The sequence below is a fragment of the Pecten maximus genome, chromosome 12 (assembly GCF_902652985.1).
Source record: "Pecten maximus chromosome 12, xPecMax1.1, whole genome shotgun sequence".
In the NCBI taxonomy this organism is placed as follows: Eukaryota; Metazoa; Mollusca; class Bivalvia; order Pectinida; family Pectinidae; genus Pecten; species Pecten maximus.
In genome coordinates, this window is record NC_047026.1 from 21545734 (window position 1) to 21828727 (window position 282994).

The window sequence follows — 282994 nt, forward strand, 5'->3', positions numbered from 1 at the left end:
AGGAAGGCTTTGGGTTCCGTCCCCTTGTCGAAGCATACCAAGGTCTTTAAAACTTGTAGTTTATCGCATGGTATTTTCGCAGTGAGACAACTTGTCCGGCCGTTGTCAATATAATGTGAACTAGTGTGGTGTCCTGCTCGCGGCCTGCGTAGTGTATTTCAGTGAGATCGCACTATAGATTTGGCACCAACATACCGCCGCCTCCCAAAACACACTTCTACATGTACGCATTTCGTTTTCGTCCTTAAATTACCATAGTTATGGACGTTAAAAGAAAAAAAAATCGAAGATACTCCTCTGTAAAGGTTACTGGACACATCAACATGTCTGATTACCGGCACCAGTTTGGTATCCGTCAAAAAAATACAGGCCTCGGAACAAAAATATGGTGTACACAAAGGAATAGTGACTTACATGCGCGTGTCACATTTGTAAGCCCAGCGTATACCGTCATTGCAGTCGGAGACACATAATTACTTTGCGATCCAATTTCCCCTTACTTTGAAATTCGGAAAGTATTATGTTGGAAATACAACATTACGGAATAATATATCGTCTGCTATCATTAAGCCAAAAACGTTACCAACATGTCAGCGACTTCTTGGCAGATGGCGAATAAATACTGTTTCTCCAATATCCAAACGGACATCAGTGTCATGTATGCTAATTACTGATATGTAGATGTGTATGTAGGCTATAGATTCTCCCGTAGTTATGGTTGTAGTAATTCAACCCTGGCTATTACGTGGACGTTTACCCCCGAATAAAATGTACATATAGAGCGGTGATAACACATGCACTGTCATTACTCTAGAACGGTAATTTTACAAATTATATAGAGGGCCGTATACATGTTTTGGTGATTGCTATCATTGTTGTCCTTATCATTGCCTTTCGTTAACTTCTGTATGTAATTGTATACAATTATCACGACTGTCTATGTTATCTACTTGTAAGTATCATAAACATAGTGTTACGTATTTCTTTAAACAGAATGTTTTGAAATTATTCAAGAGTAATTTTCGAAATATATATTAGTTTGTGCAATATATGTATACATTTCGTTTATTCTTACCAAAATATTTTTATTTCTTTATTTTTACAGTTTTTACACTTTTTATCGTTGCTTTTGTTAAGAGAGCTTAGTTAAACCGGCTTTTAATGAACGAAGCAAGCTATGTTGCATGATTTTTAACATTTAACGTATGAAATCACATAAAATATAACATATGAATTATCCCAGGTCCTGAACGAAATATTTGAGTGGGTTTAAGATATATCGTCGTTCCGGAATGCCCAGCGAAAGAAGAGGTCCGATTTCCGACTCTGCCGTTAAATCATATCACAAAGCGCCTCGGACTTGAATTTACGTCTTTGCAGGAAATCTCGAGTTCGACAAAAACGTATACATGTAGCTTACGGATGCTACAAAGGATGTGTCTACACGGAGCTAGTTGGCAGGTATTACATGGCTAGAAGCATGTTCAGCGACACGTGTTTAAGGGATAAAAACGTCAACACTGCGGTTAGCATTTTTACATTTTTGTCATAAACCTAAACATTGTTGTGAGAAGAGAAATTGTATCTGTAGTTTTCTGTTCGTGAAGCTTTAACAGAATTTGATTGATGAATCGATTTTCTTAAAGTAGTGCATGTCACAGACCGTTCTTTAAGAGAAGCACGTGAAGATGGGTAATTCTGAGGTAATGATTTGGAATTTATCATGAAATTCATTTATCCTTCTTCACAATTTTCGTCAGAGATAATTTACTTCTTGCGGCAAATGCTGCAAAAATATGATTGAACAGTGTGCATGAGATATGCAGTACGCAATCACGGGCCAACTGTGGTACAATTACACAAGCGTTCGTCTAGATTTCTAATTCAAACTTCTATTCTTCCGGAATTTCTTTGAATGCAATTCCGGCTTCCTCTATTACCTGATCAGTTGCTGCATCCGGTATTTCTAGTGTGCCGGAAGTAATAATGTCTGCCCTAAATGACAGTTAAATACCCTCTTTAATCCCTTGTACTTCCATGCCCCTATAAAAATAGGAAATGAACCAGAATATGGTTCAGAAAAGTAGATTGTCTGCTTTTTATTTCCGCATGTATAATTATTTTTTCATGTGATTCTTTATCAAATTTTTACACTACGGTGGCTAACACAGCAAAAGTTTCATATAACCATGTACTTCAAAGCAATCAATACTGAACGATAAAAAGTCGCTTTCGTTATTGAAAATTAGATAAAAACCATTATTGATCATTAGCGGTGGGATGTCGATCTATCGCCTGAATTAAAGAGGCCATGCTAACCCGAAGCTGTACGGGATAGCGCTTTGTCATTACAGGACCAATTTACAGCAGAAAAGGTGAGATTCATTAGGCGAGACAGCAAATCTGATAAAACATATCGTTCGCTTTAAAGATCACAAATTAATACCAGTAAAAGTTCCAAGAGTGATGCATATTTCTGGAATTCTAATTTGTATTGGAAAACCGTTTAAACAAATATGTTGTAGAATAGCTCAACCGGAAGTAGTGTAAGTTTGAATTCTGCGGTTGATACACAATGACAAGCTTTACATACATTGTACGTCAACTGCAAATACATATTTTTTTCTCTCTGAATTTCCCTTCGTCCTTTCACGCTTCGGCTGCTTCTGATTTATTGGAAAACCATTTGCACGTGACATTATGTCACAAATGTTATCAGCGTATTTGTATCAAGAACAGTCACTCAACTTTGGATCTGTCGTCAAGGCAACACACCTGGTATTATTACAAACTATTCCGTGCTAGAAAAGTCATTCCTTTTCATCACACATGCATGTTCAAACACTGATAACACCTAACTTGGTCTGCATTGCTAAAGCAATTTACTTTAAATACTCATAGGGAAGACAACCTAATGAAGTTGAAAGCAGGAAAGAAATAAAATGGCCGTCAATAAGGAACACTTTTCGTTATTTCAAAAGGATGTCGATACTGTTGCTCGGTGTGAATGTAAATCAAAAAGTGGAATTTTGTCAAAAGGTATTGCTGTTATGCTTGTGGTCTACCATCATTGTTCTTAATTTTTGAGATAGGCTGTTTACTTGGCCAAATATCCTCTTAATTTCCCAGGAACGCAGCTGTTGTATCCTCATCTTTGTGCTTCGCTGGATTTGTTGGATCTCCACACAAACTAGAAAATGGTGAAGAGTTTTCTTACCATTTCGATACTGGTTCTATTGTTCAATTTTGTTGATAAAACATGAAATTTGTTTGAAGAATTCAATTACTTATTGACTGCAGAACCTGTGGTTGCACACAGCACCAGATAAAAAGATCGCAATCATATCAGTTATACAACCTAAGACGAGGATCGTGGTCACGTGTGGGGGTATGGTGTTACGCGGATGATAAAATTGTTCGGTTTTACTGAAATAGGGATATATTTTCCATAGGTTTTTCGTGAAAGAAATTTTAAGTCCAATCATTAAAGCGCCTGTGTTCGATTTAATTTGCTAGCGGGGATCACTAAGAAACGGCACGTCCATTACATGGACCTAAATGTACGGTCGAGATACATGTTATATCCTACAGTAGGACATGTTTTAAGGAATGGTGGCACTGGTGTAGCCATTCTGATGTAATGCGATACTACAGTCTATTGTATACCTGTTGTGATCGGGATTGAATTAAGTCAAGTACTTCAACAAACTGTCATACAAACAACACATACAGATAATATATTATTCTTGTAAATATTGTATCAAAATTGCTTAAAACGAAATGAGCTATCATTATTTCTGAGTTCTTCGGTTCGACTGAATTACATGTACCGCCCTGTGGGTTTTACGTCAGAAAGACAATTGAATATGACCTGATTTTTAATTTTGACGCCTTCCTGCCAAATGTTGCGTCAACCATATCGGACGAGACATACGATGGGGTATATAGCAGGTGAATGATCGGGCATGCCTCAATCATTGGAGAGAAAAGTGATGAGAAAGTGGAAGATATTTAGGTAATAAACTGCATGTTTTATCAATTCATGGATAAATGTCAGTCAGTGATGCCTTAAAAACTGCTATTTCTCTGAAGTATATACAGGACAAGACAGAAACCGTTAGACAAGGAGATATAAATTCTGTCCTCTATTCCGGACATAACATTGGAGTCAGCCTAACCAATTTGTAAATGATTTTCTTCGTCAGCAGACTTCACAGCAATCCATACTAGTGTTAATGTTGTTTTACTGTTATGGTGCCGTCGGATGATTTGTCCTTTTATTTGTATAACTGAATAGAGACTGTGTAGTGACACAAACTAACGTTGCCATTTTCACATCTCTCACCGGAAGTCAACAAATATACAGCACTCGTGGTCACGGGGGAGCTTCACTGTTGTACCGCAATAACTAGCACGCGCCAGAAGGTTAATCCGTTTACTGCTCCCAATGCGGCACTGCGGCATTGATTTGTCTAAATATAAACCCTAAAACTGAATTTTAAATGGCTTGTTGTTATTTTTAAGAAACTCGCCTGTGATGAGAGATTAGTTTATGAAAGCTTTTCAGCACAGCTTCGACGGAACGCTAGCTTTCTATCAAATGAACTGTATTTATATATTTGATATTTAGTGCTCGTATTGGATGAGTGTTAGAATATGGAATTATGGCGAATAGGAAGAGTTAGTTTTCCGTTAGATCATTACACATCTGAGGTAGATATTGACGACCTAGTTTTGTTTTAGAGAACTACAATAGGTAGTTTTTAGTAGAGAGTAGTAAACATTTATGTGATTGAGACATTTTTGGCGTCAATGATTTGAGATCCTTATAGAACAAAGAGATGTGTATTAAATTAATTCCTTATAAAGTTGCCCCCAAATTTTATCAAATTCTTGCTTACTGTCGGCATTAGTGAGAATGGTCTGATACCACTAACTCTGGTTGCTGAATTGCATGATCAGGCCATCTCGATATTTCATCACGCTATGAAACGACTACGAACTTGCATGTCAGGAGTTAAATAATTTAGGATACTTAGTGTTAAAAGTGGAAGCACAGTGGGCGCACAAATCAAAAATGCAAATTAATCATGATCAGTTCAAAAGTGGGAATAGATAAGGATTTAGGGCGGAAAACAAAACAGTAAATTGCCATATTCGCTGACAACAGATCTTCAGGCCCAACGCACGCACATAGCAAATGTTGTTATATGTGATGTCTTTAAAACATCAGGGAATCTTTTTATAGTAACATTTGTTCGCGAGGGTACTCGAACTCTATATTCATGTCCGTTCGAGATGTGTTTGCTTGGTTGTTATCGTGTTTTTTTTTCATGCATATTACAGTCGTCTGAAGACTGTCGTTATCACGTGATAACATTGGAACGAGGTTGACACGTGGTGATCCCTGTTATGGACCTCACGTACAAAATAGAAAGTTTCACGGCGATGATCAGCAACTCGTCAAAGCCGACTCGATAACCCGGAGTTAACATCATAAATTCGGAGTGAATCTTAATAATCCGGAGTTGGTCGATCTCGATACGGTATCCTATAGTTGATCACAATATTTCGGAGAGTGCATTGCTAGTGCAATTCGGAAGTGATTTTAAACAAACTTGGTTTGCACTTATACGCGTAATAAAATTTCATTCTCATAACTTATATATCTTCCAATCGATTGCCTAGTTATGTCATCAATGGAAGACAGATTAAACGAAGAAATGCAAGATTGATGTTGTTTAATAAGGCTTACGTTGAGATTGAGAGGAACAAGAAGATGTGAAGTATCAAGATATGCAGTGTGTACATGAATCATGTTGGATAGACACAGGGAATAGTGTTAGGTATTGACAGGAACAGGAAGTAGTATCTGGTTTAGACAGGAACAGGAAGTAGTATGTTGTGTGGACAGAACAGGGTGTAGTATAAAGTTTGGACAGGAACAGGATTGGACAGGAACAGGGTGTAGTATGTTGTTTGGACAGGAACAGGAAGTAGTATGTGGTGTGGACAGGAACAGGAAGTAGTATATGGTTTGGACAGGAACAGGATTGGACAGGAACAGTGCGTAGTATGTGGTGTGGACAGGAACAGGAAGTAGTATGTTGTTTGGACAGGCACAAGAAGTAGTATGTGGTTTGGACAGGAACAGGGTGTAGTATGTGGTTTGGACAGGAACAGGAAGTGGTATGTTGTGCGGACAGGCACAAGAAGTAGTATGTGGTTTGGACAGGAACAGGGTGTAGTATGTGTTTTGGACAGGAACAGGGTGTAGTATGTGTTTTGGACAGGACCAGGAAGTAGGGTTAGTATTGTGAACAGGAAGAAGTTTGATAGATAAACGTAAAAGTACCTACAATACATACTAGAAGACTTACCATATATGTACTGTTGTGTGACTGATCAAAGGACGCGTATTACCAGGTGTTTCATAATGTTGTAATTATTTGCTTTAAAAACATTTTGTCTTAATTACTCAGATTAACTTTTTAGGCACCAGCAATTGGTTTGCCCGCAAGAAGCTGTTAATTTGTCAAAAAGATAGACTTGATTCCTGGTTCGTCACAATCCATAATTAAAATTCATTTTCTTTCCGTAAACGAATTCGATTTGTACGCGTGAAAACAATCTGGTGGTAACTGTATTTTACCATTGAAGACGACGCTATGACACGACAATGACACGTCGACAATGACACGAGTTTATTATCGGACTTTCGGTGACAACTCGACCTAGTTACGATAAGAGTAGGCATTGTATCACCAGACAGCACGCGATATCGCTAACATATAACACAGCACATCGAGGTAAAACGTGATCTCGTTATGACATAACAATACGAGATTTCATAAGCGGATATCGAGATAAAACGCGATCTTGCTATGATATGGTTTGGTTTGTTTTTGTTTAACGTCCTATGTCCAGTCAGGGTCATTGAAGGACGTACCATGGGGCCGCGATGGTCGAGTGGTTAAGGTGTCCCGACACTTTAACGCTAGCCCTCCACCTCTGGGTTGCGAGTTCGAAACCTACGTGGGGCAGTTACCAGGTACTGACCGTAGGCCGGTGGTTTTTATTCGGGTACTCCGGCTTTCCTCCACCTACAAACCTGGCACGTCCTTAAATGACCCTGGCTGTTAATAGGACGTTAAGCAAAAACAAACCAAACCAAAATTAAGGACGTAACAGGTTTCTCCTTATGAAGTCAGACATGATGGATGGTTGTTTACATGTAAATGTCTGGTGGTTCTATTGTCACAACTTTAGTTCTTATTTTGAGGATGACCAGGTTTTCGACCGAGGTCTGTATGGCAGGTGTCGTCGACGAAGCAGAAGACGCTCACCCTTTCAGAACACCTGGTCTTCACATTACTGATGTTTTATATCATGTCCGTAGTTTGTCCCCGTGTAATCGATTTGAAGTTAGAATTATCATTGATGAGGGTACCAGAATCCGACCGGGAGATCTTATTATCGGAGACATATAGCGCAACATACAATGTAAACGCTCCGCCCGGCGTCACACGACACCGAGTGTTCGTATTTTAGGAGCGGTTATCAATATTTCATTATTCAAATCTGGAAAACATGTTTTCCACATTTTAAAAGTACACATGATAAGTACTGGCTTTTGATGGGATTGTCTATTCGTCATGTTCGTTAGGATTCGTCGTGGGACCCTTTAATATTCCGATCATAAAAAAACTTTTCTTTAAATTTTAATGCGCCGTGACTGGACTGACTACTGGTATCCACCAGAAGGTCACGTGACCTTATTGTGTAATTAGTTGTTTGTGACAGATTTACGACTTCACAGATCAATGGCAGTGTTTATTTTAACCTGCATACGTGATGTTTTGATTAATGTGCATTGTAGTTACGCAACTGATACCATCATTCGATTATATAACGGCACTGTATTCTACATGTACTTTCTGGGTCCTCGGAACAACACACCCCACGTGCACGCCCCACCACAGAAGTTCAGGGCTTCTTTCTCAGTAGTTTACATAGCCGAATATTGATTTTTAAATCCTCTTATTTTGAATAAAAAAATCTATTTAACTCAGGAAATAGTTATTGAATATATATTACACAGGAGTGCGGATAAGCGGACAGTCTTCAAGGTAACCTTCCAAATAGGCGGACTGCATGGAAGGGACCATCATTCTGTACTACAGATAATCCAACATATCAAAGTTCCTCTTAATGCTATATATATATAATATCCAGTAGCGTGTCATCAATACATACTAACAAAACTCTAATTAACCCCATACAAATGTAACCTGTGGCTTCGTTGGTGTACGGAAGGATGATTTAGGTTATCGATCCCGACATCCACACGTATAAAAAGACGGCGTAATAATTCAGTACATGTATGTGCCTAGCACATTCGGCACCCCTCGAATATGAAGTATCGCTAATTGCACCCAATGTGTTCCGAATGTCAGTAGATATGATTTACACTAATAATGCGTTAATGTAGAGTTTTTCAATTTTAATGTCACCTTTAGCCGCCATTGGTGTTTACAGGCACACTTTTTTTGACAGGAAGTGAGGTCGGACCGCTGTACACTTGCGTAAATCTTCTGTGAATCTGCGATTGCGCTTTGTTTTAATTTTCCGTTTTTGTAAATTAATTTTCATTTACTATAATACAGCTAAAACAATATGTAAATTTAAGATGTGATCGTTAATCGTAATATCTCACGAAAATAGAGTAAAAAGATTATGTTATTGTAGAACTATACTTTGTTTAGAACCTTTCCTGTCAAATTATATCATCTGTTTTTCTATTCCATCAGTTGTCGGTCGGTTCCGTCAGTACGTCCAATGAATGACGCCATAATAACAATATTAAAAAAATTGTCAAAATATAAATATAAGAAATAGATTTTATGTTGTTGATGTAGATTACTGGTGTGTAAACTATATTACAGATATTTCAACAACGCGCGTCATTTAAGATATTTGTGGAAAAAATCTTAAATAAATCTGTTAAATAAAAACACGTAATCGAATAATGTTTTAAATAATAATTCCTTTAACGCATTTATCTATATTTATACAGTATATGTAACTTTTGTATGTATTATGACCCTATTTCTCTGTTTGACATGTAATGTATCAGATGATAAACAATCCCGAGTTATAATGTATGCCCAAACTTGTACAGGTATCATATATCAGTATTGCATATGATACATTTAAAATGCATTTTCATGTATTTCTGTGCATTTAAATTGAACATTAACCTATTTTTATGAATTTAAATTAAGCATGATGTCACCTTTGAAATAAAATTTATGGCAGTCATAAATAAAATATAATTATAGTGACATCTGTGTGATAAACAATTGCTCATCATTTTGTGTGTGCAATATGTATATCGTATGCAAAACAAGCGTTCCGTTGACCTCGTTGGTATACAATGATACCATTCCTAATCATACATTTTGAATAACAGAAGGTGTACATATCTCGTACCTAACTTTTAATTACCAATTACGCTCACAAGGAATATTCATAAGTAAACTTAATTAGTCTTACAAAGACTTGGAATTATTTAAAATTCAAATCATGTGTCGACCACACTGGACCCACACAGTGGTCCGAACTCTGTGAAAGCCCGCTGTGTCACTGGGGATCCTACAGTGTATCTGTTACATACAATTGTAAAAGGCAACAGAATTCTATCCTCTGTTATTTCACTGACAATTGTATCTATTACAACACACCTGTGTGCAATGTTTTTACATTGTTTCAGTGTGTTGGCCCTATAATATAACCTTCAGTGACCCCATCATCCGTGTTAACCGTTTCCATGTAACTATGACTGTTACTAGGACGTAAACACAAACGAAACTCGTCAGCTTCCTTCACTACTAAAAAGTTAACAAGCAGACGTTATGACCCTCTTGATCAAAGATAGGGAAATAGATAACGAACGTCCATTGGGAAATTTTGAAAGCGACGATTTTAAGACGACGGGGAACTACTAATTTAGAAAGTAAATTAAGTGTTAAAAAGCGACAACGTGAACTTGTCGGGGTACTGGGATGAGAATTCAGGGATATAACGCTGACTGGAATACAGGTTTTACTAGCTTACGATACCTATATATTAAAAAAAATCTCCGCTATGTAACAAAACATGCATTTCATTGCGATCCCAATAATTTAGCACGTGCTTCAACACGGGGTCGTTTGTCCGGTGACCTACAATTGTACTTTTGAACGTGAATACTAATTGAGTAGTTTTTTCCCCGGATATTGTATAGAGTCTCCCATCCGGATTTCTCATCACTTTCCGTTCTCGTCATGCGCGATGTTACGTAATCTATGGTGGTGATAGCGCATTGCTAAGAATACACACGAGAGCGTCCTAAAGTCTAGATATGCGTTCCCAGCGACGTCTTGTAATTTGCCAACATAGCAATACCATGCATGCATATAAAACTTCCAAGGTTTTTTTACCGGAAGAAATACCACAATAGAAGTCAGTTCGAATTATGCACAGAATCATGTGAAGTTATAAAGAAGAAACAAAAGGAATACCAAAGTAGCCTAAAAAACGCGTTACGGAAACACGACAAATACTATCATACCTTCAGAATTTCGAGCCGTCATTTCCTCATCTTACTCAAGACACGCATGTTCAATTCAAAGTTGCTAAATTAGTTTACATGAATTCCGTCGAGCAAACTTTTACAAACACGCATACGATATTGAATTTAATTCGGGACAGATCGATTTTTCAGGGAAATTATTTTTTATCTGTTTTATCTGTTTTGAAGAACACCGTTGCTGTTTCAGGCATGGTCAACTTGGTATCCCACTAGATATTTCATGAGCATTTGTGTGATATACGAGTATAGTATCGAATATAAATTAAAGAACGTCATCTATTTTGAACTTCACTTTCACTTTGTGAATTAAATAATAACTATTTTTTATCTGATATTTTTAACCCAGAGTCGAGAAAGAAAGAACCTGCCTTTATCTCACTGAATGCCGTAAAAGGTGACTAAATTTGTCCCCTCCCCCCCCCCCCCCAAATCCAAACCTCCGGTGATTGGAGCTGGCTTGAACCGTGTCTTTTGTTCAAGTTACATTGACATACCTGGAATTTATCCCTACTGTATCCCAACGATATTATCTTAAGTGGTACGAGTGTTTTTATGTCGGGCCTATCGTAGAGGGCCCCATATGTGTGTCCTGCAAAATCGGGGGTTGTCTTCTTTGTCTTAGAATTGCTTGGCGAACATTGAGGAGACAAACAAAAATCCGATGCCCGATTGCAAAACCCGGGATGTTTATCCTAACATTTCGGGTCCGTATTTTCCTTCCTCTCCCGTGTTCATTGTTTTCTTCTCTTGGTATCTCCTTCTCTCATGTACGTGGACGTTAAACCCCGTAAAACAAATACCTGATGTTTGTAGTATATGTTTATCATTATGAACACGGAACTAACATAAATCATCGTATATTATCTGTCTCGAATTGTACTTTGACAATGTCGATTGTGGTAGCGACATTTACATTGGCAAGTAGAAAACCCTGAACTATATAGTGATGGTACCTGCATTGACGGGTAACGACCCCGGCGTTGACTAGTGGTGACACCTACACTGACGAGAAGCGACACCTTCACTGATTGATGGCGACACCTATACTGAAGTGAAGAGACCCCGACCATGACTGTCGCGACACCTACACTTGCTGGTGGCGACACCTACACTGACTGATAGTGACTGCCGAGATGAAAGCCGTAGCCTGTTGATAACAATCGTTGTACCAGAATAACCCCAGGCATGCACGCACTGGAATAAAAGGTATCATTGTATAAACCCCTCATTACTGCAAGATGTGACTTTAAATTGTAAAGAGAGGCAAGACTGTAAAATGCTTTACTAATTTAATGTTCTTACCAGCCTTCACCGTAAAACCATTCTCTTAATGTTATTGTTCCTTGATCGTTGCTGATTAGTAGTTTTAGACACTGTTAAGCTATGGGCTTAAAATACCGTGCTTCCGTATATATACACAATGTGCATAGATAATTGCGTTTTCCTCATTTTAGTGGTGCCCAGTTTAGTCGCGACGTCACACTTAATCATTCCTTGTAGGCATAGCCAACGTATATCATACATGTTGATAGATTAGGTAAGTACAACGAGTACATCTCTAACATCAACTGTCCAACATCACTAACATCAACTGTCCAACATCTCTAACATCAACTGTCCAACATCTCTAACATCGACTGTCCAACATCTGTAACATCGACTGTCCAACATCTCTAACATCGACTGTCCAACATCTCTAACATCAACTGTCCAACATCTCTAACATCAACTGTCCAACATCTCTAACATCAACTGTCCAACATCTGTAACATCGACTGTCAAACATATCTAACATCAACTGTCCAACATCTCTAACATCAACTGTCCAACATCACTTACATCAACTGTCCAACATCACTAACATCAACTGTCCAACATCTCTAACATCGACTGTCCAACATCTCTAACATCAACTGTCCAACATCTGTAACATCGACTGTCCAACATCTCTAACATCAACTGTTCAACATCTCTAACATCGACTGTCCAACATCTCTAACATCAACTGTCCAACATCTGTAACATCAACTGACCAACATCTCTAACATCAACTGACCAACATCTCTAACATCGACTCTCCAACATCTCTAACATCAACTGTCCAACATCTCTAACATCAACTGTCCAACATCTGTAACATCAACTGTCCAACATCTCTAACATCAACTGACCAACATCTCTAACATCAACTGTCCAACATCTCTAACATCAACTGTCCAACATCTCTAACATCGACTGTCCAACATCTGTAACATCAACTGTCCAACATCTGTAACATCAACTGTCCAACATCTGTAACATCGACTGTCCAACATCTCTAACATCGACTGTCCAACATCTGTAACATCGACTGTCCAACATCTCTAACATCTACTGTACAACATCTCTAACATCAACTGTCCAACATCTGTAACATCAACTGTCCAACACCTCTTACATCAACTGTCCAACATCTCTAACATCAACTGACCAACATCTCTAACATCAACTGTCCAACATCTGTAACATCAACCGTTCAACATCTCTAACATCAACTGTCCAACATCTCTAACATCAACTGTCCAACATCACTTACATCAACTGTCCAACATCACTAACATCAACTGTCCAACATCTCTAACATCAACTGTCCAACATCTCTAGCATCAACTGTCCAACATTTCTAACATCAACTGTCCAACATCTCTAACATCGACTGTCCAACATCTCTAACATCGGCTGTCCAACATCTCTAACATCGACTGTCCAACATCTCTAACATCGACTGTCCAACATCACTAACATCAACTGTACAACTTCACTAACATTAACTGTCCAACATCACTAACATCGACTGTCCAACATCTCTAACATCGACTGTCCAACATCACTAACATCGACTGTCCAACATCTCTAACATTAATTGTCCAACATCTCTAACATCAACTGTACAACGTCCCTAACATCAACTGTCCAACATCACTAACATCGACTGTCCAACATCTCTAACATCGACTGTCCAACATCACTAACATCGACTGTCCAACATCTCTAACATCAACTGTCCAACATCGCTAACATCGACTGTCCAACAGCTCTTACATCAACTGTCCAAAAGCTCTAACATCGACTGTCCAACATTTCTAACATCAACTGTCAAACATATCTAACATCAACTGTCCAACATCTCTAACATCAACTGTCAAACATATCTAACATCAACTGTCCAACATCTCTAACATCAACTGTCAAACATATCTAACATCAACTGTCCAACATCTCTAATATCAACTGTCAAACATATCTAACATCAACTGTCCAACATCTCTAAACATCAACTGTCCAACATCTCTAACATCAACTGTCCAACATCTCTAATATCAACTGTCAAACATATCTAACATCAACTGTCCAACATCTCTAAACATCAACTGTCCAACATCTGTAACATCAACTGTCCAACATCTCTAACATCGACTGTCCAACATCTGTAACATCAACTGTCAAACATCTCTAACATCAACTGTCCAACATCTCTAACATCGACTGTCCAACATCTCTAACATCGACTGTCCAACATCTCAAACATCAACTGTCCAACATCTCTAACATCAACTGTCCAACATCTCTAACATCAACTGTCCAACATCTCTAACATCAACTGTCCAACATCTCTAACATCAACTGTCCAACATCTCTAACATCGACTGTCCAACGTCACTAACATCGACTGTCCAACATCTGTAACATCAACTGTCCAACATCTGTAACATCGATTGTCCAACATCTGTAACATCAACTGTCCAACATCTGTAACATCAACTGTCCAACATCTGTAACATCGACTGTCCAACATCTCTAATATCGACTGTCCAACATCTCTAACATCGACTGTCCAACATCTCTAACATCAACTGTCCAACATCTCTAACATCGACTGTCCAACGTCACTAACATCGACTGTCCAACATCTGTAACATCAACTGTCCAACATCTGTAACATCGATTGTCCAACATCTCTAACATCAACTGTCAAACATATCTAACATCAACTGTCCAACATCTCTAACATCAACTGTCAAACATATCTAACATCAACTGTCCAACATCTCTAATATCAACTGTCAAACATATCTAACATCAACTGTCCAACATCTCTAAACATCAACTGTCCAACATCTCTAACATCAACTGTCCAACATCTCTAATATCAACTGTCAAACATATCTAACATCAACTGTCCAACATCTCTAAACATCAACTGTCCAACATCTGTAACATCAACTGTCCAACATCTCTAACATCGACTGTCCAACATCTGTAACATCAACTGTCAAACATCTCTAACATCAACTGTCCAACATCTCTAACATCGACTGTCCAACATCTCTAACATCGACTGTCCAACATCTCAAACATCAACTGTCCAACTTCTCTAACATCAACTGTCCAACATCTCTAACATCAACTGTCCAACATCTCTAACATCAACTGTCCAACATCTCTAACATCAACTGTCCAACATCTCTAACATCGACTGTCCAACGTCACTAACATCGACTGTCCAACATCTGTAACATCAACTGTCCAACATCTGTAACATCGATTGTCCAACATCTGTAACATCAACTGTCCAACATCTGTAACATCAACTGTCCAACATCTGTAACATCGACTGTCCAACATCTCTAATATCGACTGTCCAACATCTCTAACATCGACTGTCCAACATCTCTAATATCGACTGTCCAACATCTCTAACATCAACTGTCCAACATCTCTAACATCGACTGTCCAACGTCACTAACATCGACTGTCCAACATCTGTAACATCAACTGTCCAACATCTGTAACATCGATTGTCCAACATCTCTAACATCAACTGTTCAACATCTCTAACATCAACTGTCCAACATCTCTAACATCAACTGTCCAACATCTCTAACATCGACTGTCCAACATCTCTAACATCAACTGTCCAACATCTCTAACATCAACTGTCCAACATCTCTAACATCAACTGTCCAACATCTCTAACATCAACTGTCCAACATCTCTAACATCAACTGTCCAACATCTGTAACATCAACTGTCCAACATCTCTAACATCAACTGTCCAACATCTCTAACATCAACTGTCCAACATCTCTAACATCAACTGTCCAACATCTCTAACATCGACTGTCCAACATCTCTAACATCAACTCTTCAAACATCTCTAACATCAACTGTCCAACATCTCTAACATCAACTGTCCAACATCTCTAACATCAACTGTCCAACATCTCTAATATCGACTGTCCAACATCTCTAACATCGACTGTCCAACATCTCTAACATCAACTTTCCAACATCTCTAACATCAACTGTCCAACATCTGCAACATCGACTGTCCAACATCTCTAACATCAACTGTCCAACATCTGTAACATCAACTGTCCAACATCTCTAACATCAACTGTCCAACATCTCTAACATCAACTGTCCAACATCTCTAACATCAACTGTCCAACATCTCTAACATCGACTGTCCAGCATCTCTAACATCGACTGTCCAACATCTCTAACATCGACTGTCCAACATCTCTAACATCAACTGTCCAACATCTCTAATATCAACTGTCAAACATATCTAACATCAACTGTCCAACATCTCTAAACATCAACTGTCCAACATCTGTAACATCAACTGTCCAACATCTCTAACATCGACTGTCCAACATCTGTAACATCAACTGTCAAACATCTCTAACATCAACTGTCCAACATCTCTAACATCGACTGTCCAACATCTCTAACATCGACTGTCCAACATCTCAAACATCAACTGTCCAACTTCTCTAACATCAACTGTCCAACATCTCTAACATCAACTGTCCAACATCTCTAACATCAACTGTCCAACATCTCTAACATCAACTGTCCAACATCTCTAACATCGACTGTCCAACGTCACTAACATCGACTGTCCAACATCTGTAACATCAACTGTCCAACATCTGTAACATCGATTGTCCAACATCTGTAACATCAACTGTCCAACATCTGTAACATCAACTGTCCAACATCTGTAACATCGACTGTCCAACATCTCTAATATCGACTGTCCAACATCTCTAACATCGACTGTCCAACATCTCTAATATCGACTGTCCAACATCTCTAACATCAACTGTCCAACATCTCTAACATCGACTGTCCAACGTCACTAACATCGACTGTCCAACATCTGTAACATCAACTGTCCAACATCTGTAACATCGATTGTCCAACATCTCTAACATCAACTGTCAAACATATCTAACATCAACTGTCCAACATCTCTAACATCAACTGTCAAACATATCTAACATCAACTGTCCAACATCTCTAATATCAACTGTCAAACATATCTAACATCAACTGTCCAACATCTCTAAACATCAACTGTCCAACATCTCTAACATCAACTGTCCAACATCTCTAATATCAACTGTCAAACATATCTAACATCAACTGTCCAACATCTCTAAACATCAACTGTCCAACATCTGTAACATCAACTGTCCAACATCTCTAACATCGACTGTCCAACATCTGTAACATCAACTGTCAAACATCTCTAACATCAACTGTCCAACATCTCTAACATCGACTGTCCAACATCTCTAACATCGACTGTCCAACATCTCAAACATCAACTGTCCAACTTCTCTAACATCAACTGTCCAACATCTCTAACATCAACTGTCCAACATCTCTAACATCAACTGTCCAACATCTCTAACATCAACTGTCCAACATCTCTAACATCGACTGTCCAACGTCACTAACATCGACTGTCCAACATCTGTAACATCAACTGTCCAACATCTGTAACATCGATTGTCCAACATCTGTAACATCAACTGTCCAACATCTGTAACATCAACTGTCCAACATCTGTAACATCGACTGTCCAACATCTCTAATATCGACTGTCCAACATCTCTAACATCGACTGTCCAACATCTCTAATATCGACTGTCCAACATCTCTAACATCAACTGTCCAACATCTCTAACATCGACTGTCCAACGTCACTAACATCGACTGTCCAACATCTGTAACATCAACTGTCCAACATCTGTAACATCGATTGTCCAACATCTCTAACATCAACTGTTCAACATCTCTAACATCAACTGTCCAACATCTCTAACATCAACTGTCCAACATCTCTAACATCGACTGTCCAACATCTCTAACATCAACTGTCCAACATCTCTAACATCAACTGTCCAACATCTCTAACATCAACTGTCCAACATCTCTAACATCAACTGTCCAACATCTCTAACATCAACTGTCCAACATCTCTAACATCAACTGTCCAACATCTCTAACATCAACTGTCCAACATCTCTAACATCAACTGTCCAACATCTCTAACATCAACTGTCCAACATCTCTAACATCGACTGTCCAACATCTCTAACATCAACTCTTCAAACATCTCTAACATCAACTGTCCAACATCTCTAACATCAACTGTCCAACATCTCTAACATCAACTGTCCAACATCTCTAATATCGACTGTCCAACATCTCTAACATCGACTGTCCAACATCTCTAACATCAACTTTCCAACATCTCTAACATCAACTGTCCAACATCTGCAACATCGACTGTCCAACATCTCTAACATCAACTGTCCAACATCTGTAACATCAACTGTCCAACATCTCTAACATCAACTGTCCAACATCTCTAACATCAACTGTCCAACATCTCTAACATCAACTGTCCAACATCTCTAACATCGACTGTCCAGCATCTCTAACATCGACTGTCCAACATCTCTAACATCGACTGTCCAACATCTCTAACATCAACTTTCCAACATCTCTAACATCGACTGTCCAACATCTCTAACATCGACTGTCCAACATCTCTAACATCGACCTTCCAACATCTCTAACATCAACTTTCCAACATCTCTAACATCAACTGTCCAACATCTCTAACATCAACTGTCCAACATCTCTAACATCAACTGTCCAACATCTCTAACATCAACTCTTCAAACATCTCTAACATCAACTGTCCAACATCTCTAACATCAACTGTCCAACATCTCTAACATCAACTGTCCAACATCTGTAACATCAACTGTCCAACATCTCTAACATCGACTGTCCAACATCTCTAACATCGACTGTCCAACATCTCTAACATCGACTGTCCAACATCTCTAACATCAACTGTCCAACATCTCTAACATCAACTGTCCAACATCTCTAACATCAACTGTCCAACATCTCTAACATCAACTGTCCAACATCTCTAACATCAACTGTCCAACATCTGTAACATCAACTGTCCAACATCTCTAACATCAACTGTCCAACATCAACATCGACTGTCCAACATCTCTAACATCGACTGTCCAACATCTCTAACATCAACTGTCCAACATCTCTAACATCAACTGTCCAACATCTCTAACATCAACTGTCCAACATCTCTAATATCAACTGTCCAACATCTCTAACATCGACTGTCCAACATCTCTAACATCGACTGTCCAACATCTCTAACGTGGTCTCTTCAAACATCTCTAACATCACCTTTACAACATTTAAACACTAAATATCGTGTAAATCGACAAATTTGTAAGTAGGTCATTTTGTACTCTTAAACCTCAATGAAAATAATCTCGAATCACATTTTATCCTATGTATAAAGTACCGACATTTTGTGAAGATTTGATTCCGAGATGACGAGAAGTCAGGGTTTCCCAATGGTGAAAGTACGTGTACCAGTAATAAGAGGTTCTGGGTTAGGGTAATTATCTCGTTAATTACTACAGAAATGTCGGTAATAAACATTGGAAATCCTATTGGAAAAGTACATTATGTGACGCTGACTAGATGGACAATTACCGTTATGTATAAAGTCCGTCTTGGAACGTTAATCCTCACAGCGACCCTAACTACAACGTAAACTTTACCTATATTTATCCTGAAGAGACAAACATAAGATTTACACGTACATACATATATCAATATACTTTTATAAATGTGGCAATGCAACGTAATAAAATGTTATGATAATATTCCCAGTCGGGAAATCTAAATTGAAGATTTTCAACTCTCGTTTCTTAAATTCAAACACAGCATACTTCTTAATCTCCTATGGTGTACGTGGTTGATATCGACTATTTCGCGTTGTAGTCCTGTCGAATAGGCGCGTACATTCTGTCGCGTTGTCGCGCTTTCGCAACCAGCAAGGGCGCCACAGTGACCACGAATATGACCGATTCAGCTATTGTATTTATTTCAGCACGGCCTGATTCGGACCGATGTCTCATGTTTGCAGAGTACGTTGCCTGACACTTACTGACGATGTTTTTGCAGAAGAAAAACAAATTGCAATGATTAAAAAGGATGATGACACCTGTGGAAATGAATATCTTAACGTTAATTCTTGTACCAAACTCTCAAACAACTCCACTTAACCAGTTATGTAGTTCATTAATTGATAAAGCAGAAACGCATAAACCTAAATAACGAACATGAGTTGAAGTTTTCCTTTGGCAATGGCTTACACGTAATAGGCAGCAACAGCAGTCATAAACGTTAAAGATCAACCATATAGTGTGGTATTTATGTAAGTTCTATACTGTTGTTGTTGTTTGTGTTGTTTTGTTGTTGTTTTTTATGTTGGTTTTTGGAGTAGGGAACTATATGTTCTAGACAAATAAAAGCAATCGCTAAAGCGTTCAAAACATAGTGTTATCACATTGAAATATCAGTCTGCATATGGATGATACCCTCCCTCTAGGTTACATAATACTGACACAGATATAAAGCCGAATGCCAATTTAGTACGGATTTATGGACTTTAGCTTATCTTAGTCCGTCAGAAGTGTGGACGCTACCGAACCATGACGAATAGCGAGGTTTTGCCAAGGGAGGCAATCAAAAAGATCGAGAAAGTAAAGATCCCAAATGACGTAATCGGTGTAGCAGGAGTAATCACATTAATATCGCAACGTGAAAAAAAAAAATAATAAATTTTCGGTTTTTGCAAAGGGTTCACATTCGGCTCCTCTTGCAACGCACAGTAGCAAATAAAACAACATACATACACATGTATATCTGTGACCTTTCAAGTTGTTTCAAGGTTAAACACAATCTGTCTTGATATCAACGAAGCAAACATAATGGGCCACAATGACTTGTTGCAATCCCAACCCCCGGTCAATACTGTATGTATTATTTGATAAATACATGTAGGATGGCTATATAATATATAAACCTTGAGTTGGAACTTCATGGCAAGTCCCTGTAGAGGTTATTTGCGTTTGTTTGTTTTTGATAACATCTGATTTAAAAAAAAACCCATTCACATCATCTTCTAAATTGACCAAAGTCGCTCATTCGGTCTAAGGTTAACGTTTATAGGAACATACCCAATATGACAACTTAAACGCTATCATTTGATAATGTTTTTGATCCTCTGACCTTCACGTTGAGTCAATGTCAATTATTCCGAAAAAATAAATGTCATTTGACACACCTTCACGTGCAGTCTAAAGCCGTTGTCGACTTACGAGTCCACGTTTTAAACACGACTACGCCGTACATTTTGTTAGTGTTAAAAATGCGGTCTACAGTTTCCTCCATTAACGAACTTTGTGTGTGACCTCGATAGAAGACAATTCATTTACTTGTATACAAACTGTCCTTAATTCTTCACGGTAGACCAAAGTCGCCATCACTACCGTCTGTATATCAAATGTGTTCCCATAAACCACTAAATTCTGTACAATATAGCGTCTGACGCGATTCTCTACCAGATAAAACGGAACTTTTCCGTTTTAAATACGTCTGTGCTGAATTTTAATGCCGATTCTCAGAAAACTTAATTACTCTAAATAGACAGCTTTCTGTTTCCGTTGTAACTTTGATAGACATTAAGTCCAAATATAAACCTATCTTCCATAAAGTTAATTATTGTTAGATAATGACGAAAAACGAATTGACACCGAATCTATCGGATAAGGGACATTACGTGTACAGTCTATCGGATACAAGGCATTATTACCGGGAAATAGCAGATTCTGTTGATCAGTTAAAACATTCATGAAAAATAAACACCTCAGTCTCGCTTGACATTTTTATCCTATAGGCAATACGTCACCGATTATGATTGTAAATATAACGCACCACGGTAATATACCTACTCATTAACGCCGGCGTCTAACCAGTGGGTTAAAATATCTCCGAATGATATAGTGTTTACGCTACATTAACATATTATGCATATTTTTGAAATATGCTAAGCTCAATTATTCAACTTCAAAAAATCGATATTTGAAAATCCAAAATAGTACTGATTACTCAATAAAACTATATTTGGGCATGCAGAAATTGAATTATGTGAAATTCGATTTTTGTACGAAATTTGCATATGGAAATAAACATAAAATTGCTATTCATCGACCGTGCCATAATATAAAACGTCAGCATGTCATTATTTAAATTCTAATCGTCTATGGCTGTGTATTCTATGAAACAAATTTCTGCTTTCGTCATTTCTTTTGTCAGCCACATAAGACTTCCTTACCTGTTTTTGTTGTTCATGTTGGCGCTGCTATTTTAGCTGTCACACAATCTACACGTCTGATTTGTAATAATGCAGACATGATTTCCACTAGTAATCACAGCACAGAGAGGAGACGAACATCTATGAATTATCAATTGGATTTGAGCTATTAGATTTCATTCCGATATTAAGATCCTTGCTGATATGTATTGAAACGTAACCGTCTGCTAGACATGTACGCCATACTGGAACCATGCAAAAGTACAAATATGGAACAAATGTGAGATCGTGTTTTGAATTATAACAGCAGATATACATGATTTGTTTTGTTTCATGTTTTAAATTTCATACGGCATCGTTAAACAAAATACCCGTGTACAATGTATCAATATACATTATATACAGGTACAATATATCAATATACATCATACATATGAACAATGCATTAATATACATTATATGCATGTAAAATGTGTAAATATACATCATACCCATGTACCGATATACGTCATTCAATATACATCATATACAGGTACAATGTATCAATATACATCATATACAGGTACAATGTATCAATATACATCGTATACATGTACAATGTGTAAATATACATCATACTCATGTACCGATATACGTCATTCAATATACATCATATACTGACTATATCAATATACACCATTCAATATACATCATATAGATGTACAATGTATCAATATACATCATTCAATATACAGCAGATACATGTACAATGTATTTATATACATCATCTACATGAACAATTATCAATTTACATCATATACATGTACAGTATATCAATTTTCACTCGATACAGTGTATCATTATTCTTTTACAATGTTTCAATAAACATCATAAATATTTACATTGTTTTGCAAAATGTATCAATATACATGTACAATGTATCAATCAATACACACCAGATACATGTGGAATATATACAAATACATGATATATATTTACAACGTATCAGTATACATCATAATATGTATAACTTCATAACCATATACAATTTATCAATACACATGAACAATTTATCAATACACATGTACAATTTATCAATATACATGTACAATTTATCAATATACATGAACAATTTATCAATATACATGAACAATTTATCAATATACATGAACAATTTATCAATATACATGAAAATTTATCAATATACATGAACAATTTATCAATATACATGTACAATTTATCAATATACATGTACAATTTTTCAATATACATGTACGATTTATCAATATAGATTACGTGCCACATTCGTATTTTTAGACTGATTTGCTTAAGAATAGATTTACCATTGATTTGCGATGAACACGTGTAAACTTAGACCTATTTGATACAATATGAATGTACGTTATTTATTAATCTCAGTTTACTATTACTTTAGAATTTCCTTTCGTACCTTTTATCAACTCCATACATGGCGATACGCAAGAGTTAAACAAACAAATCTGGTTTTGTGTGAAACAAAGCCTCGGTGTGTTTGTCTTAGTTCCGTGAGGACTGTCTTTTGGAAATCAATAACAGCGAAAGGTGCTTAATATGACAATATCACTGGCAAGGTGGACAAAATAGCCGCCTCCGCAGTAAATAAATACATAAATAAATAGATTAATAGATAAATAATTAATTTTTCTTTGTTTTCATGGTAAATACTCAAATGTGATTGGTCCAAAAATTCTTTTCATTCTTCTATGAAAGAAATTCCGAGAATGGTGCGAAAAATGTGACGTCACAAACGACAATTGACGTTGCGTATTGATTTGAGAAAAAGAATCCCATTTAAAATCAGTAAAATTGTACATAAAACATGTTTTAAATTAGAAAATCATTTTCAAAAATTAATTATAAGCGTTGATGTCAATTATTTTTTAGTTTCATCGAGATATGAAACAAATTTTGTTTGCAAACTTCTGTAAGAATCCACTACGCGGATTCATACAGTTTGCAAACAAAATTTGTTTCATACCCCGATGAAACTAAAAAAAAATGACATCAATGCTTAAATAAATAAATAACTTAATTGATACGCCTGTTAATAGTATATAATCATTATTTTGATGCTTACACTGGGATATCGATATTCATCATAAACATTGATATTGTATTTCTGCGATATTTGAATACTTTGAGTTGAGTATAACAGTATATGAATACAACACTTATTGAATACAGCCCAAAAAAGATACAATATACATGTACTTGTACAGGACATTTTTATCCATATTGCAGCAATTTGAAATTGTGATTTTCGCCGTTACATATTGACAATGGGTGTCCCGAGACAGGCTCTATTATGGTGTCTCGAGACAAGCTCTATTGTGGTGTCCCGAGACAAGCTCTATGGTTTCCCGAGACAAGCTCTATTATGGTGTCCCGAGACAAGCTCTATTATGGTGTCCCGAGACAGGCTCTATTATGGTGTCCCGAGACAAGCTCTATTATGGTGTCCCGAGACAAGCTCTATTATGGTGTCCCGAGACAAGCTCTATTATGGTGTCCCGAGACAGGCTCTATTATGGTGTCCCGAGACAGGCTCTATTATGGTGTCCCGAGACAGGCTCTATTATGGTGTCCCGAGACAAGCTCTATTATGGTGTCCCGAGACAAGCTCTATGGTGTCCCGAGACAAGCTCTATTATGGTGTCCCTAGACAAGCTCTATTATGGTGTCCCGAGACAAGCTGTATGGTGTCCCGAGACAAGCTCTATTATGGTGTCCCGAGACAAGCTCTATTATGGTGTCCCGAGACAGGCTCTATTATGGTGTCCCGAGACAGGCTCTATTATGGTGTCCCGAGACAGGCTCTATTATGGTTTCCCGAGACAAGCTCTATTATGGTGTCCCGAGACAAGCTCTATTATGGTGTCCCTAGACAAGCTCTATTATGGTGTCCCGAGACAGGCTCTATTATGGTGTCCCGAGACAGGCTCTATTATGGTGTCCCGAGACAGGCTCTATTATGGTGTCCCGAGACAAGCTCTATTATGGTGTCCCGAGACAGGCTCTATTATGGTGTCCCGAGACAGGCTCTATTATGGTGTCCCGAGACAGGCTCTATTATGGTGTCCCGAGACAGGCTCTATTATGGTGTCCCGAGACAAGCTCTATTATGGTGTCCCGAGACAAGCTCTATTATGGTGTCCCGAGACAAGCTCTATGGTGTCCCGAGACAAGCTCTATTATGGTGTCCCTAGACAAGCTCTATTATGGTGTCCCGAGACAAGCTGTATGGTGTCCCGAGACAAGCTGTATTATGGTGTCCCGAGACAAGCTCTATTATGGTGTCCCGAGACAGGCTCTATTATGGTGTCCCGAGACAGGCTCTATTATGGTGTCCCGAGACAGGCTCTATTATGGTTTCCCGAGACAAGCTCTATTATGGTGTCCCGAGACAAGCTCTATTATGGTGTCCCTAGACAAGCTCTATTATGGTGTCCCGAGACAGGCTCTATTATGGTGTCCCGAGACAGGCTCTATTATGGTGTCCCGAGACAAGCTCTATTATGGTGTCCCGAGACAAGCTCTATTATGGTGTCCCGAGACAGGCTCTATTATGGTGTCCCGAGACAGGCTCTATTATGGTGTCCCGAGACAGGCTCTATTATGGTGTCCCGAGACAGGCTCTATTATGGTGTCCCGAGACAAGCTCTATTATGGTGTCCCGAGACAGGCTCTATTATGGTGTCCCGAGACAGGCTCTATTATGGTGTCCCGAGACAGGCTCTATTATGGTGTCCCGAGACAGGCTCTATTATGGTGTCCCGAGACAAGCTCTATTATGGTGTCCCGAGACAGGCTCTATTATGGTGTCCCGAGATAAGCTCTATTATGGTGTCCCGAGACAAGCTCTATTATGGTGTCCCGAGACAGGCTCTATTATGATGTCCCGAGACAAGCTCTATGGTGTCCCGGGACAAGCTCTATTATGGTGTCCCGAGACAAGCTCTATTATGGTGTCCCGAGACAGGCTCTATTATGGTGTCCCGAGACAGGCTCTATTATGGTGTCCCGAGACAGGCTCTATTATGGTGTCCCGAGACAAGCTCTATGGTGTCCCGGGACAAGCTCTATTATGGTGTCCCGAGACAAGCTCTATTATGGTGTCCCGAGACAAGCTCTATTATGGTGTCTCGAGACAAGCTCTATTATTGTGTCTCGAGACAAGCTCTATTATTGTGTCTCGAGACAGGCTCTATTATGGTGTCCCGAGACAGGCTCTATTATGGTGTCCCGAGACAAGCTCTATTATGGTGTCCCGAGACAGGCTCTATTATGGTGTCCCGAGACAAGCTCTATTATGGTGTCCCGAGACAAGCTCTATTATGGTGTCTCGAGACAAGCTCTATGGTGTCCCGAGACAAGCTCTATTATGGTGTCCCTAGACAAGCTCTATTATGGTGTCCCGAGACAAGCTCTATTATGGTGTCCCGAGACAAGCTCTATTATGGTGTCCCGAGACAGGCTCTATTATGGTGTCCCGAGACAGGCTCTATTATGGTGTCCCGAGACAGGCTCTATTATGGTTTCCCGAGACAAGCTCTATTATGGTGTCCCGAGACAAGCTCTATTATGGTGTCCCTAGACAAGCTCTATTATGGTGTCCCGAGACAGGCTCTATTATGGTGTCCCGAGACAGGCTCTATTATGGTGTCCCGAGACAAGCTCTATTATGGTGTCCCGAGACAAGCTCTATTATGGTGTCCCGAGACAGGCTCTATTATGGTGTCCCGAGACAGGCTCTATTATGGTGTCCCGAGACAGGCTCTATTATGGTGTCCCGAGACAAGCTCTATTATGGTGTCCCGAGACAAGCTCTATTATGGTGTCCCGAGACAGGCTCTATTATGGTGTCCCGAGACAGGCTCTATTATGGTGTCCCGAGACAGGCTCTATTATGGTGTCCCGAGACAGGCTCTATTATGGTGTCCCGAGACAAGCTCTATTATGGTGTCCCGAGACAGGCTCTATTATGGTGTCCCGAGATAAGCTCTATTATGGTGTCCCGAGACAAGCTCTATTATGGTGTCCCGAGACAGGCTCTATTATGATGTCCCGAGACAAGCTCTATGGTGTCCCGGGACAAGCTCTATTATGGTGTCCCGAGACAAGCTCTATTATGGTGTCCCGAGACAAGCTCTATTATGGTGTCCCGAGACAGGCTCTATTATGGTGTCCCGAGACAGGCTCTATTATGGTGTCCCGAGACAGGCTCTATTATGGTGTCCCGAGACAAGCTCTATGGTGTCCCGGGACAAGCTCTATTATGGTGTCCCGAGACAAGCTCTATTATGGTGTCCCGAGACAAGCTCTATTATGGTGTCCCGAGACAAGCTCTATTATGGTGTCTCGAGACAAGCTCTATTATTGTGTCTCGAGACAAGCTCTATTATTGTGTCTCGAGACAGGCTCTATTATGGTGTCCCGAGACAAGCTCTATTATGGTGTCCCGAGACAAGCTCTATTATGGTGTCCCGAGACAGGCTCTATTATGGTGTCCCGAGACAAGCTCTATTATGGTGTCCCGAGACAAGCTCTATTATGGTGTCTCGAGACAAGCTCTATTATTGTGTCTCGAGACAAGCTCTATTATGGTGTCCCGAGACAAGCTCTATTATGGTGTCCCGAGACAAGCTCTATTATGGTGTCCCGAGACAAGCTCTATTATGGTGTCCCGAGACAGGCTCTATTATGGTGTCCCGAGACAAGCTCTATTATGGTGTCCCGAGACAAGCTCTATTATGGTGTCCCAAGAGACAAGCTCTATTATGGTGTCCCGAGACAAGCTCTATTATGGTGTCCCGAGACAGGCTCTATTATGGTGTCCCGAGACAAGCTCTATTATGGTGTCCCGAGACAAGCTCTATTATGGTGTCCCGAGACAGGCTCTATTATGGTGTCCCGAGACAAGCTCTATTATGGTGTCCCGAGACAAGCTCTATTATGGTGTCCCGAGACAAGCTCTATTATGGTGTCCCGATACAAGCTCTATGGTGTCCCGGGACAAGCTCTATTATGGTGTCCCGAGACAAGCTCTATGGTGTCCCGAGACAAGCTCTATTATGGTGTCCCGAGACAAGCTCTATTATGGTGTCCCGAGACAAGCTCTATTATGGTGTCCCGAGACAAGCTCTATTATGGTGTCCCGAGACAAGCTCTATTATGGTGTCCCGAGACAAGCTCTATTATGGTGTCCCAAGAGACAAGCTCTATTATGGTGTCCCGAGACAAGCTCTATTATGGTGTCCCGAGACAAGCTCTATTATGGTGTCCCGAGACAAGCTCTATTATGGTGTCTCGAGACAAGCTCTATTATGGTGTCTCGAGACAAGCTCTATTATTGTGTCTCGAGACAGGCTCTATTATGGTGTCCCGAGACAAGCTCTATTATGGTGTCCCGAGACAAGCTCTATTATGGTGTCCCGAGGCAGGCTCTATTATGGTGTCCCGAGACAAGCTCTATTATGGTGTCCCGAGACAAGCTCTATTATGGTGTCTCGAGACAAGCTCTATTATTGTGTCTCGAGACAAGCTCTATTATGGTGTCCCGAGACAAGCTCTATTATGGTGTCCCGAGACAAGCTCTATTATGGTGTCCCGAGACAAGCTCTATTATGGTGTCCCGAGACAGGCTCTATTATGGTGTCCCGAGACAAGCTCTATTATGGTGTCCCGAGACAGGCTCTATTATGGTGTCCCGAGACAGGCTCTATTATGGTGTCCCGAGACAAGCTCTATTATGGTGTCCCGAGACAAGCTCTATTATGGTGTCCCGTCCCGAGACAGGCTCTATTATGGTGTCCCGAGACAGGCTCTATTATGGTGTCCCGAGACAGGCTCTATTATGGTGTCCCGAGACAGGCTCTATTATGGTGTCCCGAGACAAGCTCTATTATGGTGTCCCGAGACAGGCTCTATTATGGTGTCCCGAGATAAGCTCTATTATGGTGTCCCGAGACAAGCTCTATTATGGTGTCCCGAGACAGGCTCTATTATGATGTCCCGAGACAAGCTCTATGGTGTCCCGGGACAAGCTCTATTATGGTGTCCCGAGACAAGCTCTATTATGGTGTCCCGAGACAAGCTCTATTATGGTGTCCCGAGACAGGCTCTATTATGGTGTCCCGAGACAGGCTCTATTATGGTGTCCCGAGACAAGCTCTATTATGGTGTCCCGAGACAGGCTCTATTATGGTGTCCCGAGACAAGCTCTATTATGGTGTCCCGAGACAAGCTCTATTATGGTGTCCCGAGACAAGCTCTATTATGGTGTCCCGATACAAGCTCTATGGTGTCCCGGGACAAGCTCTATTATGGTGTCCCGAGACAAGCTCTATGGTGTCCCGAGACAAGCTCTATTATGGTGTCCCGAGACAAGCTCTATTATGGTGTCCCGAGACAAGCTCTATTATGGTGTCCCGAGACAGGCTCTATTATGGTGTCCCGAGACAAGCTCTATTATGGTGTCCCGAGACAAGCTCTATTATGGTGTCCCAAGAGACAAGCTCTATTATGGTGTCCCGAGACAAGCTCTATTATGGTGTCCCGAGACAAGCTCTATTATGGTGTCCCGAGACAAGCTCTATTATGGTGTCTCGAGACAAGCTCTATTATGGTGTCTCGAGACAAGCTCTATTATTGTGTCTCGAGACAGGCTCTATTATGGTGTCCCGAGACAAGCTCTATTATGGTGTCCCGAGACAAGCTCTATTATGGTGTCCCGAGGCAGGCTCTATTATGGTGTCCCGAGACAAGCTCTATTATGGTGTCCCGAGACAAGCTCTATTATGGTGTCTCGAGACAAGCTCTATTATGGTGTCTCGAGACAAGCTCTATTATGGTGTCCCGAGACAAGCTCTATTATGGTGTCCCGAGACAAGCTCTATTATGGTGTCCCGAGACAAGCTCTATTATGGTGTCCCGAGACAAGCTCTATTATGGTGTCCCGAGACAAGCTCTATTATGGTGTCCCGAGACAAGCTCTATTATGGTGTCCCAAGAGACAAGCTCTATTATGGTGTCCCGAGACAAGCTCTATTATGGTGTCCCGAGACAGGCTCTATTATGGTGTCCCGAGACAAGCTCTATTATGGTGTCCCGAGACAAGCTCTATTATGGTGTCCCGAGACAGGCTCTATAATGGTTTCCCGAGACAAGCTCTATTATGGTGTCCCGAGACAAGCTCTATTATGGTGTCCCGAGACAAGCTCTATTATGGTGTCCCGATACAAGCTCTATGGTGTCCCGGGACAAGCTCTATTATGGTGTCCCGAGACAAGCTCTATTATGGTATCCCGAGACAAGCTCTATGGTGTCCCGAGACAAGCTCTATTATGGTGTCCCGAGACAAGCTCTATTATGGTGTCCCGAGACAAGCTCTATTATGGTGTCCCGAGACAGGCTCTATTATGGTGTCCCGAGACAAGCTCTATTATGGTGTCCCGAGACAAGCTCTATGATGGTGTCCCAAGAGACAAGCTCTATTATGGTGTCCCGAGACAAGCTCTATTATGGTGTCCCGAGACAAGCTCTATTATGGTGTCCCGAGACAGGCTCTATTATGGTGTCCCGAGACAAGCTCTATTATGGTGTCCCGAGACAAGCTCTATTATGGTGTCCCGAGACAGGCTCTATTATGGTGTCCCGAGACAAGCTCTATTATGGTGTCCCGAGACAAGCTCTATTATGATGTCCCGAGACAAGCTCTATTATGGTGTCCCGAGACAAGCTCTATGGTGTCCCGGGACAAGCTCTATTATGGTGTCCCGAGACAAGCTCTATTATGGTGTCCCGAGACAGGCTCTATTATGGTGTCCCGAGACAGGCTCTATTATGGTGTCCCGAGACAAGCTCGATCTATTATGGTGTCCCGAGACAGGCTCTATTATGGTGTCCCGAGATAAGCTCTATTATGGTGTCCCGAGACAGGCTCTATTATGGTGTCCCGAGACAAGCTCTATTATGGTGTCCCGAGATAAGCTCTATTATGGTGTCCCGAGACAGGCTCTATTATGGTGTCCCGAGACAGGCTCTATTATGGTGTCCCGAGACAGGCTCTATTATGGTGTCCCGAGACAAGCTCTATTATGGTGTCCCGGGACAAGCTCTATTATGGTGTCCCGAGACAGGCTCTATTATGGTGTCCCGAGACAGGCTCTATTATGGTGTCCCGAGACAGGCTCTATTATGGTGTCCCGAGACAAGCTCTATTATGGTGTCCCGAGACACGCTCTATTATGGTGTCCCGAGACAAGCTCTATTATGGTGTCCCGAGACAGGCTCTATTATGGTGTCCCGAGACAGGCTCTATTATGGTGTCCCGAGACAAGCTCTATTATGGTGTCCCGAGACAAGCTCTATTATGGTGTCCCGAGACAAGCTCTATTATGGTGTCCCGAGACAGGCTCTATTATGGTGTCCCGAGACAAGCTCTATTATGGTGTCCCGAGACAGGCTCTATTATGGTGTCCCAAGAGACAAGCTCTATTATGGTGTCCCGAGACAAGCTCTATTATGGTGTCCCGAGACAAGCTCTATTATGGTGTCCCGAGACAAGCTCTATTATGGTGTCTCGAGACAAGCTCTATTATTGTGTCTCGAGACAAGCTCTATTATTGTGTCTCGAGACAGGCTCTATTATGGTGTCCCGAGACAAGCTCTATTATGGTGTCCCGAGACAAGCTCTATTATGGTGTCCCGAGACAGGCTCTATTATGGTGTCCCGAGACAAGCTCTATTATGGTGTCCCGAGACAAGCTCTATTATGGTGTCTCGAGACAAGCTCTATTATTGTATCTCGAGACAAGCTCTATTATGGTGTCCCGAGACAAGCTCTATTATGGTGTCCCGAGACAAGCTCTATTATGGTGTCCCGAGACAAGCTCTATTATGGTGTCCCGAGACAGGCTCTATTATGGTGTCCCGAGACAAGCTCTATTATGGTGTCCCGAGACAAGCTCTATTATGGTGTCCCAAGAGACAAGCTCTATTATGGTGTCCCGAGACAAGCTCTATTATGGTGTCCCGAGACAGGCTCTATTATGGTGTCCCGAGACAAGCTCTATTATGGTGTCCCGAGACAAGCTCTATTATGGTGTCCCGAGACAGGCTCTATAATGGTGTCCCGAGACAAGCTCTATTATGGTGTCCCGAGACAGGCTCTATAATGGTGTCCCGAGACAAGCTCTATTATGGTGTCCCGAGACAAGCTCTATTATGGTGTCCCGAGACAAGCTCTATTATGGTGTCCCGAGACAAGCTCTATTATGGTGTCCCGATACAAGCTCTATGGTGTCCCGGGACAAGCTCTATTATGGTGTCCCGAGACAAGCTCTATTATGGTGTCCCGAGACAAGCTCTATGGTGTCCCGAGACAAGCTCTATTATGGTGTCCCGAGACAAGCTCTATTATGGTGTCCCGAGACAAGCTCTATTATGGTGTCCCGAGACAGGCTCTATTATGGTGTCCCGAGACAAGCTCTATTATGGTGTCCCGAGACAAGCTCTATTATGGTGTCCCAAGAGACAAGCTCTATTATGGTGTCCCGAGACAAGCTCTATTATGGTGTCCCGAGACAAGCTCTATTATGGTGTCCCGAGACAGGCTCTATTATGGTGTCCCGAGACAAGCTCTATTATGGTGTCCCGAGACAAGCTCTATTATGATGTCCCGAGACAAGCTCTATTATGGTGTCCCGAGACAAGCTCTATGGTGTCCCGGGACAAGCTCTATTATGGTGTCCCGAGACAAGCTCTATTATGGTGTCCCGAGACAGGCTCTATTATGGTGTCCGAGACAGGCTCTATTATGGTGTCCCGAGACAGGCTCTATTATGGTGTCCCGAGACAGGCTCTATTATGGTGTCCCGAGACAGCTCTATTATGGTGTCCCGAGACAAGCTCTATTATGGTGTCCCGAGGACAAGCTCTATTATGGTGTCCCCGAGACAGGCTCTATTATGGTGTCCCGAGACAGGCTCTATTATGGTGTCCCGAGACAGGCTCTATTATGGTGTCCCGAGACAAGCTCTATATGGTGTCCCGAGACAAGCTCTATTATGGTTTCCCGAGACAGCTCCTATTATGGTGTCCCGAGACAGGCTCTAGTATGGTGGTCCCGAGACAGGCTCTATTATGGTGTCCCGAGACAAGCTCTATATGGTGTCCCGAGACAAGCTCTATTATGGTGTCCTCGAGACAAGCTCTATTATGGTGTCTCGAGACAGCTCTATTATGGTGTCCCGAGACAAGCTCTATTATGGTGTCCCGAGACAGGCTCTATTATGGTGTCTCGAGACAAGCTCTATTATGGTGTCCCGAGACAGGCTCTGTTATGGTGTCCCGAGACAAGCTCTATTATGGTGTCCCGAGACAAGCTCTATTATGGTGTCTCGAGACAAGCTCTATTATGGTGTCTCGAGACAAGCTCTATTGTGATGTATTTGCCAATTGTTCCATTTTCCTAAGATTGGCGCTGGTGATAAAATATGTGCACATTAAAATTTGAAAACTGGAAACGGAATTGCTTTCATATAAATCTTTCTATTGACTTTTAAATATGAAGTATAATGTTGATCTACCACTTCATCTATGTAGATAATTTATCATGAACAATCTGAGGAATTCATTATCTTAACAATGCATCACAACGCACGATGTCAGTTTTATAAAATCAAATAATTTAGGATTTTAAAGAAAATTCTAAAAAGGAAAATATATTTAAAGAATCCAATCTTTAATCAAATCTACAGGAAATGTTAATATTTGTAAGATACTGGTGGTAGTCACGAAAGCTTTTGAACAGCAAATGACTTCACTGTACAGGTATATTAGGGGTACGAGGCCATGAATATGGAACGATATAGTTGTCACATATATCATAGAAAATACTTCGTATAGGAATCGATATTTTCATTATATAATATGTCGTCATTATATGATATGTCGTCATTATATGATATGTCGTCATTATATTATATGTCATCATTATATGATATGTCGTCATTATATGATATGCCGTCATTATATCATATATCATCATTATATGATATGTCATCATTATATGATATGTCATCATTATATCATAGGTCATCATTATATGATATGTCATCATTATATTATATGTCATCATTATATGATATGTCGTCATTATATGATATGTCATCATTATATGATATGTCATCATATGATATGTCATCATTATATGATATGTCATCATTATCTGATATGTCGTCATTATATGATATGTCATCATTATATGATATGTCATCATTATATGATATGTCGTCATTATATGATATGTCATCATTATATGATATGTCGTCATTATATGATATGTCATCAATATATGATATGTCATCATTATATGATATGTCGTCATTATATATGTCATCATTATATGATATATCATCATTATATGATATGTCATCATGATATGATATGTCGTCATTATATGATATGTCGTCATTATATATGTCATCATTATATGATATATCATCATTATATGATATGTCATCATGATATGATATGTCGTCATTATATGATATGTCATCAATATATGATATGTCATCATTATATGATATGTCGTCATTATATGTCATCATTATATGATATGTCTTCATTATATATGTCATCATTATATGATATATCATCATTATATGATATGTCATCATGATATGATATGTCATCAATATATGATATGTCATCAATATATGATATGTCATCATTATATGATATGTCGTCATTATATGTCATCATTATATGATATGTCATCATTATATGATATGTCGTCATTATCTCAAACATGTATGTCGTCATTATATGATATGTCGTCATTATATATGTCATCATTATATGATATATCATCATTATATGATATGTCATCATGATATGATATGTCGTCATTATATGTCGTCATTATATGATATGTCATCATTATATGATATGTCGTCATTATATCAAACATGTATGTCGTCATTATATCATATGTCATCCTTATATCATATGTCATCATTATATCATATGTCGTCATTATATCATATGTCATCATTATATGATATGTCCTCATTATATATGTCGTCATTATATCATATGTCGTCATTATATCATACGTCATCATTATATCATATGTCATCATTATATGATATGTCATCATTATATCATATGTCATCATTATATCATATGTCGTCATTATATGATATGTCATCATTATATGATATGTCGTCATTATATCATACATGTATGTCGTCATTATATGATATGTCGTCATTATATGATATGTCATTATTATATGATATGTCGTCATTATATGATATGTCATCAATATATGATATGTCGTCATTATATGATATGTCGTCATTATATCATATGTCATCATTATATGATATGCCGTCATTATATGATATGCCGTCATTATATCATATGTCATCATTATATGATATGTCGTCATTATATGATATGTCATCATTATATGATATGTCGTCATTATATATGTCGTCATTATATCATATGTCGTCATTATATATGTCGTCATTATATCATATGTCGTCATTATATCATATGTCATCCTTATATCATATGTCATCATTATATCATATGTCATCATTATATCATATGTCGTCATTATATCATATGTCATCATTATATGATATGTCGTCATTATATATGTCGTCATTATATCATATGTCGTCATTATATCATACGTCATCATTTTATCATATGTCATCATTATATGATATGTCATCATTATATGATATGTCATCATTATATGATATGCCGTCATTATATGATATGCCGTCATTATATGATATGCCGTCATTATATCATATGTCATCATTATATCATATTTCGTCCTTTAATATGTTATATGGTTTGATCATTATTTTATATATCATCCTGAAATTATTTGATTTGATCCTTATATTATATAAGGAAGTTATACAACAATATCATCACTTTTTAAGATTTCAAGATTTTATTGATCCATGTTCACTCAGACACATGCAAATGTGTAACATGAGGACATTTGTGACAAACAAAAGAAATAAGCATGACAATATGGATACATACAGTACATAATACAAGTAACTACACATGTAGCTATATACATTCTGCTTTAAATACATGTATATTCAAATCAAAAGTATCACATTTCTTAGAAAAAGTGCAATAATATAATGAAGTAATACATAGAGGATATCTAACAGTGTCTTCAGTAATACCAAATATATTTCACGAGTGGGGCTAATATTTTGATATTTTTCACGAGTGCGCAGCACGAGTGAAAAATATCAAAATATTAGCCGCACGAGTGAAATATATTTGATATTACTGAAGACACTGTTAGATATTCTGTTCATTACATTTTTATCAACGATATTTTTCTAGTGAAATATCACTTTTATAGAATGAATAATTTTTGATATTTCACTGGTAAAAAAGTAATAAAATACAATATTGAAGTTATACCATAATATTAAGACGTTATACAATAGTATTATGAATTATACAGTAATATAATGAAGTTATACAATAATGTAATGAAGTTTTATAGTAATTTTCATGAGGTTGAACAATACTATATTGAAATAATACAATGAAATATAGAAATGATACAATGATATTATGACGAAAGCACAAAATATATTTTTAAAACAACTAAATGATACCAGTATAATGTTTAAACTAAATAACATAATTTGAAAACTTAATGATATAATGTTAAAGGTTCCGCGATAGCTCAGTCGGTTAGAGCGCCGGCACGTAAATTCCGGGGAAGATCCGAGGTGCGTGGTTCGACCCTCCCTACCCGTGTCGGTTTGTCTATCACGGGAATCCAACGTGCAGTCGTGGTTGTGTCCTTGGACAAGACACTTTACCCTAATAGCTCAGGATGGCATACGACGGCCATCCCTATGTTGTTCAGTGAGGTAGTCACCAACTACTACAAGGAGACCCCCGCCTCAAAATGAACCTGACTGTTCACAGTAGCGATAAACCCAACAAACAACATACAAACATTGCACTGCGTCACGTAGAATGTACAAGATATAGGAGTATATTTCCTTGTAGATGTTTTAGATTATGTTGGTTGTATCAGGCTCATTTACATGTAGATGCAAAGTTAAGATATGTTAACATACGTCTACAGTTAGCAGAGATAATTATTTTAAATAATTAGAAGTAACATTGTATGACATTGTTAATACCAAATTGTATGACATTCAGGTTTCTGCGTAGTTATTGATAATTACGCGTTGTCTGTAAACATGCACGGGGTATGCTAGTTTACACGTACATCGCCGTTTATACTGTATGTGCATGTATACACACACACATACATAAGTATAATGTATTGATCAGAGGGATAACAATGTCGGCCTATCGATACACTCCAGCACTTCCTCATTGTGTCCTAACACGGGTAGCCGTCAGTGTAACACGGCGACAGGTACATTAACCCTGACAATTGTGTCAGGTATACCGGATAGGGGGCCAAACTACAGTACTACGGTACGTCAATTGTCAAAACACGTGTCCCGACTATGCTTCCTTCTAATAACTGTTAAAAACATACCATTTGAAGTCTCTGGATTAACTTGAACTGTATCTCTCCCCCCCAGAGATCATCATTCACCGTGACCATTCGAGAGAGATTGGATTCTGAGGCTGTGTTTTCATTGTATGTACCACGGATTAAAGTGTGCTCCGAAGTCTTCAAGGCTGTATACATATCGTACAGGTAAGCTGCTTTTAATTATCACGTGTATCAATTATCACATTTTCGTACATTCTTTAGTTTTTTTCATCGTCGGAATCCCAGGCCGCTCTGCTCTTATACTGTATCGTTTAAAACAAGCGAAGTGTCTCGTGTGTTTGTTGTTGTCTGTTGTGTTTAAGATAACAATAACCAGTGATTTATATATTTCCTAAGAATACATACATAGCATATTGTAAATTAGGTACCTTCTTGCTTTATAAGAATGATAACATATGCATATTTGGGAAGACATCAGATATGGACCTCTGCAGAATCGGACGGTCTCCTCCGTCTTACAGATGTATCATAAAACTGATTTTATCTCCCAATTGTAACATTAAGAACCGTTATCTGTACACATTTTTCTCCTATGTGTACAATGTACCTCCAATTCCTATAGCTTTAATTTTATGAGCAATTGTTATCCACCATAACACTATGTCATGATTCTAGGTTTTGCGTTACTCTGAACCATTTATATATACACACAACGTTATTCAATGTAACTCGCTTGTTCTCTTTATGGTTCAGAATCTACTAATGTGCTTCACGTGCTTTCGAAATCCTCTATTGAAAATTATTAAAAAGTTATTGCACCGTCCCATACAGGTTGTGATATTACTTTCAGCTTACTTTTAGTTTGCTCGCCTCCTAGGTATCAGGAGTCCTCGAAGGACGACACAACTGAAAGGTGCTGTTAAACTCATGTTTGGATCTACCGCATCTAACTCTAAATTGTATATTGTATAAATGGGTTGATGTATTGTTATACTGTCCCAGTGTGTGTCAGACCCACGTTATATATCAAATTAACCGTATTGTTAATGTTGTCTGTAGTGTCAAACAACCATTCGATACTTTGATGTGACAGGTTTTTCGTTGTACTATATATATCTTTTTGCGTTGTCGCCAGCATAAACGCTCTATTACCGTTTATGTAACCGGAAGTCCCCGAGCCGTTCAAACGGCTATTTCCGGAAGTGAAAAAATCAGCAAACACAAATCCAGAAAAACGTTGAATTCCACTAAAACCACTATCCCAGGAAAGTCCAGAGTACGTCTTCCGTATATGGAAGTACTGCTGTGTTTCGACTCTTCTTGTTAATGACACAGTATTAGATGGCATGACTATCTTTTTTGCTGGAAATGCTATGACAGTAAATCCTTGCGTGTATTTAGCAGGTTTCATAACTGATTGGAAATCATAACTATCACGGTACACGTTTACTGCCATTAACACGTGATGTAATGTATGAATAAATTATATCTGCATTAGACGATGATTAAGTTGAAAAAAGTGACACCCATTAAAATGCATTTAGATTCTAGATAAATATTACATGTACAGTTTTGGCTAAGTAATTGAACTGCGGTTAAATGCAAGTATGTGTATCGTATAACTTGTCGGCAGAAGGCCCGTGGTTTACTATACTAATAACAACACTTATCTATGTCACTATCTAGTTAGATACTGTAAATCAGTTTATCGTTAACCGGAAAAAGTTAGAAGATTTCTAATTCATTCAGGATCAATTTTAACGATTGTCTATGTTATAGAGCCATACCAGTATACGTATCGGTTTACCTTTTCGTTATTGCCCCATTTCGGGAGAAACATCTACAATGTAACTGCTACTTATGAGTTAATCTAATTCAAACAGAACACGATATTCTCTTTTTAATTTCTTTAACGAATTCTTTCTATGAAAATGTTAGCCCCTCTACCAGCCAATCGAAATCGACGTTACAAACAGCGATGTTTAAAAGTCAGCCAATAGAAATGTTTGTATTAAGCAAGATTGAATCTTAAGACCTCATGTAAATTCCTTTTTACCGTCGACTCCTGAAATCTAAACGCACACACATCTACCCCTTCCCGTAATATCTAATAGGTTACGACGGTATCATAACTTGTACACTTTCGTTGATAATGTTTTCGAAAACAAATTACGTAAGCAAAGATAAACATAATCTGATGTACGTTTGGAAGGCATATCTTGATCTACATTAGAAAATCCTGTAACTACCAGAAAAACCCCACTAATCGGTATACAGGGAGCGTGCATAATTGACTGTATCTAACTACACTTCAGAAAGTGGTGGCGACAGTCGGTCCCATTGTCTGTGGTAGGGACGCGCTAGATAACAACGAGACTATTCTGTACTTCAGGAACTCTATCTGTCTTCAAGCATCTCGGTGATACTGATCAGGTCTGCCAATATAGCTCCACAAAGTCCATCAAATTTGGTACGTTTTACCTCTATATCTTCTGCTGGCATCGTGATTAAGTCATTAGAGCGCCTGGAAAACAACACGTCTCTCACGGAAACTCAAAAGCACCAACTTGGTTCATGGGAGTCGGACATTCCTGTAGACACGAGGTTACCTTTCCGTGTCCTAATGGACAAGTAGGATGTGTCAAGCAATGTTTCGTGTGCTTCCAATGACAATACTTCACGTAATTTCATTTGGGGAGGCATGCAATCTAGGTTTCCTTACAACACATTTTGGTCACGTGATGATTATTGCGACGTCATCGATCTCATTGAGACAACACTGACTTAATTTGCGAACGGACGTTAAGAGGATAGATTAACTAAATGCGACTACTTAATTAAATTCACATTTTCTCCGTTTTCTTAAATGTACCCTACAATTGATAGATAATGAATTACTCTTTGTGAGATTATATATCTATATATATATTACCATACAGTCATGCGACCATTTGTGATGTCACTAATTTGATTGCGATATAAAAAAGTTTGCACTCATAAAACCTTCAAGAACTAGTACTTAAATTGGTGACGCTATATATGACGTCATATTGCATGTAGTACCTGTTACATTAATCATGTTTAGTGTGTGAGAATGCCACTATCTAGAAAATGACGTTCACTATGACGATTCAAAGACATTTTGCGTTCTCCCAATACTGACGACTTCATACAAGAACAAGATAACAATTCAGGTGTGGGTTGTAGTAGAGATGTCCATTTGGTATCGCTGTTATTGATAAAATATGATGCGATCTTCTGTCTGGGTTAGAGTATGAACAATCACTCGCGTGCACGAAGGAGCGCTCTTTGTTACGTAACGTTATCTATGTATATACAAGCATCTGGTTTACACTACGGTAATGAGAATTTGGTGTGCTCCTTAAAGGTTTATTTATATACACCGCTTATCTATATTGGTTTGACCGTGCGCGTGCATGTTGCACGCGACATCAACTGGATACACTGTAGGTACAGATAGGTAAATATATAGCGTAATGTGTTGTAAACAGATACTCAAAATATTCTGAAGTTGTAAATGTTTTTCAACAGGCATGTAACCCCTTGGTAACTCGTCAACAGGCATGTAACTCCTTGGTAACTCGGCAATAGACTTGTAACTCCTCGGTAACTCGTCCACAGATTTGTAACTCCTTGCATTGGTAACTCGTCAACAGACATGTAACCCCTCGGTGACTCGTCAACAAACATGTAACCCCTTGGTAACTCGTCACTAGATTTGTTACTCCTTGGTAACTCGTCAACAAACATGTAACCCCTTGGTTACTCGTCAATAAACATGTAACCCCTTGGTTACTCGTCAACAAACATGTAACTCCTCGGTAAATCGTCAACAGACATGTAACCCCTTGGTAACTCGACAACAGACATGTAACCCCTTGGTTATTTATCAACAGACTTCTAACACCTTGGTAACCCGTCAACAGACATGTAACTTCTTGGTAAGTCATCACCAGACTTCTAACCCTTTGGTAAATCGTCAACAGACTTGTTACTTCTTGGTAACTCATCACCAGACATTTAACTCATTGGTAACTCGTCAACAAACCTGTAACCCCTAGGTAACTCGTCAACAGGCACGCAACTCCTTGGTAGCTCGTCAACAGATTTGTAACCCATTGGCAATTCATCAACAGACTTGTAACACCTTGTAAATCGTCAACAAACATGTAACCTCTGGTAACTCGTCAACAGACATGTAACCCCTCGGTAACTCGTCACCAGAATTGTTACCCCTTGGTGACTCGTCAACAGACTTGTAACCCCTCGGTAACTCGTCAACAGACTTGTAGCCCCTGGTAAATCGTCAATGATCATATATAGCTGTAGAAGTTGGTACTATGATATACAGGGTCGTACACAGATGAACACAACTGTATTAGTTAGTACCGTAATATACCGTGACGTAAATAGATGATGAACACAGCTGTATAATTTGGTACTGAACTATACCGGGGTGTAAACAGATGATGAACACAGCTGTATAAGTTAGTACTGTGATATACAGGGTCGTAAACATATGATGAACACAGTTGTATAAGTTGGTACTGTGATATACAGTGTCGTAAACATATGATGAACACAGCTGTATAAGTTGGTACTGTAATAACAAGGACATAAACATATGATGAACACAACTGTATTAGTTGGTACCGTAATATACCGTGACGTAAATAGATGATGAACACAGCTGTATAAGTTGGTACTGAACTATACCGGGGTGTAAACAGATGATGAACACAGCTGTATAAGTTGGTACTGTGATATACAGGGGTGTAATCATATGATGAACACAGCTGTATAAGTTGATACTGTAATATACCAGGACGTAAACATATGATGAACACAGCTGTATAAGTTGGTACTGTGATATACAGGGTCGTAAACATATGATGAACACTGCTGTATAAGTTGGTACTGTGATATACAGGGTCGTAAACATATGATGAACACAGCTGTATAAGTTGGTACTGTAATATACCAGGACGTAAACAAATGGCGAACACAGCTGTATAAGTTGGTACTGTGATATACCGGGGTGTAATCATATGATGAACACAGCTGTATAAGTTGGTACTGTAATATACCAGGACGTAAACATATGATGAACACAGCTGTACAGGTTGGTACTGTGATATACCGGGGTGTAATCAAATGATGAACACAGCTGTATAAGCTGGTACTGTAATATACCAGGACGTAAACAGATGATGAACACAGCTGTATAAGTTGGTACTGTGATATACCAGGACGTAAACATATGATGAACACAGCTGTATAAGTTGGTACTGTAATATACCAGGACGTAAACATATGATGAACACAGCTGTATAAGTTGGTACTGTGATATACCGGGGTGCAAACAGATGATGAACACCGCTGTATAAGTTGGTACTGTAATATACCGGGGTGTAATCATATGATGAACACAGCTGTATAAGTTGGTACTGTGATATACCGGGGTGTAATCATATGATGAACACCGCTGTATAAGTTGGTACTGTGATATACCGGGGTGTAATCATATGATGAACACAGCTGTATAAGTTGGTACTGTGATATACCGGGGTGTAATCATATGATGAACACAGCTGTATAAGTTGGTACTGTAATATACCGGGGTGTAATCATATGATGAACACAGCTGTATAAGTTGGTACTGTAATATACCGGGGTGTAATCATATGATGAACACAGCTGTATAAGTTGGTACTGTAATATACCGGGGTGTAATCATATGATGAACACAGCTGTATAAGTTGGTACTGTAATATACCGGGGTGTAATCATATGATGAACACAGCTGTATAAGTTGGTACTGTAATATACCGGGACGTAAACAGATGATGAACACAGCTGTATAAGTTGGTACTGTAATATACCAGGACGTAAGCTGGTAATGTGACGTCACATGACAATTTCGGACTAAAAACATGTGCATAAGGATTCCATAGATATACGGGTACATGCGAAACTACATTGTACATTCATTTAATTGTATTGGGCTGTTTTTTCAAAAGAAGAAGGAAGTTTTTGCAATAAAGAAATGACTCCTATTGACAGCCTTACACGACGTGTACTGTAAAGACAATTAAACCCATCCATATCAGATAATCGCATTGTACGGAAAATAGACTCAGTGGACCGTGGTTCAAATCTGTCTGTCATCGGAAAGACACATATTAGGATGGCACTAGATCAATCTTAGGTGAGCTGAGGTCATTCAAGGTAACCCCATGTCACGCCTATAACCTGATTTACGTCACAGATACAATGCGTTACGTAAAATGATACCGGTGGGGGGCGACACGACCGACGCCATTTTGTAGAAGTATGAAGTCATTGAGTGCGAATAGATCAGTAAACCAATGGGGTCCAGGAGAGGGTGGAACGTAACATAAATTATACAATTGTATCTTACTAGTTCGATAAAATTCGCGTGGAATTCTTATTATTTGATTAATCATAAGCAATAGACGATTGCATCATTACTCTTTTTGCACAAAATGGTGCTTAAGTCTGCTTTAAATGAATATTTTTGCATTTCTCAGATTGCAGCACATAAGATACACGATTTGATTAGTTCAACTCCCGTTCTTCAAGAGACCTGACGACATTTTGAAGGTTTCGAACATTACAATCTCGTACCTGAAGTGTAATAATATCAGTACAATGCAGCACTGACTTACCTCCCCTTGTTTGACACACTAGAATCAGAAATATTCTAGAGACCAACATTAAAAAAAAAATATTATTAATAATTTTGATATTCTAGAGACATAAGCCAGTCTTGTACATGCACGTACTTATGAAGTTCCGATGATTTTGATTTTAGAAACCCTATCTGTACCTCACTTAACATCCATTATTCCGCCATGGTTATTATTAACGGTTTAGCGTCCTCTATTACGGCCTTTCGGCGTTTCCGTGGACCGATATTGAGTTATATGTCATTACAATGTATATTGGTAGTAACAGTTCCACACATCAGTTCCGCTATACGCCTCATTAGGCTATCGCGCGCCGTGTGTAAGATAAGCACTCTATCTACCCTGATTGGACGACAACAATGAAATAAACGTTGTCGTCAGGCGAGCAAATCAATCATAGCTAATAACGAGATCATCGTTGCTTTATTTGATAGTAGTTTTTGTTTGTTAGAATTTTTTTGAATCCTTTTTTGATCATACAAGGGATAAAACGCGAATTTAAATACAAGAGATGAGAAGTTGTATATTTACATAAACTTTACAAACTGATTCGGCTTCTGTGAAAGGCGCTCTCTTTGCATTATTTTCAGGATGTGACAACTGTCAATGGTACATTTTGATGATAGATAATAATGAGTGATTTGCGATTAATGTTGGACTATTACAGTGTGCAATACTACATCTCTTCTATTGCCTATTGTATAAAATTCGTAGCGTCTCAATTTTACAAATATATTGGCGTCAGCACTCATTCAAACATACATATATGTATGAAGGTTTAAGAAAACTACTAGAATGAAATATTCTGTTAAATTCAGAATACTTCTTCTTCAAAAATGGTTATATAAGCGACTACAATGTGATTTACTACATTTACGACGGATTGCAAAAAAACCCCGATTTGATTATGAACATATACTGTATGTCTTTGAAACAATGCGGCTTATACTATTGAAGCACGACACTTTATCACTAGCCCTCCACCTCTGGGTTGCGAGTTCGAAACCTACGTGGGGCAGTTGCCAGGTACTGACCGTAGGCCGGTGGTTTTTCTCCGGTACTCCGGCTTTCCTCCACCTCCAAAACCTGGCACGTCCTTAAATGACCCTGGCTGTTAATAGGACGTTAAACAAAACAAACAAAACTATTGAAGCCTTTTGTTAAATTGTCACTTCATCTGAGAATGGTGTATAAATTCAATGAGTTGTTGGACATATGACTTCGGGCACCTTTACAACAGTGACGCCATTATCACTTTGTTAGAAGGTAACTACCATAGATGTCTAAATTGTGAGTTCAATGAAATGTTAAGTGTTTAACCAAATCTACACTTACTGTCACAAAATATTGGCTTGGCCTGGGCAAAATCAGAAGTTTGACCACTCAACCTGGAAAAATGGCCTTGGTTTGACCTCTAAAACACGACTTGAAATTTGACTCCACAAACATTGTTTTGGTTTCAAAGAACGCTTGACCATTCAAATGATGTAGCCTAGATAGAAGATGATAACTCTTCCGGAACACCTGGCCTCGTTTTCCTTGTCCATCAATGATATCCATGTAAATCGCAGTCAGTTCATACTTTGTCTTCAATGTATCAATTTTGATCGAGAACTACAAGTCGGTACATATGTGGATATATATATACAGTCAAACCTCGATGATTCGAACTTCGTTGATTCGAAGTTCTCGATGTATCGAACTTTTTGCTTGGTCCCGAATTTTTTCACTATATAACACTACTAAAGAACCTATGTATGATTCGAATTTTTATAAATCGAAGTTTTCGATGTATCGAACTTTTTTCATGGCCCGTTAGCTATGTAATTATAGGTACAAAATGTAATTGGCATCTCATGATTAGAACAAAAAATTTACCTGTACTGACCACTGGACAGGTGTTTGTCGTGACAAGGGGAAAATTTGTCCCCATTTTTATTTTCAATCTTTTTAAATGATCTAGAAAATTTCTTAATATCACATGACTGTAGAGGTTTATCTAATTTGGCGGGAAAACTAGAGACAGAGCTACAAGTTTATCTCAAGTTGTATATAATGTTATATGCCGATGATACCATTCTACTTGCAGAGTCAGTAGAAGATTTACAAACACAACTTAACGTATTTCACACCTACTCAAAATTGTGGCATCTTAAAGTTAACATTGACAAGACTAAGATAATGGTTTTTGGGAGAGGAACGGTGTCACGAAATATACAGTTCACCTATGATGGCAATAATTTAGAAATTGTGAAAAATTTTAAATATCTCGGGGTTTGTTTCACTAGAAATGGTTTTACACATTTGAATATCAAACAATTATATGAAAAAGGCCTTAGGGCCATGTATGGCGCTATTTCAAAATGCAGAAATCATAATCTGTCCATCGATTGTAAAATGGATATTTTTGATAAAGCAATCAAACCGATTATACTATATGGCTGTGAGGTTTGGGGGTTTTGTGACACCAAGCTCTTAGAACGTCTACATTTGAAATTCTGTAAACATATCCTTAGATTAAAAACATCTACACCAAACTTTATGATATATGGAGAATTGGGAAGGTTTCCATTAAGTATAAATATAAAAGTTCGTATGATTGGATTTTGGGCCAAAATGATGGTCTCAACTCATAATAAATTGAGCAACAAATTTTTCCAAATTTTAAGACATTATAATGCTCAATGGTCTAACTATATTAAAAATATTTTTGAAGAATGTAATTTATTAGATGTTTTTGAAAACCATGAATTTACTAGTATACGCTGCTTAAAAAATACTGTTTTTCATACCCTAAGAAATTTGTTCATATGTAATTGGAAAAATGACGTTTTCAATTCTCCGAAAGGGACCAATTACAGAATTTATAAACATGATTTAAGTTTAGAAAAATATCTACTTGACCTCCCTCCTAAGCTAGCTAATTCCTATTGTAAATTTCGAACTTGTAACATTAAATTACCAATCGAATACGGAAGATGGAATAACATCCCAAGAGAAAATAGAATCTGTAGTCTGTGTAACCTGAATGAAATAGGAGACGAATTCCATTATCTATTTAATTGCAGCGATCATCAAATAGCATTAAACAGAAAAAAATATATATCTAGATACTATTATGAAAGACCAAGTACATTCAAATTTAATACACTTTTTAATTTTGTAGTAGACGATGAATTGAAATCACTTGTGAAATTAATTAAAGAAATAAGTATACGACTCAACAATATTTAAGATAATCTCTTGCTTAACAAATGTATCGATGTATTATATCATATGTCCTGTACAAATTTTGTATGTATATAATTCTCTACACTTTATATGTTTATGAGAATAAAATATTGTCATTGTCATTGTCATTGTCATTGTCATTGTCATTGACCCCCGCGGCAAGATTTCACACATCTCCCACAAAAGCCCCGACTGACAATAGGGATAACGATAGCGTGTGTTGTCTACTCCTGACCATAGGATTAATTAATAATCAGACCAAATTTAAAAATGATTTATGGATGAAAAGTATCTTTTATTTTGTTGGTCATTATCATAAAAAAGTCGACCTATTGTCAACCATGAATAATTCGAAGTCCCGCTCTATCGAAGTTTTTCTGCAAGTCCCTTGAACTTCGAAACATCGAAGTTTGACTGTATATATATACACTTCATAATGTGCAACTCCTAAAACATACAACACGATTGAATGTGCTACGTAACGCCATTGAGTTCCTTAAATCGATATAAATATAGCTTAATGATTCTTATCCAATATTCTGGTTAAAAACTGCTGATGATACACAGTGTATTTGCTATGTAAAAAGATCCGCCGTCAGTTTGTCTAGGTTACCAGCCATTATGCGATACAGTTTCACACCTGTTCCGAGAGCGGTGTTGTGTAGGAAGCTGAGCTCTCTTTTATTACATAACCAGTCTACTTGGTTGTGTTCCTCTGTGTTGACTTATAACACAAACTATCAATTATACAAAAATGCATTTTTTTCTTTGTACTTTATGATAGGTTTCCATTTTCGTCTGGAAAGCCTATGCTTTCAGTAAGAAGTATCTTTTATTTTACATATTAAGACAGAAAATGAGAATTTTGGTAAGTTTTATCACCTATGCATAATGTTTTTGAATTATAATCAAATAAAGACTAAAATGAAATAAATAATTTACGACTTAATTTCGGTTTCCGCCTTGAAAACAATTATTTTTTCTTCCGATGTTTCTCTAAAATTAAAGCTACAGACATTGAGCAAAAGGATTCTGGGTAAATTTTGTTATGGATATGGAGGCCATGTGAATTGACGCGTCATAAATGTCCATGTATAGAATGTATGTATCGCACAACGTTACACGATAGAATAGATGTGCGATTGTATGGTGTAGGCGAATGTTCACACGATGGCCAATCGAAACGAAGTGTTCAACAGAATCGAGACACTTTGATGCTGCATAGATAAGAATATTCTTAAGATCTAAATATGTCAATGGGCCAGTTCCAATGTTGTTGTTTTGCAAAGCTCCCTTAGTATAATGGCCAACGCGTTAAAATTGTGCTTAGGAGGCCGGAGTCAGTACTTACAAGAACATTTGTGTATCGGTGTTGTATAACATGATAAACACAAAGGTGAAATCCGTTTTGTGATTGGACAATTTATAGGCTTCTGTTAAATCGAAATATTAATATAAATTTTCATTAACATTAGTTGACAACATTAGGAGTGTCTTTACGCATTCTAGTTGGAATATTAAACAATCAAAGTACTGAAAGTTCTTAATTGTCCGATTTTGGTATGCAGGTGTAACATGATCACAGGGATAGGTAGATACTTACCGACCATAGCAGGTAAACACTGAGAGGGACACAACCAGATTTTTTCTTTGGGCAGTAGTGCCTTTATTTCGAAACTCATAACTCTAAAAATAACTATCATTCACATCCATGTATCGACATGTGTAGAAAGTTTTACTCTTTAAATTGATACAATGTATATGGGATCTCCTTGGCAGCGATAATCCAACTTGAATCCGGTAAAACAGTTTCGACAATCTCGATGTTGTAAAGCGTGGTTTGACCCAGATACCATTTTCCAACCGAAATAACAGAATCCCTAGGCATGTATTACTGTGCAACAGTATTAATCCACATTGTTTTAGCTAAAACGCTTTCAAAATTACCGTTCCCTCAATAATGACCAAAATTAAACTGTCCAGCTCCCGATATCAACACAAACGCGGCCTTTCGTCCAACTATTGTGTTATACATGTGGCGCATCGCCTATCATCCTTTAACTTTAATTCTTGACAGTGGAATGTGTTTGTTTTAATATTTTTATTATATAACAAATAATTCCTCAAATTATACACATAGATTTTATGCATAAGTGAAGCTGTAATGGACAATTGGATATAGTAATATAATATAAGCATGATATACACGTATTCATGAAACAAAACTTTGTGATTTGTAATAGACGATATTGTAGGGATAATGATGGTATGAGACACTGCTGTGTATGTTATCGTACAGATAGTGACGATATTATTAGATACTGCTGTAAATGCTGTTTTCTGGTTTAGTTAATGTATTAATATTTATCAATAACATTAAAAAAATGCAAAAGTATCCATGTGCATGAAGTTGTAAGCCTGGATATTATTTTAGGATATACTGTTTCATCTAAATAGATTTATAACATGCATGTCTAAGAAGTATATCATTTTAAGTTTAAGATAGATTCTTGGATGTCTGATAATTTTTAATAGAAACGTACAAAAAAGGCATTGCAGTATATACATATATAATCTACACTTATCTATAATTAACATATAAATGTATATTCATTTATCAATAAGATTCATATGAAATAAAAGTTGATAACTCAGTTCACTTGAAGACTGAAAATTGGTGCTCAAGACACAAGTTCACATAAACAATTATCCAAAGTTATTATTCAACTTGAGTTAAAATTTCTTCAATCAATTCATAATATACCCATATCACAAACTTTGGAAATTGTCAGCTCTACAGTACTTTCAGTACTTTGATTAGGACATCTGGACCATTTGGTACGGGAGGATTGTGCTGTAACGACTTAAACAAGACTTTGTCCGTGTCCCTCCCTAACATTTCCCTGTATACCGTTACCAGTAATCAGATTGACCACATTACTAATATAAATGTATGGTGGATATTGAATGGCTTCACGTTGAAAAGGGGGCCGCGGTGGCCGAGTGGTTAACGTGTCCCGGCACTTTATCACTAGCCTTCCACCTCTGGGTTGCGAGTTCGAAATCTACGTGGGGCAGTTGCCAGGTACTGACCGTAGGCCGGTGGTTTTTCTCCGGGTACTCCGACTTTCCTCCACCTCGAAAACCTGGCACGTCCTTAAATGACCCTGGCTGTTAATAGGACGTTAAACAAAAACAAACAAACATCCCGTTGAAAACCATATACAGTTTATACATATTCTTGACACGCGTATGACATAAAATCGATATTTTCCGAGTACGAAGCACAATTAAAAGAAATGTATATGATCTTTAACCAGGCATTGGTTCAATTTTCTATTTCTTTCTTTTTATATTCAATACGTAATCTTAACCAACGCTTCAATGCGATGAATTGAAAGCACTTTTCTTATTAATCAACATCAATCACTAGCGATGGTAAAAGACTTGTCAATAGTGATGATCTGAACATTAAGGAATCTATTGATGTTTTCTGATAATTCTTTGTTAAAGATATGATAAGAATCAATCTTGACTTTGTTTCGTTTTTAATTGCATACTGCATTTTGCATTTACCGCTACATTGACCATTCACATACTTCATCTTGACCAGTAACGCCACCTGTTGCGTCATATCCGGGGCCAAAAGAATGTTATACGGCTTTGCCGAAAAATGCAGACCAGACCGGAAATCTAACCCGGGTCCTCTGAACTCTAGATTGACGGTCTGACCATTTGAGCTACCTGCCTACCAGCGCTTAGCCTAGTCTGATCAACTTATATCTATAGACTATTTTACGGTATATATGCTCGTGCATCGCTGTACCTTAAATCCATATCACTATTCATAAGAAGAAATCGGAGTCTGATGAGAAGAGAAATCTACAGGCATAGTCGCTTTAATCAGCATCAAGTATAGTATTGTCTGGTTGTGGTAATGTACTACAGTTTAGATGTCAGACATACTTATGTGACTAATGGGTTTCGCTGTCGGATTACACCTTACGTTTGGGTCGTACAACAGTTTGTCTATATATAGCATTTACTCCCCAGTTCGGCCTGCCCAGCTAGGTGATACATATATCTCACTTTCATCATTAAGTTTCTAAATATGGTAACACTGTCTATGGACATTATCTCACATCGTGTCCCAAGAACAATTATATCGTGGAATTTCTCCTCAAATGTGTTCGTGATGATACCCGAGTGAATTCTGGCCGCAGATCGTGTGCCGCCAGCTATCCCGGCATGCCCTCTGATTGTTACGTAATTGAACATGTTACTATTAAACTTCGCGACATTTGACTTACGTTTAATAGTCGTGACGTCATCGTCGTAGATAAGAGCATGGATGCAAATTGTCAGCTTAAGCGTAAGGTATAAAAACAAAAGAAATGTTTAACAATACCATTGTTTATTGCGGTTGTGTTTTTGTAAGATTAGCGGTTAGAAAGGAAGTCAATGTAGGCAATGCCAGACTACCAATGCAATAGTTATACTGTAAATAGGCACCGTATGTGTATTTGAAGCTAACCTATGTATCAATTTGGTGTTCAATACGACTCAGACGTTTCCTACATCCTGGAATGATATGGATTACCTCTATTAAAATTTACATGTACATCCACTCGGTGATTCCATGTATCTACCAAACTAACAGTGCGCGAGCCCATCCATCTAACGCCACATACTGACAGCCTCGTTCTGAAAAGATGTATGCAGTCTCAACTGCCGGCAAAGACATCCAACAAAACATACGGTGAAACTAATGTCTTCTTCACCAATTTGTTAAAGTTATCAAAGGTGTAAACATCACTGCGAGAATTGACCTTTACACGCTCTTACCTACTTTACAAGTATGGACTTTTTACGTAAATTGTTAAAGATGCTACAGTGCTGACAGCCTATACACAAAAGTGTCACAAAAGTGCATAGAATCGCACTAATGGTATAGACATATATCTAATGCACACAACATTTAAAAACAGATTCCTAATATGATCATGACCCATAATTACCTGCCCATGTAGTCTGTTTGTTTTTCGGGTCATTTTAAGGCCGGATATCTTTTTTGTAGTAGCTGGTGGCTACCTCACTGAACAACATGCAGGAGGCCCGTCGCATGTCATCAAGAGCAATTAGGGTAAAGTATCTTGCAGACTGGCTCGTTTCTCAGCTTCATGAGAAACAACAAACTGCTACGGGTAGGGAACGCCGCACCACGTACCTCGGCTTTTTACCTGAGCTATGGCGGCCACAGTGCCAATATAGAGGCAGAGTACAAACACATTTAATCCAGACACATTTAATTATCTTTTACATATGTGACTTTAAGGTTAAATGTTTAAGATGACGGTAAGAGCGATGAGTATGCAACTTTAGGTAATGTTTAAAATACACACAACGGCCTAGGATTGTTTTCAATCGATTGTAAATACTCCCTGTCGGACTGACTTGTAGCATCCTTAAATTACATACTCGACGTTGTAGCACACGTGTTTACTGTGCTACAAACGCCGATCATCGCTGACTAATTGAGATACAAACACCGATCTCTCCAATTAATTAGTTCTCAAGTAACGGTACAGTTACGGGTGGCTACCAGAATCCATCTCGTTGATGATATGATAAACGCGGAGAGGTTCCGGGTCATCGATCAAGGAACTCCGGGTGTGACACGTACAGATAAATGTCGCCACGGTTTAAACACTGATAGGCCTAATGGCGGACGTAAAACCCGTTAAATGTAAAAACTGATAGACAATGTATACAATATGAACATGTATCTAAACAACACAAGGAAGGGTACGCATTATCTTTTTTTTTTTTTTATCTTTCAACGAAGTCAAATAAAGCCAGAAAGATTGTTTTATTTTTATCTCAGGAACTCCATAGGGACTACTTCAAGTAAACTGTTTTGATATCAACGTTGATGTTATTGAGGAAGGTGCGCAGAAAAAAAAAAAAAAAAACACGCAGAAAACAAAGCAAAAACTAATTACGTTTGAGTTAAATACTTGTATAAATCTAATGCAACGACTGGAATTATTTTCCAAACTTACCATATATACGACTTTTTTTATATGATAAAACAAGTGGAGTGTTGATGTATATACATGTATGTCTCTGATTAGCGTTACAATTACGCGATCCAGACATCGATTTTTGTTTATCACTTCGCATTATTATCGAGATGTTTGTGGTGCTTAATTTACTGTATTCCAATAGAGTCTACCCTCAGCATTTAAAGCTTCAATTATGCAAAAAGAAATTTATTTCATATCAACAATCACTAGAATATATTTCATTTCCGTTGGCCATATCTTTTAAAGGTGCGTTCGATTCAGATGTCGTGACAACAGTGCATCAGCCGTTCGAAGGGAAACCGTGTGTGTCTACCTGCAAGCGATTTATTGAAAATCGAAAGAAAAAGGTATCAAAGTGTTTACGATGAAGGCACATCCATAACAGTTTAACTGCCTTTAGGCCGAGAAATCGATCGCGTATCGTGTAAGACATGGCTTTATATCGGCGAGGATTTTGTTGTAAATTCGTCTGTCTGTAGAAGATAAGGCATTTCCGGTCAGGCCTGCAGATGTATCTAATATTCAACCCGGAACGGACCATGATGCATTGAATCAACGTTAAGATGTAGGTAGACATAGCCAAGGTTTAACGGTGGAAGTGTATGTTACCAGAGTTGAGAATTGTTTGTGAGTTGTCAGTAATGAAGTTGAACTATAAATATAAGAAATTAAATTGATAACCTATATCAGTGATGATATCCAAACGTGTCACGTTTAATCCTTATTTATTTGACATCAATTGCGAAATAGATTCTATCAACTGATATTAATCACCCTTGTCGGTCTACAAGGAAGCGCGCAAGGGGTTTTACTGTGGTAGAATACCGGACTACCAGAGAAACCCCAAGGAGAGACCACATTGTCGGACAGGTGACCCTATAACCTCTCACGTCCGATAGGGGAATAGAACCATGGGTGGCGTTTGTGTTGCCTCTGTGCCACCCAGACACCCATTACACTTTTTTTTTATATAGTTTTAATGAAGAAAAAACTAAAAACATATCTGATTTAAGGTAAAAACTGATTTGGTTACAATTGTATTTCTTAGGTCTACAAATATTGATTATTGTAATTTTTATATGATAGTTTTGAATGTGAAAACCTTCAGTAAAGCAATGAATTTCTCATATCTTCTGGGAATGCCTTTTCTAATTAGCTATCTTTCAGCTAATGGCGAGATCATGGGCCTTTAATGACTGACAGTTCTGCTACGGTACCGTAAACTCTGTCCACAAGGTAATTACACACCGGTAAATATAGCCTGCTATCCTTGTTAGTTTGAATAATATATGACCATAATGTATGACTTATCTTAACGCTCCCGGGCGCGATGTTATTCGTGACGTTTTAGTTCATCTGTGACGCCATATTTTATTTTCTAAATACAAAATGGGTCGTGAAATTTGCAGCTAACTAAATGTTTCATCCTTCTAAAATAGTGATAGGTAATTTGTATTATAAAGCGACAATGTTTATAAAACAAAGTACCTCTTAACCACCACTTTTTGGCCTGAAATGACTCAAATTGTCGATGTGCCGTGCAATCATTTTTGCTGGTGAGTTGGGTCGAATTGAGTTCCTATGATCACACAAAACAATATCTACCGTTTAATATTTAATTCCGTTTCGATACTTTCAATGAATTTGAGATTTAAAGCGTGGATTATGGGCTATATATTTCATTTTAAGACAGTATTAAGTATTTGTGTATACTATTGATAAGCGTGTCGCAATATCTATGCGGATACTTAGCAGCCGTGTAAATAGTAACAGGATCAAGGACGAACGGAGACTGGGCCGCTTTCATTTATCCGGTTGAAATGATCCAGGTGGCCCCCACCAAAAAACCCGAACGTATTGGATCGGAAGTGGGCAGATATACATTTTGTAACTTGTGGAGCCCACACACACAAAAAAAACACATTTTCAGATAAATGAATTATGAAAAAACAGATAATTTTCAACCAAGTAAGACTAGACTTTCCATTCCATTTGTTCAAGATGTCACCTTTAAATTTGGTCCTTTACTTCAGGCCGAACCATTTCAAACAAACAGACACGGCTGCCATATTGTGCCTTAGAGGGAAGCATTGAAGACACACATTAATATGCTATTATTTTCAAACGCATAATAGATAACCTTTATATCGATCATTAAGAAAGAAGATGCCATTCATTTGAAATTGAATGACTCTGGTATGCTTTCTCATCATCTAACTTCGTCATCGAAAAAAATGTCAAAATTTGAACGTTAATTAGTCATTTGATATATTAAAACTATGCTTTGTAAAATTACAGTTTAATTTTATGTCAACAAAATATTATCATTTTGCGTAACATTGTATAAATCGCACTTGTTGGCCCTGATAGTAGAAAATCCGGGCGTGGTCAAGCAGGTGACCCGATACCTTCACGCGCGATCGGGGATGCGAACATCAGTTGCCTTGGTGACAGGCGAGTTCGCTACCGACTGAACTACCCGACGTTCATTTCTGACCTGCTTACTTGTACATACAGAATTTGATCAGGTAACGCGTAAAAATAGTAAAAGGAGTTGTCAAGTCTAGTTTGGGATTTGTTTTGGATATATTTCTGAGACTTTACAGTGGTGACCGGGTATGCTATCTTCATTTTGGATGACGTGATTCACAAGATTCTGACACCGCAAAAGTGTCCAGAAATACCCACACATTGTTTTATTATACCCACATCAATGAGTCCACCTCTCGAACCAGTGTTCATATAACCTCTAGTTTTCCCAGGTCCTATACCGCCCCCCCCCCCCCCCCCCCCCCTAAAAGAATAAGATAGTCTTTCAGTTTATTAACTGTCGTTTTTGTTACTTTTTGTGTGTAAGCACTGTCGTTTTCAGAAAAAAATCCTCTACAGCACTTCTCCATCCCAAATATCGAAACTTGTAGATGTGGCAATCTGTGTCTGGTTCGAACGCTTACATTCTCGAAAGCGCTTTCGGACTTTATTGTAATAAAAGGGATGGCGTTAGTGACGATCCGAACGGATGTGACAAATGTATTTTCCAATCAGAATGGACGAAGCAAACAAAAAACAAAAAACAAACAAACAAACAAACAAACAAACAAAAACAAACAAAAAACGCGAAAATATGAATGCGCTCATTCCTGGTCAATAGAACTTTTGACAATCAACTTGGTTAATAGCATTTTTGGTGGATGTGGTTCAAATAGCATTTCTATTGTCTAGTTTATATATAGTGTAAAATAAGGAGAGAGATACTAATCGGCTGTAGTATAAGTAAGGTACATTTATGTTTATGAAGTATGCCATTCCATGTTATTGGAGAATAACATGCGAAATATTGTGATGCTTGTTTCACTTAAAGCAAACATACATGTATATTCTTATTAATCAAAAACATATTGTGTACAGATATATTTGTCTCGCCAGCTACTTACAAACTTACACAGGATAGTAAAGTGCATCTTATAGAAAATTTCAATATTTCTAGTTCTATTTTCAATTCTTGAAAATATTTTCGCATATCAACATGCCCTCACTAGATTTTGCACCAGTTTAATTTATAAGATTACATACAGTCTGATAGGATAGTAAGTGGAAAAGGCCTAACCAAGCTTGACCGTCCAGCGTGAAGTGCTTACAACCATTACTGACCAATAATGGCGGCTGCTGCTGCTGCTGTCTAATGGGACCTTGCTGTGTCGGTATTGTAGTGTAAATAAATAAATATACACAGCACTATAGAACAACAGCAACTACACCTGGTGGGACCCCTGTTAGTAATGGAAGATTTATACCAGCATTGCCCTATCATATCGCGTATCAATTGTACTATTTCTATACCTGTTTTCACCCGTCATTGGGGCGGGATGGATTAATAGCTTATGACTTATATTTAATTGGATTTTTCGTATTTGGCTGTCGCTAATCACCAATGAATATCCGAAATATCGTGCAACGCTTTGTGTTTTTGCTTTGCTGTGTTATTAGCTAGGTCTCTCGAGAGTTTTTGAACCGTCAATTAATAATGATACGAAAACATGGCTACACGTTATAACTTGACTCTGTCACAGTGCAATATTGACAGCAGTTTATAAAATGTATCGTATTTTCCCGTTTATGCTGGAGGTATATCATGGTATGTGATGGACCATACGAAAAGCACTTTACTGGATCTTTTTTTTTTATCAGAATAACATATCTCTTCGATCACAAGGCATTAACATATTAATGTGAAATCGAACGCGTGAAGACGTCAGTTAAGTGGGTCCAACGAGTTAAATACACACAGCAGAGAACAGTGATATGTGGACCAATGAAAAGGTAAGAGGCAAAATGGAGGAACACGGACACACACAAAACGGTAAGAAGGATTTTGATCGTTTAGAACGAATCTTTAGCACCCTTAGTTTTAAAGTTATATGCTCTGCACGTGCTTTGTTCGTCACCCTTCCCAGCATAAGAACGTTTAACCGGGTAACTTTAAACATGGTTTGTTTGTTTGTTTGTTGGGGTTATCGCCCCGTGAAAAGCCAGGGTAATTTTTATTCATGTTCTCCTTGTAGTAGTTGTTTACTACCTCACTGAAAAAACATACGGGAGGCCCGTTGCATGTCACACAGACCAATAATGGTAAAGTGTCTCGCCCAAGGACACAAACACGATAGCCGAGACCGGCCCGTGTCTCAGCTTTTCGAGAAACACAAGGTACCACAGGGAGGGAGCGTCTTCACCCAAGGTCACGTGGCCTACGCTCTAACCGACTGAGCTATCGCGGTCTTCTTTAACGAATATGAAAAGGGTCCAGTTAAAAAAAGTTGGAAAAACACTTTCATTATCTTATACTTCATGTTTTTTCTTCTCCAATATAGTGCCTATTGGTATGATATGCTAAACGCAAGTTTGCTGCCATCTAAGGTCAATGGTGTTGGTCATGTGTTTCAATACGCACACTTTTACTTGTGGTGCGTCAAATTAGCCTGGTCAATATTACGTCACTTGTATAACTTTACGTCATACGTATCATTTATGACGTCATATGTACACGTGGTTGTAAGCCAGGAGGGCATTGTGTGTGAAAACATGAATCACTAAGACGGTAATCGATCAGCAAAAAAGTAAGTATTGTATTTTAGGTAAATACTAATTGTTGATTATCAATGTCGACACCATTGAAAGTGTTTCTAGAATTATCTTTGTCCTAATCTTGTGTGGGAATTTCTTTTGGCAAGGATTCGATGTCTGCTAAAATCGGACTGATTTATGGGCCCAGTTGTTAAAACGGTGAATAGCTTAATAATCTAATTAGCGAAAAAACATATTTCTACTTTACTGCTAAACCTTAATGCGTGTATTACTTAAAATTAGCAGGTAGGAAGAGACCGACAAGTCTTATAATTTCATGAAATTTTGTCAAATTAGTTTTACCAGAAATAATTTGATCAGTATTTTAAAATTGTTATTAAACTGTGATAAACCTAATCAGCTTTTTAAAAACTGGGCCCTGATTGCATTTTTAAAAGCCCTACATTTGACAGTAATTCAAGCCAATTTTATCGGCGCTATATGCAATAATATATTGCAATAATGGAATAAAGGCTATAAAGGGTGAAGTCTGTCTACCTTCCAATCCATAAAGTTTTTTTCTTGTGTTTTTTTTCCTAAAAAAGAAAACAGTATTTTATAGCACGGACTTAGATAAACATCAATGTCTGTGATCATAAGGGATATAAGGTTACTCTCTAAAAAGTCCAGAAATATTTGATAACCATTCCTTAGTAATTGTGAGTCATTAAAACAAGCATTTTGCTGATAATAGCTTATTTATTTGAAAGTGTATTTAATCCTTCACAATCAGCCTGTTGTCTAGCTGGAAGCATACAATTTGTTTTTATAATGATAAGCTACTTTTTTTCTGAAATTACTTAAAGTAAATATTGATGCTGTGTGTGGCACGCAGTAATATACCTATCTATAGATAACTTGACTATATATATATTTATAGACAACACAATAATTATTGTGCCTTTAACTTTATCAGATATGTGAAAAGGCATCTTAAGTTTCAATAAAACTCATGAAAGCAACATTTTCCAAATAGATTGAAAAAAGTAATAATCTTCACGACACTAAACAATTCTTTTGTATCATATGGAGAACAAAAGTAATCAAAATTTAAGCCCATGAATTATGAAACGATAGTTCTTTTGCAGTGTATGAAAAAAAAATCATATTGGATTTTAATCTTCGGAACATTATAAATTGGTTAAATCTTTTATAATGTTGTTTCGACAACCACATTTTACGTGACGATAGTCCCTGGGTGGTCGGGTGGCGCAGTGGTAAGATACTTGTCTTTCACCTAGGCGACCGGGGTTCGATTTCCCTGATCATACGTGATGATAGGTATGGGGGTCACCTTCCCGGCCGCCTGGGTTTTCCATGGATACTCCGATTGCGATCCCTTCCTCAGTAAGGACCCCTTAAGCACTCCAATTTGGGCCAATAGGAGCGATGAATATAAGTAGATTAAGCTGTTTTCGCATTTGTTGCGTAACTTTAATAAATACTAGCCGCGATGTACCGCTCGGCTAGTTCGGTCGGCTGAGCGTTAACGAGAAAGCCGGATGTCTTGGGCTCGGTTCTTAGCGGAGGCAGTGCATCAAATTTATTATTTATATACTCTGTTACAGTTGAAACATGAAATTAGACTTTAGTTTCATATCCCTAATTAAAACACAAATGTTTTTCTTGACGGTAATAATTAATGCTGATCTTATTAGGGTAGTTGAGTAGAAATTTTACACGAGTGCCCTTTGCTAAATTACTGGCGAGTTCCTCAATATTTCACATCAAATAAAAACGAAAGTACATGTTAATTGTTGTTTATTCTAGAAAGTACAGCACAAATTCGTGAAAACAAAATGTTCGCATGCTGAACATTTTTTCTAGCCGTGCATGTAGCGATGTGCAATGTATGTGGTGTCGTTGATGTTTGGCTTGCTGCGGCTTTCGTACTCAACGCTTGGCGTCGCTTCGAAATTAAACGAGGGAGAAATGGTAAAATGAACTAAGGCAGGTACGTTCAGAGAGTTCCGAATGAACCCAGCCGACGGCTCGCAACATAATTTATGTAACGGTTTTTGTGTTATTATGAATTATACAATGCAACAAAGGATAATTATGTAATTATTGGGAATACGATCAAATACGATTGTTTATGATTGGTTAGTTTGTTTACAGTTACCGGTTTATTGTTGTCTTTTATGCTCAAGAAATTAATGTTTTACTTACGTCAGTAGTGTTATGCTGTTATTTATGTACAGAGGAACTCAGGAACACGTAACACGGGTATATATATAGGTTGTTTTTTTATTTGAATTCACGTAAACATTTAGTATCTGTTTCTGTAAACACTTAAACAAGTTTACTATTTATAGCCGCGTCGAGGAAACAGTCCTAAACATAAAACAGTTAAACAAATATTTCCTAAAATATTTTATGTAAATACACTGTTATTAAGTATTTTATCAAGACCTACATAAACTTTGAATATTGCACTTGTTGCACTGCGAACAAGCTGGTTACTCACGGATGCTAACCCCTTGCAGCGTTTTGGCCAGTGTTCGATTCCTGGCAATGACATTCAGATTTCTAACATACTAGATATGGTGTCTAGGGGAAAAGATTTCAGCTCACAAATTGTAAACATACGTACATGTACAAGATAACTAATTAGTACGTCTGGTGTTCTCAAATGAGAGGAAGTCGACAGAATGACTCTCCGACCGCGCCAAATATTGACGTAACACTGTGAAGAAGTAGCGTTGACGTCTGCCAATGACAATGGTCGATTCGCTATATATATATATAATGTCTGCTTCTGGCGGTGAAATATCGTTTTTCTCACGTGGCTCGCTGTTTTCGATATCATGTGATTGAGTCTTGCACCTGTATCTCATACATCACTTCCGGGATTAAAGATCGAATGATTGACGTTCGAAATTATTTATATCAGAACATACATGTACATGTTATAATCAAATAAAGCAAATTCCATTAAATAATACAGCAATGAAGTGCCTCTCCTTGTGAATTCTGAATTCACACAAATATATTCGATAGAGAAAATAACATTTAATGGATCTTAGTAACGCAGACTGATGCTGAAAAAGAACAAAAGAATTTTGTTTATTTTTTTTTTAAATAACTGGAAATGTATTCTCAACGTTATACCAGGAATTGACTTTGATCAAATTCTTTCAGGTTCTTTAGCCTAAACGCATTTGAATGAATCTTATTTGTCAGATACAATGCCCTACTGGCCGATCTTTTGATAGTATTAAACTCTTTTGGGATTTATAACCAACCCTACCCCAAGCATAATGTGCGGCGTTCGTTGGGAATGGAAGCCAAAAATGTACTTAGCGATGCACAAGCGAGGAAGTAAAATTATTCCAGAACCCATCAAGGAGAGACGACCTTGGTTTTGGCGCTTACGGCGACTGGCATGCAAAATAATATTTGGCAACTTAGTTGTACAGTTGTACTTAGTGGGTACATACATGTATACTCAATAGATACGGCGGTGACTTAGTGGTGAGAAGGTGCCTAGTAGTGTGTGATATATGACGACCAGGAAAATCTCGGTACATTACACAATCCAAGGCCGTGATGATTTTTAAGGGCTTGGTTTATCGTGTATAGTATGTTATTGGTATCAGAGATAATGCTGATGCATGTATCAATGGCTCTAAGTTGTAATTCCATGGGTTCAAGGTCATTGCTTGTCAGGAATGTGTTACATTTGTGTCTAAACATCATTAAACTTATTTTACAATTGATTATATAAAATACATTGTCAAGTACCTGAATGTAGTTTTGTTTTCAATTCGTTTGTTTGTTTGCTGGGTTATGTTCAGTGTACACTCTTAGTGCATGTTTTATGTAAGGTCGGTGTGTGTTGTATGTAAGGTCGGTGTGTGTTTTATGTAAGGTCGGTGTGTGTTTTATGTAAGGTCGGTGTGTGTTTTATGTAAGGTCAGTGTGTGTTTTATGTAAGGTCGGTGTGTGTTGTATGTAAGGTCGGTGTGTGTTTTATGTAAGGTCGGTGTGTGTTGTATGTAAGGTCGGTGTGTGTTTTATGTAAGTTCGGTGTGTGTTTTATGTAAGTTCGGTGTGTGTTTTATGTAAGGTCAGTGTGTGTTTTATGTAAGGTCGGTGTGTGTTGTATGTAAGGTCGGTGTGTGTTTTATGTAAGTTCGGTGTGTGTTTTATGTCAGTTCGGTGTGTGTTTTATGTAAGGTCGGTGTGTGTTGTATGTAAGGTCGGTGTGTGTTTTATGTAAGGTCGGTGTGTGTTGTATGTAAGGTCGGTGTGTGTTGTATGTAAGGTCGGTGTGTGTTTTATGTAAGGTCGGTGTGTGTTTTATGTAAGTTCGGTGTGTGTTTTATGTTAGGTCGGTGTGTGTTTTATGTAAGGTCGGTGTGTTTTATGTAAGTTCGGTGTGTTTTATGTAAGGTCGGTGTGTGTTGTATGTAAGGTCGGTGTGTGTTGTATGTAAGGTCGGTGTGTGTTTTATGTAAGGTCGGTGTGTGTTGTAGGTAAGGTCAGTGTGTGTTTTATGTAAGGTCGGTTTGTGTTTTATGTAAGGTCGGTGTGTGTTTTATGTAAGGTCGGTGTGTGTTTTATGTTAGGTCGGTGTGTGTTTTATGTATCAGTCTGTATTTTGTGTAAGTTGGGTATGCGTTTTGGGGGAGGATTGGTTCTTTCGCATTAGTTGCCTCTAACGCACATGCTGTGGACATCGGCAGGCTATTCTCTTCTCTCTGTACACCATGTAACAATATCGTACGTGTCAATATATACGAATATTACTTTACTATCGTATAATTATACTTTATGTGTAACGAGAAAACATCTCTTCAATGTAGACATAAAATACAACTTAGTGTTACGTTTTAGGCACATCTGACTATCATCCATTCGGAACAACCTTGGCATATCTCGGTTACAATTAGTTTATGGTGGTGAAACATTCATCAGCATTATTGTTACGTAAGATTTTGTAATTAAATTTCACACAGTTTTGCTATCTTATAAATTATTAGCGCCAGGTTTTATGTGAGATGAAAAAAATAAATCTGATTTCCGTTGTGACTGAATAAGAAAAGTTGTGTTATGCACGTGTCTACGTGTCAACAACCGGAATAAAGATCATCACAACTTGATCAATATGCACGTGCACAGTCGAATAGAAGTCGAATATATCCGGCTGTTGTTCCACACTTGATCAATATGCACGTGCTCAGTAGAGTAAATCCGGGCTGTTGATCTATACTGTATTAATATGCACGTATACAGTAAAATATATCCGTGCTATTGTTCCACACTTGGTACATACGCACGTGCAAGGTACAATGTAGTACATACCCGGGCTGTTGTTCTAGACTTGATTGATATGCACGTGCTCAGTAGAATACATCCGGGCTGTTGTTCTAGACTTGATCAATATGTACGTTATCAGTAGAATATATCTGGGCGGTTTACAGTGACAAAAAAAAAAAAATTAATAATAATCAATAGGATCTTTATAAATGTAGTAGCACCTGGCAACATCCGGACTGTGATATAGAGTTCCTTAATCCGAACAATTTACAATGGAATTATGCATAATTAGACTGTGTGCTATGCAATGTCATTGCTTAAGTGTACTGAAGAATCTTGTGAGTCAAGACAAGTTACTATTAAGATTCGTTTTCCCGATCTAAAAACAGTGGAATTCCATTAATCCGGACATCACGCTACACAGAACACTCCTATGACCTATGTATAGTAGAATATCGTTATTCTAGGAAATGGAATTTCGTTAATTCGCATATTGTAAAGTAGAATTCCGTTGGTACGTACTTACTGAGTAAGAAGAATACCGTTTTACCTGGACAGCCTAATCATTTCGTTAATCAATAAAGTATAACATAAACTATCTATTATCTGACCTTTGTCAAGTAGAATGGAGTAGATCCGGAGAATGCAAATGCAATCACGTTAAACCGACCTTTGATATCCATTGACACTGTTGGAATACTCACTCCAGGAATACTCACTCCAGGAATACTCACTTCAGGAATACTTACTCCAGGAATACTCACTCCAGGAATACTCACTTCAGGAATACTCACTCCAGGAATACTCACTTCAGGAATACTCACTCCAGGAATACTCACTTCAGGAATACTAACTCCAGGAATACTCACTTCAGGAATACTCACTCCAGGAATACTCACTTCAGGGATACTCACTTCAGGGATACTCACTTCAGGGATACTCACTCCAGGAATACTTACTCCAGGAATACTCACTCCAGGAATACTCACTCCAGGAATACTCACTTCAGGGATACTCACTCCAGGAATACTCACTCCAGAGATACTCACTCCAGGAATACTCACTTCAGGAATACTCACTCCAGGAATACTCACTCCAGGGATACTCACTCCAGGAATACTCACTCCAGGGATACTCACTCCAGGAATACTCACTCCAGGAATACTCACTTCAGGAATACTCACTCCAGGAATACTCACTCCAGGAATACTCACTTCAGGAATACTCACTCCAGGAATACTCACTCCAGGAATACTCACTCCAGGGATACTCACTCCAGGAATACTCACTTCAGGAATACTCACTCCAGGAATACTCACTTCAGGACGTTTGAATTTATGAGCTAATCAGATAATAAAATACGTTTTAATGTAAATACCTCTTTTGTTTTATGATGAAATTTAGGAATTATATCTGAAACCTTCCGTATAGCGCGAACATATGTCACAAAAGCAAGTCTCGTGGCATTCGAAGGAGTATGATGATACGTGTTTGGCAGGTTTTGAACTAAAATAAATGAAATAAAAAAATAAGAAAAATAAATAAAAATGAAATACAATGTCAGTCTCTCATGATGTTGATAAATTGCATTGTACGTGTACACTGGTTGTAGGTCAATTGCATATAAGACTTCATATAATATATTTTCTGACGTCTGAGTTGAGTTGTGTTACAAGGCATCTCAAAGGAAAAGTGCAATTTAGACCAAGAAAGGTTTTTCTAGACTTAAAGCTTTTGAATTACAATGACGGACTGCATATATCGGGAATTCCAACATAGATAATAAAACAGACCAATGAGCCTTCCGGGAAACATGACCAGTGTTTCCAACCCACGGTCTACACACATTATGTAATATACATGTATATTAATATATTACTTGATGCATACAATTCATCTATGAACCACAGGTGATTGACTTGAATTTCCAATCCATGGTCCACACACATATGTAATATATATATTTTTATACCACTTGATGCATATAATTAATCTATGGACCACAGGGGATTGGTGCGAATTTCCAATCCACGGTCCAAATACATGTTTATGTAAAACATATATAAGCCACAGGGGCTTGGGACATAGTCCTAATTCATCGTCCATATACATGTATATGTAAAACTTACATATAAGCCACAGGGGCTTGGCACACATTCCAAACTCATGGTCTATGTTTGGTTTGGTTTGTTTTTGTTTAACGTCCTATTAACAGCCAGGGTCATTTAAGGACGTGCCAGGTTTTGGAGGTGGAGGAAAGCCGGAGTACCCGGAGAAAAACCACCGGCCTACGGTCAGTACCTGGCAACTGCCCCACGTAGGTTTCGAACTCGCAACCCAGAGGTGGTGGGCTAGTGATAAAGTGTCGGTACACCTTAACCACTCGGCCATCGCGGCCCCTCATGGTCCATGTACATGTATATGTAATAATATAAATATACATACAAGTACGTGTATATAAAGGCCACTGGCGCTTGGAACGGATTTTTCAACTCACGGTCTATATGTATGCATTATTGTCGGGTAACTTTAGAGGTGTTTGGATACGGAAACATAGTCATAGCCCTTTACACGTTTTAGATAGTGCACATGATAACAAACCAACCTCAAGTGGGTTGAGAGTGCAATTAGGTTACGCAATACGCGTGCAGCCCATTTTAAAACTACTTTTTTATTAGAAAACTAATTCATTTAAATGTCTTTAAAATTGTTATCGTACAGACTCTACTCCTCATCGTCGTGTGTCTGCAGTCAATGTCTATATAATTACAATGTAAATATCAATTTTGATTTGTTATTTTTTTCAAAGTTTTTTTCAATGCTTCTGTTGCGTTTTCTTTTCACTGTGTGGATTTTTCTTCCATCGTGGTACGTGTATACCAACCATGGAACGCTATGTAAGTTTATATCAGTGAATATTTGTTGCATATTAAGCCTCGATTTCACTTATCGGGGCGGTAGTAGCTTGTAAATTGCTGACGAGAGGTTTTACGTAATCCTACATTAAAAACTTGGCAGAAGTTGACTATGTTTTTAAGGGCACTTGATATACTTGCTCAGCTGAATATGCTGTGTTTTTTTTTTATTTAATTTTGTAGTAATCAAGGATTTCCTAACTCATAATATTTTTTTCTTCTAAAAACTTTAAAGTCAAACATTGATCCATTTGTATGATACCGTATATTGCAATTTCAAGGCCAAACACAATCACAAGCTAGTTTAGATTGTTTGGCCTTGAAGGCAATTTTCACAGAAAATATTCTCGCTGCCTTGAAAAGTGTTATTTAAAAGATACACGTTTTTTGTTCATTCACCATGAAAGCAATGCTTTCTTGAACGCCAGAAGCGATTTTTGTTTTGACACTTCGTGATTGTGATACAAATATAAACTACAAAACAAATTAAAACAGGGTATTTCTTTTATTTAATTTGTTGTATAAATATGCCGCCTGTGTCGTTTCTTTACACTCATTTTCATGTAAGCTCACGAAACTAATGTTTCAATAGTTACACCATACAACAGATGTCTGCACCTGTTGGGCGTTTTCATTTATTATCTGTGCATATGTGGCCTCAAACAACTTAATATTTAGGTAATTCTGGGATCGTGTAAAGCCATGATCTGTAAGTCGTATAGACATGATCTGTATATAGAATCTCGGAAAGATATAAAGTCTGCTCACAGGATCTTGTGTAGGTGTAGTCTGTTCACTGGATCTTGTGTAGGTGTAGTCTGTTCACTGGATCTTGTGTAGGTGTGGTCTGTTCACTGGATCTTGTGTAGATGTGGTCTGTTCACAGGATCTTGTGTAAGTGTTGTCTGATCACAGGATCTTGTGTAGATGTGGTCTGTTCACAGGATCTTGTGTAAGTGTAGTCTGATCACAGGATCTTGTGTAGGTGTGGTCTGTTCACAGGATCTTGTGTAGGCGTAGTCTGTTCACTGGATCTTGTGTAGATGTGGTCTGTTCACAGGATCTTGTGTAGATGTGGTCTGCTCACAGGATCTTGTGTAGAAGTGGTCTGCTCACAAGATCTTGTGTAGGTGTGGTCTGTTCACAGGATCTTGCGTAGGCGTAGTCTGCTCACAGGATCTTGTGTAGGCGTGGTCTGTTTACGGGATCTTGTGTAAGTGTAGTCTGTTAACTGGATCTTGTGTAGATGTGGTCTGTTCACAGGATCTTGTGTAAGTGTTGTCTGATCACAGGATCTTGTGTAGGTGTAGTCTGTTCACGGGATCTTGTGTAGGTGTAGTCTATTCACGGGATCTTGTGTAGGTGTAGTCTGTTCACGGGATCTTGTGTAGGTGTAGTCTGTTCACGGGATCTTGTGTAGGTGTAGTATATTCACGGGATCTAGTGTAGGTGTAGTCTGTTCACGGGATCTTGTGTAGGCGTAGTCTGTTCACGGGATCTTGTGTAGGTGTAGTCTGTTCACGGGATCTTGTGTAGGTGTAGTCTGTTCACGGGATCTTGTGTAGGTGTAGTCTGTCCACGGGATCTTGTGTAGGCGTAGTCTGTTCAATGGATCTAGTGTAGGTGTAGTCTGTTCATGGGATCTAGTGTAGGTGTAGTCTCTTCACGGGATCTTGTGTAGGCGCATATTTAATGTTGGTTCTTTTGTGTGCAAGGCCTGTGCACAGGTCGTTTTGTAGGCGTTGTCTATTTTCAAGGTCTCTTTCTCAGGCGTGGTGTGGGAGGTTTCCTTTCTTGTTCCTTTTGCGTACGGTACGAGAGATCTCGTCTGTACATGAAATCTCGTGAACGATTGATAACAGAATGAACTGTCTGTATATACACGTGGGTTGTACACGAATCAATCAACATATAATATTCTGGCTACAAAATTTGAAATAAATGGGAAAATACATATTTCACAAAAGCCATTATCTCATAGGAAATACATTGCATGACAGTCTGAACATATCCCTGGTAACAATAAAACATGTCAATTCTACTTTGTGTTGTATCAAAGAATGCGATTTATTTTACACATTCAAATGGCTTGTAGTTATTCATGTTTCATAAGCCTACAGTATGTGTCGTCATAAATCTTGTTTCTGCAAAATCCATTAAGAGAACACGGCAAAATGCCACAAATTTATCCATTCCGCCAGGACAATGTCGCTGGCAGCACAATACTTCGGTGTGACAGCACCCCTCCTTGTTGCTATCCTTGGCGTGTGGCACACCCGCGTGTAATACAGTCGAACCACGACACGTTATCTCGAAGTCAGTAAAGTCGTGAAACAATTTTATCATTACTGTCGGAACTGACAATTTACGTCAAGTTAAACAGGATATTTCGAGTTACCAGAGTTAGAAAAAGCGAAGTTTTATTGTTATTATTTTTTGGAATGTACCGCGCTTCATGCGTAATGATTTCGCGGGACTGATACACGGGATCACGGTAACTTATCAGATAGATTCAAGTCCAGATTCGTCCAAAAAATATATCCAAAGAGACAGTATCAACTTACCTTGCTATCGTTACGTCATGTTAAAATTGTGACGTCACTACATTTCATTACATTACCAGCCATTGTTTTATAATGTAAATCTTACCATTATTGTTGTTGTTGTAATCAAGAAAAATATTAAGCGAAAACTAAAACTTTGATTATATTTCCGTCCGAAAGTTTCCATGGACTATTTTTCCAATGTGCCAGGATCCCGAAACGTGTATACAAGTGATTACTCTTTGACTGTCGTTATAGGGAGAATAACTAAAAATGACATTTATGGACAGGTTTCCTGGGTATTACTTAAGAGCCTTACATTTTTGCTTCTAAAATATGAATTAATTAACCTCGTTCATTACTTTCGTTTGATTCTCGTTGAATGGAATTGATAAACTCGTTTAATAAAATCAAAATCACACAGTGCACACAATACTAGTGTAAGACCATTAATGCAATGCAATAATTAGATTATCAGAATCATAATCAACATAGACAGTAGCCGGTATAATTTGATCAATTGATATATATCTTGCTACTTAAATAAATGTCACTTGACATCACTTTGTGCACGTTTCATTGTACTTTGACAAGATTTGTACATGTAGATTTCCCTAACCGACATGTTTTTTTTATCTGTAAACAGCAGTTCTTTATGATAATAACAATGCCAGAATCCACTTCCTTCGTTTATCTGTTTGTTCTATTGCTGTATTCGACGTCCTATGAACAGCCAGGGTCATTTTGAGGCGGATTATCCTGGTAAAGTGATGTAGCCGGTGGCTACCTCTATTGAAGATCAATATCTATGGGATACATATGATCTAGATACACACATTTATGGCCTTATTATCTTCGTAAACTCGGTCAAGGATTTGTGTTTCGTAGTTGATGAAAGAGATACTGCCATACCAGAATTATGTCGTACTTATAAATCACAAATCCACATTTGTTTTTTAATCTGATAAACTCTTCACTCTCACCCCGTATCATTGCTATCGATCCATCAAAGAACACCGAAAGCTGTACACACACAAATCCTCTAACAGAGACGCACGGCTCTTAATAGGTCTTTCATCATACTTATCGCTATCAGAATTATTCTTAGTTTACCGTTTTAGACTAGGACAATGTTGGGGGGCTCCGTAATCACTCCTAGCTCTGAGTCGAAAGTGTTCTTTGTGATAGGAAACTTCAGTTTACACAACACAAGCGTGACTTTATTGGACATTACTCCCGTAAATAAACAAATGGCATTTATTTTTGGTAGAATTCAGCGAACATCTGTGTTTTAACATTGGAGTTAAAGTGGTTATCAGCCCACTAAGTGACGCTAGTTGGTACTGTCTCGTTAAAGATAAACCAATGTTTATATAAACAAAGCCATTTCCTAAAACCGCTCATAGATGGTGAAAGTTCGGGAAAAATAGGGCAGAATACTTGGTAATAACATAGTATGATGTTCATGTAAAAACGTTTTCTGACAAAAATAAATTCTTCATTTTGACGCTTGAAAATGTCCACTCATGATACTAATATCTGGCGGGACAGAGCGTAGCACAAAGTTACTTATTAAAGTAGCTCAGTTTTTGGGAAATAATAGTAAAAGTGAGCTGACGTACAAGTGTAAATACACAATGGTTTTATTTATGAATTCTATAACGATTTAATGATAACGTGTTTATTTTTTCGCACTTAATCCACACTTAAAGAGATTATCGCAATGGTGATTTAGCACAATCACAGCACTTGTCTTAGAAAACAATATACTGGTTTGATTCTGTATTGTTTAACGTCCTATTAACAGCTATGGTCCTTCGAGAACGACCTCCCCTTGCGTACGAGAAGTCTTCCTCACAGGAGTGAACTGTTCAACGAAAGCCCAAAGTGAGGCAGTGTCTAGGGCGACATTATGAAGAAGAAATCTGTTTAGAAAGAAGACAAATGACGAGATCCCAAATTTCGTCGCCTCTTACGACAGGTGCAATTCTTACGGACCTTAATCGTGTAATTGTCCGTTGTTTATATGTCAGGTAACCTTATCATTACGGAATGGGATTCATAGTTCTATGATTGGTGGATTGGGTGGAGTTATATACAAATAAAAATACAAAATGAAAGTTAGATAGGGTAGATTCATGATGGATCAGATCGCAGCATACAGCTGTTTCGTCCTTCTAGGTCATATCAGTGACGCCACGCTAATGCTAACGGCGTCCAGTGGTGATACCTACATGTATATGTTGGAGGAAGACACACTCCTACACATCGCTCAAAACATGGATATGGGCCATGAACTGTTTATTATTTCTAGGGCTTGAAACTGTACGAAAACCAAATTATCTGAAATTTCAGTGAAATTAAAAACATTTAATGTAACCTTTCAACACAGACAAGATAAATCAACTTTGTACCACGCCGAATTACGTAATTCTAGAAACTGATCGAGAGGCACGCATCCCTGAAAACACGTGTCACGTGACGGTATGATAACCCGGTTAGGTTTAAAATGTGTTGAATGTGTCAGCTGCGAACATTTTGTTAATAGCACGTGCAATACCAGTACGTTAAAGTGACCAGAGGTCGCGATAGTTCAGTCGGTAGAGCATCAGATTAATGGAACCGTAAATGAAGATCGAAGGCGTGTGCTTCAATTCCTACTCACAGAGATTCGCATTTCTCATAAGTTGATATAATAGACCGGGTAGTGTTGTCATAGTTGTGTGTTTGCGTAAGACACGATTTCTCTGGATAACAAATGACAGCCTCTTGTGTGTTGTTATGTGAGGTAGCCACCGGCTACTACAGGGATACCCCTCTCAGGATGTGTCTGGCGTTTGACGGCGCCAATTTTAAGAACAATGCAAACAAACAACACAAGTCGACTGTCGACAGTCATTCTTTAATTTATTAACCGTAGTTTTTGTTTCCAGATGTGTGTAAAAGACGGCTTTGGTGGTTTAAAAAGGGATGGATATTTTTGGACTTCTAAGTGTTTTTCTAATTTTATCCTTTCACCAAACGGTTTCAAGAGTAGAACAAAATTACCGCGTTCAAGGCTTGGATGGCAACGCTATCCGTCCACGTTTAATTTGCTGCCGCCACTAACAAAACGTCACGTAAATCTCGCGAGACTACTTCGCACGTGTTAGTTGGCCGATTATTCCCGAGTTGCACGTTACGTGTTCTATTGGAGGATATAATCTTTAGTCCGTTTTATTAAATGTCGACGTAGGAAGGAATTAATGACCGCAACGTGTACACGCGAACATAAATATTGGAGGCCATTCTTAGCTTTTTCGCCGTGCCTGTCACGGAAAGTGTAACATCTGACTACATTGTATGTCAATTTTGCTGTCTGGATCTTCCTTCTGTAAAAAACTTATTTACCTACAAAGGAATATTTTCCTTACAAGCTGTCATTTTCGACAAAGGACCTCGTTTTCATACAAAGAAGGACCTCACTTTCCTTCAAAGGAATATTTTCCAATAACGAACTCAATCTTTTTTATTCCATTACCTATACAAGGGTATGCCTTTACTTTCGTCATAACAAAAGACCCTTTTCGCTACTACCCCTCCCCAACGCCAACGTCAACCCCCTTTTGGGTATCGTATATTACAATCCCATCTAAAGCCCACACACTGACCCAGTTTAAGGGCTATTTATGTTGTTGCATACGAACGGCACTCAAGTTCAATCACCTTTACCAAAGAGCCCATATACATCTCTACGATTATGTAATGAAACCATCAAAGTGTAGGTACGTATATTAACACACATGTATTCACTTTCGCTGACGTGATTCACGGATGGATTTTTTTTTACCAAAGAACCATTAATAATCGGTGTAATTCCCTGGGAACTCGTGATCAAAGTGTTTATATCACAATTACAGCTCCTAATTACCGTTACTCCTACATAGAGTACCCACCAGTTTAGAATTATATTTAACTTCTTCGTGTTTTAAATTATATCTAACACATAGAGCCTCACTATGAAGGCTTAATAGCGATTTGTTATGTCATAGACATTACTGTATGTTCTCGTGAATATATACTAATTACATATTTGAAATTTATTTATTTGATAACAATTGTAATTGTATATGTGATATATGACCCAGCATTGTTTAACAGGGGGACTGGTGCGTTAACATTACCAACACATAACGACAAATCCCGCACGTGTTATTATTCCGTTCTTACTTGGTACACAATCATTACACATCGATTGCCCGTGGTTCTAGAAGTTTGTTTTAATCAGCGATTCCTTCATTAAAGCTTCTCAAGAGATTGATTTTGCAATAGCTATATTAAACTTCGGCTGAGAGTTAGTTTTAAATTGTTGTTAATGTTTATTGGTGAAAATGATCGGTGCATCACTGATGTTGATGCGGTGTAATATTCCCATGTCTACTGATGAGCCGAAAAGCTCAAAGTAATAAAGAACTTAAATTGTGCATTGCCTCATCTACAACAGAGGGAGGTGTGTGTGAGATGACGTCATCCGAGTTCGAGGCTAGCGCCATCACCCTGTGTAAGGAAGACATTCTTGACGAGTAAACAATCTGAAGAACCGAGAAGTACGACACATACCAGTGATTGTTTTCAGACAACGATCGTTTTAAGTGAAAACAATGAAATAAACTTAATAACACTCCCAATTTAACAGTTGACTAAAATCACTTTCCATTTTCTGCTTCAGATTAATGCTCTACTATCGGTGCAGACAATAGTTTACGCGACGCTGACATGCAAAACAACTTTCCAAATTACAAAGGTGAGTGCAATAATGTTTAAGAGGTTATTTATTGAGTACAAATGCATTAAGTTTGGTTTTGCTCTACAATGTGGCCGTTGAAATAGCAGGATTGTGATTAAAATTAGACATTTTGGTTCTTAGGTATAAATGGTGACATTTTACAGAGTTCAACTGACAACTTGGTACAATACATCTAGTACGCATGACAGGAAGTCAAACATTAACAAATGGAACTACACCAGACAATGAGAATTGCTTGATATACAACTTTAACTACGACTAGAATCCTTAACATTGATATAAGACGGAAACTACAGTACACATCTTCAGAACTTAAATAAAATAGCAATATTAAACAATTCTAGCGTTTTAAAAATACGCTATACAAGAAGAAACACCATGTAAGTACACATGACTCTGAACCGTATTAATGAATGATTAAATGTCCCTTGCACTAAAAGTCATATCCTTCCTGATCCATTTGTACTTTACCGTGATATTTGTGAGGATATGCTTTTACACTTGGTTTTTGAAATACAAAATGAACTTTAAAATTTATATTTGGTACAGCACGTGTAATTGTCTCAGGCACCAGAATGTCAGTTGAACCACAGCCTCTGATATCAAATAATGGAGGTTACTCTCGAAATATCAATGGTTTATATCATATCTATGAAAATTTGATACTGAAGCGAAGAAAGTGTCTATCATCCTTACGTCTTTGATAACCTATCACAGTCCAAAATCGATCTCGAGATTTTACAGGTAGCAATACTTTTACAAAGAAAGTTATATTCTGAAAACGTCATCAATTGTTGCATACATTTTAAACATAGAGCCGTTTTCAAGATGGTGTTTTAAAAAAGTGAATTGATAGCTTTCAATATATATTTTTTATGAAAAATAACAAAAAACTTGTTTTTGTCCTTATGACTGGTTTTATTTAGATATTCATTGTTTTTATAGTAATAGACTAGTTGTATTTTAATTTTTTTGCCAATTTATACCGTCTTAGTGGATTTTGACCTAGCCTAACTTAGTGTATTTTGACCTAGCCTAACTTAGTGTATTTTGACCTAGCCTAACTTAGAGTATTTTGACCTAGCCTAACTTAGAGTATTTTGACCTAGCCTAACTTAGGGTATTTTGACCTAGCCTAATGGGACGTTTTTCGAGAGCTGGATTATTATTTGGTAAAAATGACACCACACCATGCTGCTCTTAACTTTTTCTAGGTTCAAGTCTACAGAGGTTCCGTTGTGTTTTGACTTTCTATTTATGAATGTGGTATAAGATGATGATCTCGCCATGTTGATAGACCTGCATGTTATGCAATACCGGGATACTATAAAGGCCAATTTAACTGAGGCCAAGTTGAACCTTCCATGTAGATTGTTAAAGGACTACGATTATATTTTACCTTCTATAATGGCCATTGTCTCAAAAATATTGCAGTTTTAGCTTTAGTTTGATCCCATAGATGTGTCTTATCTTCTAATCTTAAGTTTTTAAACTGCAAGATAAATTATTTTCAACTGGGTAATTTATTTACACTAACTACAAAGATAGCCATGGTAGTTATACACTCGCATACATACTACACAACATTTTGCTCATCCAGTGTATAAAGGTTACACACGTGTGAACGTTTGACCTTGACCTTGACCTTGGGGAAGTAAGTAATTTTAACGCCAAACGTCGTATGTTTTGTAGTGATGTATGACATGGCAGGACGATTTATGACATGGTTAATGATCTGCTGGCGTTGGATGACCGTTAAATTCCTACCTTCAGTTGTCTTTATATATCTACACCAGTACCATCCACGTTTCTCTCTTAACCACGTCAGCTATTACTCTCAAAAACTCTTAATTATCCGTAATTACGCTAATTTGATTATCCCGCAGTCTTAACATTTTACAGTCAGCACAATCATATCACCAGTTAAAGGCTATATAGCGAACACAGGACGGGGCATCCTTTTAAAGTGGCACTTCCTGGTAGAGATGTGTATTTGATGTTAGTATTTTGAGGAATGGAGGATGGTATGGTAATGTCTTGTATAGTATACTGTCAAAGATGTACGTCAGTTTACCAATAATATTACTTATTTCTTGAAATAATTAAAAAAAACAAAAAAAACAACAAAAAACAAACCAAACAAACAAAAAACAAACATCGAAGCGTCCGGATGACCTACTCGTTGTGTGTCGTCCGTCGTCGTCCGCCATGCACCGTTAAACTTTTAGTTTCAAAACGCTACTCCTCCTTAACCCCAAAGCGGATTACTAACAATTTTGGTGTGAAACTTCATTGGAGGAGGACAATCATATTTCACATATATGAGTCTTGTCCGACCCCCTAGGGACAGAGGGGCGGGGCCTGAAAAAGGGAACTTTGCTGATATGTTTTTAAACCCTACTCCTTCTTTACCCTTGAGTGGATTACATCCAAATTTGGTATGCAACATCATTTTGGGAAGCCAATCATACTTTATATAAATGAGGCTGATGTGACCCCTGAGGCCAGTGGAGTGGGGCTCCAAAAGGGGAACTTTCCTGAAATTTTGCTTTAAACCCCTGCTCTTTCTTAACCTGTGGGTGGTTTACAAAATTTACTTGAAATATTTTAGAGGGAGGAAAATCATATCTTATATAAATGAGGCTAGTCCGACCCCTGGGACAAGATGGGGAACTTTGCTGAATTTTTGCTATAAAACCATTATCTTTCTTCAACTTTGAGTGGATTACAACCCTTTTGTTTATAGATTAATATCAATTTTGGATGAAACAATAATTGTCGAAACAAATATTCATTTGACAGTTTGTCAATATAGAGAGGTACACTATATGTGTGTTTGCCATTCGTTGCGATTTAAAGCCACATCCGAATCATGTAGAATTTTCATAAGCTCTTGTGTAGATATAATGTTTTCTGTAAAACTACAATCAAATGCCTTAAGCCATCCTTTGGTGAGAATGACATGGATTTTAACAGCCAGTATCATTACAAGAGTTTTTATCTTTAATCGTTGGCAAAATATTATTGATAGTCGACATGATGAAGGGTGTTCAGACGACGCAGTGACAACGAACTCGACTTTCACCAAGGCGGCCGAAGGTCGATTCCAAGACCGATCTGACGTGAAAAGGTATGGGGGTCGCCTGTCTGGCCGCGTAGGTTTTCTCCGGGCACTGAGGTATCTACCACAGTAAGACCCCTCGCGCACTTCTATCAGGACCAGTAAGAGATTAATGTATGCTGGTATAGCTTATTAAGCTATTTTTGGTAAAGTGAAATACAGTTTATAGCTTATTGAAATGAATGTGTTTTATCTGCCGTCGGATTCAGAGAAGTCAGAACAAGAAGTGTCAAACATGTATAAAATAGCCAGAAGTGTAGCACCATGAGCACATCACCGAAAGTGATAGTTGTGGTCGGACAGAAGTTAACACCATCAACATTTCCAATCGGCTTCTCTGTGGCTCCGTAATGGATATGGCGAATTAACTAGAAACACACTTCTCGCCTGCTAAGACTGACATCGACCTAACAGTCAAAGTCAAAATAACCTGTTCCTCTGTGGCTTTTCCTGGTGTTTTTAATCTCTATCGGTAATGTGTGTGGTACTGATGATAACATTGATTGTTAGAGATGTTCATCTGATGTAGATAGGGGTAATATAACCGTCGAACTTTAGGAATCTAAACAGGGCACTCTTTTTATGTATCTTTAGGATTTTGACGAGAGAACTATATCTGGAGTCGATTATGTAAAATGTAAATTGTTAACAAGAAGAAACTGAAGTGGTAATGTTAAGGAATTAATGGGTAAAACATCAATGTTCAAGTGGACCACACAGTAACAACATCAGTGTTCTGGTGGGTCACAAAGGAACAACATCAGTGTTCTGGTGGACCACACAGTAACAACATCAGTGTTCTGGTGGGCCACAGAGGAACAACATCAGTGTTCTGGTGGGCCACAGAGGAACAACATCAGTGTTCTGGTGGGCCACACAGTAACAACATCAGTGTTCTGGTGGACCACAGAGGGACAACATCAATGTTCTGGTGGGTCACAGAGGAACAACATCAATGTTCTGGTGGGTCACAGAGGAACAACATCAGTGTTCTGGTGGACCACACAGTAACAACATCAGTGTTCTGGTGGGCAACAGAGGAACAACATCAGTGTTCTGGTGGGCCACACAGTAACAACATCAGTGTTCTGGTGGGTCACAGAGGAACAACATCAGTGTTCTGGTGGGCCACACAGTAACAACATCAGTGTTCTGGTGGGCCACACAGTAACAACATCAGTGTTCTGGTGGGCCACACAGTAACAACATCAATGTTCTGGTGGGCAACAGAGGAACAACATCAGTGTTCTGGTGGGCCACACAGTAACAACATCAGTGTTCTGGTGGACCACACAGTAACAACATCAGTGTTCTGGTGGGCAACAGAGGAACAACATCAATGTTGTGGTGGGCTACAGAAGAACAACATCAGTGTTCTGGTGGGCCACAGAGGAACAACATCAATGTTGTGGTGGGCTACAGAAGAACAACATCAATGTTCTGGTGGACCACAGAGGAACAACATCATTGTTCTAGTGGGCCACAGAAGAACATCAGTGTTCTGGTGGACCACACAGTAACAACATCAGTGTTCTGGTGGGTCACAGAGGAACAACATCAGTGTTCTGGTGGACCACACAGTAACAACATCAATGTTCTGGTGGACCACACAGTAACAACATCAGTGTTCTAGTGGGCCACAGAAGAACATCAGTGTTCTGGTGGACCACACAGTAACAACATCAGTGTTCTGGTGGGCCACAGAGGAACAACATCAATGTTCAAGTGGGCCACAGAGGAACAACATCAGTGTTCTGGTGGACCACAGAGGGACAACATCAATGTTCTGGTGGGCCACACAGTAACAACATCAGTGTTCTGGTGGGCCACAGAGGGACAACATCAATGTTCAAGTGGGCAACAGAGGAACAACATCAGTGTTCTGGTGGCCCACAGAGGAACAACATCAGTGTTCTGGTGGGCCACACAGTAACAACATCAGTGTTCTGGTGGGCCACACAGTAACAACATCAGTGTTCTGGTGGGTCACAGAGGAACAACATCAGTGTTCTGGTGGGTCACAAAGGAACAACATCAGTGTTGTGGTGGACCACACAGTAACAACATCAGTGTTCTGGTGGGCCACAGAGGAACAACATCAGTGTTCTGGTGGGTCACAAAGGAACAACATCAATGTTCTGGTGGACCACACAGTAACAACATCAGTGTTCTGGTGGGCAACAGAGGAACAACATCAGTGTTGTGGTGGACCACACAGTAACAACATCAGTGTTCTGGTGGGCCACAGAGGAACAACATCAGTGTTCTGGTGGGTCACAAAGGAACAACATCAATGTTCTGGTGGGCCACAGAGTAACAACATCAGTGTTCTGGTGGGCAACAGAGGAACAACATCAGTGTTCTGGTGGGCAACAGAGGAACAACATCAGTGTTCTGGTGGGCAACAGAGGAACAACATCAATGTTCTGGTGGGTCACACAGTAACAACATCAATGTTCTGGTGGGCCACACAGTAACAACATCAATGTTCTGGTGGGTCACAGAGTAACAACATCAGTGTTCTGGTGGGTCACAGAGGAACAACATCAGTGTTCTGGTGGACCACAGAGGAACAACATCAGTGTTCTGGTGGGTCACAGAGGAACAACATCAGTGTTCTAGTGGGCCACAGAAGAACATAAGTGTTCTGGTGGGCTACAGATGAACAACATCAGTGTTCTGGTGGACCACAGAGTAACAACATCAGTGTTCTGGTGGGCCACACAGTAACAACATCAGTGTTCTGGTGGGCCACACAGTAACAACATCAGTGTTCTGGTGGGTCACAGAGGAACAACATCAATGTTCTGGTGGGCCACACAGTAACAACATCAGTGTTCTGGTGGGCCACAGAGGAACAACATCAGTGTTCTGGTGGGCCACACAGTAACAACATCAATGTTCTGGTGGGTCACAGAGGAACAACATCAGTGTTCTAGTGGACCACAGAAGAACAACATCAGTGTTCTGGTGGACCACAGAGGAACAACATCAATGTTCTGGTGGACCACAGAGGAACAACATCAGTGTTCTGGTGGGCCACAGAGGAACAACATCAGTGTTCTGGTGGACCACAGAGTAACAACATCAGTGTTCTGGTGGGCCACACAGTAACAACATCAGTGTTCTGGTGGGCCACACAGTAACAACATCAGTGTTCTGGTGGGTCACAGAGGAACAACATCAGTGTTCTGGTGGACCACAGAGTAACAACATCAGTGTTCTGGTGGGTCACAGAGGAACAACATCAGTGTTCTGGTGGACCACAGAGGAACAACATCAGTGTTCTGGTGGGTCACAAAGGAACAACATCAGTGTTCTGGTGGACCACACAGTAACAACATCAGTGTTCTGGTGGGTCACAGAGGAACAAAATCAGTGTTCTGTTGGGTCACAGAGGAACAAAATCAGTGTTCTGTTGGGTCACAGAGGAACAACATCAGTGTTCTGGTGGGTCACAGAGGAACAACATCAGTGTTTTGGTGGGCCACAGAGGAACAACATCAGTGTTCTGTTGGGTCACAGAGGAACAACATCAGTGTTCTGTTGGGTCACAGAGGAACAACATCAATGTTCTGGTGGACCACAGAGGAACAACATCAGTGTTGTGGTGGGCCACACAGTAACAACATCAATGTTCTGTTGGGTCACAGAGGAACAACATCAGTGTTCTGTTGGGTCACAGAGGAACAACATCAATGTTCTAGTGGACCACGGAGGAACAACATCAGTGTTCTGGTGGGCCACAGAGGAACAACATCAGTGTTCTGTTGGGTCACAGAGGAACAACATCAGTGTTCTGGTGGACCACAGAGGAACAAAATCAGTGTTCTGTTGGGCCACAGAGGAACAACATCAGTGTTCTGTTGGGTCACAGAGGAACAACATCAGTGTTCTAGTGGGCCACAGAAGAACATCAGTGTTCTGGTGGGTCACACAGTAACAACATTAGTGTTCTGGTGGGCTACAGAGGAACAACATCAATGTTCTGGTGGACCACGAAGGAACAACATCAGTGTTCTGGTGGGCCACACAGTAACAACATCAGTGTTCTGGTGGGTCACACAGTAACAACATCAGTGTTCTGGTGGGCCTCAGAGGAACAACATCAGTGTTCTGGTGGGTCACAGAGGAACAACATCAGTGTTCTGGTGGGCCACACAGTAACAACAGCAGTGTTCTGGTGGGCCTCAGAGGAACAACATCAGTGTTCTGGTGGGTCACAGAGGAACAACATCAGTGTTCTGGTGGGTCACAGAGGAACAACATCAGTGTTCTGGTGGGCCACACAGTAACAACAGCAGTGTTCTGGTGGGTCACAGAGGAACAACATCAGTGTTCTGGTGGGCCACACAGTAACAACAGCAGTGTTCTGGTGGGCCTCAGAGGAACAACATCAGTGTTCTGGTGGGTCACAGAGGAACAACATCAGTGTTCTGGTGGACCACACAGTAACAACATCAGTGTTCTGGTGGGTCACACAGTAACAACATCAGTGTTCTGGTGGGTCACATAGTAACAACATCAGTGTTCTGGTGGGCCACAGAAAACCAATTTAATGTTTTGGTGTACCGAAGAAGAAAAATAATATCCTGATAGACCACAGTCTAACCAAACCTAATATCTGGTGGACCTGAGGAATTAAAACGTCATGCTTATCACACAAAAAAATATCCAGGACCAAAGATAGACTGGAATACGAGAGCGAAGGACATATGTCTTTTTTAAACATGTACACATAACGAATCTGTAATATATTTCACTATAATACAGCCTTATTGGCAGCTCTATATCAATGTTATCATATTTCTATTGATGAAACGTCAAAACGTAATCAATTTACAGATCATTAAGTTATTAAGAAGAGATACACAATTTGAGTGAGAACACACATTTGTAAGATGTATGGAGCTTTAACCTAACTGACAGAGTGTGTCGCATTAGTGTGAATCACTCAACCGTGACCTATTGTCTTTTATAAAAACAACACATAAACATATGATGTTTTAAATGTTGACGTTGACCGAAATTCCCTCTTCTTCCTTCATTTTTTCATTTTTTTGTTGTTGATGCAAGTATTAGACAAATTAATTTCCATAACTTTATTTTTCCACCGAGTTTTCCGGAATCGCAATCTAACACAGGTCTTACAAATGCCAAACCTCTCGGGAACTTTACAATTATTGCTGGAACACTGTATAGGGACGTCTATCATGACCCGTATATTGTTTTATTCATGAACCTAAACATAATTTCAAAGTGGCAAGTGAAGGTAAATATAAAGTATGGATCAATATGTCGGGTTTGACCGAGTTACTGTTACAAAAGTATGTAGTTTCGGGGACTGGCCCGACCTGGGCCAAAAGAATTCTATATTCATGAGTGTTTGCCGCTTACAACTCGATGCAAACGGTACAAGAATTCTCAAATCAATAAAGAGTACACCATAAAGAGATTGTGGGAAATAAAATTAACCTTCTCATTTGCTAAATTCATTGTGTGAAGGTCGGAGCTTCACTTCATGGCCACATTGCGTATTGGATGAACCCTGTTTTTCTCGCTATTGTGGTGATACATTCGTTTTCACCAGGCTTGAGATAATTGCTGAATTATTCACGAAAGTTTACAAAAGCGAAGCTACGCATGTTGATAGCGTTTTTGTATGCAGATGATATAAATACGATTAAGAGTTCTAGAGAAGATGAACTGAGAACACGGGTTTGGTCTGGGACAAAAATACGTTTGCATGTGATGGGACCATTTACTGATCGTTCAATTCAGCAAAGCGTCTGGCTAAACGTCTTACGCCTTCAGATGGTCGGCGTCCTGGCGTCTTTACGAAGGTAGGCGCTTCAAATCTGTGTTTGATGACACGTTTTCAGAGTGTAAATCTAAGACGTGTCGTTGTTATATAGTGATTTGATTGTAGAACCCATTTCTGCTTTAGTTTGTGTATAACAACAATTAATGGTGCCTGGTGATTTGAGTCGTGTGTTATATGTTGTTATAAGTGTTTGTAGTATCAACGCACTTATAGCTGTATCATAATATTTTCTTATTTTTGTTTATGTCGTTATTGTGGTTTATGAGATCACCTTACGTGCAAATATACTTACAGTTAATGCGTATGATATATATATATATATATATGAAGATCATTTCACTGTAAACATACGTATTGTCTATAAAGATCATTTCACGTGTAGACATACTTTTTTTTACGTGTAAACATACTTCTTTCATAAGGAAATATACTTCTTTCACGTGGAAACTTACTTTTTTCTACGTGTAACCATACTTAAGGTCTACATTATATCCTTTCACGTGTAAACATACCTATGATCTGTAAAAGATCATTTCGCGTGTAAACATACTTATTATCTGTAAAAGATCCTTTCGCGTGTAAACATAATCTATGATCCTTTCATGTGTAAATAAATATATGTAAGATACTTGAACGTGTAAATGTCTAAGAAAACCAAAAAGAATACGTGTAATTATTCTGGTAATGTGTGCTATAGATCACTACACATACAGACACACTGTGACAGACCATGTACGAGTGTTATATCACCTGATGTCCAAACACGGCATTTCTACTATAAATAGTATAATGATGCTTGTTTAACGCTGCATGCATCAAGTGTTACGATGTTTATCATGTTTAACATCAGAACGAGACGGTGCAGTTGTTAAATGTTTAAATCCGTGGATACGTCTCAGAGATCTAGTGCCTGAGGTCATGAGTTCGAAGGTCTGGTCAGGGCACGAGCCGAAAATAATATTCGACAACTTATATAGACATACCAGTATGTTATCTGATTGATGCGGTGTATATATTCCTGAAAGTCCGCTGATACACATTACCATTGTTTTCCGTTCCGCTGATGATACATATGTACATGTATGTAACAATCAACAGTCAGCACCACATACCTATCTTACTGACCAGGTCGCATGTCTGTGGATTTATTTAACATGGATATTACCGGACCTGCTATAGACCGGAATTATTACCATGTGGTATACCGGAACTGGCAGAGACACATGTACATGTACAGTGACATTGTCTACATCCATAATATTGTCAACAAAAATAACTTGTGATTTTCAGCTAGGATAACTCAGTGCTATTGCTTTATAATTAAGAATCAGTTGTCCTTGGTTCATACCGTAAATGTTGCCTCCGGATTTTATTTCTCGTTCGTTTACACCTTCAATGTTGTCACGATATTACAGGTGCCGCTGGGTGACAACATCTATGCTGTCATAAAATTTCAGGTTTCGTTGGTTTACAACGTCAATGTTAGCAAAAAATTGCAAGTGTCTTTGGTTGACGATTTCAATGTTGTCAGTGAATTTCAATTGTCGTTGGTTCACATGGGACATATAGATAATAGTTAAGTGTCTTTCGCATGATAATTCATTAGTAATTTTTTGGAAATTCTATTCTGAATTTTCATATCATCTTATGTTGATCCTACACAATATATTTGTTTTATTTTCTATTTTAATCAGAATGAGACTAATAACCAAAAACCAATATTTCAATGAGATACCGGTGTTGTGAATTGAAATTTACGCAATCGAGAAGAAGGTTAAAACGAAATTATCGCATTTATATAACTTTTATGGATTATCTCCAATCGGGAAATGCGTCATCATTTGTATTAACACGACAATTTATTCATTGAGTTCGCTGTCAGACCACAGGGAGTAAAAAGCTAAGCAGTGTTTTCTGTCTGTATGGAAGGGCCAACAACTATGTTGTAGAATCGTCCAGTACCGTAATTGGGAGGCGCGAGAAAAACATGCTCAGGAATGTCTGTACTAATTGATACGCTTATACCACAGCGACATGCACGTGAGTGCCCGATATACATGCCTCTGTTGAAGATTGAGATAAGATAAAGGATGTAGTAACTCCTACAACAGACGGATCTGTCCCCACAGTCGTCAGGCCTGTGTATCCATCTTGCGTTCTCTCTCATCATAAACCAGGTTTTTAGATTTGTATCAGAATTCGCTTTCCAATTATCTACTGGTTTTTTTGGCTGCTGTTTGCAATAAACGTGGACGATAGGATATGTACTGGTTTATTCACGGCTAGGCACATTGTTTATCTTCATGCTCGTTGTGTCAATGACCATCACAAATGCATTGTTCTACACGGTCCCAAATCTATACAATAGCTACAGCCCAAAGTGAAGGAAACGAAATGGTAAGTCTTTATCGAGTCTCGTTCTATTTACATTAAGCAGAGCTAATTTTGTCGGACACGTTAAAGACAGTGTGTTTAGGTATACCATATGTATAGTCAGTGTAAATCTTATGGATCGCAGCTGAAAATCTGCTTTCTGAGGAACATAACACATGTTTTGAAATTTTGAAGGTTCCTATTGTAAAACTACTGCTGTTGTTGATGGTATCAATCTTTGCATATCTCAGTGTATGTTGCTGTTTCGTTTACTTAGCTATAAAACATTTTCGCACACTGGCTGACATTGGTCCCGAAAACACATTCCTGCTATATATACCAATGATACATGGTTTGTGTTGCTCTTTGATGCCAATGTTGGGCCACAACCATCTCTCGTCTTTAGATAACGCTGTGATTTCATCCACTGTATTGTGTGTTGGGTTCCTCGAGTTTCCTCATAATAAACATCACCGATGTAGGCGGGAACGATGTTCTTTACATGTTTAAGCCGTGACTGTGCGGCCTTCAACTTCAAAGATAAAGATCGTTTTTACACAAATAGACTTATTTTTTGTTTGTTAATCATGTAGAAATTGACATTGTACAATGACAAGAGGCTACTTTATGCACGATTCTATCAAGCGCGAGGATGTGTTCAACTGGGGTATGCACTATTATTTTCGTAGAACGCATGTCCGTTTTTGGTTTGGAAAATAGAAGAACAAAAACTAAAAGTGTAAGGGGAGGGGGCCAGGTCAACAGGAATAACAATACATATACAATATTACACAACATGTGGTATCTGTTATATTGATAAACAGAAACATGTGTCGGTTAAAGATACTACATCGTCGACATAAGAGTAATCAAGATGGATTGAAAACAAGAACGTTTAAATTTACAATACGCCAAAAGTTATATAGAAAATGTACTTCACGCTCATACCGCATAAAAACAGCTTCAGTTTTTTGTTTTTGTTTTATTCCTTACGTGAATGGATAATTGAATACATCCCACTACGTTTGCTATGTAATTTTTAGTCTATAAAATGATCACTTTTAGGTTTGTAAGTTTTGTTTTCGTTTGTTGGTGTAATAAGCTATATCTCAATTCACTGGGTGCCATTTAATTCATTTCTGTGACAAGTAGTGTATATAGTATCGGCGCTGTAGTATCTTTAATGCTGTAAGTGTGACACGTTCTCACGAGGCGCCGTTCATCACATTGTATATTTAGATGATAATAATCAAATCCGACATTGCCAATAGAAAAAAAGCATCACTTGAAAGTAACAATGTTTGTAACGTACTGCATTCCTTTTGAACAAATTAGCAGGGGCATCCCTAGCACGTGCCCTCACGTGCCATGTTACCGTGACGGCCTATGTAGGCTACAGCTGGTAGGGTGAATGGTCGTACTACTGGTTAATGAAATTGTCTTGGACAATCTGGTTCTAATTTTTGTGTTTAGGGTTATTTTTGTATGGGGGTTCTACAGTATAGACGGTTGGCTTGGACAACACGAATGACACTCCTATTTTCTGCTGCAATATTAAGTAGGGCTTATATCTTAATCAAGATGATTTAGTTCGTCTGTCAGGAAGTTCTTGTTCTACACCTCGATGCAAGTTTGATTCCTGTACCCACGATATAGATAAGTACTCTTAATTGTCTTTACATATGTACTTGACTGTTTTAAATCTGAAATAAAAGTCATGCATTACTCCAATTATTCTTCATCGAGATATAAATATGAATGTGTTCGTCTGCTAAATCATTTCCTTTACAAAATTAACTGCACGTGGTTTCCAATGACTTAGAAAGGGAAACTACTGAACACTCATCACTCTTTATAACATTTAAGATATCGCCTGGGTTTACAAACAGTTTGTTACTGCATTTATTTCTGACTTTGTGTGTTGCTGGAGACGTTAATATACCCGACATTGATCAGTCATACTTGGTATTACGATATGCAGTTTATTGGTTGAAAGAGGTTTCATAGAATATTTTATTTCACTTTTATCGAACAATATGTATTATATTCAATATAAACTTGCAACAGGCTAACGTCTTAATGAACCCTCTCCTTAAGAATGGATAGTTAAAAAAGGTATACATATATTTAGTCAAACCTCATTAGCTGCAAATTAGAGGGGCAACGAAAACACTTCGAGGTATCCGAAGATTTTGTTTTATGCAGACATAAGTGATTTGAGTTAGGCAACGTTTTCGAATTATCAGAGTTCTAGATAACGAATTTTGAGCAGCAGTTTATACATGGAAGTATAACGATTGTCGCCAAGGGACATTTTCATTGCTCTTGCGTGATATGAAGTCACTATCCCAGTTCTTCATTACCTGGATTTGACATGTGTATATAGCAGGTGTCGTCGACAGTAGACGGTCGCTTTGATGGCTGGTTTCGGGTATATCGCACTGTCGCTTCGCATGGCTCACTGTTGCAAGTTGTCTCTGTTAGCTTCGCGGGGTGCCAATGCGACAGAGCGATTTGACCGAAATCAGCCACCATACATGTAGCTCCACCAATCCCAACACACGGTATAAGTATTCTCTGCACTTAATCGAGGAATTTTGTATACTTTTTTTTCTTTGTTCATATTTTTTACTCTGTTTTTTTTTTTTTTTTTTTTGTTCGTGAGCACTTAAAATTGAATCCTCTTATAAGACATCACGGTTTTATTGAAAAGAAAAGCTATATCTTTGAATTCACTCAATTAATCTTTGTCTCATATTTTCTTTTATCTATCATCGACTGCTGCACTTTTGTGCCTTGATAGCTACTTTATTCAATTATTGTATTGAAAACCTAATAACATGCCTTTGAAAGCGATATAACCAATCTGATCAAAACCGTTCAAATATTCGGTTCCATGTACAAAAGTGTACATGATATTTCATTCTAAACAATGGAAAATACCGACATAATAAAACTGTAATTACGATAACACGAGATATTTTCATGAGGACCCTCACGCGGACCCTCATGCGGCCTTCACCTTTGATACAAAATCAGCATGCGTACGGTCGATCAAATTTTAATGAACTGTTTATTGTTTCATATTGTTAAATTGTAGAACAATATAAATGGATTTTAGGATAAGTAATATAAGTACACTATATACATGTATATTCTTATAATGTATTATCGTTTTCGTAAAATATTATTCTGTCATTGTACGACTCCCGTGTGTAAATCGCGTATCTATGTCAAGGAGGATTTTACGTATGAACTTTGTTTTGATACGTAACTGTGCACAATGTTGTTTATTAGATAAAGGAATAAGTGTTATCATGTACAATTAATTAATTTCTTTGTTATTATTTATTGCTTATTTTCGACTTTGTTATCAAGCACCAGTTCTGCATACAACCGATGATAGTCGGGTGTTTTGTCTCCGTATACAAACGGACACGGATAAGTCGAACCATCGGATAAGTCGAATATTTTGCGCGGTCCCGTCGACTTCGACTTATCCGAGTTTTAATGTACATGATTTTTCATACTAAACAATGGAAAATACCGACATAATTAAATTGTAATTACGATAACACGAGATATTTTCATGAGGACCCTTGAGGAAACACAAGGAGATTAAGACCAAGTGTTCCGGAAGAGTAAGCGTCTTCAGTTACATTGCCAACAAAACAACTAATATAAGCACGTGTACTTACTGTTTAGTTTTGAAATCATATTCGCATGTATGTTTCCTTTATAATATGGATAAATACTTAGTATTTGCCATATCGGCATATTTATTTCCATTGCCATTCTTGTTAAGTTAACACTACACAGCGTTGAATTTTTCCGTTACATGTTATGTAAATCTATATCAAACGAAGGAAATAATAGCTTCAGTACATCACCGTGACGAGGTGGGCGTCGTGTAATATCACTATAGAATCCACTCCTTTACACTCCGCGAGATGCATAGGAACGTGAACCTTTTCAACCACTACATAAACGTAATGCCTGTGAAAGTCAGTCTGAAGCATCGTGATTACACAACCTCTCAGATAAATCACGATAAACGGCTACATTGGAATGGCCTTGTTTCAAAAATCACTTTAGAAATGGGATTCCTGATTTTTTCTTGAGTATTTATGTAACTAATTTGGTCTAAATTGATACATCACTGGTAGTATTTTAAAGTTTTGGGGGATATTTTTGTAAGTTGTAGGAAGCAGGCATCACTTGATAAATGGTCCATGGATTTGAATGACTTAATGTAATGGAAATTTGGAGTGCTTTAAACGTTGAGGAGAACATATTCTAAGAAATGTAGACATGAAAAGACAGTTTTATATTAAGATTTGTTAAGTCATTATTGTAATACATAGAGCGGGTTTTGGAAAGCCCTTACAAGGTAGACACGGTGGTTTGCACAATCGTAACCCGAACGCTACTTTTTATACTTATTATATGTTTTTGTTTCTAAATTACTTTTTGACTCTTAAGGGAAAACGGCGTCATCTATGAAGATTTGAGGTAGCATCGGTACCCTTGATAATACTTTCTCTTACTTATAGAGTAAAAGGCAGGTCTCTTAAATGAACATGTCTCCGGTTGTATTCACAAACGGCGCGAGAGCTAGAATGAGCTATTGCACGGAACACCATTGGGGTAGACAACAGGTTGTGATATGTTTTGAGATGGTATGAAGCTTACATTTGACTTTTTTTTTTATATTTCTCCTTGACTCTTCGACTGTCTGTCTGTGTTGACACTGTATTTTCGAGATCCTTTGTTTCCCATTTTTGCCATCTTAAACTTAAGTCTATTTTTTTTTCTTTAACGTCTGATTAACAGCCAGGGTCATTTAAGGACGTGGCAGGTTTTGGAAGTGAGGGAAGCCGTAGTTTCCGGAGAAAAAACTACGGCCCACGGTCAGTGCCCGGCAACTGCCCCAAGTGTGTTTCGAACTCTCGACCAAGAGGTGGAGGGCTAGTGATTAAGTGTCGGGACACCTCAAATACTCGACCACCGCGGCCCCTTCTATGGATGTTGTCAAGTTTCCATCGTGGGTTTCTCATGGCACCCGTGAATGTTTAATTGATTTGAATAGTAATCCGTATCACGTTTGATTTGGAAAATTGTTTTCAGTTTTTTAAAGTGCTGGACACTTTGGGCACAACTGTCGTCATGTACGTAGTTGTTGGTGACAATTTTAATATTTGTGAAAAGATTTGAAAGAAGATGTGCCATAAGAGATATCAGCAAGGTTTCTTTTATTTGTACTGGTTTAAAGATAATTATATGAATTTTGAACATGTTACTAATGTTCTTAACTGTTTATACGAGTGTCAACGCTTCCGATTACATATGTAATCTTACTTGAAAAAAAAATGGGAAAAGATGAAACTTATGAAAGCCTATACAAATCATACGATGGTGGGCGCCAAGATCTCCTGGAATCTCTGATTATTTAATCTTCATCACATATCAACTCATTTCTATTTATTCATCAAACAAAAATACAGAAAGTCTATGTATACACTTCCGTTTTCGTGATCAAATGGGATAATGATATTAGTAGGAAGATATCCTGGTGCCGTTGGTACCATTACCCTAATTGTTTATGTCTTTCTTTGTAGATATAATATCATCTTAAGTGGAACCATTTTTCGGCAGTTTCCTCCTACACAACAATGTTATATTCAAAAAATGATTATAAAGACATGTTTATCGAGTATTGGATGGTGTAAATATCATTACTTTCGAAAGCCACCTACAGGTTTATAATAAGAAGAAGCTTTGTTTGACCGATGTATGTGGGTCACGAGAAAGACATTCATATTAGTATCACCATAGTTTCTGGTTAGTTGTAGAATGTACCACGTGATTGTAAATCACTCACGTACATAAGCGCGTGAGTAATGAGTTCTTCTACATTACTGTTAATGTTATTGCTCTACTTGTATAGGTACTTTCCACTAACTCTCCTGTTGCCATCCTCACGTCTTGGGTACCCTCGGTTTACCAGGCCATTGTCCTCTATATTTAGAACACGGAATACTCGTCTCATCTCTGACCTCGTTAGTGTGTTTACTGAGCCGTAACGTAGTAATGCTTGTTTACAACACCGTGCAAGTACAAGAATTGTATTTTTACAACATACTTCAGACCAAACACAGCTCGTAACATAACTTCAAAACATGAAGTATGAAGAATTTTTTGTTTTTTTTGTCAGCACAACTGAAAGTCGATTTCCGTCAGAGTTCTAATACTATGAGATTGGAAATATATAAACTCGGCTAGTGATGTCGGTTACGAGGAATTATTATTTGTTTTCGAAATGGATAAATTTATTTATAGACAGATATAAGAGTAAGATAATTTATTGCTGACTAAACGTCCGTAGAAGAGGAAGACTGTCTGCACGTTTGGTATAAACCATACATATCCCTTTGGTACGAAGTCCACATACAATAGTAACATGTTGTGCGGTATTTGCTGTTTATTTTGGCTACAGTTGCTCCCCGTCATACCTCGCGTGTATTGATATAAATATCCGTTATTGTCACAAGGGAGCGATATACAACGAACTAGACTCATCTTTTGGCTTACTTTAAACCAACACTTCGAGGACAAACTCGTACCCTATCTCTCAGTACAGAGATAGATTGTAGGGGTCTAACTCGGCCCTGTCCTTAGTATAATGATTTTATAAGGGACCAACTCGGACTCTGGCGTTAGTTTGTGATATACTGTATCGGGTCATCTCGGGCCCTACTTTGTATCATGTAGTTGACCAACTCGGATTCTTTCCTAAGTAAATATATATCTTTATTGACCAACTTTGACCTTGTAGTTAGTACAATGTAATTATAAAGAGAACCAACTTGGACCCTCTCTTTTGTAAAGTGCTGTATGTTTGGGTTAAATGAGTATCTGTGTGTTACGATATGTCTAACATGAAACAAACTTTCTTATCGTTTTTAATTACACTTCCATACTTTGTGAAGTAATATGTCCAAAATCCGAAAGACGACTTTTGTTCATTGCTAGGTAACAACATATGAAACATGTTTTGTCCATCGTTATGTGTTGACTAATTTGCGATTTGTCTTGTGTCAGTGCGTGATAAACACGTGCTTATCATTGCATATCATACACACACATGTTACCAAGTTTTGCACGCGCACGATCTATTTATATTCCATGCAATTGCCTCTTACCTACCGCTCGTGAAAACATTATACGTCTGCCTTAGTTCTCAACGTTACATAAATATCTAGTCATCACCATTGATGCCCTCCTTTTGCCAAGATCGTAACATTTTTTCCACAGATCAAACGCAAAACTAAATCCCAGATTATTGACACATTTGCACGTTGTACCAATACGGACGAAGTCAGCAGTTTTAATTAGGATATCATTTCCTATAGTAGTGTGATGTTTACAACAAACAAACAAGGTCGCAATTTTATGTAAGCTACGAGTCGACATACGGAGTATCACATTTTCCCTTATGTACTTTTAATATTCGGATCATTACCTGGGTGATGGATGACGTCATACGGAATCGATGCATGTTCATGTGATACCATTGCGTGTTTACATGTCCTAAATGAAAGGCGAAGTTAAAGCTTCAGTGAAAATTTATATTTCACTAATCCAAAGTAATGCGAATGCATGTTAAATAAACTTTGTTTTATAGGTGTTCAAATACATTAAGCTTTTCTCTAATTCAGCTGAGCTCATCCTATGTAAAGAGGATACATTTTAATCAAAATCCTTTGTACAGGTGTTCAGTAATATAAAAATTATAATTGTGTTCGTTTTTTGTCCTAGTTTTGTCGATTTTGTCCTTGTTTTGTCGATTTTGTTCTTGATTTGGCGATTTTGTTCTTGTTTTGGCGATTTTGTGCTTGTTTTGGCGATTTTGAGTGAGAATTTTGTTTGAATATCGGTATTCTCTCTTGTTTTATAGGTCTTCATTTTAATTTTAGAAATAATTTTCACTATAATAGTAAATAATGTAGAGTAATTTAGATTCGTCTTTTTGAAAAAATGAAATATGACAAAGATAAAAAAAGTATATTCTAATTAAGCGACTACCTAACAGTTAAATTTACATGTATCTGGATTCAAAATTGACATTCGTAACACGTTGTTTTTCACGTTAATTAAAGTGATCAAGATTGAACTACGCCCACTACAAAACGTATTGGCACCTGTTGTTTATTTCACTTGTAATGACATGCGCTGTGTGTACAATGAACTCGACTGTATAATTTATAATGCCTTGAGTAATCATACGGGTTACTCACTGCCAACACGTTGACACTAGTACATCTGTATATAAATATCTCTCTATTCTGGCACCGTCTGGTAACATTTGGCATTGACGTCTGTGTGTGTTATTTAGGTCACGTGATGCGCTGTCTAGCTAGGTATCATACCACCATACCGCCAAGTCAACTTCCGGTTCGGGCGAACTTAACTTTTCCACTTTGATACTCAAGTATAGTATAATGCATTATGCATATTAATCATTTATCTTTTGAATTATTACATATTCTAGCACTTTAGAATATCTGATGAGTCATAGGAGGACCAAACAGCTGTATAATAAAGTGTAATTCAGATGTTGATTTTACAGTTTCTAACTCCTAATTTGTTTCGATAAGTTTTTAAAAAGTTTGTGTCTTTTGTACGGTCCCGAATAAATGTAATTTAAGACATCGACTAAAAAGTAAGGAATAAACCTGGGTCAGTCTTTGAAAATATACAGAACGCTAACTGAATCCACTTGTTCTGCGGGGAACACAAAATGAAATGCTGTCCTGTAAAAAACTTCAGTTTCTGATGAGTAAAATTTAAAGAATGTCTTGAAATCTGTCACTCTATTAGGTATACAGACTAAATATCTTATACCATCCTATGGGAAGTAGAGAAAGAAAAGAGATGAGAACGTTATCATGAATGACATTGGTAGTCTATGGTCCAATGAGAACGTAGATAATAGCAATATCATGGATGGCATTGGTAGTCTATGGCCCAATGAGAACGTAGATAATAACACTATCACGAATGACATTGGTAGTCTATGGTCCAATGAGAACGTAGATAAAAGCACTATCATGAATGACATTGGTAGTCTATGGTCCAATGAAAACGTAGATAATAGCAATATCACGAATGACATTGGAAGTCTATGGTCCAATGAGAACGTAGATAATAGCAATATCATGGATGACATTGGAAGTCTATGGTCCACTGAAAACGTAGATAATAACACTATCACGAATGACATTGGTAGTCTATGGTCCAATGAGAACGTAGATAACAACACTATCACGAATGACATTGGTAGTCTATGGTCCAATGAGAACGTAGATAACAACACTATCACGAATGACATTGGTAGTCTATGGTCCAATGAGAACGTAGATAAAAGCACTATCATGAATGACATTGGTAGTCTATGGTCCAATGAAAACGTAGATAATAGCAATATCATGGATGACATTGGAAGTCTATGGTCCACTGAAAACGTAGATAATAACACTATCACGAATGACATTGGTAGTCTATGGTCCAATGAGAACGTAGATAACAACACTATCACGAATGACATTGGTAGTCTATGGTCCAATGAGTACATAGATAACAACACTATCACGAATTACATTGGTAGTCTATGGTCCAATGAGTACATAAATACAATGTAATAACAATATCACGAATTACATTGGTAGTCTATGGTCCAATGAGTACATAGATAATAGCACTATCACAAATGACGTTGGTAGTCTATGGTCCAATGAGAACGTAGATACTAAGACTATCACGAATGACATTGGTAGTCTATGGTCCAATGAGAACGTAGATAATAACACTATCACGAATGACATTGGTAGTCTATGGTCCAATGAGAACGTAGATAATAACACTATCACGAATGGCATATGTAGTCTATAGGCCAAGGGATATATGGATGTAGTATATGTGCCAAGAAGTATATGGATTTAGTCTATGAAACGAAGAATATATTGAAGCAGTCTATGGGCCAAGAAATATATTGATCCAGTCTATGAGCCAATGAATATAATGACGAAAATACTATCATCAATGACAGTGTGTCATGATTGCCAGATTGTCTTTAAGCAGTCAGTTCACTGCACAGTTGTTTTAGAGTTGATAATCTTGTCCGTCCTCTATTGCTTTCCATAGTGTGAAATACACGAGAACAGGCAATTCAATTAATAGTATAAATGATTAGTTTTTAGGAAAATGCAATTTGGAATCTATCCTAACACCATGCCAACGCTAAATCAGACTTGGAATTTCTCCGATTTCCAGCGGGGAACTGATGACACTGATCCCATGTTAGCATATGGCTATCGAATAACGCAAAAGTCAAGAATTTTAAATTCCGGAGACGAAGTTACGCTGGTGCCTTTATTAGAATTAATACTAACGCTTTGAAAACCCCAAACATTATAAAACCTGACACATTAAAGCGCCAGAGGGTAAGCTGTGTAGATCCAGCCTTGAAGCGTCTTTAAGACACAGATTAGCCTGTATGTTTGAGGGATCAGGCGCGCCACGGTGTTTGGATTGGAAACAGCATGCCACGCTGAAGTGTTAACCTCGGGTTAAATTTGAAACAATTTCTTTTCTGACATTTGTAAATTAGCAACAACATGGAAAGCAAACGAAATTTAAATCAGAGCGGCAACTGTGTGAAACATACCAGTAATGCAATTTAAAAGTCTATTCCAACACGGCTATTGGCGATAAGTAACACGCTTTTCGGTGATTGTCGAAACCAATTTTGTCTGTAATGCCAAAGTAAAGACACACACCAAATACAGTAAAGTACAATGAGTAGCCTTTACCCCTGTCAATCAGTTAAACTGGGTCTTTATATAGGTAGAAAGCGCTACACATTGTTATAAATCAGTAGAAAACCAGGGTCAAACCTTCAATTCTCATACATGTACATGTTAATGAATCTTGATCCAACATCTGACAACTTTAATTATTCCGTAATAAGAGAATGTATAAACTATGGTGATGTGATGGAAGACCATAATTATCATGATTTTGTTGTCTTTCTCTTTGGGAGGGTTTTTTATTTGTTTTATTGTTGATTTTCTTTATTTTAAATTAAGGTCCTTGCAAAACTAATATAACTTTGATTAATTCGAGAAAGTATCAACTTATTTTATCAAATTTCGAAAACCTGTAATTTGAAAATACATCATTTTAAGGACAATTCACCTATGCACCCCCCCCCCCCCCCCCCCCTCCCACTCACACCACACACACCCTTTCAATGTGGGCTCTGGGTTTTTCGATCTCTAGTTCTTGATCCTCAGTAAGCCGTGGCTTGGCTATTGGTCTCTAGTGATCGATCCTATGAAGGGTTTACTACACTATTACGGCGGACGTGCAGACTAACATGCATATTTTGCGATCGTGAATGTTTTTGACGTTAGCAACCATGAGCATAGCTGTCATTATGTCGTGTGAATTAGATATACAAGGCGGAACTTATCTGCCCTCTTAGAATCGCATTACACCTGTGAAATGTACGCCTATTCTTGTGCTGCATCAGAAAGAGCATTGCTGTCCTATTAGAGGCAATCTCGTGCGTACTCTGGGCAGTTTTTTATTGTAATGTTTAAGGAAGCATTACTAACGCTTTCAAAGTTTTGATAGCTGCATGGATCCTGTTTTTCGTTCAACTTTTTAGAAACCTACACACAAGAATCCTTGTTTATACGGACATTTAAACCTTGGGCGTTCACATGCAAACAGACATAAAACGTTGAATTGTTCTTTGACACTGACGCTCCCAGTAACCGCTACGTTCAATACAACACATGCGGATACTTCAGCACTGACGCATTCGACCTTCAAATAACGCTCCGATTTTATTTTTGTGTTAACAAGTTTATAAAGTTATTATTTAACGAGTGTGAGATAAAAAAAATTTTTTTTCTGCCAGTCAACTTATTTTAATTTCACAGTCTCTATGTTTTTTGCGAAGATAGAATAATATTAATCAAGAATATATATATATTAGGAACAAGAATTTGTAGAGAAAATTATGGTCCCTTTCATAATTTCCGCGCGCGTGAAAAAATGTATTTTGTACATTTCAAGAGTGAATAAAACCATGGAGATTCAGTATATAAGCATACACCGGTTCTTTTTTACTTACTATATAAAATACAATAATAGATATAAACGTATGTATTCCCATGTTAATCAGTAGTTAAGCACGCCCCCTACTTATGGTACGAATCCCTACGAGACTCGTGAGAAGTATCATTATAAGGTACGTTGTATCTAACTAGTATGTGTAAAACGTCCGCTACTGTTAGAAAGGTTCATTTTTGAGGTGTACCTTGCAATCAGGCCAGTTTAGGTTTTCAGACCGATGATAAATAGCCTGTTTGTTTTCTATGTTTATTTGTTTCTATCTTTATTTGACAGTGCTGTTCACCTTTGAAATATTCCTTGCGGTCGGTCCAATTAAAGTTTTCGAATCGATGATTCATCGCTCATGTTTTTTTTGTTTGCTTCTAGAGTTTATTAAAACGCAAGTGTTTTCGATATTGTCATGTCAGCAACGAGAGGGGATGAGGGATAAACAAGAAGGGGAGTTTCTATTTATACTAATAACAGACAAATTCTTTAAAAAAATATTAGTAATTTTTACCTATATACAGAATAGACATGTATGTATTTCCTACTAAGCGAGTGTAGTCCTACTGTTAATTAGAAATACGAGAGTGATATAATGTTATCAATGCATAGAGACTAGATATACTCTAACAGGCTCACCCATACCTGTATACAACCTTATCTACTATCTTAACATTGCTAATATGAAAATGCAATATACATCTGCAGCTTCAACCTTCTCTAACATTTGAAACTAAAACTGCAGCATACACGGTGTATATCTATATAGTCTGTTAGTTACTGACTTCTCCGTAATTTAGACTACTTTGACCTGATAATATATATATATTTTTAATATCTGTACATGGAATGTACTTATTTTCTGTTTTTGTGCTCCGTATGATTTTAATTAATGGAGTTTCCGCTGGTGAGTGAGAGGGGAATCGATTGAGACCAGGGATGATACCAAGGACTGTTACAAATAACATTATTATAATGGCTACCACGAAACATATAAAACAGCTATTTTCTGATAGCTTTATAGTGTTTGAATATGTATTTATTTACGTTAACGGGCCGTTAACTTACGTACTGTAGAATTATGGGGACCAGGACGGGGGCTCGTACCCAGCCAGTCATATATGGGGACCCTGACGGGGGCTCGTACCTAGCCAGTCATGTATGGGGACCCTGACGGGGGCTCGTACCCAGCCAGTCATATATGGGGACCCTGACGGGGGCTCGTACCCAGCCTCTCATGTATGGGGACCCTGACGGGGGCTCGTACCCAGCCAGTCATATATGGGGACCCTGACGGGGACTCGTACCCAGCCAGTCATATATGGGGACCCTGACGGGGGCTCGTACCCAGCCAGTCATGTATGGGGACCCTGACGGGGGCTCGTACCCAGCCAGTCATATATGGGGACCCTGACGGGGGCTCGTACCCAGCCAGTCATATATGGGGACCCTGACGGGGGCTCGTACCCAGCCTCTCATGTATGGGGACCCTGACGGGGGCTCGTACCCAGCCAGTCATATATGGGGACCCTGACGGGGACTCGTACCCAGCCAGTCATATATGGGGACCCTGACGGGGGCTCGTACCCAGCCAGTCATGTATGGGGACCCTGACGGGGGCTCGTACCCAGCCAGTCATATATGGGGACCTGACGGGGGCTCGTACCCAGCCAGTCATATATGGGGACCCTGACGGGGGCTCGTACCCAGCCAGTCATATATGGGGACCAGGCCGGGGGCTCGTACCCAGCCAGTCATATATGGGGACCCGGACGGGGGATCGTACCCAGCCAGTCATGTATGGGGACCAGGACGGGAGATCGTACCCAGCCAGTCATATATGGGGACCCTGACGGGGGCTCGTACCCAGCCAGTCATATATGGGACCAGGCCGGGGGTTCGTACCCAGCCAGTCATATATGGGGACCCTGACGGGGGCTCGTACCCAGCCAGTCATATATGGGGACCCTGACGGGGGCTCGTACCCAGCCAGTCATATATGGGGACCAGGACGGGGGTTCGTACCCAGCCAGTCATATATGGGGACCATTTTTCACCGTAAACATTATTTTTTGACATATTGCAATTTTTGTTTTGTTTCTTTCAACAAGTACAAGGGCGACACTATTTGACCTTGCGTGCGTCTACTTGATCTGAGGTCAGACTTGCGCCCAAGTTACCGAGGGCATCTTTCATTTCCCTGATAGAGACATAATAAATCAAATTTCGCCAATCACTGAGTGTTGTTAGAATCTATAACAGGTAGAGTGATCGATTTTCCGTGCTATTATTGTCCTCCGTAGTCCTGGCATTTTATCTGATGTTCACATATTACTGTATTCGTTGCTGCTATTCGTTATGTAGTAGGCAGGTTTATAGATAGGTGGTAGGATCCTATATACTTTACCGGATGTCAAATGTTGATGCATAATTCAACTCTAAACATTTTTTCCATAAGCATTACGTCAATTTAGGGATATCCGGCCGTGATTACCATTTTTATAACTCTTCCATAGGATCTACTCGGAACCCCCTGTCGTGGTTAATTATCCATGTAGCCGATAGCCGGTCTTTATCGTTGCATGTTTAGCTATGAATATAGCCGGGGCGAAGAAAGGGCTGTTTTCGGACGATACGACCATTTGCTGTGTTAGGAAACAGCTTTGTAATGTACAGTTTCCGAGCTATGGAAAATAGTCTCCGAATTAATGGATATGTATAAATTGCCAAAGTCCAGTTGTTTCCTTTGTTTCTTAACCAAAACGTTTCACGGTTAACCTTATCGCATCAAATGACATATGAAAGATTCATAAAAACAAAAGAACACTGGAGTGCATGCTTATCATATAGATATTAATTTTACCATTTTTTTTATTCGAGAAAATAAAGAAAAAAGACAAACCTGAAGACTAAGGAAGATTACAGTCCTAAAATTTTATTTTTTAGAATGAGTATTTAACATGTTATCATGTGTTATTTCACTTTGTCTAAATGTGAATCAGATTTAACGAATCAGACACACATAAACACTGTTGTTCATTCCCTACCCAGTTGTCCTATCTGTACGCTCCAAGTCACCGTATTTATCAGCGCGGGGCTATTCCTTCTGACAGGCGAAGGTGTGGTGGGGTATGGAGATATGACGAGGCTGTCAGAATGTTCTGGCCCCACTTCTTGTCACAACGATCATATCGTCCCTATTTATCATTCAAGCACTTAAAACCCGACAGATAGAAGGAGGGACGTAGATACTTGGTTTTTGGCAATCTCCCGTCTCCAAAACATCCCCCACATCGGCCGTTCTGTTAGAAAGCTTCCATCTCTCATCTCTGAATTCACTGATAAAGTAGGAAATCATGTTTATATTTTTTGAGATTTTTTGTTCATGAACAAGACGTATGTGGTTCATGATACGATACCGTCGCGGCATGGGAAAATTGAATATCTTAAATTGGAAAGTTGCACTCGATTTAACCTCTTATCATTGCCAGTCGTTGTAATTTCGGTCAATGACCTCTTATATTAAAATGGTTTCAACATCTCGGGTAATACGTGAAAATTCTGACTCTTCTGAGCGACTGGATTTTGCCCCAATATTGGTTTCCTGGATATGTTTTCTACCGCCTGACAATATTCTGTATAGAATGTGCGTCAGTATTGTACAGAAATGTGGTTCATCTGCAGTTTTACTTAATCCCTCACATAGTCATTTAAAGGGAGGTACATGTATTTGAAAAACATACAATACATTACACTTTCTATATGACTTAACCATGAATTGACCTAGATTTGCTTACCCTTCCGAAACACCTGGTCTAATTCTTCATCTTCTTTTTAAGGGTTTCCATTTAAATCTATATTTTTGTTCGTAGTTTGCCCTTGTTCTATCGATTTTTAATACAAAAAACGCGTTTGTTTTTTATGTCAATATCCTCTATGGGTTAAGTTGTATTTACATTGGTACCAGAACCAAAAATAAAAATTGTTTCTTACATTCCAGGACAAGACATATTTAAGATTCATTTTCGCTATAACCAACAGCGAAACTTTTCTCAGATTACAAGACAAGATATATTTAGAATTCATTTTCGTAAACATCCACAAGCGATCAGAACTTCGACGTGGTGATTCCGCAATCCGGGTATTCAATTAAAATGCCTGCAATCATATCACTTTGTCTACGTTTTGTGCAAATGTAGTTTACAGAAACATGTACTGTATGAAATACGTTTTTTCTTGTAATTGATACTGTAAATCTAATTCCCAGTGAACGTTGTGTGAGACCGAGACCCAAACCGAAACTCCACTGGAAAGGTGTTTGTTCGACCATTTTAACTATAGCTTCACTATATATAATTGTGTTAACCTCATATTACAGAAAAGTGTCAGAAGAGTTTTCAGTCTTTTGACTTCGTAGTATACGTCATGTGCGGCGATAAGTAGAGACATGTAAACATTACAGTGAGGAAGTGACTCAGAGATCGCCTTAAATAACCCCTGTACACTAGTGAAAGATATATAGTTTATCCTAATGCTGTACATTAGGGCAACACTAATGTTTTTCTTGGTAAATACAATGCGGAAAATTCATAGAAAACGGATTATTTCAGTATACGCATTTTATAGGGGTATTAGTACCTAAAGTATAGATCAACTTAAGCACTTAAGCTGGTGGATACTTCTGTAAACAAACGTGTACCACTGCAAAGAATAACATGTAGATACAGAGGAGCAAAACTAAATATATATATATACATTTTGTATATATATTTAACTGCATTATTCAACTGTTGTGTCCTTCTAGGATCGACAGTAATGCCATAAGCTCAAAACTTTGACACTTAAGATCCGAATTCTCGCCATACTGTATGAGGAGGTGCATTCGCGCCATAATATAATGAATTCCTCAATTATCAATAATGGATTTCAAGGAGGGGTTCAGTGCAGCTATTTTGATCCGTGTTACTATTCAAATGATTTATAACGTGACATGCTGGCTATGGAATATCATTTGTGTCTACAGCATGCAATCTCAAAAGATTGTACAAAAAACACACAACGCATTACCACATTAAACAATGCCAATTAGATACTACACAATGCCAATTTGATACTACATAATGCCAATTAGATACTACACAATTAATGCCAATTAGATACTACACGATGCCAACTAGATACTACACAATGCCAATTAGATACTACACGATGCCAACTAGATACTACACAATGCCAATTAGATACTACACAATGCCAATTAGTTTACTACACAATGCGCTGGTATCGAAAAATTGAAAAAAACCGACCATGTAGTTGATAAAATGTTATATTTTAGCATTAAGTAGACTGACTATAACTGATAACATAAACTTCACATTTTCGTAAGTCGGCATAGCTCACATGGTAACACTACCGCTGACTATATAGCTATATATGGGTCAAAGATGTAATATAAATTTTCCGGATAACACTGGGTCCTTGCACAGGTATGTCTGCGGGAAACGGATTACTTGATTTCTTTTTATATTGGGCAAAGAAGTAATTCCAACAGTGTGAACAATGGGGAAAAAAACATTTTTATTCGAAGCAATCCGCCCCTTCTTCAAGGCACAAAGAATACAAATACAATCACATGATATATAAACAGTAGTAGAAATTACAATACTATACATATGTATATGTACTGTGAATGTATAAATGATCGATACAAAGTGTAAAGACGCTTTGGACTGTAACATATGTACTTATATATATTATATATTATATATATATGTATATGCACGTATACATAGTTTAAGTTAACATTCGATCCCTATATGTGACATTCATGTGACCTTTCCAGTGTAGAGTGCATTCTATACTTTACTACATAAACGTGCTGGCTATATTTGTCAATTACATACCCATAAAGAATACATTTCATTACATTTCCGCTATTGACACTCTACACAGCATGCGTATGTTTATAGCCATCCGACGCATCCTGTCAAAGTCGGGTCTTTGATGGTGAATTGAGGTATATATGTTGTTCCATAATATTGAAATGAACTTGTTTATGTATAAGTTACATATGGTGTAATATGGTATAATGAAATCATTGCTATTAAATGTGCACAGATGGTGTTTTAGCATTTGATGCCATACCGTGGACATTTTTTATAGGTAGAAGTATACTGGAAATAAATATCAACTGGAGATACTAAATTCTATGACATGTAGATCAGATCAGCAATGCACATAGTTATTAACGAAAAACGAAAGTTTTACGTCACTGTAAATTAATATCATAATTGAAAGATCCACGTTTGTTCATTAATATCTTATTTGAAAGGTCCCGTCTACAAGAACAGCAGATAACGAATTTAGTTTTTTTAAGAGTAATGTCTTTGAAGTTATTTACGTTATATATTGAAATCACCGCAATCAAAGTAGAAAGTGAAATACGCCAAAAATTGCGTTCTTGACAGACTATTTTACCTCCTACTATTTGTTACAAGTCTTAAACTGCCACATTTCATCACTAGTTTAAATGGTATTTTATATAAACTACATTAAATTATTAACCTCATACATAGTCCTAGCATTAACCATTTCTTATGGCTTTATGACAAAAATAAGGGAGAAAAGTTCTTTTCCACAGAAAGGCTGTTAGTTTGCCTTGGATGACGAAGGACATGCCAGGTTTAGCAATTCCAAAGGCATACCTCTGTTTTCGCGTTCGTAACAGAAAGCGTTGTGTGACTTAAGCCTTTAATTTCTTACGAGCATATCAGGAACACATGTAGTCGATATATGTTCACAACAATATCTGCTACAGTGAAAGAATCGTGATTCAGTAAGCGCAGACCTGCTGTGACCTGCATAGCCATAGGGGAGTCAGATCTATGTAACACATTTTGTAACATTGTCGGTCCTAAACTTGCCACAGGTTGTTTATCTCGACACGTAGCCTATCTATAATGCAATGGAAATTCCGGCTTTGTAGTATTTTCTTTGCATTAATTTGGTTTTCTGGATAAATGCAAGTTTGTAGACTACCTGATATCAATAATCGACTTAAATAAGGAGAGCGAAAGTACTGTAGATATGTATAAAACAAGACTTTTACTGTCTGGCAAAATCTAGATACTCCTTTGTTGTCTTCCATCATCAAACGCAGACATGGTCGTTTGTTAGTCAAGAAAAGAAAACATCATAATACCATTTATAAGTGACGAATAGCCCCTTATTGCGGCTAAAAATCACTAAGGTGGTCCTACCTTGTACAGTCTGTTATTTAGGTACGTGAAGAAACAGATATTACCGACATGAACAAGAAACCATAACTCTCAATCAAAGCTGATATAACAGCGCCAAATCATGTAAAGATTTACTTGGAACCCCTTGAGTAAGCACAATATATATCAGACCATGTGGTAAGCGATTTCAGATAAATCTATATAAAATCTATATAAAGTCTTTATAAAGTCTATATAAAACTATACAAGATCTAAATCAAATATATATGAACACTATATAATATCCATAAAAAACCGTTATAAAATATGTAAAAACTACATAATATATATACAAAACCTATATAAAATCTTTATAACTATTTGAACTATAAAAAAAAACTACAATGTATATCAAATCCATATAAAATCTATCTTAAATCTTTAAAAAAAAACTATAACAAATATGTATCACATAAAATCTGTGTTTAGCTTATCCTCAAAATGAGTATCAGGATATCGCCATATTCGAGCTCATTGAAAATAGCGCGAAAATAAACATTTAGTGAATATTTATATCTGATACAAATACATAAATGGCAATGTTTACTGTAGAACGTTTACAAATCGGTGATGTGCGGATTTTAATACCCGCGGATTAGACTGAGACAACCTCTAGATATTTGCTCTGCAAAGATGCCTCGACTATAGTGGCTTTGGTTCTGGAAATCAAACCTTTGTGTTATTTGAGTGGGTGTGTAAAAATCAATACAGATCCAAGATACAAAATTGTACATTATAATCGGACACTCATTCAGACAAATACTGATAATCTATTTTTCCTATAATTTCATTAAGAGTAACAAAAATCCTTTATATTGCTGAAATTGTTTTGAATGATTGCAACATAATCATCATTTATTGGATTTATTACATTTATTCGCCGAGTGTAAACGTTAAAAGGGTGCCTTGTAACAATTTACTACGTACAGTGTAGTATTTATAAATTGAGTATTTGTTCATATCCAATATCGGTTAAATGGTGTATTCCATTGGAACTTATTGAATTTCTTTCGTTTTTAATTTTGTTATATAGTTTTGTTGTATTTGTATATTGTTATCATGTGGCAACAAGAAAAATATGGCATGATACTTTTGAGTTTGAATTTCCTTTTTATGTTTGAATAATAGCGCTTCCTCTAAGTTGATGCCGATTCCATATCAATAGAAATGGTTCTATTTCTGACTCCTCGCACGTGTTTACCTAAGCTGTACATGTACATGTCAAAGACAGCATTAACTTGACCTAGTCGCACTATTGCTACACACGTCACTAGGGCAATTATATACAACACCTAATCAATTATAGAAATGTTGACCAATCTATTGATAGATTGTACTGAGTTCATATACTTACTCTGCATACTGGAAACAGCTAATAGCATTTCTCGTGTTGATCGTAATTAGACCAGAAACACTTAATATAGGCAGCACGCCTGTTCTTCCGCACGCACCTTGTTTCTGGTTATATAAGTAGACCAGTGCATTGTTTATCCAAAATCGTTTTTTGTTTTGTTGAAACATTTGAAAATCATTACTATAGAGTGTACTACAAATAACTTATTTTCTAACGAGGACACATAGATACTTTGACATTGGAAGTCCGGTAGTTCGCTGTTTAAATGTATTCATTGACGTTTGGGAGTAGTGCTCCTGAGAGTTAACATTGAATGTATCTTTGGTCTCACATGACTCATACTGTGAACGAGAATTTCATTTTAGCGCTTAAAGTTAATGTGTACCCATCTCATAAAAATGAAAACTAGTCAATGCTCTCAAGTGGTCGTACGTCTTGTATGTTATCAGATTTATATTATATCTAAACAGGTTTTACTTGACCTAGTCTTACTAATGCTACATACGTCACGGAGGCTATTAAGTAAAACAACTAATCAATTATAGATATCTTGACCGATGCTATCTATTTATAGCTTGTAGTAGAGTTTCTTCTTTACAAACAGTTATAGGGAGTATCCATACTTCTTTACAAACAGCTATAGGGATTATCCATACTTCTTTTAATGAGCTACGAACGAAAGATCAAATGGAGATATATGATGGGATTCCAGACACCGTGAAAACACGTATTTTAGAGGAAATCTTATTTTAGGGCCTCATTTAGTATTTGAAGTATTGAGCTAACTACATATTCTATATACATGTATGCTATTTCTAGAGTAAATAGATGCGCTATTTGCACTGATCTGTTAGAATTTAACATTCCAAAAATAATATGAGTGCCCCGACATAGTGAGAAACCCAATCATCTGGTAAAGTTTTGACTAGTAAAGTCAATGTCTGCTAGAGATAGGAAAGTTTGAACTGTCAGTGTCAAGAAAAAATTGAACTGTCGGTGTCTAGTACAGTTTGAACTGCCAGTGTCTAGTGAAGTTTGAACTGTCAGTGTCTAGAGAAGTTTGAACTGTCAGTTTGATGTAAATTTTAAACTGTCAGTGTCTAGTAAAGTTTGGACCGGCGGCCAGATCATTGTCTGAAAACGTTTGGGAAGATCTATGTCCAGTTAAGTTTGGACCGGCCGGGTCAGAGTCTGGAAAAGTTTGGACTGGCCGGGTCAGAGCCTGGTAAAGTTTGGGCAGACAAGGTTAGTGCTTGGCAAAATTTGGACAGGCCATTGTCTTGTTGTAGTGAAGAACTCCTTTGTCTGGTAAGCACATTTTCAGTTGGTCCTTTCTCTCTCTAAACTAATTTTCGTAAAGTACTTCTATTCCGAAATATAGTACACCCAAGATTAGAAAATTGAAAATGATAAATAAACTGTTTATCAATGATTCCCGTCTATGATGTGAGATTTCAAATAGCTTTTATTGCCAGTAATATGTATCCGCTATCTGGGTCGATGTGGGCGGATATACACCTCGCAGAAGGGCCACATTTATTGTACAGTTAAACACAAATCTGCAAACAAGTTATCATCCAGTTCTGCATTGCTTGTGATAAACGTGTCACAGCGGGTTGTAACCGCCGAGTTATCAGTAAAATATTTACTCAGATGCTGAGTGTATCATGAAGTATATGAACACATTTAAATTACTCTTTATCCGCTATGTTTTTTCCTAGTATCAATGTCCAAAATCACATATCCACAAAAATACAAAAAGAAAAAAGGAAAAAGTGCGATAAGTGTAGTATGCTGATCGCCTGTTGATATTTTCAGAAATAAATGTGCTGTATTTGTGAAGAGAAATATTTGGAATACATGTACATTGTATATTTCATTGCGAGCAATTTGTTCCTCTGAGTTATTACATAGCGGACACATTTGAAAAAGATGGCCTCTGTGTCATATGATTTAAACCTTCCATTCCACATATGTATGTACAAAGTGAAGGGTGAGAACGCCCCTGTATTTTGCCGATTCAATTTAACTGACAGTTAAGATGTGTTTCAAAAGCGATATGGATGCAAATATGGTCACATTAAAATTAGCCGACCACGAAAGTGTTACACATACAATATATATTTTATTAATGCTGCATATGCGATGTCCTCCTTCTTACACATCGGTGGTTGCTTACATAAGTCATGGTTAAAGTCACGCAATGCACACGGAACTGTAAACGTCAGGAATGTTTGCGGCACGGAACGTGTCTGTGTCGTAATGGTACAAGAAGCAAGTAAAAGTGTTACCGTTCCTTTGAGATTGAAGGGGGAGATAACCACGATTTTCTATAAAGATACACGAAGAATGTTTTGTATGCTCTCCGCCAATCTCATATCACATTTCTAACATTGGCTTAATAAATGTCTAAACTAGTTCAAAGATAGCATCAGACATCTTTCGTGCTAGCACGTGTAAAACACAAGTGCAGGGTACAATATCTGAAGCTCCACCTAGCAGCAAACAGAAGGGTGGGGTCGTTATGCTAGCATTATTGCACTATATACAACTAACCAATTCTACTTTCGATATAGTTTTATGAAATGTTCAAGGAATGTTTTTTTATCAATACACAACAAAAGACACATTGCTTCATGTGGCATTAATCTGTCTGCCTAAAAGACCAGCATTCGGAAATTATTTGGCTCAGTTTTATTTCTTAATAACTACTTATAGTAAAGAAAAACAGGAATTAATAGGGCATTCAACTCTTCCCCGCTCTCTTTTCAAACAAAAATGGTAAAACGATGAAATCCATGTCTACCACTGATATCGTTACTACATAAGACAAGTTCATTTTTCTGGGTAAAGCAAGGTAGATGCCGTAACGTTGATCTCTGACACTATAATGATTGCTGTAGACGTGAGCGTATCTACCGTGCTAACCTTCACGAATAGCGAGCGATATGGATGGTTCATTAATAATAATACAGATCTAACATAAATGGGCATCCCTTTGTTCTTTTCCTTCACAGACGATTAACTTTTAAATGGTTCTTTACAATAGGATGATTTTGATCATATTATCTCCTGAACATGAAGGTTAATCCCCTTTTTGCTGCACTTGTGTTAAATGCAATACTAAAAAAGACCACATGTAGTAGTTTCCTCGTTGTTAAAATATGTACATGTACATGGAAACGCCCCAAGTCAAATGTGGTCTAAATTATGGACCCTTAAATGTTTATCTCTCATCGTAATATTCTACTCGAGTGTTTAAGCTCATCTAATGGTTTGGCAGTAGGTCATAACTTCACTATAATGTATGAGCGTGTGTATGTCGGATGCGTTTTAAAATTTGATTGCAAATGGAGCATTTTAACCGCTGCATTTGTACAAATTGATAAATATAATAAAAGCTATTGTTTAAACGTGATATTTACATATCTGTCAGTTTTAAAATCCTGTGAGAACTTTGATCTTACTGTATACATAATACAGGTTTTTTTTCTACTTCCCAGACATGTAACAGTAGAGACTGTTTAAAACAGTGAGAGTAAGTGGACCACGGCAACGTAAAGGAGAAAGTAAGTACAGATGTCTTTTTCATTATTTTTTTTCAAATTATACTTGGGGCTGTTCTCTATTGAAATCGGCTAATTTTGATCTCAATAGGAAAACGTGGTCTTTAAACAGCCGATAGAAAATGATATGTTTTTGTTTTTCCACACTTTTTTAAGATGGCTGAGGTAGTGGAGTTAGGCTTTGTTTTTTATCAGGGTACTGTACACAATTCTTCATATCAAAAGTGAAATATGATATACCTATAAGAAAATAATACCGAAAATATTGACAAAAACGACAATTTTATCGGTTGCACATTTTTTTGAGTGATCGATTATGTGAACTTCAATTTGGAATGGTAAATTTTGAAGTCATTGTTGATTTCAAATTCGTTGGATGGCATTACTGCCCGTTACAATTGGTATAAATATAGTAGTTAAAGATATGATATCAAACACGACAAAAACTAGACATTTACCTGTTTTAACCTTGTGGATTTTATTGTCATACTGTGGATCATATGTCATTAAATCACCAGTGACCAAGTTATATATTTACATCTGACATAATTTCGGATCTTATTTTTTTTCTTCTTTCTTTCCAAAGTCTCCATTGACAATGCCTCACTTTTGGCCTTTAGTTGAGCGTTCGCCATATGAGGAATTCTTTAGGTTCTGTCCCCTGGCCGAGACATACCAGGGTCTTTAAAAATGGTAGTTGCTACTCCTGCTTAGCGCTCAGCATATTAGGAGTAGGACGAGGCCTTCCTTAAATAGCCTTAGCTGTTGATAGGACAATGATTAAGCAAACCATACATCTGACATAAGGGCAGTCATACATCTGTGCAGTTGTATATATGTAGTGTGTTTAGATAGAATTTAATATGTTTCTATGTTTGGATATCTCCTATCTCGTCTCCCCTATCTCTATATTGTAATAGCTGATAGAAGTTGTGATATATCGCTATTTGCTAATATTGCTCAAATCCAATACGAACTGTTGTCTGGGTTTGCTGGGCTCATGGTTAAATTTCCATGACTTTTCTGGAACCTAGAGCAAGTTATGATCATTTTCACATCTGATATGAACTAAATGATTTGTTACGTAGGTATCGACCTGAAGAAAACTGCCAAACATGTATTATGCATGGAAAAGCACCGTGAAACAGTTACAAATTTACCAAGTAATATCCTAGAGTGTAGTCAACACATTAATGGCTCGCAATAAAGTTTACTGGACAAAACAAGCTGTAAGTGGATTCATTTTAACTCTGGGAAAGAAAGGGACAAAAAGAATTGATATTTACTCATATTTGTTCTTTCTTTTTTTTTTTTTACATCTGCTCTTAAGACCTCTCATTTATTTGAAAAACCCTCATCAATAATGATTCTTTGTCAGAGGAATGATTCCCTGTGTGAAACTGTAAATCACTTATATTTCGCGTGGGATTTATTTTCGCGTTAATATGCGAGGAGATTCCATTGGCTCTAATAGTTCATGATTCGCGAATTTAAAGTCATTTCTAGATCAGCGTTCACGAAATCATGTATTTGTGAATATGCCTAAACAGGTAAGTTCACGAAATAAAGTATTCTCTAAATCTAAGTTATTAACAGTAATCGAATGGGATTAATTTGCTTCTTTTAGCGTATTTGGTCCACCAAATTTCATGCCCTCTATATACAGTGTATTTGAGAGGCTAAAAATAATTTTGTCATGCTGTCATACTGTTTTTGTTGTTTTTTTTTTTTTTACTTTTCGTCATTTGCAATTTGAGTATATTACGACATACGTCGTCATATATATAAGAGAGATGAAAAATCTCGTACCATGAACAATGGGCTCAGAAAGAGAGGCACATTTCTTTTCTTGTGGACGATTCAATGGTATTTGTCGGTGTAGATTTACTTACGTATACTTCTATCAGACATTATGTACCTATGAACAGCTGACTCCAATCGCTCTCTCTTTCATCTCAATGGTATCGGCAAGTGTCTTTTCTGTACAGAGCGGTTATCTGGAACTTGATCTAAAATGGATTCGAATATATTATTATAGGTTGTACTTTAAGATATACCTGTGGGGAGGCAGGGCGGCCTACACACGTCCATACACTCTTCCGTCCGGCAGGATGATCGGAACATTTCAATTATACCCTTGAATCGTCAGCGTGTGCTCATTGAAAAACTAATCCATCATGGTAGGATTGTCGGCGGTAGGGCTAGTTAACACAATCGTGGTGTAAACCACGTGCAGAAAATGGTGTATCGGTCATTACTCCCGGCACTGACCTCGGTACAGCTCGACCGTGCAAAGCAAGAGGCATAAATGTGGTTGTGTTTCTGTGTTACAGTATAGAACATGACTATATAGAGGTATAAGTACACAGATTATAAATAAAACAGGAATTCGACACACCTCGTCAAGAGTAGAAATATTGTCAGTATTCATTGACTTACAATTTTAACTGCATGATTTGAAACTAAGAAAACAATTTAAAATATGTGTTGTTAATGATAATATATTGTTATGTGTCAATAAGAATCCCATTGTTTATGTGTTTGGCTGCTAGCACTTTTGTTTTGTTATAGAAAGGCTGTATAATATGTGTTGTACTGAGAGGTCTGTGTTACAGTACAGCTCTATCTCAATAGCTCCATCCTTACAATCACGCGCTGTAGGACTGGAGAGGGACGACTTGATAGCTCCATCCTTACAATCACGCGCTGTAGGATTTGAGAGGGACGATTTGATAGCTCCATCCTTACAATCACGCGCTGAAGGACTGGAGAGGGACGATTTGATAGCTCCATCCTTACAATCACGCGCTGTAGGACTGGAGAGGGACGATTTGATAGCTCCATCCTTACAATCACGCGCTGTAGAACGAGAGAATGACGATTTGATAGCCCAATCCTTACAATCACGCGCTATAGGACTGGAGAGTGACGATTTGATAGTTCCATCCTCACGATCACGCGCTGTAGAACGAGAGAATGACGATTTGATAGCTCCATCCTTACGATCACGCGCCGTAGAACTAGAGAGTGTCGTTTGATAGCTCCATCCGTACGATCACCTGCTGTAGGACTGGAGAGGGGCGATTTGATAGCTCCATCCTTACAATCACGTGCTGTAGAACGAGAGAATGACTTTTTGATAGTTCAATCCTTACGATCACGCGCTGTAAAACTAGAGAGTGACGATTTGAAAGCTCCATCCTTACGATCACGCGCTGTAAAACTAGAGAGTGACGATTTGATAGTTCGATCCTTACGATCACGCGCTGTAAAACTAGAGAGTGACGATTTGATAGCTCCATCCTTACGATCACGCGCTGTAAAACTAGAGAGTGACGATTTGATAGCTCCATCCTTACGATCACGCGCTGTTTGACTGGAGAGTGACGATTTGGAAGCTCCATCCCTACGATCACGCGCTGTACGGGAACTAAAGAGTGTAGGACTGGGGAGTGACGCTTGGATTAATCCGTCCTGATGTATTAATTATAGATCTCGTGCTGTAGGACTTAGGATTGATGCTTTGATAACTCACTTCTGATGTATCAATTATAGATGTCGTGCTGTAGGACTTTGGCGTGACACATTGATTACTCCATCCTGATGTATCAGTTATAAATCTGGTGCTGTAGGACTGGAGAGTGATGCTTTGATAGCTCCATACTAACTTACGCGTCAGTTATAGATCTCGTCCTGTACATGTAGTACTGGGGTGTGACACTTTGTTAACGTCATCTTTACGTATCAGTTATCGATCTCGTGCTGTACATGTAGTACTGGGAGTGACACTTTGTTAGCGCCATCTTTACGTATCAGTTATAAATCTCGTGCTGTACATGTAGTACTGGGGAGTGACACTTTGTTAGCGCCATCTTTACGTATCAGTTATAGATCTCGTGCTGTACATGTAGTACTGGGGAGTGACACTTTGTTAGGGCCATCTTTACGTATCAGTTATCGATCTGGTGATGTGTTATTGTAATTTACGGAGCGACTGTCGATATCACATTAGCTAGGGGGTCATTTAGTGTAGTGCTTCTTTTATATGTCTTAATTCTTTTAGGTCAAGCAACAGCTTGTACTGGTAAAAGTAGCTCCTGGGTAAAAACAAATGTACCTTCCAAACTTAAAATGTCTGATTTAATTATCCAGACGGTGTGGCCATCATCCATTTATAGTTTGGGGAGTTCATATTTTGCAAATAAAACCAGGAATTTTAGTCGTAACCTAGCAAAAATTAATGCAGCGGTGGCCATTCAGATCAGTTCGTTAGCAAAGAACCGCTCCTTGTTTCCATGCCGGAGCAACATGTAACTTTCGAATATATAATCAGTAATTGCCGTTCCTGAGGATCATACGTTATTGACTGTATTGGTAAGCAATGGAGTATATCTTTATAATGACTTTCAAACCATAGCCGGGTACTCAAGGGATTACTGCATTGTCAAAGGCCTTTCACGGAAACACTATGTGGCGTATTCTTTCACAGTATATTGACTGGTAATTTAATTGAACTTGTCAGAAAGGACCATCCTTAAGTCCATGTCGTATCAATGTGTTTCATTTGATACGCTATAAAACTGTGAAAGTCATCAGATATCGGACATCATTCATTGTCCTAGTCTGAGTACTACCTTCGATCGAAAGCTGTCAAACCGAAAAAAGTACTCTTTGACCTAAGCTCTCATCTAAGTAAACATCATCATCATTGTCGTAGTTGTCAGCATCAGCAGCAGCAGACTCGTAATTATGCCGATTGCTGTTTAATGCATCATGCTATGCAACACAATTGAAGTATAATACATACCTAACCGTATGCTACTTGATGGTAACATTTGTTTTTGCGATCTGATCGGCAAGATAGTTTTGGCATTTGCTATGACGTCACACACGAAACAGTACATAACCTCATCTGGCATACACATACTCAGCACTGTCTATATAGAAGGCCAATTCATATTTCCTGCTTTTCTTTATGCTAATTAGACTCAAACGTTAACACCCTAAGGCGAAAATAAAAATAAAAACAGAACATCTATCATAGGCACCAACAAAAATAAGGATACCATGTTGTTCCCGCGCTACATGCGGCGCTTGTCATGATGTCTCCCTCTGGATAGCGTAAATCGGTAATCAGTTATTGTAGTGCAAATATCTTCAAACATAGCAGACACTTGGGTTCTAAAGAGTTCACGCGGGTGCATCTGGTTCCGGAAATCTCAGGTCATGCAGAGTCCTTCTTTTTTGTAAATTGACTACGAGATGAATATTTTCCATGAATGTATATTTGATATGAAAGGTGCGAGTATAGAGTTCATATTATACATAAAGTCTCGTGTGATGTCCTGAAGGACTTCAGCATACAATAGGGATAGCTCGACCGGTCAGTATTGTAGTGTATAACATTCCGGGAGCCGTTACAGCTGGTCCGATTGATTTTACGTCGGAACCGTTACTTATAGAACGGTATCACAGTTCTGACATAGAGAAAACGCTATATGACAAAACCTTCACAGGTTTGCAAGTTTATCAGAAAGCAGCCAACTTTAGCTTAGTAGACTTTGTTAAAGTGGTAAACCATTGTTTGGTGCCATAACAATGGGGAGGATGGTTCTCTTACTACAGAAGGGTTATTTGGATGGTATGGTCTGTAAGGGTTTTATCATAACGGGATGAGTCTCTCTCAAAAAAGACTTTTCAACAGAAGAGTGATTTAACATTTGGAGAATTCCTGAAATGGAAACAGGAAGGTCGGTGGCACACAGAGGAAGTACTCTTGAAGTATCTTTTGATAAACAAGGTTACAACTAAGCGGTAAGGGGTGGCATTTGATGGTTGTGGTGGAGGTGAAGAGAGGGGGTTCTATCACGAGGTGGGGGCCTGTTACGCAACGAGGGAAAGTAATCATAATTGAAATGTTTTGTCAACAGTAAAGACAGTTTCTCACACAAGCACAAAAGTAGCACAATAGAAAAGCCTTGACTCAAAACTTCTTAGAAACGTCCAAAACAATTGATCGTGTACATGTATTGATAGGGTTAAATATCTTCAAAGCTGTGGTTAGTAGCCAGAATTACAACGTTCCCTTAGTATGCTAGCATGATTTATTTATAGAATGTCTTAGAGATATCATGCTATTTGATTGGATTTTGTTGTCTATAATTTGTTCTAAGTTCGTCCTTAGTCTAGCCCTTATGGCGACACGTGACCCCAAACCACGACATCCAACCTTTTCTAAGATGCCTTTAGTGCCGGTATATGGGCACCCATATCTCATGTCGAAAGTTTACAACTAATTGTGTCAACCACCCAACATTAGGCAGGCTCAGTGACATCCTTGACACCGAACACAATTGCCAATCATGGGCAAAAGAGTCGTACAAACACCAGGGGAGTGATCAAACACTTCCGTAATTACTTTGATTAGGGCGATGTTTGTCTTTAAACTGCAAAGTCAGACGATTTTGCTCTGTGCAAAATGTTTTTACAGTCTACTATCCAATCATTGATTCTTTTATATTTGGTTATCAATTATCAATTCGATCTCTTCGATTTGTTGTGGACGTTTATTTTTTCTTCTAAAATGAAATGTCCCCTTGTAATTGTACTAAAATGTGTTGTATTGTCTTGTATGGTTATGATTGTTTTCCTCTATTCTGATTACCCTTATAGGATGAACTTGAAGATTTTCATCCGCGCCAACCAAGTGTGAACGACGATATCACATAACGTTATCTATCTGTTCTTAATGTTTGAACTTATTAAGAATGAGAATACAGTTTAATAAAATGTGTCTGTTACTATAAAAACAAGTCATTCTTTTCGCTCACAAGGACCCATTGGACATTGTTTCTGTCGGAAGTATGGAGAGCACATGTTAATTTGCATGATCCCTTTATCAGGTAACAACATTGTCCCTGTACATACTGGATCTTTGTCCCTAGATTCATGCCAGCATCGCCCTGCTTCTGTTGCACCCTTAATGTGTTCAAATCTTACGACTAGGTATGTATAAGCCCGATGGAATGTTTGCTGCGGTTACAGGACTAAATTATTGGAGTTGGATTGCTATTGTTTTTATACAAGTCCGCAGTCTACATTTCTTGCCGCGTCAGATTCAATTCAAGGTCGGGCGAATCCACCATAAAGCGACTTCAACATTGTAAAGAATTAATATATATTTCGAAGCCCTCATCATTCTGCTACGTTTCATTACGTGTTATAGATAGCCTGTGGTTGTAGTATTATTTCTGAAGCAAACGAGGATGAAAAGGTGCTTTTAACAGAAGTTGTGCATATAGTGGACTGACTTGTAGTACTGTACCATGGGAACTATCCCTCGATACTCCAGGGGGTACTGTCACTTTCGCCCTATACACCCCTGTAGTATGCCATGCCATAATCGAAGTCTCAAATACCTCCATCAATCAAATGTTCGATCCTATAATGTGCATCAAGGTGACTACGTCGTTATAAAACTGACTAGTTTTGAAGAAAATAAATGCATCATTTAAGCGATTTATTATTTTTCTTGACAACAATCAAATCTAGTCATATCGATGATTTAGATCGATCAGGGATTTCCATCTATATTAAGGTAATTATATATTTTTCGGGAGCCAACGTTACGTGAATTTAATTCTGTACTTTATTCAGTTAAATCAGAAAAGTAAGATATGCTTCGGCGGTGCCCGTCTTCAAGCTTATAACAGAGTTTGCTTTAATAAAGTTAAACACAACGTCTACATGATGGTCAAACATTCGTCTAAACTTACCTATAAACTGTTTTTTGTTTTGTTTTTAGTTAATATTGTTTCCCTGTGGTCTATCCAAACCTAATTAGCATACATACATCAATTCCGCAGCATAATCTTTGACACCGGCGTCACTTCTTTCAAACGATTAATGAAGTCCTAATACAAAGATGGCTGGCGATGAGCGATTCCTGAAGACATGGACCCGCATACGATACTTTACTTAATCATAGCCGTCATCACACAATGTCCAGCAGTGAATATCTATAGTATTAGCTGACGTAAAGCACTTAAGAGTTTGCTGGACGTCGCCTTCGATTGCAACCGGTTTCTGCAAATTCGCATCAGAAATCCAATTTCCTATTTAATGTATTCGAGGATCATTTCATAGTCTAGAATTAATGGTTTTGTACAGCCAAACCTGGTTGTAATCAAAGATGAAGCTGTGGGTCGTTTCAGTTACCATAATCTTTTATTAGATGATTGTCAATAATTCCGACTAACTTCTCGTCTTTCTGAAATGACACCGTCAGCGTTCTCCTGGCAAATCTTCTTGGCGGCTCTCAAATAATGACATGCGCAAGAGGAAATTTAGGGCTAAGGATGCATCCGTGTAGCCTATTATCGTAATGTGCATGTAGGTGTGTTACTTCGATTTCCAGATCATTTTTCGAGTTAATTTTACTTTTGGATGTGACCGTCAGTTCTGTCATGACCAAGTGAAGCAAGCCTTCCGCGATTGGCATTACTCTGCTTTCTAATTTATATTGTTCATAGAAAAAGCCAGCAGCCCGAAGCGGCACTCTAGACTTATGTCCATTCGAAGATCGTTTTGGTACCATCTTCAGACCTCTGCCAGTACACATGATTCAGGGAATATGTCTGGATCGAAAGAATATTCAAACTTGCCAAACTTGCATTGTCAAATGCCAAGTCTATATCAGAAACCTTAGAATTGGTTCCAAGAAAGTATAAGATAACCCTACAGGTAATGTGAGGATAAAATACCCCTACAGGTAATGTGAGGATAAAATACCCCTACAGGTAATGTGAGGATAAAATACCCCTACAGGTAATGTGAGGATAAAATACCCCTACAGGTAATGTGAGGATAAAATACCCCTACAGGTAATGTGAGGATAAAATATACCGCTACAGGTAATATGAGGATAAAATATACCGCTACAGGTAATATGAGGATATACCCCTACAGGTAATGTGAGGATAAAATACCCCTACAGGTAATGTGAGGATAAAATACCCCTACAGGTAATGTGAGGATAAAATACCCCTACAGGTAATGTGAGGATAAAATACCCCTACAGGTAATGTGAGGATAAAATACCCCTACAGGTAATGTGAGGATAAAATACCCCTACAGGTAATGTGAGGATAAAATACCCCTACAGGTAATGTGAGGATAAAATACCCCTACAGGTAATGTGAGGATAAAATACCCCTACAGGTAATGTGAGGATAAAATACCCCTACAGGTAATGTGAGGATAAAATACCCCTACAGGTAATGTGAGGATAAAATACCCCTACAGGTAATGTGAGGATAAAATACCCCTACAGGTAATGTGAGGATAAAATACCCCTACAGGTAATGTGAGGATAAAATACCCCTACAGGTAATGTGAGGATAAAATATACCCCTACAGGTAATATGAGGATAAAATATACCGCTACAGGTAATATGAGGATATACCCCTACAGGTAATGTGAGGATAAAATACCCCTACAGGTAATGTGAGGATAAAATACCCCTACAGGTAATGTGAGGATAAAATACCCCTACAGGTAATGTGAGGATAAAATACCCCTACAGGTAATGTGAGGATAAAATACCCCTACAGGTAATGTGAGGATAAAATACCCCTACAGGTAATGTGAGGATAAAATACCCCTACAGGTAATGTGAGGATAAAATACCCCTACAGGTAATGTGAGGATAAAATACCCCTACAGGTAATGTGAGGATAAAATACCCCTACAGGTAATGTGAGGATAAAATACCCCTACAGGTAATGTGAGGATAAAATACCCCTACAGGTAATGTGAGGATAAAATACCTCTACAGGTAATGTGAGGATAAAATATACCGCTACAGGTAATGTGAGGATAAAATATACCCCTACAGGTAATGTGAGGATAAAATACCCCTACAGGTAATGTGAGGATAAAATACCTCTACAGGTAATGTGAGGATAAAATACCCCTACAGGTAATTTGAGGATAAAATAACCCTACTGGTAATGTGAGGATAAAATACCTCTACAGGTAATGTGAGGATAAAATACCCCTACAGGTAATTTGAGGATAAAATACCCCTACAGGTAATGTGAGGATAAAATATACCCCTACAGGTAATGTGAGGATAAAATACCCCTACAGGTAATGTGAGGATAAAATACCCCTACAGGTAATGTGAGGATAAAATACCCCTACAGGTAATGTGAGGATAAAATACCCCTACAGGTAATGTGAGGATAAAATATACCGCTACAGGTAATATGAGGATAAAATATACCCCTACAGGTAATGTGAGGATAAAAAACCCCTACAAGTAATGTGAGGATAAAATACTCCTACAGGTAATGTGAGGATTAAATACCCCTACAGGTAATGTGAGGATAAAATATACCGCTACAGGTAATGTGAGGATAAAATATACCGCTACAGGTAATGTGAGGATAAAATACCCCTACAGGTAATGTGAAGATAAAATACCCCTACAGGTAATGTGAGGATAAAATACCCCTACAGGTAATGTGAGGATAAAATATACCGCTACAGGTAATGAGAGGATAAAATACCCCTACGGGTAATGTGAGGATAAAATACCCCTACAGGTAATGTGAGGATAAAATACCCCTACATGTAATGTGAAGATAAAATACCCCTACAGGTAATGTGAGGATAAAATACCCCTACAGGTAATGTGAGGATAAAATATACCCCTACAGGTAATGTGAGGATAAAATATACCGCTACAGGTAATGTGAGGATAAAATACCCCTACAGGTAATGTGAGGATAAAATAACCCTACTGGTAATGTGAGGATAAAATAACCCTACTGGTAATGTGAGGATAAAATACCCCTACAGGTAATGTGAGGATAAAATACCCCTTCAGGTAATGTGAGGATAAAATACCCCTACAGGTAATGTGAGGATAAAATACCTCTACAGGTAATGTGAGGATAAAATACCCCTACAGGTAATGTGAGGATAAAATAACCCTACAGGTAATGTGAGGATAAAATATACCGCTACAGGTAATATGAGGATAAAACATACCCCTACAGGTAATGTGAGGATAAAATACCCCTACAGGTAATGTGAGGATAAAATACCCCTACAGGTAATGAGAGGATAAAATAACCCTACAGGTAATGTGAGGATAAAATATACCCCTACAGGTAATGTGAGGATAAAATATACCGCTACAGGTAATGTGAGGATAAAATACCCCTACAGGTAATGTGAGGATAAAATACCCCTACAGGTAATGTGAGGATAAAATACCCCTACAGGTAATGTGAGGATAAAATAACCCTACTGGTAATGTGAGGATAAAATATACCCCTACAGGTAATGAGAGGATAAAATACCCCTACAGGTAATGTGAGGATAAAATACCCCTACAGGTAATGTGAGGATAAAATATACCGCTACAGGTAATGTGAGGATAAAATATACCGCTACAGGTAATGTGAGGATAAAATACCCCTACAGGTAATGTGAGGATAAAATACCCCTACAGGTAATGTGAGGATAAAATATACCGCTACAGGTAATGTGAGGATAAAATATACCGCTACAGGTAATGTGAGGATAAAATACCCCTACAGGTAATGTGAGGATAAAATAACCCTACTGGTAATGTGAGGATAAAATATACCGCTACAGGTAATATGAGGATAAAATACCCCTACATGTAATGTGAGGATAAAATACCCCTACAGGTAATGTGAGGATAAAATATACCGCTACAGGTAATGTGAGGATAAAATATACCGCTACAGGTAATATGAGTGTAAAATACCCCTACAGGTAATGTGAGGATAAAATAACCCTACTGGTAATGTGAGGATAAAATAACCCTACTGGTAATGTGAGGATAAAATACCCCTACATGTAATGTGAGGATAAAATAACCCTACAGGTAATGTGAGGATAAAATATACCGCTACAGGTAATGTGAGGATAAAATATACCGCTACAGGTAATATGAGTGTAAAATACCCCTACAGGTAATGTGAGGATAAAATAACCCTACTGGTAATGTGAGGATAAAATAACCCTACTGGTAATGTGAGGATAAAATACCCCTACAGGTAATGTGAGGATAAAATACCCCTTCAGGTAATGTAAGTGTAAAATACCCCTTCAGGTAATGTAAGTGTAAAATACCTCTACAGGTAATGTGAGGATAAACTAATTATACAGGTCTTATTAGACATTTCTTCGTGTTCGGAAAATATCAAAATAGGTCAGAACGAAGGTCAAAGTATAGGAGATACACTACTCGTTATAATTTAATCATTGTCTTACTTTAGATTGTTTTTGTATGAAAGAACAGTAAATATAGTGTAAATTGAGAATAATATTCATCCGAATTCAATAGCATGTATGGTAATTAGAACTTCTCACAGTTCCACTACCTAAAGCTGAAGAAACCTAAAGGACTATAGATATTCCGAAATGTTAAAATACGACAATTCTCTAAGATAGTTGAAACGCCTGAAGAGAAGAAAGATAGATTTAATTACCAGCTATAAATATATTCTTATTAAATACATCTATTCTGAATAACGAAGTTAAAATTCGTGAGAGCAAAGCTCGATTAAGTTCAATGATACATAATGTTATTAAGCCGACTGTTAATAAGAGTAAGAATGTTGGTATGGAATTGTAACTAATACTTGAAATGCATTCTAATATGTATATTGAAATAAGTGGACCCACGGAATAGATCTATCTGAATCGACTTTACCTAACAATCAGAAACGTTTTGGCTTAGAGCATTCGTGACGGAGGCACTTCGTAAATCAAAACATCTTCTTGATGTCATATTAAAATAGTTTAGAGAATTAGACGGTCCTCTTCATCTATGTTATGGAGGAGGCTTCATGACACTTCTGGCGCTTAAGGTAATCTTCCCATCCCCCTTGATAGAGTGGAGAATTTTGCAAGGACGATTTTTACGTAACCAGCGGCAACCATCAGCAAACACGACATTGAAGAATTACACAATTGTATATAATCCGTCAAGATAATCGTCTGCTCATTGAAATAGTCAAGATTTTTGTTATGTTTATCAATTTCATTTTTCTGACAATCTTGTGCTATTACTGTATGTAGCAGAACAAAATTTTGCCAATCTTTAGAATTGATCGCGAAACACCATGGGTCCTCATGTTGGATCCTGTATAATCGTAAAAGCAATATCTTCCTTACTAGAAGCATTGTGCCTGCTCGGGAGATATTATAAACAAATAACATTGATGTCTATAAATACACAGGTGAATTCAAGGTTCATCTGATCGTTTGATCTACCTGAGGTTTTTTTCTTCTATTGATTAGAACCCAGCTGTGTAATGAGTTGTCTACTGGAAAATCTTTGTCACAAGGAGCTTCAGGCTATATTTATTAAATAGGGATATCCCCTAATGAACTCCGGCGTCATTGGTGACGATATGGATAGGAGAGAAGTATGCATGGTGGATGGAGGTAATTATGGAAGTCGGGATGTTCAGTCGTGATAGCAATTGTTCTAACAATGAAAGTGAAATGGCAGCTTAAGTTCCCTTCTCGAACTTGAGTTGGGAAGAGTGGGATTTTGTTTGTATTGTTTAAATCTCTATCAACAGCTACAGTCATTTAATTTCGACCCCCCCCCCCCCCCCCCCCCCCCCCCCCCTTATGTTTATGTGCGAGATGCAGACTTGTGATATGTTTATGCTGGAGTATGTTCATGCTTGTCTCCTTGTGAAGTATACTGAAGAATCCTGCAGAAGACATCCCACTTGATCACGTAATACTGTCAACGGGCGAACCATTCGTCCTACTCCCAAAAATACTGAGCGTTAAGCAGGAGTGTCACCTACCATTTTTTTCGGTGTGGATTCAGAACCCAAAGCCGTCCTCATAAAGGCATACACTCAATTATGGCAAAAAATGAGGCAGTGTCAATGGAGACATGAGGAGGAAAAAAGTAGACAAGAAAGAAGAGAAAATATAAGATCTCAAATTTACGAATCATTCGATAGGGGTAGCAGGTAAAATGTTTAAGCCCTACCTGCTGGTCATGAATGGGGAAGGTGGTGGAAAGTAGGGAAAAGACACATGCATGAATACAGGGTCGTATATCTATGTATGAATTTAGGAATATATACTATTACAGTATATATATAGAATGTTGAGTAAAAAAGGGGAAGTATTCCTCAATGAACAATAACATCGTGAGGTGAAATTCGTGAGAACCCTAGTAAGCTACGGATGACAAACGGAACGTTGAATTAGTATATATGTATCTAGGCTAACTTTGTTCCGAGTCTACATCAATGCAACAATAATTAAATCACAAGATGCATTAATAGAGTTACTTTGTTGTAATTACTGACAAAGCACCCATTGTCTTGAAGACAGTCTTTTTACCTCAAAGTTTTAGTGCCAAATTAAATAAGTTTTCCATGCACCAGGAATTATTAGCGAAATATGACGGGCTTGATTTATGACCCATTTTTCCTGTCATTACGTACAAATGTTCGATATAGCCCCACAACAAAACTTTATTCGTATGGAAATACACGATATAAAAACATATAATCTTTAAGTTAATGCCTTTTCTTGTCTGCACAGTCGTTTTCAATACATAAAGATGCATTATTTCCTTATCTTTTATTCCGATCCGATTTGCCGGTAAAGCCCGAGTCTGTGTTATTCTGAATTCATAACGAGACATGAGATGTCGAGGGGTCGTCGGCGGCGTTATGAGTTGAAGTAATGTTTTAGGACTTGTCGGTAATTGTAGGGTATGGGTTAGTGTAAGTCGTAACACACTTCAGTTTTGGCAGGATACGGCTACAATACTCACTAGTAAAAGGAGGAGAGATTGATTTATATACTATGACCATAAAGAAGAGAGGTGATGTAAATAACTCTGATTCTAAACATTCATATGTACAAACTGGGCTCAAAGCACGTCAACGTCATGTGGGTTTTATTTTAGTATTGTTTAAAGGCCGATAGAGAGTTACAGTCATTTATAGGGCTAAAACTTTCAGTTGAATAATCCCGTAAAATACGATTTATGAAAACAAGTTTAAAACATATCACTTGTCTGTTATGATATAACGTGATATTTCATAGCTTTCAAAATTGTGAAATAGTGAGTGAGGTAGGCACCTGCTTCTACATGGAAACTCTGCCTGAGCATGACATTTGCCGTTACAAGGCGATACGCATGCGTTTAAATGTCTTAATTCGACACAAACAGATATGAGGTATTTTATTTGTCCTGTATATCTTAAATACTGACATGTTGTAGAGGTCTTGAATACCTTACAAACATGTATAGAGATGTTTGACTTTCGTATGACTAAGGAATGATTAAAGAATGGAGCGTTTTGATGTAAGTTCGTCAGTGTAAACCGGTGTTCATTGTAACTAGTCCATTGACATCTTCTATATTACTGGTGGACCTTGTCGTGACGACCTTTAACTCCTCTACTTGTACCTACATCGATAATTTAAACCTAATGTCACACTATTCTAGGCTGTGTTACATTTCGCACCATTCTATTGTTCTTGTAGAAGCATTGTCATTGCCATTGTCATTTGGCTATTTAGACGACAGCTTAGCCATGTTTGATCAGTCCCTATTCCATGGTGTCTGATATCTAAATATTATTTATTCATTGAAAACGTATACAACTGCCCGGTACATGACTTATATTGTGTAATTAATTACTTATATTTGTTTGCTTCTTACATAGTGTGTATATACATTGTATAGCATATTGTATATTGCGTTCTTGCTCTGCTTTAATAGTCACCATTAGCTGTAATTTAATGTCTTCTGTTGAGTCAAATTAGATTTCATTTCTCAACCCCGTCGTCCTTTGTGGGCGTAAATGGCGCCCCGTGATGTCCTTTAGATGCCTTGCAATAAACGGGCATAGTACGCTCACGTGAACCGGCGATATCGTCACCGATCAATGGGTTCATCTATAGATACGTCCGCGTGGCAGTTCTGTGGAACCTTAATAGGGAAAGTGGAAATTCTAATTATGTTTCAAAAGGCACGTTTATTGGAGAAACTTAATACATTTGTAGTATCACAAGTGTTCCTCTTGCTTATTTGATATCAAATCATAAATGCGCCGGTCGTGAGGAGTTCCAGCGGTACTAGATTTTCACACGATTCAGCGTAGTGGTATGTTTTGTATTTATACATCCTGTCGTAACAATATTGTGCAGTAATCTCGTATTTGTGTGTGTATCATGTTGTGACAAGCTGGGTCTGATTCTGAAGGGAGGGCACTTCTTTTGTAAAAGAAATACACACAACCATAAAACAAGAAATATTGTTTCGTCAGTCTGGTTTAAGTGTTACAGAGCAACTAGTTGGAGGTTTGGCAACGCGTTTTGGCTGGGTGTACATTAAAATACTGAAAATCGTTTCAGCAAAAAGGAATTCTCTCTCCAATACTGAAAGCCGACCTGTACGAGGTCTAAGGAATTACCTAAGTATTAGCAGTGTGCTACATGTAAGACTTAAGGAGGAGTATATACAGCGGAACCTATATTCCATCTGCTCTAGGCAAGTTTGAGGAATCGCCTTACAACAGATATGGTTTTACCAGAGATACATATAACGAGTTGTTGTGGGATGTTAAGAATTTCCATGGATACAATACGGTGATGATACAAATAATATTCGCTGGTAGCATTGTCTAAGTGGATGAGTTTTCCCCTCGCGAGTCCTAGCGTTCCTCGTATCCCCCATTCTGTACATGACAAAAATACCGTTGCGTTAACATAACACGCTGGCTGGAGGTTGTTAGGGGAACAATTTTTTTACCGACAATTGCAGCATAACTACTTATGATATTTGCGCTAACTACAGTGCCCCATGTGGCGCCTCCTTGTGCAATTGAGACTTGGGGTAGAATATATCTCTTGTAAAAACGAGTAGTTTCTCCATTTCTGTTGGGGAGACTCAGGGTAGCGCTCGTGAGGCAGTGCTACTTGTGGAACAGACTTAACGACCTATATACAATGTTGTATTACACCATTGCCACTACAGGCAGGACCTCTGCATAAGTACCTATTCCAAGATATGACAATGCAACAGGGACGTTTGTTTAAAACACAGGTGCATTCGTTTCGGTCGTGATCGGACGCGTTCGATACTGGTTAATCATAAAACAGTGGCTGTGATCGGGTAACTAATGTATACAAAAAGCTAAACAAAGCTCTTATTGGACCTCCGAACTAGAGAAGATTATTGATACCAGGAAAGGCGTGTTCGATATATACTTCTGACGTCACTAGGATCATTATGTACATCTAAGTACTTGTGAAACATTTTGTTTTATTATTGTAATACGACAAAGCCTAGCTCCAGTCAGTGGCTGGCGAGCCGCTGACACTGGTCGTGATCAATGGCAATATCTCGTTCTATTACAGCTTCCACACGGGATTTATATGAGATTCAAATGTATAATTACTTGTGACTTATCTACTTGCTTGTCAGCAATAGTCGGGTGTCGTAACATAACAAGTAGATTCATTTTCTCTGAATTGTGTTGGCTACGAATTGATAATTGGAGTTGTATAAAGTTACCGGATGCCTCAGACTGGCAGTATAGCGGATATAGGATATATAAAATTGGCAGTATAATAAGAGTCGAAGATAGTGACAACGAGAGTCGGAAAGTACGTGGAAACACAATATTATCATGGGTAAAACTTAACACGTTTATACGTACAAGAGGACCAAGAAGTTTCATCTATTTTTTGAGGTAAGTACACTGTACAAACATGTACAAATTTTTCTATTCGAGTCATATAATCATTTTTAATACTTTTTTTTTGATTATTTTTAAATGTATTTGCCCGGCTATATTTCGACTCAAACTAGTAAAAATCTATTCCATGCAATTAAACTTGACAAGAAACGGAAGTGTTAGCTCCCTGTACAAATACAAAAACTTTGTTTTTAAATTGAATACGGAATATGTTTTGCATAAATTGTGTGTTAAGCAATCTTGAATTCATTTAACACAATAACAGGATGTTCCTACGCTGCCACACACGGTAGAGTTTCCAATTGTTCTGTAGTGTCCCAGCGAATCGATGTTTCCTTGTATGTACGGTCTCACCGGAATTTGATAACAGACGGGTTGGTTTTAGTTAACCAAACACAGCCGCTAAATAATCTGCATTTTATTTATTTATATACTTTTTGTCATTAATTCATTCCAATATCTCGAAAATAAATTAAATTCCGCATAACACGTTGTAAAAAGATATAACCAATGTAATTAAACAATTCGTAACGTCGTGTTGCGAGTATGTTTGAGATTACAACAAACTATGACTTCAAAGGAAACGGCGTGTATTCATTATCAGTTTATATTAGGTAGTATGGATGTGTAGCTTTGAATAGAAATGGTAACTTATGGATGAATTATACATCAAAAATCGATCATCTCTCAATCAACAGCGGGGATTCTGAGATGTGATTACATTAACACTCCAGGAGTCTAGAAATCCACTTCATCTCATGCACTGGTATCTATTTATTTTATAGTCTTTATGAGGTCCGTTTAAAAGTTAATCTTCATATTCAGTATGGGTTCTTCATTTTAAGAATTGGGTCAAATACTTCACTTTTCTCTTAAACAGTTACAGACATGTTCTGAAATGTGATATTCCATCAGCTTCAGAGCCGGGAACGATAGGAGTGTATGTGTAAGTTAATTTTTGTGGTAAATAGCACGTTGTCAAGTGTCTTTTTAAGGTCACAGATGATTAAGACGTAGTCTGACCAAGATGGTTTCCGGAAGTGAACTCTTGAGTCGTTTGTTGCCAAACGGAAGTTAATGTCAACCAGTTCACGAAGTCAGTGACTGTATGTATAGCGTAGACTTGTAATATGCTGTATTACTTGGGAAATCTTCGTTAAATCAATTTTAGCTATTGGGCAGTGTACGTAAATGAGGTCGATGTCGTAAAATGTCTGTAAGTGTCATTTCTCCCTTCTGTTGTCGTTGCATTATCACAAAACTAGGAGCATACGTATAGATTTGGTCGTGCTCTGTAAATGCTGTCATCATTGTCATGCAGTACATGATTCAACAAAGCCTTCGTATGTTTAAATAGATGTCTTGAATATATAATAATCCCCGTTGAGATATCATGTGTGGTAATTATGGTCACATAAACAATACAGACGTGTACGATTTCAACAATCCATTTGTGCGTCAGGTACGCCAAAGAATATAACTCGGAATTACTCGGTAGTCACATTTTGATCGACAGATTGAGACATCTCTATACATATCCCGTTGAAATAAACCTTCACGCCGATAATGAATATGGGGGTTTGTGGTTAAGACCTTAAATTGAATACTTTCATACATCTTTAATATTACTTACTTAATGATTATTTCGAATTAGAAATATGTTAAATTACGTCCCTTTGGTGCCCACCTGGACGGAATCGCTACATGGATGGTCGGGTGGCACAGTGGTAACACACTTGCCTTTCACCTTGACGGCCGGGGTTCGATTCCCCGATGTAAAAAGGTATCGGTATAAGGGTAATCCGGTTTCCTCCCACAGTAAGACCCCTCGCGCGCTTCCATCCGGGCCAACAAGTGTAATTTTAATATAAGTTTATATAACTTGTTTCGCAATTGTTGTAAAATAAATAAAGTTTACATTTTCAAAAATACAAAGCATCAATTGTAGATCTATTTCAGTGTCAGCCATAGTTTCTCTGGGAGTGAATTCATAACTGTTTAACACACAGCATGCGTATCTTTATAGCTTAATCTAGGACTCTATACTTAGATAAAGATATGTCAAAAAGAATAATACAAATGTCAAATTTTTCACTACTTACAGCGTTGAATAATGACACTGTTTCTTTTTTAATTTTCTTTAAAAACTTTTTGTTTTAATTATATCATGCAAAGTGAAATTAAGACTACTGGAGAATGTAAATTGAATGAATCGGGCAAATTAGCTTTTTTTTTTTTTTTTTAATTCGCAAATCGAATTTTTGAAAGAAGGAAATATATCAAAAGCTTATACATTGATTAATAATTTCATCAGACGTCTTTTGTACAGTTTTGGCGCTAAAATGTTGACGTCAGAATTGTGACCACTAGGTGGCGTCATTTCAACTTATTTCAAACTGAAATGGCGGCGCCCATGGACAGACGCGACGTCCCAAGAACTGGGAAAGGATAAGGTAACGACTGATCGATTCTTATTCATAGACGGTTGAACTCAAATCTCAACCTGATTATGGATTCGTTTCAAGTGAGGTAAACCAGAAAATTCACATTCCAAATTCATATTCGAATATTTTCATGGATTCATGTTTATCCAAGAGTAGCTAAAAGAAATGTTTGCTTCTTCTCGCCCTCAACGAAAAATGATTTTTCTATGTGATTCCTTTAAGCAGACCATAACAGCCGGATCTGATAGGGAAACAAATCTAAAAACAAACTGGTATTTCATGCGTTATTGCTGTAACTGCAATTTGAATCGTTTTGGTAATATATGTGTATTTATACAAGAATATACATGAAACCTTTCATATGACTGTACTTGTGATAGTTACTTTTCATATTTTATACTATTCCAAAACTACAGCATTAATTTAGATCTTAGTTCTGTTTTTATTTAAAGGAAACCAGAAACACATCAATGTACAATGTATATGGCCGCAAATGTGAAAGTACATTTACATTCAGAGACAGCATTATTAAACCAAGATGAATGGCAAAATAAAAAGGAAAACGGATCGAGTCCGAAGATACGGAAACTAAAGAATTTGTTAAATATATAAATCTCAAATAATTCAATTGGATGGTTTCCCAGAATATTCTCTTAAACGTCCTTACAATTTTAAGCATACCCATCCGCTCGGCAATGTTTGAATTCAAGACGTCAAACACGAAATGATTCTACTGTACGTTGTTTTGACTTTAAACACGTCACAATTTGATGACGTCATAATCGCCCTCTTATCAAAAGGTATCGATTTGCGATTTTTTTTATAATGCAGATGTCACCAGAAAAAAATGAAGCCATTTTTTTATTGGCGTCTGATAACATTGTTATGATTTTATTCAAATTTGTTCTTTAGGTTTTCGTGAAGTTTGCGTGATTCAAGTATACCAATTTGTCGGATCAATTTGTATATGATTTCGTCCTTGAATGCAAAACTATTTTCGGAACACTTCTGTGATGCGTGAAAGTGATAGAAGAACTCGCGTTACTTATTCATTTATCTTTCTCTTACTATCGTCTCCTTTCATCTTCACCAACATCTTTTTAGATGATGTTCTCTCTTTAGCAAACTATTTTGGGATTGATCAAAAGTGATTATCTAGCATGATAGACGCCGTTTCTTGTAATCGAGAAATCTTGTATTTAAGAGTGATAGAAGGGTGATAAAAATGGTAGAAGAAAAGCAGATAAAAATATAACATGTGACTGCCGGAAACTTATTCTCTATCTACTTTCAATGTTGATTTTGAGAAAATGTTTCCTGAGAACACACGTTGATTACGATCATAAGTATTCCCTTATTGCAATTTCAAGAGACCTAGAAGAAAAATACAATTGTATTCATGCGCTGTGGTACTGTTCATATTCATTGTATGTGACAAACAATATCTGCCGCCAGGGGGCGGAAACAGGATAATACATTGTGCGAATAGCTTTGCCCGTAATGTCAAGTTGTCTGCGATCACATGATTACATAATCGAGGTCTCTTCTTGCTCCCCTGTTTCATTTCACCATCCCCTCCCTCATCTGACAGTGACGACTGGCCCACCCCCAGGATATTTTCAGACCATGATAGCTACCGTCAACAGTATGTCGAGTGTATATATTCCTCGACACCTCCACTTCAAAGTTGGCCAAATGGTGCAGTTCATATCCATCAGTATTAATTTATACAGGCTCTCGAACGAACACAAGCATATGAAACGTTTCATTCATTCTAAATGATTTTCATCTGCAAGAAATACCAGCAACATTGTACACAAACCAGCCATGCTCTGTACTGAATATATGTGGTGATTTTGTTTGCATTGTTCACTTCGAAGAATTTATCGGAACACCCATCGTTATTAAGTTTAATGTGTTTGTTTACTGAATACGCAAGAACGATTTTCTATTTATTGATTATCAAATCAAGATTGTGCTACAACGTACATGTTCTTTAGATTCGGCTCTGTATGCCCACTGCTACTTTACAACTCTGTCCTAATAGTATCTAGACGTGTAACAATATGGTTCCTTGTTTTCAGCTTGTATTACTTGTGCCTACATCATATCATGCTAACTGTGACATATAATGTTACCAAAATAGCGTGGGTATAAATGTTATTTTTATTCCGATACCTTATCATTCCTATTAGCCTTCATCGCCTGCGTTGTTTCCACATTAATGACATGTAATTGTGCAGCACTGCGAGGCTCTCCCGTACATACTGAGCCGATAGTCTGTCAGCTGGCGCATTCCACTATCGGCAGACGACAGCGAACGTTTCCCGCCATCTGGTGAGGTCAGCTGAACACAGATCGAGCTTGTGTTTTAATGGATTTTCGGAAATGATACTTCATACGCAAAAGTTGATATGGCATATTTTATCATTAACAATAAATTTAATTACTTTCTTGTCGTTTTATGACGTAATTGTATTGTTTAATGTACCCTGTAACAAGCCACCAAATTGGTTTTTATTTAAGAAAATAACATGCAAGATCACATTTATTGTTTTATTCTAACTATGACATTTTTTCTCGATGGGTACATAAACAAAACAACAATAAAAAAGAGCAAAATAAACAGGGAGAGACATATTAATAATCCCTCCCTCTCGCACTTACTGGTCGTTATAGCGCCATTAAGATGCTACATACATTTCAGTCGTTATCAAGTGATCCATGTGTATGATATGTTTAACGTCCTATAAATAGCTTAGGTCATTTAAGGACGGATGATAACAAGTATTGTCCAGTAAAGTGATAATATTTATCAACTTTCTGGTTCCTCTTTTTAAAAATATTCAATATGTCATTCAACTTCGGGGGAAGTAGACGCTGCGGTAAAAAATATCCTAAATCCCCCATAACCATATGTCAATTAAACACTAAATTCAATTTGATAAAAAAGAGGGGGAAATGAACCAAGTCTGATGTTCACTAATAATCAAATAGGTTTTTCGTGTAGAAAAAATCGTTTCCATTAACGCATATGTCTTTATACTTCCGACCGATTATTATAATCAGGGAAATCAAATAGATAGTCGGTTATTTTTAGTTACAAGTAGTAGATGTATTTAATTATTAACCCTTACTAGAAACCATTTCAGAGCACGGTCGGGCGTTTGTAGTCTTTTCCATGAACTTCAAAGCGATACATATAGTTTCTGTTTTGACGAGATAGGAATTTGCTATGAATACGAAAAATATACCATAATACACATACACATTTTAGTGCGGATTCGTCACTTTGGAATCTCTTCAAAGGAAATATGTCTTATTCTCAACACCCCTCGTAAACTTGTACACATTTTGGACAGAATATGATGGTATGAGAGGTTTTCACAGAATCTTTATCACCATGGATACGTATATACATAGACACGAGGAATACTTTCTACTTCACGCCGTAATTGCTAACTTTGAACTCTGCCAATATACGTCGTGTTGTAATTGGAGTTAAATGCATTAATTAATGATGTGACTGGAGAAGAATCTTGTAATATCTTTGAGTATTTGTTAGCATACAACAGACACGGGCATTTTTCTATGTTCGTAATCACTTTTCCACAATCCTATAAACTATTTCGCCACATAAAGTGTTTATTTGATTGTTGGGTGTATCGCGCCACGTGAACAGCCAGGGTCATGTTGAGGTGAAGTATCGTTGTAGTAGATGGTGGCTACCTTCACTGATCAATATACAGAGGGTTTGTCCGCATGCCATCCAGAGTAATAACGGTAAAGTGTCCTGCGCAAGGACACAACCCACGACCACACAGACTGGTCCCTTTCTCAGCTACCTGTGAAACACAAACCGCCACGGGTAGGGATTCGAACACGCACCTCGGATCTTTGCCCAAGAATACGTGGTCTAACTCTATCGCGGCCCCCGTCCCATTGTAGAGAGAGTTGATTCAGGCTACGAGAGTTCCTAATAACAGCCCGGGGCCTCTTGTCGAGACATACATCTGTGTCCCCATGCACCAGGTTCTCTTGATAATATAGATAATCTATAGGTGCAGTGGCGACGCCTGGTGGGTTTGGTATAAATAAGCATGCTAAGATGAAATAATGTTCGACTCCAAATTAATCGATCAAAGATGAAATAGAAAATTAATTTTCTGCGAATGTCTTTTGACATGTGACATGCAAGGGTTAAAATCCATGTGCAACATTTGATTGAAGACAAGATTCAGTTTATTTTTAAGTATTGGTGAAAATACATGCTGGTTTATGTTTTCGTCACTGGTTGAAGTAAAACCCATCTTTCACAATGCTGTACATGTGGTTTGTATTATGAAGTTTAGGAACATAGGACGGATGGTTGATGTAGATATATGATCGGCGTTACTATGAGATATTTAGATAGCCGCTCCCGAGAGTTAAGACTCGGAGATAAAGATTGAAGAAAAGAAGTTATCAGGAGAAGATGTACAAGGTGTATATTACACGTACACTTACACGTACAATAGGACGGATTACAGGAGAGAGTTATGACAGATGGACAGAAATTGTTAAAAGGCGTGACCATAGAAACGTCACAGCTACGGTTGTGTAAACAATGCTTAATTAAGAAAATTGTCTTCTATTGTATCTATTCGTTGTATCTTTGATACTGGACTTCATTGGTTTATAACTATGCCGGAAACACGACTTATGTCGCGAAAAAGTATGGCAAATACCAGGCCTGTAATAAATTGATAGTGTGTAAAATGATGGTCGACAAGATATTCGTCGTTTCTATAACTTTTCTTGTCGTTCAACGCTACATAGATATCTTATGGTATTTGGAAATTAACGTTATAATAACCAATCAGAAATCAACAAGTAGGTTTTATATTGAGACAGATTGGTTTGTTGACTTGTTTTCTGTTTGCTGGTTTGTTTAGTCCAGCCTAAACAATGTACATTTTCGGTTATAATTGATTATTCATAAATGTCTTATACATTTTTTTTTTAATTTCAGACAATTTCTAATAGAAGACCAGCATTTCTGTGACATCTTACCACCCTAGAGAGAACAAGTTGATCCCAGTTCTGTTCTGTGTGCGTACTAGAGGATTCCCACTTAAGAGGATTACATAGTTGTTGGATGGACCGGAAGTGTTATATTAACACCGGAAGTTCCCACTTTAGAAATCATGCTTACATATGACAAATTGATGTAAGGATAATCAAATACGTGTCAACAGTTAAATAGAAGAGTGGCCATTTTGTATTTAATGTTCTTAACGGAATGCTAAATATAACCCCGGAAGTGAACTGCACTGCCCTATTGGAGGGCAAACCGGGTCCACCCCCATTCTATTCGTTGGAGGTAAGGGCGGTGCTCGGTCTCGTTCTAACATTATTTCCGGTGCTGACGTTTTTCGGAAACGCGCTTGTGATAGTAGCTGTGTTCACGCATAAACGTCTTCGCACTATCACAAATGTGTTCGTGGTGTCTCTAGCCCTTGCCGACTGCATGGTGGCGCTGTCGGTGATGCCGTTCGGAGTATATCAGCAGCTTAGCAATAAGTCATGGGCGCTTGGACACTCCCTGTGTCTGGTATCAACAAGTTTAGACGTTATGTTTACGACGACCTCCATCATACATCTGTCATGTCTCGCCATCGACAGATACCTCGCCATTTGTCGCCCCTTCCTACACGAACGACTTAACAATTCCGTGATCGCGGGTATGATCGTAGCCTGCTGGTTCACGCCAATTTTGATATCATTTGTTCCAATAATGAACGGATGGAACCTGTTCGGAATCGAGGATTTGAACAAGTGTATGTTTCCGGATGCCTCAACTTGTGGTTTCCTTGTCAACACAGCTTTCGCCGTCGTGTGTTCTACTATAGCATTTTACCTCCCGACAATTTTCATGATTGTGTGCAACGTAAGAATATTCTTAGCAGCAGAAAAACAAGCAAAGCATATCCGTAGTTTAGAGCTTCACTTGCACAAACACCAGACTGGGAAATTGAAGCGGGAAACAAAAGCTGCCAAAACAATCTCGATTATTATGGGATGTTTCTGTGTTTGCTGGTTTCCGTTTTTCATCCTCAATATCATAGACCCAATAATTGGCTACAAAATTCCGTACATCCCCTGGACAGTGGCCCTGTGGCTAGGGTATCTCAACTCCATGCTCAATCCCTTTCTCTATTACAACTTTAACCGAGCTTTCAGAATGGCGTTCAGACGCTTGCTTACTTTTAAGGTGTGTCGCGGTGTTAGCGAGTTCGAGGATGAATACGTAAGTGTGGCTAACTTATCAACGACAGAAGTGACACACAATGGCCACAGTCCAGCCAATACTGAGGTATCCAACCCAATGTCCACAGAACTATCAGATCTTAGCACTTAATTACGGAATAGTATAGTAATAATATGTATGTGCTTTCATTATATTTACTTACAAATTAACAAAGTCGATTAACATTGTTCCGCGAGGTTCGCTATTTTTATGATGCCATTCTTGCTTATTTTTTTTAAGATGTATACATTTTAATAAACTCGCAAAGGCAGGGTGAACCCTTACCCGGTGCATTTTGCGTATTTTACTGATGAACCGTATTTATTGCTTAATTACATTATTCTCAATTATGATTTGGGTCTAAGAATAACAACGCATGGCCTGATTTAGACTAGCAGTGTTTTGATGTTTTTATTTCCATATATCTGTAGGAATAATATAAATTACACTGAAACTCGTGTGGATACAATACAGAATTTATGCTTTATTTATATTTATTTTTGTTTAGAATTTTTAATGTAATCGCACACAAGGCTATGGATCGTTTGAAAAGACAAAACCATGGATTCACTGGTATTAAGATGTATCGGTGTTACACCATATATAATTTTGAACACAAATACACATCGGCTCTATTAATGATGTGTTTGATCACGTGACAAAAATGGTTACGCACATGTAAATAAACATATGACTATTCTATTTTAATATTTTAAAGTTTGAAAATATATGAAATATGTATCATAACTATGACTGATCTGCTTAAAAGTATTATTTACATATATACATGTAAATGAAGGTCCACATGGCGGCATTTGTGACACAGCTGTCGACACTTGCCAGAGCAAACTATCACCCAGATGACGACACTTGTGATATTAGTCAGTCACAAAATGACCGACACTTATCGATTTGGAATGTCACACAGATGCCTACACTTGTCACATCAGACTGTCAAACAGCTACCGACACTTGTCACACTATACTATCACATTGCTGACGACATAAGTCACACTTGTAGTATCAAACTATCAGAACGATAAAGACACTTGTCGAAACAGATTGTCACATGGCTGCCGACACTTGTCACATCAGACTGTCACACTACTGCCCACACTTGTCACATCAGACTATCACACTACTGCCAACAGTTGTCACATCAGACTATCACACTACTGCCGACACTTGTCACATCAGACTGTCACAGTACTGTCCTCACTTGTCACATCAGACTATCACACTACTGCCAACAGTTGTCACATCAAACCGTCACATGACTACCTTCACTTGTCACATCAGACTGTCACACTACTGCCCACACTTGTCATATCAGTCTGTCACACTACTTCTCACGTTTGTCACATCAGACTATCACACTACTGCCAACAGTTGTCACATCAGACCGTCACATGACTACCTTCACTTGTCACATCAGTCTGTCACACTACTATCCACACTTGTCACACCAGACTGTCACACTACTGTCCACACTTGTCACATCAGACTATAACACTACTGCCCACACTTGTCACATCAGACTGTCACAGTACTGCCCACACTGGTATCATCAGACTATAACACAACTGCCCACCCTTGTCACATCAGACTGTCACACTACTGTCCACCCTTGTCACATCAGTCTGTCACACTACTGCCCACGCTTGTCACATCAGGCTTTTACACTACTGCCCACACTTGTCACATCAGACTGTCGCCCTACTGTCCATCCTTGTCACATCAGACTGTAACACTACTGCCCATACTTGTCACATCAGACTTTCACACTACTGCCCACACTTGTCACATCAGACTGTCACACTACTGCCCACGCTTGTCACATCAGGCTTTTACACTACTGTCAACAGTTGTCACATCAGACTATCACACTACTGCCGACACTTGTCACATCAGACTGTCACTGTACTGTCCTCACTTGTCACATCAGACTATCACACTCCTGCCCACACTTGTCAATCAGACTCACACTACTGTCCACACTTGTCAATCAGACTCACACTACTGTCCACACTTGTCACATCAGTCTGTCACACTACTGCCCACACCTGTCACATCAGACTGTTACACTACTGCCCACACTTGTCACATCAGACTGTCACCATACTGCCCACACTTGTCACATCAGACTGTCACACTACTGTCCACCCTTGGCACATCAGTCTGTCACACTACTGCCCACACTTGTATCATCAGTCTGTCACACTACTGTCCACAGTTGTCTCATCAGTCTGTCACACTACTGCCCACACTTGTATCATCAGTCTGTCACACTACTGTCCACAGTTGTCACATCAGTCTGTCACACTACTGTCCACCCTTGGCACATCAGTCTGTCACACTACTGCCCACACTTGTATCATCAGTCTGTCACACTACTGTCCACAGTTGTCACATCAGTCTGTCACACTACTGTCCACCCTTGTCACATCAGACTGTCACCCTACTGCCCACACTTGTCACATCAGGCTGTCACACTACTGCCCACACTTGTCATATCAGTCTATCACACTACTGTCCACCCTTGTCACATCAGACTGTCACCCTACTGCCCACACTTGTCACATCAGACTGTCACACTACTGTCCACACTTGTCACATCAGGCTGTCACACTACTGCCCACACTTGTATCATCAGTCTGTCACACTACTGTCCACAGTTGTCACATCAGTCTGTCACACTACTGTCCACCCTTGTCACATCAGACTGTCACCCTACTGCCCACACTTGTCACATCAGACTGTCACACTACTGTCCACCCTTGGCACATCAGTCTGTCACCCTACTGCCCACACTTGTCACATCAGACTGTCACCATACTGCCCACACTTGTCACATCAGAATGTCACACTACTGCCACTACTTCTCACATCAGAATGTCACACTACTGCCCACACTTGTCAAATCAGTCTGTCACACTACTGCCACTACTTGTCACATCAGTCTGTCACACTAATGCCCACACTTGTCACATCAGTCTGTCACACTACTGCCCACACTTGTCACATCAGACTGTCACACTACTGCCCACACTTGTCACATCAGACTATCAAACTACTGCCACTACTTGTCACATCAGTCTGTCACACTTCCCACACTTCTCACATCAGTCTGTCACACTCCTGTCCACACTTGTCACATCAGTCTGTCACACTACTGTCCACACTTGTCACATCAGTCTGTCACACTACTGTCCACACTTGTCACATCAGACTGTCACACTACTGCCCACACTGGTCACATCAGACTGCCACACTACTGTCCACACTTGTCATATCAGACTGTCACACTACTGCCCACACTTGTCACATCAGACTGCCACACTACTGTCCACACTTGTCATATCAGACTGTCACACTACTGCCCACACTTGTCATATCAGACTGCCACACTACTGTCCACACTTGTCATATCAGACTGCCACACTACTGTCCACACTTGTCATATCAGACTGTCACACTACTGTCCACACTTGTCACATCAGACTGCCACACTACTGCCCACACTTGTCACATCAGACTCACACTTCTGCCACTACTTGTCACATCAGACTGTCACCATACTGTCCACACTTGTCATATCAGACTGCCACACTACTGCCCACACTTGTCATATCAGACTGCCACACTACTGTCCACACTTGTCATATCAGACTGCCACACTACTGTCCACACTTGTCACATCAGACTGTCATTCTACTGCCCACACTTGTCACATCAGTCTGTCACACTACTGCCCACACTTGTCACATCAGACTGTCACACTACTGCCGACACTTGTCACGTCAGTCTGTCACACTACTGCCCACACGTGTCACATCAGACTGTCACACTACAGTCCACACTTGTCACATCAGACTGTTACAGTAATGCCCACACTTGTCACATCAGACTGCCTCACTACAATCCACACTTGTCACATCAGACTGTCACACTACTGTCCAACCTTGTCACATCAGTCTGTCACACTACTGTCCACCCTTGTCACATCAGACTGTCACACTACTGTCCACCCTTGTCACACTACTGCCCACACCTGTAACATCAGACTGTCACAATTCTGCCGACAATTGTCACATCAAACTGTCACAATTCTGCCGACACTTGTCACATCAGACTATCACACGACTACCTTCACTTGTCACATCAGACTGTCACACTACTGTCCACCCTTGTCATATCAGACTGTCACAGTACTGTCCACCCTTGTCACATCAGACTGTCACAGTAATGCCCACACTTGTCACATCAGACTGTCACAGTAATGCCCACACTTGTCACATCAGACTGTCACTTCCGTCACTGTGTCTACGTCCGATAGGGGTAGACGGATAGTATACGGTAGTGTATGTGTACTGTAACAGGGACTAAATATACATCCCCATTCCAAGGTCCGTATATATATTATCATACTCATATACAAGTCGAGGGATAGAGGTAAATGCAATCTAATTAAAATTAGACTTGTACAATACAATACTCTACGATACACTTCAATACAAGATCTAACGATACCCCGAAGAGGGTCATCTCAGCATGACCTTTGAGCTTCAAAAAAAACATATATATAAGCCAATGAAAACTGGTCTAATGACGTCATTCATCGACCAATGACAAAGAGTCTTATACCGAGCCTTCGGTTGCGTCTCCTTAGTATTTGCGACTCAATTTAGCGCTTGATTTTAAATACATGTACGCAAAATTTCGCAAGCATAACTGTATTATGTTAATGGCTACGGTAATAAAGATATTGCTAATCCTCTTGACGTTGCATTGAAATATATATATAAGAAAAGAAAACGATTAAAAAATATCTCATCGACATGACGGATTGTACGTGTTGCCAACTGGATTTCGAAAACGTTACCGTACACGTTATAATTATACAGTATTCCCTTTCAAACTATTTTTTTTTTTTTTCACAACGCTGTTGCATTCACTGTCTATCTCTCGTGCGATGAAGGAAAAACCAAACGGACAGCAAACGTTTGTTAAATTATCAATTCGTTGAGGTATCTTGGTGAGCCGGAGTGTTTAAAGCCATGTTTACCGTTGCTATAGACCATCGGAATACCTCGGGAACGTTGTGTAAGTATTTAAACTTTGAAGAATGAAATCACACCGACAATTTCTTTGGCAGCGCGTTGATTGGCTGAGCTCAAAGGTCATGCTGAGATGACCTCCTACGAGGCATCGTTAGATCTTGTATTCAAGTGTATCGTAGAGCATCGTAGAGGAGTGGAAATTACAAGTCTAATTTTAATTAGATTGGAGGTAAGTGCGAAGTCTCTGTGATGTCTTTTTGCCAGGTCCCTGTGGGTATTTGTACACGTTTTAGCCGATGCCTGTTCTACTGTCTTTTTCTTTGGTTGCAGTTTACACGTATATAGATCAGCGATTAGCTAAATGGTAGGTTTTAATTGGTGTCATGGCATAAAATATGATTGTTAACTTCAAAGACGAAGTTTGAATACAACAAACTAATTTTCAACATTCTCACCGGTGTCCTTAAGAAAGGCTTACGGATATTTCACTTCAATATTTCAGTAGCAAAAATAAGTGTACGATTTTATGTGTGCGTCAAAGTACATTTGTACGTTGTAATTATGTTAATTTGGATTTAGTGAAAATTTTACTTAAGTTGAAAATGCACATTTCATGGAAGATAAACCTTAGAGATTGTAAGATGCATGCAGGTTACATTACTAACTGCATCACAACGACTCCTATTTTGACGGATGATTAGGAAAATAAGTGTCTCTACAATATGTTGCTATTCAAAAATAACGTTTCACCATGTGAGCTTACTCTATATTTCAATAAAACAAAATTTAACATCACATTGTTATCGACAGAGAAATCTCGACTAGACAGTTTTAGCGGGAATGAACGGTACTATTAAAGGCAGATAATTCAATCTAAAGAACTGTCTGGACGGCTTCGTTAAGCGTCATTTTGAGCTAGATTATGTTTTCTGAGACTTGGAACATTTCCACTTCATAATTTAAGAGGATGACGTTTATCAAAGCGTGGTAAATAAAGTAAAACTTATCTCATCATAATTTAACATTAATGAGATCATACTGGCAAAATCAATTTAACCTCAATACAAAGTAAAGGGAGGTAACAATTTGAAACTTTATTTTTTTTCAGTAATTAATATCATAATTTGAATAGAATAAAAATGGTTACTTGACATGTCATAATTATGCCTTCTTTGAGATAAGTAAACGTTGTTCAAACATGTTGATTATTAGCGCAAACATTGAAATGATAGATACAATTAAAACATATTCATTATATTTACGAAGTTACTATACATTTGGAAACTTAAACCAACATCCATTGCTTACAAGTCATATTAGATAGATTTATATATGATAGAAAATATGAAAAATAGCAATATTTCCGACCATTTACAAAAAAAATATCATAATGAAATTACTAATTAAAAAAAAAAAAGAAGAAGAAGCATTATATATGTTTTACATGTATTAATTTTGTTCGAGATCGATATATATTTGTATCTCAGTCAAGGACTGTCATTCTCTGACAGGATCACGTGTTAGGCAAAGTCGAGTATGATTTGTTAAAGGCACAAGTGAGACACTCAACTATTTCTAAACATGAAACTTTTACTAGATGCCAGTATACAGTCAATATGTATGCCATTTGGATGACAGGTAGACTGTCGCCGTTAGGGCAACGTTCGATTTACCTGTCATCCAAATTGTATTCATATCGACTATATACTAGCATCTAGTAACAGTCAAATGCTTTTATTTACATTTTGACCTTGTTTTCTTAATCTGAAACAAAATGGACATTTAAATCTGCCGCTTATCAAGATACTGACGTCATCAATTTCAATTCCCAGCCAGAACAGCCAGCTGGTATTTTCGGCAAAACTAATGGACATTAGCTCCTCGTGTGATCATAAACAACAATCACATAAACAAATTGTGATTTCTTTTACATAAGTGTTATATTGTCGCTGAAATTGTAATCATTTCGGTTTTTACTATTTTGATGGTTTAGAAAAAGCGCGCATTGATATATGTTTTAGTAGTGGTGAAGCGGGGTTCAAATGGATTCCAGAGTTCCCACGGAAATGGTTGTTTCCATTCTCAGAAGAATATACATTTGTAATGTATAAATTAAAGTTGTCCTGTCAACAAACGACTACGATTCTAAGGACATTTTCCTTGTAAAAATTACATGTCTAGTTGGACGTCATTGAAGAACTTGATAATTTCGTATTTGGAATGGCGTTTATAATAATCTTGTGGCAACCTTGTTTTGGACAATAAATTTAAGATGTCAATTCTATATTCATAAAGTTGCTTCATTTTTTGATGGCCTTTATAACTAAAGGTTTACAAATTCTGAAAGCTTCTAATATTGAAACCGGAAGTGACCGGCGGTCATCTTTGTTTACCCAGGACACCTCTAGCTGTATTCCTACACTGACCGAATAACTGCTAATTGTAGTACATGTATATACTTCAAATTGATTTAAGAACGACATATAGGCAAATGTCACAAGTCTGAAGGGAGTCTTCACTTCATATGATATTTTATGAAAGGAATCTTAATATATATATATATATTTAGCAAGTCTTGATAAGCAAAAATTAAACTTTCGAGACTTTTTTCATAAAATCTCATGAGAAATTACCACAAATCTAAGGTACTTGTTTTTACATAATTCAGAAAATTACACTTTGACAGGTTTTGAAGTAAAAATGCTTAGCAAAATCAAACGGATGTAGTCAATTTGTTCCGTCATGTAACAATTCATGACGTAACGCCATTTTACGACGTCAAATCGATTTCTGACTGGCGCACCCAATGGAAAACGCTCCACGTTATATCGCATTAGTGGCATAAACACAAAATTTGTTACACGGGCGAATTCACTGGATGACAGGCCGAATACTTGATAAAAATCGATCTCGAAATTACACAGTTCATATACTCTATTTTCATGCAAAATTACATATAAACTTTATTAACTATTATTAAGTGCAATATACTTTTATTACCATATTTTTCAATTCTGCTAAATCAACATGAATTCTCCATTGTGGGTTATGCCAGAAGACAATTGAGCGTGACGTAATTATAATAATGACGTCACTTCGTGTCAAATATGGCGTACAGATGGAAGGGAGATCGGACAAAACACAAAAATATAGCATTGAGTGGCACGCGTACGCACGCGCACGATTACATCTATGTGTACAAAGTGACATGAAACTGACAAGGATGACACATTTCAGTATAAGTAGACTTGCATTCTAAATTGAGGAATCGTAATATTTCCGGAAAATTCTAAGCGTAAGAAAATGACAATGATCCAGAGGCGTTATGAATTCCATTTCTATCGAATCATTCAACATTCTGTGGTTTATTGGGTTCTGTTTTAATCTTTTAATTTTTATCATACTTGAAATAATCTGTCGTTGTGATTTTAATTTACTCTTTAACAAAAGGTGAACTTAACAAGTCCATCCTTGATTGAGGACATCGTGTATTTGTACACTCATGCCTTGTGTAATGAATCTTCCACAAATACATCACCGACAGACTACCTTGTCTTGTTGTACGGTAACAGTTCAAAAACTCCACAGATCTATTTCAGTGGAAGCATCAGTTCCTGTCAAAGTGTTTTAATTCGTAGGTACGCGGCACTGCTACAGAACTGGGATGATGGATGTATCGGGTAAAACAGCGACATCTACAGGACAAGGGACATAACTCTGCACAACAGGTCATCATTCAACTAGAATTACGCCGACCTTTTCAACTATCGAACAACAAAGTGAGATATTTAACAACAGACGAACTGCTGCTCTGCTCGATTTAAATCCGTACCATGTCAGTCACGACAAACACAGTAGATTCCTCAACAAGATTATAAACGACAGGTGCAAGCCGGGATAAAAATATATGGCATGTTTTGGTGCTATAAATAACATACATTAATAGAACGAATTTACTATAAATAGATTATTCAAAACAATCACTATTCCTTAATTAAATCTGCTGAGTAGGGACATTAACATGTCTCTTTATTTCAATAAATCTCGTTCTTTCAGCTTAAGAATAGTTTAGTGCGTTCGCGATTGTCAACAAGGTCATATGTTACAATTTAAATTCATGAAAACTTGTAAGAGTTAATCCCCTTAGTAAACGTTTTCAGCAGCACGATCCGATATCATGCGATCTTGTGTGTATTCCAAAGCTCCGTAAAATAATCAACAAAGTGGAAATTACGACTCTTTATTCAAACTAACCAGATTTTCTTCCACACCCGCAGTCAATTACAAAACTTGATATGAATGTACATTTCTGCAATGTTTTGTATCTAGTGTAATTGAAATGTTGCTAAATAGGTCAAGGCAATTTCTGTTTCTTATACTTACACAGTAAATGATTTTTCTTTTTTCATCAAAAATAAACTAAAAAATATTATCAGTTTCAATATCACACGACCTTCTACGAACAGGTTATAATTATCGAGGAAAATCCCAGAGTCATATAGTTTATATCTTACCCCAAAGATGTGGTCGAAACGGTCAACATTTTTAACGCCTTATCAAATATTCATGGACCGATAATAATTTCAAAACTTACACACTGGTTGCTCTTAAGGCGTGTGATGGAATTGGTAAAGGTTTGGCAATCTTTTATCAGTGACGCGAACACGGTATAAATAGTTACTGCATGGGTTGGAACCGAAGAGTTAATGAGGCAGTTCGTCTGACTTATTGCTCATTCCAACAATACCTAATTTACATAGTACATTTATACAGTATACATGTAAGAACAACATTTCATATATTTACATATTTAGTCCAGTCATTTTATTTTAAAAATTGCTTAAAGACAAACTTATTGCAAAAAGAATTTATTCGTGGTTTTTCACAAAGTTAAATATCTATATGTCTGTATTCTAACAGAATACCTATCGTATGCTGATTGACCTAAAGAGAAACGAGGTAAAAATGGGGTAAGGGTGGTAAAAATCTAATTTAATAATTCTAAGAAATACATGTCAACGAAAATATTATGAGAGATAAAATGCCAAACATTTATCTAAAATCAGTTGCAAAATGTTTTGGCAATGTATGACGCCAATAATTATCTCCCTTGAGAGATTTTGGTTCTAGTTTTGATCGAAATGTTTAAAAAAAAAATAACAAATATATCTCATAAATTTCGTTTCTAATGTTATATTACATTGTTGGTGATTTTTTGAAACCAATTACAGTATTTTTTCCTGCAAAACTACGAGTCATAAAATTGAATTTAAAATACAATTATCAATTGCAAAATTTCTAAACTCGGTGTATGATCCAGACATATTTTCTATTCAGCAAAATTAGTTACATCAGATTGTAGAATCAATACATCATTACTGCTTAGAGGAATTCTTTTTAAAATGGTCTGTTATCAGATTTTATTCAGTGAAACACCAAATTAATTCAGATTTGATGTCCAAATATTGATCCAAATATTTTTTTTCTTCTTAATTTCTTGATCATTCTACTTATAAAGACGATTGTTTATAACTCATGTTTGAATCTATCTCTAAGTACATAATTTTACTTTTTGAGAAAACCCATTTAAAGATTTCAAGGCCCGACACATTATTTAACTTACTATCGATAACTTCATCATTGAACTATGTTTAAAATCAGCTATATACACATGCCAAGTAACAAACTTTCCTATATACATTGACCGTTAATTAGTTATGACTAATTCCATCACTTATAACCTTCTGGCATACAGACTTCATTGCATTATTGTTCAGAAAATGGGATCTAAAAAGTCATAAGTTCACTTGCTACCTTTTGACTTTCAGTTTTAATAGTAGTATTTCAAAGTAAATTCATCTCAAGTGCTCTTATGATTTTGTTGGTTTTAAACAAAATTCATGATTTTTACCATTTTTTTCAGCAACTGATAGTAAAATTAATTTGGTAGTGATTGTTTGTTTGTTTGTTTGTGTTTTACGGCCCATCGACAACTAGGGTCATTTAGGGCCAAACAATATACTAACAAGTTTTATTTTTAAAGTTAAAATCAGATAAAATTTGTCATTTTTAAAAGCATCCGTATTGTATATTTAGATCATAATGATAAAAAAGTTGGTTAAAAATGGTAAAATATATACATGTACGAATAGATTATATGAAGTAATATGTACGAATAGATTATGTGCACTTTGTTATAAATAGAACGTCAAAGACAGCAACCTAAAAGACATCAAAGTCTATAAAATACATCGATTTCTTTCAAGTAGCTAAATATTGTTCTCGAGTCCACGGAACTGAAAAGGGTTTCCACGTCCGGTACTCTAAAGTATTTATCACGAATGTGCTTGAAATCGGAACATTCTATTAAAAAATGCTCCACTGTGAATTGAGCATCACATGCATAACACATCGGTGGATCCTCTCGTTTCAAAAGGAACGAATGAGTAGGATATGTGTGCCCGGTACGGAGCCGAGAGAGGACTATTTCCTCTCTACGATCCTTCCGACTTGGTTTTGATGTTTTAAGTTTTGGTAGTGAAGAATTGTCATCAAAAACATATCTTTTGAATAAAACAAATGTCCCAAGAGGCAATTAATTAACTAAAAGCTAATCTAACTCTAATCAAACTAGTAATTTTATCCACATCGTCATATTCATCAACAAAAATCCTCTATAAACTATAAAATGAGTAACTATAAGTTAGTCACAATGTCAAAGTCCAAGTATATAACTTAAAATAAATATGAAAAATCTTCTCATATCCTCGAAATTTTAAAATTGAATGAAACAAGTGTACTTGGGACCTTATGGAATTATGAATTAAGACTATAATTTCCAATGCCATAAAGTTTCGGGTGCACTTGTAACCTTTTGGCTTTATTGTATCTATATACTTTGCACTTAATATTATGACCTCATGTAATTGGGTCGTAATTATATTTTTTTAAATTAAGATACAGTTCCAATAATTTGACAGGATTAAGAAAAGCCAATTTCTTATCAAAAAAGTAAAAAAAAAAAAAACGTATTTTGACAAAAAGTGCACTTAGGACCTTCTGGCTGCACCCCTCGAGGTTATGTTGGTATGACAATCCATCATTGATATCACTACAGGACGGTTTTTTATCTTGAAAACAACTACTAAAATACTGTTACGCAATCCATATCTTTGAAATCAAAGCATTAGTTAATAGATTATTTAGATCTATAAGTAGGGGTTTAGATCTGCTTCCTATGTCATAAGCGAATTTATGTCATTAGATTTTTGAAACGTTTACAAATTACTGTTTGCTGAAGTCATTTGGAACATTTGACAGGAGACGAAATTAAATTTGTTTATGTGGCGTTTGTTGTCGAAATCGATCACTGTCAAAGAGTGCAAAACAAGCATCTCTATGACCAGAACCAGTTCACGTTCTTCGATTACAAAATGAACAGACAGTGACAATGGTAGGGAAAACCTTATCATTTGTCCTTTGGTGGGTTTGCTCTAAGTGATACGATTCGAGTATCAGTACTGTAGTGTTATCTCCTGAAGCGCCGCGCTGACTGGCATTAGTTCACGCCTAACTGCGCCGCCCTGGTGACGATAAATTGCATTACGCCGTGTAGATAAACTGGCCCTCATTAAGTCTGAGGATCGAGTCTGTAAGATTGGTCGGAGACGGAAGATACTTGCGTGACTGTTGTGTGAAATATCCACACGTGAAGATCTGTCCATTTCAGCACGGTACAAACGACAACTCGCACGTAATTCACGTGCAATTTTAAGGGCACAGTGTGACAGGTGACGGACCCAGTGAACAAGGGGCGGTAATTTGATGGATACCCGAACATTCGTCTCCAAACACCTCTAAAGTTCCAATGTTCTTTTGTAATTACCGTAACACATTATTTAGACTAAGGGCCAATCTTGTTACTTCCCACTATCCTACAGTAGAACGGAACTAAGAGGTGTAAATTTACACTTCAACCTTTTTAAACACCTGGGAAGCTTCATAGAAAACATTCTAGAACAAGTCTGTGAAAACCGATTATGGTGTACATGAAGTACACACAGACTGAATGATCAGTTAATATTTTTTTCTGTCTCGGGGACAATAAAAGGGCTATTTCCAGAAATACCCATACACTAACTGTTTTATCATACCCATATTTCAATTATTTCATTTTACTCAAGACTACGTACAAGTAATAAAAGCAAAGTATGTTTCAGTGATAAAATGTTAATGATGTAAAATCAAAATCAACACAAGCTTAACCTGTTGTGTGTTAGCGCCGTCATGGACAATCCTCTTCAACGCTTCTTCATCCGGATTATGGAATTTGTAGATGAAGCCATTTTCCGAAATGTTCCTGCAGTATTCACTCGAACGATATAAGTAAACAAGCTGTATCTGCTTCTTCTTTGAAAATGCTTTCGAACTCTATCGTATTACAAGGGATGACGGTAGAGACGATCTAAAGGGTATGACAAATGCATTGTCCAATCATAATGAAAGGGGGGAAAACGCGAAAATATGAATGCGCTCATTCCGGAGAGTTAGCATTTTTGACTATTAACCTGGTTAATATAATTTTTTTTGGAGGATGTGGTTCAAATAGCGTTTCTATTGTCAAATGTTTATAGTGTAAAACAAGGAAAGGTATAATAATTGGTTTTGGTCGATATACAGTAAGTATGATTCTGGAAATAATATAGTACGCATTTATACATGTACGCGTTTTGATGTTTAATGTTCCAAAATAATAGTTTCATGCCTTTTATAGTATAGTTTAACAACTTCAGTACGCGTAAAATAGCTTAGCGATACAGGTAACAGTGTCTGAGATTAAAATATCAAACTATGTTTTATTTTGTGATACAAAACGGTAAAATTTCACGGCGCCACATCACGTGTCACTCAGCTGATGCTGATCGCATATAAACGTGCTGAGTCAGCTACTTTTAAAATCTCGTTTATAGGATATATTATGTAATCGTCTTACTTGGCTTTCAAACATCAGCTTACTAGAAGTATGTGTTACAAAAACTGTAAAACATCTATCCGATAACATCTCTGAATAATAAATGTTTTGATAGCACTGTTACATTCTCCGCGAATTCGCAATGAACACATTGTGTTTGTACGTAAAAGTTATACAATAGTCTATGATATTATACCCTTGAATCATGATCATTTCTGGATAAACACATCAGACGAAAAAAAAACAAAACAAAGATACCATGTACATACATAATTGTATTTTGAACACTTTGAGTCGTGTCAATTAAGTATGATGTTCTGTTTATATCAGAAAGACCAGAAAATAGACTTACATTGTAAAGTAGAATGAGAGAAGCTTCTTGTACATTTCTGTTTTTGCCCGATCCCTTAGGGACTCGCCTATGGTTTGGTAATGTTTTACGTTCTTATCAACACATTCAGGACATTAAGGACAGAGTCTATGAATTACAGGTCAAGTGACTGACATCTTTATAGTGCAGTCACACTGAAAGGCACACCTTGACATGCAGTAGCCCACTCAATCACATTATACATGTACTGACAGCGAGCGACCAAGTTCTTACTGCCAAATTAAAACCTAAAGTGTCTCATAGAGAGCACCAATGTCTCGACCGAGAGATAAAACAAATATCATTCCTCAGAGTAGCGAACCTAAAACTCAAAGTCCAAAGTGAGGTAAAGTCAATGGACATGTTAGAAAGGAAAAGTTGTTTAGAAAGAGGAGGGATGACGAGATATTATATTTAGTCGCCTCTTACGGTCATGCGATTGTGACTTCAATTACAAATCTCACTGCCTGAGGCGCGAGTCTCATTTGATGAGTTCAAAGTGACTTTTAGGTACACAGGAACCCGAGACCAGGTGATAATTTTGTACATGTATGTTTACACCTATACTGACTTGTAGTGAGTGTCATAAGGCTTTTAGGGATGCACGCGCTGATTAACAATCGATAAAAAGCCTTTCAGGTCCCCGTGATTCAAACCGAAACCTAACTATTCCGTATCTTTATTTTATGGTTCGTGTTGTTTTTATCCTAGTCGAGATAACTATAACGGTAACTTGTTTACAAATGTCGATGCTAACCTTGTTTTTACTATCCAATATAAAGTCTATAGGAAATCACAGCGTTACTGTTTGCTGTTGTTCAACCTCTCGTGTTACAAGGACGTAAATATGTCATTTGATTTACCGCTATCGACCAAATTTGTCTTGGTGAGATAATATCATTATGTTTAGGGAGGAGATGCGGCTCTTGCATGAAAATATTACAAAAAAATGCACAAAAATCCTCAGATTTCTCCCAAGTGTTAGCCAGAAGGCTGAATTCAAGACAGACACAAAAGAAATTAAGCCTGATACCTAAAAACTAAGTCTCCCGAGTCTGGTCTGGAAGATCGTCAGCAACGATTTTGCTTATATGCTTCCCAATCTTCTAATTGCACCACCTACGAAACCTGCATCGCTGGGACTTATGAAAAACATAATCTGTCTTAACTTGACGTTGCACTGGTAATTGATATTGTGGGAGTGCGTGCTACACGAGAACTTCATCTGCACAATAAACTAATGTTACCTGTGACGTCAGTATCACGTGCGGTATTGTTAATGTAGCATTCCTATATTATTCCTATATACAATAACACCAGTATCTGGTAAAACGGAATTATGGCTCAAACGTTGCCGATGATGCAAAAATATTCGGACTACATTTTTGTTTCGATGGATCGATTTGGTGAAAGGATAGCGACTTATTAATGGGATTTCCGAGATGAACCTTCCGGTGTCGCTTACGTATGAGATATTATCAAAATTATATGAACTGAAATAAATTACCATCTCCATAATCAGATGAATACAGTGTAAGTAGCTTTTTGAAAGAAAACAAAAAACAGAAATCCTCATCAGCATTAATATGCTCTTTGCGTTCCGTAATTACAGTAAAATACATTGCATAATTAGGAATTTAAAACAGTAAAGAAAACATAATCTGATCCATTTTAATCAAATGAAAGCGCGTGTATTAAAAGTAATGATAATTAAATAAAACTGTTGAACTTAGTATCATTAGTATAATGGTCCTTTAATACACTGTATCAGTTCAGTGTGACACGAGTAATGACATATATATTACTTTTCTGATTTGACCAATCAAAACAATGCTTACAGACGACAATGATGAAAATTAAAAGCTGACCCGGTATAGTTTACCATAAAAATGTCATAAACAGAATATCTAACACTTTCTTACGTAATTCTAAATATATTTCACTCGTGCTGCAACTCGTGAAAAATATCAAGCACTCGTGAAATATATTTTATATATTACTGAAAACATTTAGATATCCTCTGTGTATTCTTTTCATTTACATTGTGCAATAGAGTTGCACCCCTTTGTTGGTAGCATGCTTCTGCCAAAACCAATAAGTATTTGGCGGACTTAGTTTTGAAGTATACCTTATGTTTATGTGAATAGATAATCATTGTTTGTTATGAAAATATTTCAAACTTTCAAATCATAATATTCAGAGGCGTTCGTGTACGTGTATATTGGTCTTAATCAGAAACCATTTCGGGATTTTCTGATTTCTTCAATACGTTTCGCTCAGATACATTTCACAACCCTGACAAAGTTTCCTGTCTGTATGTACATATTGATACAACATGTTGGAGTTTATGAGTATCATCCTTCGGAGCTCCCCGTGTCTCCCCGTCGATTGAGTAATTACAAAGAGTGTATGTAGCTTGCAACTGTATCAAGGAATACAAGCGCCAAGGATAATCCGGAATATGTTGTCCGCATATGGTTTTTTATATACCTATCATATTACGCTAGAACTTAATCAATTACAGGACAACCAATATTAGTTGTAATTTCCTAAAATTGCAATTTCTCTGTCACATGTAAACCACTACCTCAGATATTTTATGCTATACGATACCATAGTGATAAAAGATTCCATGTTGCATTATCTGTCTCTTAAAAACATCCATATGTCAATATTGCTAATTCTAAATAGGTATACATTTTAATGAATTATACTTTCTCACTGATATCAATATTTCAAACTTTCTAGATGACATGGAGGAGGTTTCTGTCACCCTTCAGTAAATGTCATTCGCCTGGTTCGAACGAAGATTCTTAGTACGGCATAATGTTATAACTATGCGAAATACGATAAACAGCAGGGCAAAGTATTTCGGGTCGCTAAACAGCGACCTTAAAATTTCGTTATATCGCGTTACGTTTTTTCGTTATTTCGTTCTGTCGCTGCGAAAAGACGATGATTAGCGGGGAAAAATAACGAAATAACGAAATGGCACATATCGGCCACCATATATAACTGCTAAATGTCCTTTGAATCATTCGCTATATACCGTACTCCAGCTACAAACATATTAACCTAAGAAGCCTAATGATACAGTCGATGATTAATGCCATTTTCGTATTTTCAGATTGATTTTTAAAAATGCTACATCGCCGACAGCATATATATGTACCGCATGTCACAGAATGATGTTTAAAATGAAGTCCACGCTATAAAACAATTTATTTTCTATTAACATCAACAAATGGACAAACAGCGTCCTAAAAGCGATCCCTCATAAAACCGAAAACCACTAAATATAGAGGCGGGTGAAATTATTTAAATCGATCCTTTTGACAGAAAACAAACACCAACCAAAGAACGCCATCGCGTGGTGATCAGGATGTTTATCACGTGCACATGGTAATCGATGTAGACGCGTTGCGTTGAAAACTGTCGTGGAGTGGTATTTTTTAAAGAGATAACGTGTTTTTTTCCCGATGATATACTTGTTTATGTGACAACGTGTAATCTGTCGTCTGTCTGACAACAGGGCTGTATTCCTATCCAACTCCGATAATCACGGCTATCATGTCACTAATCCATTTGTAAATTACAGGGATTCAGCGTCTCGGTCCAATAATCACACGTTCCTGTTGACAAACAACGCCGGCGACAGGATGTATATGTTCATCTTCTAATTCTAGTATCATTATATTCTTGACTTTTTCATAACAGAATAAACAAATAAGTATAGCGCCACCTAGCGGATCACACTAGTTCACTAATGCGAAATTATCGAAGAATTGTACTTTGATAACGATGTAATTTACTTTAAATTGCGTTATTTTTTTGTGGGACGGTAAGTGCATAGGATGTCGATGTTAGGGCACTATTCTAGTGTCTAGGTTAGGGTTTATTTACATTAAGTCTGCTAGTATGGAGCATGTGTGAGGTTTGCTAGTGTTGTTTGTTCTTGCCTACGCCTTTATATATATAATAAAAGTTACTTGTGTTGTCTGACATGTCTCGAGTTTTACTTGGTACGCATGTTGTACGCTTGTATTTCTGCCGGCAAGGGACGGATCCGCGAGTATTCCCCTAAACCTGAGTTGCTCAAGGTTGAACACATTTGACACGACAAAGCGGAATTGCTTTAAATAAAAAATAACGACATAAAAACGAATCTATAAGTGAAACTCAAACTCGATTGAACGAGAGACGCATAAAGAAAAATATAGATTTGAATGGGGACTCCTGAGTAAATACAAGGGTAACAAGACCGCCATACAAATCTAGGTCACGGCGACAACCGCCATATAAATCTAGGTCACGGCGACAACAGCCATACAAATCTAGGTCACGGCGACAACCGCCATACAAAGCATTTCTCCGTTAACGGTTGATAGACCTTTCGTTCGTTGTATGACAAGGATCAGGAATCTAGTATGTGCTCGTTGATGTCTTGTTTTGTTGTTTTTTTCGGGTTTTTTTTCTGGTGGCTGATTATGACCGTGTCGCGATGTCAAATTGGCGCCCCCGACATGCGAAGAGCGACAATGCGTCCTGCGAAGAGTGACAGTAAGATGAGTAAAGAGTGAGAACGCGTTATGATGGCTGATTTTGGCCGTGTCGCACTTTCAAGTAGCGCCTTTATCAAGAACAACAGTGTGGCAGTGCGGTATGCGAAGAGCGACAGTGTGCGGTACGAAGAGCGACAACGCCCCATGCGAAGAGAGACGGTACGACATTGCGCCAAGCGAAGAGTTACATAGCGCCATGCAAAGAGCGACAGTGTGCCATGAGACAAAATTACGCGACAATGCGACACAAAAAATTCTCCCTGTCGCATTAGCTGGGCACATGTGTCGCATGGTGCATTGTCGTTCCCCGTATGCAGCATTGTCGTTCCCCGTATGGCGCATTGTCGTTCCCCGTATGGTGCATTGTCGTTCCCCGTATGGTGCATTGTCGTTCCCCGTATGTCGCATTGTCGTTCCCCGTATGTCGCATTGTCGTTCCCCGTATGTCGCATTGTCGTTCCCCGTATGTCGCATTGTCGTTCCCCGTATGACGCATTGTCGCTCTTCGCATGGCGACAGTACGACATGGCCGAAATAAGCTACTATAGTTTTCAGTGTTTTTTCACGTATTAGTTATTATTATAACTAAAACCTAAAACAAGTATATGTATCACCTTCTGCAGACACACTCCACTTCGGTTCAGATAATATGATTATGTTAAACCCAACAAAACCACAGATGGGCCTTTACATTATGACTTGGACGATGTTATAAAGGTTCCCGCCAAACATGTCGCGACAATAGTTCAGCTTTGAACGCTCACAAGACAACTCAAAGTCTGTCTAGTTTTCATGTTGAACCGAGGTAAATCTTCGCCTTCTTGTCATGTCCAGTTTCAGCCGGATATTGAAATTGATTTCGTACCTCATCAATTATGGACAAGCGTCTGCGACCTGCCAAATTAGATTATGAATTGGTGGATATTTATGCAGTCTAGAACTCCAAGTGTTAATGCAAAGACTCACCACATCTAATACAAAGTGTATAAAATATATACAATTGTCTCGGTAACATTTGTATTTTAAAATCTGGTGGTCTAGTTGTCATATCGTGGTCGATACGAATCAAAGGATTAACTTCAACAGTCGACAAACAACAGTTAGTGCATTTTAAAAACCTGCATTACATTGATTCTAAATGTCTCCACAACGTGAAAAAACCCAGTTTAATCTATATCGTAGTCCATATTGATACTTCATAAGTTAAGGTTTTAACTTTCTGTAACGAAAACGTTGAAATTACGCCGAGCAGCCGATTAAAGATGGTGCCATCTTGTTGTCAAGCGTGACGTCGTATGAACCCGATGATGACGAATATGCAACTAATTCCCGCACTTTTTCGATGCATATTTTTTCCCGTTTTACGGATTTAAATAATTGAAACAGATAGAAAATTGAATGGTTTCCCAATGAATATATAACACTCGTATCAAAAGTATATCGATAGTACTCTTATCGTGTGTTTTGACAAAATAATATTTTAGATAACTGTTAAAATTGACATTGTTGTTCATTTTGTAAACATCATTGCCAGGCTCGGCGATGATTGGAGGAACAGCTGTTGTAAAATTTGTATCAATCTGGAGCACCACCAACCTTATGAGTAATCTACAAACATAATTTATCTATAGAGACATCCGTGTGAAACTGTTGATTGCTGGTAGACATGATCACATAACAAATGGATATATAGGACTAGTTTAGACAAAGACACCAGACAAGACTTCAAACGGATAGAAACTTGTCGGTATACATTGTAGATCGATATTCCTAAATAAGGTCTCGTGTACTAATACACATCCAGTCCAACATTTTCTTGAGATTCTCCAAGTGATGAACAAAAATACTCTTTAATTATAAGCATTGCTATATCTTGTAGGTTGTGTACATTTAGCAGATGTCGACAGAGTTATTTTAAAACGACTGACCCTAGACTCAGGTATGTCCTTTTATAGCTATTAGATAAATAGTACAGTATTCCGTATACTTTTGCTGTACGACCTTCAGATTAGTATCGACTCCGTCGGCTGGCAAACTGATCAATCACTGGAATCACTGGATGACATCGATATAAGTCTTATTGGACTTCTTTGATGTATCTTGGCATTTTCCTACAACTAAAATTTGTCCTTCGCGACTTATGGAGTAGAATTAAAAGGACCAACTTTGGAATATCAGAATGCCCATCAACCAAACAGTATTGCTTACAAACGGGAAGTGTTCGTGTCTTTACGCCATAAAACAATACCATGACAATGCTTCATTATCAAACGAGGACGGACATTCCCGAACGGTTTCCGATTGACATTAAATCGTCCAACGGAAATAGTAACTATAGTTCTAAAAACAGCAGCTCTTTTCCGTTTTTTGACAAAGTAGCCCAGAGAAATGCGTTTTCATCGGGATTAAACTGCATTTCTTCAGATAATTTGAAGGTTAACATCTCAATAAAAAAAAAAAAAAATAAACTCCCATATTGTGTATAGTCTAAGAAGGAGGACGCTAGGGAACAATTGTATGTGTATACACAGTGTTAGGATTGTCAAATGTTAGTCCGAAGACATCAGTAAGTAATGGTCTGTACGCAATGCACGTTACATTGTAGGTTCAAGCCCAACAAACTATATATCGGTAGATTAAAATGTGTGATTGGTTTGAGTTTTGTAATTTTTAACATCCTATTAACAACTCTGATCATTTTTAAGAAATACGGGAAGTCTCCTCTGTGTGCGACATGTGGTAGCCGTTTTTGTATTTGGGATGCTGGAGTATGTTGGTGTTTGTCACCTTGTGATAACACGGAACTGATGTCGATTTTATAGTGCAACTCACTGAAGCATATTGCCGAAGACAACCAGCAGGACACCCGCCCTGGTAACATTATATTGGCAACGGGCAAAACAGTCGTTCCACTCCCGGAATACTGAACGTTAAACAGAAGTGGCATGTCTTAGCCAGAGGACATGGCCCAAAGCATTCCACACAGGGGCGGACCCTCAGCTTAAGACCAAACTGAGTCAGTGTCAATGAAGACATTTGTTATTTAAAAAAGAAACAAAATATTCAAAAAGACTCTTTTAAATCTTGCATTTGGGGTAGTAGATAAACTCCAATGTCCTTCCGGCAGGACGTGTAAACAAATCCGTATTTTCAAGGCTTTAAATAAGGGACAAAGTTAAGTTGATATACAATGTATATGTTTACACGGAGACCCTTGAAAACATACTAGGCGACTAAGACACGGTGTTCAGAAGGATGAGCGTCCTCATCGAAGACACTTTCCAGGTAACCTCACTATTGATATGATATTCCGATTTTGTGAAATGTGTGGATATGATTCCCATGGAAAGGACACTGAGTGATACTAACATCAAATCAGTTTTGGGACAGAATACTAGACATCCTTATACAATTATCAACATATGAGAGTTAGAGCTGATTAAGCCGAGGTAAACAATTAGCTCAATCCATTGGGTACTCATCTAACATCCAATTGTTAAATGTCAAAAATCTTAAATTGAATTTCGCTTTTAGCACTGTTGACAAAAACCTTCTCTTGGAAATATTTGCTGTAGTCTAAATGTGACAGAAAAAAACCCATTGTGACATCATTATATCGTGTTGTAGTTATCAAAACGAAAGCTTTGCCACAGAAATCGCAAGATAAGGTTAATTGGTTATTTAGTTAATTAGCAGAACACTGGGAACTAGTTTGCTTTAGAATCCATGTTTCTCTAATGAAGGTACAGTAGAGCTAAATTTTTTTCTGAGTATCAGGTAAAACTTTACCTGAACTCGGCTACTAAACGTGGAACTTAATCTAAGCGTGGCGAGTCTTCACGATATAATTAAGGTTTGACGTTGGATTAAGGATCTACTTGATAATTGGCATCTGAGGGATTATGTCCGTCACGATAATCTAAACATGACCGGGCTAATGAGGAGGAGTACAATTTCTTTACGAAGAATTCTTGTTGATTAATAAATATATGTTTGCTTTGACGACTTGACGACACCTTGCTGACATAGAATTATTAAAATTAATTAATTAATTGTTAATCATGATAATGGCATTTTTATTTCAGTAACACGTTATCTTACATTTAGCATGCATATTCCATGCCAACACTCATCTTTGTGTCCCCATAAAAAGGATCCCCAATACGAAAGTTTCCCTTTCACTTACGGCGAAACAGTTCCTGTTGTGTTTTTCATCTTTGTCCCGCTGGGTATGCCTTCTTTGGCCTTCTTACGTCGAAGCGACTTAGGAAGGCCTAAGGCATACATAAATAGATGGGCCATCTGGGGTATCCTGAAACAGGAACGAGTCGTTCCTTTTTCAGTATACCCTATATGGCCCATCTATCCGTCGTGTGGTCGTTTGGTCCTGAAACATTTGATCAAGGTTGTGTTTATACCCTCTAGAAATAATTCAGAGGCGCCCCCTTCCAAGAATTTTGCGTTCCTAAGGAACCGTTTCATTAAGGTTCAAGGTATTGTCCTTCAACTCATGGAGAAGTTTCTGAAGGCAAGAGATCTGTCTCTGACATTCATAGGTGCGTTGGTTCCTCGGTTTTCTGGGGTATCTCAACTCTTTGACTGATGTGGTTCCTCTAGGGATACTTCACATCAGAACTCTCCAGATGTGTTTGCTAACTGCCTTGGTTCCTTCATTGAGGGGAGGGATTGTGAGGCAATGCTTCCCCTTAAAAAGTCCATCAAGCAGTTTGCTCTATGGTGGTTCATTCTGGGCAATGTTCTGCATGGGATTCCATCGCACAAACTAGCTCCCACTATGTCCCTTAATAAATAGTGTGGCTAACATCAACTCCACAGTTGTCGTGCATCTGGAGAAGCAGGAGGACACCGGGTCTTACGTCCTGTGAGGTCTGGCTATCTGTGTTCTTCTTCCCAAGAGTTGCAGCTACCCTAGACAAGCAGATTAAATATTCGTGTGGACACTCTATCTAGAACCCGCCAATCGTTTTTGACGGAGTGGCAGCTGAGCCTTTTGATCCTCAACTGCATTGTTAGATGTTGGAGAAGTCTAGTGGATCTGTTTCCCGCCATCTTGAACAACTCCCATCCTTTGCTTCTCCGGTGTCGGATCCAAGGGGTTGGACAATGGATGTCCTTTCTCTCGATTGAGACGGAATATATGCTTACTCACTATAACTTTATGGAGTCCCATACAGTCTCTCCTCTATCTCGTCTCCGTTTTGCATTTTCTTGTTCAGAGGAATTCACGCAATAGGAGACATCGTACATGGCTTTGTATGTATGTACTGGGGAAGGAATGCGGGATTGTTTTTAATACTCTGGGATACAAAGATTAGTAGACAGACAATATGCATACTTAAGTTAAGGTACGTATAACATTATGAAAATTGGTGTTACGAGAAAAACCTAACTGTTATAATTCAATGAGTCAGAAAAAAATAGATTTAACAGTCTGATGAATGTTGTAGAAAGAAGTCACAAAAACTTCACCCTTTAAACTGGCTGTGATATGTCAAAGTCTATTCACAAACATACTTACCAACCCGAAGAATATGTTTCATGAATCAAACAATTTGATTTAACAGTAAAAAAAACTTAAACAACTGAACAAAGAAATATACAATTAAGCATACAATCAGACAACCAAACTATCAAATGACATATAGTTTCTGTTTTACTAGATTGAAGATTAACAAGTATATATAACAATACTGGTCCAACATGTCTATAGAATATAGAAGATTTGTTCTTTCAATATGACGAAATGTTGAACTGAAAATACTCTACCGAATTCCAATCAGCGCAAAATTCATTGCATCAAACTTAGATAATCTTATATACAATGAACAAAAAGATACTATATTACATATAGTGTAGACTTCATCACATTCTTGTAAAATGAAGAAACCACAACGAAATGTTGATGACAGACAAAGTTATTACATTTAACCAACCACAGTTTGGCACGTATTCTCGACCCTCGGTCCATACATCGTGGGTGGGGATTTCGTGTCGAGGCGATTCATTACCAGCTATGTGCATTTAATTACATGTGCATAATTATGTTTTAAATGCATTGTATATATTAGAAAAAGCAATATTAACGTGCAATGTATGATTGTATTTTGATTTGTATTTTGATTTGTTTTTCAAAACAACATAACAGAGACGCCCAAACGCCTTCCAACAACCAAGAGAAGTCAACGTTTTTGTGATCTAATGATCGTATGAATGATTGTTTATTAAAATTCTTAATTGATGGTTTCATATGCGTGTGCCTTTTTTGTAATCTTGATTAAAATATTCCCTGTGTTAATAATTGCCATAATTTAGTCTGTTTTATGATAGAGATATTAATTTGTTCAAATGGTATTCTTTTGATGTTTTTATCCAGCTGCTAGCAGGTACAAAGACATTAAGTGGTATCATATTCTGCTGCACTTCATCACAGTGATCCAACCATATATTTCACGGCAACAGATACATATGTTTTGAATGATGAATACAACTATTCTTATGGCCTTCAACAAATATGAGATCCACGGCACCAATTATCCTAATGTCTTCTCGACAATTTCAGGAATTCGATTAACATAACAGCAAACACAAGCATGCCAAAACAGCGAATCTCACTATAGGATGTTGTAAGAGTTTCCAAAGACAACTGGAAAAACATCACTGACAATAACGCTTAAACACTCCACATAAATCATGTCGACATGCGTAAAACTTTATACTTTACATATAAGAGGTTAAGAAGCATGTACTTACAAATGCACCAGGTATCTTTTGGGTCAGGTTAGAAGACATGCGTAACCTTCATATATTAATATAATGGAACTGAAATTTAATACTTGAAGCCCTTTGACCCACCTACAATACAAGAACAATACATTGGACACAGAGCACTGTCATTTGTTTTATAGATGTATACTTCCTAGTGTAAAGTTTCGACCTCCACAGTTATGTGTGAGGTTTGTGACATTTTCGAGCTCCCCTTTGTAACAACTTTACAAACAGACAAAAGTCATCATTCACATCATTACAGTTTTACAGCATCTCATTCTAGTGTTATGATTTCAGGGCTCCAAATCTGGAGCTTGTTCCGAATCTGTTAACCTATTCCGTATCTTGAACACCATGGTATAGATAATACATCCCTATTTTGAATATTAAAGTTTTAAGAACAGTTGAATATATTTGGTTAGAAATAGTTTCAAATCTGAATCAAAGGCCCATTGTTTATTTTGACCAAGCACAGTATTGAGATCAATGGAGCAATATTGACTTTTGATCAATTTCGGCTGTTAGAACATATCCTGCTCGTTAATGATAGATCGAGAATGGTAGAGATGCTGAGAAACTCTGCCCTTTATATCCTGTCGAATAAAACCTCGCGAAAACTATATGTTTAAATTTCCCGCACTTTTACGTCACTTCTGGTTTACATACTCTAGAAAAAGCGCTAGAAATCCGTAATACTTCGAGTGGCCGAGTGGGACATTTGAAATACACCCGACTCTCACATTTGTATTGACAAAATCGGAGTATATCTCAAATTACCCCATACCGAAAATACCGTCATGTTATAAGTTTGTGTAATAGTTAACGTCCTTTCAACGGCGAAGGTAAGTTAAGGAAGGCCTCCACAGTATGCGAGATGCATGCGTGTAGTATATGCCTGTGTTTAGGGTAGCTGGACTCGTCTCCTTGTGATAGCGTGTAACTGATGCCGTCGTTTTTGTGCTACCTTACAGAAACATACTGCCGAATACACCCAGCAGGACACTCCACCTGGTCATGTTATACTGATAACGGTCGAGCTGTGCAGTTGCCCTACTGCCAAAACTGCTTAGCGCTAAGCAAGAGTAGCAACATCCATTTCATAGGCTTTTTTATTTCTCGGCCAGGGGACAGAACCCAAAGCCTTCATCACATGTGCGAAAAGTGGATTTATACATTACAAGAAAATGGACCTTCTTCATTTAAATGGCTAATATGTTGAAGATATCCTAGCTTAAACTGGTCTGAATTATGCCCGATACATGTATATCAATCTACATCTCCTTTTTAAGATGAAATTACATAGGTGTGGAAAAGTTGATTAAAGGATCAAACAAATGTATTTTGCCGAATTTGTTTACTCCTCTAGAGGCAACATACTCTATATTAAAGACAAAATTTAAGCAAGAAGTCTATTTAATTAAGATTAATACAAGCGATAGGCGTATTACATGTAAATTTCGTTCCTCCTATATACATCTTCTTTAGAAAAAGGAAGGTGACTAGATATTCCTCGACAGCAGATAACTATGACATTGGAGTTTCATTGTTTTTCAAATGTGAAATGAATCAGTTAAAAGTCTAAGAGAAATGTAAGTGTATACCAAAAATATTATTTTGCCAATCCAAGTGAAATAAAAGTCAGAGATTGTTTAATACATTTAATGTAAACAATTCAGAAAAAAAAGATTTGTAGAAAAAAAAAAAAAAAAACGAAAAAAAAACAAACATTCAGTTAATTTCTGTACTAGTGTGTGCTCCTTCTTTATATAACTAGAGTATGTAATAGTTGATTATTGGAAGATAAGGGAATCGAACCCTTGTCGCTAGGTTCAAAGTTTAAAAGCCTTATTCACTCTGACACAACATTCGCTGTATCAGACGTGAAATGATATGGATGTAACCTGTCCGTTCACGTGAGTTTTCTCCGTGCATTCCGGTTTTCTCCCACAGTAATACTCCATGCATTCCCGGCATGCCAACAGGAGTGCTTGATATAAATTTATATCAACTAGTTCGCAGTTGTTGTAACTCTTGTACGTGTACGAGTGAATTACGGAAGATCTGACAGTCAGAACAACCGTCCAATTAAAACGTTCGGCCACGAATAACTTTCTATAACTTAAGTAAGTTATTTTTTCAAAGGTGAGTTGATATAGAAAAGCCGATTCATGCAAAAACAAGGCGCTCACCAGGAACACTTTTACCGTCAGGAATATTTACGTAAAAAGCGACATGCTAGGATAGAGAACTAAACTTTTAGGAACTAGGAGCATACTTAAGAGTCACAGATGTCAACTGCAATGCATCAGAGACGAAGAAGAATCCAAATGAACATGTACAGTTACGATTGTCTAATAGTAGAACACGCACGTGCCTCATAGTGAAAAATATAGATGGCGTGTACAACTTTGGTTACTGTCAGCCTCGGGGAAGTACTGCGGTTACTTTGTTTATAGTCATATAAATATATTTATTATTCATATGTTCTGTTGCTATCTTTGTTTTTATATGCTTTAGGTTTTTAGATATTTATTTATTTTTATTTTATTCATTTATTTATTGATATTTTTTCAATTGGTAAAAAATGCGAGCATTCTTATGTGATATAAATAGTATCACCCATTCATTGCTACATGTACGTACGTTAATGATTCACGTGTTGATTCATTGACTCGTACTTGTGTTTAAGACATTTATGACAGGATGATATATCCTTAATAATTTATTACGTTGTACTCATTATGTACAAACAGACTTAAACTCATATCTTGTTACCTGTTTAATTTTCTCTTCATAAACAAATACAGTCAGGAGAATAGTTGAAGAAGTGATAAACCTTGGCAAAATTGATTTACAGAGAACCACCTGTTAAAAATTATGTTGTAAAAAGGCAATTACACCAAATGCATTGTCTAAATTAGGGAGTCATGTTAAAGAGATCAGAATATTTTATTTGCAGGCTTTAAGACTGTAGTGGTGCTATATGCAAATGTAGTTTTTTTCTTTACATAAGGTTCTATAGGGTAACATATACTCTCCGATCTCACATTAGCTATTCACTTATTTTAAAAACAGGATATACAATATTCACGTGCAAAATATAAATGTATGTCCAGTTTTCATGGAAACGATTCTCAAGTTGAATAAATAAATCTAAAGAATACTTTTATTGTTTTGTTTTCACTGTCATCATCGTCATTACGGAGATACTGGAGGTCGTTTTCCACTCATTATCATCGTAACAATGAGTACATATGGAAGTCTGTATATAAGCAGTTCATCCTTGTTGTCACCATACACTCAATAACAAGGGGATCTGAAAACCACCTGACCTCCCGATTTTCAACATACAAAAAAATGTACAAAAATGCATTTCTTGTGTTTTATTCAAGGTAGGTTTTATGTGTTTATTTCATTTCCTATTATAATTGTGATAATGTCAATTAAAACAAACGATTTTTCTTTTTGAGAGGAAATATCTTAAGTTTTACGGTTCTAATGTAAAAATTAAGATATTTGTTTTTGGAAGTTAATGAAAAAATGACGCAATTTAAAAACTGTGCATCAAAGCATAAATCTTCGATAATTCCCCATAAGTGGACTCGTGTAATCTGCCAGGTGGCGCTATGTTTGTTTGTGAGTAAATATTGTAAATTATACGCGTTTATATAAAGCCAACGCTAATAAATCCACTTGCTGCAACCCATGAGCATTCTTTAGTTACCGAAACTCAATATGGAAAACCAAGAAATGTAGTTCTCTCAGGGATTAAGTTTGTCATTGTTTTATTGATAGAAATTGACGAGAGAAATACATTTATGTATAGCACTGCATCGGATAGGGCTCTAAGTAATAAGAGAGTTTAGTTGTAAACTAACTTATACATTGTATCACTGTGACATCCGATCATTTATAAAGTGCATTCATTTGAAACATTCCCCTTAAAAGTATGTCTTTGTTAAGTTATTTTACTGGTATTATGGTTTTTTTCTGAACAGGTCACATTTTTAACCAATACGTTATATACGTTTCATTTGTTAATTTCACTGAAATACACATATTGTCAAACAGCTTGAAGAGCAGGCACATATGCTATGTCTCCAATACTGTTTACGGACTGAAACCATATTGTCAGAGGATGTACGGTTGACGGATAAAACTAAAAAGGAACCGAAATAACATGTGAGGAGACGAACGCTTTAAAAACAGCGTACGCCTCTAGGCTAGGTTCATTGGTGTTTGTACAAGAAGAGTTGATGCACGTATACGATCGCTTTGTAAAATAGCACAAGGAAAGGTTTGTAGAACTTTAACCAACATCTAATTGATGATCGGGAAGGGATCTTCTTCGATAATTTCACTATAGCATGACAGACAACGGTATTAAAGCCACCCTCATGCTTCCGGTCAGTCACGTGACTTCTAGTTCCGAGTCAGTAATCACCCGGATGAAAAACATTTTAAATATTTAACGTTAATTGCAGGAACCCATCAAGACTAAATTGATTTACTCAACACACCTCATTTGTACGTTAGGTGTTCTTTGGACCGTTCACTGAAGTCAAAGGAAACAGACAGCTCTCTTTGGCATTTGATTGATACTAATTAGGTTTGATACAACTTAAATTTTATTAATTATCTTACCTGTGCAAAAGCGAATACTGTAATACGAAACAACCTATCAGCAAATTATTCACAGGAATCAATGAAAAATATGTAAAAATACACATACAAATAGATAAACAAACAAAATAAATTAAAAAAAACAACAAAATACAGCAAAAACAATTACAAAATGTATAAATGAATAATTAAATAAATAACTAAATAAATAAATAAATAAATAGCCAAACATATAAACCAGACAACTAGACAAGACCATTCGCTGTATATACCACACGCCCTATATTTGATATTAAGCTGACGAACCTTGTAGTACCTGTTTTAGAATACTCTGTTGAAAATGTTCCCTTAAAATTCAACTTTGACATTGAAATGGGTGTTGCTGTTTACAATATCACCCGTATGTTTACTTTGTTTATGTGATGTTTAACTAAATGCTTTTTTATCTTATTTATAATAACGATACGACATCTTTATCAGTCTTATTTTATATGGTCACCATTAGATGAAACCTTGAGCTGTAACATAAAGTGACTGTTTAGACAGATATTACAACATATGAATACTAAATTTAAACATTAACGTATCAATCTTCACAGAAAGAAGTGCTAAAAAGTAACAGTTTTCTTCAATGATGTTTTGTCATAGATTCCCAAGAAATTCAGTCCTATGAATCTCCATACCGGACATGAATTTACCATCTACTAGGTCCATGATTTTACGTTTATCTACAGAACGACAGTATGACGATTTAACTTGGTGATGATACTTAATATGATTGTGTACTCATACTTCATCAGTAATGGTTATTTCACAACCAGACCATGCCAATGATGACGAGTCCGGTTCACAGACAGAATGCCGTTCTCGCTAGACATGCCTGTAGGGGATTAAATGCCATCAATCCTTCTCCAGAAGAAATCATCCAAGTACGTAAATTGAAATAGTGACGAAACATGTGTAGCATTTACATACAATGCACGTAACAAACGTCAGATGTCAACAACAACAAAAAGGAATGAGGATTTAGAGGAATAAATCACTTCCACTTATTTCCATAACTTCCCTTCTGTGTTTCCATTCTTTAGCTTCCTAGAATAACTGAAGAATGCTACATGTTCAGGGGTAAAACAGCTGCATGATGTAATTTTGTTTTCATTATTTAACATGTACGGCATGTACTCCTAAATGAATACTTATTAGCGATATTCACCTTCTCAAATCGTTTGGTAAGACGGTACAGTTGTAGGTATAATAAATTTTGTCGGAAATTAGACAACGCAGAAGCATACATATGGAACCTACACGCAGGAAGGTAGATGTTCCCGATGTTTGTTGGTATTCCTGGTGATTCCCTTATCGCCATCATAGTTCTCCTTTTGAAAACGTGTCATTAAAAGAATTCTGACCTAGAATTACATAACGGTGTCATCAATGTTCAGACGTCTACCCCTCGGAACATATAGTGTTCCATTCTTCTCCATTTTGTCAGGAACCTTGATTTGCCGGATTTCCAGATATAAATGTGTATATTAAGTCTTGCCTGAAAAATGTAGGATGATAAGACAATAATTAATTCGTCTTGACTGAACATTGAGAATTAACGTAAACAGAACTAGTTTTGATTACTGGTATATATATAAAATGCGGTGAAATAAACTCTGAATGATTATCTTTGACATCTGGACAATATCTCGACAAAAAATGTATTTGTAATGATCGGTCAGTAATTTTAACACAGATGACATGGTTTGCGATGACCCTAGATTGACCAGCTTCCACCAAATCGGTTGGTTATGGTGATATGTCACAGAGTACTACAACTCCTGGATTGCACTTGTGCCAATCCGACACAGTCGATATCAGCCACTAGGTATGTCAGCAATGGAGAGATCAGAGATTATGGTTAAATAAGGATTAACTTGAATATTATTTTGTTATGTTATGAATGTTATAACTCAAAAGCATTAGAATGTATTCGAGTAAATCCTTATAATATAATTTATACCCTGCCTAATTCCACTTTATTGATGGAATCTTTTCTCTTACAAATCATTACGCTGATCAATCTGCGTTATGAACGGCGACGTCGATTTTTACGTTATCAACTGATAGCATAAATTTCTAAGCAAATGAAAATGCTTGTTACAAACACGATTAGATTATTGTAGTGTTTCACGCGAGCAGTCATTCTTTGTATCAACATTGAGCTGGATGCCGTGGTACGAACGATAACTCGCGGTACGAAACACCAACAATACAATGACGAAACTTAGATAATCCAAAACTCGAAATGATCATGCTTACCCTAAGTCACAAAATAATTTCGGCTGTCAGGCCTTGTCAGTGTTATATGTTTTAAACAAAATCCAAATGTCACTAACTTTTCCGTATTTTTATCAAAATCTACTAAACAAACGTCATTGTTGCAAATAAATGAATTGTTAAATAAACTTTGCAAAATAAAAAATTCTTCTTAATATGCAATTACCCTTTGTCCATCTCCAAAGAAAATCACTCTTGAATAACGTTTAGCTTATCATTGAGGAGGAAGTTATCCAAACGCAAAAGAAAAAAAAAGTTAAAGTAAAATATTGACGATGGCAGTCGTCATCAGAAATACCACTGCGATGCTTCCGGCTCTTCGTCGTACGCGAGGCAAAAAGAATAAATAAATAAATAAATAAATAAATACAAATAACTAAAAACATATATAAACAAATACCTGTATAAATAAACAAATAAATCAATGAATCAATTATAAAAACCATTAGACAACCTCATATATTTTTTACATTGTAATATATTTTTTACATTGTAATATATTTTTTACTTTGTAATATATTTTTACATTGAACAAGCTATTACAAACATAATCATATAAACATTCATAAAGTTTCGTAATTACAAAATCATAAAGCTTTACATGAATACAATTATAATGTGTCGTGCCACAAATTCACAATTTATGTCGTTAGAAATAATCTTTTAACATGTCCTTACTTTAGAAAGTACGACAATTATTTCCGAAAATTGCCAATACCGTCAATTGGCAAGCACAGTATTTTTTATGGTCATCGCAGCAGCAAGGGTTATACGAGGATGGGTGTCAAGGAGACACCTTACTAAAGTAAGGAAATAAAGTACAGAAAGACAGCGCAAACAGGAAGTAGGAAAGAAACGAAAAGGTAAAAGCACAGGTGTTGCAATAACGGCGTAGATCTATACTGGTCTAAGTTAGCGAATTAGTCAGTTACTGGCTTATCACCTTTATGACTGGCCCAATATTAGGTATATTATGGTTCTCTTCAATGGAGCCTTAATAGTGGACAAGGAAGATAATTCCCGATTTTTCATTGGTACACTTAAATCGCCTTCTTCGACATGCATTTTTTTCTAAAAAGATTGTATTTAAATATCCACATATTATTCCACAACACACCGATAAAAGCGGACAGAATATGAATTAAAATCTATATGATTCGAATGGGTTTTTTTTTCATTCGACATGCAGTGATATTCTTTCCTCGCTCTTGCAAGGGTTGTAACATTCATTTGTACTTCTGCTCATATGCCACTCCAGTAAGATTATATATTAAATTCTCATTAGGTCTGCACTCTATCGGTGCAGGTAAAGTCATATTTAAGGTGCAACTCACCTTAAGTTGAACTGGCCCTTGAGACATTCGAAAATGCCGAAAAGATGCCTTCAATCTTCATATAAAATCTCCAATAAAAGTACGGCCTCAGTAGTAGTAATATGAAGGCGTTAAACCTTATTCCTAGCCTTATTCCTAGCCTTATTCCAGGCTCAGAATAAGGTCGGAATGGGGCTGGCAGACTAGGAATAAGGTTAGGAATAAGGCAGGAATAAGGTCGGAATTAGGCAGGAATAAGGTCGGAATAAGGCAGGAAAAAGGCAGGAATTAGGCAGGAATAAGGTCGGAATAAGGTAGGAATAAGGCAGGATGTGGTTCTATTATGGGTTACATGGTATTCTATAAAAGGCACCCTTTGACTAGATATCTCAGTTGATATTCCATGGCACAAAGACAGATAGACCTCGTCAACTGTGGAAACATCGACGTCTGTGAAGTCTCTGCTAGCAGTATAACCTGTCGTATAGGATTAACGCAGCAAGTTGTCATTAAAAAGATCAAAGGTGTTAAGTGAACGTTTGTTTACGTTTATTCAGTTATGGACAATGGCATGTGAAGCCGACATTGTTTGTCACAACATCAACGAAATAAGACCTCGTCATCCATCGTTAATCAAGTGTAGTAAGCGCTTAGATACATTTACTTACTGGCCAAAACATTTTTATCATTCACCATATCAACTTGCAAATAACGGATTTTTCTATACTGACACTGAAGATATAGTTACTTGTTTTATGTGTGGTGTTTCTTTAAAGCACTGGACCTATTTTGACGATATCAAAATGGAGCACGCAAGGTGGTCGAAGGATTACCTTTACCTTCAAATGGTGTTCTAGTTTCAACATCTGTTTTATAGACTTGGGAGAAGTCACTTTTTATTATTATTATAACCTTAATAACGTTGACAACAGTTGTCACTGCACAGAATGCACAAGATATAAGGTGCATCCATGCGATGTCAGTTCGCTCACCGAGGCAGGTTGGTCATACGATTGAGGGATCATTAAAGAGGAGCACATCACAGAGCTAGTGAAGATATTATCGAAATTGTGTGAAGAAGAAGACAAATTCGACGACTCGTATATTACATTGCTATTTGTATTCAAAGAGCACATAGGTGCTGAAACAGATGCATGATGGACGTAAACACAGAGTTAATCAAGTAACGACTGCATGACTTTTTATTTGAAGAAATCGAAGAAAAAGCCTACAGAAGGATATTGAAAACTTTGTTGTGCCTGTCTTATGCCTATGCTGTCAGATCTAAGATCACCGAACTTTTTGTATGTGTACATGTAGGTTGTGAGGAAGGGCTAGCCAATCAACAGGGACATAGTTGTGTGATGCTTTCCTATGACGATGTGGTAGATTTCCATTTCAACAAAGCATTGACCTTAACAAACCATTTAGAAGTGGAAAAGACTTGGTGTGAACCGCCCTACAATCGTGTATCCCTTCTGGATCGTTACAATGGTGCTTACGTCATTGAACACTATAGCTTGAAAATAAAGAAATACGTCAGGAAGATAGGCGTTAACGAAAGTCGATTGTTTACATAAGGATGAACAGTGCTAGCAATTACTCAGTTCATAGACACATGTCAAGCCATACGGATCGACTGGTGACGTTCTAACGGTGGCCTTATAAATGTTGTCCATATCAGCTAGCTCGTGAAGGTTTAAGGGAATATATCACATGCTACAAGTGTGGTAAAACTTTGAAGTCAAGTGTTGTTATTTTGCCTCGACACAACCTTTGTAGTCTCCAATAATGGACTCGTCAGATTGTATCAGAATGGACAACCTTTTAAAACTGGTATATGCATATCACGTTAGGAAAATCACAGAAGAGCAACAATGTTGTATAAAAGACGTCTTGGAAAGTGTGGACGACTTAAACGTGATACGTGACTTTATTCGAGAGACTGTAAACATGAATGTGACAAGGAGTGCGAGGAATACCTTCATATCACATTTATGTAATGCAGAATGGAGAGTGCATGAACTCAAAACAGAGAAATGGAAAGACGACATTAGTCATATGACCATGTCTATGATTCGTTTAGAGAATAAGATTAACAAGCGCTGTTGGAGAACAGCATAGCTCGTCTCGCACATGTTTGTCAATAAATAATCAAAATATATTAATTGGAATGGTTTCGCAAATTGCATTAATAATATTTATATTGTTTACTGTACTTGATCAGATTATGTTTTGTGAATTCGTGCAATTTTCAAAACCATACCAATTTATATATATATAAATTATTTATTGACAAACATTCGGGAAACAAGCTATGCTGTTGTAGATCAAATGAATATATTAAATACAATTGTAATTGCTTTTGGACATATTTCTTCAATTTTTTTTTACAAAATATTATCCTAATGAGAGTTGTCTCCCTTGAAAAATGTGGACCGATATAAATTGTCTATTGTGAGCATATTCACATTGTTTTATTTTCAGTTTCACCCCCAAGAAGGGATAGTGTAACTCGATAGGGACTCTTTTACCAAATATCAGCACCCTAGTACAATCATAAAGTGATGTGTTAATAGCTTTCAACATTTGCACAATTTTTTTTTAAAAATGTGTTTTTTCCCCAAAAAAATATTTCAGTTGAACTATGGCAAGGGATAGTTTAACTCCCACAGGGAACCTAATACCATGTATTACTATGCCTTTCAACACTCACAACATAAACTTAACACAAATTCCATAGATTTCAAAACAAAAACAAAAAAACACAGATTTTAAAGTTTTACTCCAGAAAGGGATTGTCTTACTCCATAGGGACTCTATTGCCAAATATCAGCACCCTAGTACAATTATAAAGTGATGTATTAATATCTTTCAACACTTGCACCAAACCTTGAGACAAAACGAAATTGTACTAATTGACGCCGAAAACAGGGATACAGAAACAGAGTTTTGTAGTGCTATTTCTTCCGCGGGAAACTGCAGACAGGGAGAGATTAATAACTTACTCGAAGTGAGAGTAAAGTGCGATGCTGCTACGAAAGTGCTTGGTATGGTGGAAGGTACGCCTTTAATCTGGAAAGTCGACACCGGAGCGAGACGGACTTTTATCACCGAAGATACCTACTATAGCATTTATGGAAAGGATCGTCCTATATTGGAGCCTGCTCGTTCCAAGTTCGAGACAGCCGATGGAAACGAGTTGTCGGTGTTAGGGACTACTATTATGTGTTTGACTTTTGGAGATATTAGTGTAAACTTTAGAGTTTTTGTGGCCAATATTAAAACAAATATTGGGCCAGGACTTCATAACTCAATTTAAATGTCAATGGGACTATGACAACTGGATGTTTATCATCACGGACAGAAAACCCAAAGATGAATCTGTCAACGAAAACGGATTTAAAAGCAGCAGAGTGGTCAGTATGGACACTGTAACTATACCTGCTAAACACGAAATGGTGGTGAGATCAAGACTGACCAGAACAACTAACTCACATGTTGGAGTTCTCGTACCTGAGAAAGTGTTTATTCATTCTCACGGATTAGCATTAGCGAATGTTCTCGTTGATACTTCACACAAATCTCTATATACGAGATTATTTAACCCTGGTGACGAGCCAGTCACAGTGAAGAAAGAGACCAACATGGCTGTTTTAGTACCGGTGAAAGATACCGGCAGGACTGTTTCAGACGTTGATAACATTGTCGAGCACGATGACATGTTACCGGAATATTTGGTGGAAATGTACGAACGTGGATGTACTAACCTTAATTCTGAGGAACGTGCGCAGTTGAGGCAGTTCTTGATAAAACACCAGACCACATTTGCGGATCCTAAGGGAAAGATGGGAAGAACTACGTTGGGCGAGCATACTATAAAATTAAAGGATCCCGTACCATTTAAGGAGGCACCACGGAGAGTGTCTATATACAAACGTAAAATCTTGGATGAAGAAATAGCCAAGTTAGAACAACAAGGATTGATAGAGCGATCGGAGAGTCCATGGAGTTCACAACTTGTTTTGGTCCAAAAGCGGGACAATTCCTAGAGAGTGTGTGTGGATTACCGGCGACTTAATGAGAAAACTGTTAAGGATGCCTACCCCATTAGTCGTATTGACGACAATCTGGACACGTTGAGTGGAGCTAAATGGTTTTCATCTCTGGATCACAATATGGCTTATCATCAGGTGTCTATGTGCGAGGACGACAAAAAGCTGACCGCCTTCGCTACGCCACGAGGTGGATTGTACCAATATAAAGTGATGGCGTTTGGTTTGACCAACGCCCCGGCCACTTTCTCCAGAATAATAGAGAAAGCGCTGAGTGGATTACAGTGGAACATTGCAGTGATTTATCTGGATGATATTATTGTGTACGGGAAGGATTTCGGACAACATTTGGACAACTTGACGGCAGTCTTGGAAAGGCTTGACGGTGCCAAATTAAAGTTGAAGGCCAAAAAGTGTCACAGGATGGCGTCCGAACTGACCCTTCAAAAATAGAAGCAATCGAAGATGAAAGCGCCAGAGACCGTTTCAGAGTTAAGAACTTTCCTAGGATTAGCGTCCTATTACAGGAAGTTTGTTAAAAACTTCGCATTAATAGCGAAGTGTCTACACGACCTTACCAAGAAAGGTAAATCATGGATGTGGACGAAATACACTCTACAGCTTTTAATGAGCTGAAGGAACGGTTAACGTCAACTCCTATTTTGAGCTATCCAGACGTAAACGGGGGTAATTCATACTTGACACGGATGCCAGCAATTACGCTATAGGAACAGTGTTGTCACAAGTCCAAGAAGGCCAGGAAGTGGTTATTGCGTACGCCAGTAGGTCTCTAAGTAAAGCTGAGCGTAATTATTGTGTGACCCGGAAAGAGATGTTGGCCGTTGTTTTCTTTGTGAAATACTTCCGGCATTATCTGATTGGACGTGAATTCTTCTTACGGACGGATCGTGGATCGTTGACTTGGCTGTACAAATTCAAGGAACCAGATGGGCAGATTTGCAGGTGGATACAGCGACTGAGTCCATTTGATTTTAAGATACAACATAGGCCTGGGAAACGTCACTGCAACGCTGACGCCATGTCTAGATTAATTAATGATAAAGCCGCAACGTGTAAACTGTTTGTTTGTTTATGTTTTACGGCCCATCGACAACTAGGGTCATTTAGGGCCAAACAATATACTAACATGTTTTATTTTTAATGTTAAAATCAGATAAAATTTGTCATTTTTAAAAGCATCCGTATTGTATATTTATATCATTATGATAAAAAAGTTGGTTAAAAATGGTAAAATATGTATATGTACGAATAGATTATGTGAACTTTGTTATATAAATAGAACGTCAAAGACAGTAACGTAAAAGACATCAAAGTCTATAAAATAGATCGATTTCTTTCAAGTAGCTAAATATTGTTTTCGAATCCACGGAACTGAATAGGGCTTTCATATCCGGGACTCGAAAGTATTTATCACGAATGTGTTTGAAATCGGAACATTCTATTAAAAAATGCTCCACTGTGAATTGAGCATCACACACCGGTGGATCCTCTCGTTTCAAAAGGAACGAATGAGTAGGATATGTGTGCCCGGTACGGAGCCGAGAGAGGACTATTTCCTCTCTACGATCCTTCCGACTTGGTTTTGATGTTTTAAGTTTTGGTTGTACTTTAAAAAGTTTGTTGCTCGTCTCGAGAGACCAGCGTTGCTGCCATTTACTCTGAATGGCAGAACTAATTACAGGTTTGAAATCTGTATATGGTATTTTACTATTTGTTTGTTGCAGATTTAGAGCATGTTTTGCTTGGCGGTCAACAAGTTCGTTGCCTTTAATTCCGACATGGCTCGGAATCCAAAGTAATGTTATTTTGCATTTTTTCAAGATACGAGATATTCGTAAAACAAGGTTTTGTATGAGTATATTCTTTGGATCTCGTGATTGTAAATTCTGAAGGACAGATAGAGAGTCGGAACAAATTATTGCCTTTCTAATGTGTTGTTCTTCGATATGGTCGAGGGCCAAATCGATGGCACATGCTTCCGCAGAGAAGATAGAGGCACCATCTGGTAAGCGGATTGAAGAGCAATGGTGATCGGAATAGCATGCTGCGGAGACCTTTACTCCATCTTTTGAGCCATCAGTGTAGATCTGAACGTTATCGGGAAAATCTTTAATGCATTCCCGAAAGGAGAATTTGTGTTCTTCGGGTAATGCACTCGATTTTGCCCTCACGTGTAGTGTAAGGTTAATATCAGGTGTTTCGACAAGCCATGGCGGTACATCTGATACGGTGTATTCGTCTATGTTGTCTAAGCTTATGTTAAGTTCATGAAGAAAATTCGAAATTCGAATGCCAAATGTTGGTAAGAGTTTTTGGTTTTGAGTGAATATGTTTCGGTATTGCGGATTGACAACAAGATCAAAAGCCGGGTTTTTCAGGTTGGATTTCAATTGGGCGGCATATTGAAGCGTAAGTTTTTTCCTTCGGTCATTTAAAGATGGTTCATTTGCCTCTACATAAAGGCTCTGCACTGGTGATGTTCGGAAAGCACCAAGTGCTAGACGTAATCCTTGATTATGGATAGGATCCAACATTTGCAGGTAAGAATTCCGTGCCGATCCATAAATGATGGACCCATAGTCGAGTTTTGATCGAATAAGTGTCCTATAAAGGCGCAAGAGAATTTCACGGTCCGCACCCCAGTCAGTGTGGGATAGTACGCGTAAAATATTCATTGCCTTTGAGCACTTATCCTTTAGGTGTTTAATATGTGGAACAAAGGAGAGTTTTGAATCGAAAATTAGTCCGAGGAATTTGGTTTGCTCTACAACTGGAATTTTGCTTCCATTTAATGTTAGATCGGGATCATTATGTGGCTTTCGTTTTAGGCAGAAGTGCATGCAGACAGTTTTTGATCTAGAAAATTTGAAGCCTTTTTCATCTGCCCATGTTTGTAGTTTGCCCAAACATTGCTGAAGTTGTCGTTCTATCGTGTGCATGTTCTTCGACCTATATCAGATCAAGAAGTCATCAACAAATAGAGACCCTTCAGTTGACTTACCGAGACATTTAGTTATACTGTTGATTTTCAGACCGAAAAGAGTTACGGAAAGGATCCCACCCTGAGGGACTCCCATTTCCTGTTTAGCTGTTTCAGAATACGTTGAGCCAACGCGAACCTTAAAATGTCTGTCAGATATGTAGTTTGAAATGAACTTTGGGAGATTCCCACGTACACCAATTTCATGCAGGTCTTTCATAATACCATACTGCCATGTAGTACCGTATGCTTTCTCCAGATCAAAGAACACAGCAACAAGATGTTCCTTCTTTGCGAAAGCTTCTCGAATAAAGGTTTCTAATCTGACCGGGTGGTCTACTGTTCCTCTGCGGTTTCTGAATCCGCTTTGGAGTGGACTCAAAATATTATTGGATTCAAGGAACCAAACTAGTCTATTGTTTATCATCCGTTCAAGTGTTTTACAGATGCAGCTTGTTAGAGAGATAGGGCGATAATTATTTGGTTCATTGGCGTCCTTACCAGGTTTTGGAATCGGAATAATTGTTGATTCCTTCCAAGACTCAGGGATCTTACCGGAAGCGAATACTTGATTAAAAATATATAAGAGACATCGTCATGATGATTCTGGTAAATGTTTCAGGAATTGGTACGGAATTTCATCTGGCCCAGCTGCTGAATCGGTCGATCTTTTTAGCGATTCAAGCAACTCCTGTAGATCGAAAGGCTTGTTGTAACTTTCTGTGTTGGATGATTTAAAGTTAAGACGTTTCTTTTCTTTTTCTTTTTTGAAAGTTTGGAATTTTTGGGAGTGATTTTTGGCGGATGAGTTCTGAGCTATATTTTTAGCAAATGCATTTGCAATTTCAGATGTAGAAGAGAAGATTATGTTACTGTTGATAAGATGGGATACTGGTGCCGTTTTTCGTTTTCCACTTATTTTTCGTATCTGATCCCATATCTTTTTTGATGATGTGTTTGAAGATATCTTAGAAATGTATTCCTTCCAGCTATTCTTTTTGTCGGACTTAATAGATCGCCAAGCCTTCGCCCTCCAAATTTTAAAATTATTGTAATTTTCAGTTGTAGGGGAAGTCAGGAATCGTCTTAGAGCTGCCTTTCGGCCGGATCTATTGATAAAAGATTCTTCAGATAAAAGGAACTTTGTAGGTTTTGGGATGGACTTTGTTATCGTTTTTGTGGCAATAGAAGTAATCGTTTCAGTGAATGTTTTAATTGGGTCATCGAGGTTAGTGAATTTTTCTACAGTGAGCTCCTCGTTGCACAGGTGTTGGAATTGGCCCCTATCTGCTTTGTGCACATTCCATCGAGGAAGTGGTTGATCAAGAGGGTTCCCAATATCCTTAAGAAAAATAGGGAAGTGGTCACTCCCACATAGATCATCATTTACCCTCCAGTCATAATCGAGTAAAATGGATGGATGACATAATGATAGGTCTATGTGGGTACGAGAGCCTGTAGCAGGGTGTAGATATGTTGGGGTATTATTGTTAAAAAGACACAGGTTGTTTTTATCTATAAATTCCTCAATACGTCTTCCTCTCTCATCTGTGTTCGGGGAGCCCCACAGACTGTTATGCCCATTAAAATCTCCAAGAATTATGTATGGTGCTGGGAGTTGTGAGACGAGGTTATTAAGTTGCTCACTAGTGAAAGCAATACTCGGAGGAAGATAAATTGAACAGACAGTTACTTGTCTGTGTAAAGTTGCACAGACAGCAACAGCCTGTAAATTTGTGTTTAACGTGATAAGTCTGTGAGGAATAGTTTTATGGACAGCTACAGCTGCGCCACCTGTTTCCTACCGTTGCGATGCTATTGTAGAGCGAGAAATTTCTGAAAGTAATTGGGTTTTTTAACATGACTTCCTGCAGGCAAAATAAGGCAGGTCTAAATTCTTTTGATAAATTTTGAAACTCTTCTAAATTTGCCCTTAGTCCGCGTATGTTCCATTGTATGATAAAATTGTTTGTATTGCTGACCACTATCCAGGTTCGTGATGGACGCTCTTTGGACTGACAGGACTACTTGGTGTAGGTTGTCTGGTAACAGCAGCATTGCTGTCACCAAACTCACTGTCGTCCGCAAGAACGTCGTACCTGTTATGACCATGGATAGGGTCATTTGAGCCTTTGCTGGACTTTGTGTTGTTTAAGGAAGGTAATCTGTGTAGTTTAACCTTCGGTTTTCGTTGGTCTTGAGGTGGTGTGGTTGCTGGTCGTTTATTGGTGTTACCAGCAATCTTGTTAAGGTCTGACGGCTGTGATACAGTCCGTCTGTGGTGGGTAACCCTCGGCTTCGATGTTTGAGTTACATGGCGTGCAGGTGTATGTGCTGGAGGTGCTGGCATATTGGTCTTGATAACTGCCGTTTCGTCAGGCTTGGAAGGTCTAGCTGATGTTGAGGTGGTCTTAGACGCTACCCTTCCTGACTTGAAACGGGATGCCAAACCGAAAAGAATCTTGTCATTCCTTTCGTCCATCAAAGGTGGTACCTCCGCACCGAAAGCTGGCTTGTCAAAGTAGGCTTGTACCTTTGCATCGCTAACAGTGACTGTGTTCTGTTGCGTTTTTGATTTTGTTACAGATGCATATGACAACGCAGCGGGGTCATTACTCTCGACCACCCTCCTGGTGTCAGGGAAGGAAATGTTACGGGTATACTTTACCCGCAGAACTTCCCTTTCCTTCTTCCAGGAAAGGCAGTCTCGAGATGACGCCGCGTGGTTGCCCTTGCAATTTGGACATCGTTTGCCGGTGATATCACGGCTATCCGTGTCGCTATGGCCCTCTCGTCCGCAGTGTTCGCAAACCTCCCTTCGCCTGCATCTGTCCTCATGATGGCCGTATCTCTGGCAGTTACGACATCGTAGAGGATTCGGTATGTAGGGCGAGACGTTACATCTCATGTAACCTACCATTACCGATGAAGGAAGGTTTGGCACTGCGAACGTGAGGACGAAAGTATTGGTTTTTACTGTCTGTCGTTTTATTTTGATCCGCCTCACCTCTGAGATCGGGATATTCTCCAACTTGAAGTATTGCAGAATCTCTGCGTCAGTGTCGTTCTGCAAGGCAGGGCATCTGATTACCCCCTTACTGAAATTGAGGGACTGATGGGCCCTAACATGGACACTGATCCCAGAAAATTCCGACAACTTCAGGAGATTATCCGCCTGCTGCTTGCGGAAAACCTCAACAAGGAGGTCTCCCGATCTCAAGGGCTTGACGGATTTGGCAGTACCAATGCATCCATTAATAGTTTTTTGGATGATGATGGGTGATAGCGATGATATTTTCTTCCCAGTCTCCTTCGCTGATATAAGGAGATACTGAGGGAAAGTCGTTTCGGACGTTGTGTTGTTGAGGTTATCATTTTGGTTTGGTTTGATTTGGTTTTGTTGTTTTGGGTTTATTTGAGACATGTTAGGTAGTTATGTGATTCATTACTCGTGGCCCCATCCTCCTCGGAGCCCAACAAAGGGACACTGCTTGAGGCGCGGCTCTCCAGCGCCGAAGTGTCAGGGTTACACAGAGTAATATACTCGAGAAAGAATACGATTTTGTTTTGTGCGAAAATTGTTATTCTCTCGCGATTGACCCTAAGCCACCGCCCTCTGGATATTAAATATCCCGGGCTCGGCGTGACCAGCCGATTGATAATACAGGGCCCGTACTATCTCTCGTCTCTCTGGAGTCCGAAGCCAAAGTGGTGTGTTTCAACCACCAGGATCATCTTTCCCCAGATTACGAGATGCAACCCACGGCAAACAGGTTGGCTCAAATTGGAGCTGCTGTGAAAGCCTTCTGCTACACTAATACCCAACGCACACCGATCATAACCCCCCGGAACAATCGATGTGGGCAGAGCACCAGTGCACCCAGTCTCGGGACGTGGACCCAGCTTTCTTGGATACCCAACGTGTAAACAATGCAAAATGCCGTTGGATATTGAACAATCCGAGGCTATCGATACGAATATGTCGGAATTACGGGACATTCCGGAAGTAATAATAGACAAACCTGAAGCGGACGTAATCGATCAACCGGAAGTGGACAGTATTGAAAGCATAAAGATACTTTTCAAACCGGATATGAACTGTGGAACTCATTTAGCGTGCCTACCTGTACCATGCCAACAGAACAATGTTTTTCTGTTGATGGTATGCCGGAATGTCCAGACCGTAGTTGGCCGGCTGATCAACTACATGCAGATCTAGGGTACAGTGACGTCAGCGAAGAAGAGGTGGAGGTAAAGCAGACAGCAGAGCGAGCCCCAGCATACAGTGACGTCAGCGAGGACGAGGTGGAACATGAACCTATGACCGGAACCAGTAATGTGTCTGTGTGCAATGTCAGTACACAAACCATCATGATATCCATGACTCGGACCACCACCACATTTACAGATGGAGTCCAGGAAGTCCGACGGGATACATCTATTGGTTACTCGGAAGGTGTGGACCCTGAGTTCGTCGACTTTCCGGGATTGGTACGGGAGACATTGGAGGAAATACCACAACATTTTGCCAATATGGGGACGCGCCAATACACAGAATTCGATGTCTGAATATTATATTATATATATGATTTATTAATGAGACTTTTAGATGCTGAAAAGACATTCTGTGACTTTTGAATAATGTGACATTCAATGGATTTTATTGAGTGACCATTTTAACGACCCTGGTACATGAATAATGAACTTTATTTGGATAACGGTACGTTCTCCGATATTAGGTCCGGATGATAAACACTGTATTAACGATTAACTTTTACCATAAAAGCAAACATTACGTTATCATCATGTGGAACATTTTTCTACTAGTGGTGATATTTTCTCACTGGATTTATATCGTGTTCATAATATTATGATTGACGCTGTATTTTATTTGAATCAGTTATGATTGAAATATTATTGTGCGAGTGAGTTGATAATGTAAACCGTTTTCAATGCTTATACATGTATATTGAACATTTTTCTGAAATAGACAGGAATTGATTGTTATCTCTTTAACTTTTGTCGGAGACAAAACTTAGAAAGTTGGGGGTAGTGTAGCGTGGAAATATATTTCACGCTTATGTTTATTAAATTAGAAATGTACATTCTGTAGGTTAATTGTATTATTGTTTAGGGTAATATAGTAGTGGGCTATGTATATGTATTACATAGGGTGTGTATAGGGTCTATATATGTATATAGCAGAGTATATACGGGCAGCAGGGAGCTAGTTTTCCTGATAAGGAGTTGTATACGTTCTGTAGCATCGTGGAGCTGTGTATTAGGGCCCAACCTGATTGACAGGTTGCATAAGGCCCGTGTAAATTTAGTAACAGGTTCCTATTTATAACTAGTGTTTAACCAATCAGAGAGAGTGAGGAGCGAGCTGTAAGTAGGTCGGAGGAGCGAGAGGAGCAGGTTTTAACCAATCAGCGTGAGTGAGGAGCGACAGAGGAGCCAAATCTAGGTCGGAGGAGCAGATGTTAGCCAATGAAAATGCAGTGTGAAAGTGGTATATACAATGTAAGGGGTGAAAGTGACGAAAACAAGGAGATACAGTTTTACTTTGGGAAATAATCCACGCAACTTATGATAAGATATTGATACTTGGATTTAACTTACACTTTTATGGGATTTACTAAGTGTGTTATTCTCACTATGGAATACATAAGACTACTGGAAGTTATCACCCGTGGATATTATATGAAACCGGTGTACCTAATGAGTGACCAGGGAGTGTCCAGGGATATTTTGCACGCCCAGGAATTCGTTAATGAAGATTTTTTAATAATTTTTTCTTTAACATACTTATGAGACCATTATCTAACACCATGCAAAATTTCACTTCGATCGAATGATTACATAATATGGAAATGCACCTCTGAAGTTGCAGTGAAGCGTGCACTTGGGTGTCGGGCGCGCCCAGGAATTCGTTAATGAAGATTTTTTTAAAAAAATTTCTGTAACATATTAATAACATCATTATCTAACACCATGCAAAATTTCACTTCGATCAAATGATTTAATAATACGGAAATGCACCACTGAAGGTGCATTAAAGCGTGCATTTGAGTGTCCGGGGCGTATTTGACACGCCCAGGAAGCCGTTATTGAAGATTTTTTGATTTTTTTCTCGGTAACATACAGATTATACCTATATCTAACATCGTGTAAAATTTCACTTCGATCAGACGATCGCATAATACTAAATTTTGCCATTAAATCTTACGAAGTTACGATGAAGTGGCCCTGTTTACGGCTGCGGTCGGCACATGAGTGTCCGTGGAGGTTTTTACAAGCCCAGGAAGGCGTTGATTTATATTTTTTGATTATTTTTTCTGTAACATATAGATTATATATTTATCTAACACCAAGCAAAATTTCACTTCGATCAGGCGATTGCATAATACTAAATTTTACCATTAAATCTTACGAAGTTAATATAAAGTTGCCCTGTATTACGGCTGCGCTTGGCACACGAGTGTCCAGGGAGGCTTTTACACGCCCAGGAAGTCGTTGATTTATATTTTTTTATTATTTTTACTGTAACATACAGAGTATACTTTTATCTAACATCGTGCAAAATTTCACTTCGATCAGGCGATTGCATAATACTAAATTTTGCCATTAAATCTTACGAAGTTACGATGAAGATGGCCTGTATTACGGCTGCGCTCGGCACACGAGTACCAGGAAGGTTTGTACAAGCCCAGGAAGTCGTTGATTTATATTTTTTGATTATTTTTTCTGTAACATACCGATTATACTTTTATCTAACATCGTGCAAAATTTCACTTCGATCGGACGGGGGTATATTATTGTATTTTGTTATTAAATCCAGCCTTCGGTGATCACTTCACTGTCCTTTTGTCCAGGCCATTTTATATCTACCTGTGATTTGACAATGTAATCTCGTCGCACCGCCCACCTGCGGTGTGACCGGTAATTGTATTGGTTTACATAACAACTTGACATGTCCCTGTTAATTGAGATATAACATATTGCAACCCGGAATAGAATACAAATAACAACTTACTATTTCATCATTTATGATTATTCCTTCAGTTACAGTTCTGTTATAAGAACGTTGAAAAACATCTTAGACTTTGTGATCTAAAATAAATACGAAAACTAACATTTTAAGTTAAATACTAATATTCTCTTTTACAACATAAATAATTATAATTAAGCCCCCGTGTTCGGCTAATCTAGCTGCAATCAGAGACCATCTATAGATTTTGTTTTTGTATTTTAGTACGACTTAAAATGAATATATATCAATTATTTATCAAACTCTTGCAAATAAAATAGAATACAACGCATTATGACAGAATTATTTTTTACGTAATAACCCCGCTGCTATATCTGATAAAAATGTATGGAAATCGGCTACAGATTTATTTAACAATTGAAATAGTGTACGCAGTCGGAGGTTTAATTTCCGCGGAAAGGAGATATATGCAATGTTAATTATAAATAGAAAACGAATAGAAGGAATTACGCACATTTTCTAACTAAAAGTTATGTTGTCTCGGATATCCCCTACACTGATTTATCACGCCCAGGAAGTCGGTCATTGACATATATATATAGAGAATACATGCTCAGTGTCTTAAAATATAAGCTGTATAATAATGTATATATCGTGATGATATTAAATTGTATATACAGTGGAACTTCGTTAACTCGAACTCGGATAACTCGAATACCCCGCTTAACTCGAAGTACCTCGCCGGTCCCGGCCGAATTCTCTCTTTATCTTAGTAAAAAAACCTCGGATAATTCGAATTCGGATAACTCGAAAAACTCGGATAATACGAAGTAAACTTTGGTCCCAACAATAAAAATCCTACTTGAAACGTTCGAATAACTCGAAGTATAATTTTCGTCGATCGGTGGCAAACGCCGACATTTTTTAAGAGCTAAATTCCGTTTGTAATACTGAACATATCGGCACTACTAACCTACATGCTATTATAAGTGTTTCATAAATTCATAAAAGAAATTGTCGGTTGAATCTTATAACAACAAGTCTTGGTGATAAAAAGTACTGCTTTACTTACATCAGGTAATTTCCCAAGGCGGTCGCCGATATCAGTACACACGATAGTCAACAACTCATCTACCCGTTCGCTCAAGCGGAACTAATCTCTGACACACCGGTAGATCTACCCGGCTGATGTTTTTACAGGTGTAGAAATGACACAGTCACCGGCGCCTATTAAATCTTTAAACTGCTGAAACAATAGCGTAATTACTGCCGAGGTGTTCAGAGTCAGTGCTGTCTATTAAATCGGATAAAACGCCAACTCAGTTACAGTAACATTTTATACGCACATGCGCAGCCCAACTTCCGGTGCTAATACACATGGAAATGGCGTGGTTATCAATAAAAAGTAAGTAGGCCGATCAAACAGTATTTTATATATGTCCAATAAAAGGTAATGGTTCTGTTACGTTTTGTATGCAATCTGTGTTAAACTTAAACGGTTATTTGTTTTGACATTAATAACTTATTATTTTGTCGAATTCCGTTTTACCGTTTACCTTTTGCAAACATGACTTGCACATCAGATCGTTATTGAAGTGACTAAGTGAAAGAAACTTTATCGTGACTGTATATCGGCAAAACTACACCAAATTACAAGTGACATAACAAACATTACATATATATTTACATGTATTGACCAGTCTTCACACTAAACTGATGAGCGACAGAGCGAAGTTATAATGTTTATATAATGTTGACAAATATTGACCAAACTTTTCACCAAAAACGGTAACTCGCTTAATTCGAACACTCGGATAACTCGAAGTTTTTTCGTGGTCCCGTCGACTTCGAGTTAACGAAGTTCCACTGTATATTGGTTTTATGGAGAATACCTCTATGTTGAATAACTTCTCTCTACGCATTAGTTGTTAATACGTTAAAACACGTCCTGACAAAACGGTGACAAGGAGACAGATTGAGTCTGTCACCCGAAACTTGGCAAACGATGTACGTAAGGATGTCTGCAGTGATGCCGAATAGTTGACATATGTACAGGATTGGTACATATCCCGCTGGATCTCTGGGGGCAGAGGCGTCGTGACGAAGGAATCGGACGATTTTACGTGATATCTTCTCGTAAGTCATGTTGACATGTGTAGTTCGGTAAGATTACCATCTATTTTATAACAAACCAAAAGCTAATTAACTACATTAGTATAAACATCTCGCGCTCCCTCAGGTAATGTAAACAACTCAGGGGAAGTGTTCACCGTGCTAATCACCGCTTGTATATTTTAATTACACAGGTAATGAAAACAACTCGCGACTGTACTCGAGTACATGACACCTATTCAACAATAGTTAGTTATTACCTGGCTATTTTTGGACAGTGGCCAATTATTAGGTCACAATTTAGCTATGTGACGTTTACAATTAAAATATTCAATTCAACAAAATGTATTTGAATCATCGTGTAATGTTAGACAATGCCTTTCTAAATTTTAGTTATATTTTACAGATTATTTGTGTTTCAAAATTATTTTATGTAACAAAAGTAAAAATGTGTTTTATAATTAAACTTAATGAACTATACATTACAAGTATTATCAAGGGATTAAATTTTTTTTTTCAATTCAATTCAAAATTCAAATATATACAAATACATGTTAAATATACATACAATCAAAAAAAACTTATATTAGAAATTTAAATATTATTTATGTATATTATCATCATTTGTTAAGTTTTTTTTTTTTTTAATATTTATATATATGAAATAATAGGATCAGACATAAGGATTACCCTATACAAGACTTTTCCATAGACCAGTTGCAGATAGGTATAATAATAACCTAAAATTATGGGATTAAAATAATGAAGGTTATTGACCTGATAATATTATACAATGAAATGATGCATTTTAGATTGACAGAACTTTGACTACAATTATTAAAAATATCAGAAGTCAAAGATGGAAATGCTATCAGAAGGAAAAAACTTAAAATCATTTGTTCTTAGGAGATATATTGAAGATTCATTCACTTCTTAAATGGTATGATTTACATATAAAAGCACTGGCCAACAAACTATCGAAAACATAAATGTTTTGTTGCTCTATAGCATCAACTAATGTTAACCGACGTTTCCTATTTGTCATAAACTACATTTAAGCAATTCTGGTAGATATTTTTAAACAACATACGAGTGTTACATACTTATGTAGAACTGCCATTTTCAATTTATACAAATACATTTAGTACCAAAACTGTTCAACATTTGATACTTTATGTTGTATGTAAATGGTATGTGTGTAACTTGGAAGTTAATGCCATGTAGTAATTGACATTAAATTTAATATAAATGCATATAGTCAACATTAGAAAATATGTTTACACATATGTCTTAAAACTTTATGGTGTTCAATGGGAATGACCTGTGTTTTTGAATTAATTTCCTGTAGCAATAAACAAAAGAGTGCATCAACCCACTATTTCCTAATTAAGTATCAATTGACTTTGATGTATCCACCTGTCCTAATTACTGTGTTTTAAAAATCAATAAGTTAAGGTAATGTAAACAACTCACTGTGATGTGCTCACCTGTGCTAAGGACACATTAATTATCAAGGTAATGTAAACAACTCACTGTGATGTGCTCACCTGTGCTAAGGACACATTAATTATCAAGGTAATGTAAACAACTCACTGTGATGTGCTCACCTGTGCTAAGGACACATTAATTATCAAGGTAATGTAAACAACTCACTGTGATGTGCTCACCTGTGCTAAGGACACATTAATTATCAAGGTAATGTAAACAACTCACTGTGATGTGCTCACCTGTGCTAAGGACACATTAATTATCAAGGTAATGTAAACAACTCACTGTGATGTGCTCACCTGTGCTAAGGACACATTAATTATCAAGGTAATGTAAACAACTCACTGTGATGTGCTCACCTATGCTAAGGACACATTAATTATCAAGGTAATGTAAACAACTCACTGTGATGTGCTCACCTGTGCTAAGGACACATTAATTATCAAGGTAATGTAAACAACTCACTGTGAAGATGATTAATTAATTATATATTTGACATTCTCTAATCAATTAGTGTACTAGATATTTTTATTGTTAAGTTAGTTTACAATATTGATTAGTTACTTAACAGTGTCACACTTCTTCTTGGCTTGACATACAATTTATGTATTAGGCATTGTAGGTTGTATATATTTGACTTTCTCTAATCAATTAGTGTACTAGATATTTTTATTGTTAAGTTAGTTTACAATATTGATTAGTTACTTAACAGTGTCACACTTCTTCTTGGCTTGACATACAATTTATGTATTAGGCATTGTAGGTTGTATATATTTGACATTCTCTAATCAATTAGTGTACTAGATATTTTTTATTGTTAAGTTAGTTTACAATATTGATTAGTTACTTAACAGTGTTACACTTCTTTTTGGCTTGACATACAATTTATGTATTAGGCATTGTAGGTTGTATATATATTTGACTTTCTCTAATCAATTAGTGTACTAGATATTTTTATTGTTAAGTTAGTTTACAATATTGATTAGTTACTTAACAGTGTTACACTTCTTTTTGGCTTGACATACAATTTATGTATTAGGCATTGTAGGTTGTATATATTTGACTTTCTCTAATCAATTAGTGTACTAGATATTTTTATTGTTAAGTTAGTTTACAATATTGATTAGTTACTTAACAGTGTCACACTTCTTCTTGGCTTGACATACAATTTATGTATTAGGCATTGTAGGTTGTATATATATTTGACTTTCTCTAGTAAATTAGTGATTTGGCGAGTGTACTAGATAGATTTAGTGCTAAGTTTCTCACTGTGTTCCACTCTAGTGTTAGATTTTTCATAGTGTATACAACATCATTTAGTGTAATTAAGAAATTAGTGCTTCATAGTATTTTAGTGCTTTGTAAGTGATAAGTGGTAAGGTAAGTGATTATCTGAAATTATGGCACCTAAGTATCCTTGTGGGGTTTGTGCTGAAAACTGTGATGGAGTAAGAAATGTAGCGTGTGATCATTGTGACAAATGGTTCCATTATAAGTGTGAAAATCTTAACCAACAACACTTTAAGTTCCTATCAAACACTCCATTATCGTACATCTGTTCACAGTGTTGTTACAATAGTGACAAAACCTACAACTACACAATGGCACTCGATAGGTTAGGTACTGCTTCTGCTGCTAGCAAGTTAGTTCAAGCTGCCGCTCTTGAACAAATATTTATGCGAGCACAAGGGCATTTTAATGCCAACAAAGTATGTGCCTTAAATGATACTATGATCAAAGATCATACATCAGCCAAATTGTTAGGAGACAGTTCCAGTCTAACTCCTGTGGCGGTAAGGGGTGACGGCAACTGTCTGTTTAATGCTATTTCAATGGACATTCAGGGTAATGAGAAGTTGTCGACAGAGATTCGTGTTAGAACTTGTCTTGAACTTGTTCAAAACCGCTCGTTTTATGAAAACAAACACAAACATGACAGACTTAGTATGGTTAGTCCGTCCATTGCAGAGGCAGTGCAGGACTGTGCCAGAAATAAGTCTTTCTCTTCAGCATGGACTATGCATGCTGCGGCAACAGCAACAGGTAGGTCTATCAGGTCCATATACCCAGCAGTGAATGGTGTTTTAGACCAAAGTGTCGGGATACTCAATACTGTTTTCCAATCACGAGGTGTTAATAGAACCAAAGAAGCATTGGTGATCATGTGGACAGGTATTAACCCGTATAGACGTGGTTTCTGGACACCCAATCACTTTGTGCCTCTTTCAAACCCAGCCAATGTGTCAATGTTAGATTTGTCAAGTGACAATGACTTTCCATCATTACCATCCCCTAGATGTGTGAATTCGGAAATGTCCTTTGACATTACACCTCCAAGGTGTATGTCACCTATTGATAGTATGTCCCCTACTGACATTACACCTCCAAGGTGTATGTCGCCTATTGACATTACACCACCAAGGTGTATGTCACCTATTGATAGTATGTCCCCTACTGACATTACACCTCCAAGGTGTATGTCGCCTATTGACATTACACCCAGCAAGGATAGTTTTTCATTAGAAGAATCACCCAACAAAAGTAGTCCCATTCATGTAGATGTACCCCAACAGATAAGTAAGAACCATTTACCAGGTAAGTTTCTGACCACAGAACGGATTCTTGATCTTATTTTACATTCCAAAGTAGGTAAGTCTGTATCAATCCCACCTGGTTTGAAGGAAAATGTATTTTTGTGATTGAGAGACCTGACTCGACACAAAAGAACCCGTACATCTGTTGATGATTGTGGTGTGTGGCAAAGAGGGAAAAACTCTTTGAAAACAGTTATGTATATCTGGCAATCAGGTAAGCTTCAGTCAATTGTTCAAAAGAACAACATATATTGTAAAGAAGTGAAAGGGCAGGTATTACCACTGATACCACAACCAGAATTATGCGACGTCTTTGTTTTGAAGCGGTACTATTCAAAACTGCAAAAGGATAACAAGTACCAAAGACGGGTAAGTTGGTTCGAACATGTCCCAAACCATCCAGATGTTCTCTGCAAAGATGTGGTTGAGTACATTGGTACTTACCCTGGGTGCAGTGCACATGGTAACGCGAAGCATACTTCGCAGCCATACAGTGTATGTCCGCACTACATCTGAACAGAGAAGGGCAATTACTGAGGGCACACTCCACGGTAAGATACCCATTAACATTCTGAAAGATGTTAATAGAGTTGATCCAGAAAATCCTGTTTCATTGAAGGTTGTTCAAAATGGCACCTACAATATAAATAGGAAACAAAGACCAGCTCACCATTCTTCACATCAGAATAGTGCTGATGATGTGCAAACCCTCATCAATAACCTGCGGTCAAGCAACTTCATACGGTCTGTCATTGCCAACAATGATAATAAACCGCCAAATGTTGTCTGCTATACAGATGACCAAATGGATATGATGAGGAACTGCATAATGAGTGGTAGTGTCATCGGTCTGGATCGAACTTTTAACCTTGGGGCATGCTATGTAACATGCATTGTGTTCCAAAATTTCAATTTGGAAAGGAAAGGTAAGTATACAGCACCAATACTTTTGGGACCTATTTTCCTTCATTGGGACGGTATGTATGAAACTTACAGTGATTTCCTTTCACGTATCAGAGCGAAACTTGGAAAATTGGAGAAAATTGTGTTCGGGACGGACGAGGAAGTAGCGTTAGTAAATGCTTTATCCTCAAGTTTTCCACAGTCTCTCCATATATTGTGTACAAGGCATTTGCAAGAAAATGCCATTCGCAATCTTACTAAACACAATGTACCAGAGGCTTCAAGGAATGCACTGGTTCATAGGCTGTTTGGTTCAAAGGGTATTTTAGCATCTGAGGATAGAGTGTCTTTTCAAGAGAGAAAACAGGAAATCCTTGATGACTATTCTGATATCGGAGGTAGGTACCTTACAGAGAAGTTACTTCCTATACTTTACTCCAAAGTATTCGAGCCACGTCTCAGATGCCCATCTATCCCCCAGTTCTGGAAAAACAATAACTGTGAATCCAAGAACAACAAAATCAAACTACTTGGGGACTGGAAAACATCCAAGTTACCCCAATTAGTTGAGCGGTTTCAAGAGATTGAAGAGGCATAACGACTTGATATCAGGGGAGCCCTGCATGGCAGAGGCAATTTTGAATTGGCAGCACATGCCAACAATTGCTTTGTGTCACACAATGTATGGGTAGGGCTGAATGACGAACAGCGTCTAAAACACTTTTCGAAATTTCTGAAATTTCGAAAAGCCACAGACACTGTTTCGTCCACAGATGGTGATTTGGTCATACCAGTCACATCACAGGTGGCAAAGTAACCAGGACAGAAAAAACGGGTAAGAAATGCCAAGACAACAACTACCAAAAAACTGAAAGTTTAGGATAGTTTAGGATCCCACGGATACCCAGGGAGACTGTGCCTGAGTAGATTGCTACTGATCTACTCACTGATAGGTGCATACTGAGACTCCAAGAGGTTTGGGGTCTCCTCCTCTGTGCCCCATTTCCCATTTAATTTGTTACCGCTTGGAGTACCAACCGCAAGACGGGGGTCGTCATTACGGTAACAACATGTTTTAGTAATTTAGTATTCAGGTTTTGATACATATTTTGACATACCAACCGCAAGACGGGGGTTGTCATTTACCTGGTTCAAATTAAGTAATTTTTATTTATTTTTTTAACTTATTTTGCAACATATATGTTCATTCTTTAATTTCAAAACAACTACCAAAAAACTGAAAGTTTAGGATAGTTTAGGATCCCACGGATACCCAGGGAGACTGTGCCTGAGTAGATTGCTACTGATCTACTCACTGATAGGTGCATACTGAGACCCCAAGAGGTTTGGGGTCTCCTCCTCTGTGCCCCATTTCCCATTTAATTTGTTACCGCTTGGAGTACCAACCGCAAGACGGGGGTCGTCATTACGGTAACAACATGTTTTAGTAATTTAGTATTCAGGTTTTGATACATATTTTGACATACCAACCGCAAGACGGGGGTTGTCATTTACCTGGTTCAAATTAAGTAATTTTTACTTTTTTTTAACTTATTTTTCAACATATATGTTCTTTCTGTAATTTCAAAAGGTTTCATACAAAGTTTAGACACACTAAAAGTAATAGTCTAATAAAAAAAAAAAGACAATTTTTTTATAAATAAATTGATTGTAAGCTTAATTTTCATAAGATTTCGAATCATAGTGTTAAACAATATAATTTTTAAAATATCATACTGTACATAGAATTATTATTTGGCAATCCTGTCGGAAGTTTTTCCCATCAGCATAGTTTTACAACAGTATATTAAAAAATGTAAGTATGTAAAATGTAACCATTTATCAAAAACTAAGTAACTAACAACAGCAAAAATAAATAAAAACATTTAGTATTTTATAAATTATGTAAAGGCATTCAATAAATAAATATCATAAAAATAATGCATTAATATAGCTGAATAGATTATGAGTTACAATAATTATTATGCAAAGTAAAATGCATGAATTGGTTAAGATATTAAGTTATTATCAAACATTCAATAAATAAATATCATAAAAAATAATATATTAATATAGCTGAATAGATTATGTGTTACAATAATTATTATGCAAAGTAAAATGCATGAATTGGCTAAGATATTAAGTTATTATCAAACATTCAATAAATAAACATCATAATGTTACATTAATATAGAATATAAATTGTTCAGTAAAATATATGAATATATATAATAAATTATATCTTAATCTATAAATAAAAAAATAACTTTTATAGTGCAAACTGAGGAAATCATTCCAAATAGTATATTTTATACTTAAAAAATATCAAACAATATCATAGTGTTAAGAAATAAAATAAAATAATGAGGAGTCACAAAAATAAAGTAAATATGTTACATGTAGCCAATATATAACTTATACCCATTATTATTATAATAAATAAATAAATAATGGACTCTTTGTAGAACCGCGTCCTCGCCGCAGAGTCTGGTAACATTCTTATGAATGGCTGAGAGTTCTACCATTATATATGAAAAGCCGATACAATAACAATAGAGTTACGTCCCTTCCATTTCTTGGAGTATATAGGTGCCTACACTACTTCGTAAGATTTAATGGTGAAATTGAGTATTACGTACTCGTCCTATCGCAATGACATTTTGCACGATGTTAGATAAAAGTATAATCTGTATGTTACAGAAAAAATAATCAAAAAATATAAATTAACGACTTCCTGGGCGTGTAAAATACACCCTGGACACTCGCATGCCGACCGCAGCCGGGAAAACATGGCGACTTCATCGTAATTTCGCAAGATATAATGGTAAATTTAGTATTATGGACTCGTCTGATCGCAATGACATTTTGCACGATGTTAGATAAAGGTTTAATCTGTATGTTACAGAAAAAAAATCAAAAAATATAAATCAAGGACTTCCTGGGCGTGAAAAGTACACCCTGGACACTCGCATGCCGACCGCAGCCGAAATACAGGGCAACTTCGTAAGATTTAATGGTAAAATTTAGTATTATGCACTCTTCTGATCGAAGTGAAATTTTGCACGATATTAGATAAAGGTATAAGCTGTATGTTACAGAAAAAATAATCAAAAAATATAAATCAACGACTTCCTGGGCGTGAAAAATATGCCCGGGACACCCGAGTGCACGCTGCACTGCAACTTCATCGGTGCATTTTAATAATATGCACTGGTCCGATCGAAGTGAGATTTTGCATGGTGGTAGATAATGGGACAATATGTACGTTACAGAAATTTTTTTTCTCAAAAAATCTTCATTAACGAATTCCTGGGCGTGAAAAGTATCTCCCTGGACACTCATTACTCCCTGGTCACTCATTAGGTACACCCTATGAAACAGTGTATATTCCATGCGAAGTGTACATGTGTACATGTGTACGTCTGAATAGGATTTATGTGAACCTAATGTATGATATGTTGAACTTCATAGATGTGTAAATAAAATTATGTGAACTTTGGTCTGGTGTCAAAGTTGTCCCTGCCGTAGTCAGCTTCCATCTCGAACTTTTATTAATAGCGTCTCGTGTATACCCGAGTGGAACGCTACAAATATATGAAATGGCGTGGTCGGCCATATTTCTTCATATCTCGTGTATTATATATTGGAGACCGATGATGATAGTCAAGCAATCGGAATGAAATATATGAATAAGCAATTTTGAGATTCAGTTCAACTGCAGCATATTTTGTCCCGTCGTGCCTGTATTTAAATTAAACGCCGATGGTCGACTCGTCCTCATCGCATTATATTGGGTCGAGTTGTCTTTTATTCAAATTATGTCTTGGCAGACTTGCCCCATCGCATCACGCAGGGTCGAACTGTCTGTTATTCAAATTAGGTCAAGGTATGTTCTATTAATTAGGGCACTTGGAAGCGATACATTAAATGACAATTGTACTATATGTCTATGCACGACAATGATCAATCTTAATAAATCTTAATAAGTTGATACATAAATAACCATATAATTATACTTTATTCATTTGCTATAATTTCAAACAGTGAGCATGTATAGGAGCAAAAAACGTAGGAGGACTGCAGGGGGTGCCAGGGAGCCAGTGGTCAGTCAACCCGAAGAGGCTACAACAGTGGAGCAACCGTTGGTGTCAGCTGGGAATGCAATGCCAGAGTCCGTCCATCAACAGACAACTACAATGGGTATGACAATACCAACACCTATAGCAAGTGTAAATGATAATTTAGGCTTGCATGTAGCAGCTAATGTTAAGCAAAAAATTATGAATGGGGAATATATTGAGCTTGCTCTCTTGTTGTCAAACTCCATGAGGGTATCTGAAAATTCCCACAAAATTTCTTTGATTGATGGGGAGTTAGTAGTGAAGCCAAAAACACAAACCCCCAACATATTGGATATAAGTAAATGGACTGATGCATTTATAATATATATAAGTATCTACACATCTGTTCATTCTGAGCAACTGCATGGGCTATTGAAATATATGCAGATTGTTCGCCTTGGGGCACAAAGATGCGGTGGTACTGACTGGTTAAAGTATGACGAGCAGTACTGGCTTAGAAAGTCCCATAAACCACACGAACCATGGGGCATTGTTGACAATGAACTGTATTTGATATATATGCAGCCACAGTAGCAGGCGTTCCCACAGACACATAATCAGAACTCACCAAAATGCTTTGATTATGTAGGGGCAAATGAACCATCTTTAAATGACCGAAGGAAAAAACTTGCTCTTCAATATGCCGCCCAATTGAAATCCAACCCGAAAAACCCAGCTTTTGATCTTGTTGTCAATCCGCAATACCGAAACATATTCACTCAAAACCAAAAACTCTTACCAACATTTGGCATAAGAATTTCGAATTTTCTTCATGAACTTAACATAAGCTTAGACAACATAGGCGAATACACCGTATCGGACGTACCGCCATGGCTTGTCGAAAGACCGGATATTAACCTTACTCTACACGAGAGGGCAAAATCGAGTGCATTACCCGAAGAACACAAATCCTCCTTTCGGGAATGCATTAAAGATTTTCTCGATCACGTTCAGATCTACACTGATGGCTCAAAAGATGGAGAAAAGGTATCCGCAGCATGCTACACGGATCACTATTGCTCTTCGATCCGCTTACCAGATGGTGCCTCTATTTTCTCTGCGGAAACATGTGCCATCGATTTGGCCCTCGACCATATGGATGAACAACGCATTAGAAAGGCAATCATTTGTTCCGACTTTATATCTGTCCTTCAGAATTTACAATTACGAAATCCAAAGAATATACTCATACAAAACCTTGTTTTACGAATGTCTCGTATCTTAAAAAAATGAAAAAAAAATAACATTACTTTTGATTCCGAGCCATGTCGGAATTAAAGGCAACGAACTTGTTGACCGCCAAGCAAAACATGCTCTAAATCTACAACAAACAAATATCAAAATACCATACACTGATTTCAAACCTGTAATGTAATTAGTTCTGCCATCCAGAGTAAATGGCAGCAACGCTGGTCTCTTGAGACGAGCAACAAACTTTTTAAAGTACAACCGAATCTTAAAACATCAACACCAAGTCGGAAGGATCGTAGAGAGGAAATCGTCCTCTCTCGGCTCCGTATACGTACCGGGCACACATATCCTACTCATTCATTCCTTTTGAAACGAGAGAATCCACCGGTGTGTTATGCATGTGATGCTCAATTCACAGTGGAGCATTTTTTAATAGAATGTTCCGATTTCAAGCACATTCGTGAAGGACGTTTAACAAAATAAACCAAACCAAACCAAAGCGATAAATACTTTCGAGTCCCAGATATGAAAACCCTTTTCAGTTCTGTGGATTCGAAAACAATATTTAGCTACCTGAAAGAAATCGATCTATTCTATAGACTCTGATGTCTTGAACGTTACTCCCCTTGACATTCTATTTATATCACAAGGCTCACATAATCTATTCGTAAATATATATATATTTTACCATTTTTAACCAATTTCTTTTATCATAATCTAAATATACAATACGAATGCTTTTAAAATTACAAATTTTATCTGATTTAACTTGAAAAATAAAAATTGATAGTATATTGTTTGGCCCTAAATGACCGTAGTTGTCGATGGGCCGTAAAACATAAACAAACAAACAAACCTTTCGGTCAAAACCAAACTCATTCACTCAGTCTACCCCAAAACAAAACAAGCAAGGGGGATATAGACAAGGAACACAAACAGGTATGGACACTTGGAAAAACCCCAATACAAATTCCAGCTCTTAAGCACTGGGTTACTAAATATCCAAACGTGTCTGTAGGGAAGCGTCTTCTCCAAGGGTTTAAAAGCGGTTTTAGACTTCATTATTTTGGCTCAAGAATCCCAAGGGAATCAAAACATTTAAGGTCAGCATCCACCTTCCCAGTTCAGACATTTCAAAAAATTATGCAGGAAGTAGAATTAGGGAGGGTGGCAGGCCCCTTTGATGATAAACCCATGGTACAGTGGAATAGTTCCCAAAAAGGATGGAAAGTGGCGCTTAATAACACATCTTTCATGGCCATTAGGGGATAGCATAAATAGCAATATTGACCCTGATATGGTTTCAGTCCAATACTCATCATTCGATAAAGTTGTTCAGATGATAGCCGAGTTAGGCAAAGGTGCATTACTGGGGAAGATGGATATCAAGTCTGCCTTTCGCCCCCTTCCTATACACCCAGCTGATTTTCCATTGTTAGGTTTTAAGTTTCAAGACAAATACTTTGTAGACAATGTTTGCCTATGGGTTGCTCAGTGTCGTGTAGTTTATTTGAGAAGTTTTCGTCTTCCATTGAGTGGATTGTCAGAGAGAAGTCTGGTGAACAAAGTTTAGATCATTATTTAGATGACTTCATATTTGCTTGGAAGGACAAAAAGGACACATGTGCTAGGCTTATGTTCATTTTTCAAGAAACATGTCAAGATATTGGAATACCCATTGCTGAGAAGTCTGAGGGTCCAACTACAACTTTAATATTCTTAGGTCTTGGAAATTGACACAGTGGAAATGACTATTAGGGTCCCACAAGAAAACGTTCTGGTGTTAAGGACAGAGATTTTGAAAGTTTTAGGTAGTGGGGAAAAGGTTAAATTACAGGAACTACAGTCTTTAGCAGGGATAATGTCATTTTGTGCTAATGCTATACCAATAGCTAGAGTATTTATCCGGCGCCTTTTTGATGTTATGTCTGGAATAAAAAAAAAACCTACTACAGAGTTAGAATATCTCAAGAAATTAGAGCCGATCTAGAGATGTGGTTACAATTTTTAAGTCAATTCAGTTATGTCCTTGTTAAGGTCATTGCTAGTTCATTGCTAGTTCACTGCATGTATAATAGCAAACCACGAGCCAGCAAAGATACCGGAGGGGTTCCTTTCAACACTCTTGACTGTGAGGTCAACCGATTAATTGCATTATCTGTTTCACAAAATACAAATGGGTCCTATCCTATAGCTCAGAGAAGTTTCCAAAGGTTTCAGGAGGAATATTCTCTAAACATATCCTGGCCCCCTCCCACACAACAAGTTATGCATTATATTGCTTTCATGTCTCAAAAAGGTTACTCTTACTCCACAGTCAAAACTTATCTGTCCGGTTTGGGTTTTAAATGCAAGTTAGAAGGGCATAGTGATCCTATGCAACAGTTTATTATCAAAAAACTAGTAGAGGGAGTTAGGAGAAGTAGTGTTGGGGTTAGAGATGCCAGATTGCCTATTACTGTTGATCTGTTAGCAAGCATTATATCGGTCTTGCCAAAAATATGCAGTTCCCAATATGAGGCTGCTTTGTTCAGTTGTGCCTTTTCATTGACATTCTATGGATTGTTTTGGGTAGGAGAAATTACTGTCAGTAGTAGGGACATGGCTTACAGGGTTGTAACAGTTGCACAGGTATCACTTCAGGGAAGTGCTGCTAAAGTACATCTATCTTCTTCAAAAATTTATCAGTATGGTGAAGGAACTACTATCATTCTTCCAAGTAATGGTACCCATTACTGTCCCGTCAGTAACCTTCGCAGGTATATGGCAATTAGGCCGCAAGGGCCAGGTCCTTTACTCTGTCATTTTGGGGATGGAGCGTTAACAAGGTACCAGTTTTCTAGGGTCCTCACCAAAGCATGCACTAGCTTGGGCTGTAACAGTTGTTTTTACAAATCGCATTAATTCATAATTGGGGCAACTACATCGGCCTCCCTGTGTGGTATGTCTACTGAAGTTATTATGGAATGTGGTAGATGGAAATCCAGTGTTTACAAAAGATACATCAGAATTCCAACCCAAAGAATAATTGTAAAGTGTTAATACGCGTTTTAAGATTTGTAGGTACCTCAGGGAAGGTCTGGATTCTCGGGTCATCAATCATTAAACACGCCTTTGTTCACAGTCGGGTTTGCCCAGGAGGGGTACACCTTGGGCTGTGTCGCACAAGTCCTTGCGCACTTGAAAAAGTCAGAAAGCGATTGAACAGTGCAATTTCTGGTCATGTTGCTGTTGTACGTTATCCAGACTTGAAGTTAGATGGCCAATTTTTTCTGGAAGATGGGGTCCACCTGTCACCTTTGGGTAATGATATATTTCTTAACACCTTACAAGGTGCTTTAGAAAGTTTTAAAACCACAAGCAACAGGTTCTTCCCCATCAGTGACTAGTTCACACTTACAAGTAGCATAGAACAAAATGACATGTTAGGATTTTGGTCACAGCCTTGTACCGGGAAATGTGTCGCCTCCGCTTTTGTCTTCGTTTGGCGGTGAACGAGTTTCATGTGGATAACTCGTTCATATGGCAGATTTCGCGGTACAAGCATTCACAAAGTCAGTCGACTTGTTCATTTATTGGTGATTATTGAGTTATTGATTCATATTGATTGATGTATATTGCGCATATTGATGCGAATCAGTTGATATCTGTTTCCCAGTATCTACTGACCATTATTGTCATCTGATTGATTTGAAGTCAACTGAAATCTGTTTCCCAGGATCAGCAGATTATATTGATTTGAATTGTTGTTTAATTGGTTAAGAACTGTTTCCCAGAATCAATCAATTAATTTGTTTGATTGAAATTGAAATTTATTGATGGCGTGCCATTATGGTCTATTGACAGACCGGTCGCCATATCTTTGCAATAAAGCTGTGACCATAAATCCAAATTTAAATTGTTTGTGATATGTGCATCTATTGATAATATTCCGACCTTATTCCTGCCTGATTTCTGCCTTATTCCGACCTTATTCCTGCCTAATTCCGACCTTATTCCTTCCTAATTCCGACCTTATTCCTGCCTAATTCCTGCCTTATTCCTAACCTTACTTCTAGTCTGCCAGCCCCATTCCGACCGTATTCTGAGCCTGGAATAAGGTTATGACTACTACTAGTCTCAAAATATCCCATTTTGATGGATGTGCAGTCGTGTTACAAGTAGTTTATAGTTTAAATATGATGTGCGTGCAAATCTGATATTGAGTACCGATACATTTAAAATGTCATCAAGGAAGTAACTGTAATCATGTCACCACAATGCCTGTTTGTTTCAGATTTTGATATTTTTAGATATACTTCGTGACTTTTTATTCACTAAAGCAATTAACATTTTGATTGTAGCATATTTAACCTAATAGTCCGGGGCCTTAGGGCGTGACAAATGCTCCCGTGTGTATTTCGTGAATCTTTATTATCTTTATGATGTCATTAAGTTGTTATATACACAATTGATATGTAACCAAACATCATAAAATCAAATATATAAGTATTTCCTATAAAATCGATTTTTAAATGATTTTTATTTGAGGTCGGTCTTTTCGAGAGTTTTTTTTGTTTCCGGATCCGACGGTCGGTTCCTTTTAGTTATTTTCGTGTAATCCCAGACTTCCGGTCAAATTATTGGCGGCTTTTATTGAAAGAAACATGCTGGTTTTATTGCCGGAATGCCTACTGCCGTTGTCGGACAACCGGGATACGTCTGGCTATCACATTGAATACACTTTAACTACATGTTTAAAACTATAATTGATATCAGATGAATTTGAGTTGCCGGTTTATCAAATGACTTGTTATTGGCCAAATATTAAAGCGTATACAACACCATAATAAGTGTTAGGCCTACTAGACTTAGGGCGTGCCCCTGTGTGTGGACCATTTAAGTCAAACATTGTTTATTTGAACAATTATTTCGAACAATAACGCTATAAAAATGGAATAGTAAATTAATACATGTATATATTTGCTGTTTTTACCATCAAAATAATTAATACACAAAAATAATTGCTATTTTTACCGTTATTTTCTGTAACAAGCACATAGGGAAAACAATGATAGGTTGTTATAGATTCATTTAATGAAGTAAACAATGGAATACGATTGACAATTTTTATATCAGATAGGCCTACAAAGGCTATTCCTTAGTTTGCTTTTTCATAATGGTAAATTATTAGAAATGTGCAACTTAGCTGATAGTGTTACATCTAGTCCCATGAAAATGATACCAGGTCTAATTTTGAGTTGTGACATAGGCCTAATTTATGAAATTGAATTCAAACATAAAGAGCACAGGATCTACGATGTTTCCTCACAAAAAGTCGTCCATCTTTATTGATATAACTACAAAATAAATACTGAAACAGCCTACAATTTACTTTAATATTACGCGAGATATAGATATTCGGAATACGCAACCAAAACTAATAGTAAGAAATGAATTTTTTTTTTTTTTTATAATTCAAGGTGCGTATATGTTGGATCAGATTATCGGGCGTTTTTACAGAAAATCCGTAAATCTTTACTTCCTTTACAAACAATAGTGAATCAAATGAATGATTCGTATTTATTTTTCAAATCGGGTCATTTCCATGAGAACTGGACATATGCTGGGTTGAATAAGAATCAAGTGCCGTTTTGTGCAATCGGGCCGGACCATGCTCTAGAGCATATCAACAAAATAATGAAGGTATCGGGTGGTCTCATCGGCATAACCCTTAATGAAAATGCTCGCTCTCGCTTCTTCCTTGTTTCGCCACACCTGTCTGCTTTAGCGAAGGAAACATCTGAAATGTCAGGAACGAAAGCAGATAAACTTACCCCGAATGTAAAGGAAAGGGATGTACAGGCTCTGAAGGCGACCATTAAATAACACAGTGATCCATTCAAAACGGAAGAGAAGGCACCGGTTAACATCATGACAAGGGCTGTCATGCCAATCGATGTTACAAACGATCTCGCAAATGTCAACGAACCTGGCCAAAAAGCTTGTGTGTTATTTGTGGAAAAGAGGCTTAAAACAGAGAATGGAATCAGTGTATCGGGTCCCTTTAAGAGACTAAAGGTATTGACATGGAAGCACGGCGCAAAAACAAAACTCGATCGTAAACGGGGATAGAGTAGTTGAACAACGGGAGGACAGAAACTTATTTGCAAGGATGCTCATTGTTGCTCGTTTTCAATGGATGACTCAATGCTACACATCTCCTGCAAAAACTAGAAGGTCTTATTAAAACACATCAAAGAATCGGATAACAGGGCGATTGCTGTCGTTGATGGTATGGTAGAAGTTTAAAGCCTGTTAAAGACTCCATCGGTGAAATCCTGCGAGGACCTTACCGACAACTTTCTTAATTCATTGTCAAGAAAGTACTTATATGCATTCGACGAAACGCATGTTGTCTTTGATCGGTATGATATCGATTTATCTTTCAAGCAGGCCATTCGAACAAAACGACTTGGAAAAGGAACCGAGATATCATATCATATAGCAGACAATACCCATATAGGAAACAAAACGATGAAACAGCTTTTATCGGCAAATGACACCAAAGATAAATTAACAGCGTACCTGTCGACGAAGCTTATAGAGTTTAGTAAGCAGCTGAATTTGCAGATGTGGTCGCATGGCGTGACAAGTGTTCGAGTTCATTTGGAGATTTTACCCATCTGGCAAGTTCGCAAGAAGAGGCAACACGAAGCTGATATTACATTCGGTTGATGCCCAGCACCGTATAAACGATGTCCGCACTTGCATGTTTTCACAGGATACAGATGTGCTTGTTCTTGCAGTTCATAGAACTCCCGAACTTTCGAACTAGACCTTCTTCTGTACTGGAGTGAAGGAACACTGGCGTGAAATATCTGTGAACGAAATACACAAAAGCCTTTGAGAACCTACTTAAGGCGTCGGCTTTACCGGCTCTTCGTGCTATCTCTGGTGCGGACAACACTGGCGCATTTGTTGGGAAAGGGAAGTTGTCTTTCTGGAAAGTATATCAGCGGGCAGGTTAAGGTACACTGAAAGTGCTTGGAGACATGGGCACGTGTTCAACACTATCTGAGGAACAACTCTATCACTGGAAGCATGTGTGTGTTGTCCAAGTACCAAGATGATTTCAGTGTCAAGCATCCGATGGCATTTGTTTCGAACAAAGCAAAGCGAATCGGAAAAACTCCCACCAACAGCGCGGCATTGGCTTAGGCATTTAAAAGAGCCCATTACCAGGTCGTCGTATGGTGCTCCAACAACCAAGCCAACGCAACACTGTTGCCAGACCCTGCACGGTATGGTTGGGGTCTCGTCGACGGAAGTTACCAGCCAGTCATGACGACTTTACTGCCAGCACCCATTGCTTAAATTGAGCTTGTGAAGTGTTCGAGTTTGCGAACAAGGTGCTGCTCTAACTGGTGCAAGTGTAAGGCAAATAACATTGTGTGTACGGAACTTTGTGAGTGTGGAGCCGAGGAGCAAGATTGCGCCAACTTCATTCCAGATAATTATATCAACGATGACTACGTTGATGACCCTCTTATATAGAGTCCGTGAAATGCCCAAGACAAATTCACATGGTCCGCTAGCTCGTGTTATGTTCTAATTTACACAGAGAAGAGGAGTAACACAACATACATTTACACAGAGAAGAGGAGTAACACAACACACATTTACACAGTGAAGAGGAGTAACACAACACACATTTACACAGAGAAGAGGAGTAACACAACATACATTTACACAGTGAAGAGGAGTAACACAACATAAATTTACACAGTGAAGAGGAGTAACACAACACACATTTACACAGAGAAGAGGAGTAACACAACATACATTTACACAGAGAAGAGGAGTAACACAACATACATTTACACAGTGAAGAGTAGTGACACAACACACATTTACACAGAGAAGAGGAGTAACACAACATACATTTACACAGAGAAGAGGAGTAACACAACATACATTTACACAGTGAAGAGGAGTAACACAACATAAATTTACACAGTGAAGAGGAGTAACACAACATAAATTTACACAGAGAAGAGGAGTAACACAACATACATTTACACAGAGATGAGGAGTAACACAACATACATTTACACAGAGAAGAGGAGTAACACAACATACATTTACACAGAGGAGAGGAGGAGTAACACAACATACATTTACACAGAGAAGAGGAGTAACACAACATACATTTACACAGAGAAGAGGAGTAACACAACATACATTTACACAGAGAAGAGGAGTGACACAATATACATTTACACAGAGAAGAGGAGTGACACAACATACATTTACACAGAGAAGAGGAGTGACACAATATACATTTACACGTAGAGGAGTAACACAACATACATTTACATAGAGAAGAGGAGTAACACAACATACATTTACACAGAGAAGAGGAGTAACACAACATACATTTACACAGAGAAGAGGAGTAACACAACATACATTTACACAGAGAAGAGGAGTAACACAACATACATTTACACAGTGAAGAGGAATAACACAACATACATTTACACAGTGAAGAGGAATAACACAACATACATTTACACAGAGAACCGTAGTGACACAACATATATTACACAGAGGAGAGGAGTGACACAACATACATTTACACAGAGAAGAGGAGTAACACAACATACATTTACACAGTGAAGAGGAATAACACAACATACATTTACACAGTGAAGAGGAGTAACACAACATACATTTTCACAGTGAAGAGGAATAACACAACATACATTTACACAGAGAAGAGGAGTAACACAACATAAATTTACACGTAGAGGAGTAACACAACATACATTTACACAGTGAAGTGGTGTAACACAACATACATTTACACAGAGAAGTGGTGTAACACAACATACATTTACACAGAGAAGTGGTGTAACACAATATACATTTACACAGAGAAGAGGAGTAACACAACATACATTTACATAGAGAAGAGTAGTGACACAACATACATTTACACAGAGAAGAGGAGTGACACAATATACATTTACACAGAGAAGAGGAGTAACACAACATACATTTACACAGAGAAGAGGAGTAGTGACACAACATACATTTACACAGAGAAGAGGAGTGACACAATATACATTTACACAGAGAAGAGGAGTAACACAACATACATTTACACAGAGAAGAGGAGTAGTGACACAACATACATTTACACAGAGAAGAGGAGTAACACAACATACATTTACATAGAGAAGAGGAGTAGTGACACAACATACAATTACACAGAGAAGAGGAGTAACACAACATACATTTACATAGAGAAGAGGAGTAACACAACATACATTTACATAGAGAAGAGGAGTAACACAATATACATTTACATAGAGAAGAGGAGTAGTAACACAACATACATTTACACAGAGAAGAGGAGTAGTGACACAACATACAATTACACAGAGAAGAGGAGTAACACAACATACATTTACATAGAGAAGAGGAGTAACACAACATACATTTACATAGAGAAGAGGAGTAACACAACATACATTTACATAGAGAAGAGGAGTAACACAACATACATTTACATAGAGAAGAGGAGTAGTAACACAACATACATTTACACAGAGAAGAGGAGTAGTGACACAACATACAATTACACAGAGAAGAGGAGTAACACAACATACATTTACACAGTGAAGAGTAATAACACAACATACATTTACATAGAGAAGAGGAGTAACACAACATACATTTACACAGAGAAGAGTAGTAACACAACATACATTTACACAGAGAAGAGGAGTAACACAACATACATTTACACAGTGAAGAGGAGTGACACAACATACATTTACACAGAGAAGATTAGTAACACAACATACATTTACACAGAGAAGAGGAGTAACACAACGTACATTTACACAGAGAAGATCAGTGACACAACATACATTTACACAGAGAAGAGGAGTGATACAACATACATTTACACACATACATTTACACAGAGAAGATTAGTAAAGTTTACATTCAATGAAGTAGTGAAGTACATTCTCACAAGGGTTACCACAAGTACATGCGATATTATTTACAAAGTTTACCATAAATATATCATGATTAAGGGAACTACAGAGAGAGAGAGAGAGAGAGAGAGAGAGAGAGAGAGAGAGAGAGAGAGAGAGAGAGAGAGAGAGAGAGAGAGAGAGAGACTGTAAATCTGAACTTAACTAGGCCATTAACACCTGAACTTAACTAGGACATTAACACACCTGTAGGTACTGAACGTACATCATTAAAGGCGTTCTAACTGAGAAGAATAGAAGGTATACACGAGCTGGTACGCGATAGTCTACTTTGAGAAATCTTGTAGCTATTATTGTTTTACAGGGCATGGGGATTGTTTTCACCAGTATATGGGTACGATGATCCAAATACAAGCTTCACATATTCACAGCACATATTTGTTTTGAAGCAATTTAACTTCAGTTAGATAGCTTTAAGAATCTTGAAAGTATCGTTTTATTAACGTTAAGTCTTTGGTAAAGTAGATAGCGGTTGAGAAAAGTAATTAGTTATATAATATGCGGTTTTTGTGTAATGTGTTGTGCTGTTACCAGATTGTCTTAAAAAAGCACTTCCAAGTTGTTTTTATCGAAATATAAAGGTTCCATACTGAATTAAGTCTATATATGAATATTTAATATATATTTAATTCTCAAAAATCAACTAATAGCAACAATCCGAAACTTGCTGCGTATTGGTGTTGTTCATTAAACATAATTTCTATTTTTGCTTAGGTATCGATCCTCTCTACAAAATTAAGAAATAATTAACGATGAGTCGTGTATTATTGCAGGATATACAACGAGGACGAGGATATTTTGCAATTAAATTAATAACGAAGGCCGCAGGCCTGAGTTATTAATTAAAATTGCAAAATATCCAAGTCCGAGTTGTATATCCTGCAACAATACACTCCTCGATGGAATATGCACAAAGCAGATTGGGTTCAATTCCAACACCTGTGCAACGAGGAGCTTACTGTAGAAAAAATTACTAATCTCGATGATTCAATTAAAACGTTTACCGGAACTCTTACTTCTATTGCTGAAAAAACTATACCAAAGTCCGTTCCAAAACCTACAAAGTTTCTTCTATCTGAAGAATCTTTTATTAATAGATCTGGCCGAAAGGCAGCTCTAAGACGATTTTTGACTTCCCCAACTGTTGAAAATTACAATGATTTTAAAATTTGGAGAGCAAAGGCTCGGCGATCTATCAAATCCGATAAAAAGAATAGCTGGAAGGAATACGTTTCTAAAATATCTTCAAACACATCATCTAAAAAGGTATGGGATCAATTGCGAAAAATAAGTGGAAAAAGAAAAACGGCACCATCATCCCACCTTATCAATAAAAAACAAATTTTCTCTTCTAAATCAGAAATTGCTAATGCATTCGCCAAAAATATAGCCCAAAACTCATCGGCCAAAAACCACTCCCAAAAATTCCAACGATTTAAAAAAGAGAAAGAAAAGAAACGTCTTAATTTTAAATCCCCCAACACAGAAAGCTACAATAAACCATTCAATCTCACAGAGTTGCTCGAATCCTTAAACAAATCACAAGATTCGGCAGCTGGGCCAGATGAAATTCCGTACCAATTCCTAAAACATCTACCGGAATCATCTCTACGTTGTCTCCTTTATATTTTTAATCAAGTCTACGTATCAGGAAAGATCCCAGATTCTTGGAAGGAATCTACAATTATTCCAATTCCAAAACCTGGTAAGGACACCACTGAACCAAATAATTATCGTCCAATCTCTCTAACAAGCTGCATATGCAAAACCCTTGAACGGATGATAAACACTAGACTAGTTTGGTTCCTTGAATCTAATAATATTTTGAGTCCACTCCAAAGTGGATTCAGAAACCGCAGAGGAACGGTAGACCATCTGGTCAGGTTAGAAACCTTCATTCGAGAAGCTTTCGCGAAGAAGGAGCATCTAGTCGCTGTGTTCTTTGATCTGGAGAAAGCATACGATACCACATGGCAATATGGTATTATGAAAGACCTGCATGAAATTGGTGTACGTGGGAATCTCCCAAAATTCATCGCAAATTACATATCTGACAGACATTTTAAAGTTCGCGTAGGTTCAACTTATTCTGAAACAGCCAAACAGGAAATGGGAGTCCCTCAGGGTGGAATCCTTTCCGTAACACTTTTCGGTCTGAAAATCAACAGTATAACTAAATGTCTCGGTAAGTCAACTGAAGGGTCTCTCTTCGTTGATGACTTCTTGATCTGCTATAGGTCAAAGAACATGCACACGATAGAACGACAACTTCAACAATGTCTAGGCAAACTACAAACATGGGCAGATGAAAACGGCTTCAAATTCTCCAGATCAAAAACTGTCTGCATGCACTTCTGCCAAAAACGAAAACCACATAATGATCCAGACCTAACATTAAATGGTATCAAAATTCCAGTTGTCGAGCAGACTAAATTCCTCGGACTAACTTTCGATTCGAAACTCTCCTTTGTTCCACATATAAAATACTTGAAAGATAAGTGCTCAAAGGCAATGAACATTTTACGAGTACTATCCCATACTGACTGGGGTGCAGACCGTGAAATGCTTCTGCGCCTTTATAGGACGCTTATTCGATCAAAACTCGACTATGGCTCCATCGTTTATGGATCGGCACGAAATTCTTACCTGCAGATGCTAGATCCCATCCAAAACCAAGGATTACGTCTGGTACTTGGTGCTTTTCGAACAACACCTGTGCAGAGCCTTTATGTAGAGGCAAATGAACCATCCTTAAATGACAGAAGGAAAAAGCTTTCTCTTCAATATGCCGCCCAATTGAAATCCAACCCGAAAAATCCAGCTTTTGACCTTGTTGTCAATCCGCAATACCAAAACATATTTACTCAAAACCAAAAACTCCTACCAACATTTGGCATTAGAATTTCTAACTTTCTTCAGGAACTTAACATAAGTTTAGACAACATAGGCGAGTACACAGAAACTGATGTACCACCGTGGCTTGTCGAATCACCTGATATTAAACTTACTCTACATGAGAGGGCAAAGTCGAGTGTATTACCCGAAGAGCACAAATTTTCTTTTCGGGAGTGCATTGCAGATTTTCCTGATCATGTTCAGATCTACACTGATGGCTCAAAAGATGGAGTAAAGGTCTCCGCAGCATGCTATTCCGATCACCATTGCTCTTCAATCCGCTTACCAGATGGTGCCTCTATCTTCTCTGCGGAAGCATGTGCCATTGATTTGGCCCTCGACCATATCGAAGAACAATGCATCAGAAAAGCAATCATTTGTTCCGACTCCCTATCCGTCCTTCAGAATTTACAATCACGAGATCCAAAGAACATACTCATACAAAACCTTGTTTTACGAATATCTCGTATCTTAAAAAAAATGCAAAATAACACTACTTTGGATTCCGAGCCATGTCGGAATTAAAGGCAACAAACTTGTTGACCGCCAAGCAAAACTTGCTCTAAATCTGCAACAAACAAATATTAAAATACCATATACAGATTTCAAACCTGTAATTAGTTCTGCCATTCAGAGTAAATGGCAGCAACGCTGGTCCCTCGAGACGAGCAACAAACTTTTTAAAGTACAACCAAGACTTAAAACATCAAAACCAAGCCGGAAGGATCGTGGAGAGGAAATAGTCCTCTCTCGGATCCGTACCGGGCACACATATCCCACTCATTCGTTCCTTTTGAAACGAGAGGATCCACCGGTGTGTTATGCATGTGATGTTCAATTCACAGTGGAGCATTTTTTAATAGAATGTTCCGATTTTAAGCACATTCGTGATAAATTCTTTCGAGTCCCGGATATGAAAACCCTTTTCAGTTCCGTAGATTCGAAAACAATATTTAGCTACTTGAAAGAAATCGATCTATTTTATAGACTTTGATGTCTTTTACGTTACTGTCTTTGACGTTCTATTTATAACAAAGTTCACATAATCTATTCGTACATATATATATATTACCATTTTTAACCACCTTTTATTATAATGATGTAAATATACAATACGGATGCTTTTAAAAAATGACAAATTTTATCTGATTTTAACTTTAAGAATAAAGCATGTTAGAATATTGTTTGGCCCTAAATGACCCTAGTTGTCGATGGGCCGTAAAACATAAACAAACAAACAAATGCAACAATACACGAATCAAAGTTGATTATTTCTATTCTACCATGTACTGTTTAGTTCTGAGATCTACCTCTTCCTAATAGAAAAACAGTAAAGAAACCCCGGAAAAACCTTATTTCTTTAGTATTGTATTATTTGTTGATGAAATATACAGGCAATACAGTACTACGATCAAGAGCATCTATCATATGGCATTGATTTTGAAAATTAAAAAAAAAGGATAAAAAAAAAAAGAAAAAAAAGAAAAAAAAGAAGGCCTCCGTAGGATTCGAACTCGCGTCGTGATAAAAATATATTGAAAGACTAACCCATTAGCCCACTCGGCTATAGTAACCTTTTATAGAACGAGTGAATATTAGATATTTAAAATTGTGACAGCCGTGACTCACGACCGTGTATTATTGGCACGAGCGTGGGTTATTGGAAAATAATACATGGTTTTAAACCAATCAAAACCGGCGTTACATAGCAAACATGGTAGAATTAGAAATAAACAACGAGTTAACAACAGATCCCACGCGCAATTATTTATGACGAGTATGGAAAGAATTTATATAGGCTTGCCTGTTATTCGATCCAATTGATATTAACATCATGTCAATAAAATTTGTTGAAATGAAAAATGAAATGAAATCCCACGCGCAATGCCGCAATTTATTGTGTTTATAAAATGAAAGCATGATTCAATTCTGACTATATATTGCATTTTGCATTTTTTATATCAATCATGGAACGGAAACGCAACTGGTGGATCGTTATATCGGTTTGAAAATTGCGATTGAAATGGCAATTTGGCAATCAATCGAGTACAATATGTGCAGTTCATCGTGAATTATACATGTAGAAACATAGATAGATGTTCCATATCTCAAAATGACAGAGTCAGAAGAATTTCTTAGCTTTAACGGCACTTTATGAACTTATAGAATGAATCCAAAGCAATCGAAATTTCTACCCCAACTAACACTACGAAAATAAAACCACAATGATACTTTTCTTTCGACCGCTAAATACTTCACTAAACGGTTTTCAATGAGCACCGATTATATTGATTCTTAATAGATTTTTCATTTTACTATGCATTTTATCCTATTTGTTCACTGACAATATATAGACGTCATTAATACTTCCATTGATTTGAAAAGCCACAAAGTAATGCCTAAATGTGGTAAAAAATAAAGAAAGGAATATCATTATTCTTTCTTTGTTTTCAATATCACTTCAATTCTAATTATGTTGCCATTACGATCATATGTCATAAATCAAATTAACAGATTGTATCTAACACTAGAAAATGGAGACAATAGTAACTGCATTAATTTCTCTGTAGCAGAAAATATCGGCGACTGGGGCCAGGGCCCGCAGTCATAAAACAATAGTCATGTTCAAGTACACATTTTGTGTTCAAAAAATATGATATCTGATTTAATATATCTGAATGATTTGATGGAATTCCATAACTTTAAGGGAGATTATCTTGCCTTGTTTCGGTTTTCCTGATTAAACTGCTATTCAATAATTAAGCAAGTTGAAAGAAAGTTGGGCAAACATCTCATGTGTAAACATGACAATGGTTTTATGAATACGGACCCAGGATGCCAATTAAACCAAGAGAAGATGATATGAGGTTCCTTTTTCTTTCGTTCTTTCTTTTATGACGGTTAACTTACTGGTGTTCGCGAGCGTTTGTAATTTGATGTGATTCGAACATATCTTATTTGCACAAATCTTTACAAAAGGAGATAGGACACAAAATAAAATCTTATGTTACGTTTTCTCCAGTAGAATATTATTATAGTGATGCAGAAATGACCTGCAAACTAGATATGATGACAGAAAAGAAATTATTATAGCTTCGAGCGTAAAATAAACGTAAAACGTATAAACTTAACATTTGAGATCTTATTGAAATCATATATTACATTCGAGTATACTTATACCGATAACGATTTTACCATACATATCTGAACTTCACTGATACCATATTCGAGTTGTAACCATATACAATTTTCACTTAAAATGTATAACAAAATGATCAAATCAGTATACATTATACATATGCATGAAATATGAAATTTTAGTTGATTTGCCAAAGTGTCCAATTTGTTATGTAAGCCAGTAACATATTTGATGATGCCATTCTCAAACAGAAAACCACAACACATTCTATCCACATACATTAGCTTGCTTAGTAGTAATGCGCCGCACCATAATGCCGGCTGTCATCAAAAGAGTACCACACATCTCATTCTCATATATCTATTTCATATACATGTAGAACAGATGGAATCTACTGTGTCAACACTGCATCACATTGCTTATGATATAAATAAAACAATACGCCAATCTTATTCAAATATTAATTTAACGAAAAAGTTTGTTTTGGTTTGGTTTGGTTTGTTTTGTTTAACGTCCTATTAACAGTCAGGGTCATTTAAGGACGTGCCAGGTTTTAGAGGTGAATGAAAGCCGGAGTACCCGGAGAAAAATCACCGGCCTACAGTCAATACCTGGCAATTGCCCCACGTAGGCTTCGAACCCAGAGATGGAGGAGTGATAAAGTGTCAGGATACCTTAACCACTCGGCCACCGCGGCCCAGTGTCGGGACACCTTAACCACTCGGCCACCGCGGCCCAGTGTCGGGACACCTTAACCACTCGGCCACCGCGGCCCAGTGTCGGTACACCTCAACCACTCGGCCACCGCGGCCCCTTTTGGACTACTCTAATATCCTCAATTATCGAAAACGTTTCGATGACTTATATATCCATTTAAATAAAACGTTTATACTACTTGCTAAAATATCTATTTAATGAAAACGTTTGGACTACTTGTTAAAATATCCATTTAACTAAAACGTTTGGGCTTCGTGTTCAATTGCCGTTTAACGAAAACGTTTGAACTACAATTTTGGTAATAGGTTAGAGTGTCATTATAAGGTACGGGTGTTATGGATGGTAGACAAGCTGAAGGTGTGTGAACAGTGATAAGTATATCACGAGCTCAGTCTGCGTGCTAAATTAACTCCCACTTCGCTGTAGATAAAAATAAATCATGTCATACAATTACACTTATGACAGCTGTGTCCAGTATTTTTTTTCGACAAATATCCATCACTTCTTTGTTCCCTCTCTTTAATTAACAACAATAGTCTTTCTTGTCATACATGTATTGAAGAAGCTCGAACTTTGCCTCTATGTGTTGTAATTCTATGATCACTGTCGAAGAGAACTTTTGATAAGTGTGGCCAATTCGTTTGCAGCAAGTGCCCTTCACAATAAAACACGTTTAATTCAAAAGCATCATAATATCAAAAGTAATATACCTGTAATGAAAATGGTAATCACCTACTAATGTGTCTAGCTTCACCAAATAGAGGACAGTCTAACACATAACGATCCACATTTTCTGTAGTATAAAAACGTCTTCATTCAGGACACTAAATCAGATTGATACTCTCTAGGTTAGAATTTAAAGAACTGCAGTTATGCCGAAGTCGTATATGTTAATATTTATTTGAAGTTCAACAGAAGAAAACGAATCAGACTTTTTTTCATAGTAGGTGTTATCTTATGTTTAAAGGCGACAACAGTGTGAGTAGTTCTAGTTTCAGAATAAGGGATTGTTCCAAAGCTTTGGTGAGTAAGGGATACATGATTTTAATAACAATGGCTGGTTTACATCACGTGATTAGATTATAAATGCTTAAGTAGGAACTTTATAGAACACAGTAAGTTTGCAATGTTTCCGACGACTCCTCGAACATATTCAAAGACATGTTACTGCTGTAAATCACTTAGATGTCGCGAATGCTTCTTCAAACATATTCGCGAATAAAAAGTAAATGATTTCGTGAACGCTGATACATTGTGTACAGATTACTTAAACTTCACGAGTGACGAACAGCTTTTAGTGTCATCGAATCTGCAAGACGGTCATATCGATAACCGATAGTTTAGCCACCATTAAACGGTGTTATTTCGTAAAGTAATCGCGATTCATTTTCCTCGTATTTTAATGTGAAAATATATCCAATACGAAATATGAGTGCTTTGCAGCTTTCTTACCGCATCTAAGTTATTTTTGCAGTTTTTTCAGCTCCTAAATATTTATCACTAATATCGTTTTTGCAATGGGATTGGGCCTTTGTAACTGTGTCGTGTCTAAAATTGCATCCTCCTTGAAATTTAACAACTGCAGACCTGTTTTAAGACAGAATCCATAACTAGAAACGCAAAATCAATTAGCCGCGAACTGTCAATTCAATATGTGAACAGAAAAAATGTAAACCAAGAAATCAATTTTACACACCTGCGGTATATATCTTAATGATGATTGATAATGATGTATCTGTACGAGATATGTACCCTGTATTGACGCATACAATACATTTTCTCGCGAAAATACACGTACTTATCATTTCTTCTTTGGATTTCAATACACGTACTGTGGTTTTTTTTTATCGCAATTCATTTAAATTTACATATAACGTTAATTATTACTGTTTGGCAATGGAAATATTTTGCTTGAAAATCCAACAATGCAGTGCGTCAACAAAATGACCAAATGAACACTTGCTTTAAAGACAATAGCATATTCTACCAAAAAAGCAGTGATGAAATAGATAGCATACATCATTATAAGAAGACAAGTTTGAATATATTAAGAGATAGGTATAACGCCAAGTATATAACGTTCAATCACAATAATCGTTTATGGAAGCAATTAAATCATAGAATGAACTGTTAAATATACCTGTTATTCTAATTACAATGCGTGATTGATCTATATGACAAGCTATCTTCTTTAAATGCTGAGTTCGTAACCACTTCAACACAGAACGAAAGGCCAGACGATGAAGTATTCTATAATGTTAGTCCTCCTGATTCTGACAGGAATAGTATGTGTGAACGCAGGACAAACCAGTATTACTCGTAAGTAAATCTTTGTTATTGTTTTTAAAATGATATTTAGTATCAATAGTTAACAAATCAACGGAGGATTTGTCAGCCTTAGAGTATTTTTTGTTAAAATCTAATTTAAGTTTCTGTCTACAAACAAATATTTTTTATTCCTCAACAGTATATAATTATCAACTTCAAAGCGGATTCCGTCAAAGCGATCCAGTTGCACAATGAATATTTTTATTTCAGCAGATATTTTAAGATTGTGATTAAACCATTGAAATGTATTCATTACTAAATTCCCAGAACAGTGGTGTTACTTTTCTCACTTTAGACTGAAAAAATATGGTTTGCAAAATTGTTATGACATACTACAATGAATAAAAACGCTAAATGGACTCATTAAAATTTGGAGTAGAAAAAATTCAACGCAATACCCGAGTTCAGACTTGCACTATCACTCCCATCTTCGCTAGCCAAGGCTTCTGATTACGTTACACTCCACGAACCCTTGGCAAATATAGGCGTCAGTTCTGGCCCTCTAGCGGAGATTCAAAATTACCACTCTTTACGCATGAACTTTTCGACCAATCAAAACGAGCGTTACCAATTTACTTCATCTGTGATGTTTACAAACACACACGGAGGCTTGTGTCGTTTCGATGAGATATGTGATCAATGACTTAAATAAATTTATCAAACACTGCGAATGTTTCCCTACAGATTGTATGTCTCTGTATTTAGGTAAACTGCCATGACATAGTCGACAAGGTAGCTCTGTACTGGGTGCCGCAATTTTTGTTTACTGCAAAACCAAGCCTGAATGTAAAACGCGATTTGATTGGGTGCCCTGGGATTCCAGGGCGCGACGGTTTGAACACAACTATATCCGCCAAGGGTTCGTGGAGTGTAACGTAATCAGAAGCCTTGGCTAGCGAAGCTTATACCTCTTTAGTTGGAGGAGGTAGTATATGACGCCCATGGGTGTACCTGTGTAGAGCTTGAATCGGAAGGGAGTCGGTGAGACCCACCGATACGAGTCCTGACCTAGAGTTGATCCCTACATTAACTGGAGTTTAACGACACGATTGCGATACGTAGGACGTTTTCATACTTTCTCATTATTTGGTATCTTTTTTGTGTACCGGGTTTTTGAAGAAAAAACAGTTATCGATATTCTTCATTTCTCGATATGCATGAACATTTAAGTATAACTGAGATGTGTCACGCAAGTCTAAAAGGCATCAAAGTAATTGTTTTACTTCTACTGGAACAATGCAGCATGCATTCACAGTATATTACATTGTTCTGGCCCTATCAAGCGGCAATTCAGAAGTGTATTTTAACTCCTTTTTGAAGAGCTTTTATTTTGGAAATAGATTCGAAAATTGGGCATTGGTAGATTTAATTGAATTGAATATTTGCTTACATCCTAATTTAATCATTTGTTTCTTTACCAAATCCATGTATTACTGTTATTAAAAAAAATTCACTCACTAAAAAAGAGATATAGCAATTTTTGAAAAAAATATTTAGGAGGTTTAAAAATGCTATCTTGAATATGATTACAAAAAACTTTCTGCAAATGACAGGTATACCCTTATTTACATTTATTAACATTGACGTATTGTGAAGATGATTACATAAATAAATGCATAACAATTGGTAAAACCAGAGACATCTATATATACTTCTCTGGTAGAACTGATTTTTGAATTAAGGATGTTATATTTGCAGCGTTTTAAAAGAGAACAACTCTTGCATCTTTCAAAATCACGTCTATGATATTATCCGGAAGTTGGGGACCAATTTATTTTCTTTAGAGACTGGTACAAGACAACCTGGTAATAGACTCCTACTCTACTAATCAGGAAGTTATCAAGACGTATCATCATTGATGTTAATTTTCAGCAAGATAATAGTATTGGCCTGCTGGCATCTGTTGAGAAATTCTTTGAGGCAAAAGCTGTTCCAATTCAAAGAGCTTTATTCCTGTACATTCCAAAACTATTGATTTTTTTCTGAATACAAAAGGGGTTAAAGATATTTTTAACATTTACATTTGAAAAAAGTCGGAAAAATCACGCGGGAATTGGGTCTTGTAGCAAAATTCGTTAACAATACGTGGGGGAGATAATTGTATTACCTTTCTTGGTAGCTAATAACACATAACTAGTATTTGTTTCAGTTTCGTGTTATATAATAACAAAAAGCAACATGTTATTTAAAGAGAATCGTCTTCCAATTCCTATATGTGTATTATATTTCACAGCATGGGAAACCATTATTCGCAGCGAAAGGAAATATCAAGAAGTTTACAAACTACTGGAAACCTGGAAAGATTAGTTAATAGCCTTACTCTTCCTTTCTCTGTGAATACAATATTTGGAGTATTAAATCAAACTTATTGATATGGCAGAGTTGATAATAAAATAAATTTATTTATTTGAATACGTGTAGTCTTGCAAAACATATGTGCATTGTCTTATCTATTTTTAAATAATTTCCGCACTTCAAATTTCATTTCTTTTTTTTTCTTTTCAAACTGATCTTAGCACAAATCACCGTCACTTTTTAAATTCAAAACAAACATTCAATTTTAGAGATTGTTGTTTTTATGGTATTATTGTGTGTTTTTTTCAGAAGGACAACAGCAGAATTTTCCTCTTCCGCTAGCGCTCGCACCAATTGCTGCACTTTGTAAGAATGAATCAAATTCTTCATTTGTTTAAAAGTTACTATATGCTTAACGTGTTTATGTGTGTAGGGGGTGGGGTGGGTTCTCTCTCTCTCTCTCTCTCTCTCTCTCTCTCTCTCTCTCTCTCTCTCTCTCTCTCTCTCTCTCTCAATTTTGTTTTATTTTTGTATTATTATGTAATCATTTCAGTGGCAGCAAGGGGGGATACCCCGATCTTTCCCCCGATCTGGCCGCCGACGATACCCGGTCCCCTCAGTAAGTAATGCCGTGGTGATACAGACAAACCTAGAGTACATGTATATGTAGTCTTTATTATATGTAATTCTTCACGGTAATTACTTAAAACCGTTCACATATACGTTATATGCTACTTTATTGACAGGACGCTTGGTGTAAACAAATCCAAAGTGTACACCGTAATTTTCCATAGTTTTCACTATGTTATTTTGTCATTTATAACCATAATGAAAAGGCCAAATAAATAAACTTTTGCTACACATCGCAAATTTACAATGCACCCATATCACAAATTAGCTTGTATTTCGTTTTAATTCATTCGTTATTTATCCATTAATTTAGTATAATCATCTGACGGAAAAAAGAACTAGATGAATTTATGTTGTTAATATAAAATGAGTACAATGTATAATTAGAAATAACGAAACAATGCACATGTATACAAAGAAAGCCGACATGGGATAAGAATGAAAGCACAGCGAGCGTTTTGTTTATGAGCTACCAAATTGTTACAGTTTTCCGCCCATGTTGGGGTATTTTTAAAACATGACTGTGGACACTTTTACATATCGTTAATAAGGGAAAATCTTAATTCTATGTTATGACATTATTTTCAGAAAGAAATAAAAAAAAGAATGAAAATGATATTTACAATATAGTTTTCTTGACATTTACACTGTATCTATCGTGTTCCGTTTCTTGTCATTTTTATACGTATTACGTACATAATACCACATTGATATACAAACAAACTAATAGCATGAAATTAAAAATAAATATTTGATAATCGCCTAGATATTATGGTTTTTCCATTGATATCAATTGTGTCCTTGTAAAATTACAAAATTTTAATATTTAATGATAAAAATCAAAGGGGGTAACAAACCACCTTGCTGGAGATACGCTTACGGACCAGTTACTTTATTCGAAACTGTTAAGGAAGAATGTCAAAATGAGTATCAAAGATGTCTTTGATAAACAAAAATGGGCACGCATGATGATACAAGACCGATTGAGAGGATTTGATTGAGATTTTGCGACAGACTAAACTTACTTGTGCGTTATATAGCACTTCCAGATAAAAAGTACAATAAGATAGTTATTAATAGATATAAGTTAACTAGAGTAAATAAAATACAAGTTACATCTGCAATTCTTATATTCTCAATGAAACACTATTCTCGGGAGTCGCAGTGAAGCATGCTAACTTCAGACTTATCAAAATTTATCAGTCAAGGTTAAATGGTAAAACGTCACGTTGTGCTATGTTTGAAAGCTTGAATGAGTATAAACCGAAAATCGCGTTTACAAAAGTTACAAATCACTTATTTACATATACTGTTTCTATTTATTGCAGTACCCTCGAGCTGTTTTTGTTCGGTGCAATGTCTCCCCCATTATCGACATTTAAATTTTGAATGTGGACGAATCGTGCCTTTGATTGGACTAGGTGGCTTTACGAGTAGGGCAGTCCGAAGGTTTTGGTGTTGTCCGGTTACTTTTCGGAAATAGGAATCCATATTTGGATACAGGAAATTATAGAACATGCTAACATTCTGATCACGTGGGTACATTAAAAGTGAACACATTGATCACGTGAATATATTAAAAGTGGACACATTGATCACGTGAATATATTAAAAGTGGACACATTGATCACGTGAATACATTAAAAGTGGACACATGGATCACGTGAATACATTAAAAGTGGACACATTGATCACGTGAATACATTAAAAGTGGACAGTTTGATCACGTGAATATATTAAAAGTGGACAGTTTGATCACGTGAATACATTAAAAATGGACACATTGATCACGTGAATACATTAAAAGTGGACACATGGATCACGTGAATACATTAAAAGTGGACACATTGATCACGTGAATACATTAAAAGTGGACACATTGATCACGGGAATACATTAAAAGTGGACATATCTGTAACGTTGGCACTATAATTGCATATCTGTGAAAAATCTTCAAACGCAGTCAATCTTCATACATGTACAATAATAATGTTAAAATGATTGACACGTATATATATGCTATTCAATATTTAACACGGAAATTATAGTCAGAACATTTTGATATTAAAGTTCACGTGGATATTCATAAATTAACAGGAACAACAAAAATTATTTTAAAACTCGTTGCCATCCTCATTAAATTTGTATTTGGTTCTCGGAGATTTGTAGATGATATCCAAATAAAAGATACAGATAATCTCGTGCTGTCCTGTTTGTGTGTTACATGTAGAGGACGCATCACAATATATACTTTTAACTTTAAAGACTGTCAAGATTTAAATTGTCTGAGTTGTGCGATCAAATCAATCATAACTTTATCATAATTACACGAGATTTGTGATTAGTGTGGTAATTCAATTAATGGAAAAGAAAAACAACTCCATAACTGTTAATAATTCCTAGAGGAAAGAACTCATATACATGTGAATGTATCTAATTAAACATTAGACCCACAACTCAATGCCGATTACCGTGAGGGCTTTCCAAGACTGGTCTTCTACATGTACATACTGTTTCTTTACTCGACGGTTCCACAAACATGTATATCGAGATTATTCGTCTATGGCAGCCGATATGTGCCAATTCGTTATTTGATCCTACTCAAAATATCGGTATTTGCCGTCTTTTCGCCCCTAGTCGCGAAACCATTTTCATCGTCTTGTTGCTGCGAAAAGATGACAATTATCGTGGCCGTGCCCCGCGACACGAAAGAATGCGTTAAGGAAGACCATCATTATCGCGTGTCATTTGACTGCGACTTTTTTTCGTTCTGGTGCTAAGAAAGGACGATGTTTAGCGGGGTGAAATAATGTAACACTGGAATATAAGCCGAAAAAACGATGTTTAGCGAGATGAAGTAATGTAACACCTGAATGTAGGCCGAAAAGACGATGTTTAGCGGGTTGAAACAACGTAACACTGGAATATAGGCCGAAAAGGCGATGTTTAGCAAGGTGAAATAACTTAAAACAGGATTATAGGCCAAAGAAGAACTTTATTTGAATCCAACATGTGCACATGTCGCTAAAGCAACACTGCTTTGGTTGGAAAATCAATATATAATGAGTAATGTCCTTCGTCTGCCTGTGTCACGGTGACGTCATCGATTAGTGGCCATGCTGACAGAACTAGCCAGACACCATCATCTTTCGATGTAAACGCATTATGGTCGGATGTTTCAGCACGTTTTAATCCAGAAAATTTGGCATAAAGGGTAGGAAACGTAGTATTTTGGAGTGTTTGTATTTTTCAAAGAAAATAGGATTATATATTTCATATCCTTCATTGAATTCTGACGTATTGGTAAAATCTGTGTTGGTATCGTCTGGTGTCTCCCAGGCCGCGATACCTCGCTCCTCCCTGGTACCTGACGAACAAATGTATTAAAAAGAGTTTAATTCAACTAAGTTATGACAAGACGAGGAAGCTGCCATTTTATAAATAGGGATTTTTTTTTCAAAACAATTAAACGTTTTCTGCAGTCATTGGTAATACTGACTCGGTATCTTGTCTGTCATAAATACATTTTGATTTTGATGAAGTCTTTCTAAATATGATACATTATCTACTCTTTCATATATTGAATGTTGTAAGTTCAAAAAATTATCTCATGCAATATTGTATATATTTAAAGTGAGATTCAGCTGAAATGACCAAAGGTTAGCCTACCTGGAATCGTATTATCAAGGAAGCACGCTAGGACACCACCAGCGAGATTAGGGTTCCCTAGCAACATCATGATGACGTCATCTGCGTCTCTACTACCTAAAGAAGTATACAGAAATTGTGAGAGCTCCGGAATTAATTTCCTTACAACATTATTATACTATTATTATATCTACCATGACAATTCAACCTAGGGCAAATATTGAGGAATTTTGTGTTAACACTATTTAAAACACTATAAACTTGAAGAGCATAGTAATGGCTGAAAATGCACTAGATGTGTTTGATCTATGACGTCACATGACGAATGTTGTCGATTAAGCAGAAGACGCGTACCCTCCAGGAACACGTTGCTGTATTAGCATTTGAAGTTTTGAAATTTCTTCTTTTAAAAAAATTATATATTGTTGTGATTTTCCTTCGCGTTATCGGTTCTGATTAGAATTACAATTTTGTTAAGTTACTGGTATTTGTATCTGCCATGCCCAGGCGTATTGACAATTAATTTGAGATTGATCATATCATATGATTGTCATATATCATCACTCGGATATCATAAATCATCTCTTTGCTTTGCCTGCATCACCTGTGTTAATGACGTCATCATACGTCTGCACCCAGTGAGGGATCATCAGACCAACAAGTAGAGAGGTTCCGATGATCGTGACGTTCCGAGTGGACGATAAATCTACATGTTTAAGATTGGACAGGACGACGCCATTGAAAGCGCCAAACATGACGATGAGAACTCCGCCTAGCACCGGGTACGGTATGGTGATAAAAACAGCTGATACTTTTCCGATGACGCCGAATATGATGTAGATGAGGGCAACAGTTATAAATACATACCGACTTCCAACCTGAAAAATAGATACATTGTATATAAACATGTATCAATCATTCGGAATGAAATCAAGCCAATAAATTACAGCAGTACGAAAGCCGATTACTGCTCAAATAGTTTGTCGTAATAACAACATAATTATCTCGTAATTACGACTTAGTTACCTCGTAATTACGACTTGGCATTGTATATTACGACCTGGTTATCTCGTAATTACGTCTGTAAATAATATGTTCATATACAAGTGTGCACGGTGAACATGTATAATCTCTGTTGGTATCCCATTTTCATTGTTTCGTAATTTATTTAAGTATTGTCCCCCTTGTCAGACATATGGCCCCTATTGACACAGATTGAAGTCTCCTAAGGGAACATACCTTTTTCAGACCTATTTCACATACTGACACAGCTTGAAGTCTACTGTACATACCCTTGTCAGACCTATGACGTCTACATACCCTTGTCAGACCTATGACGTCTACATACACTTGTCAGACCAATGAAGTCTATTAACACTGTTTTAAGTTTACTGTACATACCCTTGTCAGACATGACGTCTATTAACACTGTTTTAAGTTTACTGTACATACCCTTGTCAGACCTAGGACGTCTATTAACACTGTTTTAAGTTTACTGTACATACCCTTGTCAGACCTATGACGTCTATTAACACTGTTTTAAGTTTACTGTACATACCCTTGTCAGACATGACGTCTATTAACACTGTTTTAAGTTTACTGTACATACCCTTGTCAGACATGACGTCTATTAACACTGTTTTAAGTTTACTGTACATACCCTTGTCAGACCTATGACTCCAACGTTACCCCCGTACGTTGTAGTCGCGTGTCCACAACCAACAACCCCTGAAAGGGCACTACATAATCCTTCAATGGCGATACCGCGGTTAACGCCCTGTGCAGGAGGCGGGGGAACATTGCAGGTGGCAGCGCATGCGTAGTAATCACTTATAGAATCCAATATCGAAACAATTGTTGCAACACAAAATCCAACAAATGCCGATATGCTGAAGTTGATTTTTCCAAACTGACCTAAAGGGAAAAAATGTTTCTTGTTAAAGGCACAGGCTAGAAACGTCCTTTTTAATATCATATCGCCACATAACCTATCTGGACTAATGGTTGCACAAGTAGTATATTGATTACAAAAACTGAACAATGTTTAACATATGTGAGGGAAATATAAAGAGGTATTAAAGACGTATTCCAATGATAAATCTTGCAATTGTAAAGAGACTAGTATCTTTGTTTTCTTCCCATTGATGATACTTTACAAAATATTTTCAGGAAGTACTTCGGACTTTTGGACGTGCATCATACTTGACTCTTTTGGCTTAGACTATGTCCTATATATTTGATTTACATTAGTTTAAGGTGCAGTATCACAATAATGAGGAATCAGACGACCTTAATTCTAAGATTTGTTTACCTTTCCCCACGAACACCATACCACCTTTTATGGCGATTGCATACCGATCGATTGGCTGCATTAAAATCTAAAGTCACATGAAAACAGGATATACAAATGACAAGGAAACTTAAGGTCAATTATAGTGTCATCATACTGTCATAACCTGGCCAAGGAAGCACAACATCCAACCCTGTAACAGTATAAATGTTATATTTTTGACCCGTTGATTAGGCATACAAGTGTATCTACCGGATCCGCTTTTATCTACGACGATGAAACAGTCATATAGTTCCATTGTTTTGTGTTACTGTGCCTTAATTACAAAATGGTTTGAGAAAAGACTAATTGATATTTGTATTCACCACCGCCACCCACGTTTTCTTAATTGGTTTCAGTTGATGGTATTTCTTTTTTATTACTGGCAGTCTCGTAATTTTTATCTATGTACCTGTACTGTTTTGTTTATCGACGCAGTGGTGTTTTTTTATTATCATCATTCTACTTTGCGGGTGCTAGAGTAAAAATGAATTGCTTGAGGTCTATATTAAAGATGGCCACCCCGGAAGTAGATATACCTGATGTCTATTTTTATCCTATTTTACGTATAGCCAGTGACATTCTTATTTTGTTATTTGAATCAAACCTTTTTTTAAGGACGTTGGGCTATCGTGTTGTTGGATACCTACTGTGGACCTACCAATGATTAATGGAAATGACGTTATAGGGGGAATACGTCAATCGGTGTATACGGCGAGTCAGAATGTAGACTGTACGACAGGTAATTGGTTCACTGTAGACTTTACCTGGATAGGGAAAGTAGAACCAGCTGGCCCGATTGATGACGTCAACCCTTGTGTCTGTCCTGGAGTAATAGTCTTGACTATCCCGGCTCGTGCTGAACACCCCGGACGCTGTCAGTATGCCACACAGTAACCAACCTGTTACCAGAGCTATCAGGATCTGTGTATAGAATACGGCTATACGGTAATTATCAAATATTATTATAAAATAAATAATCATTTTTTGCTGTTTGTTCACAGAATGAAACTTTCTAATTCGTCTACTACCCCTGACCACTTAATTACATCAATGTTTGTCCATGATCATGTTAAAAAAGTACAACATAGGTGATCAATTATCCACACCCAAAAATAATAAGGAACAGCCGGGTAGACTGCCTCCACATGAATCCTTAAATAAACACGGATGTTGATTTAAACCCATACCATACCATAACATATCCGGAATATCCATAGGCAAATTATCAGGAATGCAAAGCGTCACCGACAGATTTAATATATACATAACAAAGGTCAAACTCTATACTCTATAACAAAGATCAAATAAAAAACACGTTGAACATCGAATATAAATACATATAAAAACAAACAATAGATCATTAACAATAAAATGTTTGGCAGCAGAATTTGTTAATATTACAAGTATTACAACATTACACATTTACTTCAAACTAGAAAAACCAAACATGTTCAAGTAATAAGTATAAGATCCTCTGATATTGTATAACAAAAGGGGTTTTAAAGGTGGATTCGTGTAGGCAAACAGGACACTATTGAAGAGTACTAGGCTTTTGTAGACATAACACCATTTTGGGGGTTTGATCGAAGATCTAACACCTTTTTAGAAGTACTATGGTAGATCTCACATCTACCATAGTAACATAGTAGGAGTTCTGTTGTATTTCAATATTTTAAAATCATATTAACTATATTTCGTTTTGTTATTGTCGTATAAAGAATCACTGGTGTTAAATGTATTCATTCTGTTGTGTATTTGACACTGTATAGTACTCTGCTCCTTGAATAGGTTAAATAGTAAAATATTGTTTTCTTTTGAAACTATTTTTAATGGTTAATTCTAATACTGCTTGGGTAACTGAGATATGCTGTTTCCAATGTTACCCGACAGCGTTAGTAGGTAGTGATTGGAATATTCGAGTTTTGACTTACATACATGTACCTCATGATAACCTGTTGTTGGTTATTCACAGTTTTTTCACTGTAAAATGTTTTTTTCTGAGAATATATAACCACAAAATGCAAGTCTTACATTTAAATGATGTTATACTTCTAAGCCCAAAGTAATTTTACTCGTATAATACTACTGCAATGAATCTGTCAGTGTATCCTCGCTTTCGTTTTTGGTCGGTTAGACAATAGCTGTCGTGCAGACAGGGTCACGTTTCAGTGTTTCCGTTGGAGGGGTCACTACTCTTTGTCAAAAACTTCCGATCTAAGGAATAGTCCATGTAAAATGATATTTGAAATTTTGATACTTGCTTGTCACACGAATCATTGAGTCTAAGTAAATTAGCAAGTGTTTGTTTGTTGTACTTACAATGAAACAAATGCTAATAAATGCAAGCAAAAAAAAAGCCAAAGTAACATATCAATACACCATTCATGACTTCCGGTTGGTGTAGCTGTGTACCACTACATGTGTGTCGTCTGCTACAAATTGTCCTAGTCTCTTTGTATATTATGCACGTACTTGTGCGTTCGGTAGGACGTTGATAATATTGGTCATAAATGATATGTGGTAGAGTTAAAATTAGATAATTCAGTTTAATAAGGTTTATTGGTTTTAAGAGTTACTAATCATGTTATGGGTCTGAAGCGAGATTATCATGTGCTCAACTGTAACATTGTATGCACGTGTCACAGTATACGTACTAGGCTATAGCTAGCTAGTTTAATCACCTTGAAAAGACATTAATTTCAAGTAGGAACACTGTCCCCGAATAACATTCCGGGCTAGTGGTGTCAAGATACGTTAAGGCTACAACTGCATAGTGTATGAAACTTTTCCTACAGCGACATAAATAAAATATATAATTATTGATAAACTATTTGTCAATTTAAGAAATCGGTGAATTACTAATATTGTTTTTATTTAATTATGTATTATTGATCAGTTAATAAGTAGAGTATAATGTTATAATACAACTACATATACATGTATTTTGATGAAGTTTGCTAGGTACAATGTACATGTATTTGAACCAAGTGAAAATCATTTCCTCCAATTCAAATAACAGTAACAATTTATAAAATTGACATTTGCTTATAAAGATAAATCATTAGGATATCAATACTGCATTCTTTATTGTCAAAAAGGCAATTTTGAAGCAAAGAATATTTGGAACTGGTTGAATTATATATACATGTATATAAATTGTCAAGACTGTATTGGATCTTTGAATTTTTAAGGATAATTAGTATATGCGTGTATAATAATCCGTTTTGTATGCATCTCTTGTTGTTGAATCTAATGTCTTGATTATCCTTAAAACTTTCATTAAAAAAAGCAGTCATTGCCCATTTATTCCTTACAAGTCTGTCATTTCGAATTTGAATTGTGAATTTCTGTTACCATAATTCTGTGTGTTCGGAAGTTTTATGAAGTTATATCAACAGCTGACGTCATTTAAGTCTATCAGACACCAACAGGCCTTTCAGACCTTTTATTGTTATTGCTATCATTTTAAAAAAAAGTATCTTCTGACCAGATATTTGTTATCATACGTCATATGGCAATGTGTTTTACCATCTACATTTTTATTTCATCGTCTTGTTTTACTATTGCAAAACCTGTGTGATGAAATATATTTAAAAGTTGTCATTTTGCAAAACCTAATAGGATGAAATATGCTATGAAAAACAACCTATGATAATTTACAGCGAACACCTGATGTAGAGAGTAGCGGATCACATATTACTTACAGCGAACACCTGATGTAGAGGGTAGCGGATCACATATTACTTACAGAGAACACCTGATGTAGAGGGTAGCGGTCACACGTTACTTACAGCGAACACCTGATGTAGAGGGTAGCGGATCACATATTACTTACAGAGAACACCTGATGTAGAGGGTAGCGGTCACACGTTACTTACAGCGAACACCTGATGTAGAGAGTAGCGGATCACATATTACTTACAGCGAACACCTGATGTAGAGGGTAGCGGATCACATATTACTTACAGAGAACACCTGATGTAGAGGGTAGCGGATCACATATTACTTACAGCGAACACCTGATGTAGAGGGTAGCGGATCACATATTACTTACAGCGAACACCTGATGTAGAGGGTAGCGGATCACATATTACTTACAGCGAACACCTGATGTAGAGGGTAGCGGTCACACGTTACTTACAGAGAACACCTGATGTAGAGGGTAGCGGTCACACGTTACTTACAGCGAACACCTGATGTAGAGAGTAGCGGATCACATATTACTTACAGCGAACACCTGATGTAGAGGGTAGCGGATCACATATTACTTACAGCGAACACCTGATGTAGAGGATAGCGGTCACACGTTACTTACAGCGAACACCTGATGTAGAGGGTATCGGATCACACGTTACTTACAGCGAACACCTGATGTAGAGGGTAGCGGATCACACATTACTTACAGCGAACACCTGATGTAGAGGATAGCGGTCACACGTTACTTACAGCGAACACCTGATGTAGAGGGTAGCGGATCACACATTACTTACAGTGAACACCTGATGTAGAGGGTATCGGATCACACATTACTTACAGCGAACACCTGATGTAGAGGGTAGCGGATCACATATTACTTACAGCAAACACCTGATGTAGAGGGAAGCGGATCACACGTTACTTATAGCGAACACCTGATGTAGAGGGAAGCGGATCACACGTTACTTATAGCGAACACCTGATGTAGAGAGTAGCGGATCACACGTTACTTACAGCGAACACCTGATGTAGAGGGTAGCGGATTACATGACAATGTCGTTTCCGTGTGTATACAGGTATCGGCATCTCCCTCTTAGCTAAATATAACGATAGTATAAGGGCTATCGCACTTGTCCTGAAGGAAATGAAAGTATTTATCAATGACATTTATTTCACTGAAACGGTAATACTAACGTTTTCTTTGCGTCAAAATTCATGAAATATAGATTAAATTTCTTTTAATATAGCTCACAATAATAACTTAATGTTTATATAGACTATGCCTATGATCTATAAACTATAATCATCCCAGTTTAGCCGTAGTACTACTAAATTCAGTTAGCCCCCGGTTTAATAAGTGTTTCTGTGACAAACCATTTCTATCACTAATTGATGGATATACATGTACTGTATTGATATCCAGCAAATGTAACCGATAAAAACAATCTTCGAGTCACGTCAAATTGATGTGAGAAAGAAATATGATCCATCTGTTAAATATAACATTGGAACAAAATATATTCCTGACTGTAATCAGAGATCTACTCACAGTAATGAAATGCCCCAGTGAACCTGTGCAAATTTAGTAATGGATTTCACCATGAAAATGCCGAATAGAAGGATGGTCGGAACAATGGTTACAGGGCCAATAAACTTCAGCAAGACTCCAACCAATCCAGTAGCTCCTATCAGGAAGTGTATGGCTCCAGCAGCCAATAGACTGCCTTGTAACTAATAGAAAATAAGTGGTAAGAATTTTTCTTGCACTGGTTTCATTAATAACAAAGAAAACGCGACTTTTTATCTTTGTTCAAAGTTTCGCATTTGAAAAGTAAATATATAAGTGATCGTTTGATCCCGTTTAATGTATTAATCCCCATCGTGCACATCTTCGCTAGCCAAGGCTTCTGATTACGTTACACTCCACGAACCCTTGGCAGATATAGGCGTCAGTTCTGGCCCTCTAGCGGAGATTCGAAATTACCACCCTTTACACATGAAATTTTTTACCAACCAAAACGAACGTTACCGATTTACTTCATCGGTGATGTTTACAAACGCACATGGAGGCTTGTGTCATTTTGATGAGATATGTGATCAATGACTTCTATTAATTGATCAATCACTGCGAATGTTTCCCAATGATTGTACGTCTCTGTATTTAGATACAATACCATGACATAGTCGACAATGTAGCTCTGCACTGGGCGCCGCAATTGTTGTTTACTGTGAAACCAAGCCTAGATGTAAAACGCGATTTGATTGGGTGCCCTGGGATTCCAGGGCACGACGGTTTGAACACGACTATATCTGCCAAGGGTTCGTGGAGTGTAACGTAATCAGAAGCCTTGGCTAGCGAAGATGCATCGTGCATTGCTACATGTAAACAATAATAAAGGAAAGGAATTTGTACTTATCAAATTATCTTGTATGTATTATGATATATGTTGTCATTTACCCCCTGTACAGCTTCCAGAATGATTTCTTCAGTACCCTCTTGGAATACCGTTTCTGTCACGTTTGTGATGTTGTTGAAAACTGAAAGAGAATGATAGTTCTAGATGAATGTTGTTACCGCCAATTTGACATGGAACATTAATATGTTATATACTTCTGTGCTATGTAGATCGGAACATGTATGTAATATGACGCATGCTATCATAGACCTGTAATCGCCTGAGTGTTTCTTAACAAATCAATGTTTAAATAAATGGCGTTAATGTCCCATAATACTCAATCTAAAAAAACTTATTATATATACTCGACTGCACCTGACTCGTTATGTTACCTGTAATCGGTCGTGTTTTATTATGTTACCTGTAATTGGACTTGTATTATTACACCTGTCTTTGTCTAAATCAGCCATTGCCAGTAGTGGGGCGACATAATCTGGGGAGGCTCCCTGGTACAGCGGCAGTCTGTCGGGACAAATGTTTAATGTAAATTGTAACTCTCCAGACAATCATTTCAAACACATCTCTTTAATGTTTAGGACGGTAATATACAATGTGAACCAATAAGATTACTTTTTCAAGCAGTATTATAATTATTACCGTTTAACTTTAAAAACTAAACCCGTTAGTTGTTGAAAAAAAAGGAAAGCTGGTTATCTAATCCCTTACCTTATTAGCGTTTTCACGAAGTCAAATGAAGTCACTGCGCTTAGTTACCTTATTCCTAACTTGCCAATATGATCATTAGTGACCCCGTCATTACGTTACCTTATTCCCAATGCCACCATCATCAGAATAGTAATGACTTTATTTTTACCTTATTCCCAATACTACCATCATAGCGAGTCCATTCCTTCCTCGGATACCAATATGTCCATAACCATTATATGGGTTCCGTAACGTTACATGTACCTCATTCCAAACAGACAATTATTATAAACATGACAATCTCGAAACGTTACCATATTCCAAATAGACAATTATTATAAACATGAAAATCTCGAAATGTTACCATATTCCAAATAGACAATAACTGCTGTATTCCGACGTTACCTTATTCCATATATCAAATAATCTCGGTATAGACAGCAAAGACAGAGTTCGGAAAATGGATACGGACATACAAATGTACATCACATAAATATGAATTGAGCAATCATGTTTATAATTCATCTTATAATTATTTTTTCAATATTGGCCTAGTTATTACGCCTCGGTCAGCCTTATTTGCCATCGGCCGTTATAATATTCCAAATGATACTATAATAGTGAATCTGTAGTTTTTAGTGTAACCATGACAAAAACATTGTTTCCGTTACTTTACTTTATTTCAACTGTCACCATCAGAAGGGTAGGGATTTCGTTACTTTACCTTATTCACAGTGTCACCATCAGAAGGGTAGTATTATTGTTACTTTACCTTATTCCCAGTGTAACTACCAGAAGGTTAGTTGTTCCGTTACTTTATTCCCAGTGTAACAATCAGAAGGGTCGTGTTGTCGTTATTTTACCTTATTCACAGTGTCACCAATCAGAAGGGTAGTATTATTGTTACTTTACCTTATTCCCAGTGTAACTACCAGAAGGTTAGTTGTTACTTTACCTTATTCCCAGTGTAACAATCAGAAGGGTCGTGTTGTCGTTATTTTACCTTATTTCCAGTGTAACCATCAGAAGGGTAGTGATTATATTACTTTACTTTATTCCCAGTGTTACCATCAGAAGGCCAGTGATTCCGCTACTTTACCTTATTCCTAACGTCACCATCAGCAGAGTAGTGATGCCGTTCATAAACAGAGTTGAGCTTAGAAGTTTGGCCTTGAAGTCCTCGTTTTCCTCTGCACACACAACCTGAGCCACCAGTAGGGACACGGCCAGAGATGTAGACAAGGACAACAGGGCTTGCTGTAAAAGAGGCTTGATTACGCAATCATTAGAATATTTTAGAGGATATCACTTTGTACTCATATCAAAGAAGTCAAAGCATCATGTAAGTCCCTGATATAGGATTACCAAGTAGTGTTCACGTATCCCAAAAGTAAAACTCATTGTACGACAGGAATGTGTAGTAATAATTTACCCCATACATCTGTGAAAGGTTAAGGAGTGTGTCGAAATATTAAGATTTTACAAAAATCAGTATACCAATAAGGGGCGGAATGGGTAAACGTCGTACCCGTCACTCTGCCTACGTACTGTTTAAGATTGCATTTGGACGAAACTTGTTATACATAAATCGGTATTATCATATTGGCGTATACGAAGGCGTATTGTATTGTTAGTCAGTATCAAATTACATACTGCACTTTTTTTTTAATTTTTTTTTTTTAGTTTTTTAATTTTTTTATGATGTCATTTTTACACTTTAAGACCTGTGCATTATGGATTCAATTGTTATCTTTGAAATGTAAAACGTTGTCTTGCTGGTTAAGTTGGCCTCAATACTTTTGTTTATATGTAATACCGGTATGCCAAACGATTTCGTAATTTTTACTCAAAATCGATAAAAGAGTACAAACTTGACGCCCGCTTCATCGAGGCACTTATTTTTATCTTCTAAAAGATATTTATTGAATTATCAGACAAAGAAGCTTTTATATTATCTCCTTTGACACTTCAATAAAGAAGTAGACATTTTCTATGTTAAAGTTTAAAAAAATGTCTTTTCTTTACATTTAATTATTTTTATACGTTATATTGCAAAAATGCATTTACGATGTGTAGTGACGAGTCTGATGTATGTACACAACTAGGAAGTGCTTCCGTTATAGTGCAATTGTACTGAAGCATACTGCCGTATCTTAAAAAAAATCCAAACTAACATTACTTTGGATTCCGAGCCATGTCGGAATTAAAGGCAACGAACTTGTTGACCGCCAAGCAAAACATGCTTTAAATCTGCAACAAACAAATATCAAAATACCATATACAGATTTCAAAACTGTAATTAGTTCTGCCATCAAGAATAAATGGCAGCTACGCTGGTCTCTCGAGACGAGCAACAAACTTTTTAAAGTACAACCCGAAACTTAAAACATCAACACCAAGTCGGAAGGATCGTAGAGAGGAAATAGTCCTCTCTCGGCTCCGTACCGGGCACACATATCCTACTCATTCGTTCCTTTTAAAACGAGAAGATCAATATGTTATGCATGTGATGCTCAATTCACAGTGGAGCATTCTTTTAATAGAATGTTCCGATTTCAAGCACATTCGTGATGAATACTTTCGAGTCCCGGATATGAAAACCCTTTTCAGTTCCGTGGATTCGAAAACAATATTTAGCTACTTGAAAGACATCGATCTATTCTATAGACTTTGATATCTTTTACGTTACTCTCTTTGACGTTTTATTTATATAACAAAGTTCACATAATCTGTTCGTATATATATGCATATTTTACCTTTTTTAACCAACTTTTTTTATCATAATGATCTAAATATACAATTCGAATGCTTTTAAAAAATGACCAATTGTATCTGTTTTTAAAGTTAAAAATAAAAACGATAGTATATTGTTTGGCCCTCAATGACCCTAGTTGTCGATGGGCCGTAAAACATAAACAAACAAACAATACTGCCGAAGACACTCAGCAGGACACCTTACCCGAACCAGACGTCAACTTCTCAAAATACTGTGTACTAAGCTGGAGTGGCAACTACTGTTAGATACTCTGATATGTCTCGGCCAGGGGACAGGACCCAAGCCATCTTTATGGACGAACACTCATATAAAGGCCAACAGTGAGGCAATGGTCAAATGAATTAAGATCCAACATTTAGTCGCCTCTTACGTGTAATGCAAAAGTACAATCCTATAGGGCACTTAAACCAAAACAAAGTGTAATGCAACGTAGCCACTGATGATTTCATGATTTATAAAACATTTCAATAAATTGTTTCTCTGAAAACGACACGTACCTGTAAGGCAAAGAGAACGGTGAGATGTATGGGAACTGGGTCACATATTTTATATAAGAGTCGATTCTCCTTTTCTACAATTGTTGTCACGTCAGTTGCATTGGTGATATTAATGGCAGGAAATAAGTCATCGTTTTCGTCATCACGGCTATATTTGCTACTTGACAACGACAACGTCCGTTTTTCAGTATTGTCCATTTTCCCTTTTCGATACTGAAAAGATATGTGATTTTCATGTGTACAGAAAGAAAATATGATGTTGGATATTTCATTAAAAATACACGCAGTCTATATCATTATGTAAACAAAGAGATAAATAAGATGCTTGAATAATACAATCACATACGAAAATTGTTCTTTACCTCATCTACACAAAGTATTTTTTTATTCTGATTTAGTTCTTATCCAAATTTCTTTACTAATATCAAAAAAACTCATCATATATATTTTAAATCATTTGAAAATAATACTCGAACAATTACAACAAATTATCTCAGCAAAATAATGCATGAGTTGTAACAAACGTTTCTGTTTAAGTTGTTTTCAAAAAAAGAAATCAAATAAAAAAAATGATGAAATTCTGGTCCGTTTCATAATTTCAAAGACAAAATACAACCTTTAAAGATATTGAACAACAGTAATGAATTATGAAAAATTAGATATTTTGACATTAATTGATTTCATTCAAATACTACAAAAAATATATATAAATAACCAAACAATATATAAAACAATCGTGTCTATAAAAATGACAGCATGATGTCCTAATATAAGACTACGATATCTAATAATAAGACATTTGACAATAATCGTTTTCATTCAAATACTTACAGTGAATTAAAAAATAAACGGTAACAAAATGTTAAACCGGCGGTAAATTATTTAAGGATTTAGATAATCAACCATTGCAGTGACACGGGTGAAAGATTCGATTTATAACAAAGATAACGTTTAAAAGAAAGTACGAAATGTGTTGGATTTTTTGGGTTTTTTTTTTTCTATGAGACTGGCTTATTTCGACTCCAATGGTTAGTGTTCTACCACCAAAGTAATCGTGTGACGTCATCAAGACGTCATTTATTTATAACGTCATCATAGAGTTATTACACGTTTCTTACAGATAAATTGGAGTATAATCAATTATTTACCATAGTATATCATGCCGTACATGTACAAGTAAAATAGTGTGTCGAATAATTGAATACTACACCGTAAATTCGCATTTGGCTATTGTATTCATAAACATATACATTAGACATGGTATGTGCTAAACAGCTAAACTGCTGACAGTAGTCTAGGACATACGTATGGGTCATTTTTTCCCCTATATGTCTTTGCATGGCCGCCATCTTGATTGTGGAGGGAAACCGGAAGTGTAATCAATTGGACCTTTAAATAGTTAACAATGAAAAACCCCATTGTGTCAATATTAGTTTGGTTATAACAATCGATTAAAGGTTTATTAGGATATTAGTTCAAAGGGTCGTAGACCCTTTATTATGAAGTACACCTGTTCAAGATGACACACTCAATTTGACCTTTAAATAGTTTACAGTGGAAAATCCCATTGTGTCAATCGATATTTTTTTTTGTCGTTTGTTGTATTTAAATCCTTTGTTATGTTTGGCTGGAATCACATCCCTAGTAGGGTTATGACTGCTCTATTTTAAATATATGACAAGGTGTGATGTCATGGTAACATAACATTACAAGTAACAATTAACCAATCATATTAATGTACGTGTATACACAGTTTTTGTACCGATTGCGCAGACCATAAGTGAGCAATGCTACAACACGTCAGAAGACAAGGTGTATGTCATGGCAACATAACATTACAAATAAAACAAACCAATTGTATTAATGATAATTACGGATTTCTCAAACCATACACTAATAAAGACTATTAATGCCACGAAACAAACACTTCTTTTTTATGTTAGCTGCGAATTTAAGGTGGAAGAAGTTCAACAGAAACGTACCTTCAAGGTAACTATCAATATAATTATCATATTTTTGTTATGTATAAATGCATTTAGAAAACATAGAAAATATATTTTTGTTTGCAAGGGGATACAATGTATGTACATGTTTTTAATTTTGTACCGAGAAATTGAAATATTTTTGTCTATACGCCCGAGTACATTTGTAAACAAGAACAGACTTGCGGACAATGGACGGGATTGCTACAGTAAACTATTAATATATTGTACGTTAATTTTTACCTAGACTGGCCACCAGACCAGTTGTTTTGTTAAGAATTACCAAGCTAAATTCTAATACTAGATTATCTGCCCCTAGTTTGAAATCTAGAATCAGACATATCCTAGGGATCAAAACCATAAAGCTCAATTTTATTTATAATTTTAATATTCTAGAGACAGGGGGCCAGTCTAATGTTTACCGGACTGTCCAAATTTATTTATTCATGCATATCTTTTACCATCAAAGATGTAAGATAAAAAAAACAAAAAACAAAAAACAAAATACCAAATGTATGTACAATGATTTATTTACAAAATCGTATTAAATTTCATAGACATTAGCAATAAAAAATGTCAGAAAACTATACACTAAGAATATTATATAATTATGCATCAACAGCATCATTTGCATTTATCCAGGATGAAAACTTAATTGGCCAGTGAAGCCATTTTACATACAGCTGTTTATTTCGCCCTTTACCTCTTGTTTTTAAAACTTTTTCAATTTTCCACATGTCATCGTCTCTAAGATCCACTTTCTGCAGTTCTGATTGATAAAAAGAACCCGTGATTTCAACATCATTGTAGTCTTTCAATCGGTAAATTGGCACAGATTGCCTCCAGAACCGTTTTGCTATAGTAAATATTTCACCAGTCCATCTTTCATCATACTCGCGGGTAAATATGTTTCTCAAATATGTAATGCGCACGCTGTCACCGACGTTAAATCTGAATCTCATCTTCTTGTTGGGAATTGTGTTTTTTGTATGCCTGGACAAATATGTATCCAGTCTCACAGTTTCAGCGTTGTCCACTGTCACATCAGCTGGCGCAATGTCGATGGTGTTATGTATCGTTTGGTTATAACCGTCCACAAAACTCTGCAGTTGGTCAATGTAACGATACGATTGTTTGTACGTAAAGTATCTGTACAATTTTGTCTTAACGGTTTTCAGTACGCGCTCGCTAACGGCGGCCTTGACCTCTGATTGTGCATACATGTGCCTAATGTCTCGCGTGCGAAACAGGGACTGAACAACTTTTGCTCTAAATTCTTGACCCTTGTCCGTCCTGATCCTACTTGGATGTCTCCCTTGGGTGAATATATCTTTAAATGCAATGGCCACTGAGTCACCTCTCAACCATAGAAATTTCGAGAACACATCGATGACAACCAAAACGTAGGAAAATTCGTCGTTGTATTTTGAAAACTTGACCATGTCGATGAGGTCAGCCGACCACTGGTCATCTATTCCTGCGACGTTGATGTGACTTCTGTTCGCTGGTTTCCTGTTTGGTCGTTGTAAGCTGTATGCCTCGTGTCGCTGGAGCCATTTCCTTGTCTTGTATTTACTGATGTTGAATTTCCCTTCCTTTTTGACAAATCGATACACTTTGTCGGGTCCTGATAGACTTGCCGGTTTCGAGGGATTAAAGTAAATATCCCTCAGATAATCCTCCCAGGCAGCCATGGTGTGTACCTTCCAAACTTATGATAGAATGCGTGCTTTTGCATAACTTTTATTCGTCCGCCTTTTCATCGTATTCTTCAAAGTCATCCTCGTCCTCCTCCTCATCCTCGTCACCAGAAGTTAATCCGTCGTCTTTATACATGTACTCCTGGAAATGATGTTTGTTCTTTAAAAGAGACATGCGTACAGAAGACCGAATGTTGTAGCCACCTCGTCTATACTTTTTCACGGATTCTATGGTTTTTGTATGAAGATTTCCACCTTTAATTTGAAAGATGTTGATTAGCGTCTGCGCGTATTCATTAAGGAATCCCATTAGATCGTCATCTTCCATCTTCTTATATGCCTTACATTCTGCTTCTTTCTTTGAAAATCACTGTCCTTTGTATTTGTCTACTCGTTTACTCCATTTCTCTTCGTTCTTGGATTTAGCTAGTTTGAGCTTCTTGGTGAAGTAATCATCCTCTTTTGAGTTTTCATTCTCTGTTTCGTTTTCAGAGATACCATAGTCACCAAAGGTACTAATCCTCTGTTTCTTTGTGGGACTATCGCCTTGGTCATTACCATCCTCAAACTTTCTTTTATGAATACTGTTTTCTGGGCACCACCGTTTCACATGCCTCTGTAGATCATGAATGTTCTCAAACATCAGACCGCAATCGTCACATGAATGCATTTCTAAGGGTTCTTCAGAACATTCACTGGCAACGGTATCCCCCAAATAATTATTAAATGCGGTTTCGTTTTGTGAGGGATTCTTACTCTCCTGGAGCTTTGTGGTGTACGTCTGCCCTAATGTACTTCCTTCAATAGAATGGGACCTTGGTTCCCCTTGTAGCTCCCTTTTGTTCTGTGTCGTGACCTCCGATTGGTCATTTAAAACGTCAGTGCGCAGGCGCAGATGTTCCGGAGTTTTAGGTTTTAAATCCACTAGTAAATAACCGTACGGTTTGCTGGTAGCCTGTTCAAAGTGACGCATAAAGTGTTTTGCGTTGTCGGGGTACATCTGTCGTGCTAGTGTCATGGTTTGTTGTCGATCAATGGGATTGTTAAAAAACCGCCAAATAGTGGCAATTTCTTCTCTGTGTCGGATCTTTACTATAATAGAGGTTTTGGTTTATAGCAATGACCGACAAGTTCCGGTCTGACGGTTGTTTTAATGACGTTATATAGATGCTGCCATCGTTTATACAGCCATATAATTCGTTCTGGTGGTGGATTCAGTTTATCGATGTTGTCCTGTAATAGCTTTGTTACGAAATGCGTCTTCCCACAGGACGTCGGTCCGGACACAATCATCGTAAAAGGGTGTTCGAAACTAAACTGTTTCGAGTCTTCGGAGCTTTTATCCATTGTGATATGCAGTGCTCCCGGTGCTCTCGGTGCTCCCGGTGCTCCCGGTGCTCTCGGTGCTCCCGGTGCTCCTTTGATTTGTGCTTCGTCCACTGTTGAATGTTGTTTCTTGGTATGTCTTTGTATACTGTATCGGCTACAGAACGTCTTTTGACACTGTGGGCACGAAAAACTATACATCTTTACGCTCCAAGACTGCGAGTGAGAATGATGTCTTGTTTAAATGTTTATAGATTTTATACCGTTAAGCAAAATGCATTGTTGGTAATTTCCACTGCATTGTGGGTAATTTCCACTGCATTATGGATACGATATTGGTTATATTTTCAGGAGATTCCAGATCGGCATTCAGTGCCAGAGAATCTGTACAGACGACAAGATGGGATATGACTGTAAGCAGTGCGGAGCTTCATTTACCAAATCCAGCCTACTACAGGAACACAAAAGAATCAGGGGCCACGGAGACAAATTTAAATGTACTGTTTGTGGAAAATCCTTCGGGCGTAAGGATAATTATGATAGACATTTGTTACGACATGCAGACTCATCATTATGTCAATGTGATGATTGTGGAATGCTATTTAGTAGAGGTGATAGCTTACAACGTCACCAGGAGCAGAAACATGGTCAGTCTGGAGGAGGTGTTAAGCGACATGCTGATGAGGAAAACATTGATCCAACACCTGTTAAGAAAACGGCAAAGACAACAGACGACCTCTACTCTCTTCGTGTCATTAAAGAGACAAATATACCTAAATTTCAAACCTCAGCAACACATTACAAGGTAGATTTTGAAGATTTGGAAGTGCGCGGAGTTGTAGAAATTTTAAAAACACTGAAGAGCATTTTTCAGTCACTCATCAGGAATGTCACAGAATTCATGGAAAGCAATGATTTAGTTCGATTGTCCGTCGAATGCCCCGAGTTAGATTTCCCTATCTCACTACCTTTTATGAAAGTTTCAGCTTTGACGCCAGAGAGGTTACTGTCAGAGATAGAGCGCGTGTTGCAGTCATATGAACAGTTCGTTCTCGATCAAACTCTATATATGGAACTTGTTCATGTACATCTGCCAAAAGGTGGTGTAGGGAAACGATGTCATTTTGTTGATTTAGACAAGATGATAAAAAGCAAACGATGTTTCATCAGAATCCAAAACAACGACAATTTATGCTGCGCTAGAGCTCTCGTGACCGCCATAGCACGACATGAAAAGCATCCAAAATGGGAAAGAATACGGCATGGTGGAAAGATACAAGAAATATTAGCCAAGGAGCTCCATACAAAAGCCAGAATACCGTTGCAAAAGTGTGGAATTACAGAAATCAGATTATTTCAAGAAGTGATGCAAGACTACCAGATAGTAGTGCTGTCGAAGGAACACTTTAACGCCATCGTGTTTTCCGGACCCGAACGTGAAAAACAACTATACCTATACCATCATGACGACCATTACGATGTTGTTACAAGTATGCCTGCTTTTTTGAATAAGAATTATTATTGCACTCAATGCAAGAGGGGGTATGATCACAAGGAGAAACACAAGTGCAATGACCCCTGTGTCTATTGTCATCACATCCATCTCGAGGAAGTGGAGGAATGGAAGTATTGCCAAGATTGTAACAGGTATTTTAAACATAATCTGTGCTTCGACAGTCACAAGAAACCCTCTGTTTCAGGAAAAACAACTTGCGCCTCGTACTATCGATGCAAGAACTGTGATCAAGCCATCAATGTTGACATGCATAAAAAGGCACACGTGTGTGGTGAACGCTATTGTAAGACGTGCAAGGATTACTTTGATGAAGATCATAAATGCTACATGCAAACAGTTGTAGCGGATGAACCATCGCAAAAGCAATGTGAGGGAACCAAACAACTCCAGACGTACATATTTTTCGACTTTGAATGTACCCAAGACGACGTGATGGAGTGCGAAAGAGGTTATAAACCAGGAGCAGACAAGCGGTGTATCAACTGTAAAAAGTCTCGTTGTGGTTCATTCAGACATCAGCCGAATTTATGTGTGGTCCACAAAACGTGTGCTGCCTGCATAAACAGCGATGTAACATCTCAAGTGAATGCAAAAACTGTGGACCAAATGAGAAGATCTTTGGCGGACCCGAGACGACAAAGGACTTTTGTAAATGGTTGTTTTCGGAAGAAATTTTTGATGCCAAGGTCTTGTGTCATAGCTTTAAAGGTTATGATAGTTACCCTATCCTTGGATATCTATACCACAATGGGATGCTTCCTGAAGTTGTCACAAGTGGTTTCAAATACTTGAGTATTAATGTACCGCAATGCCGCATTCGCTTTATTGACAGCATCAATTTCTTACCTATGGCTTTAGCAGAATTACCGAAAGCATTTGGAATCGAGGAACTAGCTAAGGGATACTTCCCTCATTTATTCAATCGCAAGGAAAACCAGGAAATATGCATGTCACACTTACCTGATAAAAAATACTATCACCCAGATGGTATGAAGCCAAAAAGGAGAAAACCATTCATGGAATGGTACAAAAATAACAAAGACCATTCATTCACCTTCCATGAAGAGCTTCTGAAGTATTGTCGATCTGACGTAGACATTCTCCGTAAGTGTTGCTTAAAATTTCGGAAAATGTTCATACAAATGACAAATAAAGATGGCAGTGCTGGAATCGACCCATTTCAGAATTGCATCACCATAGCATCTGCCTGCAATCTTGTGTACAGAACAATGTTTTTGGAGTCTGAAAGCATTGGTATCATACCACCACATGGATACAGACCGGAGGATAAACAATCTATCAAAGCAATGAAATGGCTGAAATTCATCGCAAATACTGAAGGTCTTAGAATTCAGCATGCATTACATGATGGAGAGAAAACAAATAGGACCTTACAAAGTCGATGGGTATACCGAAAACAATGAAGGAAAAGAAACTGTCCTTGAATTCCACGGATGTTTCTGGCACGGTTGCACGAAATGTTATGCCCGTAGCACTATCAATACTGTAACCGAATGCACCATGGCCGACCTCCATATGAGAACGCTTGACAAACAACGCTATCTGCAAAATCTAGGGTACGAATACAGATGCATATGGGAATGCGACTTTGAACGGCAAAGTAAGGTTGATGAACTACTGAAGTCATTTTTAAAGACATTAGACGTTGAAGACCCCTTAGAACCAAGAGACGCTTTCTACGGAGGAAGAACGGAAGCATTTACTATGTATGCAGAAGCTTCAAAAAACAGACAGATCAAGTACTATGACGTAACATCCCTTTATCCATACATCAACAAAGTTGGGAAAGTACCATTGGGCCACCCTACCATCATCACAGAAAACTTTCAAAATATAGAGGAATACGAGGGTTTGATCAAATGCAAGATGATACCTCCAAGAAACTTATTCATACCCGTTCTTCCGTATCGCTCCAATGGAAAATTGCTGTTTCCGTTATGTCGTACGTGCGCCGAAGATTCATCAACAGCAAAGTGTTGTCATGGTGACCAAAAAAGGGCTATCACTGGAACATGGGTCACTGACGAATTGAAAACTGCCATCAGAAAAGGATACAGACTGTTGGAAACGTACGAAGTATGGCACTTTGAAAGCATTTCACAATACGACACTGTTTTGAAAACTGGTGGTGTCTTCACTGAGTACGTAAACACCTTCCTGAAACTCAAACAAGAAGCTAGCGGATGGCCTAACTGGTGTAAAACTGACCATGATAAAGTAAAATACATCAATGACTTTTATGATAGAGAGGGCATACTTCTGGACAGAGAAAAAATCGAGGAAAATCCTGGGTTGAGGAGACTGGCCAAGCTCATGCTTAACAGGTAGACATTTTGCTTTATTTTTATTTTATTTTTTTATTTTTCTTAATTCTATTTGTATAGTACGATTTAATGTTATGTCGGTAGCAAAAGGAAATTTGAAACTTTAATCAAATATATTATTTTATATATTTACAATAAATGGTACATTCTTTTGATTTTTGTTTATATTTGATCAGTTAAATTATGAATTGGAACAATTGAAAAACGTCTGTAAACAATTTATGTTTGTACATTACAGTTTCTGGGGAAAGTTTGGTCAACGCACAAGCATGATACAGTCATCATATATATCTGACCAGTGTGAGTACTTTGACATGATGTCTAGTGACAGCCAAATCGTCAAAGATGTCAACTTTGTATCGGATGAGATGGTGAGGATGGATTGGAACTACGACAGTGATTTTCTGACAGCTTCTGGTCGCACAAATGTTGTAGTTGCTGCCTACACAACTGCACAGGCAAGACTCAAGCTGTATAGCTACCTGGAACCCCTGGATAGAAGTGCACTATATTGTGATACAGATTCAGTGGTGTTCACGGTGGAGCCAGGGCAATGGAAGCCTAATCTTGGAGATAATCTTGGTGATCTAACTGATGAGGTGGAAGGAACGAGCATTGTTAACTTTGTCACGGGAGGCCCAAAGAACTATGCATATACACTCTCAAAACCAAATAAGGATGGTGAAATGAGTTGTTGCAAGGTTCGAGGAATAACTCTTAACTACAAAAACTCTCTAGAAATAAATTATGACACTGTGAAAGACATGGTTTGTGGCAAGAAGAAAAAGGTTACTGTGTGTGATGAACTCAAAACTTGTAGAGACAAACAATCATGTAACCTCTTGACAACATTGGAAAATAAGGATTATCAGATTGTTTTTGACAAGCGTGTCATGTCCAACAAATATGTCACTCTTCCGTATGGAATGTGAATGTTTACGTATGGATGGCATGATAACATACCCCCAAACCAACTTAATGGTTGTATAAACGATAGTGTAACCATTCTATTTAGCAGGTTACGTTTGTCCATTGATACATGTGCAAGACATATTTATAATGTTCAACTGTATTTTTCATATATAACATGTATCGTGTATGATGTGGAAGTTGATTTACTCCTTAACTGTATACATTGTATAAACCATTGATATGCTATTAAAAGGTTCATTAATCAATTACGTTTAAATTCCTTTTTGTTTTTATTCTTGTTGTTGAAGAGCAGATACGTATACATATGTAAGTTAAAAACTGTGGATCATTTTTTTATAATGGTAGAGTTCATACTCAAATACAAATGGACAAACGTCTTATAATGTGACATTTATATTGTTTTAGATAATGATGTACCTATGACAATAACACAATAGCAATGTAACGTTAGTGACGATAAAAGGATTTTTTTTTTAAACTGACCAGAGTTCCTTTCAGACAACGTTGTCACAATAGGATCATTAGAATGTGTCATCTTGAACAGGTGTACTTCATAATAAAGGGTCTACGACCCTTTGAACTAATATCCTAATAGACCTTTAATCGATTGTTATAACTAAACCAATATTGACACAATGGGGTTTTTCATTGTTAACTATTTAAAGGTCCAATTGATTAACCTTTAATCAATTGTCATAACCACTTTCGGTTTCCCTCCACAATCAAGATGGCGGCCATGCAAAGACATATAGGGGAAAAAATGACCCATACGTATGTCCTAGACTACTGCTGACGTTAAGCACAGTAATGGGACACATAAATAATGAGGCTTCTGTGTCTAGGATCAGTGATTAAGATACCACTGTAAATTCGGAAGTACTATTTCAGTCGATGCATGTCATATCGAATAAGAAATTTGTATTATGGCCAGTGTACTACAAAGATAAAGTGAAAAGGTTACTAAAATGATTGTTTCATTCCTTCATACCTTACTAGAATGAGTATCCCATTCCTTACTACGTTACTAGTATGATAGTCTGATTCCTTCATACGTTACTAAAATGATTGTCTCATTCCTTCATACGTTACTAGAATGATTGTCTCATTCCTTACTACGTTACTAGAATGATTGTCTCATTCCTTCATACGTTACTAGAATGATTGTCCCATTCCTTCATACGTTACTAGAATGATTGTCTAATTCCTTCATACGTTACTAGAATGATTGTCTCATTCCTTACTACGTTACTAGAATGATTGTCTCATTCCTTCATACGTTACTAGAATGATTGTCTCATTCCTTACTACGTTACTAGAATGATTGTCTCATTCCTTACTACGTTACTAGAATGATTGTCTCATTCCTTCATACGTTTCTTAAATGATTGTCTCATTCCTTACTACGTTACTAGAATGATTGTCTCATTCCTTACTACGTTACTAGAATGATTGCCTCATTCCTTCATACGTTACTAGAATGATTGTCTCATTCCTTACTACGTTACTATAATGATTGTCTCATTCCTTCATACGTTACTAGAATGATTGTCTCATTCCTTCATACGTTACTAGAATGATTGTCTCATTCCTTACTACGTTACTAGAATGATTGTCCCATTCCTTCATACGTTACTAGAATGATTGTCTCATTCCTTCATACGTTACTAGAATGATTGTCTCATTCCTTCACACGTTACTAGAATGATTGTCTCATTCCTTCATACGTTACAAGAATGATTGTCTCATTCCTTACTACGTTACTAGAATGATTGTCTCATTCCTTCATACGTTACTAGAATAATTGTCTCATTCCTTCATACGTTACTAGAATGATTGTCTCATTCTTTCATACGTTACTAGTGTAACGTAAACTGAGCGTGATTGCTGATATTTTCACGAGAAGACAGACTACAATATATACAAGATTTATTTACAATTTGTACAAGCATGTATATTAACATTTATTTATAAACACGCTCATTACACAATCTTACATACAGCACACTCTGATACATTCATAAGACACATAAGCATAAATACATAAACATAGACACATAAGCATAAATACATAAACATAGACACCCTATTCCCTACAAGTCTCTCAAAGGCCACCACAGTTGAACATCGAGTCCACACAGTTACGTTGCTAAGCTCCAGGTGAACATGAACAACAAAGTCTCCATCATAAGTTCCTCACAATCCAATCAGTGCCGTCTTATACAGCGGAACAAAATCACGCAGTGCTCAATATATATTGTACTGAACATGGTCAGCATCCACAACAGGGAATCAACATTATAGTAGAACAGAATCTCTACGTCTGTAATGATTATACCAAGACGTTGAATATCTCAACAACTGTGACGTCATCAATAACAATGTCACATCTCTGCCGCGATGTGTATCACCGCTCAGACATACCACGCAGGTTATGTCGGTCCATCCTTCCACAACAGGGAAGGTTCACAACAGGCATACAATTCATAGGACGAGTAGGATCTCGTAATACATAAATCAGTACAGCTATTCGGCCCTCGGCTCTAGGCCTCCATACCATAGGTGGGTAGTGTTCATGGTCTCATCAATTACGGTGTAGGCCCATCAAGCTACAACAATATAGTAATTACAATTTACTTAACAGTTATATTTTATGTATTAAACTATTTAAACAATATATATTCCACACTACATATAAGCAAAACCATACTTGTAAACATACTAGATACTCGCGCTCATTTACCGACGACACACAATACACCGCACGTGCCTCACTAGTACTAGGCCACGCCTAACAATACAGGTAACATTTAGCGACTATAAAACACTATAAACACACTCAAACTGGCAAATATAACAACAGACAACCTATTGATAACGTTATGGGGTAATATTGGGTTATATTTGATGGAAATACTTACCCCAATCTGTAGTTTGGGCGTCGAACAGGGCTACGCTCCAAATACCCGCTGCTAGGTTTTTTACCTGTCCGCCTGTACTCCCGCTTACCTGTTGCTAATGCGCACACACCCTGCCGCGGTCTCAACAGTTGAGAAACGGCGCGCAATTTAAAACTCTTAAACCAATACTCAGGACTAAAACAAATACATACAAGTTACAAATACTTACATACACCAGATATGGCATGTGACAACACGCCCCAACCAGAAGAATAAACGTTGTGGAGCTACTTTTATTCTCCAAAAAGTCACATGACAGAGTTTCCTAGCCATCACATTCTGCTGAGGAAATCCGCACCAACGTTTTCACATCCTCTGATTGCACGTTTTCGGAATTTGTACGGTTGTAGTTGCAGTGCCCATCTCATTAACCTCGCATTCACACCCTTCATCTTGTTCAAGTATATAAGTGGTTGATGATCTGTCTCCAACACGAACTCCTTCCCATAGATGTATTTTTGGAATTTCTGAATGGACCACACTACAGCCAAACATTCCTTCTCAATCACGGAATATGCGCATTCACTGGACTTCAGTTTTCGGCTAGCATAAGCCACCGGAAGTAAATGGTCTCCCTCCATTTGCAGTAAAATACCGCCTATTCCCTTATCTGATGCATCGGTCTGGAGAGTGAATTCCGCTTCCAAGTCAGGTAACTTCAGTATTGGACTAGATGATAGGATCTTCTTCAGAGTGTTGAACGCTCTCTCATGAGTGTCCTGCCATATCACCTTGTTTGGCATTCCCTTTCTTGTCAGGTCAGTCAATGGAACAGCAATAACAGCAAAATTAGGGATGAATTTCCGGTAAAATCCGGCCAGACCCAGAAAAGATCGCACCTGCTTCTTCGTCGTTGGTCTCTCCGCTTCGCTGATTTCTTTGACCTTGTCCGGGGTTGGTAGCAATCCTTGCTGTCCAACAATATGTCCCAAACACTCTAGACTACTATATCCAAGCGCGCATTTACTTGGTCTCGCTGTCAATCCAGCCCCTTGCAGTCGTCTGAACAATTCTGCAAGTACAGAAACGTGCTCCTCCCATGTCTTCGTGTAGATTAACAGGTCGTCTATAAAACTGTCTATGTTGGTCATTCCCCGAAGAAGTTTCCTCATCAATCGACAAAAAGTCGCTGGGGCGTTTACAAGACCAAATGGCATGACTGAGAATTCGAATAATCCAACAGGTGTTGAAAATGCCGTTTTCTGTCTGGAACTCTCTGACATAGGAACTTGCCAGTAGCCTTTACTAAGGTCAAGACGGGAAACATTGGTGACCCGCAAGTCGCGAGAAAATATCCTCGGCGTCTGGCATCGGTTCGGCGTCAAATACGGTTATCCGATTCAGGTGACGATAATCGACGCAAAACCTATTCGTGCCATCTTTCTTCCTTACGATCACAACCCCTGCCGAATAAGGAGACTTTGACGGATGAATAACTCCCATCTTCAACATCTTGTCTACCTCATCCCTGATAGTTTCCTTCATGTTGAATGGAATGTTGTGAGGCTTGAGTCTAACTGGTTCGGATGTTGTCGTCTTGATGTCATGCTCAACTAACGACGTATTCCCGGGCATATCAGTCAGAACATCAACAAATTCCTCCATCAGTTCTGTCAAATCCTTCCTTTGTGGTTTGGTCAACAGCTCAGAAACTAATACATCTTCAGCTGACTCCTTCCTCCCCAACTGAGGCATCGTAATATCCTCCAACAGACCATCTTCGTAATCAACCGTCTCCTCTTCCTCTTCATCCACTATGGACACACAAACAACAGACATAATTCCGGATTGCTGACATGCAGAGTTCTCTCCCCTCTCAACGTATCTCCGTAGGAGGTTGGCATGCACAGTTTTCACCTTTCCATCAATGTCGACCTTATAATCCATTGAACCCATCTTCTCTGTAATCCGGTATGGTCCTCGCCACTGCATCTCTAACTTGTTCCTCTTCGTTGGCAACAAAATCAAAACCTTCTGGCCAACATTCAGTTGTCTTTCCTTAGTCTTCCGGTTATAGTAAGACGCTTGGCGGATCTTCGATGTCCGAAGTTGCTTCTGGGCCATCTCACAGGTGTCTTCTAGCTTTGCCTTCAGATCAATGACATACTGGTAGGTAGTCTTTGTCTCAGGATCCGGAACTTGTTTGGTCCAAAGCTCCTTTAAGATCATCATTGGCCCTCTGACAGTACGATCATACAGCATCTCAAATGGTGAAAAGCCAAGACTCTCTTGGGGAACCTCACGATACGCGAATAGTAGTGCGTTGATATATTTATCCCAATCCCTGGGTCTTTCAGCACACATCCGACGAAGCATTTGTTTAAAAGTTCCATTAAACCTCTCGACTAGGCCATTACACATCGGATGATAGGGTGTTGTGGTCAACTGGCGAATAGATAGTAAACGGCTTACCTCCCTCATGAGTTCTGATGTGAATTGAGCTCCCTGGTCTGTGAGTACCTCGCTTGGGACACCAACACGACTATAAATATCGACCAGTGCCTCGGCGACACGCTCCGTCTCGATTCCTTTCAATGGTATGGCCTCTGGATATCTTGTGGCATAATCCACTAGTGTTAAGATATAGCGGTTCCCACGGTCTGTAGCAGGTTGGAGTGGCCCCACCAGGTCAATAGCTACGCGCTGAAATGGCGTTCCAATGAGTGGTATAACCCCTAACGGAACCTTGGTCACCCTGCCCTTGGGAAATGTCCGTTGGCAGACATCACACGAGCGACAAAATCTTGTCACATCTGACGTCAACCCAGGCCAATAGAACTCTGATAATATCCGCTCGGTCGTCCGTTTCGCCGCTAAATGGCCAGACATCACAGAATCGTGAGCCAACTTCATCACAGCAGGTCTCAACTTGGTCGGTACCACCAGCTGCTTAAACAGCCTTCCCTGTGCTGATGATGGACTCTGAAACTCTCTGTATAATAGACCCCTCTTGACATAGAAATGAGACTTACCGCCATCTGATCGTATCTTCTTGTCATCATTCCTCGCCAATTGCCATAGCTTCACAAGACTGTCATCAGCTTCCTGTTCAGCTTTGATCTCATCAGGAGTAGCAAAGTTGTCTGCAGTAGGTACATTCAATGCGCGATAGGGTCGGTTCTCCTTCTGCCGTTGAGCCCTTGTCTGTACAGCAGCAACAGCTTCCACCTTCCAATCAGTATCTGGATCTCTAGGCTGTCTCGCACCCTCGATGTTTCCAATAATTACATCATACAGTGGATTGTCCATACACCACGCCACGACAGAACCAACGTAATACGGTGTGTTGATAAAAACAGTAGCAATAGGAACCTCTAACTTAGAACCATCTGCTAGCTTACATGTTTGGGTCTCACCAGTCATCTGCTCTTCGCCAACTAAACTCCGCTTGATTACCACTCCAGAACATCCGGTATCTCTTAACACTGACACAGGAGACTCATCAACACGACCATCTACAACCGGCATCTCATCAGACTTAGGAATCTTCACATAGCAGGATATGTTTACTCCAAAATGCTCGCTACGTCTACCAGTCGTAACTCCAACTTTACCACTACTTGACTTCTTCGGACAATTGTAAGACATGTGGTCTGGTTTCTTACAAATAAAACAATGTTTACCTCCAGTCTGTCCCTTCTTAAACTCCTTGGCATCAGAATGAGAATTGGAAGATTGCTGGTTCTTCATGCTAGACGAGGTCTTATCAAACTTCCGGGCTGGTCTTACAAAGTTAGACGCGTTCCCTCTAGCCTCAGCGAATTGGTCAGCTAATGTAGACATCTCAACAATACTCTTGGGAATCCTCTCCTTAAGAAAAAGTTTCAACTCATTCCCACACGCCTGTAAGAATTGGTCTCTTACCATCAGGTCTCTCAGGCCATCATACGTCTTATCAACGGATGCCATCTCCATCCACCTAACGAGGTCGCTCTCAAGCCGTACCGCGAACTGCGAAAAGGTCTCGCCTGTTTCCGGTCGCCCACTTCGGAATCTTTTCCTAAAGCTATCCTCGGTCATCTCGAAACGCTTTAACAATGCTCCCTTCAGCACATCATAGTCAAGACTCTGATCAACAGGCAATCTAGAGAATACGTCCAGAGCTCTTCCCTTCAACAAAACACTAAGGTTCGAAGCCCATTGTGTGGTCTTGTTCCATCCTTGCGTTGTAGCATACCGCTCAAACCTTTGAAGGTAGGAATCAATATTATCCTTCCCCTCCTCAAAAGCAGGAAGTTTCGGTCCCCTCGCTGATACAGAAGGTGACTTACCTTGATCCATTTGTGGTTTCCTCTCCTCCTTCTCTAATAGTTCCATCTTTCTTGCATGATCTCTAGCAGCTCTTTCTTCTTTGTCCATCTCCAAAGCACGTTGCTCCTTCAATATACTCAGCTTAATCTGCTCCACTTTTTGCTGTTCGTCCCATTCCTTCTGCTTCTGTTCCCGTTCACTCTGTCTCTCATCTCGCTCTCTATCCTGCTCATCTTTGACAAACTTCTGTAAATCTGTGCCTTTGTACCCAAGCTCAGTTCCAATCTCCATAACAACTTTGACCGCCGTCATTTTGTCAATCTCAAAAGTCAGTACAAAACCTGCACCACAGTATTTGCTTGAAATAATATTTACAAAACACTGCATTGGTACACAACAACAACAACACAATGTACAAAATCCTGCAATACATCTAAAAATGAAAGATGATATATCAGCAAAGTACATAAAGTTTGACTTACCTGGAATCCATGTACAGCCACAGGTCTCCATCTGTTAGTAGCTACTTAATGCCTATACTGTACCCCAGGACCTCCCCAGTATCATACTTACCATAAAGCAATATCACACTTTCTCGAAACAACTAACATACCCTCGTATACATAGCTATCAACTCGCAAACACATTTCTCTCTCAACAATCGTTTATCCCACCGCTGCCACCAAAATTTGTAACGTAAACTGAGCGTGATTGCTGATATTTGCACGAGAAGACAGACTACAATATATACAAGATTTATTTACAATTTGTACAAGCATGTATATTAACATTTATTTATAAACACGCTCATTACACAATCTTACATACAACACACTCTGATACATTCATAAGACACATAAGCATAAATACATAAACATAGACACCCTATTCCCTACAAGTCTCTCAAAGGCCACCACAGTTGAACATCGAGTCCACACAGTTACGTTGCTAAGCTCCAGGTGAACATGAACAACAAAGTCTCCATCATAGGTTCCTCACAATCCAATCAGTGCCGTCTTATACAGCGGAACAAAATCACGCAGTGCTCAATATATATTGTACTGAACATGGTCAGCATCCACAACAGGGAATCAACATTATAGTAGAACAGAATCTCTACGTCTGTAATGATTATACCAAGACGTTGAATATCTCAACAACTGTGACGTCATCAATAACAATGTCACATCTCTACCGCGATGTGTATCACCGCTCAGACATACCACGCAGGTTATGTCGGTCCATCCTTCCAAAACAGGGAAGGTTCACAACAGGCATACAGTTCATAGGACGAGTAGGATCTCGTAATACATAAATCAGTACAGCTATTCGGCCCTCGGCTCTAGGCCTCCATACCATAGGTGGGTAGTGTTCATGGACTCATCAATTACGGTGTAGGCCCATCAAGCTACAACAATATAGTAATTACAATTTACTTAACAGTTATATTTTATGTATTAAACTATTTAAACAATATATATTCCACACTACATATAAGCAAAACCATACTTGTAAACATACTAGATACTCGCGCTCATTTACCGACGACACACAATACACCGCACGTGCCTCACTAGTACTAGGTCACGCCTAACAATACAGGTAACATTTAGCGACTATAAAACACTATAAACACACTCAAACTGGCAAATATAACAACAGACAACCTATTGATAACGTTATGGGGTAATATTGGGTTATATTTGATGGAAATACTTACCCCAATCTGTAGTTTGGGCGTCGAACAGGGCTACGCTCCAAATACCCGCTGCTAGGTATTTTACCTGTCCGCCTGTACTCCCGCTTACCTGTTGCTCATGCGCACACACCCTGCCGCGGTCTCAACAGTTGAGAAACGGCGCGCAATTTAAAACTCTTAAACCAATACTCAGGACTAAAACAAATACATACAAGCTACAAATACTTACATACACCAGATATGGCATGTGACAACTAGAATGATTGTCTCATTCCTTACTACGTTACTAGAATGATTGCTTCATTCCTTCATACGTTACTAGAATGATTGTCTCATTCCTTCATACGTTACTAGAATGATTGTCTCATTCCTTACTACGTTACTAGCATGATTGTCTCATTCCTTCATACGTTACTAGAATGATTGTCTCATTCCTTACTACGTTACTAGAATGATTGTCTCATTCCTTCATACGTTACTAGAATGATTGTCTCATTCCTTCATACGTTACTAGAATGATTGTCTCATTCCTTACTACGTTACTAAAATGATTATCTCATTCCTTACTACGTTACTAGAATGATTGTCTCATTCCTTACTACGTTACTAGAATGATTTGTCTCATTCCTTACTACGTTACTAGAATGATTGTCTGATTCCTTCATACGTTACTAGAATGATTGTCTCATTCCTTCATACGTTACTAGAATGATTGTCTCATTCCTTACTACGTTACTAGAATGATTGTCTCATTCCTTCATACGTTACTAGAATGATTGTCTCATTCCTTACTACGTTACTAAAATGATTATCTCATTCCTTACTACGTTACTAGAATGATTGTCTCATTCCTTACTACGTTACTAGAATGATTGTCTCATTCCTTACTACGTTACTAGAATGATTGTCTGATTCCTTCATACGTTACTAGAATGATTCTCTCATTCCTTCATACGTTACTAGAATGATTGTCTCATTCCTTCACACGTTACCAGAATGATTGTCTCATTCCTTACTACGTTACTAGAATGATTGTCTCATTCCTTACTACGTTACTAGAATGATTGTCTCATTCCTTCATACGTTACCAGAATGATTGTCTCATTCCTTACTACGTTACTAGAATGATTGTATCATTCCTTCATACGTTACTAGAATGATTGTCTCATTCCTTCATACGTTACTAGAATGATTGTCTCATTCCTTACTACGTTACTAGAATGATTGTCTCATTCCTTCATACGTTACTAGAATGATTGTCTCATTCCTTACTACGTTACTAGAATGATTGTCCCATTCCTTCATACATTACTAGAATGATTATCTCATTCCTTACTACGTTACTAGAATGATTATCTCATTCCTTACTACGTTACTAGAATGATTGTCTCATTCCTTACTACGTTACTAGAATGATTGTCTTATTCCTTACTACGTTACTAGAATGATTGTCTCATTCCTTACTACGTTACTAGAATGATTGTCTCATTCCTTCATACGTTACTAGAATGATTGTCTCATTCCTTCATACGTTACTAGAATGATTGCTTCATTCCTTCATACGTAACTAGAATGATTGTTCCATTCCTTCACACGTTACTAGAATTATTGTTTCATTCCTTCATACGTTACTAGAATGATTATTTCATTCCTTCATACGTTACTAGAATGATTGTCTCATTCCTTCATACGTTACTAGAATGATTGTCTCATTCCTTACTACGTTACTAGAATGATTGTCTCATTCCTTACTACGTTACTAGAATGATTGTCTCATTCCTTACTACGTTACTAGAATGATTGTCCCATTACTTCATACGTTACTAGAATTATTGTTTCATTCCTTCATACGTTACTAGAATGATTATCTCATTCCTTCATACGTTACCAGAATGATTGTCTCATTCCTTACTACGTTACTAGAATGATTGTCTCATTCCTTCATACGTTACTAGAATGATTGTCCCATTCCTTCATACGTTACTAGAATGATTGTTTCATTCCTTCATACGTTACTAAAATGATTGTCTCATTCCTTACTACGTTACTAGAATGATTGTCTCATTCCTTACTACGTTACTAGAATGATTGTCTCATTCCTTCATACGTTACTAGAATGATTGTCTCATTCCTTCATACGTTACTAGAATGATTGTCCCATTCCTTCATACGTTACTAGAATGATTGTCTCATTCCTTCATACGTTACTAGAATGATTGTCTCATTCCTTACTACGTTACTAGAATGATTGTCTCATTCCTTCATACGTTACTAGAATGATTGTCTCATTCCTTCATACGTTACTAGAATGATTGTCTCATTCCTTCATACGTTACTAGAATGATTGTCTCATTCCTTACTACGTTACTAGAATGATTGTCTCATTCCTTACTACGTTACTAGAATGATTGTCTCATTCCTTCATACGTTACTAGAGATTGTCTCATTCCTTACTACGTTACTAGAATGATTGTCCCATTCCTTACTACGTTACTAGAATGATTGTCTCATTCCTTACTACGTTACTAGAATGATTGTCTCATTCCTTCATACCTTACTAGAATGATTGTCCCATTCCTTACTACGTTACTAGAATGATTGTCTTATTCCTTACTACGTTACTAGAATGATTGTCTCATTCCTTCATACGTTACTAGAATGATTGTCCCATTCCTTACTACGTTACTAGAATGATTGTCTCATTCCTTACTACGTTACTAGAATGATTGTTTCATTCCTTACTACGTTACTAGAATGATTGTCTCATTCCTTCATACGTTACTAGAATGATCGTCTCATTCCTTCATACGTTACTAGAATGATTGTTTCATTCCTTCATACGTTACTAGAATGATTGTCTCATTCCTTCATACGTTACTAGAATGATTGTTTCATTCCTTACTACGTTACTAGAATGATTGTCTTATTCCTTACTACGTTACTAGAATGATTGTCTTATTCCTTCATACGTTACTAGAATGATTGTCTTATTCCTTACTACGTTACTAGAATGATTGTCTCATTCCTTCATACGTTACTAGAATGATTATCTGATTCCTTCATACGTTACTAGAATGATTGTCCCATTCCTTACTACGTTACTAGAATGATTGTCTCATTCCTTCATACGTTACCAGAATGATTGTTTCATTCCTTCATACGTTACTAGTATGATTGTCTCATTCCTTCATACGTTACCAGAATAATTGTCTCATTCCTTACTACGTTACTAGAATGATTGTCTCATTCCTTCATACGTTACTAGAATGATTGTCTCATTCCTTACTGCGTTACTAGAATGATTGTCTCATTCCTTACTACGTTACTAGAATGATTGTCTCATTCCTTACTACGTTACTAGAATGATTGTCTCATTCCTTACTACGTTACTAAAATGATTGTCTCATTCCTTCCTACGTTACTAGAATGATTGTCTCATTCCTTCATACGTTACTAGAATGATTGTCTCATTCCTTACTGCGTTACTAGAATGATTGTCTCATTCCTTACTACGTTACTAGAATGATTGTCTCATTCCTTACTACGTTACTAAAATGATTGTCTCATTCCTTCATACGTTACTAGAATGATTGTTTCATTCCTTACTACGTTACTAGAATGATTGTTTCATTCCTTACTACGTTACTAGAATGATTGTCTCATTCCTTACTACGTTACTAGAATGATTGTCTCATTCCTTACTACGTTACTAGAATGATTATTTCATTCCTTCATACGTTACTAGAATGATTGTCTCATTCCTTACTACGTTACTAGAATGATTGTCTCATTCCTTACTACGTTACTAGAATGATTATCTCATTCCTTACTACGTTACTAGAATGATTATCTCACTCCTTACTACGTTACTAGAATGATTGTCTCATTCCTTACTACGTTACTAGAATGATTGTCTCATTCCTTACTACGTTACTAGAATGATTGTCTCATTCCTTCATACGTTACTAGAATGATTGTCTCATTCCTTACTACGTTACTAGAATAATTGTCTCATTCCTTACTACGTTACTAGAATGATTGTCTCATTCCTTACTACGTTACTAGAATGATTGTCTCATTCCTTCATACGTTACTAGAATGATTGTCTCATTCCTTCATACGTTACTAGAATGATTGTCTCATTCCTTCATACGTTACTAGAATGATTGTCTCATTCCTTCATACGTTACCAGAATGATTGTCTCATTCCTTACTACGTTACTAGAATGATTGTCTCATTCCTTCATACGTTACTAGAATGATTGTCTCATTCCTTACTACGTTACTAGAATGATTGTCTCATTCCTTACTACGTTACTAGAATGATTGTCTCATTCCTTACTACGTTACTAGAATGATTGTCTCATTCCTTCATACGTTACTAGAATGATTGTCTCATTCCTTCATACGTTACTAGAATGATTGCTTCATTCCTTCATACGTTACTAGAATGATTGTTCTATTCCTTCACACGTTAGTAGAATTATTGTTTCATTCCTTCATATGTTACTAGAATGATTATCTCATTCCTTCATACGTTACTAGAATGATTGTCTCATTCCTTCATACGTTACTAGAATGATTGTCTCATTCCTTACTACGTTACTAGAATGATTGTCTCATTCCTTACTACGTTACTAGAATGATTGTCCCATTCCTTCATACATTACTAGAATGATTATCTCATTCCTTACTACGTTACTAGAATGATTATCTCATTCCTTACTACGTTACTAGAATGATTGTCTCATTCCTTACTACGTTACTAGAATGATTGTCTCATTCCTTACTACGTTACTAGAATGATTGTGTCATTCCTTCATACGTTACTAGAATGATTGTCTCATTCCTTACTACGTTACTAGAATAATTGTCTCATTCCTTACTACGTTACTAGAATGATTGTCTCATTCCTTACTACGTTACTAGAATGATTGTCTCATTCCTTCATACGTTACTAGAATGATTGTCTCATTCCTTCATACGTTACTAGAATGATTGTCTCATTCCTTCATACGTTACTAGAATGATTGTCTCATTCCTTCATACGTTACCAGAATGATTGTCTCATTCCTTCATACGTTACTAGAATGATTGTCTCATTCCTTCATACGTTACTAGAATGATTGTATCATTCCTTCATACGTTACTAGAATGATTGTCTCATTCCTTCATACGTTACTAGAATGATTGTCTCATTCCTTACTACGTTACTAGAATGATTGTCTCATTCCTTCATACGTTACTAGAATGATTGTCTCATTCCTTCATACGTTACTAGAATGATTGCTTCATTCCTTCATACGTTACTAGAATGATTGTTCCATTCCTTCACACGTTACTAGAATTATTGTTTCATTCCTTCATATGTTACTAGAATGATTATCTCATTCCTTCATACGTTACTAGAATGATTGTCTCATTCCTTCATACGTTACTAGAATGATTGTCTCATTCCTTACTACGTTACTAGAATGATTGTCTCATTCCTTACTACGTTACTAGAATGATTGTCCCATTCCTTCATACATTACTAGAATGATTGTATCATTCCTTACTACGTTACTAGAATGATTGTTTCATTCCTTCATACGTTACTAGAATGATTGTTTCATTCCTTACTACGTTACTAGAATGATTGTCCCATTCCTTCATACGTTACTAGAATGATTGTCTCATTCCTTCATACGTTACTAGAATGATTGTCCCATTCCTTCATACGTTACTAGAATTATTGTTTCATTCCTTCATACGTTACTAGAATGATTGTCTCATTCCTTCATACGTTACTAGAATGATTGTCTCATTCCTTCATACATTACTAGAATGATTGTATCATTCCTTACTACGTTACTAGAATGATTGTTTCATTCCTTCATACGTTACTAGAATGATTGTCTCATTCCTTCATACATTACTAGAATGATTGTCTCATTCCTTACTACGTTACTAGAATGATTGTCCCATTCCTTCATACGTTACTAGAATTATTGTTTCATTCCTTCATACGTTACTAGAATGATTGTCTCATTCCTTCATACGTTACTAGAATGATTGTCTCATTCCTTCATACATTACTAGAATGATTGTATCATTCCTTACTACGTTACTAGAATGATTGTTTCATTCCTTCATACGTTACTAGAATGATTGTCTCATTCCTTCATACATTACTAGAATGATTGTCTCATTCCTTACTACGTTACTAGAATGATTGTCTTATTCCTTACTACGTTACTAGAATGATTGTCTCATTCCTTACTACGTTACTAGAATGATTGTCTCATTCCTTACTACGTTACTAGAATGATTGTCTCATTCCTTACTACGTTACTAGAATGATTGTCTCATTCCTTCATACGTTACTCGAATGATTGTCTCATTCCTTCATACATTACTAGGATGATTGTTTCATTCCTTCATACGATACTATAATGATTGTCTCATTCCTTACTACGTTACTAGAATGATTGTCTCATTCCTTCATACATTACTAGAATGATTGTCTCATTCCTTCATACGTTACTAGAATGATTGTTTCATTCCTTCATACGTTACTAGAATGATTGTCTCATTCCTTCATACGTTACAAACGCTACCCCGAAACTTGCAATAGACTGTGTTATATTTGACCAACGTCTCATTGCCAGTTAGTGCTGTATTTGTAAAGCAACATTTGAACTGAATTCTTTACGTGTAATATATGTGTTTATTATAATTTCATAAGCACATTCATCTACAGCTTCGTATCGCGTTGTAATGATCATTTCAAATGACTGTAATTGTGGTACACGCGGAACAAACAGTAACGCATAAAACAGGAACAGACTAATGTGCACTACAAGCATTGAATTACCAGCAAACGCCTTCTCAATATGTCTTCAGACAGTCCATCACGAGAATCTGATGAAAACGGTGACTTTATCGAAGAAGAGATTAGCATGACGTCATCACAAATAGACAAAGGCGTTTTCGTTCTTCTAAATGAAATCGCGGGAGGACTTGATAGAAACGCATTTAAAGAAAAAGTTAAATCAATATACAAAAGCAAGTCCGAAGACCTAGCATGTATACGACAATCGCTGTACGATATCGCCATAGTCAATCGACCCGAGACACCTCGTGGTGAACTTGTTAGAAGAAGAAACGTGGGAAATACTACAGCAATTGATAAATTTGTGGATGATATTTATATACTATTTCACTATATTGACGGCAATATGGGTTTGTCCGATATACGTAATGTCATGTCTTACAAGGACCGGTCTCTTTCCACATGTGACACGACGCTTACGAACAACGGCAACGATGCAATTAATGAGTCCTTTAATGAGACAGCCCCCAAAGAAATTGGCTGTAACCCTAGAGATAATAATACACGGGCAGTGTTCAGCAAAATGGAAAAAGGGAGAGAACAGACGAAAGGAAGTGAACTGGAAGGTGTAAACGCAGATTTATTGATATTAATTGTTGGAATGCGAGAAGAAATATTAGGTCAATTGAATGTCATTACAAAGGAGTACACGGAAGAAATTCGCGAACTACGGTTAGAAGTGAAAGATCTTCGCGAAAGTGTATCAGCAAAGGACAAAACAATCAAAGCTCTGGAAACACGATTAGAACACATGAAGCAAAACGTCGTTAACACACCTGCCGTTGTACAGTCAGTTCCAACTACAACTGTATCATATGCAGATGTCACGCGCGTACCTCGGTCACTAGACACACCACGACAGAATAGCAGTGGACAACAGTGCAATAGAGCTGGGGATATTACGCCAAATGGAAATGGACTCAGTGATCAAACCAAATCTCCTAAATACAATGATTCTGATCATTCGGCGAATACTGACGAGGATTATGAAGATGGGTATGTGTGTGCAGGAAACGCCGCAACTGGTGTCTTGTCAGTTACCGTTAGAGACTCTACACCAAGAGGAACTCGTAAAGACTCGCGACATGTGTCTTTTCATGGATATAATACGCAACAACAACTTGGAATTGAAAGAAAACAATCGCAATATGAATTTCGTGGTGTGAAACGTAAACCTAGAATAAAAAGAATGATCATGTCGCGAATTACAGCAGATGCACCAGAGGAGGATGTAATCAATTCGGTTGTTTCCTACGCGGCAAACAGAGGTGTCAAAGTAACATTCATGCGTATTCTGAAATATTGGAACGACATAGAACACCCCACGTACACGGCGAAACTGAATATTCTTGAACAAGACTACGCGTCAGCGACAGATCCCAACTTTTGGCCTGAAAATGTACTTATCCGTGAGTGGGAAGATCGTAAGAATAGATTCGAACAACAAAAATATTGATGGATGTAAATACAGGATACGTACAACTGCTATATTCGCTATGTTCCTTTTTGCTTGTGAAGCTACTTACATGGAATACAAGAGGTGTGATGTATGGGACACCTCTCTTGTCCGAAATTCTTCGAAATGTAGACATAGCCGTTGTTACCGAACATTGGTTGCCTCCTGAGCAATTAAATTTCTTGGAAAGTATTGACAGTAACTTCAGGTCGTTTGGAAGATCTGATAATCGCATACCAATTGATATTGAACAAAGGTCGCATTTTCGTGGTTGTGGAGGTATAGCAGTTCTGTGGAGGAATCATCTAAAAGTAACGCCACTTCTTAGTGAAGGTAGTGATCGCGTGATAGTAGTAGCTGTACAGCTACACGATAAATCATTCCTGTATGTCATTGGAGCCCTTTTACCTTCTACGAACCGCCCATTGTATGAATATCAGGAAGCTCTTGAATGCGTGTCTGATTTGTTTGATCGTTATAGTGAACAAGGGCAAATTATCATACTTGGAGATTTGAACGCGCATATTTCAAAGAAATTCGGCGAAAAAAATCATGAGCGTGCCAATGAAAGGGGATTAATACTTGAAAACTTCATCCATGAGAAACAACTTTTATCTGCGAACTCACAAGACTGGTCTTTAGGATGTGACTTTACGTTTGTATCATACGACGGGGAACACCATTCTCTTATTGACCATATTTTGGTTGAAAGCAGTAAGTGTGACTTGGTGGCATCTTGTGAAACACATGATGATCACTTCCTCAACGTATCCGACCACCTACCTGTTACCATTGATTATGAAGCGGAATTATGTGTTACTAGAACGCATACAAACGCCCCTCGGACAGTTAACTGGAAAAAGGCTACATTTGAAGAGAAAACTAAATATGTGTCACAGTTAGACGAGAGATTGAGCCATCTGCTAAATCTTCGTGATTCCAGTATCAATTTTGATCAGCTGGAAAGCATTGTTAAGTATATTGTAGCTACGATACGGGAGGCTGCTAACGCAAACCTACCAATAAAGAGATACCGCCCATTTCTTAAACCTTATTGGAATTACGGGCATGTTAAGGAATTACATAATGCTATGCGGCAACGTCGTGAAAATTGGTTGAAAGAAGGACGTCCAAGAGGACATAACTATGAATCGTACAAAGTATATAAAGAGTCAAAGCGCGAATTTAGAAAATCATTGGACGAAGCGCGGAAAACATATGAGGAAAAACAGATGGAGGAACTACAAGAGGCAGCCGAAATAGATATTGGAACATTCTACAAGGCGGTCAGGAAAAAGAAATGCCACAAATTTGCGTCAAATGAACTGCGTATCGAAAATGAGATCAGTCGCGATTCGGATACTAACAGGAAAGCATGGGCTGAACACTATAAAAACCTGGCGAAACCGGGTACGCAACCACATTTTGATGCTGATTTCAAAGAGGAAGTACAGCGTAACATCGGACAAATGTACATGAACAGTTTTAATAACCAGAACACTATATGCAAGAAAAACATTCGGTTTGATGAATTAACAAAAGCAATTGGCGATATGAAAAATGGGAAAGCAGGTGGTCATGATAGCATTATTGTGGAACATATTCGTTATGGAGGAACTGTGCTGAAGAAAGTCCTAGTCATTTTGTTTAACATTATTATTGATCTGGAGGATTATCCTAAACACTTCAAGAAGGGAATCGTCATTACACTATTCAAAGGTGGAAAGAAAGATCGTCTGGACATGCACAATTACAGAGACATTACGTTGACTCCTGTACTGCAAAAAATATTTGAAAAAATCATGTATCAGCGAATTTCAAAATACTGTTTAAAAGTTGGATTCCCACACAAGCTACAACAGGGATTTAGACCTCAATGTGGCAGTATCACCGCTGCATTCACTGCAAAAGAATCAATCTGCCATTTTTTGGAGCGCAATTCAAAAGTTTTCGCCGCGTTTCTGGACAACGCAAAAGCATTCAACAGTGTTTGGATAAATGGATTACTCGTGAAGGTATATCGATTAGGCATAAACGGTAAATTCTGGCGGATTCTGCATAATTCGTTTGCTGATGTGACTGCGTGCGTTCTTTACGACGGGGAAACGAGCGATGCGTACCCTATAGAGCAAGGGGTCGGTCAAGGACGCACGCTCTCTGCTTGGCTCTTCCTGGCTATGATTGACGATTTGGCGGTTAGATTGGAAGATTCAGGCCTTGGGTTACATGTGCAAAGTGTCCATATTCCGTGTGTCTTCCTAGCAGATGACACATTACTTCTAGCTGCGTCGATAAGAAGTCTGCAGATGCAACTAGACATTGTTCATGACTATGCAAAGCTATGGAGACTCAATTATAATTCAACAAAGTCGTCACTTATGCAGTTTTCAAACCGGAAACGACCGCAAAGTGAGCCTACGACATCGTGTTCCTTAGGAAATACCGCAATTGGATGGGTAACGTCAAAAGTGTACGCAGGAATAACTTTATGCCATAACCTTAAACCCGATTTGCAAATCGCGAGTTCGTGCAAGAAAGGTCGTAAAGCTGTTAATAGTCTTATTAGTGTCGGTATACATCAAAACGGAATGAATCCTTTAAAAAGTGTACGGATCATCAAATCAGTTGTCCTTCCAACTATATTGTATGGATGTGAGCTATGGGCAGATCCAACTAAATCATCTAGCAAAGAGCTCGAGCGAACACAGAGGTATGCAGCTAGAAGGTGTCAGGGTTTCGAAAAAACTTCATCTTCTGCAATAACAACAAGAGCGCTTGGACTTCCCGATGTTTGGTGCGAAGTCGAGAAACGAAAATTATTCTTTTGGAATAAGGTGTGCAATGCTAGCACTGATTTCGTTTGGAAAACTTTATTCCTTATCCGGGTGAGTAACTTTATATTTGGAAAGAACCCTTTTTGTAGAACCAGTTTTATTCGGGACATATCAGACACCATGATACGATTTGGAATACACTCATTCTTCCTTGAATTCGTTCTTTCATCTTTGACATGCAACTCAAGACAGTGGAAACTCTTTGTTAAAAACGTTACCGAACAGTTTTATTTCAATGAGTGGTGCTATAAAAGTGAGAACAATTATCTACTGAAGTGCTATACTAGTATACACCCACACATTGGCCCAAATCCTCTTTGGGAATTAAGCTTGAAGTATCCAAACCTAACGTGGACAATAGCGGAATTAATAAAATTATCGTATAGGACAGAAGCCGAAAGAGTAACTTGTAAATTGTGTCGAAAAGAAACAGACAACATAGCAAAGCATTTTCTTGTGCAATGTCCATATCTATTCAGCAGTAGAGATGTGCTATTGGAGCATGTTGTTAACACACTGAAAGTTAGTGATTACGTTAAATTGGATTCGCTGGAAGAAGATGAGCAGTACTTGTTTCTGTTAGGAAGTAGAATGGTGATGGATATAGCCGATAGTGAGTGGGAGAACTGCATCACTGGAGTTGCGCACTGCGTAGAACAGATGCTATTTGAAGTTAGCACTTTTCTTGAGGCATAAATTTCTGTGTTTGAGATACCGGTGACACTGAATTATGTAAATAATCTGCAACGCTTATAATGTAGCAATGTAACATGTATATATCATGTTTTCTTTACTTTATTCATGTTAATTAGTTCACTGATAAAAGACATGTAATCTCAAAATTGAGGAAATAAAGAATCTGTCTGTCTGTCTGTCTGTCCTTACTACGTTACTAGAACGATTGTCTCATTCTTTACTACGTTACTAGAATGATTAGTCTAATTCCTTCATACGTTACTAGAATGATTGTCTCATGCCTTCATACGTTACTAGAATGATTGTCTCAATCCTTCATACGTTACTAGAATGAGTGCCTCATTCCTTCATACGTTACTAGAATGAGTGCCTTATTCCTTCATACGTTACTAGAATGATTGTCTCATGCCTTCATACGTTACTAGAATGATTGTCTCATGCCTTCATACGTTACTAGAATGATTGTCTCATGCCTTACTACGTTACTAGAATGATTGTCTCATTCCTTACTACGTTACTAGAATGATTATCTTCATTACAATTACTATACGTTACTAGAATGAGTGTCTCATTCCTTACTACGTTACTAGAATGATTGCTCATGCCTTCATACGTTACTAGAATGATTATCTCATGCCTTCATACGTTACTAGAATGATTGTTTCATTCCTTCATACGTTACTTCAATGATTGTTTCATTCCTTCATACGTTACTAGAATGTTTGTTTCATGCCTTCATACGTTACTAGAATGATTTTTTCATTCCTTCATACGTTACTAGAATGATTGCCTCATTCCTTACTACGTTACTAGAATGATTGTCTCATTCCTTCATACGTTACTAGAATGATTGCCTCATTCCTTCATACGTTACTAGAATGATTGCCTCATTCCTTCATACGTTACTAGAATGATTGCCTCATGCCTTCATACGTTACTAGAATGATTGCCTCATGCCTTCATTAGACTAGTCTCATGGATTGTATAAGACACATGATATAACACCTATCAGTACCAATTAAGAGTAAGATACAGTAGAACCAAGGTATACTAAATTACATCATACAGACTTCTGGGACCCGTCAGTGATGGTAAGTTGTCAAAGTGTTGACTCCCAGGAGGCGACTGAGGAAAGTCAAACTGGTTGAAAGAAATATCAAAATCTGGATAGGGAGATGAAATAGCTCTATAATCGATACATTGAATGATTAAGAATTCAATATTTCAAACGAATGGATTATAATGTGTCATACAGATTAATGTTAATCCCGGGGACAAAAGCCAACCTGTAGTGTCTATCACCTGCAATCTCAGTGAATTACATAAAAAGACACAAAACATTAGCACCTTATATACAAATGAGATATAGCATGATTCAAACGCTCAGAATATTGTTAACATCTATAGTAATGAACTAGTTAATGTATATATAGTTTCTTATTATCTGCTAGCGAAAATATATACCTGTTTCTTCGTGATCTGTGTATATCCCTACATCATTTTAAAGCTGTGCATCTCCTTATACTATTAGCATAGATCTTAATTTTATTTCTGATAGCAGATGTAGGAAGTAAGAAAGGAAGACACATTGGTTATTAACAATCAGCGCACATCCTTAAATACACACACGTTCATACATACATACATACATACATACGTACATTGTTCGTACATGCGTGCGTGCGTGCATACATACATATACACGAACGCACGCACGCACACACGCACGCACGCACGCACGCACGCATAATTGATGAGTAGTGTCATTTCAAAAAAATGTCAACTTTATTGTAAGTTTTTCAACTTATATTAGCTTAATCACGCTTGTTCTTTCTGTGAGAGAAAACGGCTAAGTCGCCGTGGAAAGCCAATGTGGTGGAGCAGGTGACCCTAATAGTTTTTCACCGCCGATCGTGGAAGGGGACCCATTTCCCACAAAAAAAAAAAAAACACACGGATGATAATAACGACTTCAGTATTGCTAATCAACACCTTTCAGACAAACAGCATTTGGGCAGTAGTAAATTTCCATAGCAGTAAGTATCGGGTACCTGGTCAAATATATATATAAATACCTTAAAAGAAAATTTAACTACAAATATTTATGTCGTCTTTTTTAATGATGGAAAAACATGCTAAATCCGTGGACAGTTGTAAAATTACTGACATCAAATGTTGAAGTGAAGATTTTGATGATACCAAATTTCACTCGGATACATTTCTCACCGATTTGCAATTATGCTTAATCTGAACGCATGTTGAAATCCACCAGTATTAGCACAAAGAGAATAGTCTGTCCAGAATTGGTACTAAAATTACATGTTTTGAGTTAGATACCTGGAAATGTAGTATCTGGGACAGTGAGGAAGTACTCGTAAGCACTTCAGACCTGTCAGTATTTTAAATAATACTCTGTTTTCGGCTTAAATCCTATACAAAGTTTTCTCGAAAATCAGGAAAAATCCATTAAAAATTACTTACCTTAAAATGAGGTCGGTTTCCATCAATATCTGTAACTTTGGTGTATTGGGAGCCACTAATAGTAAGCCCTTTCACCTTGCAATTATCAATGTCATCCATTTCAGTACAGACCAAGAAAGAACAGCGCCTTCTCTCTCACTCTGATCGTTGTCGTATGCTATCAAAAAAAATGTGCGGTTTTGAAATATGCTGCCATGCTTGTGAATTTTACAGCCGAAGCAAACCTACTTATACCTGAAGTATCTATTAATATTATGCGCACTAGCATTCGTTTTAAGTCTAAAAAGTCTAATTTATTCCTGACATACACAAATTTCAGTCTCAGCATTATAGATACAGAGACTGTTACAAACTTCATTGAACGCCGCTTGACCAAAAGTATCCTTTGAATTCCTAATTTTTCCTTATTTAGAAAAATACAGATAACTTCCTAATAGCTTCTGGTTTTTTAATAATGTCACAGGCTGTCAGAAGCGATATATGACAACTATTGATATTTTCAATTAATTTATTTCAATCTCCAGATCTAAGATCATTAACGTATTTCCTTTCATGTTGTTCTCCTACTAAACATATCTAGAGAGCTGTCACCTCCCTGCACTTGTGTTTAATGATACATATTTATTTCTACATTATACCAGAATGTATAAATATTTGATATGAAATACACAGACAAATATTTACAGTTTCATGAGTATTAATTATGACTCGTTTTGTCTCGTTCGGCATCACAGTACACAATTTTACAAATCAAACTGAAGAACTACAGAAAATGTCCCTTTACACCTCTTATGTACAAGGAATGCATTTGGGACATGGGCTATTTATGTATCTCGATCAGCAGACATTGGTAAGCCCAATAAATGGCCCGCTGTATCCATCTGCATATTGATCGTAGAAGTCGACTAGAAATGGGGCCCCTAAAGAATCTGGGATTTTCTTCTGTCGTTTTTATATAGGGGACACAGAAGAAACAGAAACAGATATCCTTCCCCTTTTGCAACACTCAGGATCTTAATTCTCTCCTTTCTTTCCTCACTATTCCCTCTTCTGTGTCACTTCTTTTGTCACTATTCTGTCTTTCTGTGTCCCTTCTTTCTTCACTATTCTGTCTTTCTGTGTCCTTTCTTCCTTCACTATTCTGTCTTTCTGTGTCCCTTCTTTCTTCACTATTCTGTCTTTCTGTGTCCTTTCTTTCGTCACTATTCTGTCTTTCTGTGTCCTTTCTTTCTTCACTATTCTGTCTTCCTGTGTCCCTTCTTTCTTCACTATTCTGTCTTTCTGTGTCCCTTTCTTCACTATTCTGTCTTTCTGTGTCCCTTCTTTCTTCACTATTCTATCTTTCTGTGTCCTTTCTTTCTTCACTATTCTGTCTTCCTGTGTCCCTTCTTTCTTCACTATTCTGTCTTTCTTTCTCCTTTCTTTCTTCACTATTCTGTCTTTCTGTGTCCTTTCTTTCTTCACTATTCTGTCTTTCTGTGTCCTTTCTTTCCTCACTATTCTGTCTTTCTGTGTCCCTTCTTTCGTCACTATTCTGTCTACCTGTGTCTTTTCTTTCTTCACTATTCTGTCTTTCTGTGTCCTTTCTTTCTTCACTATTCTCTCTTTCTGTGTCCCTTCTTTCATCACTATTCTGTCTTTCTGTGTCCTTTCTTTCTTCACTATTCGGTCTTTCTGTGTCCCTTTCTTCACTATTCTGTCTTTCTGTGTCCTTCCTTTTGTTACTATTGTCTTTCTGTGTCCTTTCTTTCCTCACTATTCTGTCTTTCTGTGTCCCTTTCTTCACTATTCTGTCTTTCTGTGTCCTTTCTTTCTTCACTATTCTCTCTTTCTGTGTCCCTTCTTTCGTCACTATTCTGTCTTTCTGTGTTTTTTTTTCTTTTGTCACTATTCTGTCTTTCTGTGTCCTTTCTTTCTTCACTATTCTGTCTTTCTGTGTCCCTTTCTTCACTATTCTGTCTTTCTGTGTCCTTCCTTTTGTTACTATTGTCTTTCTGTGTCCTTTCTTTCCTCACTATTCTGTCTTTCTGTGTCCCTTTCTTCACTATTCTGTCTTTCTGTGTCCTTTCTTTCTTCACTATTCTGTCTTTCTGTGTCCTTTCTTTCCTCACTATTCTGTCTTTCTGTGTCCCTTCTTTCGTCACTATTCTGTCTACCTGTGTCTTTTCTTTCTTCACTATTCTGTCTTTCTGTGTCCCTTCTTTCGTCACTATTCTCTCTTTCTGTGTCCTTTCTTTCTTCACTATTCTCTCTTTCTGTGTCCTTTCTTTCTTCACTATTCTATCTTTCTGTGTTTTTTTTCTTTTGTCACTATTCTGTCTTTCTGTGTCCCTTCTTTCGTCACTATTCTGTCTTTCTGTGTCCTTTCTTTCTTCACTATTCTGTCTTTCTGTGTCCTTTCTTTCTTCACTATTCGGTCTTTCTGTGTTTTTTTTCTTTTGTCACTATTCTGTCTTTCTGTGTCCTTTCTTTCATCACTATTCTGTCTTTCTGTGTCCCTTTCTTCACTATTCTGTCTTTCTGTGTCCTTCCTTTTGTTACTATTGTCTTTCTGTGTCCTTTCTTTCTTCACTATTTTGTCTTTCTGTGTCCTTTCTTTCGTCACTATTCTGTCTTTCTGTGTCCCTTCTTTCCTCACTATTCTGTCTTTCTGTGTCCCTTCTTTCTTCACTATTCTGTCTTTCTGTGTCCCTTCTTTCCTCACTATTCTGTCTTCCTGTGTCCTTTCTTTCTTCATTATTCTGTCTTTCTGTGTCCCTTCTTTCCTCACAATTCTGTCTTTCTGTGTCCTTTCTTTCTTCACTATTCTGTCTTTCTGTGTCCTTTCTTTCGTCACTATTCTGTCTTCCTGTGTCCTTTCTTTCTTCACTATTCTGTCTTTCTGTGTCCTTTCTTTTTTCACTATTATGTCTTTCTGTGTCCTTTCTTTCTTCACTATTCGGTCTTTCTGTGTCCCTTTCTTCACTATTCTGTCTTTCTGTGTCCTTTTCTTTTTCTCACTATTCTGTCTTTCTGTGTCCCTTTCTTAAATATTTGTCTTTCTGTGTCCTTTTTTCTTAAAATTATTCTGTCTTTCTGTGTCTTTTTTCCCTCACTATTCGGTTTTTGTGTCCTTTCTTTCTTCACTATTCTGTCTTTCTGTGTCCTTTCTTTCCTCACTATTCTGTCTTTCTGTGTCCTTTCTTTCCTCACTATTCTGTCTTTCTGTGTCCCTTCTTTCTTCACTATTCTGTCTTTCTGTGTCCTTTCTTTCCTCACTATTCGGTCTTTCTGTGTCCCTTTCTTTCTTCACTATTCTGTCTTTCTGTGTCCTTTCTTTCCTCACTATTCTGTCTTTCTGTGTCCTTTCTTTCCTCACTATTCTGTCTTCCTGTTTCCTTTCTTTCTTCACTATTCGGTCTTTCTGTGTCCCTTTCTTCACTATTCTGTCTTCCTGTGTCCCTTCTTTCGTCACTATTCTGTCTTTCTGTGTCCTTTCTTTCTTCACTATTCTGTCTTTCTGTGTCCTTTGTTTCTTCACTATTCTGTCTTTCTGTGTCCTTTGTTTCTTCACTATTCTGTCTTTCTGTGTTTTTTTTCTTTTGTCACTATTCTGTCTTTCTGTGTCCTTTCTTTCTTCACTATTCTGTCTTTCTGTGTCCTTCCTTTTGTTACTATTGTCTTTCTGTGTCCTTTCTATCTTCACTATTCTGTCTTTCTGTGTCCTTTCTTTCGTCACTATTCTGTCTTTCTGTGTCCCTTCTTTCCTCACTATTCTGTCTATCTGTGTCCCTTCTTTCTTCACTATTCTGTCTTTCTGTGTCCCTTCTTTCCTCACTATTTTGTCTTCCTGTGTCCTTTCTTTCTTCACTATCCTGTCTTTCTGTGTCCCTTCTTTCTTCACTATTCTGTCTTTCTGTGTCCCTTCTTTCTTCACTATTCTGTCTTCCTGTTTCCTTTCTTTCTTCACTATTCTGTCTTTCTGTGTCCTATCTTTCTTCACTATTCTGTCTTTCTGTGTCCTTTCTTTTGTCACTATTCTGTCTTTCTGTGTCCTTTCTTTCTTCACTATTCTGTCTTCCTGTGTCCTTTCTTTCTTCACTATTCTGTCTTTCTGTGTCCTTTCTTCCTTCACTATTCTGTCTTTCTGTGTCCCTTCTTTCTTCACTATTCTGTCTTTCTGTGTCCCTTCTTTCTTCACTTTTTTGACTTTCTGCGTCCCTTCTTTCTTCACTATTCTGTCTTTCTGTGTCCCTTCTTTCATCACTATTCTGTCTTTCTGTATCCTTTCTTTCTTCACTATTCTGTCTTTTTGTGTTTTTTCTTTCTTCACTATTCTGTCTTTCTGTGTCCTTTCTTTCTTCACTATTCTGTCTTTCTGTGTCCTTTCTTTTTTCACTATTATGTCTTTCTGAGTCCTTTCTTTCCTCACTATTCTGTCATTCTGTGTCCGTTCTTTCTTCACTATTCTGTCTTTCTGAGTCCTTTCTTTCTTCACTATTCTGTCTTTCTGTGTCCCTTCTTTCTTCACTCTTCTGTCTTTCTGTGATTTGTTTCCTTCTGTAGGTGTCTCCTTGACACCCCACCTCATATTACTCTAGCTATTGTAATGACTCTAAATCCCTATAAACAAAACAAACAAGACATATCTTTAAAAAAGATAAACGGCATAGTTTTAATGTTTGTGGTTAATTATAATGTAAAACTGCTGGTGAAATAAATTAACGAACTAAAGCATTTCAAGCATGGATAACAAAATTATATTGGTTTGAATCATGTTTGGTGATAATAAGGCTACTTTTGAATCAGGAATATAATGTTGTCAATCTGTCATTTGAAAAGATGCATCCACTTATTCAGCTTGCATTCAATCTTTCGTTTTTAACTGCATATCTGCATTTTGCATCTACCGCTACATTGACCAATCACATAATTCATCTTGACCAGTAACGCCACCTGTCGCGTCATATCCGAGCCAAAAGAATATTAGACGGCTATGCCGAAAAACAACTAATGTATCTGTATGGAGGGTTAAAAGGGACATAATTATATGTTTAACTTTTATTGTTTGTTTAACCATTTAACTCATTGTTTTGATTATTGTTCCTTTATCTTTTATTTTTTTCATTTCTTTATTTTTACATCGTGATAAGTGTTGATATTTAATTTCTTTTATTCAGAGGTAAATAGTTTGTGTTTCTTTGTTTTATATTCCTATTGCTGCAGACTGATGCTATAAACTAAGTAAAATTGTGTTTAACAATTTTAGATATAAGTCGGCTATTTCTATTTTGTGACCAAAAACATTGATTTAATATGTCATTTTTTCAGTTTCTGCTTGATAGTTTTATGGTTTTCAAATTTAGTGGTTTAATATCGCATTTTCTTCTTTTCCTATTTGATTATTTAAGTATATTTTGTTTCACAACAACAATGTAAGTGTTTCAGAATTATGTCTCAAAAAACCCTTGATGCATTTTTTCAAACTACAGTCAAACCTCGATGATTCGAACTTCGTTGATTCGAATTTCTCGCTGTATCGAACTTTTTGCTTGGTCCCGATTTCCTTACTATATAACGCTGCTAACGAACCTATGCATGATTCGAATTTTTATAAATCGAAGTTTTCGATGTATCGAACTTTTTTCATGGCCCGTTAGCTATGATGTCATAGGTAATTGACATCTCATGATTCGAACAAAAGTTTACCTGTACTGACCACTGGACAGCTGTTGGTCGTGACCCCCGCGGCAAGATTTCACACTTCTCCCCTAGATGCCCTGACTGACAATAGGGATAACGATAGCGTGTGTTGTCACTCCCGATCATGGGGTTAATTAATAATCAGACCAATTTGATAGATAAAAGGTGTATTTAGAAGCCATGACATTTAATCACTGCGGTAAAACATTTCGGTAGTCGTCTCTGATAATCTTCGCCGCCATTGAAATCAGCGGTCTGTGAGTAAATTTTACGGAACTATAAAACAAGCGGATGAATTTTAAACACAAACAATTAGCGATGTCTTCATTCATAAGTGTCACATTGCAAACTTATACATAAATATCCAAGTAAATCGATTATTTGTCATTCAATCATGCATTCTCCAACCGATCGGCATTCCGTATTTTATATGCACATAACGTAACCGCACGTGTCTTTAGCAGAAAAGCCTAACGACTTACGTAAGTGTGCATTGTACTTCTTTTGCTTTATCTGTTAAACGCGATATAAGTGTTTTGTAACCGATACATAGTTTGTTTAATTAATAAAATGCTTAGGTATAATTAATGAAATTAACTTTTGAGCCTGACAGGCGACGATCATCACGAAGACACCGAGGACATGTAACGTTAACATATATGGTCATTATCAAGAAAACATCGATCTATTGTCAACCATGAATAATTCGAAGTCCCGCTGTTTCGAAGTTTTTCTTTTAGTCCCTTGAACTTCGAAACATCGAAGTTTGACTGTATTCTAACACCAGGGGGCAGTAAAATCTAAACATAAATATATAATCTCGGGGCGCTCCCCAACAACCACCGACTGGTAACTTCACATTATGATTTTATCAAAATGGTTAAATCCTAGGCATTGTGCTTATTAGATATGTAATTATTAGTATTGAGACACCGTTTGTGTACCAATAAAATGTTTGTTTTTGACGATTTTTCCGTGTCGTTTTACGACATCGCTCAACTTTTGTGACGGAAGTGGATTAATCAGCTAGACCAGCGTTCATCTTTTCGATAACAAATCTAATCTCTTACGGAGTCGTAGGTTTCCAGTAGGTTTCCTAGGTCTAGTGTAAATGTTACGTGTTCATTAACGTTTTAGAGACAGGCGACGTTTAAATATGTAATATTTAATGTCTTTATTGTTTGTTTGTTTAATGGAATTACTGTGTCGTTAGTTTATTCTTTGATGTCTTGATCAGCTGATATTTGTTTATGTTGTGTTCGAGAATCATATCTCGTACATATTAGCTTACGATGACACGAACTTTCATGGAACTACGTATATACATGTACGTATACTGTATATGTACTTCAGTACACACTAGCAGTATATTAAATAATTCTTTTTCAGTAATAGAAGTTTTTTTCTCAAATTCTTAATGAAATATAGAATTCTAGATATGTTCTAATGCTTTAAATTTTGACAGTGTCAAATTATATCATCTGTTGCATTGATTAATAAATGAAATAAGTTTTCAAATATATGTAAACCCTTCACTTTTATGCACCAAAGAAAGCAATATGCAAGAAAGCTGTTCTGACAAATTTTAGGCTAAAATATTGTCAATTATTATGTTGCATTAGGAAAAATTCTGTTGCTTTGGGTGTATAGAAAGATGTCATGCATTTTTTTTATCTTTTAAAATTAAATCAATTTCAATTTATTACAAAGAAGTATAAGATAGAAAATCATTTGACAAAATCAAAGAGTTACCAGGTTTTAGCTATCACAATTTTACAAAATAGTTGACTTTGAAATTTCATGAATTAGTAAATTTTCAAATATCTATAAGTTGCTTTATTATCAATTCCATATCAACATATTTCATCCATTTGCTTACATGTGCCAAAGAAAACCATGTGCGAGGAACCTGTTCTGAGAAAATTTTACTAAAATTATGTTGATTGTTATATCACATTAAGTTAATTAACTAATTTAGGGTGTGGAACCATGTTGTAGTTTTGTCTTTTGAATTTGTAATCAGTTTCAACTTATTACAAAAGGTATAATAGAAAACTACTTGTCAAAATTAAAGAATTACTAATATTTTGTTATCACTGTTGTTATCAAGATTTCATCTGCACATAGGTAGCAATTGGTAAATTTTGAAATATCTTTGCTTTAAATACCATTCCGACATATTTCAACCTTTCGCTTACATATACCAAAGAAAACAATGTGCAAGAAACCAATTCTGACAAATTTATACTTAAGTTTTTGGAACTATTATGTATTTATTGTGTTGCACTATGTTAAATTCAATGTTGGGGAACAGAGTAGTTGTTTTTTTATCTTTTGAATTTAAACTTTACTTATATAAAGGTATTATAGAAAATTATTTGACAAATTCAAACAATGACCATGCAGGATTTAATGATAAGCATTCTACAAGATAGTCTTCTTCATAATGTCATCTACACACAGATGAAATACAGTAACACTACAGTAGGACTAGTGTACATGTAAATAGTTTATATGTTTCTTTTTTTTAGGCCAACACCACCATATGCAAACATTTACATCAGGAAGGGTGTTACAAGTTGTTGGCCAAAGACTGCAGTTAATTTCCCTCTATATTCTACTGAAGAAACAAATTCAGGAATTTGAAACTTTACATAAAATCTGGTTTTAATTTCATATTGTAGAACTATTCTCTCAATATTAAACTATTTTTATATTGGGATAACACCATTTTCTTTTATTTTCACATCTTTTACAATTGCAACTGTGACAATTAAAAAGTTTTAAACAGGTACTGAAATTGCAGTTATAACCATATGTCCAAATGATAAGCCTTGGATGAATAACATTATCAGACTGAAAATGAGACAACGTAATAGAATACATAAAAAAAGCAAAACTAACAAATAACCCCCACTTTTGGGAGGGATTTAGATTTTTAAGGAATGAAACGTTTGACTTAATTCGTGAAGCAAAGGGGAATTATATTAAAACTCTTGAAAACTCTTTAAATGAAAACACAGTCCCTTCAGACAAGTGGTGGAAGATAGCAAAGTCTATTACTAACTTCTCAAATAAATCTACATCGATTCCTCCTCTTGAATCCAATGAACAACTTATCTGTCATCCTATTGATAAAGCAGAGCTCCTTAACAATCACTTTACTAATATTTCAACATCATCACCTGATCTTGAGTTGCCCCAGACAGCACAACCATATGCTCTCCACTCCTTAACTAATATTCATGTCACTGAGCAAGATGTAATGTACCAACTTAGTATCCTCAATGTAAACAAACCACCTGGCCCTGATGGTATTGTTCCTAAAATTGTAAAAAAGCTTAGTAACTATCTTATTCTACCTCTTAGTATTCTTTTCAACAAAACCCTAGAATCAGGAGTACTGCCATATAGTTGGAAACAATCAAACATAAATGCTATATATAAAGGAAGTGGGTCATCTAATGATGTTTTAAACTATAGGCCAATATCTATAACTTCATGTTTCAGTAAAATAATGGAAAAAATTATATTTAAATATCTTTTTAATTATTTAATTGAAAATTCAATCTTAACAAAACACCAGTCTGGTTTTATACCAAGTGATTCCACAGTTAATCAATTGTTGCTTATTTATAATGAGATATCTAGTAATATGGACAAAGGAAAAGAGATCAGGTTTATTTTCTGTGATGTACGTAAAGCATTTGACAGAGTCTGGCATGAAGGTCTTATACAGAAGCTTAAAATGTATGGAATTGATGGAAATTTACTTTGATGGTTTCAAAATTATCTCTCAGACAGAATGCAAAGAGTCTCTACCGAAGGCTATCACTCTCAATTCAAAGTTGTAAATGCAGGGGTACCTCAAGGATCAGTTCTTGGACCTCTTCTCTTTCTCCTCTATATAAATGACATCACTGATAATGTTTCAACTAATATCAAACTTTTTGCTGATGATACTTCTTTGTATGTAATAATAGATGATAATCCAGCACAAGCAGCACAAGCTCTAGCAGATGACCTCTCTAATATTAATGAATGGACAGGTATTTGGGACATTAATTTTAACCCTAACAAAACTAAATCAGTTATCTTTTCAAGAAAACACAACAAAGATCACCCTCCAATAACTTTCCAAAATAGACAAATTACAGACACAACAGTTCACAAACATCTTGGACTTACACTACAAGAAGACGCAACATGGAAAGAACATATCCTTAATATATATAGAAAAGCATACAGTATATTAAATATTCTTCGATACATAAAATTTAAAGTGAATCGTAAGTCTTTAATCAAAATATATACAGCATTTATAAGACCAATTTTAGAATATGCAGACATAATCTGGGATAACTGCACTCACCAATCAAAACAATTATTAGAATCTGCTCAGTTAGAAGCAGCCAGAATCATTACAGGTCTCAGATCAGGAACATCACACAATAAATTATATGAAGAAATTGGCTGGGAATCTCTATCAGATAGAAGAAATAAACACAAACACATAATGATGTACAAAATAATTCATGGACTATCACCACAATACTTACAAGATATCCTTATTCCTTTTATTAACAACCAAAATGATAACCCGTATTCCCTAAGACAATCACGACTCTTCAATCCTCCTCTATGCAGAACTAACAATTACTTTGACAGTTTCTTCCCCCAAATGTGCCGCATAACTAACAATGCTAATCCTGACCTCTTCAACTCTTCTTCTCTAGCAGCTTTTAAATGTAAACTTAATAATAATATTAATGCTGAATGCGAATCACTGCAAATTTTCAAATCTGAAGGAAATAGAAAGGCTAATATCATTATTTGTCAGCTTAGAAATTCATGTAGCAATTTAAATTTTGATTTATTTAATGATCATTTGTTAAACTCTCCCACCTGTGCCTGTGATATTGAAAATGAAACTGTTTCACATTATTTCTTTGATTGTCCTAGGTATAATGCTATTAGACATTCTCTGTTTACCTCAGTAGATAGTTATGCAAATCATAACCATTCTAACATCAGCACTTTCTTACAAGGTTGCCCTGACTGTGATAAGTTTGTAAATATACAAATACTAAATGATGTTCAATTGTTCATTGGGAAATCGAGACGCTTTAATCTCTATATGCTTTAAATATAAGTCATGGTATTATATATTATATATTATATTGTATTGTACTATGTTATATTATTTATACCTTAAATTTTAATGAATATGGAGTATGTATGATTATACATGTCCTGAAATATCCCTTCATCTTCATTGGTCACATGTGTCAGCAGTTGAGTTAGTTAAGTCTTGTATATATATGAAGTATAGCGTCTGCTAAACATTTTGAGTAATAGTAATTTTTTCTGACAATTTTTGATATAATATTTTACATTTATATATATTATTTTCGCTTAATTATTGACAGGCACGACCTGTGCATACATGCACATGGACTTTTGGTCAATGCCTGTCAATGAATAATTCTTCTAGATAAAGTTCATCTTAGATATTATCAAATATTATGTATACATGTATATATAAGCAAAATGTATGAATGATGTGTGAATGTTTATGTTTGAGTTATCTCCCTTAAATGTTAGTTATACATGCAATTTTTTCATTTCATAGTCAATTTATATATTAATTTTATATTTATACATTCCAATTGCCACCACAGGAGAAAATTTATATAGGCTTGGCCTGTTATTTTATCCTTTTGACAAATAACATCAAATGTCAATAAAATTTGTTGAAATGAAAAAAAAAAAACAAATTGCACGGCCTTTGACCGCAAGTAATTATCCTCTATGTTCTACTTAAAAAAAATTCATTAAAATGTTTTTGAGACTTTGCATAAAATATGGTTTTCATTTCATTTTGTAGAACTACTCTCTCAATTTCAAGCCATTTAGATATTAAGAAACAAATTTTCCACAATTTTCACTTCTTTGGTACTATTGCCACTGTAAGATAGTTAATTTATTATTTATTATTGAGGGGCCGCGGTAGCCGAGTGGTTAAGGTGTCATGACACTTAATATCACTAGCCATCCACCTCTGGGTTGCTAGTTCGAAACCTACGTTGGAAGTTAACTGGCCATGGTACTGACCGTAGGCCGGTAAGTGTTTCTCCTGGTACTCAGGCTTTCCTCCACCTCTAAACCTGACACGTCCTTAAATGAACTTAGCTGTTAATAGGACGTTAAACCAAATACACCAAGTATATTAGTATTATATATATAGAAGAAGTATAGTTTGAACAGTTATCCTGCAGAAGAAAAGGGAAGCTGACAATCAGTCCGGAACCGGGTATGTGCTGTCATGGTTATGTCTTTGGACAAGACCACTTTACCCTTTTTGTTCTGGATGGCATGCAATGGGCCTCTTGTATGTTGTTCAGTCAGGTAGTCACCCAACTACTACAAGGAGACCCAGCCTCAGACTTAAAGATACTACTTATTTTTTTAGAATCTTGGCAAACTGGTCTACACTGCTACCTTACAAGAAGTTTAAATAATTTATTTGAAAAGAAAATATTATTTATTTTGCTTGGTAAGCTCCATTTCCTGGATGGCATGTGGACAGACAGGTCTCCTGCATGTTGTTCAGAGGTAGTCACTAACTACTACAAGGAGACCCTGCCTCAAACTGACTCGGCTGGCTATTCAAAGGGTGATAAACAAAGCTAACAAATAACAAAGCAAATATATATAAGAGCAAGAGATAATTTGCCACTTAATTTTCAGAAACTCCAGGGCAAACTGGTGTACACTGCTACCTGATAAATGGTTGAAAAAAGTTATTTAAAAATAAAAATATGATTTATTATGCATTATTAAGCTTCCTTTACATGAATTATTGGTCAAATTCACATAAATGATTTAAAAGTTGCTAATTACTTAATTTTCATCTGTGATAAAAAAAGGGAGATAATTCGCTCACCTGTTCTTGATATTAAATTACATGGGTAATAAGATATTTCCCTAAAGTTATATTAATGATCGATCAATTATCGATATGATGATGATTGATAATGAACTTATTAGTGATTCCCAACACTACTGAAGAAGTTTTCGAATAAAAAAAATTAGACAATCTCTCAATTTGCTTGACACGGACCACTGACAAAGACGCTTGATACTGACTTTGAACTATGGGGAAAGTCCCGAAATGAAATTTATAATTTAATATATTGAATCAATTTTCGGCGATATCATCGGTTGATATATCCGAAGTCTTGGAACTGGCAGTACGGCGCTGTATGATCAATCTAATTAAAATCTAGATGGTCATTATCACTACACGTTGCTCATGTAACATAGTGAGAATGACCATCTAGATTTTAAATTGCTGTATGATATGCGGAACCAGAGACATATATACATATATATATATGTCTCTGGCGGAACTACGAAAACCAGTCTAGTACTTCGAGCTCTTGGCCTACTGCCTGTGCCATTCAACCGGAGCAGACACGAAAAAACGGGCTCGGTGTCGTAAACACTTTTTTTAAACTAGGATTTTATCATCTGAGGATATAATATTGATATTATTTCGAATATTAAGGATAAAAAGCAGTGAGTGTATAATTTAGGGCCAAAGCTTAATCCAAACAATGATGAAGTGTTTCAGTCGGGCATTGGTAGGAATTTGAGAGTCACTGTTGCCATGGCTGCTGTAGGGAGTGATCCTTACTTCCGAAGCGATTGATTTGAGCACCCTCTGGCGATAGAATGAAGATGAAAAATGCATAAGGGTTTTTTTGGGACATAATTCTAACTTTCTATTTCTTACTTTTCCCCCTTTCTTTCTCTCTTCATTTATAGTTTTCATCTTTCATGTAACATGTTTTAGCAATAATAGTTATTTTACAAGTTGTAAAATTGGAGAACAATACAGTTTTATTTCAAACTTTAAAGTTTAAATATAAAATCTAAACAACAGTAAAAAAAAAAAAGAAAAAAAAAGACGAAATGCAAAATTGAAGATAAAATGTTAAAATAAAGAGTTTTGAATTCAAAAAAGTAATAACGTAAGATGAAGCATTAAAATTGTGAGAAATAAAGCAGTAATGACAAATGATGAGAAGTTGCAATTAGAAAAGTAAAAAAAAAAAGTAAGAAAAAAGAATGAAAATATTATGTTTGACTTATGTCCCTTTTAACCCTCCATAAATAAAGACATTAAATATTACATATTTAAACGTCGCCTGTCTCTGAAACGTTAATGAACACGTAACATTTACACTAGTAGTCACTAGACCTAGGAAACCTACTGGAAACCTACGACTCCGTAAGAGATTAGATTTGTTATCGAAAAGATGAACGCTGGTCTAGCTGATTAACCCACTTCCGTCACAAAAGTTGAGCGATGTCGTAAAACGACACGGAAAAATCGTCAAAAACAAACATTTTATTGGTACACAAACGGTGTCTCAATACTAATAATTACATATCTAATAAGCACAATGCCTAGGATTTAACCATTTTGATAAAATCATAATGTGAAGTTACCAGTCGGTGGTTGTTGGGGAGCGCCCCGTGATTATATATTTATGTTTAGATTTTACTGCCCCCTGGTGTTAGAATAGTTTGAAAAAATGCATCAAGGGTTTTTTGAGACATAATTCTGAAACACTTACATTGTTGTTGTGAAACAAAATATACTTAAATAATCAAATAGGAAAAGAAGAAAATGCGATATTAAACCACTAAATTTGAAAACCATAAAACTATCAAGCAGAAACTGAAAAAATGACATATTAAATCAAAGTTTTTGGTCACAAAATAGAAATAGCCGACTAATATCTAAAATTGTTAAACACAATTTTACTTAGTTTATAGCATCAGTCTGCAGCAATAGGAATATAAAACAAAGAAACACAAACTATCTACCTCTGAATAAAAGAAATTAAATATCAACACTTATCACGATGTAAAAATAAAGAAATGAAAAAATAAAAGATAAAGGAACAATAATCAAAACAATGAGTTAAATGGTTAAACAAACAAGAAAAGTTAAACATATAATTA

General features: G+C 37.4%; 10 protein-coding genes across 13 annotated transcripts; 5 read left to right on the forward strand and 5 right to left on the reverse strand.

The window, feature by feature from the left end:
* Positions 1-37596: 37596 nt before the first annotated feature.
* LOC117339345 (5-hydroxytryptamine receptor 4-like) lies at positions 37597-136966 on the forward strand. 4 transcript variants are annotated; one of them, XM_033900883.1, is made up of 4 exons: positions 37597-37950; positions 74344-74418; positions 110063-110128; positions 135377-136966. In XM_033900883.1, the coding sequence occupies exon 4, from the start codon at positions 135647-135649 to the stop codon at positions 136763-136765; it is 1119 nt and encodes a 372-aa protein (XP_033756774.1). In that variant the 5' UTR covers positions 37597-37950; positions 74344-74418; positions 110063-110128; positions 135377-135646; the 3' UTR covers positions 136766-136966. The 4 variants fall into 4 exon arrangements, with proteins under 4 accessions (XP_033756774.1, XP_033756776.1, XP_033756775.1 ...); XM_033900885.1 differs by lacking the exon at positions 110063-110128; XM_033900884.1 differs by lacking the exons at positions 37597-37950; positions 74344-74418; positions 110063-110128 and adding an exon at positions 126389-127915.
* On the reverse strand, positions 64780-66334 carry LOC117338923 (uncharacterized PPE family protein PPE24-like). The gene is made up of 2 exons (XM_033900288.1): positions 66307-66334; positions 64780-65519 (listed from the first exon to the last, which is right to left on the reverse strand). The coding sequence occupies exons 1-2, from the start codon at positions 66332-66334 to the stop codon at positions 64780-64782; spliced, it is 768 nt and encodes a 255-aa protein (XP_033756179.1).
* A 37045-nt stretch (positions 136967-174011) lies between the features above and the next one.
* On the forward strand, positions 174012-174716 carry LOC117338924. Its single transcript, XM_033900289.1, has one exon. It carries the CDS (start codon positions 174012-174014, stop codon positions 174714-174716), a length of 705 nt encoding a protein of 234 aa, XP_033756180.1.
* A 47436-nt stretch (positions 174717-222152) lies between these two features.
* On the reverse strand, positions 222153-235436 carry LOC117339597 (solute carrier family 23 member 2-like). The gene is made up of 11 exons (XM_033901287.1): positions 235227-235436; positions 233053-233210; positions 231670-231770; positions 231311-231390; positions 230402-230583; positions 229867-229987; positions 225921-226077; positions 224485-224738; positions 223429-223702; positions 222846-222941; positions 222153-222543 (listed from the first exon to the last, which is right to left on the reverse strand). Exons 1-11 carry the CDS (start codon positions 235422-235424, stop codon positions 222365-222367), a joined length of 1800 nt encoding a protein of 599 aa, XP_033757178.1. The 5' UTR covers positions 235425-235436; the 3' UTR covers positions 222153-222364.
* Positions 235437-237816: 2380 nt separating this feature from the next.
* LOC117338925 lies at positions 237817-238902 on the reverse strand. Its single transcript, XM_033900290.1, has one exon. The coding sequence runs from the start codon at positions 238900-238902 to the stop codon at positions 237817-237819; it is 1086 nt and encodes a 361-aa protein (XP_033756181.1).
* A 3696-nt stretch (positions 238903-242598) lies between these two features.
* On the forward strand, positions 242599-243174 carry LOC117338926. The gene has a single exon (XM_033900291.1). The coding sequence runs from the start codon at positions 242599-242601 to the stop codon at positions 243172-243174; it is 576 nt and encodes a 191-aa protein (XP_033756182.1).
* A 97-nt stretch (positions 243175-243271) lies between these two features.
* Positions 243272-245027, forward strand: LOC117338927 (probable DNA polymerase). Its single transcript, XM_033900292.1, has 2 exons — positions 243272-244095; positions 244334-245027. Exons 1-2 carry the CDS (start codon positions 243272-243274, stop codon positions 245025-245027), a joined length of 1518 nt encoding a protein of 505 aa, XP_033756183.1.
* Positions 245028-249236: 4209 nt separating this feature from the next.
* On the reverse strand, positions 249237-252548 carry LOC117338928. Its single transcript, XM_033900293.1, has one exon. The coding sequence runs from the start codon at positions 252546-252548 to the stop codon at positions 249237-249239; it is 3312 nt and encodes a 1103-aa protein (XP_033756184.1).
* Positions 252549-262354: 9806 nt separating this feature from the next.
* Positions 262355-265795, forward strand: LOC117338930. Its single transcript, XM_033900294.1, has 2 exons — positions 262355-264975; positions 265579-265795. The coding sequence occupies exons 1-2, from the start codon at positions 262355-262357 to the stop codon at positions 265793-265795; spliced, it is 2838 nt and encodes a 945-aa protein (XP_033756185.1).
* A 3519-nt stretch (positions 265796-269314) lies between these two features.
* LOC117338931 (trichohyalin-like) lies at positions 269315-272846 on the reverse strand. Its single transcript, XM_033900295.1, has 4 exons — positions 271865-272846; positions 270588-271240; positions 269819-270140; positions 269315-269706 (listed from the first exon to the last, which is right to left on the reverse strand). Exons 1-4 carry the CDS (start codon positions 272844-272846, stop codon positions 269315-269317), a joined length of 2349 nt encoding a protein of 782 aa, XP_033756186.1.
* Between the last annotated feature and the right edge of the window lie 10148 nt (positions 272847-282994).

Coding starts and splice junctions, on each gene's coding strand:
- LOC117338923 (XM_033900288.1), bottom strand. CDS start 66,334: ATGTGTGCCAAGCCCCTGTGGCTTATAT. Junction 65,520..66,306: donor CAAGCCCCTGTGGCTTATAT/GTAAGTTTTACA, acceptor TTATCTGATTAG/CTCATAAATTCAAACGTCCT.
- LOC117339345 (XM_033900883.1), top strand. CDS start 135,647: ATGCTAAATATAACCCCGGAAGTGAACTGCACTGCCCTATTGGAGGGC.
- LOC117338924 (XM_033900289.1), top strand. CDS start 174,012: ATGTTTATCATCACGGACAGAAAACCCAAAGATGAATCTGTCAACGAA.
- LOC117339597 (XM_033901287.1), bottom strand. CDS start 235,424: ATGGACAATACTGAAAAACGGACGTTGTCGTTGTCAAGTAGCAAATAT. Junction 229,988..230,401: donor CACTGGGGCATTTCATTACT/GTGAGTAGATCT, acceptor CATTTCCTTCAG/GACAAGTGCGATAGCCCTTA. Junction 222,544..222,845: donor CCTTGATAATACGATTCCAG/GTAGGCTAACCT, acceptor TTTGTTCGTCAG/GTACCAGGGAGGAGCGAGGT.
- LOC117338925 (XM_033900290.1), bottom strand. CDS start 238,902: ATGGCTGCCTGGGAGGATTATCTGAGGGATATTTACTTTAATCCCTCG.
- LOC117338926 (XM_033900291.1), top strand. CDS start 242,599: ATGGCTTTAGCAGAATTACCGAAAGCATTTGGAATCGAGGAACTAGCT.
- LOC117338927 (XM_033900292.1), top strand. CDS start 243,272: ATGGCCGACCTCCATATGAGAACGCTTGACAAACAACGCTATCTGCAA. Junction 244,096..244,333: donor GCCAAGCTCATGCTTAACAG/GTAGACATTTTG, acceptor TGTACATTACAG/TTTCTGGGGAAAGTTTGGTC.
- LOC117338928 (XM_033900293.1), bottom strand. CDS start 252,548: ATGACGGCGGTCAAAGTTGTTATGGAGATTGGAACTGAGCTTGGGTAC.
- LOC117338930 (XM_033900294.1), top strand. CDS start 262,355: ATGTATGGGACACCTCTCTTGTCCGAAATTCTTCGAAATGTAGACATA. Junction 264,976..265,578: donor GAGCTCGAGCGAACACAGAG/GTATGCAGCTAG, acceptor ATATCTATTCAG/CAGTAGAGATGTGCTATTGG.
- LOC117338931 (XM_033900295.1), bottom strand. CDS start 272,846: ATGAGGTGGGGTGTCAAGGAGACACCTACAGAAGGAAACAAATCACAG. Junction 271,241..271,864: donor GGACACAGAAAGACAGAATA/GTGACAAAAGAA, acceptor AAGACAGAATAG/TGAAGAAAGGGACACAGAAA. Junction 269,707..269,818: donor TGAAGAAAGAAAAGACACAG/GTAGACAGAATA, acceptor AAGACAGAATAG/TGAAGAAAGAAAGGAGAAAG.